At 41.3% G+C, this 288,358-nt stretch overlaps 5 protein-coding genes across 12 annotated transcripts in view; 3 read left to right on the top strand and 2 right to left on the bottom strand.

Annotated features, from left to right (window-relative positions):
- egl (Egl_like_exo domain-containing protein) overlaps window positions 1-100,562 on the top strand; it is a 120,631-nt gene extending 20,069 nt beyond the window's left edge. The window contains exons 2-8 of the mRNA XM_071687507.1: window positions 3,991-5,067; window positions 82,243-82,323; window positions 90,838-90,957; window positions 92,516-92,640; window positions 92,927-93,124; window positions 96,468-96,560; window positions 99,131-100,562. Coding sequence (XP_071543608.1) covers window positions 3,991-5,067; window positions 82,243-82,323; window positions 90,838-90,957; window positions 92,516-92,640; window positions 92,927-93,124; window positions 96,468-96,560; window positions 99,131-99,698 — 2,262 coding nt within the window. The 3' untranslated portion in view covers window positions 99,699-100,562. The remainder of the gene's footprint in view (window positions 1-3,990; window positions 5,068-82,242; window positions 82,324-90,837; window positions 90,958-92,515; window positions 92,641-92,926; window positions 93,125-96,467; window positions 96,561-99,130) is intronic.
- An 11,999-nt stretch (window positions 100,563-112,561) lies between these two features.
- Fit1 (Fermitin 1) lies at window positions 112,562-201,776 on the bottom strand. 6 transcript variants are annotated; one of them, XM_071687498.1, is made up of 14 exons: window positions 201,727-201,776; window positions 196,480-196,864; window positions 132,372-132,605; window positions 131,107-131,348; window positions 128,956-129,140; window positions 127,248-127,458; window positions 126,029-126,204; window positions 125,286-125,517; window positions 124,731-124,943; window positions 120,224-120,259; window positions 118,053-118,193; window positions 117,372-117,467; window positions 117,088-117,177; window positions 113,649-114,680 (listed from the first exon to the last, which is right to left on the bottom strand). In XM_071687498.1, exons 2-14 carry the CDS (start codon window positions 196,619-196,621, stop codon window positions 114,570-114,572), a joined length of 2,109 nt encoding a protein of 702 aa, XP_071543599.1. In that variant the 5' UTR covers window positions 196,622-196,864; window positions 201,727-201,776; the 3' UTR covers window positions 113,649-114,569. The 6 variants fall into 6 exon arrangements, with proteins under 6 accessions (XP_071543601.1, XP_071543602.1, XP_071543603.1 ...); XM_071687499.1 differs by lacking the exon at window positions 120,224-120,259 and adding an exon at window positions 121,368-121,400 and having other exon boundaries at window positions 114,438-114,680; XM_071687500.1 differs by lacking the exon at window positions 120,224-120,259 and having other exon boundaries at window positions 112,562-114,680.
- A 5,400-nt stretch (window positions 201,777-207,176) lies between these two features.
- LOC139762519 (dnaJ homolog subfamily C member 11) lies at window positions 207,177-221,351 on the top strand. The gene is made up of 13 exons (XM_071687504.1): window positions 207,177-207,335; window positions 208,647-208,776; window positions 209,376-209,508; window positions 209,630-209,749; window positions 209,950-210,047; window positions 211,841-212,059; window positions 212,265-212,472; window positions 213,025-213,141; window positions 213,717-213,908; window positions 217,513-217,620; window positions 217,856-217,988; window positions 218,842-218,971; window positions 220,745-221,351. Exons 1-13 carry the CDS (start codon window positions 207,180-207,182, stop codon window positions 220,762-220,764), a joined length of 1,764 nt encoding a protein of 587 aa, XP_071543605.1. The 5' UTR covers window positions 207,177-207,179; the 3' UTR covers window positions 220,765-221,351.
- Window positions 221,352-222,423: 1,072 nt separating this feature from the next.
- Window positions 222,424-283,788, bottom strand: Epg5 (ectopic P-granules autophagy protein 5). 2 transcript variants are annotated; one of them, XR_011715729.1, is made up of 43 exons: window positions 283,689-283,788; window positions 281,474-282,955; window positions 280,671-280,970; window positions 276,840-277,016; window positions 275,727-275,885; window positions 274,683-274,795; window positions 272,152-272,395; window positions 271,864-272,004; window positions 270,794-271,021; window positions 270,524-270,643; window positions 269,803-269,951; window positions 268,746-268,845; window positions 268,377-268,507; window positions 267,145-267,288; window positions 266,736-266,913; window positions 265,707-265,943; window positions 263,062-263,225; window positions 261,555-261,714; window positions 260,962-261,093; window positions 257,722-257,792; window positions 257,210-257,478; window positions 255,741-255,937; window positions 253,232-253,374; window positions 252,050-252,224; window positions 251,186-251,383; window positions 250,846-250,977; window positions 250,062-250,160; window positions 249,736-249,891; window positions 247,010-247,193; window positions 245,080-245,295; window positions 244,502-244,662; window positions 243,315-243,451; window positions 242,342-242,456; window positions 241,704-241,867; window positions 234,450-234,658; window positions 232,818-233,075; window positions 231,535-231,635; window positions 230,106-230,227; window positions 229,630-229,929; window positions 229,266-229,386; window positions 225,266-225,549; window positions 222,747-222,806; window positions 222,424-222,549 (listed from the first exon to the last, which is right to left on the bottom strand). XR_011715729.1 is itself a non-coding variant. In XM_071687497.1 (41 exons), exons 1-41 carry the CDS (start codon window positions 283,782-283,784, stop codon window positions 225,340-225,342), a joined length of 8,193 nt encoding a protein of 2,730 aa, XP_071543598.1. In that variant the 5' UTR covers window positions 283,785-283,788; the 3' UTR covers window positions 224,532-225,339. The 2 variants fall into 2 exon arrangements, 1 of the variants encoding a protein (XP_071543598.1); XM_071687497.1 differs by lacking the exons at window positions 222,424-222,549; window positions 222,747-222,806 and having other exon boundaries at window positions 224,532-225,549.
- On the top strand, window positions 234,601-240,918 carry LOC139762520 (uncharacterized). Of its 2 annotated transcripts, none has more exons than XM_071687505.1 (7): window positions 234,601-234,740; window positions 237,145-237,228; window positions 238,089-238,214; window positions 238,982-239,104; window positions 239,291-239,423; window positions 239,610-239,715; window positions 240,790-240,918. In XM_071687505.1, the coding sequence occupies exons 2-7, from the start codon at window positions 237,163-237,165 to the stop codon at window positions 240,857-240,859; spliced, it is 624 nt and encodes a 207-aa protein (XP_071543606.1). In that variant the 5' UTR covers window positions 234,601-234,740; window positions 237,145-237,162; the 3' UTR covers window positions 240,860-240,918. The 2 variants fall into 2 exon arrangements, with proteins under 2 accessions (XP_071543606.1, XP_071543607.1); XM_071687506.1 differs by lacking the exon at window positions 234,601-234,740 and adding an exon at window positions 236,278-236,447.
- Window positions 283,789-288,358: the final 4,570 nt, after the last annotated feature.

The raw sequence follows: 288,358 nt of genomic DNA, 5'->3' as shown, positions 1-288,358 counted from the left end.
TTCAATTACTTTAATGACGTCTTCCTTTGGGAGTGTTTAGTGTTTACTTTTTATGTTTGTTTCAAGCATTTCTCTTGCGCGACATTTCATGGGCCACATGCGTAGTAAGAGTGTGTGTGTGTTTGTGTGGTCTTAGAATTATCTTTAGCACCCGAAGGTGTTAAAGATTTTTCGGTTGGTGGATGCAAGTTCATACGTTGGCGGCCTTAATGACCCTGACAGTTGATAGGCCTAAAGCCCCAACCAACCAACCGACATTAAACTTGGGAGGAAGTGATCAGGAAGCCGGCCACATGCACCGGGCGGGACCATAGGTCATATAGTGATGTGTGCGTCATTCTGGAGAAAGTGTAGGGCAATTGAGCAGAAAGTGTTCGGTGTTTTCGTATTGGTAGTCGCATTGTGGGCATGAAGGGTCTTGGGATATGATGGTTATCTACAGTGTTGCAGGAATGGGTGGTGGTCCATGCGTGGACGGGGTAAATGTATATCTGGGGAATGTGGTTGCAGTGGGCGTATATCTAGTGGGAGCGTGTTTAGGTTAAAAGGCGTTTTGTCTAGTGCTTGTCTGGTCATTTCACTGTGTATGCTTTCGGCAGTGTTGTATTTTCGAGGGATGAGGACGTGTGCGAAGATGTTGCTGAAGTGAAAGGCAGGGACAGGATTTTTGTTTCGGGTTTTGTGATTAGGTGAGGAGTAGTTCGTGTGAGAGGGATTTGATACTGTTGCAAAGAATTGAGTGCCAAGTATTTTGAGTGGAAAATATAATGGGAGGATCTTTGTTTCATTGTGTGGGTGTTGAGTGTTCTGGTGGCTAGGCAGCAAGTGATTGTTCTGAATGCTGTGTTTTGATTGGCTTGCAGCTATGTTATATTTGCTTACGAGGTGGACGACCAATCAGGTGAGGCGTATTTTAAGTTGGAGCGGATGAATTGTTTATTGAGGATATTAAGATGTTTTTGTCTTGTCCAGATCTGACACTAGTGTTACGAGGTCTTTCAGTTTGTGTTGCTTGTGTGCTGATGTTTTTCGTATGGGCAGTGAATGTCATATGTGTATCGTGTGATACGTCGAATAGTTTGCTTTGTTCATCGGGTGTGACTGGCCATACAAGTGGAAGATGGTGATTGGATTTGTGTCTGTCTGGGGTTAAAAGAATGATTGAAGACTTCTTTGGAGATGCGGATGTTCTGTTCTTAGTGAGCCGTTGTTCCAGATGTGTAATGTATCGCTTTATTGTTGCTACGCTGGTGTCAAGACGTTGTAATTGTGAGGTTGTATATGTATACATGGACCTTCATGTTGTTTTCGGTTAAGGTAACGAGCGGTCATGTTAGAAGATACTGAATAAGGTTGGAGAAAGAGCGTGGTTTACTCCATTACAGATATATGCAGAGTGACTTTTTTTTTTTTTTTAGCCACCATCTGTTTTTTTAAGAGCTGAATGACCAATAGATACTTTGTTTTTTTTTTTTATAGAGCATGAGGACACGTTTGGACGGTGATTATTTATGTAATGGAAGCTTAACCAGAATGCAAGTTATGGTAGTGGAGGGAAGCCAGCTACTGATGCGCGCGCGCCCAATCGTTATTTAAAGATTTTTTAAAAATATTTCATCAGTAACTTTATTTGAGTTTAAAATGCGTTAATAAGATATGAATGTCTATTTTTTTTATATTTTTGTGTTCACAGTGGTGTTGACTGTAGAACTCGCTTTATTGATAGTAGTCTATTTCTGTGAAAGATACGTGGAAAAGCAAGACACGTTATCTAACGCTTTTGATTAAAGATTTCTTCAGGTCGCTTGTTTTTTTGCACGATCTATTTAGGAAATGTGTAAAGAGAGCGACGCATTGATTTTCTAAAGCTCATGTCTGTTGTTTGGTGCACCAAATCTGCGTAGCTGAATCTAGTGCGTTAATATATGTAGAACAGTATGCGTGGAAGAAAGTTTATTATAAACATATCCACCATATTTAGCCGCTTGAGCACAACGCTACGATCCTTGGCATGGCCTTTGACGTGGCTGTTAAAGGTCAGGTTAAGGGTTGTACCGCTATGCTCAAGAATCTTACCATGGTCGTGCCAAGATATTAAAAGAAAGGAAGACGATTCGCTGGTTGATGTCTTAGAAAATAAGTGTATACATTTATTCCATATCAGCTTTTCTCTTTGCGGTCCTATGCATAACTAACCTTCGTGTTGCTCAATGTGGAACAGAGGCGCTGTGGGAGTGGAACGTAGCAAGAAGCTGGGTTGGTTTGCATGCTGGATAAGACACTGTGTTTCATGACTTCGTAATGGTTGCTTGGCGCGTAACCCCCCGCCATTTCTCCTACCAACCTTCTGCTACTAACATGAAATGCCTTCATAATAACGTCTAATGGTCCTTAGTAGGTTTGAACGGAAGAGTGAGGGATCCCTGTGTTTTGCTTAGGTTAGGATCGTTTCACTGTTTTCTTATGATATCGTTGTTTGTACGTTGTTTGTTGTCAATTTACCAGCCGTCATGGTGCGGGCAAATGTATGCTGCAAAGATAAGTAATGAAAAAAAAACAAGGGAAGTTGATTGAAATCACCAATTTTTAGACTTCTGAAAGTATAAATATTGGCGGAGGAGGAAAATATAAAAAAGGAAGATAATTCCAGTTTCGCTGTGCGAGGAAAGAAAAAGTTCCTTTAACGGTCAATCTCGTATAGTTGGTCTCCACACACAAACCGTGGGAAGCAGCAACCAGTCGTGTCACGCAGGTGCAGATCTAGCATAGGCTGCTACACAGGTAGACTCGCTCACAAGAGCGGTTGCCGAAATAAAACCTTTTGAACAGTGAGAATGGAGCAAAATCACGAAGTTTACAGAAGACTTGATAAAGCGGAAAGCCTTTCAATTCCGCTTAAGTTAAAATAGAGGTAGAAGAAGGGGCTCTCCAGACATGTGAGAAGTAATGTTCGTTACTGAGGAGAAGGAGTACCCCTGTTGATTTAGAATAGCTGTTCGGGAAAAAAAGTGATTACCTGTACAATACCCCTAAGCTTTTGGAAATCAGATTTTATAATAGCCATTTTATATGCCCTCCATGATAGAGTGTAGAGACTATGTATATACCAAACGTATTTTATGACAATACAGTATTGAATTCAGTGTCATGAAAGTGAATAGTAATAATCGAGTAAGATATAGAAAGAGGTTTAGGGAAAAATTGCGTTTTCATACAATTGAATTTAACCTAGTTACCGCTTCATCGTCGTGGAGATGCTGCACAGTTGCGAACTAAGAGAGGAAATACTGAATGTTAAATGGGGGAGAAAGAATGGGTGTCGAAGTGTGAAGGGGAAATGTAAGGGAATTGAACTCTTTCTCTGGAGTATCGTAGTTTTAAGAATATATATATATATATATATATATATATATATATATATATATATATATATATATATATATATATATATATATATATATATAATGTAATAATAGATGTATCGTAGAGTGAAGTACCATTCGTTTGTCTGTGTATAATATATAGATTTCTGTTTCATGTGTTCTTGTGTTGTAATCTCTGCATATTTCTTATCTAATGTATACTCGATGTGTGGCATTCTTCATACTGTGTCGTACCAGTTGTAATTGTCTTTCTTTGATATTCTCTTAATTCTTGACTAATGTAATCTTTCCAGTGGCTACAACATGATGGCGTACCCTTTGTGATTTTGTCCTTACGTATTGTTCCTTTCTTGTATTTTTTTTTTCCATGGCTCATAGCTTTATAGCAAAGCCCTTATGTTTACAGTATCATCATTTATTTTTTTCATATGATCTGTTCATTGACCTCTGTAGTCTAGTATAGTATCGTGAACTGTGACCTTTGTAGTTCAGATATTTTATTGTGTCGTGTGATCTTCGTGTTGTGTCGTGTCCCAGTGTAGCCGTAGGTCTAGTTATATGACGTATGTGTCTGTGCGTGTGTATGACTTGTGTTTCTGTGTTGCAGGTGTTGCAGTACTGCTGCGCGGCGTTGATCCGGGGCCCACTCATCACGGAGACGCTCTTCAACGGCCTTACGAACGCCTTCCCGAAGGAGACGCTGTCGCAGATCTGCCGCTCCAGTAGCGATCTGGCCACCCTCCTGAAGATGCACTCCAACACCTTCTACCTGCAGGCCAACATGGTGAGGCTAGTGCACTCGGCCGCTGCTGGGCCCAACACCACCCACACTCACCTCTACCAACGGCAGCAACTACACCAACAGCAGGAAGAACCACAACAGCAGCAGCAGCAGCAGCAACAACAACAACAACAGTTTCAGGGAATCTCTGGGCAACAGCAGCAGCCACAGCAACAGCAGCAGTTATTACAACAACAACAACAACAACAACAACAGTTACAGCACCAGCAGCAGCAGCTTCAACAGCATCAGCAGGTACAACAACAACAGCAACAACTACAACAACAACAACAGCAGCAGCAGCTACAACAGCAGCAGCAGCAGATGCAACTACAGCAGCAGCAGCAGCAGTTGCAATTACAGCAGCAGCAACAACAGCGGCAGCAGACGGGTCAGAGAGTGACGTCGTCTCCAGACGGGGAGGAGAACCACCACACGTCGCCCACGTCGCCTGGGTCTCCTGCTCGGCCGCACCAGTACCAACACCACCAGTACCACCACCACCAGCTGCAACAGCAGCAGCAGCAGACGTTAAAGGCCCGGGTGAACTACCTCCTGCGGAAGACTCTGGCGGATAATAGTGAGCGGGACCGGGTCAACTACTCGTGTGGGGGCGGGGAGGGTGGTGGTGGAGCGGAGGGCGTGACGGGCCGGCTCCTGAGGAACACCAGGGTCGTGGTCTCCGTCAGGGAAGCCAGGCAGCTGGTTAGTGCCATTCTGGCAGCTCGGCAGCCCGTCAGCTTCGACGGCGAGGGCGTCAACCTGGGCCCGTCGGGGCCCATGACCCTCCTGCAAATCGGCCTCGTCTCCGGACACATCTACATCTTCGACGTGATGGTCGAGCGAAGCCTTATGTACGAGGGCGGGCTGCGGGAGCTCCTCGAGTCCACCGACATTGTCAAGGTGAGTACCATCTTAGCTCTTGCTGGCAAGTATGAGTTCCTCACTCCGTCTGGGATGAGGATAAGAGTGTACTGACTACTCTAACTGGACACTTTGGGCTATAGAGACTTAGAAAACCAGACGTAGTCGGCAACATATTCTAAAGGTTCATTTCTGTGTCATGAGGGAAAAGTGGGTGACCTCTGGCCTTACCCTCACACGGTGATGCTCGAGATGGTCGTTTTGCTCGCTACAGTCTCAACCTCTGACCTAAAGAACCCGTAATCATTGACCCGGACCCCACCTCACCTGCACCAGTCTAATTCTGGGTTGGGTGAAGGCGGCGTAGATGTGTTCCTTAAAGGTTAAACTCGTTTGGGTAAAACATTACAAGAAGAACACAAGGGTTGTTCCGTATCATCGGGATGGGGAGGTCCAGTTTATAAGACATTGAGGCAAAAATATAGTTCTATACATATGATTTTGCTGTTGTGAATGTCATGTCATGTGCGTTCACATGGAACCTTGGCGCAAACCTGAGTTACCCTAATGAGTTACAAGCATGAGTCGTTTAAGTAATAAACGTGTATACAACTCTTCCTCACCGGCGGTGACCATGCAGTTAATTCTATTTTCATGAAAGAGGAGAAAAATTTGGTAATTTGTGGACGTCAGAACTACCCTCTGAAGATAATTATATACAAGTGAGTCAAACTACAGCTAGTGAGAGGGAGAACCTAGCAAACACATCGAGTTTCATTTTTGAGCCTCAGTGGTCTAGTGGTCAGTGGAGCACACTACGAAGCTACGGGCCCAGGTTAGAGTCACGGAGCGGGCAGTCGGTTCGCAACCCCCCCCCCCCCCCCCCCACATACACACACACACGCACACACACACGCACACACACACACACACACACACACACGCACACACACACACACACACACACACACACACACACACACACGAGACCGGTTGATTGAATGTGTGTACCTGGCATCCGCTGGGGAAGAAGGCTAACTGCAGACTGGACCACCCGACACTGATGGGGTTTTCTTGTGGAGGAAAGTTTTCGACGGCTTCCCAGGGATTTGTTATGACCGCCACTTGCAGTAAATGAGGCCTCAGACGTAATGGTTATCGTCCTGCATCGTGAGGTGCGGGCTGCCCTGAGAGAACAATGCTTCACCCATCATAACTACTGGTCACGAGTGTATGATTTGTCTCTTTATCACGACCCCATTCATTATTATTCACCTCCCTTACAGGATCATCATACTTCATTATTCAAATTTTCAGAGTGATGAGTTATAATGTCTTTGTTATAAGGTGCAGATTCAGTAGTTGTGAATAATTATTACCATGATAATGTAGTAACATAGGTTATCTAAAAGCAACGCACACAGGAATATGTATTACCCATTGACTGGACCAAACCAGGAATATATATATATATATATATATATATATATATATATATATATATATATATATATATATATATATTTGTCGCTGTTTCCCGCGTTTGCGAGGTAGCGCAAGGAAACAGACGAAAGAAATGGCCCAACCCACCCCCATACACATGTATATACATACGTCCACACACGCAAATATACATACCTACACAGCTTTCCATGGTTTACCCCAGACGCTTCACATGCCCTGATTCAATCCACTGACAGCACGTCAACCCCGGTATACCACATCGATCCAATTCACTCTATTCCTTGCCCTCCTTTCACCCTCCTGCATATTCAGGCCCCGATCACACAAAATCTTTTTCACTCCATCTTTCCACCTCCAATTTGGTCTCCCACTTCTCCTCGTTCCCTCCACCTCCGACACATATATCCTCTTGGTCAATCTTTCCTCACTCATTCTCTCCATGTGCCCAAACCATTTCAAAACACCCTCTTCTGTTCTCTCAACCACGCTCTTTTTACATCCACCCTCCTGCGCACAACTCTATCCATAACCCACGCCTCGCAACCATACAACATTGTTGGAACCACTATTCCTTCAAGCATACCCATTTTTGCTTTCCGAGATAATGTTCTCGACTTCCACACATTTTTCAAGGCTCCCAGAATTTTCGCCTCCTCCCCCACCCTATGATCCACTTCCGCTTCCATGGTTCCATCCGCTGCCAGATCCACTCCCAGATATCTAAAACACTTTACTTCCTCCAGTTTTTCTACATTCAAACTTACCTCCCAATTGACTTGACCCTCAACCCTACTCTACCTGATAACCTTGCTCTTATTCACATTTACTCTTAACTTTCTTCTTTCACACACTTTACCAAACTCAGTCACCAGCTTCTGCAGTTTCTCACATGAATCAGCCACCAGTGCTGTATCATCAGCGAACAACAACTGACTCACTTCCCAAGCTCTCTCATCCCCAACAGACTTCATACTTGCCCCTCTTTCCAAAACTCTTGCATTCACCTCCCTAACAACCCCATCCATAAACAAATTAAACAACCATGGAGACATCACACACCCCTGTGTGTGTATATATATGTATGTATGTATAAAGAGGAGTAGCGGACAGGCAGATGGCCTGGTTGGTCATTAGGAAGGGAGAGGTATTTCCGAGTCCTGTGGAGCATGAAGCCAGTGTGAGGAAGGATGACCCAGATCAGGTGTTGTGATGTCTGGCCGACTAGCTGTTGGACGGGCGGGTCGCCACCTAACGTGTGTGTGTAGCAGGTGTTGTAGGGAGACCTGTTGGTTCAGTCACCTCATATTTAGATAACACGTGTACTACCACGTTAAGCTCTTGAGCACGACAGTACGACCCTTCCTTTGAGGCAGGCCATCTTACGGAAGGGTCGTACTGTTGTGGTTAAGGAATAGAAAGCATATCGTGTCGTTTTTTGCATGACCACCGTTGATAGACATTTTCATCATTATGTTGTGAGTTATGATGTATATATGTGCTCCATCTCCAGTTGTGTCTCGTACGTTGGAGGAAATGGTTCATAGTGTCTCGTGTGTGTTTGGATGACGAGACCCGCCTGCTGGGGAGAGGACCTGCCACCGCCCTCTCCCAGGTCCCTATGCTCCCCATGATAACTAACATCCCGTCACCACTCTCCCCGCCCAACACACGACACCTTACACAAAGCAATTTGATCCATTCCCTCTCCCCTTCTCGTCGGTCGAACGTCATCATAATTAAGATGGCTGATTTTCATATGCCTTTCGCGCCTCTTCGCCGTCTCCTGCCGTGGTAGCGTTAGCAACAACCAACTGAGCGTCGGAGGAAAAAATCTTATACCCAGGGATCGTAACGCCGTGCCCCAGGGTCGTACCATCGTGCCCCAGGGTATGACAGTCCAGCACTGGAGAGAGTGAGTCAGGAGGAAGGTACAGAGGACAGAGAACGGCAGCCCACACAAAGAGCCGTACAACAACACGAGATTCCCAACACCGTATTATTAGACCCTCTACCGATGCTTCGCTCGGCGGGAGGAAAACAATGCCATCCAACTTCCAGAACATTTCCTATGTCCGCAGCTTCCAGAACATTCTTTATGATTTAAAGTCTTTAGGAGGGGCTAGAGAAGTTATAGATCCATCTGACCGGGGGACAGGTTTAGGGAATAGACCGTCCTCAAGGGAGATACGAAAATGGAGAGGAATAGGGGAGGAAATAGACCTCTTCTAAAGGGTAGGAAACATAAGGAGGGATGACTTCACGTGTGAGGGATGGTATAGGATAGGGGGTAATAGACCCCTTTCAGATGGTAGAGGCAAGAGACGTAAACTGACGGCAGACTTTAGGCTAAGTCAGGTACCCATTAATCGACCAACCCCGAGGGGAAGATGAACACTTGGGTTGGGTGTGGGGTCAGCTTCTACGCCCAGGATTCGAACCTATGTGTCCAATCCCGGGCTGGCCCGGACTGACTCATGGTGAACTAGGTATTACTCGAGGTGATGCAGTAGGTGATTCAGTCGTGGATGAGTCAGGTGAGGCAGGGTGGACAAGGCTACAGGGGTGGAATGTTCTGGACGCTGGTGATAATGCCCCCGCTCACGCCCCAATAGACAGATGGACCAGTTGACAGACTGACCGGCTAACAGACAGACGGACCGACAGGCAGACGGATCAATAGACATACTGACCGTCATACAGACAGTCGTACTGACCAACTTTCAGACAGACCGAACAACAGGCAGATGACTTATAGACAGACAGAAAGACCAGTACACAGACAGACACACAGACATGGTTAGTCACTGTGTTTGAAATAAATCCAGTGGAATATTCCAGCACATTACCTGTGTGTGTTAGTAGGCTGTTTATGCTCGTGTGTGTGTGTCTGTGCTCTTGGTAAAGAAAGTTTACATGCACGAATTTATGAGCGCCTCAACACACACGCGCACTCTCTCTCTCTCTCTCTCTCTCTCTCTCTCTCTCTCTCTCTCTCTCTCTCTCTCTCTCTCTCTCTCTCTCTCTCTCAAACCACATCATATCCTGGTTAAACTCTGTACAAGGAACGAGGAAAGAATTGTATTGTTCCCACGTATATATATATATATATATATATATATATATATATATATATATATATATATATATATATATATATATAGGCGACTCATCGACCATTAGCGACTCAACCTTAAGCGTGTGTCAAATGGTACCTCATTAGGATAATACTAGGGCGCTTACTTGCAAGGATGTTCTTGAGAGAGAGAGAGAGAGAGAGAGAGAGAGAGAGAGAGAGAGAGAGAGAGAGAGAGAGAGAGAGAGAGGACGTTGGCGAGGTTGACAGACAGTCTTGCTCTTTGTTGACGTTCTTCCGTTTTCTGTTGCATGTGTTCTCCCACAAGGTACCATTACGTCTGATGCCCCATCGCATTTGTCATCATCACTTGCAAAATGACGTAATTGACTTTTCACTGATTTTTTTCTCCCCCCGCATGACGGTGATTTTCACCGCTCTTGTCACTTCCTCACCGTCGCACATTAATTTGAGTATAATGAAGGTGATTAATGTTTATATCTGTTCCTGGCGTAATTTATTTGACATATTGTTTAGTAGATTGTTCATTAACTCTCTCTTGGATAAAGAGAAAGTTTGAATTTGAACTTTGAAATGATATTAAGTCCACCTCTTGACGTGTCTGCCAAGTTTGTGTTTTGATAGTATGTGTGTGTGTGTGTGTGTGTGTGTGTGTGTGTGTGTGTGTGTGTGTCTGTGTTTAGGGCACCATAGAGGGGTCATAGACACCACTCTTTGACAGCCTTGACACACCCTATGACTCCACCCTTAACAGCTGTCACACACCCCGTGACCTTACCATTGACAGACATGACACATTCCGTGAACCCACCTGTGGCAGACCCCGTGTGACCCCACCCTTGACAACCGTGACAGACCCGAGTGACCCTACCCTTGACAACCGTGACAGACCCCGTTTGACCCTACCCTTGACTGCTGTGAGAGACCCCGTGTAACCCCACCCTTGACAACCGTGACAGACCCCGTGTGACCCCACCCTTGACTACCGTGACAGACCCCGTGTGACCCCACCCTTGACAACCATGACAGACCCAGTGTGACTCCACTTTTGACAAGTCGCTAGACTAAGCCGTGACAGCTCCTCTGCTTCGAAGCGTGACACGTCCCGTGACAGGTAGCGAGATAGCGTGGGTGTTGGGTGGGGGGGGGAGGGGGGCAGTGGTCGATATACGCATGGGTAGGGGTCTCCAGGTCCTTCCCCCTCCCATTTATGTAGTGAAGAGGGGGAGGAAGGGGGTGAATATGGAAGATAAAGTGGGGGGACGGAGGAGGACATGAGTGTAGAAATGAGTGGTGGTGTCGTGTGTGTGTGTGTGTGTGTGTGTGTGTGTGTGTGTCATTGTGTGAGTTTTGCTGATGGTGTCAGTGACCCCCCTCCCCTGGTCTGGAGCTCAAGATTAAAGTTTTCTTTATACTAAAATAATTTTTTATCTAGAAACTGTTGATGAATATTGTTTGACACTGGAAAACAAAAGTCACTCTTGTAAACACCAGAGATGTTTTTCTTTACTGTTGTGTTGTTTTTAGCTGGAAGGATGAGAGTAACTTATGAACACTGTATTGTTAATAATAGTTGTGTTGTGTGGGGAGGGGGTTATCGTGGGCCTGTCGCGTGGGGTTGGGGTGGGGGGCAGCCGCCCCTCCTGTGAGTGAGCGGTTAGCCGCCGTACACACTCACATGTACGGCTTCATTGTCTCATTTCCTGAGCTACTGCAGGTCCCAACACTTACCCTCCTCGTGTTGTTTACACTTCAACCTGCTTGTACGGTGTGTAGTGAGAACCGGTGTTTCACTCTGTAAAAATTATGATAATAATAATTAAATGATCGTTAATAATAATGATAATAATGATAATAATATTGTTAATAATGATAATAATAATAATAATGATAATAATAATAGTTTATGCCTGCTTGTCTCTCCCGCCGTGGCGAGGCAGCGTCAGGAACTGAGCCCAGCAGGAAAATCTTTGTGCAGCCCCTCCTGTTTTCTTGCCTTATATAAACTGATAATACAGGAGGGGAGGAATTCTATCCCCTCGCTACAGCCCTTCTTTCGCTCCTTGCACAGCCAGCAGGAGATAATTGGGTAGTGTTATTTCTCCCCTACCCCGGGGATAACGATGATAATTATAATGATAATGATGATATCCAATTATCGAACTAATTGCAGCCAGAGATGGAAAATCAAGGAAAATAACATTTTTGTAATTATTGATTATTTCTGCAACATAATTGTAGCTTATGTGTGACTGATAATAAGACGGATAGGTTTGTGAAATATTGTCTTGTGGTTTGGTTGAATACGTTTGTGGATTATATAATCATTCGTGTGGTGGTAAGTGTGATTAGGTGTTGAGTGGATGTGTACGGAGTGGAGTGGATTTGTAAGGGACTGTAGGTATTGAGTGGATGTGTTGGGGACTGTAGGTGTTCATTGGATGTGAAGGGGACTGTAGGGAGTGGCGTGGATGCGTAGGGGGCTGTAGGTGTTGAGTGGATATGTAGGGGACTGTAGGTGTTGAGTGGATGTGTAGGGGACTGTAGATGTTGAGTGGATGTGTAGGGGAGTGTAGGTGTTGAGTGGATGTGTAGGAAACTGTAGGTGTAAGTGGATGTGTAGGGGAGTGTAGGTGTTGAGTGGATGTGCAGGGAACTGTAGGTGTAAGTGGATGTGTAGGGAACTGTAGGTGTAAGTGGATGTGTAGGGGAGTGTAGGTGTAAGTGGATGTGTAGGGGAGTGTAGGTGTAAGTGGATGTGTAGGGAACTGTAGGTGTAAGTGGATGTGTAGGGGAGTGTAGGGGTGGAGTGTGGAGCGGCCGGTGACCCCTAACGGGACACTTGAGATGACAGACTGTTCTTCACTGCTGCTTCCCTCAGCTGTAGTCTGTTTCTCTGACCCCCACTCTCATGCTGGAGGTTGTCTGTCTGCTGTTGAGTGAGGAAAGGTTAACAACCTCATAACCTCCGTCACTCTGGTCGTGGGGTTGTGTCTGCTGATGAGAGGAGAGAGGTCTATAACCTTTTAACCTTAACCTCCATCACTCTGTTGCTGGAGTTGTGTGATAAGAGATTACAACCTCATAACCCCCATCACTCTAGTGTTGGTTTTATGATGAGAGAGGAGACGGGAGAACCTCATAACTTCATCATTCTGTAAGGTTGTGGATGACCTAAGCCCATGTTGTGGTGTCCTGTAGAGCAGTTATTTTCCTTCCTTTTCAAATAATACACTCATCTGTTACTTTGTAATTGGTCTGAAAAGGAAACACTTTAAAGAAAATCATTGAAAATTTGTGGTTTTTCTGCATGGAAATCAAGAAAGCCTATCTTTGAAGCTTATGACAAGTCCCTAATTATTACAAGAACGCTAAATCTTTACTAGTAGTAATAGTAGTAGTAGTAGTATAGAAACGTTACCAGTATTAGTATTATTGATTTATGATAACCAAACCTGAGAGTCGGAAAGGGATTCACGGAGAGACCCCCCCCCCCCCCCACCCCTTCCCCGGGCACCTGTTCATCCAGACGCACTGTAAATTGTTCTACCGACTCACCCACTCGCTTTCTACGACTACAATTCGACGTTTGCATTACGTAAGCCTACAGAGAATATTACGTTAGTCTTATAAAATCGTAGATTTATTCGTAATATTCATTGTCGGGGCTAAGCAGGGCACGTGGGGGGCTCGGGATTTAAACGTCCGGGCGCGCGCGCGCGCCCAGGTTCTCACAAGGTAAACAAAGGAGCGCTAACCCTCCTCCCTCCCCCCTCTCCCATCCCTCCCCCCCCTTTCCCCCCCGGGACCAACAGTCCTGCCCCGCCGACCAGAGAACAATGGCTGGATTTTCACTGCTCACTAACCCGACGACGATTTGGGGTTTCATATGTATTAATAGCAGTGACGAGTCAGTGGCTCTGGTGGAAGTTGCATGATAGACTGTGGAGTGGGTAGGTGTTTTGAGGGATACGGGAGGTTGACTGCAGGTCATGTTGCACACACCGGAGGGACGCGCTTTTCCCGCCGCCACCGCCGTGGCCGCTTCTCTCCCACCCACCCTCACCCACCCTAGCTGCTGCTGCATTGGACGGTCTCACCTGACCCACCACATTCGCCCGTCCTGCTTACCTGGGTTTTGTAGTTTTTTTCTGATACACCTGTCACTTCGACCCCTGCCACTACTGCTAGCTTAGTTTACCCTGCGACACTTGCTGACTTGGCCCACCACATCTTCTAGCTTAGCGCTGTTGCATCTGCTAACCTAGCCCTGCTACATCTGTTAACTTAGCCCTGCTACATCTGCTAACTTAGCCTTGCTGTAGTAGGTAACTTACCCTGTTACATCTGCTAACTTAGCCTTGCCACACCTGCTAAGTTAGCCCTACTACACCTAACTTGGCGGCTCACGAATGTGACTGATTCCTACCCCCACCTAGCCTCTAGACCCTTTGACCTATCCTCACACAACTCTCCCGGCCTGACCCACCCCGTTTTCGTTTGGTTGGTCTGCCATCAGGGCATAATGGTTCCACCCTGAAGCACGAAGGTTGAACCCTTGAGCGCGATGGTACGACCTATTAGGTATGATGGTTAGGCCTTTAACTTGGCCCTTAATTTTGGGGTCATGCGAAAGGCCAGCTCATCATACCGAAGGATCGCACCGTCGTGCTTAAGGGCCATGCTCGAGGGTCATACCGTTGTGCCCATAGGTCGTACCGTCGTGATCAAGGGTCGTACCGTCGTGCTCAAGAGTCGTACCGTCTTGCTCCGAGGTCGTACTGTCGTGCTCAATGAATTAGGAAAATAAAACTACCATCCTGAGGGGGGAGGGGGTGTGGAGGTCGTTACCCCTCCACTCCGAGCACATCAATTACAATCTCGTCGTGAGTGGCATTGCTTTCACATGAATCTCATTCATCCATCGGGGTAATTCCCTCATTATCTGTGCCAGGCGTTAGTTAGCGTGTAGGATGAGAATGAATGAGGCAGTGACGGAACCCTATTTTGAGCCTAGGGCTTAAGTGTGAGGTCACTAACGTAAAGTATAGGGTCATATATATATATATATATATATATATATATATATATATATATATATATATATATATATATATATATATATAAGCACCAGAGAAATGTAGACAGCTTGAAAAATTCTGAGTAGCTGCTAATGAAGAAGGATTTAGTGGGCTAGACCCTTTGGTCATGCTGGGGTTAAGGGGGAAGGATAGACGGGTCAGCTGGGGTCACATGTCTAGCCTCACCTGGTAAGGCTAGACTCCCTCGTCCACCCCATAATGTTGGTCAGGTACCTAGCCATTTTGTTGACTTCTGGCGCATGTCTAGACCCCATTGATGATGCGTGCGTGTCATCCCCCACATGTGACGTCGTACATCCCCTTCCCCCATTATTGACTGTCATCAGGGGCTTCCCCCATTATCTGTCCCCCTCCCCAGGAAGACGACACACGGGAGCCTGGGCTTGACGGGTGATGGAAAGTGTTAGATATAGACTCATCGTCTCGTCGTACCGTCGTGCTCAAGGGTCGTTCCGTCGTGTTCAAGGATCGTGCCTTTTACCAGGAGCGGTGTGAGGGTGGAGGGAGGCGTGAGCATTAAACATTAGGGTGAGCGAGGTTGCCAGCCAGGAGAGGTGTGAGGGTGGAGGGAGGGAAGTGAGGCGTTGCTGTTCCTGCTGCTACTTGCTCGTCCCAGACTCTGGGGTTGGCCAGCCAGCTCACCTTGGTCAACCACCGCCCGCTTCCTCCACCCACCCTCTGTCGCCTCGTCTGCTGGACCAGCTCCCTGTTCTCTCTTTTGCCTTTCCAATGCCTGCAGAGCCATCTCTCTCCTCCCTGGTTCAAGATATATTTAAATTGGTAGCGCAAAAGAAATGCGGTACTCTTGCTGCCACCTGTCATGTGTATCGTTATCTACAATATAAGTGTGGTATTAATTTCATTAAGCTTAAAGTCCTAAGATTATGATAGTATTCGCGCCACACAAACCGCCTGATAAAACTCAAGCTTTGTCTCCATCGCTTCAGCTTATCGGTCCTGTTATCAGAGAAGTCGTCTGAGTGTGGGTTGGGTAGGAGGTAGGTAGAGGGGGTCCGGCTGAATACCAGAGAGGTTGTTGGCGTCCACAAGTACCAGGGTACACCCTTATGGGCTCCAGTACTGTCCCAGTCTGACGCCCCTTTGTTCGCGTAGATACACGTCTCTCCTGGGATATAAATCGTATCCGTTTTGATGTCGAACTGATGTATGTGATCAGGGTCACTGTCCTCGCTCGCCATAATCCACATCTGTTAAATTGTTTTCCCTTTTTCCCAGGTAGAGCATTCCCCCCCGGCCAGCTGGGTACGTCGTTATACGTATCATAACGAGCGTGGCTGCGCGGGTTTGGTCCAGTTTTCCATAGTGCGGGTCATGTATAGATTTGTCTTAACCTGCACCTGCAGATGCGGTGGTTCGCCTGGAGCGGAAGACCCGGTGAAGTTGTATCATTAATCTTGGCCTAATTGTACCATACTGGCGGGAAACTTAACCCCCTCTGAGTACGGCGGCACGACCCTTGAGTACGGCGGTACGATCCTTGAGCACGGCGGCACGACCATTGAGCGCGGCGGCACGACCATTGAGCCCGGCGGTACGATCCTTGAACACGGCGGTACCACATGCTAGAGATGCACCTGCTCCCTTGCCGCTTTATATCGGCGTGGTTAGGTTATACCATTACGGGAGTGTAGTATGGGAGGACAATGGTTAGAACATTACCCTATGGAATAGTTCTATTTCTACCTGGTTAGTTATGCTCAAGTTTACTAAACTAAATGAACCCATTGTACCCGGCGCACAGTAATTACACCATTACAAAAGGGCATGTAAAACCCACTGTTACCATCCCCTGACGTGCAGTAAAGCGCCCCCCTCCCTCTGTTTCATTAAATTCTCACCCTGAGTTAAAGGCCATCCTTGAGCCGGCTGAGTCTTTAATATTACGTGATGTCAGTAGTTCCCTTATCTGGGCGAGGCTTGTGATCCGCCTCTGTGTTAGTCTACACCCTCAGCTAGTGTGCTTCTCCGGGCATTTTACTACCTCCACCGCCCGTGCTGGGTCTGGGCTGCTGGGGAGGGTCGTTGGTCCGCCTGGCTGTTGGAGGTAGCAGCCCGCCTAATCGTACCTTTACGTATTTTCACCTAATTATTCCTGGTGTTGTCTCCCTTACCCACTCTTACATATCCTCCCTAAGATAGGTAACTGCTGCGACCTTGGGCAGCCACATAGGCCTATACCGCGTGTGTGTGTGTGTTGTGTCTGTGTGTGTGTGTGTGAGGCGGGGCTTCATATATATATATATATATATATATATATATATATATATATATAGGGGATAGGGGAGAAAGAATACTTCCCACGTATTCCCTGCGTGTCGTAGAAGGCGACTAAAAGGGAAGGGAGCGGGGGGCTGGAAATCCTCCCCTCTCATTTTTTTTTTTTTTTATTTTCCAAAAGAAGGAACAGAGAAGGGGGCCAGGTGAGGATATTCCCTCAAAGGCCCAGTCCTCTGTTCTTTACGCTACCTCGCTAATGCGGGAAATGGCGAATAGTATGAAAGAAAGAAAAGAATATATATATATATATATATATATATATATATATATATATATATATATATATAGAAGTGATGCTGTTGGATTGTGCTGCCTATAGTTACAAGTGAAGACTCACCTTCGAGGCTGCATCGTCGTCAGCGGATGAAAAGTACAGTTTCTTCAAAGGAGTTCATCTGATTGTTATTATTATTATTATTATTATTGTTATTATTATTATTATTATTATTCTGTTCGTACTCGGAGTGCGGCTGAGGAGCTGCACGGGACAAGTACAATGGGTCCAGAGGTTAACAAAAAAAAAAAAAAAAGAAGACTGTGGTGAAGAAGACTGGGTATTGGTTAATTTGATTGGCTTTCGAGTGTAGTGTCGTCGTTTTAGTACAACCCATCAACACACACGTCACAGATCGAGGTCAGAGGTCATAGTTCATCGCCATCAAGGCCAGGTTTACCCATCCCGTCGCCTTGCATATATTTCCTTTGTCGGCGGCCGCAGCCAGGGGACGTGTGCGGGTTGACAATTATCGTACCTCTGTCATCCCGGTGGTTCACCTCAGTACCGCTGTTGACACCTCATCTGCCTGTATTATTATTATTATTATTATTATTATTATTATTATTACCCAGGGACCCACTTATATGATGGGGTTCCTGCAACATGGAGTCAGCACTTCATGCAAGTATCTCATGCGTCAGCTCATAGAATATCAGGCCACGAGGGTTAGTACTGTCGTAGCAATGCCAGGTATTAGAAAGCCTACGTAGGGAGGAGGGCTTGGTTCTGGCGTGCCACGTGCTGGGCTCACGCCGTGGCTCCCACTGAGAAGCGACTCACACAGACGGATGTATGTTAAGCGTTGGACTGGGCAGTACACGAGGCGGGAGGATGACTAGGCGTCTCTATGAGGGAGGGGGACTAGGCGTCACAAGGAGGGAGGATTATTATAGGTCTTACTAGGTGAGAGGATTACTAGGCCTTACTAGGGAAAATTCCTCGGCCTTACAAGGAGGGAAGATCAGTAGGCATACTAGGTAGGGGGGATTATTAGGTCTTACTGAGATGGAAGATTATTATGCCGTGTTAGGAGGGAGAAGTTGTGGGCATTACGTAGAGGGAGGAGTACTATTAGGCCTTACTAGGAAGAGAGGATTAGGATGGCTGCGACATCCTGTGGGATGTGGAGTGTAAAGATTACCTGTGTGGCAGAACCTGGCAATGTCCGCCACACTTCCGATGACGTCACCACTGTAGGAAAAAACTGATTGGATTTCGTGGGGCGAAACGTATGTTTTTTTTTTTTCCCTCAGGATGAGGAAGACCTGTAGCAGTAGGTCCCACCCATTATTGTAGGATGAACTAGGTAAGGTCGGACCCCGTGTAGGGCATGGGTAACAACGATAGGTAATATATTTACAATGCGGGGGTTACGGCTGGCTTACGTGGTGGGGAGGAGGAGGAGGAGGGGTTGGTGACCGGTGTGAGACTTCCCTCAGTTCGTTTTCTCTCCTTATTTCTGCGCGTTACCGCGTCACTGTTCTCCCCCAACGCCCCGTATATTTGCATGAAGATTCGTTATAAATCCCTGACGTTCTGGTATATTCCCCTAACGCTTCGGTGTATTTCCCTGATGGCCCCGGTATATTCCCCCGCCGTTCCACTATAATAACCCTGCCGCTCTTCTGTATATCCCTATTGTTATTCCTTCCCCCTCCTCATGCTCTTTACTATCTATAATCACAGTGGAGGCAGCACACACACACACACACACACACACACACGTGCTGTAGTGGGTAACGTAATTGACTCGTGAGTCAGCATGGGTCCGCCCATAGTTAAGCCCCCGTGGGTTCGATTTCTAAGCGCGGTACTTGGCCCACAGCCAGTCCCTGCAGTTCTTTCATCTCCCTCTGGGTTGGTCGATAACTGGGTACCTGACTAAGGCTGAGGTGTGTGTGTACACTTAGGAATAAGAACAAGGTTAAAAGACTGGGCAACACGAGTGTAAAACTCTCTCCAGGTAATACACAGCTAGTAATTTCACTGATAACACTTATCACAAAAGATTGGTGAATCAAGCAGACAGCGACAAAAGTTCTTATCTCTGCAAGATTACGTTGTTGGATTCATTGGTTATCAGCAGCTAATTGGTCATTAAGCTTGCCGCAGGTAGTTGCTTATTAAGCTACCAGACGGTAATTGGTCGTTAAATTCACGGTGGATGGTGGGGCCATACAGAAGCCTAGAACCAGTGACGCAAGCACTTTGTGTGTGAGCAAGGTATGCTGAACTCTGCGGGGAGGGGTTGGGGGTGTTACCGGGGGCTGGGTGCCGGCTATGGCCGCTTGTCATCGATGGGCAGGCGTCCCTGGGCGATGCACCAGCGGTAGAACAGGGTGGGCTCAGGGGTGGCATCATAAACTGGTGACTTAAGGGTAGAAGGGAGATAACTTATGGATGATTTAGTCTTGGGCGTAGATGGGAAGAACAGGGTACTGTGGTCGCTGGCTGAGATAACCATCCAGCTGAGCTGTTATCTTCTCTACAGTCAAAGATCCAGATGATAACCGAGCAGTAGGTACAGGCGTTGGAGAGGTGTGGTGTCGCAGGGGCTTGGGCCAAAGTCCGTCCAGCCCGTCCACCATGGGCGACGGCGGGTGGCGGCGTCACCCGCCGAATCTGCTACGTCTTGTGGCTCCATCTGCCTCCGAAATGTGGAGGTTAGGGGCGCTATAGTGTGTGTCTGGGTTTAGGCCTCATGGGGGTCTTCAGAGTTACATCTTCAGTATTGACACTTGGGGATTACATGTTCATAAAGGAACTGTAATTATGATCACATTTTTAAACCTTGGCTTTGTGATTTAGGATTCAGAACACGGAGGCCTTTTATTCGCATTCATGCGAGCACCAAGATAGAAGCGCATCTGATGCATAACACATTATTTTGGTTGGATATTTACTGGACTTTGAAGTGAAGTATGGTTTATCACGTTCATCGGTAATTCGTCAGATCAAAGCCTAAATTTCGATACCTGTGTATTGAATCAATCAGTGGAGTATTGGGGAAAATTATTTTAAAGGATTAGAAATACTGTTTTGTTAGCAAAGGCCAGAATAACATAGATAAATAGCAGGTACTTTTAATCCTGGTGAGGGATTTATGCGTTTTTTATTCATGTATGAAAAGTATTTTTAATCATTATATGGGAACGTATTTACAATGCTTAGTGTATGAAATCGTTAAAATATCGGCTAGGAATCCTTCAGCTAAGGTGACGCGTCTGTATCTATCTACGTACATCCTCCATCCAGCGGAGGTAAGAATGAACATGCGCTTTACCCATATACAAAGCCCAGACATGTGACGTATGGTTTGTACACTGGGCGTGCAGTAAACGACAAAGGTATCTGAGATATCATTAGGCCGCCCGGCTGATGTAGTTGGTGGTAGGAATGTTATATATATATATATATATATATATATATATATATATATATATATATATATATATATATATGTATTTATATATATATATATATATATATATATATATATATTTTTTTTTTTTTTTTTTTTTTTTTTATACTTTGTCGCTGTCTCCCGCGTTTGCGAGGTAGCGCAAGGAAACAGACGAAAGAAATGGCCCAACCCCCCCCCCCATACACATGTATATACATACGTCCACACACGCAAATATACATACCTACACAGCTTTCCATGGTTTACCCCAGACGCTTCACATGCCTTGATTCAATCCACTGACAGCACGTCAACCCCGGTATACCACATCGCTCCAATTCACTCTATTCCTTGCCCTCCTTTCACCCTCCTGCATGTTCAGGCCCCGATCACACAAAATCTTTTTCACTCCATCTTTCCACCTCCAATTTGGTCTCCCTCTTCTCCTTGCTCCCTCCACCTCCGACACATATATCCTCTTGGTCAATCTTTCCTCACTCATCCTCTCCATGTGCCCAAACCACTTCAAAACACCCTCTTCTGCTCTCTCAACCACGCTCTTTTTATTTCCACACATCTCTCTTACCCTTACGTTACTCACTCGATCAAACCACCTCACACCACTCATTGTCCTCAAACATCTCATTTCCAGCACATCCATCCTCCTGCGCACAACTCTATCCATAGCCCACGCCTCGCAACCATACAACATTGTTGGAACCACTATTCCTTCAAACATACCCATTTTTGCTTTCCGAGATAATGTTCTCGACTTCCACACATTCTTCAAGGCCCCCAGAATTTTCGCCCCCTCCCCCACCCTATGATCCACTTCCGCTTCCATGGTTCCATCCGCTGCCAGATCCACTCCCAGGTATCTAAAACACTTCACTTCTTCCAGTTTTTCTCCATTCAAACTCACCTCCCAATTGACTTGACCCTCAACCCTACTGTACCTAATAACCTTGCTCTTATTCACATTTACTCTTAACTTTCTTCTTCCACACACTTTACCAAACTCAGTCACCAGCTTCTGCAGTTTCTCACATGAATCAGCCACCAACGCTGTATCATCAGCGAACAACAACTGACTCACTTCCCAAGCTCTCTCATCCCCAACAGTCTTCATACTTGCCCCTCTTTCCAAAACTCTTGCATTCACTTCCCTAACAACCCCATCCATAAACAAATTAAACAACCATGGAGACATCACACACCCCTGCCGCAAACCTACATTCACCGAGAACCAATCACTTTATATTATATATATATATATATATATATATATATATATATATATATATATATATATATATATATATATATATATATAATGTCTACACGACCATCTAGCACGCCTGCCGGACCTCTCTCTCTCTCTCTCTCTCTCTCTCTCTCTCTCTCTCTCTCTCTCTCTCTCTCTCTCTCTCTCTTAGATAGAAGACCTCCTTCGCCTTGCGTTTGAAAGCGCTTATGAGGCTAGGGGTTATGTAGTAAGTACGAGGTTAGGAGTGAGTACGAGAAGGTGGGGGCGCGCAGGTGTAGGGGTTGGGGGAGTGTCAGGTGGTAGCCGGGACCTACTCAGCTACACCCACAACCCAGCCACCCATCGAAGGTCCTGTTGTCCTCTGTGTTGTTTTAATGTCCTAATGAATCACAGTATTATAATGTATACTATGAAAAGTAATAGGAGAAATTCTTTTAATTGATGTAAGTGATTTATATAAAAAGATGAGAGCAAGAATCTTTGCTGTACGAGATATGCGGCATTATGGGGCGCGGTGTTGGCGGCCGTAGGATAACATGATGACCGGCTGTTGGCATCACCTGATACTGGCGGTATTGCCCTCTTGTTCGTCTTACATTATCAGGTACTGAGGATCCCATTTTGGCCGGATAGGGTTAAAAGAGAAACAGGGGTAGTCTTGTTGCCATGGTGAGCGCATTTTGTGTTTAGGGATCTCTTGGAATGTGTTGATGTGTACATACTCACGTGCATACAGTCGAAACGTTAATGTTATTACTCCTGAAAAATAATTCATTAAACAATGGGTATGTACGCATGCTTTCCCCCATTCCCTTACGGTAGTCATGGGCGCAGGCATACGCATAAACACACACGCATACCAGAATGTAATGTGTTGAACGATACCAAACATTGCTAGCAAATATTAACGTCATTATATTCACTGGAAACTCTCTCAGCAGTACCACAATGCCTCCTCATGTCCTGTTTATCCTGGTGTACGTCAGTGAACTTCCGGGAATTACTGTAGCTCTGCTGTTCAGACGAAGTGTGGAAGAGCTTGGTCCCAGAACCTTAAGATATATATATATATATATATATATATATATATATATATATATATATATATATATATATACATTTTTTTTTCTTTGTCGCTGTCTCCCGCGTTTGCGAGGTAGCGCAAGGAAACAGACGAAAGAAATGGCCCAACCCACCCCCATACACATGTATATACATACACGTCCACACACGCAAATATACATACCTACACAGCTTTCCATGGTTTACCCCAGACGCTTCACATGCCCTGATTCAATCCACTGACAGCACGTCAACCCCGGTATACCCCATCGATCCAATTTACTCTATTCCTTGCCCTCCTTTCACCCTCCTGCATGTTCAGGCCCCGATCACACAAAATCTTTTTCACTCCATCTTTCCACCTCCAATTTGGTCTCCCACTTCTCCTCGTTCCCTCCACCTCCGACACATATATCCTCTTGGTCAATCTTTCCTCACTCATTCTCTCATGTGCCCAAACCATTTCAAAATACCCTCTTCTGCTCTCTCAACCACGCTCTTTTTATTTCCACGCATCTCTCTTACCCTTACGTTACTTACTCGATCAAACCACCTCACACCACACATTGTCCTCAAACATCTCATTTCCAGCACATCCACCCTCCTGCGCACAACTCTATCCATAGCCCACGCCTCGCAACCATACAACATTGTTGGAACCACTATTCCTTCAAACATACCCATTTTTGCTTTCCGAGATAATGTTCTCGACTTCCACACATTCTTCAAGGCTCCCAGGATTTTCGCCCCCTCCCCAACCCTATGATCCACTTCCGCTTCCATGGTTCCATCCGCTGCCAGATCCACTCCCAGATATCTAAAACACTTTACTTCCTCCAGTTTTTCTCCATTCAAACTTACCTCCCAATTGACTTGACCCTCAATCCTACTGTACCTAATAACCTTGCTCTTATTCACATTTACTCTTAACTTTCTTCTTTCACACACTTTACCAAACTCAGTCACCAGCTTCTGCAGTTTCTTACATGAATCAGCCACCAGCGCTGTATCATCAGCGAACAACAGCTGACTCACTTCCCAAGCTCTCTCATCCACAACAGACTTCATACTTGCCCCTCTTTCCAAAACTTGCATTCACCTCCCTAACAACCCCATCCATAAACAAATTAAACAACCATGGAGACATCACGCACCCCTGCCGCAAACCTACATTCACTGAGAACCAATCACTTTCCTCTCTTCCTACACGTACACATGCCTTACATCCTCGATAAAAACTTTTCACTGCTTCAAACAACTTGCCTCCCACACCATATATTCTTAATATATATATATATATATATATATATATATATATATATATATATATATATATATATATATATATTTCTTTTTTCTTTCATACTATTCGCCATTTCCCGCATTAGCGAGGTAGCGTTAAGAACAGAGGACTGGGCCTTTGAGGGAATATCCTCATCTGGCCCCCTTCTCTGTTCCTTCTTTGGGAAAAAAAAAAAAACAAGAGGGGGAGGATTTCCAGCCCCCCGCTCCCTTCCCTTTTAGTCGCCTTCTACGACACGCAGGGAATATGTGGGAAGTATTCTTTCTCCCCTATCCCCAGGGATAATATATATATATATATATATATATATATATATATATATATATATATATATATGACGGCTTTGTTCGCCTGTAACTTCTTAGGGACGAACAAAACTAGAGCAGTGCATGGTAACAGCAAACAACGTTTGGTACGGTCATCCCAACGTTTTTTCGTTTGTCCCTGGTGGCCTCACTGGGCAATGTGATGTACGAATACTAATCTGGATCGGGAGAGATTTATAACTTGCCTTGAGTGTGGCGGCCGTTGGAGGTGATTCAAGGAGAATTTGGCATCTCTTCTTCCGCCTCTTCCCACCTTTTTCTTATGTTGTCATTACCCGTCTTTGGCTTCGCTTTTTTTTCATAATCAGTATCCTGCTGCTGCATGAGTTTTTTGTTCTTTCATCCTTCTTCCTCCTTGACTATATCTTTCCTTCTCCCCGCAGTAACAACATTATTGTAGAGCCGAGGAAATTGTTTTGGGTCGCTCCAATAACTGGATTACCAAGAGAGCTCGGCAGAACCCTTGTCTGGCGCCATATTATTGTTCGAGTAGAGCTTATCACCCTTGTAGGGGGGGGGGCGACGCTGGTCTTCAGTATGTCACCCTAGGTAATTCAGCGGCCGCCGTTGTATCCATTTTTTTGGGGGGAGGGGGGATAATGGGTACCTCATATACGGAAGAATCTGATATCATTCACCGTAGAATGATCCGTAAGTAGACAGGGTCCTCGATGATAGGGAGGGGAACAGGGGATGAAGATCCCACCATGTAGCCAGGCCAGTACTAGTTATCCGTGGGTAGATTAGTCCCTGGATAATGGGCCCTCTGCCATTACCATACATGAAAGTTCATGACAGTTGAACACGTGTATGGGTCTGGCACAGTATTTCAAGACTTACACGTCCGTCAGTCAAGGTGTCAATATTGCTATCTCTTGGTTGTCTCCGATTTATTTCAAGACGGCCTGTCTACACTAGGTCAGCTGGGGCTCTGTCATGTTACGACCTGCGGGATCCCTAGTATCCCCAGGTCTCATGTTCCTCTGATCTTGGTCTTTACAGTTTGAAGAAGTGATGTTCAAGACGATTAATTAGCAGTGAAGAATCAGTTTAGTGTATTTGTTGACATTTCTAGACGTACACCAGGGATTAATGTTGTTAATTAGGGAAGTTATATGTTTACGTGTGGTAGTGTAATGTTGTAGATGTAGTCTGGAAGAAGGTTGGTGTTGTAGTGTGTCCTGGTTTTTACTACCACACACAGGGGGTTGTTAGAGGGAGTGAGGACGATTTTTGGTGCAAAGGCGAGTTGGCGTGGGCATTCCCCATACCAGGTGTGTGAGGAAGGGGTACAGGGTGTCCCTGGCCGCGTCATGGGACTTGTCCCACCCCCTCCCCACAACACACACCCATACACACACGCGCGATGACACCCTTACTTCCTTGACCCGCTCTTCCTGCTTACCAGGCTGGCCTCACTCCTGACATCCCAACGTCTCCCATCATCCGTCCTTCCCGCAGGACACCGCCTCCCGTCCCTCCCACAAAACCTCACCTCCGACCGTCCCACAAGACTCCGCCTTCCATCCCTCCTATAGGACTCCGCCCCCCCCCCTCCCTCACAGTACATCTTTCCCTCCCATAGGAACCCGCCTCCCGCCCCTTCCACAGGATAGTTCCCTTGGACCAGGACGTGGCTGTTTTTGCTTCCTTGTGCTGGATCTTCCTGCATCCTGCTGACTTCCGATCCTGCCCGTCCGTTTGCCTCCCCATGTACTGCCATGTGCTCCATAACCGTCACCAGCTTCCTTCCTTGTTCATCATGGGTAGCACCCGACCTCCTCCACACGTATTCCATTTGTTCCCATATCCCCCCATGCTGTTGCCGCTGCTGCTACTGTTACACATATCATGGCCGGACACGACTTCATTGTTACCACCCTCATAATTTAGCCTCTCACCCATGGCCGTCCCATTGTTGCTAGCCTCATAATTTAGCCTGTCACCCATGGCCGCCCCATTGTTGCCACTCATAATTGACTCGCCCATTGTTGCCAGCCTCATGCATCCATTCCACGTTCATTCATCAGTCTGACTCATCTCAAAATCTTCATGCACAAAAATATAACAAAGACTGTAATAATGATAATAATAGTAGTAGTAGTAGTAGTAGTAGTAGTAGTAGATGTAATAAAAATAGTGGCAGTAAGTTAGGGTGGAAGCCGCCTTATAAAGGCAAGGTGCACTTAGTTTTAGGAATGTTACCCCTGTTATGCCAGCCAGTGCATTGGTGTAGAACATGGCCTTGACTATAGTGGTCTAGATGTGATGGAGGGAGTGTTGGGTGGATGTGGAAGAGCCTTCTGCTTTACTATCCTGTCGCTGTCTATAGTGTTCGGTTAGAGGAGCCTTCTGCTTTACTATCAGGTTACCAGCTGTAGTGGTGGGTGCGGAGGAGCCTTCTGATTTATTATCCTGTCTTTACATATAATGATTGGTGGGGAGAAACCCTTCCCTCATAGTATTTCGTTTCCATTAATATAGATTTGATTGAGAATTTGAAATGCTATCTCTGCCATGCACCGGATAACCTTGTCAGACTATAGAGCCTTATCCTATCTTGCTCTCCCATCTTCTGCCACATTGGAAATCCAATGAATGAACAGGGTTTCCGCGTTTGTGGTCAGAATCATTGGTATACACCTTACACAAGGGCACAGTCGCGGAAGATGCAGTGTTGGAATATATATGTTGGATGACCTGGTTACAGCTTCTTTGTAGGCCCTTACCGTCTCGCTTACAGTCGGAGTTATGTAAAATCATTTGATAGTTTCATTTATGTCTCAAGAATCTTTATTTTGCTGTTTTAAGATCCTTATTCGTCTGCTTATACAAAGCAAAGCATATCTGTGATTGCACGGTATATGGCTAGGGGGAAGGTGGAGGCCAGTATAGTGTACAGTGGGTATAATACATGGACATAGGGGGTGACTGGTGGGCTCTGGGTGGGCCCATGGACCCAGAGGGAGTTACTGCATCTTGGTGGGCTATTGTTGCGTTGGCGTTGCAGGAAGTGTTGCGTCAACACTAGGTGCTGTAGTAGGCTCCCACAAGGTTTGGTGAGGCTGTAGTTACCTATGCGTTGCTGTGGGTTCGTGTTGGACAGATCTGGGGTTAATGTTGGACAGATCAGATCCTGTTATGGTCGGGGGTAGTGTTGGACAGATCTGGTAGTGTTCAGGTAATCTCAGACTCTGGCTCGGGGTCTTCCACCCCCACTTGATGACCTCCCAGCTCAACACTTGTATGTCTCGGGTCAACTTGCTAGAGTGTGTGAAGGTTTAGTCTTACATCCATTACTCTCCCAATTATTGTGTTACTGGCAAGACACACACAACGAGTCCATCTCAGTGAGCGGTTTGACGGAAGATGAAAGTATTAGAATGCAAATATATTTAGATATTTCGAGACTCCCAGCCACCCCATTACATCAGGGATGATATATATATATATATATATATATATATATATATATATATATATATATATATATATATATATATATATATATATGTGTGTGTGTGAGTGTGTGTGTGTGTGTGTGTGTGTGTGTGTGTGTGTGTGTGTGTGTGTGTGTGTATACAGCTTTTCATTGTGTCTTTGATTTCGGAAACAATTATTTTATAACTGTTTTGTTTTTATGTATGGCGCATTGTAAAAAAAAATCTGGCCTGATCACCATAAGCTGCTGGAAGCCATGAAATCCTGCAGCATAACATATATTACTATATTGTTATTTATCACTGGGTCTGACATAGGGGTGCGTGGCTGTGTTGGGCCTGTGTCAAGGGGGTGTTCCCCACCCCCCAAGGCGGGTATGGCGAGGAAGATTGAGTGTAGTTTGCAGGGTGTATTCAGGGTTTTAAGCTGTGGGTGTAGTAGAGGTCCTGGGTGTAGTGAAGCGGTTTGGATCGGCAGGTGTTGTCTGCCATCTGGTGGTGTAGCCGATCTGCCCTGCTCAACACACACCACACACCCCCTCCCACCCACACCACCACCCACCAACCCCTCTGGTCCACTCCTGCATCCCTCACCTTGACCTTTGGACCATTGCTACACACACACACACACACACACACACACACACACACACACCAGAACTGTTATGTTATAGTCTGCTCAAACAACCACCCACCACCACCACCACTACATCAGTTCAGTTCTGTGCATATTAATGACTTCTAGGGCTTGCGTGTGAGTACTGATTTGTTATTCATTTCTCTTGTAATTTTTTCCTCGTGAATCAATTCAAGTAGATGGGAGAAGGCATCCAGCTCTCACCAGGCCAGAAGAGTGACTTAAAATGGACTATTTATAGACTCGGTTAGAAAGAATAATGCTTACACTTAATGGGAAATCTGTCTCTCGTCATATCTCTCTCCTAGTGTTTTCATGATTACGTGACGTGTGGTGAAGCTTGAGCGGGGTTGTGGCCGTCGGGTGCATGTCTGAGATGTTTCTTGTGTGGTGTGTGTGTGTGACCTCGCTTGATGACACGACCCTGAAGCCAGGTCGTGCAGGACCTTTACCTCCCACGCCGCCCGCACACCCTGTGTGACCAACCCTCCCTCCGTGACGTCTGCACCAGCACGCTAGGTAAGAAAACGTAGACCCCGACTCCCTCCTCACCTGCCTCACTCCTGGCTTCATCCTGTGCCTGGTGTTGTGAGGCCTGTGGATGAGGTAGGGGGTGCCATGCCTCCAGGCAGACGAAGGTCTAGGTTAGATAGAGAGAATGAGGAGTGAGTTATTGGGGGCAAACGGGATTAATATATTTGTGTAGGGTGCTGACGCTGGCGGCCTGGCCAGGGTTGCTGTCTCCGCTTACATCATACTGTGCGGGAGAGCTTGTGTGGTGCAAGAGAGACCCGGTTTTAGATTTTGAGACCTTCTTGAGTGTGGAAGATTTAGTTAGAATGATTCTATTTGTTGAGTAGCTCCCAAGAACAGTTGTCATGGTTCCATTTACTGACAGAACTTATTGAAAACATTCCACCTTCCCCAGGTTATGTCCATTTCATTCAAACTCCAGCTAACCTCATGTCTCTGTTCCGTTACTGAACCTAATAGCAACCTTACCATTCAGAATTATTAGATTATGAACAATTCCTGAAAGCGCGAACATAAAGAAGAGGATGAGAAAAGTAAACGAATGTCCTGTTAAAAGAGGATTTTTGGAAGATTGTTTAATGCAGGACTAAAAGAACTAATTATTTATAGTGAGTGCAGATTAATGGGAAACATTCAACTTAGTGTGTGTGTGTGTGTGTGTGTGTGTGTGTGTGTGTGTGTGTGTGTGTATTACGTCACAAACATGACGTATCCCCCAGCATCCAGCAGCAATTGTGCTAAACACAAGAGGAATTCTTTTCCGGTAGAGATAAGGACTTCCTGCATTCGTAACATGTCCACATTGATCTAGATTTTTGTTTTACTTTTGACGGCTTTACGGTATATACGTATAGTATGAAAAGTCTTCGTACTATTGCATACTTGTTCTCGTATTCAAATCTGATTTGAGCAACGGGCATTCGGGTGGATATGAAAAAATACCTTTTACAATTCATCTATAAAAGATGTCTTTAAACGTACATTTTCATTTTTTCCAGTATGATGTATATATATATATATATATATATATATATATATATATATATATATATATATATATATCTTTTTTTCTTTCTTTCAAACTATTCGCCATTTCCCGCATTAGCGAGGTAGCGTTAAGAACAGAGGACTGGGCCTTTGAGGGAATACCCTCACCTGGCCCAGTTCTCTGTTCCTTCTTTTGGAAAATTAAAATATATATATATATATATATATATATATATATATATATATATATATATATATATATATATATATATATATATAATGTTATGTAATATAATATAATTCCCCTTCCCCTTACGTATATCGTGAGCAGTTCTCGCTCTGTGAGAAACTCCTCCATTCATTAGCGTACGATTGGTTCCAGTATGGATGGTAGCGATGTGTGTGTGTGTGTGTGTGTGTGTGTGTGTGGGAGTAAGATGGTGGACGATGTGTGTTTGTGTGAACACACCACATGTGAATGATATACCGCGCAGGGGACGTATAGACACCAGCTGTTGTGGTCTTTGGTTTTGAAGTCACGGGTTAACGTTTGCTGTTCAGATGCGTGGAGAATGCTACCTCCATGCTTCATCTCCTCCCCCCCCCCCTTCGCTCTCTCTCTCTCTCTCTCTCTCTCTCTCTCTCTCTCTCTCTCTCTCTCTCTCTCTCTCTCTCTCTCTCTCTCTCTCTCTCTCTCTCTCTCTCAAGTACGCCATCGCCTTTTCTCCCTCACCCCCCACTCCCGTCCCTTGTCCCACACCAGCCGCTCCCCATCCCCCCCCCCCCCAAGACCAACGTCAAGTCAGCAGGTAACGAAGCCGCCACAGTTGGAGGAGTTTGGGAGTTAAAATTAGCCGCAGGTGGGGAGAACACTGGGTGGGAGGAAGGTAGGCGCCGCCGTCGGGTGCTGCCTTGGCACTATCACGTCCGTCTGCCTCCTGTATTAACCCTGTGCAGTATTAACCCTGTGCAGTATTAACCCTGTGCAGTATTGATGTGAGGGGTATTGTGCGGCCGCTGGTAACGGTCATATTGATCAGTCATCACAGTGTTAGGAAATGTTCAGCGTGTGAAAGCCATTGGTTCTCGTTCGTCGTTAATCAGAGTAGTCGTCAGCAGAGCTCGCACAGTCTCCTCTCCCCATCAACCACCCTGGGAGATCATGAAGTGGTAAAGGAGTCTCTCAAAATTTCCTCACAGAAGAGACAATGGTTAACACACTTCTCATCTGTGGGAAGTGCTTCAGCATTTGTTTATTTTTTGTACAACTCCCAGTTGGTCATTTTTAGCCAGCCTTGGCATCCGCTCGCCGGCTCTTCAAGGGAGACGTGTAGAAAAAGTCTGTTTATATATATATATATATATATATATATATATATATATATATATATATATATATATATATGTATGTATGTATGTCTTTCTGACAGCAGTGCTGTTACGCGACGCCGGCTCTCTGGCTGCTATATGTATTGCATACGCTCGTACGCCAGACGCAGTGTTGATGTTAGGACATAGAAACTACAAGAAAATTTGAATTAATCTTGAATGTGGAAATGTTTGGGAATATGTCGAGGATATATATTAAACGGATGAAATGTAGTTTCTTAAATCTTGCGTAATTTTGTGTCTTCAAAGTAAAACGTGGCTTTTGATGTATGATATCACGATGCATCAGTGCCTGGCCGCTGTACATTTACCGTGAATGTTCCGTCCGTATGTGTTATGCTGTGTGAGGTCTGACTTGGTCATTATAAACATAGCTGCGTCCACCAAATGGTCTGTGATGGGCTAGCCTTGGATCACTGGATGTAATCTACTTAAGAGAACGTTGCGGATTGAGTGGTAATCGAAATTATAGAAATAGGTTTCATGAGGGTTTAGCATATGTATGGCTTGAACACCAACCATGTTTGAGTAGTCGAAGCTGAATGAAATGTTGAGGGTCTGAGCCTCCAAGTGTTAGGTAAACGTCTGTATAAAGGAAGATAAATACATTATGTAATAGTGCAGGTGGTGGGTAGGGGTGTAGGTGACAGGTGAGGCTGAAGGTGACAGATTGGGTATTTGACGGTGGCTTTTTAAGTCGAGGAGTGTCAGCGGGGCGGGTGGATGGATGGTATGTCGGGCTGAGGACGGTTGGAGAAGAGGCAGAGGTTGCAGGGTGGGATCCATCGTTGGTTGGGTTGGTGACGGGTCGAGTTGGATAGTGAGATAGGTGACGTCATAGACCAGTAACGACATGACGGGGTACATGTGACAGTTGAAGGCTTGGTTACCTGACGGGTACCGGGTTGCTCTGACAGGTAATGGATTGTTTAGTGCTCAGGTCGGGTTGACAGTGACGGTTATGGAAGTTGTGATCGACCGTTCGGGTAGAGGACAGCGAACAGGTCCATTAGGCGATAGATGTGAGAGTTGACGGTTGACGGGAGAGATAGATGATAGGTGACAGGTGAAGATGAATAACTGGGTAGATCAGGAATGACATTAAGGAACACATCATTTAAGGGAAACAGACAAAGGCCCACCGAATGAATCAGGGCGTGATATACATACAGACAGATATAGACATGCGCCGAGCGATCAAGGGAGACAGACAGGCACAAAACGCAGAGATATAGAAAGATCCACCTAGCGAGTCATGGATGGACGCCCCGAGGCGTTTGGTAAGAGCCGTGTGTAGCAAGAGCAGGTCTAGCCCACGGGTCATGGTGTTATGTAATACAGGAACCAGCAGCGCGCCTTGGGTCGCACCTGGAGAAGCCATAGAAGATTCCAGACCATATCTGTCTTGGCTATTATGTAAACGTCTTCGTTTGTTTTTGTCTTCGTTTTTGGTTCAGTTTATACGTAGGTGCAGGACCCAGACCATTTTCTGTTGATGGGCTATTTTCTTGTAATCCCAAGAAAGTTTGGTGGTTTCCATGTTTAGTCGTGAGATTTATGTTAGTATATTGTTAGTATATTGGTACCGATTAGCACCAGTCCCCTAGTTAGCACGGCTGACCCGACAGTAAGCTCCCCAGAAATATATGTATTTTTTTTTTATTCGAACATAGAAATGACCGTAAGGAATCTGCTGTACATGCGGCGTCTTCAGGCGGTGAGTAGGGTTGACCACAGGAACGCCAAGGCACATATGTTACCTAAGCAGGAGAGCAACTGCGGCACCGTGCGGTTAAGGTACGGTTGGCGATTGGTACCGTGCGGTTAAGGTACGGTTGGTGATCGGTACCGTGCGGTTAAGGTACGGTTGGTGATCGGTACCGTGCGGTTAAGGTACGGTTGGTGATAGGTACCGTGCGGTTAAGGTACGGTTGGCGATTGGTACCGTGCGGTTAAGGTACGGTTGGTGATCGGTACCGTGCGGTTAAGGTACGGTTGGTGATCGGTACCGTGCGGTTAAGGTACGGTTGGCGATTGGTACCGTGCGGTTAAGGTACGGTTGGTGATCGGTACCGTGCGGTTAAGGTACGGTTGGCGATTGGTACCGTGCGGTTAAGGTACGGTTGGTGATCGGTACCGTGCGGTTAAGGTACGGTTGGTGATAGGTACCGTGCGGTTAAGGTACGGTTGGCGGTTGATTCCGTGAACATGACGGTACGATCTTAGAGCACATCGCGACAATGCCACTCATTGGCACGGCGTAACGACCCTTGAGGACGACGGTATGACCCTTGAGCACGACGGTACCACCCTTGAGCACGACGGTACGACCCTTGAACATGATTGTACGACTTAAGCTTAGGTTGTGATGGCACGACCTTAAATTTAACACAAGGCTGGACGACCAGTGTATACTCCATGGATGGTCGCACCGCCGTGCTCACGAAGTTGAGTGCTGTGGTTGAGTACTTCTTAGCCGGTCAGCTGTGAGGATCGCTGATACATAAATACAATCGCAAGTTTTCATATAAAGAGGAAGAGGAAGGAAAAGTTAGATTGTACAGCAAGAGGGAAACTACATTTGGCTGCTGCTGGTGTTCAAATAGGCCAATATAGTGAGCAAACTTGATTTCGTCCGTTTCACTAGGTAGATTTAGTGTACTTTATTTTAGCATTGTACCGTTACTCTTGTGATCAGCCAGGCTGTTTGGGGCCGCTGCCTGCAGGGTACACTCTGTAGACAGTGGTCCAGTGGGGTTCTTGTATTTCACAGGGGATCATATACCCCACCTCGACAGCAGCAGTGCAGGGTGTGGATGATGGAACACAAAGGTCATGGTGACTCAGAGAAATTCATAGGCGTTGCATTGTTGTTGTTGTTGTTGTTGTTATTATTATTATTGTTGATATTATTATTATTGAAGCTTGTATGATAATGATAGTCGTAGTTGTAGTATTATTACTACTAGTAGTTGTAGTAGTCGTAGTAGTAGAAATAGTAATATTATTATTATTAGTGGTAGTAGTGTTATTATGTTTTCTTCTTAGGAGAGGAGGAGGAGGAAGTGATGGCCATCCCACCTGTCGTTAAGCAGAACTGAAGTAACCTCAACTCTCTGTTGATGATTTACCTGACGGCCTCATTTCGACTCCTGGTTGTGGCGAAGGAAGAGAAGGTGCCTCATTGTTGCTAGATCTTTCAGTGTCTGGATGACTATTATTGTCCCCTTTGCTTACTTTGCAAACTGCTGGTGGTTTAGTTAACCAGCTGGTGGCTTTCAGGTTCCCATCCATAGAATTGGAGCAGTAAGGCTACCGCATGTCTGGCGCGCCGGAACCGCACGCGGCCTGACTCACGGGAGCCGCAGGTTGTTGACGTCTCACTGTTTGAACTGGGCTGTTGTAGTGGTCTTGGTGTTACCGTTGGGCTGTTGTGATGGCCTTTGTCAGTACTGGAGAGGGAGGTGGGGGAGAAGGGGTAAGTTTATATCATTCAAAGGAAGGTTTGAACAGAAGGTGAGGGAGTGGAAGAAAGGAAGGTGGGGAAAGAAGTGGAGGGGTTGAGGGAGGGAACAGAGAACGGGATAACCGACTAAGACTCTTTTTAAGATGGTTGGGTGGAGAGTGGGGAACCTTCTAGAGGTTTTCGCAGTATACCCTGGTTTACCCCCTGGCCGGTAGGGACTGTAGCCATTGTGCCTGTCTGCTTGGAGGGACGCCCTGCTCCATGTCTTGATGCTGGACTGCTTTTTAGGTAGAGGTGTTCACGTGGGCAGTAATGATTGCTTATGCGCATGCGCGCCCAGTAGGATGGTGGCGTTAATACGTCAGAAGGTTTGAGTATTGTTGTATGGTGTGTTCTTACTAGGTAATTAACTGATGATAGACCCGTTAGATAATTTAATTCTTGATAGCCAGTGGACACTGAAATTTGTAATCCCTTAGCATGCTAATGATCACTCTGTGATGAAAGGAGTCGGTCTTGCTAATTATTTTAAGAGCCTCTTTTGAAATGTGAAGTTCATATATTTGTATATGTAGATACTGGAAAGTTCTTTATGTGGGTTAGAGGGAATAACACAGGGAATAACACAGAAAGTAAGTACGTGAATCCAACAGACTGTTTCCTTTTGTTACTCGCACGCGAGGTTAGGGCCTTAACGCCTCTGTCGTGAGCATTTGGCTCTCTCGTGTGTCCCCTTATATAATGCCGAACGTTGATGCTCCTCGTGTGTAAACAGTTCGCATCATTATGTAAGCTGTTGTCTAATTCATTCATTGTTCCCCACTCCTGGTCGACGGCTCCATCATTACGTCACTGGTAACTGAATCATTAAGGTTCGAAAGCCAGTCACTGTGGCGATTGTACTCTCCCCCCATCCTGATGTGCACCACCATCGCCCTCAGGATGGGTTGGAGTACACACGAAATTCGCAGGTCTGGCACTAAAGACAAAAAAAAAAAAAAAAAATGTAATCATACCATTCCTTAAAGGACGGTGTTGTGGCCGTCCATGGTGCGTCCTGACTGTGCTATTTAGCTTCTGGGAATGTTGGTGTGATGCAAGTGCGATTGCCTCTCACGCTTCTCAGAAATGAGAATTATGATTCAGCGGGACTTGGGGAATCACCTGGACGAACGCTGAGCAAGTTTGCAGGGGGGAACCACAGGAAACTACTTTGGAGTTTAACGAATCAGTTCCAACTCTTTTTCTTCGGTATTGAGGCAACAGCTGGACCAAGTATTTACAGTGAATGCGAGACCGGAGCAAGCGTCGCTATAGCCGTAGATGAGTTAAGGTAGTTGAGCGTGATCGAGGATGCACGGCCTCACGCTCTTTGAGAACAGCAACCACCTGGTGGAGGAAGATGGTTAAGTTGAAGGGGCGCGAGCCTCCAGAACCAGGGACACGAACCAGTGATTAAAACCCACCTTGCTGCCTCGGAACGTTAAGTCCAGCGAAATTGTTCTTGATGTCGAAGAGTCATCACAACGCATGTCGGTACTTCAGACTTCAGAAACTAATCATGAATGGTTAGGAGCTGTGTATTCACTGGAGCAGAGAGACGCATCGCGATTCAGAGAGACGTGGACAATACAGGAAAGATCGGTGGGCGAGCTTTCACATGAAGTTAACCTTGAACTGGAGTGACAGACGTTCATGACTGGGCAGAGCAACGACGCTGGAGGAGCGAGAGGGATGTGTTGTTATACTTCGTGTTTGCCACAGTACAATTCGTTATGTAGACTCCCCATTGAGGACCATCGTCTGACCTCTCGTGTGTATGACATATCGTATGGCCTGTATGTGTGACACCGAAAGAATGTTTAAAAGATATGGCCCTATGAGTGTAGAATTCCCTCCTCATAACTATACAAATAGGTAATCAAACATTTTTTTTTCCATGATAGCTTAAGAAACGTCATGCTTGCACCTCAAGTCCCCCCCCCCCCTATGCTGAAGACCAATTGATTAGATTTCCGGTCACGTAATTGAGTATGTTTGCACATTGATTATATTTCCTTTTATAAGACCTATAATAACCCAGGATTACTGAACACAGGAATTTGAAATTAGGATTATTATACAAAGACATAGAATAGCATGCACATTTTTACATATTAATGAGAATATATATATATATATATATATATATATATATATATATATATATATATATATATATATATATATATATATATACCACAAGTAGCATACGTCAGGTGTGTGAGTGTAGGGGTGGAGGTATGAAGCTGGGTGTGTGTGTGTGAGGCATGAGTCACACCACGTGGTGGCGCTGGTGTTGGTATGACGCATCACCATCTTGACTTGCCTCACCTGCACCCCCGCATGAACCCCGCTCCAGGGCTTTCCTGACTCTTACCTGACCAGGGGACTTCATAATCCCCCCCCCCCCCACCCCGGGACCCTCACACCCCTACCATAAGGCCCTCATAACCACCTCCTGGAGACACACACCATCACCTCCGGACCCTTATGTCTACGCCCGGTCACTCACATCCTCCACCCCTAGTCACCGCATTCCCAACCTTCCCCCCCCCCTTCCCCTCATCACCACCTGTCCATGGTGGCGGCCATATGTTGACCATCCCCCCTCCCCCAGCAAACCTTGCTGATGATGTCATTGTCTCATTTAGTATAACCCGAGTGTCAGTGCCTGCCTGACTTGTTGTATACCCACGTTTGCCTGCAGTTCTGTGTGTGTAGTGTATAAACTCGGATGTAGTAATTGCTTGATAAGATACACTGTCATCCCTTGTGTTGTGTAACGTCTGAGGTGCAGGGTTGTGTTATAATGTGCACTGTATCCCCCCTTATTGTATCACCTCTTGGGTGTAGTACTGTATGAACTCTAGGTTGTTGTAGTCTTTGCTGGGTGGTGTATTGCGTATTCCTGGTGTGTGTTGTAAAATCTCTCGGGGTTACAGTTTGTTGAAGAAGGTACTGCGAAGTGACCGCTCTCCGGTGTCACATTACACCCTCTCATTCTCCTCTGCTGGTAACACAGCAAGCTTCAGCAACTTCCTGAGGTCTGTTGTATGTATAGAGAGAGAGGGTCAGTGTGCAAAATGATGAGTGTGGTGTGTGTACTTGTGCAAGTAGATGATGTGTGCTCGATGAAAGTGGATAGTGTGTGTGTGTGTGTGTGTGTGTGTGTGTGTGTGTGTGTGTGTGTGTGTGTGTGTGTGTTGTGTGTGTGTGTGTTGTGTGTGTGTGTGTGTGTGGTGTGTGTGTGTGTGTGTGTGTTGTGTGTGTGTGTGTTGTGTGTGTGTGTGTTGTGTGTGTGTGTGTGTGTTGTGTGTGTGTGTGTGTTGTGTGTGTGTGTGTTGTGTGTGTGTGTGTTGTGTGTGTGTGTGTGTGTTGTGTGTGTGTGTGTGTTGTGTGTGTGTGTGTGTGTGGTGTGTGTGTGTGTGGTGTGTGTGTGTGTGTTGTGTGTGTGTGTGTGTGTGTTGTGTGTGTGTGTGTGTGTGTGTGTGTGTGTGTGTGTGTGTGTGTGTGTGTGCGCAAGTAGATGATGTGTGCTCGATGAAAGTGGATAGTGTGTGTGTGTGTGGTGTGTGTGTGTGTGTTGTGTGTGTGTGTGTTGTGTGTGTGTGTGTTGTGTGTGTGTGTGTGGTGTGTGTGTGTGTGTGTGTGAGGCATGAGTCACACCACTGGTGCGCTGGTGTTGGTATGTCGCATCACCATCTTGACTTGCCTCACCTGCACCCCCGCATGAAACCCCGCTCCAGGGCTTTCCTGACTCTTACCTGACCAGGGGACTTCATAATCCCCCCCCCCCCACCCCGGGACCCTCACACCCCTACCATAAGGCCCTCATAAACCACCTCCTGGAGACACACACCATCACCCTCCTCCGGACCCTTATGTCTACGCCGGACACTCACATCCTCCACCCCTAGTCACCGCATTCCCAACCTTCCCCCCCCCTTCCCCTCATCACCACCTGTCCATGGTGGCGGCCATATGTTGACCATCCCCCCTCCCCCAGCAAACCTTGCTGATGATGTCATTGTCTCATTTAGTATAACCCGAGTGTCAGTGCCTGCCTGACTTGTTGTATACCCACGTTTGCCTGCAGTTCTGTGTGTGTAGTGTATAAACTCGGATGTAGTAATTGCTTGATAAGATACACTGTCATCACTGCATCGTCTAGACGTACCACTGTACCGCACAGGTATATTGGCCGTACCACTGTACCACCCTGATATACAGGCCAGGCTATACAATTATACCACACAGGTTTATTATCCGTACCACAGTACCACCCAAGGTGCCTGGGTCATGCCGTTGTACCAACCTGCTACACCAGCCTTGCTGCTGCACTACCCAGGTACACCTGGTGTGTACGGTCTGGCGGCGCCAACCTAGCAACAGGGGGAGGGTTGGTGGACCGGTAGATTGGGCTGGTTGGCGGTAGGGTCGACCCGGGCTAGCGGTAGCCCAGACCCCAGGCGTCCGCCTGCTCTACAGTGCACTGTACACTAGCGGTGGGTCTGAAATATTCACGGTCCCTCTCCCTGCACGAGCAGTGAGCCTCGTTGGGGAGGGGGTTCTGCAGTGGCGGGGTGAACCCCCTCCCTCTCCCATGTTCCCCTACACATCTCACCGCTATTTGTGGGAATGTCCCGCCTTGTGTGGCCAGGAATGCTAGTCTCCTTACGGCGGCCTTTTACTTGCTGTGACGCACGATGCTGTAAGCGGCACTGTAACTGGTATTTTCGCGGTGTGACGGCCGGTGACGCAGCAGCCGTCACAAACCCCCGCTTCAGTGTGACGGGAAGGCCGTGAATGACTCATGCAGAGTTGCCACCGGGCTCGATGCTTCAAGCAGCGTTGGCGGCGCTGTCTCGGCACCCGTTTTCTATCACCTTTGTTTATGTTTGATTGAGAGGGAACGTGACGGACGATCTCAAATGCCGTTGCTACGTTGGTATGCACACTCGTAGAATTCCACCGGAACGGCAGGATGCCCACGATTGCTACGTTTATGACCGTCCTACCAGTAACGAAAGCATCCGTGGGTTCTCGTGTGCCTCATCTTTCTCGATATTGCATATCCAGTTCGAGATCTTCCTTTAGCGTCATCTCCGCGTCATTACCCCAGGTTTGCTGGCCAACGTCTCGAGTGGCAGCTGCAGGTGTCTCCTGCATGATGACGTAGAGTGTGGACGGAGCGGAAAGCTGGATGCGGTTGACACCTGCGTTAAATCTTAGTATTTTTTTTTTTTTTTTGTAAATCCGGTGACGTGCTTCATTGTGGAGTAGCTTGTGTGCTGGTAGTGCACTGTAGGCTGTGTGTAATGTGTGTGTTGGGGAGGAAGTGAAGAGACACATATTGGTAGTGTGGAAGGAAAGTGTCGCAAGAGATGTATTACACTTTCAGGGTCAGGGTGGAAATGTCTTTCTCTCTTACATTACAGGTTGGGCTGTGTGTGTGTGTGTGTGTGTGTGTGTGTGTGTGTGTGTGTGTGTGTGTGTGTGTGTGTAAGCTCCTAACGAATTGCTGGCGGTGTTTTGCCAGGAGTGAAAGTGGTCTAAATTTCTGAATGATTTGTGAGTATTTTGGGCGAATGTGTTGCTGGTTATTTAGGGATGATGTGTCTGAATATCCTTGTTTGTGTGTGTGTGTGTGTGTGTGTGTGTGTGTGTGTGTGTGTGTGTGCAGGAGTTTCATACACTGTTGAAGACCCACATCCTAACCTGTCATCTGTACATTACAGTGTCTTGAACTTTGCCATGGACCTTACATTAGCCTTTTATTTGATTGGTCTATACCCACATTCCAGTATTGCTGTAAAATCATTTCTTTACCTCTTTTCTGACTCCTTGTTTGTGCAGTTTCGTGTTGTTATCATCTAATCGAATGGTTCCTCTGTCCAAGAACTGCTCAGTAAGGATATCGAAAGCACTGAGGACGTTTGAAGTTGTCTGCAATATGTACTAACATGGGCATGTCCCTGTAGCTCAGCTTTCTACTATAGAAAAGAACAATTTATATTCTACCGTCCTGTACACTTCCTCCTTAGGAGGTTAACTAGACTGGCAATTTAGGTATGATATAAGCTATAGATATATTAATCTTAACCTGTGTTCTTGAAGGAAATGTATCAGTAATCAACATATGATTTACCTTCATCCCCCCGTTGTGTGGTGTTGAGATTCCCAGTAACCAGGCACTGAGTTAACCCCCTCACTGAGGCAGTCATGTTGTCAGCTGTCAGTAAGAGGTGGTGGTGAGGGCCCGGCCTCATATCAGTGTCTCGTCTTCAGTACGTTGCGCTTTGGTGGGTGGGAGGATTGCATTTCATTCAACATGTACCCGGCCAGGGCTGGTGCCTTCCTGGCTCTCTGTGTGAGTGGTCACACTCCGTGTGTGTGTGTGTGTGTGTGTGTGTGTGTGTGTGTGTGTGTGTGTGTGTGTGTGTGTGTGTGTGTGTGTGTGTGTGTGTTATTGCTATTATTTGCTTGTTACGGTAAGAAGAGTTTTACATTTGCGTTGCCCCGTTTTGTATATACGTACAATGTCCTTTACTCGTGCTTATGCACACACACACACACACACACACACACACACACACACACACACACACACACACACACACACACACACGCACCAGCCTAAGCTAGGTACCCATTTATCATCCAGCACTGTACTGAAATACAGTTGAAACACATGCTTCTTGCCGCTGCTTCGGGTCGCATGCTATCGGGCGCATAACAGGGTGAGAGGTGGAGGCCAGCTCCGGGCGTGCAGTGGGTACGAGACATCGACATGGGGGGGGTGACGGGCGAGCCCCCTAGTGGTGCCTAGGGACCATCATATATGGCCCGGAGTATCGGTTTGCATTTGGAGACCAGACTGATAATTACGGAAAATATTGACGTCGATAGTATAGGAAAGGAAGGCCAGGACATGTCAAACATACAGAACACAGAATGTAACCGTAAGTGCAAAAGTTACAGAGGGAGTTTAAGGTACAGGATACATGTTGGTGCTGATGGTTATATAAGAATAGCTACGTAATTCAGGATTTAGCTCAGGGCGTAAGGAATGAGGTAAAGAGCAGAGCCAACAGTTAGAATGTGTCGGGGTCATAGTTGGATACATGGCTTGCCAGATACAGGAAAATACAGAAACATGTTGTTAAAAAGGGTCTCACGTTTCGTAGAATACAGTATGATGCTGATGGTTACATGAGACCCTGTAACACACGTGACCTTCAACACGACGTAGGTTTAACCCAGGGAAAGACCGATCATGATGTGCTCGAGTATAGTGATATCTGTGTCGCGGGAGTTCGACACCCAGCGGGCATGAGTCGCTCATTTCACTAGAGTCGCCGCCAGCGTAGTGTGTTCGTCACGTTTTATCTCTGAACAAGAACGAAAGAAAACTGCTGAATGAACTTTTTTTTTTCATGTCCATTCAAGGCAGCACACCCCGCCGTTATCTCTCGTGTGTACCTATATCAACGTAACACATGATAGGAAACTGATAAACTGATAAGGGTCTTGAGTTGTTGTATTTTCATATACGCCGGGTAACTTGTCTCTTGTTGTTGTTGTTGTTGTTGTCGAGGTCTGGAGGTGAAGATCAGGAGAGACCGCGAGGACTGTGCCTGTACAAACCAGGGACACTCCCAGGAGAGCTCACTGTAGAGAACCAGTGAGGCTGGAAGAGTATACTGTAGAAGCAGTGGACGGTCGCGAGGGTGCGTATAGTGGAAATGGGGGTCACTGTAGAGACCTTTGATAGTCCCAGGGAGGTTTAGTGTAGAGACCATTGAGACGAGAATAGATCACCGTAGACACCACGGACTGTCCTAGGACGTGTCACGTTAGAGACCGTGGACACTAGAAGAGGCCAGAGTGACCCACATGGCGGTAGCTGGAGTCATTACTGAGGCAGATCTAAGCCCGCACGGCGGACAAACCCAACTTCCCCACTGAACATTACGCCAGGGGGAAGGTGGTGGTGCGCTCGCCCGCGCCATTGCTGTTGAGATATAGGGATTGGGAGGTTTTTAGACAACCCCACACACACCTCACCATCAAGTTGCTCTTAACCCATACCCACGGGTGGGCGCATATGCCATACACCCACACTTTTAAACATCTTTAACAGACGCAGATGCAAGCGACGGAGACAGATCACAATCTGACACTTGGACAAACTACAGCCGGGGGTTGGGAACGCGAGTTCGAAGGTCCAGAAACATTCTGGCGAGGAGTTCAGTGATACCCACCGCCCGGGAACACCATCCGTGGGTCGTGGAGTGTCTGAAGGTCGGTGATGAGATGGTATGAGTGGGGACGGGGGCGAAGTCTGTTCTTCAGGGTCACATCCTTGATGATAACGGAGGAAGACCATAGGATCATACCCTGGGATGAAGCCTATAGCGGATATGCTATAGTTATAAACGGGAGTCACAGTGTCATGAGTAGAAACCATTAGGATCACATGTAAGCTGGACTCGTGGTATTACTGTTATCCATAAGATGCTAACTGATTTAGATGGCGTTGCTGCTCGTGGGAATTACATGAAGACATAATCGACCCTATGAAACTTGAACGTAAACAAAAGGCAAGTGATGACGCAGGAGTGACGTAACATCATGTCCGCCACAGACTCACGTGGCCCCCAGGTAGTCAGCTGATAGAGAAGTTAAGCAACGTTGGGTCTGGCTGGTACTCACCTGGGAACACTGGATGTTGTAAGCATTCATATGTAGGCAGGTTCTCTCTCTCTCTCTCTCTCTCTCTCTCTCTCTCTCTCTCTCTCTCTCTCTCTCTCTCTCTCTCTCTCTCTCTCTCTCTCTCTCTGAGTTGATTAACCAACTTGCATTTCAAACTTCTATCGTACAAGGTAAATAAAGCTAGATATTTGGCACTTTTAAAGACCCTGGATATTAGTTATTATTATTATTATTATTATTATTATTATTATTATTAGCATTATCATCATTATAAAGTCTCCAAGTAATATATTTTCCATCATGTGGGTCTGTACCGCCCCTGAACCTCGGCCCTCTGTGTATATTGGCTTGTGTGTTAACTAACCTTCCCGTCTGGTGTATATTTTCTGTTGTCTTGTCGTTCTAGCCTCACTTCAAGCCATGTGCTTAGAAGTTTACGCTATACTGATTCCTCACTCTTTTAGTTCCTTGAGCACGACGCTACGATCCTTGAGCACGACGGCACGATCCTTGAGCACGATGGTACGATCCTTGAGCATGATGGTACGATCATTGGGTAACAGAGGCTTGGACTTCGACCTGACTGATCCCTAATGGTCAGGTCAGAGGGAAGGCCATCAAATCTTAGGGTCATCCCGTCGTGTTCGTTGGTCGTAACGCCGTGCATGAGGGTCGTAACGCCGTGCACAGTGTTCTCACCTTTGTGCACAAGGGTCGTAAGGAGTTAAAACATTTTACGTGTATTAGAACATTCCCAGCTACACTATAGTAGACATTACTACTACTACCACCACTACCACTAAGACAATACGTTCTTACAGTGTAACACAGCGGACAGATGCCCCGCTGTTCATTGAAAGACGTACAGAAGAGATTAACGAAACTGGATGCTTTAACGTGTATGTTATAGCCTCTGTGTTTCCCATGGTGGATGATTGTGTCTTTCCTTTGTTGCAGGTAAGCTGGCGCTGAGTTTCCAACGCCTCCTCTTTCACCAACATTGTTGGAGATGTTGGTGAGACTGCTTCAAGGTCGGAACGGTCTGGTGTGCGTACGTATGTTTGTGTCTGTTTTTATTGTATCTGCATGGCATGTTGTTTCCTGTGTTTTTGTGTATGTTGTATGAATTTATGGCTGTGTTTTCTTATGTAATTACCAGTTTGTACTGTAAAGGGGGGAGGGGGGTGGGAGTTTTCACTCCAGCAGCTCATATCCCTCAAGATGATTTTCATAGCAAGGCCATATCTCGCTGTGCGCCGGCTTAATTACTTTACATTTGGTCTTATTATATTTTATCTACCATATTTCACACCAGCTTTGGAGTCTTGTCTAGGTCCCCTTGTAACGTGATGCAGTCCTCCTGGTTTATAACTACCCTCATGGCCTTTGCATCATCGGCAAACTGATTCAGGTATGAATCCATACCTTCAGGTGAATCATTGACATCAATCACGAAGATTAACGGTTCGGGAACAGAACCTTGCGGCACTCCGCTGGTCACCTCAAGCCATTTGGAGATGGCTGCTCAGATATGCGTCCTTTGTCCCCTTCCACTGAGATGATCCGTCAGGCCAACGAAGGAGCCTTCTTATTCCTGCCTGGTGATCCAGCTTCTCGGTCAGCCTCCCTTGCGTCTTGATCAGTTTTCTTTGTGTATGCTAGTGGGGGAAGAGGTAGGTGACCGAAGAGGAGAGGGACGGGTCAGGTAGCTGGCCAGACAGGTAATTCAACCCGTTACGCCACACCCTGCCACACCCCGCCACACACTACACCCTGGTACACCACACTACTTTACACCTTGGTACACCAAACTTCGATACACTTGGCGCGCCTTGCTATACCACAGGCCGTCCTCCATATTTACATGTGTGCATAGACTTACTTCCCTTAGACGAATTCATCACCAGGTACGCCCTCTGTGTACCACAACACGTCTCCAACCTTACCAACCACCCCCCCCCCCCCACACACACACACACTACTGGAGTCTCATAACATAGGTTTCTCCACACCAGCACGCACCGTTCATTGCACACTGTGTTCACATCTTGCTACAAAAAACTATGCAATTCATTAGACACCCACCAATACACAGTAAATACTATTCACACATATAATTTCGCCTTCACCAGTTCACACTGGATACACGACACACCCGTCACAACACTGTTCACCAGTACACACAGCTCACATGACACACCCATCAGGATGACTTGGGCTTTGAATTTTTCGTTTATTTCTCTTTGTAGTGGCGTTACGTGTGCCACAGATATTAGAACCAACTTGCCAAGGACGAGAGGTACACACACACACACACACACACACACACACACACACACACACACACACACACACCGCGTGTGTTTGAATTACAGGGAATTAATGTGAAAAAATAGTATTGTAAACAATAAAGTCTTGACCTGACAATCTTGGCTCGGAGGAGGCTATGGTAAGAACCAGGGTTCGACGCCACGTTGCCACTGGAATGGTTTACGTGAGGGAAACGTTGTGAGTTGACTTAGTTTACGTGATATGTCAAACTAGGGGGTGAGGAGGGTGCACTGTACGCTTGTCTGGTGCAGGTACGAGCTGGAGGTGGAGGTTGACTCATGGGCTGAGGGGGAGGAATGGCGGCATAAGGGGTCCAGTGATGAAAGTAACATGACGTTCAACAGCCTCTGCTTGAGGGCCACACCTGTCATATCATCGGAGTGAGGAGGCCTCCTCTGTGGACACACCTGCCATGCTGCCACATCTCTCATGGTCCCACACCTGTCACACAACAACCTTTTGTCGTAAGAGCAAGAATAGAATAATATTTTGTATTGCACTCCACAGTACTGGCCCACAAGGGTCGTACCGTCTTGCTCAAGTGTAGTAAATAATGATAATGATAATAGTGATAATTATATGAATGATAATAATGATAATATGAATGCTGATAATGCTAATAATGAGGATAGGGGAGAAAGAATACTTCCCACGTATTCCCTCCGTGTCGTAAAAGGCGACTAAAAGGGGCGGGAGCGTGTGGCTGGAAATCCTTCCCTCTCTTTTTTTTAATTTTCCAAAGGAAGGAACAGAGAAGGGGGCCAAGGAGGATATTCCCTCTAAGGCTCAGTCCTCTGTCCTTAGCGCTACCTTGCCAACGCGGGAAATGGCGAATATTTATTAAAAAGATAATGATGGAAGCCATCTAGTACTCGAGATGAAGGTCTCCACTGATACGTGGGTGTGGCTGATGGGGGGATGGAGGAGGGTGTTGAACTTGTCGCTGACCTTGCCTGTGTGGGGGTTGGTAGTGGAGGTCACGCCTTATAAGGTCAGCGCTTCAGGTGCCCGGATCTCCTCCCCCTCCCTTGAACTAAACCCCCCCCCCCCCGCTCCATACGGACAACACCTGCTGTATACACACATGGACGCCTTGTGTATCACCCGGTCATACGCTTGTTCGAGGTGTGTTGTTCAGGTATTCCAGGGAGACTGGGTATGTTCCAGGAAGGCGGTAGATATGTTCCAGGTGCTCCAGAAAGACGCTGAGTGTGCCACAGGAAGACTGAGTTTGTTCCGGATGCTTCAGGAAGATACTTGGTGTGTTCCAGGAGCTCCAGGACGACACTGAACGTTTTCCAGGTGTTCCAGGAAGACACTGGGTGTGTTCCAGTTATAATCAGGTGGCGTTCAGGAATGTCCGCTAGATCAAAGACTTCCAGGAACTACACTGTGGATGATGGGTACACCAGGCCAGTGGTCTGTAGGTACTGGCTGTAGTGTTGTGGAGATACTGGCTGTAAGGGGTGTAATGTTGCACGTCTTAAGGAGGGACAACTTAGTCGTAGTCAAAGGGGGGCGGCCATACTAGTTTAAATGTGGGGTAGGAGTCCCCAGGGAGTTGGTGGACGGGTGTGGGGTTGGGTGGCGTGGCGTGGCATGGCGTGGTGTAGGGTAGGGTGGCGCGGTAAGAGCCCGTCATGGCGCGGGCCTCACCTGTAGGGTCTGCACCATCCTCTTTAGGCTTTACACACGTTGTATTACCTGGACTGTGTTGCCGGCAGCTCCCACAGCCTCCACTCTCGTCCCTGCTCCAGCAGCCCTCTAACCCTCCTACCCCCCATGGCCCTGGTTTTGGCAGCCCTCTGACCCTGTCCTCCGACCTTCTGGCCCTGCCCTCCGGCCCTCTGGCCCTGGCTCAGATCATGTGGTGTGGAATAGGGGGAGGGGTGTAGGCAGTGGCCTCTGGCTTCTGTAGGGATGTCATGGTTCGTGTGGTGGTGATGGTCCATGGCTGTCATGTGTGGGGTGAGGATGAAGGGCTTCGTGTGGGTAATTGTGTACCAGTTTTCACCCTGGAGATCGTCAAGGTGATACCATTCCCCCGTCCCGTTCCACCTCTCCCTCTCCTCGTAGCGTGATATATCATTGTCCTGCTCTTCTCTGTATGCAAATGAGATATATACTGGCCAGGCGGGAAGAATTAATGTGGCTTGTTTGGCACCAGGTATACATGAAACAGTGTGTATGTGTGTGTGTGTGTGTGTGTGTGTGTGTGTGTGTGTGTGTGATCACCCACCATGTTTATTTCATACAAATATCAGTGGTTCTGCTATTAGGTTTATTGTGTGATTTGATAATGTTTTGTAATCTTCAGCAGTTGATCCAAAACTAAACTATGTGCTGCTGCTATTATTATTATTAGGTATTATTATTATTATTATTATTATTATTATTATTATTATTATTATTATTATTAGCTGAGCGGTTGTAAGTTTAGAATCAGTTATGAACTGGGGAAATGAAAGGAGGTATTGAATGACTAGCGATAAGTGTCGAGGGTAGGAGTACCTGTCAAGCCAGAGCCGTCAAGGAAGCGGCCAATAATCAGATAAGGAGTGACAAGACTGCGTTTGTTGTGGGGAGGGTGGGGCGTTTGTAAGGGGGGGGGGGAGGTTTAAAGGTGTGTTGCTGGAAGTGGGAGGTAATGGTGGTTTGTGGCGGGTTAAAGATGTGAGGATGGGGATAGTGAGGTTGATGGGTTGGATTGATGTTGGGGAGGAGCAGAAACCGGAGTGATAGCTTTAGCATAGGGAGAGAGAACCAACACTAATGGCTGGTTCGGTGTGAGGCGTGGAGCTGAGGCGGGAGCAGAGTCCGTCGGAAAGAGAAAGAGAAGCCAGCTGGGGTGGGTCGGGATGTCGGTGGTGTTGGGTGTGGGGGATGAGGGTTTGTGTGGAAGATGGTACCGTATGTGTCTGGGTTGTGGAGGTAATGAGGATTATGTGCCCCGCTGCACCGGCTGAAGCCCGTATGATACGCTCCTGACCAGCGACAGCTTGATTAGTATGAGACAGCTTGATCTATGTGTAACAGCTTGATTTGCCAGTAAGTGACAGCTTAATCCGTTTGCTTTTGGTAACACGCCCCGCTGGACGCATTGTGTATGACGTAAAAGATACCCTGCATTATTTTCACTTAACATGGATCCTCATCTCACCGTCGTAAACTCTATTATTATTATTATTATTATTATTATTATTATTATTATTATTATTATCATCATCATCATCATCATCATCATTATTATGGGTAATTATTCTCTAATTATACTTATCCTCTGAATTAATGACTCAGTTTTGCGTTTGGTGTGACTTACCAGTGTCACGTGTTATCTGACGTACGAGATCGAGTTTTCAAGGTTTGTGCGTCCAGCGAACCATAACAGTTGGGCTGATCCCGGCCCGGGGCTGGAGTGTGGGGGGAGCAGTGGTGGCAACAGTTGGAGGAACACAAATTGAGTTTCGTGGTCGGTGTTTCTGATGGTGGTGGTGGTGGTGGCTACTGCCTCTGTTGTGTGGGTACCTCGTGACGGAGCGGTGGCAGGTTGACTGCCTCCTCATCTTAATTACAATCTATGACTAGGTTGTGATAGGGCTTGCATGGGTGAGTAGGGTGGGCTAGGGTGTGTACGTGCGTAGGATGTGCACTCTGGGTAAGGTTAAGGAAGGATATTACATGTGGTGTATTTTTTTTTATGTTGGAGAGGTGTGTTGTTCTGACCCGAGTGTGGCTAGCCTGAAGTGGTGGATAGTGTGGTGAAGGTCGTGAGGGTTGTGGGTATCTGTCCATTGCTGAGGATTGTGGCTGGGGTGGGCCCATGGTGCTAGAACTTGCAGGGCCGGACAATGAGGTATGGCCTCCTCATTACATGAGGAAGAGAGTAACGAGGACCTGAAGGTGAGGAAGGTTGTTAATAACACCTGAGTTGTTGACATCTTCGAGTGTTGTGAGGGAGTTGTTTACGAAGAGCATACTTCACCGGCCAGGGTGTGTGGAGAGCACGCGGAGCTCGGCCACAAACAGCCTGACTCACCAAACTTGGTTAAGTGAAGAGCTTTTGCAAGTAAGTGGAGAGGAGCGCTCAGATAGCCAGCGTCAGGTGGTAGACCAGGGAAGCCTGGTCGGCGCCCCAGTCCGATCATAGTCAACCGGAAGCAGATATTACATTGATATCCCATCCTCCCCTCCCCTCCACACACACACACACACACACACACACACACACACACACACACAATCCAATAACAATGTAGCGGCATTAACTATTACGTTCATATTCCACCCCCGCACACACTCACACCTCCTCTTTGATGTGACCCGGCCGAGCGTTGGATTCGAACCTTGTGTTTAGCAAGCACGTTATACCACGAAAGACACACACACACACACACACACACACACACACACACACACACACACACACACACACACACACACACACACTGCCCAGGAACACCCTGTACTGATATCCTTCATAAGCTGTTACGCTTTGACTTTTTTATATGTATGCGTGGCACAATGGGCCACATGTGTTGTCCATGACAACTTTGTGGATCCGGTAGACTACAAGCTGTATTATGGAACCTTTTTGTAATTAAAAGAAATTCTCGTAAACTGTAAACATTTTGAACCCTCCCTTCGTAATCGACCCTTTACTGTATTCCTATCATCATATGGAGCTGCCCTGTGTTCAGAGGCCAGGCCTTCATACCAAGGGTCGTACCGTCCTGCTCAAGGGTCTTACCGTCCTGCTCAAGGGCCGTACCGTCCTGCTCAAGGGTCTTACCGTCCTGCTCAAGGGCCGTACCGTCCTGCTCAAGGGTCGTACCGTCCTGCTCAAGGGTCGTACTGTCCTGCTCAAGGGTCGTACCGTCCTGCTCAAGGGTCGTACCGTCCTGCTCAAGGGTCTTACCGTCGTGTTTACTGGTCGTTCAAGTTCATGAGTAATGTGTATTGTACTTCATATTCATGAATGTTATGAGTATACTTTATGTTGAATACTTGCGAATACATGTTTGAATATACTTCGTAGCCACATGTATCATGAATTATGATGATTAAAAATCAACTGATGGCATTTGATGAATAATTATGAATTACACAAACTAATTAATAACAAACGGGGGGCGGCGTCCAGCTGTTGTGAATATTAATGAGCGGACTCCGGCGAGCTTTTCACTGTTATATAGAGCGCCCGGATTCCCTAATTATATCATCAGGTTTGGTTATATTTAGTAACTCAGAAACACACGATATGTGCAATTATATTTGTAGTTCGGGAAATCAGATCAGATTTACAGTTATGATGACTTAAACTACTGCACAAAATTATCAGATGCGCTATTCATCTTTGATTATATAGCATTGGTTAATGTAATTATTGAGGTTGTTGTTGTTCATGTTACACTAACGATGTTGCTTTACATTTTGTCTTGGCAAAAAGAGAGCGGAAATACCACCTCTCCAGAAAACGCGATTTTCTATACAATTTGTTTTGCCAGAATTCGCGAGTCTTGCCTGGGAGAATCTAATTTAGAAAACGGGAATCGCGTGGGCGCGGAGCGTATAGGTGGAAATAGCTTTTGGAACCCCAGCACTGCCAACAGGTAGGTGTGGCCTGCAGGGGGAGGGGGGTGTGGGAGGGCTTCTGGGTGCTGCTGTTGCTGTTCTCGTGGGAGGAGGAGCAGCAGTAGCAGTAGTGGGAGGCCCGGGCCCTCACATAAGTATTGACGCGGACACGAATTTTTTTTTTAGTTGTGTGTGTGTGTGTGTGTGTGTGTGTGTGTGTGTGTGTGTGTGTGTGTGTGTGAGGCGGCGGCCGCGGACGACGGAGCCTTGAGCAGGGCCGCCAGTGGAGGCCCCGTAACGGGTGCGGTCCAGGTGGGCACCAGGTGGTTGTGGGTGGGGTGCAGGTGGGTGGTTTTAGTTGGTGCCGCCCACAGGTGGTGCCGGAGAGTGGGGTCCCCTGAGGTGAGGTGGCGCTATATAAAGGCCAGCTGGGACCGTTGGCCTCCAGATAGTTGCTGGTGGAAGCAGTGGGCTGCAGGTGGAGACCAATGGTTTCGAAGTTTGCATACGGGGTGGGAAGGCTACACGTGTGGATAGACAGATACAGGTTTGGATAGACAGATGCATGTGTAGTTAGACAGCTGTAGGTGTGAATAGACAACTGCATGTGTTGATAGACAGATGTGTTTAGACACGCAGGTGTGATGAGAGAGCTACAGGTGTGGATAATCAGTTACACATGTGGTTAGAGCTACAGATACAGGCGTGACCTCTTTCTTTAGCGGTGTGACCGCTTGCGGGCGGAGTCTGGTAACACCCACAGGTAGATGTCCGGGAATTAGGCTTGCCATCTGACTGTAGCGTTGTTAATCTTGACAGCTGACAGCAACGATGTCAGTCTTGACAGCTGACAGCAACGTTGTCAATCTTAACAGCTGACAGCAACGTTGTCAGTCTTTGCTTTGACGTCAGCCACTGACTGCAGACTTCTCTCTGTGTTCAGCAGAGTATAGTTCCTGCACATTGATGCCGCACCCATGAACACGGCGCTACGACCCAACAGTACGGCGGTACGACCCAACAGTACGGCGGTAAGACCTTTGAACGCGGCGGTACGACCCAACAGTACGGCGGTAAGACCTTTGAACGCGGCGGTACGACCCAACAGTACGGTGGTACGACCCAGCAGTACGGCGGTACGACCCAGCAGTACGGCGGTAAGACCCTTGAACACGGCGGCACTATCCTTGGGTATGATAATTTGACCTTCGACCTTAGCATTAAGGTCAAGGGCTAGGCTGTCGTACCCAAGGGTCGCACAGGACGTGCTCAAAGGTCTTAATGTCGTTTTCAAGGGTCGTCCTGTAGTGCTCATGGAGTGGAGAACGAGTTAAATTCAGAATTCTTATATAGCACAAAGTTGAACCAACTCACGAATGAGAGACATTGTACATGTTTATCCCAGGAAACATATTCTTCCCTAATCACGTTGGATAAATGCCATGATTATTTGTCAGTTGAGAGCACGTGCTCGAGTAAGATCATTCCCTGATGAGATTGTACGTTGTTTAGGCCGTTCGCTGCTGAAACCGTTAGTGAGATACTCCGTTTGGGGAGGGGAGTGGGGGGGGGGGGTCGTCAGCCTTTGGATGGTACTGAACAGCCAAATTACAGATCAGTAACAACCTGACACCTGCCGCGGGGCTGGACTTAGGCGAAACGACGCTATAACCACACGGGCGAGGAGAGACAGATGTTGCAGCCGTACAGTAACAGGTGACGACATCACACACACACACACACACACACACGAGGCTCCGTAGTACAGTCTTGGACACCAGTTGTGCCGTTCAGGGAAAAAGTTTATATCTCACAACATATTCCATTCATGCACCACTTAGATACTGTCCACACATTTCTTGACACATATATTGTGACAAGTTTTGGCTAAACTGTCGACTTAGACCTTTGTTGTCATAGTGTCTTTCAAAAATCTGTCGTGTGCCGACATTGCCTTATTGATTCAGAAGCTTGAAGGCTGTCATCAGGTCACTCCTGACTCTTCTCTCATCCTTGAAGGACAAATTTATGGCCTCCAACCGTTCCCTGTAACTTGACTGTCTTATTTCAGATGACATTATTATTGTCTTCCTCCCGACCTCTAATGTTAGGTGTGTCAAGTGGCCTCCTCTGCACCTTCTCTGTTAGCTCTGCATGTTTCTGTTAGTGAGTTGACCCGACGTGAGATGCACGCCCTCGTTTATATAGGTGGATTGTAGATAAGTTACGGAACCAAAACACGAACACCAGCGAGTCACGGACAGCTGTGAGGTTGGCACAAGAGTGGTTTACGTGCGATGTCCTTGACCCATAGCAACTGGCTAGTAGTATTCCCCCCCGCCCCCTACCACACACACACACACACACACACACACACACACACACATATACACCCACACATATACACGCGTGTCCAGGGCCGTCATAACGCTACAAGCTCTACTCTGTAATTAACTGTCCCACAACTTAGCATATTTTCTCTTTAATTTACTACGTAATCAAAATATAACCTTTTTTTTATTTTCTTATAAAACCACATTTCCTAACAGCCTGTTCCCCTCCGCACTGTATTTCCCACTGAACCATTTTCTGACAGCCAGTTTCCTGACAACCCATTTTCAGTAATATACCTGAAAATCGCTAACAGTTTCAGAACAACCCATTTTTTTGGCCACCAGTTTTTTGACGACCAGTTTTCTGATTACAGGTTGGTTGAGACACCCATTACCTGGGTGCCCATTTCCAGCTCTCACCACGTCTGCACCACAGGGGACGCGCAGAGCGGTCCTCACTCAAAACATTTCTCTGCATATCCGCCTTGTTCCTGTTACCAGATCCCCGTCAGTGACGAAGGGATGTATGCTTGGCAGTCTGTGTTCACCGGGACGATTCCCCTCAAGGCTTCGATGTTTGGTAAACGGAGTGGATTGTTGGGGCGAGTGTGTTGTGAGTGTCTCGTGGTGGAGGGTAAGGCATAGAGTGTGTTGTGAATGTGTGGGAGACGGGTATTGGGTCAGAAGGTCGTGGCTGTAGGTAGTGGCCCTAGGATAATCACACCTACAGCTCGGAAATGATATTTTTATTTACCCCCTAATTTTAAAAGTCATCTGTCTGGAGGTCCGTGGAAGTGCTGCCCTGTCTTCCCTGCATTTTGTGTGGGGCCTTTCCGGTCCAGCCCCTGTGGACTGCTTTGTTGGTGGGCGAGCTATGCTGGTGGGTCTGTGTTGTGGCTAGCTGTATGGGGTGAGGTTTGGTGGAGATTGGGCCCTGTTAGACAGGGGAAAGGTGGTGCCTTGTTATCGGAAGGGGTGGGCCTTAGGCTGTTTAGCGGTGGAGTTATAAATGGGTTTGGCCTTTGTTAGAGGGTGGAGTCCGAAGGGTGGAATCTGAGCTTTGTTAAATGGTGAGGTTTGGGCTTTGTTAAAGAGTGAAGAGTGCTGTGTTAAAACATGGTCGTATTAGGAAAGTTTTCTCCCAGTGCGGTTTGGAGCTATGTTGGAATGTGATTATTTGGGTATATAGCACTACAGCAGTGTTGAAGGGTGGGTTCTGTATTGAGGGAGAGGTCGTGGGAAAGGAAGAGGGTGTGTGATAAGGGAGGGGGAGAGGTAATTATAGTGGCTGGTGGCCTCTGATGTCCGCTCTACTCACACCTGGCCTCATACTCCCTCACAGCGACTCATGGCGAGATGAGTGTGGGTTGTGAGGTGTGTGTGTGTGTGTGTGTGTGTAACTGATAGCTCAGATTGACCTCGTCTCAATAGGACTTTTAATTACAGAGGAGGTAGAAATTAAGTCAGTATCGAGTCGTTTGTAATTAAAAGCGACACTTTCAATTAAGGGGGAACATAGACGTGCACACACAAGGCATTCCATTACCGTCTGTCTGCCGGTAATGGTTATGTCTAATGGAAGTGTTGGTAAGGGTGGAGTCAGGACGAAGAGAGATGTTTTCATGCAGGAGGAACAAGTATGAGGAGAGTACATCTGTACTGTAGTACGTAGTGCGTCCACTTAGGGACCTACATTTTGTACAGAGACTCCTGCTCTATTTGTAGTGATACTGTTTACTAGTTTGTATGTAGTTTTTTACACACACTAATATATATATATATATATATATATATATATATATATATATATATATATATATATATATATATATAATGTGTGTGTGTGTGTGTATGTTAGGACAGAGGAAAGGTGTGTCCACTTCACTGAGGACAGTGGTGGATGACTGTTGAAGGGTTGTTGGTTAGAGTTGGCACGACTGAGGCTATGGTTACCGCTAAGGAGGCTCGTGTTGTCAGAGGTGGTGGCAGTGCTTTTGTGTGGCGGTGCTGTTGGTGGTACGTACTGTGTTATGGAGTCAGTCTTGATGTTGTTACTCTTGGTAGTTCCTGTTGCTGGTCAGGACGGCTCCGACGTACTAGTATCTGTACCTTCCTCAGGAAGGTATAGTGAATCTACTTGCCATCAGTAAGGTATAATGGAACTAGTCCCCTCAGGATAGTACAACGCTTGTATTGTTCTTGTGAAGGTATCGAGACTCTCTTGTCCTTAGGTCATATAAGAGAGGAGTCGGCGCCTCAGGTAAGAAAGGTCTGTGGTTTGGGTGAGGACAGGTTCTCGTTGAGTGTACAGGTTCCACTTTAGGGACTGGTGTCGTTGCTATTTCTTGATTGATTGTCAGAGGCCACTGGATGCCGTTCCTAGTGCGCCTGTACGTTCATCATCATCAGCAGCAGCAGGGAGATCCATATCTGCACGTTCTGTGTCATGTCTGGGTTTGCTTCCGCAGCCAAGCCTCCTACCCAGCCAGCACCCGGACGCTCCTCACACTTAAGAGGGACGAGTAGGTGGCCTGTGCTGTAGGACGGTGGCCAGCCGCCTTGATCGTGAGAACCACGCCTTGAAGAACCAGTTCCACCGGCAGTACTCAAGCTGGGGAGGGTCGGTAGTGGCGGCAGCATAGAGGGGGCGGACGCAGCCTGAGTAAGCGGCTCTGGACGCCCGGACCCGAGCTGGGGTATTGCGTAATGCGTTATATGACAAGCCGACGCGATCCTGTTGGTTAGATATGGGTAGAGGGTAGCGGAGTAGCTACTACGATTGACGTTATCTAGTATGATAGATCAGCAGCGTCAAACAGGCTGGTAGAGCAGGACCTTCTAATGGAAGCTTGGGCGCAGGCCGAGCTACGGGGGTGGAGACCAGTCCACGAAACCAGGGTAAGGTCTGTGTGAAGATAACGGGATAGTAGGAGGACGAGAGTGGCCAAAGGGGGAGTAGGTGGGCGAGAGTAGCCACTGGCAGAGTTGCTGGTGTATGTGCGAGAGTAAGTGGGGGTGTGAGAGCGGCGTGCGTGTGAGACCAGGTGAAGGCAGGAGAATACCTGATACAGGTGTGAGTAATGGGGGTCGCTGGGGGAGGGGATGTCCTGGGCAGGACATAATGGTCCCGGGAGTCCTGGAGGACGGAAGTTATTATGACGGTGGTCCCCATCACTCCATCCCTGCTCACTCCATCACCCCTTTCTTTTTTTTCCTGTCTTGCCTCGGGTGCTTCGCTCGCCTCATTCCTCCTCGTACTTTCCCCTCACCCTCTGTATGATCGTACCTGCTGGCTTTGGGGGAGTAAGTGCTTACGAAAGCCATATAATAGACGACCTGATGGTCATAGTTGAGGTCAACTGTTAGAGGACAATAATAGTATCCCAAATATTAACTATAATATACATGGGAGAAGGGATAGTAAAGCAGGAGACTCTTCCGCACCCACCACAGGATAGTAAAGCAGGAGGCTCCATCCCTACCCACTACTGCTATATCAGCCGGCGAATTAAATAGCTTTCAAGCAGCAGGAGCATGTATAGAGAGAATGTATACTGATTTGGAAACTTTATAGAAAAGGATGAATGGAAAACATTCTTGCTTAATTTCAGTCACCGGATGGTTTTTAGGAGTGGTTTACCTGCTTCAGTCTCAATAGAAAGGAGTATGAACTATATGTATATTGTTAGTTATAAACATGATTATACTCTGGAGGCTTCTGTGCTTTAAAGGGGCATTGGAAATGTTTAATAATGCTTCCCCTGACCGGCATATATCCAATAGATACTAAACGAGTAATCAAAAAATCGTTCAGACATGTAATCATTTAAATGCTTGATTACAAGATTTAATGTTCCCCAAACATTTCAACCTCAGATTCTTATTTAGCTTGAAAAATAGTCGTTACTCTTGAGATTTTCAAGACAATGTTAAGCTAAGGAAACACAAAATTGCATTCAGCTGATGTGTTGATAGCATGAAAGTATTGGTTTTATGATGTTATAGAAGTACCGATATATATGTCAGTACCAGTTATGATGGCAAGAGGTACCTATCATCGTCAGGTGCTTGGTGTACCTGCAGGTTAAGGGGAAAGTACCAGCAGGTACCATCTTCATGTACTTAAGCAGTGACCCAGTAATATGTAACCATTTATATTTGTAAGTATTTCATGTTCTCTAAACCGCCCAAAATGAGTGGCAGTAAGTCCCATTCCCTAGGATCTGGGCACAATGATGCCAAAACTGCGGAAGACATAAAACTGAAACTTTTCAGATATCTTTAAGGTTTTTGAGCATGATCGTACTGTCCTTGGTTACGATAGCCTGGTCTTTGACCCTGCCCTTAAGGGTCAGGTCAAGGGCCAGGCAATAATACTCAAGGGTCTCAACGTCTTGCTTAAGGATCGTACCATCGTGCAGTAGGATCGTACCATCGTGCACTAGGATCGTACCATCGTGTACTAGGATCGTACCGTTGTGCTAAAGGATCATACCATCGTGCCCTTGGATCGTTCAGTTGTGCCAAAGGATCGCACCATTTTGCTTAGAGCTTTATATACATCAGGCACATTAGCTGTTGATGCGCGATGTTGTGTTCCCCTGATAGGTCTGTGTAAGAACCGGTCTCTGGGGCCAGCCAGCAAAGCGAGGTTGACATCTTCATTTTCGTTAGAGACAAACGTCGTTAATAGCATCATTATGTTCCTCTGTCACTCTATTTTAGAACGCGATAAACTCCTGCCTGGCCTTGATGGTCTGGTGGTGCGGGAAAAGCTGATCTTTAATGTCTTGAAATGATCGCCTCTTTTTCCTGTACTGTATGCGAGTTCCTCACACTTTACAGGAGCAAATCTCTGTTGCAGTGGTTTTCAGATTGAGGAGCATGAGTTTTTGGCGGGTGGGGGAGGGAGGGGGCTTCTGTTGGGAGGGAACAACCTCTTAGTGAGAAAGCCTCCATGATAATGAAGAAACAAATTTATAACAATAGGCTAACAATATCATCACTTTGCTTTTCATACTTTCCTATTGTTCCCGCGTTTATGCTCCTCATAAAGCATTTTTTCATGATCTTCAGTCGTGTTTTAAGACTACATACATCATAAATGCACCGGAGGTTACGATAAACGAACCTACACACACTGAAACAGCAAGTCAAACAATACTAGATGATGATTGCGTTCGGCTGGCCGGAGAGGAAATATTAGATTTGCTGTCACTTTATTCTTTATGCAAGAATTGCTCATTAAAAGACAGAAGTGTAACGAAAATATCGCTGAGGTAGACCGGCTCCTCTATTTTAAGTGTGAAAAGCCACCACATTGTTGTGACCAGAAACCAGGTTATGTTTTTATCCTATATAGTATTTATGCTATTTATATACATGTGTTTTGCTAGTCTGACCTTAAATAGAAGAAACCTTTGTACAGTGTTATCATGAAGTGCACGAGGTCACCTCGTCTGGCGTACGCAACCCTGAATTAATGGGGTTTATTTACGTTGGCGTGGGAGGCGTGGCTTATGCGCAGTAGCGTGCGCAAACACCCCAACGCGCTCACCTTTAAGATTCGTGGAACTTAGGTTTACAAGAAAATAATCCACTCATACATTCACACATTCCACTGCTTGTTATGATATTTGGTGTTGGCTATGGTGCGTATTTTTGAGGTTTGTTTATTGTGGTGTCGAGACGTACACTTGTTACGATGCCGATGAAATGAGGTTGCTGCTTCAAAAGCCCCTCCCCCAGCACATTCCCCACCTCATAACATACACACACACACACACACCTGTCGTTGGAGTGACCCACTTCTGCCTCATCTCTCAGCCACACCCCCAACGCCAACCAACTTCAGGCAAACCCCGGTTCACCACCTTATCCTCACCACACTTCCTTCCCTCCTACAGTTCCACTTGTTGGAAGTTTAGCATCGTCATGGCCCGCATTGGAAATTGTTCATTACTTTGGTGTGCTCACCTTTAATGCAGAGTAATGGGTTATTTTAATGATTGATGAATGCCGTCAATACGACGGTACGATCCTTGAGTACGGCGGTTTGGTCCTTAAACATGACGGGGCGATCCCAGAGCACGACAGCTCGGTCCTTGAGCACGACGGCACGGTCCTTGAGCACGATGGTAAAAGTTTTGGTTTTGATGGTTTGGTCTTCGAACATAACCCTTACTAGTCGTCCTTTCGCGCTTACACGGTCGTACTGTCACGACCAAGGATCGTACCGTCGTGCCCCGGACCCTCCCCTCATGGCCAGTGAGTTGATGCAATAGTCTTCCAGATAATGATATTGTCCCTTGTCTTTGATTAGTGGCAGAGTCACAGATATATTGGGATAAGGTTTTCTAAAATATTTAAAGATTTGATATGTTTTGATGATACTGACGGTGTCTGAGGCCCCGCCAGCCCACAGAGGGTGACCTATAGCGATAAGTTGATCTCTCGTCCGTTCTACAGTTCTTGCGTCCACTTTGTTGTTCTGTCCGTTTGCAAGATTGCTATATCTCCCCCCTGTAATTACAGACCTCGTTTCCACTGACTTCCTGCGTATGGCACGTACCTTTAATAAGACCTTTGATTAAGGCTCAGGCTACGCCGTCATTCGTAATATGGATCACGCCTTTTTTTGTACTCAAGGTTTGGACATTTTAACGGATTCCTACTGTCAGGTTCAAGCTGGAATGTAATGATATGCATTCATCTGTTATTTTCAAGTATTGATTGTCTATAAGTGTCGAGTAAAGTGTCTTGCAGTGCCATGAAATACCTGCACTACAATGGATGACATTCGTGGTTCGTGATGACCCGCTTGATGTACGAAAGCACACACACAGGCTCTTTGTACGGACGACCCGGATAGAGTTGGGATGTTAACCAGCAGAGAGGATGAGAGTAGTACTTTCTTTATGTATTTGTACACAAGTCATGTTTGTTGTCGATTAGATATGGAGATGTTCTAATTGTTCTGGATATAGGTAACGAGTAGGTCAGTTAAGTTGTCGCCGTGACAGTAGTTTCTTGGTTTATAAGATTAACGAGTGTAACTGAGATTAACGAGTATGATGTTCTGGTGACATCCATGGTTCATGGATAACGAGTCATGATATCGTGAGTTCGTCGAACATGGATCATGAATAACTTTTACTGGTTACATAGCTATAACCATGAGATTAACGAGCATGATGCACGAGCCATAATTGTGTGATTAACATATATGGTTAAGGAACTTTTGTCATTGAGTTTGAGTTTGGTTTCCCGTAACGTGATCCGTCAGTTGCCCGAAGGAAACATTCTGGTTCACAAGAAACCTTTCTTTGTTGTCAGTTTCGTGCCTACGTGTGTGTGTGTGTGTGTGTCATGAATTATAGACTGAATTTAAAGATGTCGTTCAGATATGAAAAACGAGACCTACAATTCCAGCGTGTTTTCTGGTGTACGGTTTACTGAGTCGTATTTGAAGGCTGTGTATACATGTGTGTCAAGGATTTTAACAGAAAATTGGAACTGGCGCGTATGTCCGGAGAGTTACCAAACGCCACCAGCACGGCCTTCCAGTATGCAGACCGAGGCTTTTGTGGATGTTTCTCCGATGGAACAGGAGCTGATTCTATAACCAGAATGGATTTCTGCTTGTTTTAAGTGGTGTTTCCTGCCCGTGTGACGCTATAGTAATTCTGAGAGGTGATTGTTAACTGCCGGCAGTCGTCTTGGTTCATTCCACAGCGGTGTTGTAGGTGCGCATGGGAGAAATGAGATGCCAAGTTAAAAAGAACCTGAAAGCTGGAAGTTTCATTGGAATGGAACTTGCGAAAGCGCAGTGGGGAGGACTTGCCATGTTTACTCCCTGCGAGTAGCATGAGATAATCGTCCAGAACAAAAATTACGTTGTCAGGACAAGACACAAGTCTCTCTTACAGGATCTGTAAAAATACTTTCACATGAGTCGAAAGCACATGCGGGAGGCAGAAAATATCAAGAAATAATCTAAGGCTTAGGAAATTTTAATGTAAGAACGGGCCACTGTGCATTACCTCTAACACCAGGACGCTGCCTCGGGCCAGCTGGACGGCCCACATGCATTGTTGCCAACTTGCACTTGTGAATTCCGCGATTCGTTCTCACAAGTAACTGAGAATGTCGTTGAGAAAGTGAATAGTCTGTGAACCATGAGCTAAACTGAATTGACATTTAAATGAATAGTTAATATTAGCAATATGAGGGCATCAGAATGTCCAAAGTCAACGAGGACGCCGAATGCGACGTCTTTCGCTTCGTAAGCACTGATTGGTCAACAATGCGGGAGATTTATATCTCGACGGGAGAACTCAGCCGATTGCGTGAGTCTTCCGCTCAGCGCGGGAGACATAGCATATGTGGAACAATGTTCTAGATCATGAGCACGACCTTACGACGTTGTAGCACGGAAGTATAACTTGAAGTACGACGCTACGACCCATGTGTGTGTGAGATGACCCGGACTTCGACTTGACCCTTGAAGGTTACAGGTTAAAGTCTAGAACATTCTGTCGTCGTGCTCTGGGGTCGTGCACGGTCTCACTCAATGGTTTTAGACGAGATTACCAGAACGTCGGTGCGTGGCGGGAAGCGGTCGCTCCCCCCTCACACGCGACAGGTTATGTCGTGTGATGTGCAGCGGCCGTGTAGAGATCATGTCGCCTCAGTACAACCAACATCGTGCCGCTCAAATGTTAATTCCACGCGTAAAGTCATGTGTTACCGTGACGGACGGTCGCACACCGCATCCCACCAGTTACTGTCTTGGTGGATTCGGTTGTCGGGTCGATGTCGGCACGTAAGGGATATATATATATATATATATATATATATATATATATATATATATATATATACACACACACCACCTGTTTCTTACTCATATCTGACGTAGATGGAAATACAGCAGGTTTGGCCGTATCACGTATCACCCTTTTCAGATGGTTGTTCGATAATCACGAACACATGTAGAAGAAACAAAGTATGATTTGACGTTTAAATAATCTTGTGAGCTATTGAAAATAGCATACTGGGTAACGGAAACACGTTTAAGTTTTCCATGATGGTGATGTGAAGAAATAAAGATGAAAACTTGTACGGAACACCAAACAGATAAACATTAGTGAAAAGGAATGTATGTACAAAGTCTAGTCGGTGACACTCTCCCAGCGACCGTGAGAGCAGCCTTTGTCAGTTTCATAGAAAATATGTTGGTTCCTGTTGGTCTTCAAGACAAGGGAAGTGAATCAGTACTTCAGAGAAGTTTTACTCCCCAAATCAGGACCGTGTATCATCATCGCCCCTCAAGGTGGGAGAAACTTTCCCTTTTTATTAGAAAGTTTGTAGAGTATATTCACAGAGCCGCGTGGCCCACGTCAGTAGCCGGAATCACTGTGAATGACTGAAATCAACCGGACTCCGTTTCCCCGAGGACAGATGTGGTGGGAGACATTATCGTATTTCACTTAAAGAAAGTTCAGGGAAGGCTTGGTGCCCAACCTTCGCTAGTTAATTATCGCTAGTGGCGTTCGTTCTGTTATGTAAAAATCGGTGTAATTACAGAAGGCGGTTTATGTACAAACCGCTGTATATTAAAAGACAAAACAGTGTAAACATCCGGGGTCTGAAACGGTTCGGCTCAAGGTATACCTCAAGATCATGGACCGCCCAGTGAAAGAAAGAAAATCACCAGATAAAAGTGTAAGTTTCACCTGTGTGGTGTGTGTGTGTGCGGACCGCGGCCTCCAACAGCCTGATTTGATCATAGTCGTTCTGCATCAAACTGAGCTTAACAGAAGACTCTCCAGTATTATACATATATATATATATATATATATATATATATATATATATGTGTGTGTGTGTGTGTGTGTGTGTATGTGTGTATGCACGTTTTCTAAACGCGAGTCAGGCAGGGACCATGGTAACCAGCATGAGCTTGACTTCCACAGTTCCCCGGGGCAGTTATGCAAGTGGAATTCCCTTCATTATATTGTCAGAGTTTGCCAGTGGGTCGGTCCATCAGCGGACGTGTTGGCTGATGGCGGCTGACCCTGCAGCATTCCCTGATGGGTCCAGGATGGTCGACAATCATCTTACTGACCCAGGGGATGATTGGCGTATGGTATCATGATGATATTCTCGTCCTTGCAGATAATGCGGGGGTTGTATGTGGGGCGGGAAGGGGGTTAACAGACGCTACGACCCGTGAACATGACGGTACGAACTCATGGGTATGCTGGGTGGCCTAGCCTTTCACCAGGCTCTGAAAGATCAGGTCAGAGGTTAGGTCATGCTTAAAAGGTCGTACCATCGTGAGCAAGGGTGCTTACAGTTGGGCTTAAGGATCGTACCGTTATTGTTTACGAATCCTGTCGTCAAGACTAAGGGTCGTACGGTCGTGTTCAAGGGCCGTAGCGTCGTGCTGAAAGGTCGTACCGTCGTGCTCAAGGTGTTTGTACGGAGACTACAGTTGATACTGGTTTTGAGACAGTACTTGTATAAAGGGTGACGATACAGTATAGAAGGTGTGGTCACGTGAGGCAACACAGTGATGGTCATGTATGTATGTCCGGCCCATTCTGAATGTGATTGTCTCCTGCTTTTTGAAAAAACGTTAATTTGAGAACGGTATGGTGTAGATGGTCTGTGTTTACATGACTTGATATTGGATTTTCAGCCTTACACGAAGAAATGTGCAAATCATGACCACCTGATCACCTCTTATCAGTAGCAGCACGTCAGGAGGTTTGAGAATATACATTTATACACATATACTTAGCTGCCGACATGGCAGTCAAAAACATATCCCCGTCGTGACGCTTCTGGGTGAAAGGGTAGCAAGACTAACGTTGTGGTGTGATGTTCCTGGCCAGGTTGATGGGGTGGCAATGCTCCATCATTAACAACTTAGTGTGAAATAATGAATGATGATGGGCTGATGCGAAGTCATTTGCCGGAGCCAGAGGGAAATGAAAGCAAAAGAGAGAGAGTCGGAGATCTAGTGACATTGACGGCTAGATTGTTAACACATGAATAATTTACCATTTAATGTGTAATTTGAAAGCATTGCCATAGATACGTTTGAATGAAGACTTCACGAACACTTTGCCTCAGGCCCACGATTGACATTATTTGCACCTCCTTAATTGCAAGTGAAGTTTACAGGTAAGGTCGGTGTGAATCATGTGTTTGTCCTTTTACTCATACCACAGTCATGTGCGAGTTTCTGATCTCTTCCCACCATCACCAACAGCCTTGTAACAACCCATTCGTCTGTTGTTGTTGGAATTCCTTTTTGTTATACCTTCGAATCGTTTCATCCTTGCTTCAGAGTCCTCTTGTGATTCGTAGTTTTTTTCTTTTAGCCAGGGACGTGGAGCAGCGCCTCCACACACACACACACACACACACACACACACACACACACACACACACACACACACACACCTCCCAGACACCTGCAAACACCAGTCACAGCGTGGGACAATCACGTGCCCTCCCAGACGCACGTCTGTGGTAGCTGTGGCAACTCTTGCCTCCAAGACTAAATTGCTTGCCTCCAAAGCGGAGTTGGCTGCCCCGCCTTGTGATCACCCAAGTCATTATCACCTGACATCAACCGTTCACTTCCGGCAGTCTGGGTGACATCTGTCTTCGTCTGTTGAAGTCACTTGTTGCCTTCCCTCCCCTCAGCCGCCCCCCCCCCCCCATCATTATGGATGCTTTACCTTCTCTTGGCTGACTCCGTAACTTCCTCTGACCTCAAGACACACGGTATATGATGATGAGGTCATTGTCATCATCTGTGACATCGCCTGTCATGTGATACAGACACACAAAGGGGGCAAAGCTTCCTTACACGGCCATCATATGAGAAATAAACAAACACATTTATAACTTGATTTTTTGTACCGGATGCTTGTAGTGACGGAAATGAAGAGTAGTTTGTATAGGTAAGCTTCCTTACGTGTGTGTGTGTGTGTGTGTGTGTGTGTGTGTGTGTGTGTAAGTTGCCGCAGATAATGTCATACTCCGTCATTTCAAAGCAGAAAGTGATAAAGTTCACTGCTGTACCTATCGTCATTAATGCTTCTTAGATCCCCGAAAATGGTGACCGCATGACCGGGTCTGGCCAGGTTATTGTTAATGATGTACTACGTTATGAGGTTGCCACCAGGGGTCTGTGTTAGACAAGTGAACAAACGGGTTTTCCGTCTTAGTGCCGGCCGCTTGGGTTACAGCCTGGGGGGGTTATAGCCAGTCCCTCCACGGCCGGTGTGTTGGTTACGTCCTCTGTGTGTGTGTGTGTGTGTGTGTGTGTTTTACATCCAGTGTGACGCTCCACCGGTGTGATGGTACCCCGTTACTCTTGTGTGCCGTTACCTCGTCACCTCATTCTACCGTTACTCTTGTACATCGTCTACTCAGTTTACCGTTACCTTAGTGTGACGTTACACCTCGTTACCCCGTCACATCATTGTACTGTTACACTAGTGTGACGATACACCTCGTTACCCCGTCACATCAGTGTACCGTTACACTAGTGTGACGGTACACCTCGGTGCATCACAAGGCACCATCATCTCTCCACCCCGACCCCTCCCCGGGCCGTGGTGTTCCTCCTCACCCCAGGGGAGAAGCCGCCGCCCTTCACCTCCCAGGATCGTCACAGTCATGGCCACAGGGGCGGCTTGGTGAACCAGGTCTTGAGGGACACCGTCCTTGCCAAACCAAATCCATGACCAAACCTGATCTCCACAGTAGAATACGGGACTGTCCTTCCCTCGTTTCCCTTTTTCCGTATTCCTCGTACTGGTATTCTCCTGTTTTCCACATGTATCCCGTATTCTCTTCTCTCTTATTCCCCCGTATTTCTTTCCCTCCGTTTTTCCCGTATTTAACATTCTCCTTATTTTATAGCAGGTCGCTCTGGTATCAGGAGGTGGTGATGTTTGGCTGGAGGCCGGAGATGGACGCCACGCGAGCACAAAGCGCCGTCACCACAGGAATGGGGAGACGCTGGGGAGGTTAGCTAAGGTTGCTCCCCGGTTGTTGAGAGAGAGAGAGAGAGAGAGAGAGAGAGAGAGAGAGAGAGTCAGGCTGGTGCCGTGAGCTAAGGTTGGCCCAGACGCCTTAGTCGCAGGATATTTACACGTCCGGTAACTGACCCGGGTCATGGCAGGTGGCGCGCCACGTCCCCTCCGGGGTCATTATTACCAGGAGGAGGGTTGTCATCACTCGTAGGTAATGATGACCCTGGCTGGGACGACCTGGGTCATTACGGGGTCACGCGGGTTAGTGTGGGGGGGATGAGACTGGTGCTGGGAAGTAAGGGGTCAGTGGTTAGGGGAGATAATGAGGGAGGCTTAGTTTGTTAGTTATGGTCACGGTTGTCACCATAGACGGGTCATTATAAGGTATTATAATCCTCAGAGCTGCTGACGGTGACGTCTTGGGCCCCGAGGGTGACGTCCAGAGCTCCGGAGGTGACGTCCGGATCCAGAGGGGTAACTTATTAGGACCCGGGGAACGTCCAAATCCCCGGAGGTAACTCACAAGCCCCCGGAGGTAACGTCCAAGTCCCCGGAGGTAACTCACAAGTCCCCGGAGGTAACGTCCAAGTCTCCAGGGGTAACGTCCAAGTCCCCGGAGGTAACGTCCAAGTTCCCGGGGTAACGTCCAAGTCCCCGGAGGTAACGTCCAAGTCCCCGGAGGTAACGTCACAAGTCCCCGGGGGTAACTCCCAAGCCCCCAAGGGTAAATCACGTCAGGAAAGGATTAAAGTCGTCGTTATTAATTTGCTAGGAGGGATGGAGGGGGGGAGGGGGGCGTGATGATTATGTAGCCGTGAAGGGAGGGAGGGTGTAAACACTTACCCTCGCTTCCCCCCTACTCCCTCCCTGAGTCTCAAGACTCCCTCTCTCCATCCTCACCGACATGTCTTGCCTTTGTGTTCCTTCCCTATAGATTTGGTTCTCCTTCCAGATCAGCAGCACTGTATATATGCCCTGGCGTGTGTCAGTCTTCTGTATATCGTTAATGATTTTAGACGATTCCAGTAGCTTAGATTTTGTGGCTGGGTCACATTACTGTACAGGATGTAGATAACCATTGCACACTGTGTAACTGGATGGTACGCCAACTTAGGAGGAAGAGGAGGAGGCTGGCTCGTACATACCAGTAGTGTGGTCGAGAGTAAGTTCTGTTGTGTGTATTTTTGACTCGTCTCGTCTTGACTGTTCGCAGGATCAACCTTGTTCGTCCTCCTCTCTGTTATATCTGTCCTTCCATCTTGATCACTTCTCCCATTATCATTTCATTACTACTATCTCTCTCTCTCTCTCTCTCTCTCTCTCTCTCTCTCTCTCTCTCTCTCTCTCTCTCTCTCTCTCTCTCTCTCTCTCTCTCTTCCTTATTCTTAACTTTCTTTTTTAACCATTCCATGTCTTTCTCCTCCCTCTTTCCTCCTACATTCCTTACTCAGACAGTCCTTTTATCTTGTTCTCCCCATCTTCGTTTCATAAACTTACTCTCTCCTTATCTTTCTCTTTCTTTAATTCCATTCTCCTTTAAGACATCACCCCTTTGTCCGTCTGAACCCACCCTCCCTCCCTCGTGATCCCTGGTAGACTAAACTTTGTAGTGTGTATAGTAAAGAAGTCTAGTGTTGTATCACTTTAGGTACACACACAGCCAGCCAGCCCTGCCCAGCCCAGCCCAGCCAACAAAGATCCCCCAGTAGACTTAAAGCTGATGACGATCGGATCATGGCCTTTACAGCCACTACCAAGATTATATAATGATTATAAGAAAGGCCAGTCGTATTACGGTAACTACATCAGTACGTATCATATACCTAACATATAATCTAGAGGCACCTTGCGATGGATTAGCCTCATTAATGTGCTCCCATGATAGTTGCCCAGTCTGGAATTGATCGATAATTATAGATGACGGTGTGGGTTAGTTAGGAAAGATTTCCCCCTCTTTATATACGGTGAGGGATTGATGTGGGGGCGGGAGTAAGTTAATTAGTTGGTTCGACTGGTGGAGCAAGGGGGAGGGGGGGTAGACAGCTGAACCCCTGGCCGAGGTACTGTGGAGGGCGGGGGGGGAGACCTAAGGGTCAGGTGAATGACTAGCGTTGTCCTGTGGAGTGAGGGAAGGTAAGGGGTCTTCTGGGGTGCGCGTGGGAGGGGAGGTGTGGGATAAGGTCGGGATGCACATGGGAGGGGAGGTTTGGGGTGAATATGATGGGGGGTGGGAGACCTTCAGCCCTTAGGTCTCCCTGTGTTAGTCTCCCTTGCTTCGCCAGGCACTCATTTTTAGGTCTCCACCTCACCTCTCTTATTCTACCTTCTTTCCTGTGTAGCACTACCCTCCCTCCCTGCCAGACCTGGCCTGTCACTCATCCATCACTCCAGCCCCTCATGACCTGTCATTCCTGTCCTCAAGTCTGGAAGTCCTGACACAAGACCTGAACCTGGCCAACAGCGACCTGGGGGCTCCTAAGCTGACCTAACATCCTAAGGCTCTTGAGTTAACCTTCTGGCTACCCCAGTGGCGCCTGACTTGACCTGACCTGCCTGACTTTGTAGCACGTCACCTGACCTCCTGGTTGACTTGGAGGTTCCGATCAACTTGATATCCTGCTTGGCTGGGTCAGGTCAGAGGTCAGGCTGTCACACTCAAGGATCGTGCTCAAGGGTTGTGCTGAAGGATCGTACCGCTCTGCTTAAGGGGTCACTAACTCCTTACCCCGGACTGTGAACCAGTTTGTGAATAATTTGAGACCTGAATTTCTAAGAGAGGGTTAGCGTGTGAGGTCATGACGGGTGCAGAGGGAGGGAGGGGGGGGGGGAGTTGACATGCGACTCCCCCTGGGGGTGAGGGGAGGAGGGAAACTGCGCCACCTAGCCACTCACCCTCTTAACCAGCAACCTAGCCACCCATCCACGTGCCATCCTCCCCCCCTCACCTCTATCCTTTGTGGTCTCCTCGTAGACGTTGAGTGACAGGCCAATTTTCAGCCCGTCCGTTCCTGTCCGTGCGTGCGTGGTGTTGGGGCTGTACCTGCCACGTACGCCTCCCGCGTCCATGGGCGCCCGGTAGTTCTCTGGACTGGGATAAAGGTTTTCACGAGGTTGATTATAAGAACTGTGAGTCACAGTTTTTTTTTTTTTTGAGTACGTTTGCCTCATTAGCAACATTGAGAAGTGTGGGAGTGGATGGGAGTGTTGCAGCCTGCACTTGAAATCCATAATCCGTGCAACAGGACAGGACGCAAACTTCAGACCTACGCCGCCCTCACCTTCCCTCATCCTCTCTCATTAGAATTTGGCGATCACGTACTTGCATGAATTTGCATATTAATTAGGCGAATTTTTTTCCCTAGTGGTATAACTCAGGAATGCTGAAACATAGGTAATTGAAATATAGACTGTTCGTGTACTAGAAGACACAGATACTATGAAATGCACGTTATTTGTAAGCTGATAAGCTGTTTTTCCGTATATTTTATGTGGGACATCTTTCAAGTTGTGTAACTGCCTATCCACATATACTTATCTGCCTATTAGTGTCCAGTGCACCGTCTCCCACAGCGCACCCGAGCCAAACACTGGCCCCATCCTCACACTCCTGGCCCTCCTCTCACACATGATCCTCACAGTAGCCACAACATACCACGTCTCCTCCAACCCTCCCCTAAACTTCTCCTCACCACCACATCTCACCGTCCCAGCTCCCTCAGTACAGACATCACCACTTACCTGCTTTACTTCATTTTCGACATCTTTTTCCTCTGACGTTTGTGAATTAGTTCACATTTTCCTCTAGTTCTTGTTTCGCGTCCCAGAACACCATGATTTCCTCTCTCTCTCTCTCTCTCTCTCTCTCTCTCTCTCTCTCTCTCTCTCTCTCTCTCTCTCTCTCTCTCTCTCTCTCTCTCTCTCTCTCTCTACCCAGCCCCTGGGGCGGTAGTCTTGCTGTGGGTGGTGGCCAGCCCCTTAGGGCGGTAACTACCACCTGGTCGCTGATCTTCGTGTGTAGTGACGTCCTGTAACGAGGGGGGGAGGTGGGTGTCCGGTATGAGTGAGGCGGGCTGGGTCCTGGTCGAACCCCTGGAGACCGCTGGTCAGCTGGTCGAACCCCTCCGAGCCTTTCCTTCCCTTCCCTTCCCCAGGGAGCAGTCATTACCCAGGCCATTCATCACCACCCGTACACCACACACAACCTACTCATCTAGTTGATGAGGAGGTCAGTGCACGTGCTGGGGGGGGGGGGGGTATTCATGTATTCACGTTCAGTAAAGTCATCATCGAGTGACGGAGAGTTTGAAGTAACTTTTAAAATGGTATGCAGAACGAAGAGAATATTATGGAAAACGGATAACGGTTCGTAGAAACTACATGTTCGATGTTGACACGATGGTAAGCTGGAGACGTTGTTATTACATCTGTGTAACGTGGGACCGACCCGTCCCAGATGACTGATTGGTTGTACGGGTTCTCTCGGTCTAGTTTTAAAATCACTGTAGAAAAGGAATGAAGGAAGTAATTATGAACTATATGTGGCACCAGACCTTCTGACATGAGGCAGGGGGAGGTCTTGATGATTATGTGGGAGATATTAGGGGAAGGGAGGGTGTAGGAAGGGGACACCATGACAGTTAAATAGGGAGGGAGGGAGGGGGGTATGGGAAGGTACCCGGAGGTTATTATCTTTTGATCATTACCGGAGGGGGGGGGGATAGGAAGGTAAGGGGAAGGGGGCGGCGTCGAAGACTTGACCATGACAGTCGTAAACACAGGGGGAGCTGGGGGAAGTGTTCTGTTACCAGTCATGGGGGGTGGGGGAGAGTGTATGGTGTTCGTCCTATGGGCGAGTCTGAGCCGGGGATTGTAGGGGGAGGATGCTATCAGCCACCATCGATACAGCAGCAGGAGGAAGCGGAGGAGCCCTGACTGCCAGGGTGCGGAGCAGACGCACGACAAGGGACCAGGGTTCGAACCCAGACGGCCCCTTCACCCAGCACGGTGGTTCCCACCATAATAACTCGTCCACAGGTTTCTCAGAACCAGTAAGTGCGCCAGACGTAGCTATTGACCCGAGACATTACCCAGGTGTGAAGCAGGCAGTACCTGGGCTCTGTTTAATGACCGTGAAGGGAGGGGGAGTCTCGGTGTATTGTGTCCTAGGGAGGAGGGAATGTTTTGGCCTGGGTGTGGTTGATGTTCCAGGGATGTTGCTGCCCGAGATGAATAGCCTGAGGTAATTATGACGGTGGGTGGGGCATGGCAGAGTGTGTGGTTAATCTACCCTATCGGGTGTATGGCCTCTGATGTCTTAGTATGTTGCTGGGGGAGGGTAGTGAGGCGGGGGAGTGTTGGGGGAGAAATGGTGAACGGTGGAGTTTGATCGATGGGGCGATGTGTAGGGGGAAGAGGGGAAGAATCGTAATGGGTCGTCCTTACCACCTTCAGGAACCCCCTTGGGAATGAATTCGTATACGGAAGGGGTTGGGTTTACCTCTGTTCAGTACTACGCTTCAGAAGTCTGAACTCTGGTGAAACAAGCGAGCCCTTTACCTGTGATGATTTAAAGGAAGATTTAATTATCTGTCACTCATGAGGGTGCCATGACTACACGGTTGGTGAAATTAGACGGTGTGGTGTGCAGGAAGCGAGGCGCAGGAGACACTTCCCTTGATAAGTTTTAAATTAGGGTTTGCCTTTGTCGAGCGGTGGGTGGCAAAGGCTCTGTGAAGTTGGCCATCTGGCTGCCCAGAGGGACCCACTCCCTTTCGTGGTCTTTTGTCGTAAATATTACGTCACCAGTGCTATGGATCCCCCCGTCTTAGATTTCCCCAGGTGTCTTGGTAAAACTGATTACGTTTATTTGTGACTTGAGACACTGTTTTGTATGATCAGGTCATGAGCATGACGGAACAGTCCCCGTGTATGATGGGACAGGCCTGTAACCTGTGACTGTTAAGAATCAGGTCAGAGGCCAGGTCATCTTATATATGGTTGGTACCGTCAAGCTCAAGGGCGCTTAATGGTCGTGCTCAAGTAGTTAGATAAACTGCGTGACCTTGTTTATGGAAGCACCCTGACAAATTACTCGAAGTTAGCCTCGTGGGAGGAGATGAATCACGTCTTCGGAGCCACGACGGTAGAGTGTGTGGTGAAAGGGCTGGCAGGGAGTGCGAATTTATATAGGCAGGAGTACGTGAGTGAGGTGGTGCGAGGAAGGTAGTGAGTGCGGGTTTAGGGAGGTGTGTGTATGTCTGTGTGTGTGTGTGTGTGTGTGTGTGTGTTGGTGGGACGGCAGGTGCGATTGTAGCCAGACACGGGTGTGTGGGAGTATGTGAGGTTGTAAGAGGGCCTGGTAGCGAGTGCGAGTGTTAGCCAAGCAGGGATGTGTGAGAGTGTGGTAGTGAGAGGGCAGGTAGGGAGGCAGGGGTATTGATTATGCAACAGTCTTACAAGGAAAGGTCAAGCGAGGCGAGTGTTGCGCCAGGTCATGATGATAATTAGTGGCTCAGTTGGTGGCAACGCCGAGCCACCTGGGTCCGGACGAGCCTCACCACCTAAGGTGGGTTGGTACCCTGTTGGTAATTCTCTGGGGAGGGTTGCCTCCTTGTGTTACCACTTTTCCAGGGGCTCCTACAGCTCCAAGTCTGCGCTACAGTCAGTAGTGGGGTTAAACTGGAATCTTCTGAAGCGAGAACTTCGTGACGAGAGTGTACTCTTGTTTCCTCAACTGACGATGATGCATCCTTGCCAAAGGTGACTTTTCCCTCGTGGTATAATCTCAATAAACGTAGTCCTGTGATATTATATATATATATATATATATATATATATATATATATATATATATATATATATATATATATATATATATATATATATATTTATCTATATATATAATGTTAGGTCCTTAAAATGAATTCTGATGATTTGTACCCTCGCTGCTGTGTTTGAGTCGACACGGTTTATGGTGACGGAATTTTCCTGAAAGCTGCATGAAGCCGAGAGATCACAATTATTCCAGGAAAAGACTATAATGAGGAAGTCTTACGTCGGTAAGAGCCGCAGAAAGTCATCTGAGAGCTGTTGTTGGTATATTGTTGGAGCACTCGCCCTGACACTTGCAGTGAGACCTTGTGGTCTTATTTGACTCATCAGAGAAAAAACCGGAAACCTCTTTCTTTAGTGACACGTTACAGCCAGGAAGCTTGGCTTGGTTCCGTCCTCCGACTGTAACCAGAGGACATTCTTTCGGTGGTTACGGTGGTGGAGTTGGAGCTCGTTATAGTGACAGCGAAGCTAGGAAGCAGTCCCCCCCACCAAGACAGTGAATCCAGGAAGCCATCTTGGTAGTCAGACGCTCAAGGCAAAGAATTTGATGGCGGAATCGCTTTGCGCGCGATGCCTTTTTATTTTTTTTTTTCGCGGCTGTGTCATCGGTGGGCTAGTCATCTCTGCTGCCTCTGTGGTCAGACAAACCGTTCCCTTGCGACTGTAGGTTTAGCAGCCAGTTATTTATGGAGGTATCGTGTCCCGAGGCCCACTGATCTAGCTGTAGATAACGTTTTCGAGGTATTTCTTCGGAATGCCTTTCCACCCTCGTGCATTACGCATTCCAGATGAGGTATTCGGAAAGAATGTCCCCGGACTTTTCTTCACACACACACACACACACACACATACACACTTTGCCTCAGATAGTGATAAACATGTAAGGCGTACATGTTGTAAATCAAGCCTTTATTTCTAGGGCGGTAGCCTGAGTGTGAAACGATGGCTGGAATTCCAAGAATTTAAATGGTCCATCAGCTGGGGCAAGGCTGATGATGTGGGTTGACCTGTGTTAAGTCCACATATAGCCCACTCCCGCGGGCGGATGATTCCATTTATGCATAACTCTTGGCTCGCTGAGCTTCGTTGTTTTACACGTTTCAGAAATGGAGAAACAAAAAAAAAAATCAGGTTAAAATATTTATGTAAGCCAGATTTTATCAAGAGGTTTTGTTTAAATATTATGGAAAAAGATCTTATCGGAACTTTGATGCAACATGGGGGCGTATCATCTTTTAACTCTTGGTCCGTTTACCCATATCTTTATTGATCAGGGATTGTTTTATTGATATCCTTACTGAACAGAAGTAATACATATTATAGCCTAACTGAAAATTACACATCCTTACCCCAGTGTAAGCCTGACCGACGATCATTTATCCTCAAGTCTTTCTTTTAAGACTCAAAAGCACTTAAGTTTAATTGCGTTATTCGTAGTCTAGCAGGCCCTGGCAAACGGGGAGGAAGTGGGGGTAAATCCTTTGTTACGTAGACATTGTTCCTTAACCTCCCCCCCCCTCCCTCCCGTAGCCTACCTAGACGACTGGAAAACAAACTTTTCCTTAGGTTTCTGCGCTCTGGCACCCATTGCCTTACCTACCCGGCGAACGGAAAGCTCTTTATCGGCTAGGCTACCGCGTAGCCCCTCCCTCATGGGCTTCCTCTGTAGCGGATGTGGAGAGCAGGTGTGTGTCTGGCTCAGGAAGACCCTAAAACTTTTCAAGAAGCTGTTGGCACGTACTTCCCATTGTCCTAATGTCTTCCGGATCCTCCTCCCCCGTCTCTGATGTTTACTCTCGCTAGTTTAACCACAGTCTTTCGATTTTTCACTCCTTGCAAGTCAGCATCTCCCACGCTCGACGTTTTGTTCTGTTTCTAGGTTATGTGTTGAATGGAAGTCGTGAAGGGACATGTCAAGGCTGACGAATTGATATATTATTCACATTTACGTGGCTCGTTTGTCATGTTGTAATTGAAGAGTAGAGTTGTATGTTTGTGCTTTGTGTGTTATTAGATCGAGTGACAGAATCGCGTGCTGGGAGAGGTTAAGAGAGGTTGGCGCCACGAAAAAGGTCACAGTGGGGTTGCCCACGAGAAGGGAGGTGTGGCCTAGATGACGCAACGGTGGTCTAAAGTGGGGTAAGGGGGGGGTGTGGCCAGCTTGACGCAGTAGCGGCCTATGGTATGGAAGATGTGGTCTAGATGACGCAACGGTGGACTAAATTGGGTTATGGAGGTGTGGCTTGCATGACGCAGCAGCGGCCATTGGTATGGAAGAGGGTGTGGCCTAGATGACGCAAAGGTGGACTAAATTAGGGTAAGGAGGTGTGATCTGCATGACGCAGGAGCGGGCTATAGTAGGGTAGGGTTTGTGGAGTGTGCGACGTAAGATTACTGCTTGGGAAAGGGGATGGGTGACCCTGGTGACGCAAGAGCGACTTGGGAAAAGGGTGGTTGTGCAGGGTGACGCAAGGGCTGCTTGGGGAAGGAGTGGGTTTCCCGGGTGATGTAAGGGCAGACTGGGAAAGGGAGTGGAGGAGGGGAGGAATGAAGTGTTCGGGGAGGCAGTTGTGGTGGTAGGTGGGAAGGATGTGTAATGGGGGAGGTGGAGTAGTGGAGAGAGTGGGAAGGTCGTGGTGGAGAGGGGGGGGGGAGGGGAACGTGTGAGTGTGTTGGGTGGGAGGGGATGGCTGGGGGACAGTCACAGCGGCCAGGGTTGGGGAGGGAGGGAGGTGTGGAGGATAATACCTTGGTCTGTGTGTCACGCTGCCGGTCTGATCCTCCCACCACCTGCAGGTGTTACTCCTCTAACTTTCCTCCAGCCATTTCAGTACACCTTCCCTTCACAGCCAATTGCCTTTCCTCTCACCAGCTTTCCTCCCTACGTGGCAGTAACTCATCCTCTGTTTCTTACTTCTGAGTCGTCACAGGTGGAACACGTACAGGAATGTTGTGGGTCAAGCCACCATTGTTTAGGCCGCGGCCTGTCATCGGGATTATCTTGGTGCATATCTTTTTCACGCTTCCTGCCGACGCAACCGAGACGCGAGACTTCATTTGATGGGGGGATCTGACGACCGACGAGTCATGGTCTTACGTTAATTGTTCATGAATTTTGATTGTATTATAGTATATAAGGTCACAACACTTATCCTCGGCGATTTCTACAGTTTCATTTACTTACTGAGTTCTCGTATCTTCGTGTATTATGTACTTAAATGTTTTGATTGGCTGTGGTCAGTTGGTACTTTCTCCAGCCTTGAGAACAGCGTCCCCGGCCAGCGTGTTAACATGAGAGGCAACGTACGATCCACCACAACACATCAAGGACCCGTTTCTCACTGTGTCCTTGTCTTTTTTTTTAATTAGTACAGATATGCTGAGGTCATTACTGTACTTTCTACTTTCATATTGTGTGACAAGTATTCTGTACTTGATTCGTATTAGTCCGTTGAAATGATTAGATGTGGGATGCAGATGGATGTGCGGAGGAACAGAGAGGTTATTGAACTGCCGTAACCTGAAATGAGCTCCAGGTTCTCCTGCAGGCTGTTTGCTGTCATTAAATGCAAACTTCATTATTAAGCGTTTACACGATACATATGCGTTACAAACTTACTTTGAAATTATTACCATTGTAGACCGATAACCAGTAATTCTTTGGTGTGTTGTGATAATGTTTGGTTGTGGTAGCAGCAGTATCGATATTAACTTTCTGTGTTGCGAAAGGCGTGGGAGCGACACGGTGTTGCTGCTTAAGTGTGTATGTGGCGTGGGGTAGGGAGCGGCTCGCTTGGTCGGTCACAGCTGTCTAGACGTGATTGTTAAAACATCAGTGTGTGTGTGTGTGTGTGTGTGTGTGTGTGTGTCGTTAGTATAACCTAGACCGACAAAAAATATGGTCTACTTTTTAGGAATGTAAGTAAAGTGGCCATGACCTACATGACAGCGGTGGCTGGCGTACGATTGGATTACTCCGTCTTCAGGGAAACTCTTCCTATATAGCCCCCTTTCTTAGTCGGGAAGGACGTAAATCCATTTGTTCATAATTGTATAGTTATTCATCTTGACTTTTGTAATGCCTCGTAGCGTAATTGTTCGGTATGTGGCATTCTATGGTGAAGTCTGAAAGAAAGTTTTAATTTATTGTTAAACGATTGCACTTCCAACGATCCTTATACATAGTATCACAGGCTCTTTCATTTTCATTATGGTTATTATTTTGAATATCTTTATAGATATTGTTATTGTTATTGTTTAACTGTGACTGCCCTCGACGCAGGAGCAGGTAAAGCTGTTAACGTAGTACTCTTCCGTCCATTGATGATGATACAGGCTCTTTGATGTTGAATTTTAGATCATTATGGTACCATTTGTAGAAGTTCGTTAACATATATATATATATATATATATATATATATATATATATATATATATATATATATATATATATATATTCTATTCGCCATTTCCCGTGTTAGCGAAGTAGCGTTAAGAACAGAGGACTGGGCCTTTGAAGGAATATCCTCACCTGGCCCCCTTCTATGTTCCTTCATTTGGAAAATTTAAGAAAAAAAAAGAGGGGAGGATTTCCAGCCACCCGCTCCATCCCCTTTTAGTCGCCTTCTACGACACGCAAGGAATACGTGGGAAGTATTCTTTCTCCCCTATCCCCAGGGATATATATATATATATATATATATATATATATATATATATATATATATATATATATATATATATATATATATATATATATATTGTGTCTCATTGTCAAAAGTATCGGTAAATGATGAATGACAAGGAGGGTGACCCACTTATTGACCTTGTATATTGACTGGGGTAAGGGGCTTGACCCACTTAAATGACCTGGGCGATGAGTATGATTCACATACTGACCTGGACTAGAGTCTTTATCCACATACTAACCTCCGCGAGGGGTGTGACCTACATAATGACCAGGACTAAGGGGCGAACTCACATATTGACCTGGGTGAGGGGCGTGACAAACATACTAACATGGGCAAGGGGCGTGACCCACAGTCTGACTTAGGCGAGGGGTTTGACCGATATTTTGACCTCGGCGAGGGGCATTCCTGACTGTGGCGCATTCACGGGTCGCCCAGGGTCGAGCGCACAGGTTCGAATCCTGGTTACGACAGTCGGTCCACAGTCAACCTATCTGTTCATCCATCCCTAAGGGTTGGTCGTTAAAATGGGTACCTGGCTCAGGCTAAGGTATATATATATATATATATATATATATATATATATATATATATATTTTTTTTTTTTTTTTATACTTTGTCGCTGTCTCCCGCGTTTGCGAGGTAGCGCAAGGAAACAGACGAAAGAAATGGCCCAACCCCCCCCCCCCATACACATGTACATACACACGTCCACACACGCAAATATACATACCTACACAGCTTTCCATGGTTTACCCCAGACGCTTCACATGCCTTGCTTCAATCCACTGACAGCACGTCAACCCCTGTATACCACATGACTCCACTTCACTCTATTTCTTGCCCTCCTTTCACCCTCCTGCATGTTCAGGCCCCGATCACACAAAATCTTTTTCACTCCATCTTTCCACCTCCAATTTGGTCTCCCTCTTCTCCTCGTTCCCTCCACCTCCGACACATATATCCTCTTGGTCAATCTCTCCTCACTCATTCTCTCCATGTGCCCAAACCATTTCAAAACACCCTCTTCTGCTCTCTCAACCACGCTCTTTTTATTTCCACACATCTCTCTTACCCTTACGTTACTTACTCGATCAAACCACCTCACACCACACATTGTCCTCAAACATCTCATTTCCAGCACATCCATCCTCCTGCGCACATCTCTATCCATAGCCCACGCCTCGCAACCATACAACATTGTTGGAACCACTATTCCCTCAAACATACCCATTTTTGCTTTCCGAGATAGTGTTCTCGACTTCCACACATTTTTCAAGGCTCCCAAAATTTTCGCCCCCTCCCCCACCCTATGATCCACTTCCGCTTCCATGGTTCCATCCGCTGACAGATCCACTCCCAGATATCTAAAACACTTCACTTCCTCCAGTTTTTCTCCATTCAAACTCACCTCCCAATTGACTTGACCCTCACCCCTACTGTACCTAATAACCTTGCTCTTATTCACATTTACTCTCAACTTTCTTCTTCCACACACTTTACCAAACTCAGTCACCAGCTTCTGCAGTTTCTCACATGAATCAGCCACCAGCGCTGTATCATCAGCGAACAACAACTGACTCACTTCCCAAGCTCTCTCATCCCCAACAGACTTCATACTTGCCCCTCTTTCCAGGACTCTTGCATTTACCTCCCTTACAACCCCATCCATAAACAAATTAAACAACCATGGAGACATCACACACCCCTGCCGCAAACCTACATTCACTGAGAACCAATATATATATATATATATATATATATATATATAGCGTTAATGGGATGGCCTTGAATAGTGCCTCAGCTGCTCGTGCCGTCTCAGCCAACAGAAAAATAAGATACAGACCTGGGCGAGGGGCGTGACCCACACATACTGATCAGGTATATTGACCGATCTGGTGGACGGTATATCAAGTCTGTTGCATTCACTTTTGTTGCAGGTGTGTTGGTGATCAAGTATATATATATATATATATATATATATATATATATATATATATATATATATATATATATATATATATATATATATATATATATATTCCTTTCTTCCATATCCCTGGGAATTAGGGAGAAAGAATACTTCCCACGTATTTCCTGCGTGTCGTAGAAGACAACTAAAAGGGTGGGGGGGGGGGGGGGGCTGGAAATCCTCCCCTCCAGTTTTTGATTTTACAAAAGAAGGTACAGGGAAGTGGGCCAAGTGAGGGTATTTCCTCTAAGGCTCAGTCCTTTGTTCTTAACGCTACCTTGCTAACGCGGGAAATGGTGAATATGTATGAAATGAAAGAAATATGTATAATGTGTATTGTGTGTTTTTCCTTACAATGTTGCTTTGCACGCACTGTTGCGAATTCACTGTATTGCGTGTGCATATGTTGATCATCTTTTGCAGGTGTATGTGCGTTTGGGTTTGTCGGTGTTAGTGTTACGTTAAAAGGCAACATAATGTACTGGAAGCGTGTGGGTCTTACCATAAGACGTTCGGGGATTAACAGCATGCTGTAGGTGTAGTTGTGCTGGCGGGTGGCCAAGACCGGACCAGATGTGTGTGTGTGTGTGTGTGTGTGTGTGTGTGTGTGTGTGTGTGTGTGTGTGTGTACTGACATGGGGCTGCGGCGGTTGGGTGTCGGGTGATGTTCCTCAGGTTATGGTGTTCTTATATTGATATAAAAACTCTCCTGCTGTCTCCCGCTAGGTAGCGAGAGAATCGACGTGGGGAATATTGCATCTCTCTCTCTCTCTCTCTCTCTCTCTCTCTCTCTCTCTCTCTCTCTCTCTCTCTCTCTCTCTCTCTCTCTCTCTCTCTCATGCGTCTATATTGTTTCTTGTTAGTTATTTTATTGTACTATACGGAGTAGGACGTCTTGACTCTTGGAGCGCATTTTTAACTTTTCCTTCTATTGTACAACTTTTTTTTAACTTTTTTTTCATGCAGTCAACGTTCGCATTTCCTTCAGTTATTCCTTTTATCTGTCATTTTAATATTATAAGAATAATTCTTACATCTTTTCTGAAGTAGCAACTTTCTTGCTTGATATAACGATATAGGCGTCTGGAGAGACTGTCTTGACATCTTTCGAAGAACGGCTCGCTGTCGACATCAGCAAACTGGTTTGGAAAACGAAGATATTTTATCGTCTTTTTCTTCCATGACAGACAATTTTATGACCGCTAACCTGCCTGTCACCATAACTCACCTTCCAAATTCGGTTACCATGTTTGTTATCCCCTTCTGAAACTCCTGAATGAGTTCATCGTGTCTTTAAATGACCAAGCTTGAGAAACATATTCTAGTTCTGGTTTGATTTGCGCCGTGAACAGGTTGCTGAACACTTCCTTATCCCTAGACTTGAATGTTGTTCTGGTATGTGGCAGCAGACATTTCCTATCTGTACATTTCTCCTGAAATGGATCTCTGGCGACAGATTAGGTACATTGTCGACTCCCACTTCAGTTGAACTCACAGATTCTTGCATTTTTTCGTATTATACAATTCATATGTGTGTGTGTGTGTGTGTGTGTGTGTGTGTGTGTGTGTGTGTGTGTGTATTAGAGTTGTCATTAATGAAGTTCTTTCCCTCCGGCAGGTGGCTCACGACTGTAGGGGCGACGCGGGGGCACTGTACCACCAGTTTGGCGTCACACTCAAGAACGTCTTCGACACACAGGTCAGTACCTTCTCGAGCTGTAGGTTGTCGAGGTCGTGTCTGCTTACCCTGGGTGACATCAGGTCATCCAGGTCCCCTCCCAGGTGATCTGGATGCCACCTTGATAACATTGTTTATGTAGGTGCCACTTAGGTGATCATGGTGCCTCCCAGGTGATCTAGGTGTCACCGTAATGATCCAGGTTTCTCTTAGGTGCTCTAGGTGGCTACTAGTTACATTGATATCACCAGTGTTAGGATGACACCAACCAGTTTATCTAGGTACATGTCAAATGTGACGCAGGAATGGCTGTCTTACATCTGAGAGACATCTACATGCTTATATAATAGTTATTTTTAGTCTGATGATTTTGTAAATGTTACATGCATTTATGTTTTAACTGTGCGTATTTAAAGATATATGATATATGACCACCTTCAGCGTAGAGAGCGACTAGAAAGTGAAGTCGAGAACACAGCAAGAAAGATTTTTTTCCCCTGTGCAGAGAAAATCGCAGACTACATCTCGATAGTACAGAGGAAAAAGTTCATATATGTATGCGTGTAAATGTGCAGCACTTGAAGAGGCATTAGGAACCAGTGTACAGTGTGCTGTAAACACATTTGTGATTAACGATTCAACAGGATTCTCCCATTGCAATCCCCCAGCGACAAACAGTGACGTTAGCTTTGCTGTGTCCGTCTTTCTAGTTACTAACATATGTGCTATTGCATTGACCAAGACCCGATTCTCGAAGCTCTCAACTGATTAAGTAGTGTTCGAAAAAAATAAATCAAACATTTGGCCGTTGCAATAACATAGCATGTCTTCAGTCTATATAAAGCACAAGACATAATTAGCTTAGTTGACCAGGCCTTTCGGCAGTGAAGCGGGGTTGCAGACGGATCTGCAGGGGTTAGAAGACAGTCCCTGAAACAGGTTTGAAGTGGTTGATAGACACGAAAATAATCTTTTGTTGAAGTGACATGGTCGTTACCAGAGAATCTATTGAAAACATTCAGGGCCTACAGTTATTTATAGTAGTAAGATTTGATATGTATTTAGAAGCATGTCACAAACCAGTTACGAAAGTAAACAGCAGGATGTACGGGATAAACGAACGGTATTCAAGGGTAGATGAAGATGAATGAAAGCTAAAGATACAGTGATCATTTGGTTGTCACATAAACTTGAGTTCCATTACAGGGTGTGTCACAATAGACTAAGTTCTGTAACAAGGTGTGACATTATAACAAAGTTCCATTACAAGGTGTGACATAATAACAAAGTTCCATAACACGGTATGACAGGAAAGTGTTGGACCGAATGTCTTGTTATCGACACCCTCCTCGCCATCGTGTACGCTGTTGGGAGTATTAAGAAGTTTTACGTCGTTGGAAGGTCATGTGGTGAGGAGGACTGGGGAGTCGGGGGCCTAGCACTAAAATTTTAAACTTCTGGTCGGTCATGATACCATCTCGTCAGGAGCGCATCCCATGTAACCCCATCTTGACGTTTCTGGGTTCATTTTAAAAGTAAATTAACATTTATGTAACCAAATAGATATGGGTTCATAGAAACGCTGAGATACTACGAATATTACACAATTTGTTTCTCAAAAGATCCATTTAGTCCTGTGGACGTGTAGGAGAAATATTACTGGACGTTTCATTATGTTTGGACTTACGTTTCCAGTACAGTGCAGTGAACTTTAGTAGAGCAAGTGCTTGCCACTTATCTAGCGATTTCATAAAAAAAAAAGGCAGGAGCTTGTGCCCACTCAGCCATCTTCCTTTAAGTACCTATGGTACTGTATGGTGAGGGAGTTCTGCACTCGCGGGGTTCCATCTCTTACACATTCTCAACTTTCATGCAGCTATTTATATCTTTATGTTGTCTGCATTTACTATGTCTTTATTCATTCTGTTCCATTCATCTACTACTTTTATAGCATAAAAGTACTTCCTCAAATCTATATAAACTTCTGGCTTGATTTTAATTCCTCTGTTCCCTCCCTACATCTCTCGAACTGTTCGCTGTGTGCATGGAAATTAGCTTTCCTTTGTGGAACTAGATTTGATATGTCGTACATTCACTAATAGCTTAGTGGATGCATAAGGAAATGTAGCTTAAAATCTCAGTTAGTCATACTATGATTTGCACACAACTACTGACCTGGGACACGAGATCATTAAGTCATATTTTTAGAGAGAATCTTATTATAGTCTTTTGTGAAGTATTTAGGTTAATTTTAAGGTGGACGAGTTGGTGCAACACGTATGCTTTTAACCTGCAAGAAAAGCGAGACAATGTCCCAAGTATTCGAACGTACATTTTAAGTGAATTGTTTTCAGATTTGAGGGTTGCTTGTGTTTATAAAGTGGTTAAAGTTACGGTATTAGGACGTTTTCATACTGGTTAGGTTAGGGTAGGGTCAGAATCGCGTAAAAATAAACTCTTTATATCGGAAATCCTTACACTTTGTTTAGTTTAGTCTAGGCTAGATTAGATAAGATTAGTTAAGCGAAACAAGAGAATCATTCCTTGAGGCTGCTTCACAGTAAGTATAATTGCTGCTTTGACATGATTCTTTTGAGGTTCTTTTGGACCGTCAACTACAGTTCATAAGAATTTATGAAAATTCGTCATAATGAAATATTTAGATATGGGGTTTGTTTTAAAAATAGATTATTTTCATTAATATCTTACTGGTGTACATTTTGTTAATGTTGACCATGTAGTCACAAAACCTAGTCATGGAAGTTACAGCAAATCTGTAATTACAAAAATGACGGCGATGAATATTTAATTGGTTTTTAACTCCTCAAACCCCTAATGATATTGGAGGAAGGGGACTCCAGCGTTTAAGCCAAGGCTCCTCCAGCTTCCAAGCTGAAGTACCAAGGACTGCAACTACTCAGTACATACAGTATTCAAGCCAGAATCCATAGCAAATATCTCTTATGTTGAAGAGCTTATATTATACTTTCATACCTCAGTATTGGACGAAAGACTTGTCACGTCCCAGCCGTTGTAGTTTCCATTTAAATTCATTTCGGATGCGTTTGACCATCAGGGTCATAATTCACACTAAAACATTTCCTTTGCATGAGGTTTCCAGGTTTTTGTCCGTAGTCTCCCGGGACACCGTACCTACCACATCGAACGCGTGTTACAACTTCTCCCTCTCCATTATCTGCTTATATTTACACCACCTTGACACCCTATCCTTCAGTGTATTCATTACTATCCATACTAGGTAGCCGCTAATGCGCGCCCATTCCTCACCTCGTCTCTCTCCGCATATCTTCTTTCACAACATGACTGATCGTTTGTCTCCTGTTGACAGCGATACATTCTCCCACTCCATCTCGTTGTAACAGTCACACTCTTACCTTGCGGTAAAATCCTCTGGTACATCAGTCACGCCACTTTCATTGTTTTCCCCCAAACCTAGTACGGCAGCAACCTTGATATCGTCGAGGAAATTATTCTGATTTTAAACTTACCATTCTGTATGTTGTCTGAGTACATTAGTTACGATTATAAAGTCTACCAGTCAAACCAGATTTATGGAAATAAATAATTTATGATATATTCTTACATTTCATTTGCTAGTGCAATGTAGGCTAAGTGTATTTCTAAGAGACTGAATCCAGTTTAGATTCCCGAGGAGCTGACCACTGTACTTACATCACTATTTGTGTTTGTGTGGAATCTCCACTTTTGAAAGTAATGTATATTATGCGAACGAAGGAGATGGATTCCCGCCATTATGTCGTGTAGCATTAACCCAGCGCTTCACACACAATCCCAGTGTGTTCACATTCTCCCAGCGCTGGGTTCACGACTCGGTCTGATACTCTTCTCCAGTATCTACAGGATGTACCATGCAGCCCAACACTCTTGCCTGATATATATATATATATATATATATATATATATATATATATATATATATATATATGAATTTCCAATGAGTAAAGAAGAGTAAATATGAAAGGGTGTTTATCCCGCGAGAGATTACGAAGAGCGTTATAGGTGTAGTGGGCGAGGTTTCGTCGTGTATTGTCCATAGCCTGGCCAAGAAGAGCTGTTGGGGATCACTGGAGGCAGGACCCCACACACGGTTCAACTTGGAATATCTTATATACTCTATATTTAATGGAACTCATGTTGATTTATTCATCTTACTGTAGTGTAGTAAGATTTTGTATAATGCAAAGGGTAACGCAACAACCACTGTTCATTTGATAGTAGATGTAAAGCAAACAAAACCAGATAGCAGGATATATTGTGTGGATAAGTAGGGCAGATAAACAATATGAATACCATTGAAAACCTTGTATGCTGGGAGTTAGTGACGTGTTATAATACAAGTGTTCTGTCTTTCGGTATTGTATTCGGGGCGTGTTATAGGTCCACATTCATGGCGAGTAAAGCTTTTACGATGAAGCGTTACCAACAGCAGTTGGTTAACGTTGGGAGATCAAACTGTTAAAAGTGCAAGGATCAGCACTTGCTTCTACACAGTGTGGCGAACACCCACAGTTCTCTGTGGCTTATTGTCTGCTGGCATTTGGGTAGGTAGCGGCACACAGCCTTCAGCTTTGACATTTTCTAGAAAAAGATAAACGTACGAGAGTATTTCGCTTCAGGGTAGGACGTTAGGCTGCTGGACGGGTGTTTTACTGTGGAGAATGAGGGAAGTCTGTACCCTAGCGGAAGGACCCGTTGTATATCAACAGTGAATGTCCTCTTGGACGTTGTTTGGGTGTCCCAGTCCCCCCAAGGAAAATATCACGCCATTTCTAAGACCATTGGCACGAAGGCCCCACACCCGCGTTTCCAGGTACATCTAGACACCTGAGTTTCTTTCACCGTTGGTTCTGTGTGGTTGTAGAAGTGGACTCATTGATGAATTGTCCTGATAGTAAAAGACGTCGAAGATTTACATTTATTCAGAAGAGTTTGAACTGTGTTTCATTAGCTTGATATTTATTCCGAACCCAAGCAAGGTTCTGTTCTTTGTAAATTTCAAGGCTTAGGAATATGCTATACACTGCAGGTTGAATCGAGTTTTTGGGGCTCGATCGTTTTCTGGTCTTTATAAATTCACGCTAAATGTAGTCATGTAAGAGAGCACACGCTCTACCGAAGAACCTTACGTTTTACATTACGTCGATATTGGAGGTTCCTCCTCACCACAGCTAAGGCTGGGACCAAACTGCAGACCTGTGCACCCACGGCAGTTCCTGCTGATCAGGCACGGATAATGGATGCTTTGTATCCAATACATCCTAATATTTTTCACCGTTTGGTTCATACTATTGCTTTTACATGTTAGGGGAGCGTTTAGTAGGTAAAGGCTTTGGATTTTGAATGTTCTGTATTTATGGCGTCATTTCACTTCTGTTATATTGCAATTTTCTTGTGGGGGAGGTCATTTCCATATGAAATTAATTTTAAATGTAGAGTTCATACCTTTCAGCGCCGTGGCCTTTGTCTCAGTCATCCCTAGCAGCTTTGGTTTTTGACATTCATTGCGACTTGGACATTTTATGCATGTTGTATATCACGGACTTTCTTTCACCCATTAAACAAACAGTAGTCTAATTGGAAGAGTGTAAGAGGTAGAAAACATGTCATCATTAGTTTTTCTTCCCTCGTTTTGAAGGTTCGCAGGATTGAGGTGAACGTCCACTTTATGGAAACTGTTTTGCATGGTTATACTGCGTGATTTAAGGGATTACTTTGAGGTGGGGTGGGGAACCATGTAGCATTAACTGTTTGTAGTTCTTTACTTTCCTCATTATTGTTATATTGATATTTGTTCTCCGTATCCTGACCGTCCCCCATCCCTTCAACCTAGCGAGTTTGTAATGAATCTTAAAACCCAGGTACCCAACAAGCCTAACATTTGGAAAAATTAAGAACGCTGGATGAATGTGAAATACTTATACTTGATCAGTCAGGCTGCAGTGAGTATGTGGGCTTGCTATATGCAGCTTCAAATAGCTTGATTGATTAGAGCATCGTGGTCCCATCTGACATGTGGAGACGAGCCAAGCCTCCGACGATATTGATGTAATACGTTAGTTAAAATATCTTGGTAAAGATATTCGTATCTTTGTGAACGTGTTACTGTTTTGATATGACATTTTTAGTGACTAAATTGTGGCCTTGTGACCATTTCAATTGTGCCGTAAAAATTTATTGAAGTTCTTTTTTGAAGCTTTGTGATGGTATTCTCAGTTTCGTGTGTTGTGAACATGATGGTGATCTAAATAGCCATCTTGGTGAGCCAGTGCACAAGTAGACACCAGCAGATGAGCACCACTGAGGCCCAGTTCCTGACTTGTGAGCAGCTTTACTGTTAACAACAGCTGGGTTGCATGCAGTGAATGACAGCAAACACTGTCAGGAGAAGATGATTGCTGGGATTAAGTTGTCAGTGAGGCTTCCTTCATGGAAGAAGGGGAGTTATGTAGGTGTTCTTTGGGAGCCGAGGATGTGGGGGGCTTCTCGTAGACTGAATTCGAGGGGTTGTACAAAGCTGTAAGATAAGAATGATTCCTGACTTGGGTTTAAATGCAGGAGCTCCATTCTTGTTTGTCTCATTTGTTTCTTGATAACTTCAGGTGCAACTTTTAAGATATTGATTCTGTAAAAATACGAATGATAGTCCCTTTTCCCTTGAGAATGACATTTTAAAGACAAGTATTAAGACCGCATGATTTATGTTAAAAAATTGCTTCTTCATATATGTGAAAACTCCTTGAAATGTAATATTTTGCATTGGAAAGATACCCAAATGTAATGTTTAAACACCTTGATTCCTGATGTGATATATGTAGCAACTAGAGAGCCCCCTTGTGTTTAATGTTAATTGTGGAAGAGACCTCCTATATATTATGATGTACATCAGTCCTTTCACATTGCTTAATGTAGTAAAGTGAATTGGTGACAGTACCAAAGATTATACTAAATGACACAGAGAAAATGGAAAAGATCTAGAAATGATATGTAATTAGCAAAGAATATCTTAATAGTGTTCAATGAAAAATTGAGTGACACCTTACAAGAGATTAACAGAAAAAAAAAGTGATTGATAGAGAAGGCATTGAGGACCAAGATATAAATGAATGGTTGGAATTTGGAGATCACATTGAAGAATATCTCATTTATAGTCACATCATGATTGGTTATTGTGATGATTGAGAGACAAGATTGGTATGAAAATTGTAAGTCACAAGATTGGTGTGATGATTGTGAGTCATGTCTTGACTGATGGATAATTGTGATTCACGTCATGATTAGTATGATCATTGTGAGTACTTTTTCATACTTGATTGCTGTTTCTCACAATAGCGATGTTGTTCCAGGAACAACGAAGAAAGGCCCATTGGCTCACATCCTTTTTATAGCTGTAATGTGTAATGCACTGAAACCACAGCTCTCAGTCCACAACTAGGCTCCACAGACCTCTCTATGGTTTACCCTGGAGGCTTCACATACCCTGGTTCAGTCTGTTGACAGGACATCAACCCAAGTATACCACATCGTTCCATTTTACTCTAACCCAAGCACACCATTCACATTATATAGTCAAGACAAGGAGAAGTGTATTTTGTACTTTATGCTTGGCAGCAAATTGAAGGAATTAGAACTTTTTTCTTATTTGAGCACTCTTTCCCGCATTAGTAAGATAGCCCCAGGAACAGATGAAGAAAGGCTGCATCCATTCTCTGTCATGAGTGATGCACCAAAACCATAGCTATCTCTCCACAGCCCGGCCCCACTAACCTCTCTGGTTTAACCTAGATGCTTTACGTGCCCTGGTTCAATCCATTGACATCACATTGACCCAAGTATACAAGTTGTTGCAATTCACTCTATTCCATGCATGCCTTTCACCCTAATGCATGTTCAGGCCCCAGTCACTCATAGTTTTGTTCAAGCCATCATTCCATCTCCAATTTGGTCTCCTTGTTCTCCTTTTACCCTCCATATCTGACATATATATTCTTTGTCATCCTTTCCTTACTTATTCCCTCCATAGAAATATTAAGAGAACAAAAATAATTCATAATATGAAAGAAAAAGCATAAGTAAATTTCATGGAATACATCTATTAGACACCAAATGAGATATGCAAAACCTAAGGAAAAGAGGTGATCTAATTAATGTTTCTTCAGATGAAATAGAAAATTGTGCATGATCTTATCACTATTATTGCTGAAACCTTAGGTGAAAACTAGAATGAATGAGTAAAATCGATTCCCGGTGAACTTGAGATGGACGATTGTGCATTGTATGTGGCAGCAGAGAATGATATTTTGAAACAACTGGCATATGCACTGCTTGCCATGTGCTAGCCGTTCTTCATTTAATAATCTTGTTGAAGATACTTGCCCATAGGAAGACAGTTTTTCTCACCATACCTCATAGTAATTCCCAGTAATTATTTTTTGCTAGTTTATGTTATGTTGCAACTTCTATTCTTTTTGGAATGAATATTAACTCATTTTACAGGCGGCTCATGCAGTTTTACAGCAGCAGGAAACAGGCAAACCAGTGTACAAAGTGAAGAATGTCTCACTCAACACTCTGTGTCGCTCCTTCAATGCTCCTGTCAATCCCCGCAAGGACCAGGTCAGTGACTGGTATTGGGTCCTGTACATTACATTTTTTGATGTTTCACACTGTCTTGTTGCCCTGTAGTAAACATTTCCACCATATTAGTTTTTCTGCATAGCCTCAAAAGTAATCCTATAATGGTCATCGGTATTCTTGTTTGTGGACTACACCTTCCTTAATGTTCAGTAATTATTTATACTATTGGTCTTCTACACCTTACCTTTGCCTTCCTCTTTTGTTAGTTCTATTGTGAGGTAACAGTGGTTTTATTTACCTGTTTGTGGTCGTGTTGTGATAAACTATACCTTTTTTTGGTTAAGAAGTGGCTATTTAACACTTTCCAGTAATCTTTTACAATCAGTAAAACCTTTAATTTTCTTTAGCTACACCTGTTAGCCTTATAGTGTTATATAGTGATCTTTTGCCCTTGCTAAAGGTTTTCATCTAAGTTCAGTTGTCTGCCACAATTTTATGTATGGATATATAACTTTACATACTGGTGCATACTGATAAAAGCCTCAGCATCCCACCAAAAGTAAGTCACTTTGACCAACATATCACATTTTGGAAGTGAACTTTATGATTGGATGTTACCAATGTGTAGTGGTCCTCTGGAACATCTTGGGGTCTGGAATGGTCAACACAGCTCTTTTACAAGGCTTCTTTAGTGGTCCCATAGTAGTTACTTCAGCCTTTGATCCACTGTGGTAATTTTTACACACCAGTGACCCATTACACTTTCTCATTGTCCTATACTTCTTTTAAGTAGTTTTCTCAGTATCATCTACTGATGTTCATATGTGAATTTTTAATGGAACTCTGCATATGATAAAATAAAGCAACTAATGTATTTTCTCTATATAGAATTTTTTTTGCACTTTCTTGGGTTCTTATGGTCATCATCAATGCTGTACTCTCTACTTGTACTGTAATTCTGATGCATAATGTACTGCTTCTTTATTGTATTGCACATTTCCCTTCTGTTATCTGTTTGACTTATCTTTTATATTTGATGGCCCGCTGGTATGTAAGATTCATAATTTGAACTTTATGTATAAATATAAGTATGTGCTTTTGTTTTTTCTGCCTCACAAGCATCTGTGTGTTATTTTCCTTTTTCTTTTTTGTGTAACTTCTTTTAGCAAATTTGTCTTCTTTTGCTTAGTGATTTTGTGACTTTTTAAGGTTTGCTTCTCATTACCATGTCCTGTAAAGAGAATATTATCCTTACTCAAGTTTCAACATTTTTCATTTCTTTCTCTTATATGCATTGGTCTCTTACAATGTACTTGAATGAATTTCTACTTTGCTTAATATTATGTTGGCACTTTATAATTCAAGGGTATAGCAAACAGCCATGAACTCTGAGGGACACCAGTGTATTGTGTAGGACTTAGAATTTCTTGTGTTGTGGGGGAATACTTGTAATATGTTAGCAAAAAAAGACTGTAGCAATGAAACAGTTTTATTGAATTGTTTTGTTAGGTAATGGATTAGACAGTTTGGAGATTTTATCTAAGCAGAAAGTAAAACACTTGGAGCACATAACACTTACTATCTGTGTGTTTTACAGATGAAGAATGTGTACCGGCGAGATCAGAGGTTCTGGGCTCGGCGACCACTGACAGAAGACATGATTGTATATGCAGCTTATGATGTAGTAGCTCTTGTTCCCACAGTCTATGATGCTATGAAAAGGTATGTGCCATGTTGAGCTTTTTGGTTATTTTTTTTAGATGTCTTTTATGATCTGAAAATTACTTCTTTGTCATTGACAGAGAAATGATACTGACACTTCTGGAATACTCAGGCATTGTGCTGATAGTTGAAATTATTCCCATATCATGCCACAGCCAGAAGAGTTTCTCTTTTGTAGTGTTTGATATTCTGATTGCAAGAAATAGATATGAAACACGCTGAAGAGATTTTTGTATATGTATATAATTCTGAAATGCCCCTGATAAACGTTTTTAATGGTTTAAAGACAGCTGGACCCTGGACTGATACTGTTATTCGAGGAATTATGTCGAGAACAAGTGGAAGCCTTAATACAACCAGAGGAAGTCAAACAAAAGAAAAAGCAACGCAAAATTGAAACGGAAGTAGCAGAACTTAAAACCAAGTTAGCAACTACTCAAGCTAGATCAATTGTTCTGTCCAATAGAGAAATTAGACTGCTCAGGTTAGTATAAGAAGTTTACTTGTCTCTATTTTAAGGTTGTAAGCCCATGTTATTGTACTTGTTATATGAAATGTTATATGAAATATCATTTGTAGGATTTCACTGATAGTGACATTAGGTTCATATCTTTTTCTAGAATCATATCATTTGCGGAATGGCGAACTTTTTGTTATGCTCATAGTTTATTAGGAGTTGCTGGAATGTGAGATACATAATGCTGTGCTTTTTTAATGCAGTTAAGAACTTTGTGTGAACTTCTGTGTCAGTAGTAAGTCATAATAGCTTGCTGATGTGTAAGTTGTAGTTATAAGATAATTTTTCTGTTCCTAAGAGGCAAAAAGACATATCCTTGACAGTCCTATCTGTTCAAGAGAATTTGACCATGTAGTATAGAATCATACTGCTTCGGCAAGGTATGGTATCATCATGCCAAGCAACTTCGGGCTAATTTTTTTACATTCAATACACGTAGTGTATGTGGGACATTGTGTATGTCCATCTGTCTGTCGGTAGACACAAGGTAACTCAAGAAAAGTTCCTCTTAGAAACAAATTAAAAGAGAAGGATTTCCAGCCCTCACTTCTACTATTACTTTTTTTCTTCAACTTTTTTTTTTTGTGACTGACATTGTACAGGTGAATAACATGTCCCAATCAAGGCCATCTCAGGTAAAAGAAAAAAGTTATAATGTGGAAATGAATCAGGCAGGACTCCTCGTGTTGTTTGTACACCTGACTCTCAAAGGAAGAGAGTTATATGAAGAGGGAAAATAAGATTGTTGTCATTGGACCTAAAGGGACAGAAATGGTTTATGTTTAGTGAGAAGTTTGATGGTAAATAAAAGGTCAGGTGTGTTAGATAAGCAGTCATGATGGTCTGGAACTCAGAGAGGGTGTTTAATTAATTGTTTCAGATCTTTAAGGAGAGAAAAAGAAAAGATTTCTGCTCCACTTTCTGCAACATGCATGAGATACGTAGGTAAAATTTTATTCCTCAGTCCTCGGGATAATTATATTTGATGGCGTAAATACGTTGATACAGTACTTGTGCATTATATAACCTATATTGACAATCAGACTTATTTATTTGCTTTGCTTTGTCGCTGTCTCCCGTGTTAGGGAGGTAGCGCAAGGAAACAGACAAAAGAATGGCCCAACTCACCCACATACACATGTATATACATACACATCCACACACGCAAATATACACACCTATACATCTCAACATATTACATGTATATACCCACACAGACATATACATATATATACATGTACACAATTCATACTGTCTGCCTTTACTCATTCCCATTGCTACCCCACCAAACATGAAATAACAACCCCCTCCCCCCCCACAGTGCTTCCTTAGGTTCAGTGCCTTAACCACAAGAATTTTTTATGCCTAAGTAAAAAATGATTATATGTAATAGTCAACCCATAGTTTTTGGGCTTAGAAATTTTTAATTTTTGTATACTTCATGGAGAAGTCAACTTCAGATGTTCAGGAATAGTATCATGATACCTTAAGTACAATCGTGAATATTTGTGTGCAGTCATCATGGAAGAATTACATGTTAGTGATACAAGAAAATTTCTGCCTTGTAAGTATATTCATAAGATGGAAAGAGAGGCATTACTGGACACCACCAGTTTTTGGTTACACTGTGAGTGAAAAGTTTCCTTTGGTGATGTGTCTTTAGAGTACAATCTTGCTGAAGAACTTTTCTCTCCAGAGGAGTTCATCCTTTCCTTACTATTGATTGTAGTGCTGCCTTAAAACTTGAGGAACCCCTGGAGAAGGGGTCCTTGGGTTTATGTAATAATGATAGATATCCATGGCGTCACATGGACTACTCTTATTTTTACTTCCACACAATTTTCTTCTTTCCAATAGTGTTTCAAATGCATTGAATTACTTTTCATTTGTAATCATACCATGAATACTTTCCTTGACATTCACAGCATTTCATTGTATTTTTGAATAGACATGAGTGTATATGTTTGTGAGGTAGGCATGTAAGGACAGGGATGAGTGGTAGCTCTTTTTGTAGGTGCCACCCCCTTGATGAGAGTTCCCAGAGGAAACCGGCATTAAAGTTATAGATAAATTGATAGAGACGTTAGTTTTCCTTCAGAATCAACTTATTGTGATCTGGAAATGTGAATAGCACTTTTTAAGTGTGGAGGTCCATGTTTCACCTTAACACAGTGGACCTTTATAAGCAAGCATGAGAGTTTGGATGGAAGTGAATTGAATGAAAAAATGTCATTGAACTGAATTTGTTTTGATGTCAGACTTTTTTTCATAATTTTTTTGCAATTGGTTATTATTCTGGTGTTTGTTGTGTTTGTTTGATTTTAAACCCTAATCAAACTTCATTTTCTACTTTTCAAAAATGTTGTTCATGTAAAAGTCATCCTCTACATTTAAGCTGAGAGCAGTGGTCTTATAAGTTCAACATCTACATTGTCTCATGTGGTAGATTTCTTTCTTCCATATCTTATAATTTCTCCTCTGTCCACAGTGTCATATTTGCTTTTGAAAATATTTTCAAACAGTATCAACACATTCAATGCATATAAATATTCAGCTTCTGTAAATGATCATCTTTTGCCACACTTCCCTGGATTTATAGCGTTAGACATAGGTACAAGTCTTTTTTACCAATCACTTCATTTCCAGCTGAACTGTCATTGCTCACCATATTTTATCATTCAAATACTGTACTATTGATTAGTCGACGGGCTTTTAACATATTCTTCACTTTCACCCAAGTGTAAAATAGATCTGTTCTTTGCAAGTGTATGTCAATTCTGCCCAAGTGCTTGATTGTGAATCATAAGACAGTAAAACTGAATATTGGTCAGCAAATAATTAATCATGTTCATGCAGATTTGCCACATGTTATTTTTTCATGAACAAGGAAGACCAGTATTACTTGTGAACATGTTATTATGTTCAGTATTTGGGCTTGTGTTCATGAGAAATATGTAAAGACACATTTTTGATGAAGTCATAATCAGTAGCAGAACTGGACAGCTGTGATTAGGATTCTAAGCATCATCTGTGTTCAGAGTTCTCTCAAGAATATAGCTCATTGAAAAAAAAAAGTAAGTTCAAAGTGTTGAGATTGTTGATTTTAATTGTAGAGTTCATGCTTTGTAACAAATGATGTATTTCTTATTCCTTCTTCTGGGCACCTGTGTCCAGTGGAAAAGGTTATGGTGTATATCTTTCTCTTGTTCAGATTTTTATTTTGTAATGTGTGTAACATGTGATGAGTGAAAGAATTTTAACCCTGGATGTATTTTCATACTCCGTGCTATTAAAATCTTCTAATTTCCAGATATTTAGAATTAAGTGATGAAGAACGTGAGAAACTAGAAGGATCTTATAAGGTAGCAAAGAAATTAGAACGTCTTCAAAGCAAAAAAGAACGGTATGTAGATAATATCTTTTATACAAGTTGAGATGGAGTATATTTACAGCTCCTCTAATACTTTACCTTTCTCCATATATCACATAGCCTTAATAGGGGCAGGAGGAGAAGGTTACTCATGATATCTGTGCAGTAAATAATTAACATTGATGGTGTATGAAAATAAACTCAGTCCCCTTATAAAAAAAGAAATGCCTATGAAAAGAAACCCATTTCATATTCAACAATTTATGGACAACTAGGGACCATTCATATCTAGCTTGGTCCTCTGAATACCCACTCTTAACTCAGAATACTTAAAGCAGGAAAAGATGTCGTAACTATAACAGGATGTATCCAAACTACTAGTATAGATCACCTGTACCCTGAGACCCAAATCCTACTCCCATATACCCATTTAGATATGACATGTACACAGTAAATAGCAGCTGCACAGGATTCCACTCATCCTTTCCTTCCACGAATAAACCATTCTCTTAAGTAAGTAAGGAACACATCCCAGCTTTACACTTCAGTCATGTATACGACCTAGATCCCCATCCACCAAACAGTACTACTACAATCAAACACTTTCATGTTAATGTCACTGGCTAAAACACTGAACATTCACCCCATAAAATTAATCTTGATGCTCCCTCTCCCAAGATAAACCCTTCCACATATAAACTATGTAGAAAAACTGTGTCATGCTTTCAAGCTTTGTATCTGGCCACCACTCATCATTACAAGCATTACAGTGTAGTTCTCACTTAAGACCCCTCATCCTTATGATGTCACCATATCAGTAAAAACACAGAATGTTTAATCCTCAGCAGCACATTATAGACAGAGCTAGAAAATTTTTATGGAGATCTTTGGGACCACCCAAGGGATTTAGTGGACTCTCTAAGTTTTAGGGGATCCTTATAAAGGGAACCATGGGCTACAACAATAACTGTAATAATTTATTATTTTAAATTTAATTACATTGCTTTTTTAGGATATAGTGTGGAAGTGCATCATTAGGTAATTTAAAAAGCTAGGTAATCTATTTTTTTTATATTTGCACTTTATTAATGGGCCATTCTTTCATCTGTTTCCTTGCGCTACCTCGGTAACGCAGGAGACAGCAACGAAGTATGATAAAAATATTTATTATTTATTTTGCTTTGTCGCTGTCTCCCGCGTTTGTGAGGTAGCGCAAGGAAACAGACGAAAGAAATGGCCCAACCCACCCCCATACACATGTATATACATACACGTCCACACACGCAAATATACATGCCTATACATCTCAATGTACACATATATATACACACACAGACACATACATATATACCCATGCACACAATTCACACTGTCTGACTTTATTCATTCCCATCGCCACCTCGCCACACATGGAATACCATCCCCCTCCCCCCTCATGTGTGCGAGGTAGCGCTAGGAAAAGACAACAAAGGCCCCATTTGTTCACACTCGGTCTCTAGGTGTCATGCAATAATGCCCGAAACCACAGCTCCCTTTCCACATCCAGGTCCCACACAACTTTCCATGGTTTACCCCAGACGCTTCACATGCCCTGATTCAATAAATGAATATTAAAGCTTATTGTTCAGGGAGGAAACCATGTTTGAATGTAACATTAAAGATTTATAACTATGAGAAGTAGAGCAAAATAGGGGCCATGGATGCATAGAAGACACTGTGGATTAGTCTTTTGGGGGTAGCTGTGGATAGTAGGCTTTGGTTTCAGTATTTCAGAGACAACAGCTAGAGAGTACATTTGTGCAAATGAGGAAGTTGTGTGTTTCCTCCTGACTACCTTGCTAAGGCAGAAGGCATTAAAATTTTGGTATTCAGATGTATTGTCGAAAAATCTTGTAAAAGGTGCCTCTTTCTCGAGAGTGATTATTGTTACAGTATCTTTAGTTTTGACTTTGTTGGTGTTTCTCAGCAGATGTCTACACTGTTTGTGACCTTTTACATTTTCCTGCAGAGAATTGATGGAAAAGGATAAGGACTCGTGGCTCCTTCTTCTTGTTTTAGCTTACTTAATCCCCCCCTCACTCCACAGCTCTTTGTCATTTATAGAAAAGTTTTTTAATGTAATATACTAATTTCTGTACTTTGTGAAAAATGAGGTATTGAGGTATGCCACTATCATAACCGTACCTTATCTTTCAGTATCCTGCCTCCATAATACATAGATTACATTGATTAGAGAGGTAATTGCTGTGGCATTATCATGTGTTGATACAGTAGAATTAGGGTAACTTGTTAGTTTATTTTGCTAATTTAACTCATTACAGATCAGTTTTTGATTGATGAATATCAGCTGTTCATCATTTGCAAGAGATGGAAAATTTTTTGTGGTAGTTTGGCATTAATTTGATGTTTTACAATGCTGTCATTGCTGACTGGCTACACATGCATGTTTCCTTAAATTTTGTAAGTCTAGGTGTATTTTTTAACCTTTTATTACATTTTGTCAGCAATCTGTGCATCTGTTATATAGATATTACAGTAGGTATGAAAGAAAAAAATATACCAAAGTTAGTGCTGTATGATTTCAAGAGTATTTCTTTTCATAGGGATGAATCTCCGGACAAGAATGGTGAAGATGATGATGAGAATAGCGAAGATGATGACGATGAAGAACGTGATGGAGTAGAGGAGGGAGAATACCCCAGTTTGAGCAGTGTAGGGTCAGGAGGTTCAGGAGGCTCAGGGGGTGGGCTGCTTTCCCCACGATGTGATGGTGAGGGTGATGGTGATGGTTATGGTAGCTCACCATCACTAACCACTAGCATGAATATGGTGGAACAGGTTTTAAGCAATGGTGCAATGGACCGTCTAGAGAAAATTGATAGATTGGAAGCAATCTTAGCAGCAGCTACGCAGGTTTCTGGTGCCTCTTCTCCTGTAGCCACAGCAAACTGTAGCTCACCACCTTCATGTTGTTGCCACTGTCACAGATATCCTCAAGGGGTAGCCATATCTCCCCAGATCTCCCCACCTCACTCCTTAAACAATGTGCCCTCAATGTCAGCCTTCACAAGTAAAGCTGATGCTCAGTGCCAGACTCTTAGTACCGGCGACATTGTGATCACCAAAGTGTTCTTCCCAGATAGTCTTGATAATGCAAAGGACAAAAAGTGATGTGTACAGCATGTATATAGTTTTGTATATTTTTAATTATTCTTGAGAGTGTGGTTATGACCACAGTGTGATAGTTAGGTGGTGCCGTATGCAGGCACCTGTGATAGCGAGCCTTTGGGCTCATGCAGCTAGCTAGGGTTACTCACCTGCCTAAGGTATTTTTAGCATATGGCAAACATCTCATTTTGTGATCTGGGAGTGTCATGTCTTGTTGAAAATACCTCTAACTGGTAAGTATCCTACCCACCAGATATGCTGGTGCAGGACTAACTGAAGCTTTAATACCCAACACAAGTGACACTACCAAAGTCTTTTTATCATTTTCCAGGTACTTATTTTGCCAGATAATTGTTCTTTTTAATCTTTTGTTATTAGACAATATAAATTCAGCTTACTTCTGTGCTGAAGTATTGCTAGAGTTGGGATGCTTATAGGGTTGGGAACATATCATTAAATGCCTTCTTAGGTACTTTAGGTTTATTTCAACTAACTCAATGGTATTTCTGGTGAAATATATCATTGAGTGCAGCAGGTGAGGCCAGGTAAGACCCAGACTTACCTGAGAACCCAAAAGCCTTCACTGCTCACAACAATAAATCTCTGTTGAGCTATATCTGTGTGTTTCCCTCAGCTGTTACCCTAATTCATACACTGAAAACATTCCAACTTCTTTTATATTGAAACTTTGGATTGTAAAATTAGAACACTCAGTACACTAAAGGTTATCTAAGCCTCTGAACTACTGTCTCTGGGAGTATGTATGTATGTTTCTTACAAATGTTATACAGGTATGTAGAACAAAAGTTCTGACTCAATTGAAAGGACCATTCATAGTGTGTTGCTAATAAAATACTTTCAACTGTATATTAATCTTCATTTGCCATATTATGAATTTCAGGGGTATAATTTTGAGTTCTGAATGTCGATTACTCTTGAACTGTCAATATCAGTTTTTTAAACCTTTTGCACAGCTCTAATCCTTTTTTAGTGTATTGATAAGGTGTGCAAGTCCTTTTGTGGTACAACAGCTTTTCTATGCATAATATAAGCTGCAGAGAACTACTACTGAATGACTTGTTAGTAATGGTACCTGGCTTACAGTAACTCAGAAGACAAACTGCATGACCAAAGTGGCTATCCCCATATCAGGTGATGGTCTACTAGATTCCCTTAGTTACACATCAGTTGGAAGAGCATTACTTGATGAGATACTATGGTAAGCAATCCTAACAAATCAGCTGGTAATGTGTTTTGCCAATTTAACATAATTCCTCCCCTCCCCAAATAATGGTTTCCAGTTGCACCAAGGCAGAAGCGTACAACTACATGTAAGTGAAGTAAGGACCTACCCATCTCTTCATCATTTTAAGATTTGTATAGCTATCCTGGTTTAGGTATATTAAGATTTTTTCTATGATAATCTATTTTAGCAGTTGTAGTTGATACTGTTGATTAAATTTATCAGTATTTTTCAAGTATAATGTTGTGTGCTGTGCTTTGTTGCTTATTGTTTTCAGGATTCGGATGCAGATATTTGATAAACCATGTTGATCTATTTTCTAATGAACAGCTTTTGTAATGGGTGATATGCAATGTTGAGAATCTTGATAAGTTTGCTTTGCTACAAAATCTGTTTGACATTGTTACAGTCTGTTCCTTATTTTTCTATGGACAAAAAGTATTGTGCCAATATAATTTCATGTAGGAATACCAGTGTTCAGATATATGCTGGTGAAAATTTTGTTTTGGTTCAAATTTCACTCTTCATGTACTGTTGATGCCAAGAAAAGTTTCACTGATCATGCTTGTGACATGACCATAGCAATTTTGTACAAAATTCAGTGCTTATTCGAATGATGTGTATTTGCAGAGGAATTTGATCTTTGAAGTTAGGTGTGTTTGCCAGCCATGGTTGATAGAATCATGATCCTGTGTAGGTGCTCTCATCACTATGTGTGTGGGTGACTTCACTGTATATGATCATACTCTGTGCTTGTGACATGATAATTTGTTGATTGTTTAGTAATTTATGCAGCATGTTCACGTTTTATTTTTATACTTTGCTACCTTTGAAAGCAGTTTACCGGGTGAGAAGTGACACGAGTTCATCTGTTATAAGGAGTCTTTTGCCATGGCCATGCCCTTGATGTTGTTCCTAGAGGGAATGGGGTTCAGAGATATAGATAAAAAAAAATAGCTGGCATTCCAGACTCTGCCTGCTCAAGGTGGGGGAGGGAGTGAAGGTTCTGGGAGCATTGAAGAATGTGTGGAAGGCAAGAACGTTATCTCGGAGAGCAAAAATGGGTATGTTTGAAGGAATAGTGGTTCCAACAATGTTATATGGTTGTGAGGCATGGGCTATAGATAGTGTTGTGTGGAGGAGGGTGGATATGTTGGAAATGAAATATTTTTTTTTTTCTGCTTTGTCGCTGTCTCCCGCGTTTGCGAGGTAGTGCAAGGAAACAGACGAAAGAAATGGCCCAACCCACCCCCATACACATGTATATACATACGTCCACACACGCAAATATACATACCTACACAGCTTTCCATGGTTTACCCTAGACGCTTCACATGCCCTGATTCAATCCACTGACAGCATGTCAACACTAGGTATACCACATCGCTCCAATTCACTCTATTCCTTGCCCTCCTTTCACCCTCCTGCATGTTCAGGCCCCGATCAAACAAAATCTTTTTCACTCCATCTTTCCACCTCCAATTTGGTCTCCCACTTCTCCTCGTTCCCTCCACCTCCGACACATATATCCTCTTGGTCAATCTTTCCTCACTCATTCTCTCCATGTGCCCAAACCATTTCAAAACACCCTCTTCTGCTCTCTCAACCACGCTCTTTTTATTTCCACACATCTCTCTTACCCTTACGTTACTTACTCGATCAAACTACCTCACGCCACACATTGTCCTCAAACATCTCATTTCCAGCACATCCATCCTCCTGCACACAACTCTATCCATAGCCCACGCCTCGCAACCATACAACATTGTTGGAACCACTATTCCTTCAAACATACCCATTTTTGCTTTCCGAGATAATGTTCTTGACTTCCACACATTCTTCAAGGCTCCCAGAATTTTCGCCCCCTCCCCCACCCTATGATCCACTTCCGCTTCCATGGTTCCATCCGCTGCCAGATCCACTCCCAGATATCTAAAACACTTTACTTCCTCCAGTTTTTCTCCATTCAAACTTACCTCCCAATTGACTTGACCCTCAACCCTACTGTACCTAATAACCTTGCTCTTATTCACATTTACTCTTAACTTTCTTCTTTCACACACTTTACCAAACTCAGTCACCAGCTTCTGCAGTTTCTCACATGAATCAGCCACCAGCGCTGTATCATCAGCAAACAACAACTGACTCACTTCCCAAGCTCTCTCATCCCCAACAGACTTCATACTTGCCCCTCTTTCCAAAACTCTTGCATTCACCTCCCTAACAACCCCATCCATAAACAAATTAAACAACCATGGAGACATCACACACCCCTGCCGCAAACCTACATTCACTGACAACCAATCACTTTCCTCTCTTCCTACACGTACACATGCCTTACATCCTCGATAAAAACTTTTCACTGCTTCTAACAACTTGCCTCCCACACCATATATTCTTAATACCTTCCACAGAGCATCTCTATCAACTCTATCATATGCCTTCTCCAGATCCATAAATGCTACATACAAATCCATTTGCTTTTCTAAGTATTTCTCACATACATTCTTCAAAGCAAACACCTGATCCACACATCCTCTACCACTTCTGAAACCACACTGCTCTTCCCCAATATATATATATATATGTAATATATATCTTTTTTTCTTTCAAACTATTCGCCATTTCCCGCATTAGCGAGGTAGCATCAAGAACAGAGGACTGGGCCTCTGAGGGAATATCCTCACCTGGCCCCCTTCTCTTTTGGAAAAAAAAAAAAAAAAAATGATGAGAGGGGAGGATTTCCAGCCCCCACTCCCTCCCCTTTTAGTCGCCTTCTATGACACACAGGGAACATGTGGGAAGTATTCTTTCTCCCCTATCCCCAGGGATAAATATATATATATTATCCCTGGGGATAGGGGATTAAGAATACTTCCCATGTATTCCGTGCGTGTCGTAGAAGGCGACTAAAATGGGGAGGGAGCGGGGGCTGGAAATCCTCCCCTCTCGTTTTTTTTTTTTTTTTTCAATTTTCCAAAAGAAGGAACAGAGGGGGCCAGGTGAGGATATTCCAAAAAAGGCCCAGTCCTCTGTTCTTAACGCTACCTCGCTAATGCGGGAAATGGCGAATAGTTTAAAAATATATATATTTTTTTTTTTTTTTTTTTTTTTTTTTTTTTTTTTTTTATACTTTGTCGCTGTCTCCCGCGTTTGCGAGGTAGCGCAAGGAAACAGACGAAAGAAATGGCCCAACCCCCCCCATACACATGTACATACACACGTCCACACACGCAATATACATACCTACACAGCTTTCCATGGTTTACCCCAGACGCTTCACATGCCTTGATTCAATCCACTGACAGCACGTCAACCCCTGTATACCACATCGCTCCAATTCACTCTATTCCTTGCCCTCCTTTCACCCTCCTGCATGTTCAGGCCCCGATCACACAAAATCCTTTTCACTCCATCTTTCCACCTCCAATTTGGTCTCCCTCTTCTCCTCGTTCCCTCCACCTCCGACACATATATCCTCTTGGTCAATCTTTCCTCACTCATTCTCTCCATGTGCCCAAACCACTTCAAAACACCCTCTTCTGCTCTCTCAACCACGCTCTTTTTATTTCCACACATCCCTCTTACCCTTACGTTACTTACTCGATCAAACCACCTCACACCACACATTGTCCACAAACATCTCATTTCCAGCACATCCATCCTCCTGCGCACAACTCTATCCATAGCCCACGCCTCGCAACCATACAACATTGTTGGAACCACTATTCCTTCAAACATACCCATTTTTGCTTTCCGGGATAATGTTCTCGACTTCCACACATTTTTCAAGGCTCCCAAAATTTTCGCCCCCTCCCCCACCCTATGATCCACTTCCGCTTCCATGGTTCCATCCGCTGACAGATCCACTCCCAGATATCTAAAACACTTCACTTCCTCCAGTTTTTCTCCATTCAAACTCACCTCCCAATTGACTTGACCCTCAACCCTACTGTACCTAATAACCTTGCTCTTATTGACATTCACTCTTAACTTTCTTCTTCCACACACTTTACCAAACTCAGTCACCAGCTTCTGCAGTTTCTCACATGAATCCGCCACCAGCGCTGTATCATCAGCGAACAACAACTGACTCACTTCCCAAGCTCTCTCATCCCCAACAGACTTCATACTTGCCCCTCTTTCCAAAACTCTTGCATTTACCTCCCTAACAACCCCATCCATAAACAAATTAAACAACCATGGAGACATCACACACCCCTGCCGCAAACCTACATTCACTGAGAACCAATCACTTTCCTCTCTTCCTACACGTACACATGCCTTACATCCTCGATAAAAACTTTTCACTGCTTCTAACAACTTGCCTCCCACACCATATATTCTTAATACCTTCCACAGAGCATCTCTATCAACTCTATCATATGCCTTCTCCAGATCCATAAATGCTACATACAAATCCATTTGCTTTTCTAAGTATTTCTCACATACATTCTTCAAAGCAAACACCTGATCCACACATCCTCTACCACTTCTGAAACCACACTGCTCTTCCCCAATCTGATGCTCTGTACATGCCTTCACCCTCTCAATCAATACCCTCCCATATAATTTACCAGGAATACTCAACAAACTTATACCTCTGTAATTTGAGCACTCACTCTTATCCCCTTTGCCTTTGTACAATGGCACTATGCAAGCATTCCGCCAATCCTCAGGCACCTCACCATGAGTCATACATACATTAAATAACCTTACCAACCAGTCAACAATACAGTCACCCCCTTTTTTAATAAATTCCACTGCAATACCATCCAAACCTGCTGCCTTGCCGGCTTTCATCTTCCGCAAAGCTTTTACTACCTCTTCTCTGTTTACCAAATCATTTTCCCTAACCCTCTCACTTTGCACACCACCTCGACCCAAACACCCTATATATATATATATATATATATATATATATATATATATATATATATATATATGAAGTCTGTTGGGGATGAGAGAGCTTGGGAAGTGAGTCAGTTGTTGTTCGCTGATGATACAGCGCTGGTGGCTGATTCATGTGTGAAACTGCAGAAGCTGGTGACTGAGTTTGGTAAAGTGTGTGGAAGAAGAAAGTTAAGAGTAAATGTGAATAAGAGCAAGGTTATTAGGTACAGTGGGGTTGAGGGTCAAGTCAATTGGGAGGTGAGTTTGAATGGAGAAAAACTGGAGGAAGTGAAGTGTTTTAGATATCTGGGAGTGGATCTGGCAGCGGATGGAACCATGGAAGCGGAAGTGGATCATAGGGTGGGGGAGGGGGCGAAAATTCTGGGGGCCTTGAAGAATGTGTGGAAGTCGAGAACATTATCTCGGAAAGCAAAAATGGGTATGTTTGAAGGAATAGTGGTTCCAACAATGTTGTATGGTTGCGAGGCGTGGGCTATGGATAGAGTTGTGCGCAGGAGGATGGATGTGCTGGAAATGAGATGTTTGAGGACAATGTGTGGTGTGAGGTGGTTTGATCGAGTGAGTAACGTAAGGGTAAGAGAGATGTGTGGAAATAAAAAGAGCGTGGTTGAGAGAGCAGAAGAGGGTGTTTTGAAGTGGTTTGGGCACATGGAGAGAATGAGTGAGGAAAGATTGACCAAGAGGATATATGTGTCGGAGGTGGAGGGAACGAGGAGAAGAGGGAGACCAAATTGGAGGTGGAAAGATGGAGTGAAAAAGATTTTGTGTGATCGGGGCCTGAACATGCAGGAGGGTGAAAGGAGGGCAAGGAATAGAGTGAATTGGAGCGATGTGGTATACCGGGGTTGACGTGCTGTCAGTGGATTGAATCAAGGCATGTGAAGCGTCTGGGGTAAACCATGCAAAGCTGTGTAGGTATGTATATTTGCGTGTGTGGACGTATGTATATACATGTGTATGGGGGGGGTTGGGCCATTTCTTTCGTCTGTTTCCTTGCGCTACCTCGCAAACGCGGGAGACAGCGACAAAGTATAATAAAAAAAAATAAATAATAAATATATATATATATATATATATATATATATATATATATATATATATATATATATATATGTAAGAAGGTAGTAGTTGGTAGGCAGCCAACGACCAGGGAGGTATATTACCAGTACTACCCGCTTGGGTTTCAGGAGGGTTAGTGACATCTGCTTAATAAGCCAACACTTTAGTGGTTGTCAAGTTGCACTCCTCTGACCCAGGTAGCTGTCTTTTCTTTCTGCCTCACTTACATGTGGATTACTGGCATTGTGTCCACAAACAACAATCTCTCTGTGTCATATGTAACACTTAACAACGCTCAACTCATGCAGCTCATTTTTCATAACTAGATTTTCCCGCAGTGTGCACTGTGCGCTAGCCCTGCCATTTGGCAAATTGGTAGGAGCAGTAGATAGAAGTAGGTAAGAACATTTAAGTAGTAGTTATGAGCATTAGATGGGGGTAGTCATTAGGAACATTAGGTAGGAGTTTCCGCAAACGCTGCACTAAACTTGCCCTCTGCCAGTGGCCTGTTAAGGTTGAGGCAGTAAAGGCTAAGAAGCAGCACTAGAGTTCTTTAGTTATGAAAACTGTTACTGTGGCTGGCCTTCCCTTTGATTTCCAACTAGAATAGGCATCAGATAGGTTTTTTATTTTTTATACTTAGTTGCCGTTTCCCTCGTTAGCGAGGTAGTGCAAGGAATCAGACAAAAGAATGGCCCAACCCACCCACATACACATGTATATACATAAACGCCCACACACGCACATATACATACCTATACATTTCAAAATATACATATATTTATTATATGGTAAGTTATATGGGAGGGTATTGATTGAGAGGGTGAAGGCATGTACAGAGCATAAGATTGGGGAAGAGCAGTGTGGTTTCAGAAGTGGTAGAGGATGTGTGGATCAGGTGTTTGCTTTGAAGAATGTATGTGAGAAATACTTAGAAAAGCAAATGGATTTGTATGTAGCATTTATGGATCTGGAGAAGGCATATGATAGAGTTGATAGAGATGCTCTGTGGAAGGTTATAAGAATGTATGGTGTGGGAGACAAGTTGTTAGAAGCAGTGAAAAGTTGTTTTTAAGGATGTAAGGCATGTGTACGTGTTGGAAGAGAGGAAAGTGATTGGTTCTCAGTGAATGTAGGTTTGCGGCAGGGGTGTGTGATGTCTCCATGGTTGTTTAATTTGTTTATGGATGGGGTTGTTAGGGAGGTGAATGCAAGAGTTTTGGAAAGAGGGGCAAGTATGCAGTCTGTTGTGGATGAGAGAGCTTGGGAAGTGAGTCAGTTGTTGTTTGCTGATGATACAGCGCTGGTAGCTGATTCATGTGAGAAACTGCAGAAGCTAGTGACTGAGTTTGGTAAAGTGTGTGAAAGAAGAAAGTTGAGAGTAAAGGTGAATAAGAGTAAGGTTATTAGGTACAGTAGGGTTGAGGGTCAAGTCAATTGGGAGGTAAGTTTGAATGGAGAAAAACTGGAGGAAGTAAAGTGTTTTAGATATCTGGGAGTGGATCTGGCAGCGGATGGAACCATGGAAGCGGAAGTGGATCATAGGGTGGGGGAGGGGGCGAAAATTCTGGGAGCCTTGAAGAATGTGTGGAAGTCGAGAACATTATCTCGGAAAGCAAAAATGGGTATGTTTGAAGGAATAGTGGTTCCAACAATGTTGTATGGTTGTGAGGCGTGGGCTATGGATAGAGTTCTGCGCAGGAGGGTGGATGTGCTGGAAATGAGATGTTTGAGGACAATATGTGGTGTGAGGTGGTTTGATCGAGAAACCACAGCTCCTTTTCCACATCCAGGCCCCACAGAACTTTCCATGGTTTACCCCAGACGCTTCACATGCCCTGGTTCAATCCATTGACAGCATGTCGACCCCGGTATACCACATCGTTCCAATTCACTCTATTCCTTGCACGCCTTTCACCCACCTGCATGTTCATGCCCCGATCACTCAAAACCTTTTTCACTCTATCTTTCCACCTCGTATTTGATCTCCCACTTCTCCTTGTTCCCTCCACCTCTGACACATATATCCTCTTGGTCAACCCTCACTCATTCTCTCCATGTGACCAAACCATTTCAGAACACCCTCTTCTGCTCTCTCAACCACACTCTTTTTAGTACCACACATCTCCCTTACCCTTTCATTACTTACTTGATCCAACAACCTCACGCCACGTATTGTCTGTGTTCAGGCCCCGATCGCTCAAAATCTTCTTCACTCCATCCTTCCACATCCGATTTGATTTGATCACCCGCTTCTTCTCGTTCCATCTACCTCTGACACATATATCTTCTTTGTCAATCTTTCCTCACTCATTCTCTCCATATGACTAAACCATTTCAACACACCCTCTTCTGCTCTCTCAACCACTCTTTATTACCACACATCTCTCATACCCTTTCATTACTTACTCGATCAAACCACCTGACACCACATATTGTCCTCAAACATTTCATTTCCCACACATCCCTCCTTTCCCGCACTTATCTACCTATCGTGTGTGGATAGATAGGTAGATAAGAATAATTGTTTATTCTTCATTTTCGTGTGCCACTCTGGGGTTGGGGGATACCTGCTGCTGCACACAACTGATAAACATTGTTTTGATCAGTTTCTGAAAGTTAATAAACCCTGTTCATAGAGTATTTAGTATAAGCGTAACAACACTACTTATAGGAAAATTTAAATTCACAAATTCTTGTTATATATTAGTATTAGCAACCAAAGTTAGGATATAAAACTCAGAAGGGTATGGCTATCACATATATTTGGTAAATTAATTAGCAATGTATCTCCCTGTTACAAGGACCAATCACATCACTACAATGGAGAAGACATTCATGGAAGTAAGAAGCACAGAATAAGCTGATGATAAAATGAGTAAACTTAAAACTGTATTTACATTGTCAAACATTCAGGTTATTTACATACACAGGAAGACTGAGTGAAACAAGTCTTCAAGGGAGAAGTGACAACAGTTCCAGAAACTTGGTTGCAATCAGAGGGAGTGGGGTAAAAATATTTATAGATCAATACTAAGTACATTATTGTACTATTACACACTTCAAAAAAATTAGAATTTTTGATATGCTTTAATGAATCTGAAATACTTCTCCTCAGTGAGTGCATACCAACTATTGAAAGATGATGCAGGAAATTTATGGACTGAGGTAACAAGTAACAAATAATATATATAATATATTCATATATGTATCATATTTTCATGTGATGACAAGCAATTCATTCCATTTGAAAAAAGATGCTACAAGATTTACTCAAGCTGTATGTGTATGTGCATTTACCTACATATATTTAACTCCTTCAATTAAATCTGATGCATGAGAGTTTGTCACAAAAATAAAATTTAAATTAATATTTCCACTACCAATACTCTCAAGTATGCTAAACATATAATTGTACTTTCAGAGTGATGTGCATTAACAATTCTTCCTGATTCATGGACTGACATTGCCAATTCATCACACTCGGTACATACAGCATGAGAGATAGGAAGCTGGATAAATGACCCAGGAGTTTCCAAAGTACAGTGGAATGATTGGCACATTGCCTTATCAGAGTTAATACTGCAGCAGTTTAATTACATATATTTTATGAGCTTATGTGATACATCTACATAGGAAAATAGAACCGACAGAATTATTCAAATGTACCACTCAAGAGTAGTAAAATGCAGTCCATATAATGGTATCTGTTTTATATGTTTAAAAGCTTAAATTTTCCACCAAATAAAAAAAAGAGACTGCAACATAGTCCATAAATTTTGAAATTATTTCAGGGGTATGAAGATTCTCTCAAGTAAAGACGTCTTAAACTAATATTAAACAGCAATTTGAAAATCTTGTGGAAAACTATGAGGTAAACCTAACTTCTCCCTCTCTCCAGACTCTTATTCTGAAATTTATTAAAGGAATATTGGGAGGCTAATAATTAGTTATGTAATTTCACACTGAAAAATAACAACCCTTGCTTTATCATAAACATGGATAGAACATTAAATGCAAAGATAGGCACCACTGATAAGGCTACATTTGGTGGACATCATTAACAGCATCAGTAACTCCCCATCTGAGCCCATGACATTATCTGCCATATCAACAAAGGTCAAAAGCAGTTTTATGGGCCCAGGAATTCATGCTCTTGTGCAGACTGAACATCATATGTAAATTGATCCATCCTGAAACATCCACATGCATATTCTGAAAGATGTGCATGTAAGTGTATCTGGACAGAATGGAGTAACAAAAGCATACTCCTTTTTGTTGACAGATTTCTTTCACTGTTTCCAGCCTTAGCAAAGTAACATCAGGAACAGACAGAGGAAAATTCCTAATTTCCAATAGAAAAAAAATTTCAAATATTACTGATTTACAAAAACCTGCTATGAAACAAACTAAAGCCTAAAGTGAAGAATTTTATGCTTTACACACAGCAGGGTTTTCTATATATATTGGCTACCTATAGCTTACATATGTTCTAAGAAAAAATTGTACATCTTCAGACATCATGACTTTCCTTACCCTTATAAGCTTCATATATATGCTAACCATAAATGTTCACTTTCAGCTTTTCATTACAAAACTTCTTTCCATTACCACAATGTAATAATGAGCACTATAATGTTACCTATTTCTTATCTATTCATATGATTCTCAGTTCAGTGCATACTGGGAGAACTTCTGCAATAATCTAGAGCCTGACTATTCCTAGCCAAGGCTGCAACAATATAACTAGCTTCTAGCATGATCTATGTACTCAAAAACCATTTGCAACAGTCTTAAAAACTAGTCTTTTACTATAAAATTAAACTCATTTGTTCATTTATCAATACATACTAAGGAATACTTTCAACATAAATATTGGCAGATCTTTTTAAATATTCATCTACTGTTTAAAGTATGGCTCTTTTTATACTTTGTAAATATTCTTTAAAAAGACTACTCTCTCTCTCTTATATATATATATATATATTTGATATGTGGATAAAGAGCAGTAATTTCACCACATTACACATAAGTGCTAGAACACGATTGTGATCAGGTGGCCCTTCGTCTGTTTCCTGGCACTACCTCTGATGCAGGGGGTGGCAATCAGGTGTGGGGAAGAGAATGTATATCCTTTTTCTTTTCCTTCATACATATGTGCTGTTTCTTGTGGGACAGGGTGGCTTCAGGAATAAATGAAGATAAGAAAGTACATATGTATGTGTATATATATATATATTTTTTTTTTCATACTATTCATCATCTCCCGCACTGGCGAGGTAGCATTACGAAGAGGACTGAGCCTTTGAGGGAAATCCTCACTTGGCCCCCTTCTCTGTTCCTCCTTTTGGAAAATTAAAAACGAGAGGGGGAGGATTTCCAGCCCCCCCCCCTGCTCCTTCCCCTTTTAGTCGCCTTCTACGACCCACTCCCATACACATGTATATACATACACGTCCACACACGCAAATATACATACCTACACAGCTTTCCATGGTTTACCCCAGACGCTTTACATGCCCTGATTCAATCCACTGACAGCACGTCAATCCTGGTATACCACATCGATCCAATTCACTCTATTCCTTGCCCTCCTTTCACCCTCCTGCATGTTCAGGCCCCAATCAAACAAAATCTTTTTCACTCCATCTTTCCACCTCCAATTTGGTCTCCCACTTCTCCTCGTTCCCTCCACCTCCGACACATATATCCTCTTGGTCAATCTTTCCTCACTTATTCTTTCCATGTGCCCAAACCATTTCAAAACACCCTCTTCTGTTCTCTCAACCATGCTCCTTTTATTTCCACACATCTCTCTTACCCTTACATTACTTACTCGATCAAACCACCTCACACCACACATTATATATGTAGATGTGTTTTTCGTTCTTTGTTTCCCAGCGCTTCCTTACTAATGCGATATATATATATATATATATATATATATATATATATATATATATATATATATATATATATATATATATATATATATATATATAATTTTCATACTATTCGCCATTTCCCGCATCAGCAAGGTAGTGTCAGGAAACATGAAGAAAGACCCATCCACTCATGCACATACACATATCAACATATACATATTCATGCTTGCCTTCATCCATTCCTGGTGCCACCCTGACCCACAGGAAACAGCATTGCCACCCCCTGCATCAGCAAGGCAGCTCCAGAAAATGACAAAAAAAAGGCCACATTCATTCACGCTCAGTCTCTAGTTGTCATGTGCAACACACTGAGACCACAACGCCCTATCCATGCCCCATAGACCTTTCTATGGTTTACCCCAGATGTTTCACATGCCCTGGTTCAGTCCACTGACAGCACATTGACCACGGTAAACCACATTCAGTATAAAAAATTATTTTCATACATTCGTCATTTCCTGCATTAAGAACAGAGGACTGAGCCTTACAGGGAATATCCTCCCTTGGCCCCTTCTCTGTATCTTGGAAAATTAAAAACTGGAGGGGAGGATTTCCAGCCCCCCACAAGCATTATTCTTTATTTCACCACATTACTGCACAAGAAAATCTACAGGCAATAGCACGCCCATTCTACATTTGTTTTCTATAGCCTGTTTATTACAAAGGACATAATGGAGCCTAAACTGTCATGAAATCTAAGTTCTATAACTGTAGTGCAATAACACATGAAGCATTATAAAGAATTCTAATTATTTCAATACCTGGAAGAGCAATGGAAAAGCAGTTAGGTTTCTAAGTCTTAGCTGATATTTATGAAAGTTCAACTCTTATTTACATAGTCTTTGTGCTTAGAGTTTAGTTAACAAAAACAGTAAATTACTCATGAGGAAGGCAAAGTAACATCTATGCTAATAATGGCTTTCATAAATAAAAATTGTCCAAACAGTAATCAATGAATAAACCTGTTAATATTCATTATTCCGGTCAGATTGTATCTCTCTGAGGAAGTAGCAATTTAAACATTAGCAGTGCATTATGCATTATCATGTACACATTTTTGTACATGTAAAGATACACTGTAGTACAAAAAGAATATACATTCTACTTGTAAATATCTACTTCCATTAATTAAAGGAAGATGTACTAAATCACTACACTATAATAACCTGAAATCTACTTCAGTTACACTATAATAACCTGAAATCTACTTCAGTTACTACACAAAAATAGCTCGGTTTTTTAGCAAAATTCCAGAGTGATACATAAACTCAGAAGTTTAAAAAGACTGATAATACAACTTTCTAAGTTAGAGATGTACCATAATTTTTTAAAATATATATAAAATTTTTGCAGGCTCATAAACAACTGGATGGTATTTCATAACAGTAAAATTTGTGGCTAACTTTTGTAACATTATATTTACAAGAATTAAAATCTGGCAGGTGTAGAACTTTTATGTAAATGCATTTAAGTCATTATAAAACCTTAAAGCTTCAATTTAAACATTTGTTTACCATCTTATGAATGCTTACCGTATCAGTACTCCGGTACTCTTTCACTTGTACACAAACACTCAGATATATAGTCTACAGTCTCAAGGATTCAAAGATGACATAATATTTCTAAACCTTCCTTGATATTTCAATACTAGAAATATTTCAAACTTTACAACATTCAACAAAAACACTCATAGATAACAGGATCTGTGTTACCTCAAACCCATCCACCTGTCAATTTGTGGAAAAGTTCATCATTGAGATTTTGGTTGGCATCTTTAGTACGCATGGACAGAAATATGTATCCACCGATGAATTCATGCACCACCTGCAATAGTTTTTGATTTATTATGAGTCAATAAATACATTATGTCATAAATGTACTGGGTAATTTGTATTACTGTATACACTAATAAACTGACCAATATCATCGGATGAGCAGTATTAATATAATCTGAACCAAAGATCCAGTACTTAATAATCCATTTCCTAATGTACTACTGCAGAGTAATAGCTACCAAGGCTTACTTTCCTAGATGAGAACTTTCCTACCAAGTCTCTGGTAAACCATTTATCAATGTAGTGTAATGTATTTCACTGGCTCATGCAATGGCTATTCATATGAAAATCTGAATATGAGAGATGAATCAGAAAGAATGCAAGGTAGAGTATGAAAGGAGGGTGATTGAAAGTTCATATAGAAATGCAATAAATAAATGGGATGCATTCATACGTGAAGGAGGTGTCTAAATGTTTAGAGAAAGACTGTTAAAGGTTGCTGAATTAGTTGGATAAAAAGTTATGAGATATAAGGATAAGAAGGGAAATGCATGGTGGACAGATAAGAAATACTGTGGAGGACAAGAAAAAGGCATATGGTAGATTGCTTGAAAGGAATTTACCAGGGGAAGTTCAGCAAAGGAGGATGAATGACTAAAAGATGTGTAAGCAGAATGTTAAAAAGTTGCTTGAGGAAAGCAAAGAATGAGTACATGAAGATTTTGGAAGAAAACTGAATGAAAAGCTTAGGGAAAGTAAGAAATTGTACTGAAGGAAGGTGAAAAAGGAAAGAGGTGGAAGTAAGAGTGGAATGTTTATGTGAGAAGTACGGAAGGGGAATTGCTGAATCAAAAGGAAGTGAAAGGTAGATGGAAAGAGTATTCAAAAGTTATTATACAAGTACGGAGGTGAAAGTATGACAGAGTGGATGCATTTGATATGCAATTTGGCATGGAAACAGAAGGTTGTGCCTGAGGACTGGGTGAAAGCTATCATTGGGGAATAAGTCTGTTGAGTATACTAAGAAAAGTGTATTCAAGAGCATTGACTTATAGAGTGATGGAAGTGACTGAGTGCAGAACAAAAGAGGAGTAAGGGGATTTTAGGAAAGGTAGGAGATGCATGGATCAGATTTCTGTCGTGAAAATGACTATCCAAATTAACTAGCAAAAGGTATAAAGCTGTATGCAGCTTTTATGAATTTGGAAAAAGCGTAAGACAATGAGAAGAGTGGAATGCTTCAAGGAGTGTGTTAAGGGTATGTAAGGAAGGGGGACAACCGCTGGATGGTGTAAAAGCCTTCTGTGTAGAGCAGCAACGCATGTTTAAATGTGAATGGAGAGTTGAGTGAAATTTCGATATAGATTTTGGTGTGAGGCAGGGGCTGTGATGTCTGTCACCTTAGCTTTTAACATGTATATGTATGGAGTGATAAGTGAGGTGAAAGCATAACTAGGAAAGGGGTTACAGAGATGGAGTGTGGTGAAGAGGTATGGTGGTTAGTGACAAGCCTGTTTGCAGATGATACTCTGCAAATGATGAGAGTGAAGAGGATTTGCAAAAGATTGTAAATGTTTTATGATGTGTGTAAACACAGATGACTGAAGGTACATGTGAGTAAAAGTAAAGTAATGGTGTCTAAAAGGAAAAAGAGGGAAAGTATAGATATTGCAAAACCCTACTGTCATTTCCTGTGTTAGCAATGTATCACCAGGAACAGACTAAGAAAGTCCACATCTGCTCACATCCATTCTCTAGCTGTTGTGCATAATGTACCAAAACCACAGCTCCCTATCCATAACCAGGCCCCACACACCTTCCCATGGTTTACTGCAGACACTTTTAATATTAATATTCTATAAAGTTTACCCAGATGCTTTTAACAGTAGTAATATTTTGCAGAGTATCCTAAACTTGTCATCCCACCAGAAAACTAATCATGAGTGCTAACTGGAAACCATGCTTTTCAGGATTCCACTAGGGTAAATGCTGATATATTTCTCCTGTCAGTATTCAAAGGTGCACACCCTTGTGTTCTTAATCGCTTTCAATGCCTTAAGTTTTCAAGTGTAAATGAGGCAGTGAAAGATCTAATAAGACCTCAGACATTATCTCATTTGAAGGAAAATATACATTTGATAAAAACAAGCTTTCCTTCAATATGAATGGGGCCTAAGTGTTTCAAATTGCTATAGTACAAATGCCTATCCAGATAAAAAGACAACACAGCTAAAACAAACCTATAATACACACATTTAATTTCTACAACACAGAATCTATCTTGTCACTAGCAGAAAATTGTGAACTAGTGGAGAAGGGAGAGGAAGGTGACCAACATATTAACTTTAACTGAACAACATCATTTGTTAAGGTAGGTAAAACTAAACCATATGATCTCTGAACACCACCATTTGTCAAAGCAAATAAAACTAAACCTTATGATCTTAAGTAAATACCTTACAATCAGCAGTCAAGCAGGAAAATACCACATTATCCTCCTCAAACTGGATCATCATATGCCTTGTTTCCCAGTTCACATTCCAGGCCTAAAAGGAAAGAAATGAATGAAACAATGAAAGATATAAAGAAATATGACAGCAGTATTTCAAAGGACCTAACTGTATCCTTTACCATGGAAGAATGATTAAATCTGAAGAAATTAACCATAAACGCAGCACTAATTTTTTTCTTTAAATCATCAACAGAAACAAGTAGGGTATGGATACTTGAGAAATCCTACCTTCATGGTATTATATCGCCAAGTCTTGATGTGGTCACCTGTGTTGGGGTCCATGCGCATGATTCTATTAAATGCAACACCTAACAATTCCTCTCGCTGAAAATATAGGGTTCCTCAGTAACTTGTCATATTTATGGATATAGATTCAACTTATACAAATGCAAAGTTACAGATATTGCAGAAAAATAATTGAAACCAAACTAAAGGAGAAATATCTGTAATGAAAGAGATAAAACTAAATTTTATGACTAAATTTGCATATATTTAAATAACTTTAATGAGGTAAAAGTAGGATTCCACAATGGGAAACAAGTTAAATTTACATACTGCCACACAACATTATGAATCCTTAAAAATGGGATTCTTTTTACAGTAGCCAATCATGTTTACTACTAGTATTTCTGATGAGAAGCACAGTGTTTGGAAATGTCATCCTGTTGTATACATGTACTAGGAAATTGTTTCAAAAATAACATAACCGTATGTGCCTTGAACTGAATGAAGTTCATGTTAACAATCAAAATATGAGTTTTCCTTTCACCCACCAAAAAAACTGTACTATAGTTTGCACACCTAATTAATGGGCAAGTTATGCAATAAACAGTGTGAAGAACATCTACAGAAGTTTCTCTGATATGAATAAATTTCAAAATTATCACTACCCCATATTTCCACACGTACCTTGTGTCCCATGTGTTTGACAAGGAAAAGTGCAATGCCATACTCTGGTAGGGCTTGCCAAGCACGAATATACTGCAACTTTGCATCTATTAGGGGAAGATCCTTCACATTAGCATGGGCCTCTAAGATGCGCTGGACAGCCTAAAAGAATGAACAAATGTAAGCATCTGGACATATAAAATCAAAATGGTAATATTAAAAAAATATATATAAGCCAAAAAATAGATAATCTGACAATTTAGGATGTTATAAATTGCCATAAAATGAAAATTCAAGACAACATTTTTAAAAAGAAAAAATCCCAGGTAAAATGTACAATGTCTTCAAATCTAATCTGTATTTGACAGTCAGTAATACGAACAATTAATACATATCATTATTTCTGCTTACATGAAATATCCCACAAACATAATTTTCTCAAAAGCTGTGAAACCATACTGCAGAATGTTCTAAGGTAAGCATATAAATATGGATGACAAAATTTTCCCATTTTATGCTATCTACACTGTCAAAGTGATTTACGTGTGATGTACTTGGACTGGTCATGTAAAGCTCATCTTAAGACTAAACCAATACATTTCAACAGACTTTGAGTATAAGATTTTCTTTCCTTTCCCTCATTCTTTCAGTTTTGTGTTATCAGACTTGTCATCCAGTCCAGCCTTTGCACCCACAACATATTCCTCAAATGGAAAGAAGGCTAAAATACTGAAAACATCACCTGCATTTGAGCAATTACTCACTTCCAACTCTTCACACAACATATTTAACATATCAATGACATTTGGTACTACAAAGTGAAGCTAACCAATGCACTTTCCTTCTCCAGGATTAGTTTCAACTTACAGATCAGAAAAAATAAGAGAGAAATCCTAAGAGAGTCAAAATTAAACCCAACAGCATTTTGACAAGCATCATGATTCAGCTCTGCATCCATACAAAATTCAACAATCCATAAGTCCAAGGATAGGATATGCATTTTGGTAACCACAAGAACAACACTATCCACAAGCCAGCGAAATGGAATTAATTTCAGTAAACCAAGCATGGGAGGATTTTAATGGGTGCTTAATTCATCCATAAAGATGTTCAGCAATGCACATGGTAAAGACAGTGAGAAGACAATATATGCAAGGGCATGACTAAATTTTTTTTTTGCTGAGAGGTAATGTGACTTGCACCGTGCATAAAGGTAGAGGGTTTGTCAGATTCTATAAGGGTATGGATGTGAATGGTAACTTTGGTCTTCATTGACGAATCAACCTGGTGTGCAAAGTAAAAATGTAAGAAGTACTTTTATAGGTGTGACAGTCAATGTTCAACCTTAACGCAGAGGACACAGATTGAATATGTTTGTGAGCAATTTTGCAGAGGCTGTATGTATCTGATCCACCATATTACACTAAGTATAAGGCCATGAAAACAGACCTTTCTCCCTAACTTCCAGCCACAGGAGCCCCTTCCCTCTTCTATGTGTCCCCTGAGCATTCAGGAAGCTACATAAATACACAGGGAGCTGTATGACTAAATGGAAATGCATGGAAACCAAAAGTTTTGCCAAGTAAAAAGGAGTACCTTACTTCAGGAGAGAGTGTGCTATTCAAAACAAGCAGTATTTTTTTTTCTTCTTTTACAATGCCATATCAAAAATCTCAATTAATTATTGCATCATTCAATATTCATAATTCAAAGATGAAAACAGGGCAAAAGTATAAAACATAATTTTTCCATGCATACAGCAGGATAATAAATGGAGAGTGGGTGAAAACACTCAAAAGGTATTCATTAATTGTAAGATTTCAGAAAAAACAAACTGTAATGTTATATGCATTCACATTTGTAACGAGTTATGAAGAGAAAAAGGAAACGAAGATACGTTTGGTTTAACCTTACGAAACAAAACATCAAACTGAGTACACCAGGATAATCCTCATGTTATTTACTAAAAATCAGCCATTAGAGTTAAGAGTTATTTTTGTAAAGAAACACTTTAAGTGACAAGAAGTAACCACAACACAAGTTAAGATCCAAGCTGTGCCTGGGAACATGCAAAATTTTCTCAAATAATGCTTAAAATCTAGGAAATGTTTATTGATGTTTCCCATTAATATGTTCAGTTGGTGTTGATGGAGAGGATATGCATGTATCACACACAAAAACCAATAATTTACCATATATTCTGGCATTGGTCCTCCACACCAACCCCCCTGTATAGAAGACAAAAGATAACAGTAGCTAGAAAGGATTAATATACATTTTGGAGGAAACCAAAGAGAAATCTTTCTTTATCCCATGCATTAAATATACATTAATTTATCCAGAAAACATAAACATAGTAATATGAGTACTACTATTCAGGTAATTCTAGTCAAATTATTGCACCATCTGTACACCTGCACCGACATAATTTTTCCTAACAGCTTCTCTTGGCTCATGGCTTTCTTTTGAATAATTTTAAAAAATTATTCCCATAAGCCACAATTCATTTAAAAATCAATGTAATAGCTTTTGCCAAATTCTGATCTCCCACCCACTTCAACATTATTTATGTGTACAATTTATTTTATTAGATTTATTGTCTATAGTGATTATGATGAGAGCCATTTTTTGTCTGTTTCCTGGTGCTACCTCACTGATGCGGGAAATGGCGATGAAGTATAATCAATTAATAAATAAACAGTAATTATGACAATCAGATTATTTAAGAAAGTGCATTTAAAGCTTTCTTCTAAATATCTACACACACTTTTCTTAAAGCTCTATCCCTTCACCCACTCCATCATGCAAAATATAAAAATAAAGCCTTTATTATGATCATTCATTCTGTTCTTTAAAACATACTCTGATAATCACTAAAAACAATCTAGATATATTAAATTTTCTCCATAACAAAGTACTGATGTTTTATATTTTGCAGAACCTTTCATGGATACATAAGTGAAATCAGAATTTCAGACTAATGAAAAACAAGATATTTTTACTTTTAAGACAGTGGTGATCATTTAGAAGGTTCCCCATTAACAGCAAAACAGCCAGCTATGCTTTTGCTACATCTAACCTAAAACTAAAAAGCACAAAGAAAGATTTATGAATGAAACTAATTGAAGCAATTACAACTTCAGTGCTTCAGGGGAATAACATGTAAAATTATCTCAATGAAGGAAACAGCACAGCTATCATGAGCCTCTAAGACATTTAAATAAATGCATTCTAACATCTGCAAATAGCAAATATTACATTTAAAATAAGGCTAAAATAAGCAACTACTGTAACAAATCTACAGAAGAAATTATGCAACGATATCTCCATGATTACCGGGGAAGGTCCAGGTATGCAAGTAGTGCCTGGCTACCATCAGGAAAGAGAGAGAAATATATAATTACTACTTATCATATCATCAACCTTGGTATAAATAATCTTTTACATCAAAATTTAGCTGTATAAAAGGTAACTCCTTATCTAAATTAACTTGAAAAGTACACATTTTTGGTCAGTCTTAACACTATATACAAAGTGTAAAGAGAATCAAGCTAATCATACACGTAATACCCATTATTCATTATAAAATCTTGTACTGTAAAGTCCTTCATTATTTCCAATACCACATTCTCCTCAGGAGTCAAAATATATATCCATTTTAAATGTTTTTACTTCCTTTATGTGTTAAGAATACTATAGAAAGCTTACTAAATCTTTCCCTTATGAGGAAATGGCATAATGTTTGGAGCAATTTAAATAAAAGCTATTCTGTCTATCTATCTATATCTCTGATGCCTGTTCCCATCTAGAACTCCCTTAAGGGGATGGCCACAGCAATAAAGTCTCTATAACTAATGAACTCTTGTACCTCTTCTTAGCCTTCAAAGCCTTTCCCTTTAACAGGCCACTGGCAAAGGGCAAGTCTATTGCAGTGATTGCAGAGGCTCATACCTAATGTTCCTACTGACTATTTCCTAATGTTCAAACTGACGACTACCTAATGCTACTGCCTAATGTTCCTACCCACTACTTCTACCTAATGTTTCTACCTAATGTTACTGTCTAAATGTTCCTACCCACTACTTCTACCTAATGCTACTGCCTAAATGTTCCTGCCTTGTCCTTCTGAATGCTACTGCCTAAGTGTTCCTCCTACTTCTATCTGGTGTTCCTAACATTTTGCCAAAAGGCAGGGCTAGTGCATAGTGCTCACCATTGGATAATCTAGTTATGAAGAATGAATTGTATGTTAAGTGTTGTCAAGGAGAGATTGCACGTTTATGGACAGAATTCCTTTAGTTCACATGTGGGTAAGGCAGAAAGAAAATGACTGCTAACTGGATCAGAGGAGTGCAATATCAAAACCACTGAAGTGCTGGCTCACTAAGCAGGTGTCACTACCCCTCCAGATAACCAAGCGGGTAGTACTGGTAATATAACTCCCTGATCGTTGGCTGCCTACCAACTACTACCTACCTGAAAGCTAGTTGCAAAGGTAATGAACAAATCAATTTGGTTTAGGGGAAATATATGATTTGGGTCCTTGAAAATACTTTGTCTCAAACAAGTCTCACTTCCATTTATGTCTGCTTTTCGCTGAGGAGATATCAAGTCCACTAGCACAAGCATATGATATGGTGATACACTACTGGCATTCAATACCACTATCTCTTATATTAATATCATACGTGCTTTTCAGTACCAAAGACTTATGGTATAGTTAATTGCATTGGGTTTTAATCATATTCCAAACTAAGTCTACAAATTACTTATCTTAATGCTCAAACCCTGCAGTCTGAGCTTCATTTCCAGCTTATCTCCAAGGGTATCATGTCTTGGGGAACTCAGTCACTGAGAAATTTCATATGACAGTAACTTTATGGAAATGAAATCATAATTAATAGAATACCATAAAAAATCCTTGTCATTTGAAGGAATTTAGAATCAATTTAAAGGAAATCAAAAACAATATCAAGAAAAGTATCAAAATCATTCTGTCCTGTTTGAAACGTTTTCTGCATGCAATTAGCCAGAATGTGGATGTGCTAGACATCACTGACTAATAAAGAGCATAATAATGATGGAGAAGGAATTCTTTATCACTCTTCATACACATCCCAAGATGCTATTCCTGCTACAATTCACTAATACTGCCCCATCTTACACACTCATCATACACATCCCAAAATACTATGTATTCATATTACAATTCATCATTATTTCCCCATTTCATCAACTCACTGTATCCCTTAGACATACTGTTTTTGCATTCAACATTCTAGAGTCTTTTATTCAGACCTTACTTTTCACACATCTGTCCAACTGTTCACGAAATCTTTCCTTTCTATCTGTCTATCTAATACCCGTTCCCTTCGAGAACTCCCTTAAGAGGGTGGCTATGGCAAAAGTCTCCATAACTGGTGAACTCCAATGCTGCTTCTTAGCCTTTAGTGCTTCACCCTCAACAAGCCACTGGCATAGAGCAAATCTAGTGTACTGTTTCCAGAGGTTACGACCTACTGTTCCTACTGTGTACTACCTCATGTTCCTTCCTTATGTTCTAACCGACTCGTTCTACCTAATGCTTCCACCTAATGTTCCTACAGATTACTTCTGCCTAATGTTTCTACCTAATGCTCCTGATTTAAGTTCTTACCTGTCACTTCTATCTATTGCTCCTAATGTTTAGCCAAAAGATGCGCGAGCACACAGCTCTCACTGTAGGAAAATATAGAGTTAGGAAGAATGAGTTATGTGAGTCAAGTGCTGTCCAGTATTATGTGTGACAAGGAGAGACTGTATGTTTGTGGACATAATCCAGCAGTCATATGTAGGTAAGTCAGAAAGAAAAGAGTTTCCTAGGTCAGAGGAGTGCAACTTGACAACCACTGAACTGCTGGCTCACTACAAAACCACCACTAACCCTCCCAATATCCAGGCAGGCAGAACCAGTAGTACACTGAATCCATACATATATTCACTCAATTCTTTAACCACAATACAATCTTTTACTTTTTTCAGAATTTTCATTACTTCTCCTTCCCTACTCTTCAGTTTTTAAATCTGGGAAGCTTAGTACAAAACCTATTTTCTTTTTGCCTCTATTACTCTCAGCCAACCAATCTGCACAACTTGTCTGTCACTTTACAAATCTCTTCTTTCTTGTCGCAAGAAGTATATGTCCACACAATGTAATACTGTGAATTAGGGATATATCAATCTAAAATGATCTTATCATACACAATGGTCTAAGACATATCCCGAACAGAGTACAACCTAACTATCTATATCTCTGATGTCCATTCCCTCTGGGAAGTCCCTCAAATGGGTGGCCATGGCAAAAGTCTCCATAACTGGTGACCTCCAGTGCCACTTCTTAAACTTCAGTGTCTCACCTTTAACATGTCAATGGAACAGGGCAGTGTTTCCAGAGGCTCCTACCTAATGTTCCTATCAACTACTTCTACCTAATATTCCTGCCTAATAATCCAACCTACTACTTCTACCTATTGCTTCCATTTAATGTTCTCACCTACTACTTCCACCTGCTTATAGTTCTGACCTACAAAGTACAGCTACCAACCTAATATCATCAACCTGCACAAATGACAAACACTCGAGAAAAAGGAACTTTCCAGTAAAGATTTTCAATACTTGTACACAAAAGCATGATATCCATGACATGGGAAAAATACTGACCTTGCCTCTGATGCGTCGCACAAAACGTGGCGCCAAATAATGTTCTGGTTGGATATCTAGAGTCTCTGGATTAAGTACGGGGGCAGGAGCTGGGTGCTGCATAGACAGGAAGGCCAGGATGGATTTGACTTCACTGTCATAGGAGGAATCAGCCAAGGATTTGCCCTTAGAAGCTAATCGCATTGCTGCCATCCAGCGAGCATACTGATCCTCCTATAGATCAAGAACATGAACATACAAGATGAAGTAATGGAACTCATCTGAATTTCTTATCAAAAGGACATAACGAGCTTACATTAACAATGCTTTTCACAGAAAAATAAAACTGAGGATCTATTTTCTAAATATATTAATAGCATATGCTCTAAGTTTGGATACTTTGTAGAAACAGATATAATTTGCCTGTCATACAATACCTCAATCATTAAAAGGTAGCTCCACTATCTCACTATGTTATTCAAAGCATGTGTAAAATTCTTTCACCATTCAGCTTTAGCATGTTAGCATCACAGGGCTCAGGGTGAAAATGCTACACTAAATAGGACAGCTACTTACTGAAGAACATCTGATGATGTAGTCAGTCATGCCATCTGCTGCAGGGACTTCCAGCTTGATCCCATACCGCTGCTGTGAAATGTTGACATCTGGAGTCACCTCACACCCTCGCAAGTTAATCTTCTCAATGGGTTCTTCATTGGTACTGTCACTGTTTTTGTAGTAACGTAAGCTCATATCCTTACAGGTAAAATAATACTGTTTGAACCCTTTCAGTGTAAACCGACGCGGCCTTGAAATATAAAAATAATACATATGTAGTTACACTCTTGCTCTAGAGATCTATAGATTGATATTGTGTATAACTTGCCTTATGCCTTTGTACTTTGACCATGTCTTTACCATAATCAATGTGGTGTAAGAAGAAAGTTTCCAAAACATGCCACTTCAACATTTCTATATCAACACTGTCACAAATATGCTAATACAATCCATCGAGTTAATCTATATTCTTTCATCTCCAATGAAAAAATTCTGTCACTTGAACATGCCATCCTAATCATTTTTCTTTATTAATTCTCTTGACACTTTTGCATATGATAAAATCTTTCTCTTGTTAATCACTAACTTTTCTACAGCCCCTTGTTCCTGCCTCTGCTAACTGCACCTAATTCATAGTCAATCTCAAAAATTACTTCTACAACACTCAAATTTTTCATATCATGCAACATTTCACATTAATCATTACTGTTGCCAGTTCATAATTATGCATCATATCAAGACAGGCCATAACATATACTAACTTCATGAATTTGAGGTTGTCTGCCAGCTCTGGGATGTGCATGATATCAGCAGGAGTTGAGGCCACATGGGAACCTTCCAGTGCAATCTCCAAGTCATTCAAGGCACGGTCAATATCATCCTCCTTCCCACTGCTCACATCAGGCTGTGGCTGATTTAACTGAAGGACTACTTGGAGCTGAAAAAAAGAATAAAAAAAGATATCAACTACAATGAAACATCAACTATGACTAACCAAAACTGAACAATTCATGTTATTACAAATACTTATCATTCACAGATATCTTCAAAAAGGCAATAACTACCTAATAACCAAGGTTAAAAAAATTCTGTAAGTTTTCATGCAATAAGTAAAACACCCTTCAGCATATTTCTTAGGCAGCATTAGGTTTTATCCCATTATGAACATTAATGAATGACAATTCTTAACAGTGAAAATTTCTGTAAAATTTTCACACTACAAACTACCACATTCATTTCAAACAACTTATTCAGAAAACCACTCATTCCCACAGATACAAACTTTCATTATGATAGCAATTAAAAGTCTCTTATGCACAAAACTTTCTAAAATGCTTTCTTACTCACTTTGTCTTTCCAAACCCATTAATGCTGCATACACTTTTTTCTCTAATACATTCCCCATTACTTGTCTAAGTGCAAAAATCTGATCTTGACACTATCTTCCCTCATTAAACCACCACTGTTCCTCATCAACAGGTTGTTTACTAACCCTTTAAACACAACTCATAATCATAAAATACATCTTGCCGACTATGCTAACGAGACATATTGTACTACTTTTCTATTTTTTTCCATACATATTCGTCATATCCAATGTTACCGAGGAAGCGACAAGAACTAAGGACTCAGCCTCAGAGGAAAAATCCTTACTTGGCCTTTTCTGTTCTTTCTTTTGGAAAAGTAAAAACTGGAGGGGAGGATATCCAGCCCCCCACTCTCACCCCTTTCAGTCACCTTCAACAATACGTAAGGAATGTGTGGGCAGTATTCTTTCTCCACCATCCCCAAAGATAACTTGAATTCTAATACTCACTTTTACTCATTTTATTCAGTCTATAAATTGTAAAATAAGGCACCTTTCCTTCCCTACCTGTACTCAAAAACTGTTTATCACTGTCATTCACCAAAAATTATCACTATGAATTACAGTTTGAATAAAGGAGATGAAAATCTCCATTAAACAGGATTCAAACTAACCTGCAGGGCAGCAAACATTAGCATTTCTTCATCTGTGCAGTCAATTTCCTCGTTCATGATGGCCCACTTAGCCTGTTCATAGATGAGGTTAATGCGAGCTGCATCATATTTAGGATTCAAGTCATAAAAGGAGAAAAACTTGAAACGGAGTAAGAGGGTGTTGAAATCTCGTACGCCTTGTTCCATAATTGACAGTGATGAATCCAACCATCTGAAATGAGCATACATTTTACATTTTCCAACACAGACCTATAGCGTTTTCCTGAAATTTCATGTTTCTATGTCTGGAAACAGCAGTATTTAACACTCTAAGAATCAAAAAGTTTAACATAATAATAAACACTTGCAATTTGAAATCATACAGGACTAGTAATCCAAATTCTGCCATATGACCAATTTTTTACATTGATAGTTTAGTTTTAAGTAATCTATAATCTAAAAGGCAACAAAATATCATGTCTCTTTCCTTGACCCTCTATGCTTCACAAACTTTATCTCCCTTAAATCTACACGTGAAAACAAATCAACATAATAAGGACCTTCTGCTAAAACAAAAATAAAATGATCACTACAACTAACATCAGGTACATTTGACCCTGAGAACACCAATCTACACTCAACGAAGGAGGAGCAAAAATTACTAGCATATAATAATGCAAACGGTTTAATTTTTGATATCCAACCAAAACAGGTTATGACTTTGATGCTGCCATTTTAAAAAACTGGACAGACACTACAACCTTTTCAAATGATCTTACCAGTGTGTAAGGAACATATCTCTTGCCCAGAACATGTAGATAAATACATAACAAAGCAGTTAATCAGAGCCTATTCAAAACTGCTCTTCATTAATTTACAGCAATCCACTAGCAGGCCAGTAAAGCCCTTGAAGTTCATATTCAAAATTTCTCATGATGTTCCAGGATAAACACAAAATATCTATCACAAAAGAGCTAAAAAAATACACAGAAATAACCAGAATACACAAAAACAGAGGAAATATATAAGGTCCTATGGATTAAAGACACCCATTACATACACACACACATAAAAAAAGGGAGCAGAAATGAAAATGGCCAGCACAAATGAAGATGGATTAGTAGTAAATGGCAAAAGAGTGAAGTTTAGCCACTTTACAAGAAAAATCAATTCAAATGTTTGGGGAGTCTATAAGAAAAAATTTATCTAAAATTCTCACATAGCCTACCATGAAAAGATCCTCCTTGCTTTGTGAGACCAAAAGCATTTCTCTTCCCTTCTGATAAGTTAATAAGTAAGAGAAGGTATAACTGAAAAGCCTGCTGATGTGTCAAATGCAACCAGATAACTTATACTTTACTATGGTCTAAGTTACCTATTCTTCAGACATGTCAGAGGAATGGTTCACTGTCAGGTACTCTAACTCTACGGAGATGCCTATATATTTTGTCATATTTCAATATTTACACTCTTTTAAACAAAATTTCACTGTCAGTTACTCTAACTCTAGGGAGATATCTATATATCTTGTCACATTTCAATATCTAAACTCTTAAAAAAATTGGAGATATATTATGAAGCCTTGTTCAATTCAGTAAAGAAGGCCTATTTAAATGAAAAACTCATTTGTACACATATATACACATACTTAAGTATGTATCATCATCAAGGATATGCTACACACTGTTTTACATGTAATATAGTACAAAAACTAAGCTGTAATGCTTACGCTACATTCATACGAGCTCTTTCGAGGAGAGATTTAGGTCGTATGAGACCACCACGGGCTTCCTCAGAAGGATGAATTGGAGAATTAGCTAAGGATGCACTTAAGTCATCAGCTCCATCAATGCTATCAATGGTACTGTTGAGACTTCCCACACCATTGCTAGTATTGAAACGCCATGTACCTCCCTGAAAAAATCATACAGACTTCAAAAGTGTCATCCAGGATATATAAACTACTTGCACCTCAGCTCAGAAGTAATAGCTGTTAGTGAGCTATTCATGAACATTTATATCTTGTGTTAAAGATCCACATTCTACACAAAATGTACAAAAGGCAGCATAGAAAGAAATGTAACTAAAAAGTATAAAGTGCATATATGGATATGAACTCGCCAGCAAACCAGGGCAGGCTTCCTAGTCTAATGATAATGCTAAATGCTCATCCACATCCCTCGTATTTTGTCAATGATCTATGCTATTCTTGGGGGAAAAAAAATGAAGGTATCTGATGAAGACGACTAAAAGGCAGTAATTATAGCCTTTAATTATAGCACATATGGATATGAACTCGCCAGCAAACCAGGGCAGGCTTCCTAGTCTAATGATAATGCTAAATGCTCATCCACATCCCTCATATTTTGTCATTGATCTATGCTATTCTTGGGGGAAAAAATGAAGGTATCTGATGAAGAAGACTAAAAGGCAGTAATTATAGCCTTTAAGTTCCTAAATCAATTTGAAAATGGTGACAGAGGACAGTTCCTTGAAAGATGTAGTAAAGAGCAGCCACAGGTCATAGCAACACATTGAACAAGAAACTTGTAAATAATACAGAGTAAGTCTGAGGCAGATGGGCACTGGCAAGTACAGTGTATGAAGGCATGTGGTGAAATAAGGAGACATATCTGGGAATACTGTGAATGAAGTTCAGACATAGTGATCAATATACTGTATTCACTGATAAACTATACCTGCAATGCCTGTGAGATCCATGATTCAAACATGTCTCACACAATGAGAGCACATGCTTATACCCCTTTACTAAGATATTCATTGAAGTACTTGAAGGAAGAGATAAATAATTATCCTTGTACAAGGAAAATGAGTTACACACCCTACATGTGAAAAAACCCTAAAGAACTAGGGAAAATGCAAAACTATATATAACACTTGAGAAATTTACCCAATGAATTTCTTAAGCATTCCAAAATACATTGTGCTATATGATACTGAATAAAGATTCGATTAATGAAGGTCTGGGATTAAGCAAAACTGTAACCAGGAATAGATTACATATTTTGGCAACCACACCATAGTGTTGGACTCTAACAAAGGGGGCACAAAATTAAATCAATAGTGACATGACATAACATACAGAAAATGTTGCAGAGCATCATATCACACATAAAAGAGGATTCCACAACTTCGCACTAAATTTTCTTACATTTTCTGTGATAGTCTGCAAAAGTGAACATTCTTTTTCAAGGCTTTTCTTGAAAAAAATAGTTATGCTCAATAGCAAGGCAAGATCAATATCATACAACTGTTTCTTTATCAACTGAAAAAAAAAATCAGTACAATAAGAAAAACATAGATGAATTAGAAAAACCTTAAAAACAAAAATTGTAATTCTCCACTCCCAATTTACATGTTAGTAATGAATTCTTTATCTCTGTATATTAGGGTTATTTGTTGTTTCTGATACACATTTACACAAACATAAGAACAGTACGTGGCTTTGTATAGACTTATTCTTAAATCAATACTGATCACAAATTCAACTGAATATCTTAAAGTATTAAGGCCTCAAGCCCCAGAATTCTGTTTGGCCTTGGACCCCTTTGTAGCATATTCCAGTCCTAAGTATAACTGGTATAAAGAGGACTGACATGTATACAAGAAGGAAACCATTCTGAAGGACAATGGAGTAATGACTGGAGATGAAAAAACACAAAGAGAGTTTACATGTATACAACAAAAGATGAAAACCATTCTGAATGACACTGGAGTAATGACTGGTGAACAAAAAATACATTTATGAGTAATTCATTCGAATGGAATGTGGATCTTAGATGCCACAGTGGTTACAATGGTAACCTAAATGAGGCTATCAATACAGTCCCTTAAAGTCATCCTGAAACAGTCATATTACCGGAGAGCTGATGGGTGTCCTGTTGGGTGAATGTGTTGCATGGTGAGGGGCTGCAGAATGGTCTAAAGAACCGTTGCTGGAGTTGTGACTCTTGTTGGAAATAAAGGAGTTGGTGTCTGCTGGTGTGCCACCTTTGGTTGTTGTACTACTCTTCTTCTTCATCTGTTTCTCTGAGTAGTTGCACTTGAGGTCATCCTGACTCAAGGGCTTACAAAAAGATAGTTCCTCTGGATACCTGATACCTGTCATATAACCATAACATTCAGGTTATTTGAGCCTCAAAATAAGAGCTCAGATTTTCATATATCATATAATGAACCCTACCTTATAGAGATCACATAATAGATGTTTTGCACCCACAATCCATGACATACAAATTATATCCATGGGCTAAGGAAGAAGCGGTAAAATTTTCACTACAACCTATATCATCCATTCATATCAAGTCCATGGACTAAGCAATTTCTCATCTACGAGGTGCTATCCTAGGAAATTGGTAAACTGTATAAAAGATGCAAATCTTTTATCAATCAGGTCCCACCTGCTATATTTTCATAAACTGTCATGAGAATATTCATCAACTCTAAATAATAAGATGTTTGAGACTGTAACAAATGAGTAGTTATTATGTCTTTTTCTTATGAATTACAAAAGTACAGTAAGCAACCTGTTATCTGACCCTAATGGGTCCTGGAGATGGTTGGTTATCTGAGTAAGTCAGATACTTCGATGGTACTTGTTGTTATATATCACCCAATCACATATTCCAAACATTTACTATCACTACTATAGATCATTCAAAAGGGAAAAAATAAATGATTAACTATGAGGAACAAATTCAAAAAACAAATACAGCTCCTCTGGTGACTGACTCCAACCATAATAGGTGGACAGCCAAAAATTAAGTGACCTTGGCTTATGTTAGAGACTTTGAATAATGGTAACAGCTGTTTAACAGTAGGTGGATGAGAACTTGTGTGCTGTACTTCAACACTGAATAACCTTTGTACTTTCAAAGCATTATAATGAATCTATTACCCTTAACAAAAATAGTATTCATAATATAATCTAAAACACAAGGGTCAAAGTAAGACAGGTCGCAGCACACAAGAAATTACAAGTATTTACATAAAGAGCATGATCAATTGAAGAATTACCATCATACTGTTCAAAGCATTCCCAATTACAGCTACCAGAACTGTATTTTCTCAATAGTCACTACTTTAAATTCCTAAATGCCCTTCGGAAAAAATTCAAAAACTTACCAAGTTGTTTACAAAGTTGAACCACAGCATTAAAAGTCTTCTTGGAGAAATCAACTCTGAAGTCCATGTAGCGTAGGTCAGGGAGCTGGACGCGAAGTGTTTTGTGCATGGGAGTGAACTCCAACTGAGCTGCAGCTCCCACTCCATACTGGTCCAGTGTTGAGCGGGTGTGTGTTAACCACATGTTTTTCTTTGGCCACCACAGTGCATGATCAGACCAATCAATGGCAATATCTGCAAAGATAAATGAAAATTCAGCACCTGAAAATTAACTATGGAAGATATGGCATATCCACTATTATTCTGAACATGAAGAATGGCTCCTTTCAGGGAAAAGATGTTGGATATAAACATAAGAGAGTATGTAATATCCTCAGATGATTATAAATTTCATAGTCACCCTTGAATGGTTCACAAATCAAAAAGAAAAATATATAATCCTTATGGGCAACACATCTGGAGCAGCTTTAACTCTATCTGCTTGATAGACGGGACAGGGTCTTTGCAATCCCCAGCAGATCTTCCATTCTAACCATAGAAACCCCACCACGTTCACTACACTGTGCTCTTTGATTTCTCTCACTTCTTTGGCTGTTACTTTTGTTTCAAAACTGGCAGCTGGTACATCTCCATTATGTTGGTTATGAAATATTTTGCAAGCAACTGAACTGTATCAATTATGTGTGAATAAAGGAGGGTTGCTATGATGTGATGTGATTATCCTCTATCACTAAAATTTGAGTCTTTACCTTCCTGTGTCCTCTCAAACAACTATGTTCTCTCAAAAGAAAATTTACCACTTCTAAAAAAAAATCTTTGACAATCAATTCTTTTGTCTTATTCTTCCTTCTTTATTCAAGGCCCAGCCTCTATAATAACATCTGTCTGTGACTGAAGCCTGTGACACAACAATAAATGAAAAATAAATAAACATCAGAACAAACAAATAGAAAATATACATTAAAAAAAAGGAAGAATTACTCAGAAGTCTCGCGTTGGGCTTAATATTCAATTAACATGCAGACTCTAACTTATTATTAGACAGTTCGCGGTAATTCTTCAAAGGACCATACATAATGCTATTATCTCACTTCCATGTCAATTGGCCATGTTTGATCGATGATGCAGATGAGAATGATGGAAAATTATCTCAATAGGCTCAACGTACAGACAGCGCAAATACAAATGCAGTAGCATTAATCATACTAATAAAAAATCAATCTCAAAGGTTACTCCTTACAAAAATACAAGAATTCACAAAAAATGGAATAAAATGAAACACACACACACACACACACACACACACACAAGGTAGAGCCAAACCTAGATGTTCATCCTTCCCATTAGGCTTGATTAGTGAATGGGGACCTGGGGTAAGCTGTGTGTGTGTGTGTATGTATACATCAGGTTAGGATATGATATACGAATATAAACAGGGCCATGAGACGGGGAATCATGAGTGACAACTTTTTCTCCATACACCATAATGATATTCTAATCTTACACACACAAACACGTATATTGAAATAAATGAGGTTACATCGCAGCTTGAGACAATCCATTCGAAAGTATCCGGCTGGAAGAAGGAGAAAGTGGGGGAAAGCACTGGTTTCCAGAGGACAACCACTGCAACCTTCCACAATTACATAACCTAGTGGTGATGGTGGTGCAAGAGCCGGAGGAGGAGGATGGGGAGGAAACAGAGGGAGCATACTGGGGGGAAATAAAGGTTAACTGAAGGGAAAAATGGAAGGGAGAGGGAAGGCTGTAGAGGTGACGAAAAGGAAATTGGGTAAGAGATAAAGGGTGGAGGGAGGATGGGAGAGGGAATACAATGTAGGTGGTCCGCTCGCTAGTGTAAGACGTTTAAAGGGACGATACATAAGAAGGGGGGGGGGGGGGGGTGAGGGCCCCGCCAAACCCCCTGATGCTCGCTTTTACTGCTGATGTCAGACTAGACCCAGGTACACCTACACACACACACGCACACGCACACACACGCCTACACACACACACACACACACACACACACACACCTCACGGACATGCCTACACATACACTTACATGCCTATTCGTAAATACCCACGCATTTAAACACACACACACACACACACACACACACACACGAGCGTCCGTAGTGAAATGGTTAACGCTGACACCCATCAATCTCACGGGCCCGTGTTCGAGACCCGGGCAGGGCAGGTGGCTTACAGCCAAACCAACTTCCCGATCAAAATGGTCGATAAGAGTACCTGGTGTGTGTGTGTGTGTATGATCACTCTTTGAAAGTCATGGAGGGAGAGTACATTATTACCTATCAGCGCGGTAAGAAGAGGATGTTTTACGCTCGTGAGGCTCCATCTCTTGAATATTTTCTATCATAAAACTTCAAATTTGTGTATGTTGTTTGCATCTGGCGTCTTCATTCATTTCAATCCATTCATCCAACACTTTTGATATTATTCTACATATTTCTAAATAAGTTTCTTAACTTCATGCTATGTTCTTCGGTTGTCCTATCCCTTCACCTCTCGCATCACTGCTGTAATCAGGTCACCCCTCTCCAATCTTCTAACATGGGCAAATTCAAAGCTTCTAGCCTTTCCCAGTATTTCACATCCCTTAATTCTGGTAACATCTTTGTTGCCCTCCTCTGGATCTTCTCTTTTAGCTCCTTGTGCTTCTTTACCAGGGGTGGCCAAACTTGAGTGCATATCCTATTTTTGGCCTATCGTAGGACATGAACAGCTTGCTAAATATGTCCTAATTCATGAACCTGAATGTTATATTAATATCTGGCAGCAAACAGTTGGTCTCCTTGACTATCGTATCACCACCTACGGTGGGACCTCTGGCGGTAGGTTGGCGAAAAACGTCAACTCCCAACATCTCTCCTTCACACACACACACACACACACACACACACACATATTCCAGCTTGAGAGAGAGTTTTACACTCGTGTTACGTCGTTACTCCTACGTGTCGTGTGTGTGTGTGTGTGTGTGTGTGTGTGTGTGTGTGTGTGTGTGTGTGTGTGTGTGTGTGTGTGTATAAACACACACACATAGCAAGGTGGATGGCTGCTCCCACGCAGTACACCAGTTACAGTTAGGCTTCCTACATCTCCCACCCACGTGTAGCTGCCCTCCTACCATCATCACACAGGCTGCTACACCTCCTCCCACCACACACACACACACACACACACACAGGCACACCACCACCACCTCCCAACCCTCTGGACGCAGTTCATTATTCCTTTGAATAATATTCGCAAAATGCCCTTTTCTTGGCAGCTGACCCCTCAGGCTGACGCTGGGAAAGTCAGTCGAGGTCAGAAAGAACTCCGTCAAGACAGTTCGAGTCCCAACCTTAGTCAGGTATATAAGCACAATAATCGTATTCAACTGCCTCTAAGTGACCTGGACAATACATGTGTCATGACAGGTGTGGTAACTCCAGGTGTTGACCATGACCCCGGAAGTACCTGTGTCATGACAGGTGTGGCTGCCACAGGTGTACCTAGGAACGAGAGGTGACCATGTTTGGGCCAGCATGGGAGGACGGAGGAGGGGGGGGGGGGGTGTGCGGTGCGATGCGCCAGGGGGTCCTTGGCCTGTCTCGAGTTCCACATACGCCTCCACAAGCCTACATACGCCCGGACCCCCCCCCCCCCCCCATCAAAACACACACACACACACACACACACACACACACACACCTTCATCCTGACTGATAACATCAGTGGATTCCTTGATAACAATATCAGAACATTCCGACACCATGTAAGGTCACCCAGAGGGACATTTTCAAAGCACGGCGTGGATGATGATGATGATGATGATGATCGTGCACACGTCTCACTGACGGCAACAGCTCGTAAACAACGAACCAGCTGTCGCTCACCACGCCTCACCAACAGCTGAACGACCCACACACAACCCGGGGCACCACCTCTGATAAGATCCAGACACAGGTAAACAAACACACTGATACGAGTGTTTACTTAGACAAATCATTCCTGACGTCATAATAATGAGTGATTACTATAATTATCCGGTCAACTGGACCAGTGGAGGTATTCTACTTAAACCATCTAATTTAAGTGAACTGTAAAGAGTATCAGACGTGTGTGTTCTCTTCCGTCTTCTCTCTACCTTTCGGGGTCAGTCAGCTCTAAACGCACCTGTGAAGACCAGAGTAATTCCACACACATTCTTCCCTCACTACGTTCCTCCCACCCGAGATAACCTTCACTGGGGCACGTTTGCCCATGTGATGTCCCTCAGAGACTATAACAAAACAGAAAAGCTAGAAAATATGTATCTATCTTCACGACTTTGGTGAATAGATCTATAGGTATACTTACATCAATACTAATACTGAATATATATATATATATATATATATATATATATATATATATATATATATATATATATATATATATATATATACGCACACACATCATAAAACCATTACCAAACCCTACAATTACTATACCTCTCGCCTCCATTACACCCAATACAGACATCTCCATTTCATTTCATCAGCGGCTGTCGAGCCTAACAAAACGACACGAGTGTCCAGGTTCGACCCTCTCTCTCTCTCTCTCTCTCTCTCTCTCTCTCTCTCTCTCTCTCTTTTCTCTCTCTCTCTCTCTCTCTCTCTCTCTCTCTCTCTCTCTCTCTCTCTCTCTCTCTCTCTCTCATATATAATTCCCGTCGGCTTATCCACGCCGCAATTCGTACGTCCGTGCGAGCCACTGTTGTGGTCTGGGAGGTCATGTGTACTTTCCTATGGGTAAGGTCATAATGCATGACCCTATACCCGAGGCGTACAGTCGTACTCCTCATGCTCAGGGGTCGTACCGTCGTACTTATTGATCGTAGCCTTCCCACTCAAGGGTCGTTTCGTCGTAACCACTGAGCGTATCGTTGTGCTCAAGTGCATAACATGACGTCACCCGTCACCAAAAATCCCAGGAAAGGTGTGTGTGTGTGTGTGTGTGTGTGTGTGTGTGTGTGTCAGGGGGAACGCCAGGGATCCCGGGTGAGAGCGGGACACAGGTATTTCCTCGACCCACCAACACCATTGCCACACCAACGCACACATGACACTATTTCAGCCCCAGATGGTAAACCGAATCTCCTTCCTTCTCCTGGTCGCCCACCATACAACCATCTGTCCGTCACGGTAGCTGGTCACAGATGGCACACAGCTAGGGGGGGCGGGCGGGGCTGGCTGGACAGTCGTGCACCACGATAGCTGGTCACAGATGGCACAGAGATGAAGTATGTCACGCGATGGACGGCCAGGAGAACTAACTCCTCAAATGTGCTGATCTCATCATGTCTCCATCGAGGTCACAACGTATGACATCAAAACGAAGGGAACCAGTTAGCCATATTGGACCGCAAGCCTCCCAAGAATGAAAAAAACAATTATAAACTACACCAAATACAACAAACCCCAGAGAGAAACGAAAACGAATGATATATATATATATATATATATATATATATATATATATATATATATATATATATATATATATATATATATATATATATATCCACAACGCCTCAACTTCATGAATCTCGGATATTCAGTAGCCTAACACGGAGAATTTTCCTAAGTGTAACCCAGGGAACGTCCCCAGAATCACCCGGTACCGTATCCACAGAGGGCACGTTCACCGTTGATGGTAGTGGGATGATGAGCCAACCACTATATAGGAAGGCAGGATGACTCGCACTTACCCAGCCACTAGTAATCAACATCCCTCCTCAGACTAAATGATCCCTTCTGCTTCTTACACAGTGGCCCGACCTTGGTGTGTGTTCTTACTGCACTCTCCTTCCTCCATCTACATAACGTAGGGATATACAGATGCTCTTCCTGTACTGCATGCAGCAGATAACCTGATCACGGGCCATCGGGTCTTCTGTGGCCATAGACCTCCCCCAACGTACCACACCATCCGATGGACTCCGAGGTCACCATTAGCACTAACCCACAACCTCCGGATCCAGGATCGGCTTCCTGGAACTCCAGTGAAACGCAACCATTCCACCAGCATTGTGTCACTGAAAATCCTTTCCAGGCGGAACCTGGACTCCAGCCTCATCTAAGAAAGTTATACTAAAAAATTACCTCACAGATTCCCCCTCTCCAGCAAGGAGATGGTGACTCGTACAACCCTGTCGACCAGCACCACAACCATAACATGTTGACACTGCACAAGGGGTTGTGATACGACAGCTGAATGTCTTTCAAAGAATCAAATACGCTTTACACAGGGCCACACGGTGTGAGACCACGACGGCCATGGCTGGCGCGAGGAGTTGATCAGCATGAGATGTTGTCATAACAGGAGAAAACAAAATACTTACGCCATCCACAAAACGCACTGGAAGACTGACTGATAAGGCGAAATTTTGTAGAACTCGCTAAAACCTGCTGGCTTTCCAGTGATTTTCAGCACGGAAAGCTACTTACAAAAAAAAACAAAAAAACAAGAGAACCTCTATCTACTGGTTTTATGAAGTCATAACACACAATGTAGAGTTACAATAATAATAACAATAACAATAATAATAATAATAATAATAATAATAATAATAATAATAATAATAATAATTCACCAGAAGTGTCCTGAAACACAGTTCGTTCCAATATTATATCGTTGGCCTGAGGAATGTTCAGCGCCCTCCCCCGCACACACACAACATCGCTCCCCTCAAGGCACTGTACCTATACCTCGGCTCTCTCATCCTCACAAGGGGGCCCAACACAAGTTACAACTCCATATCAATATAAAAGAATACGTGAGGAGATCTGACGCGTCAAATGTGTCAAGAAACTGGGTGTAGACTACGGGCCTTCCTATGTGACAGAGACGCACTGTGCTCTATATGTCTAGAAATGTGCTGATATAAAGTACCTTGGTCTCTCTGAACCCACAAGGGGGACGATGAAGAACTACTCACACGAAGAGGAACAGTATTCAAGACTGTACAAATAGCAGAGAATAACCCCTTCCAATGACCCTTCTCTGGTCTGAATACCTTTTCAACGTCTACTGAAAACGGCAGACCGTTTAAACAGAAGGGAGCCTTTTCTTAAACCATGCAAACAGCTCCCTTCCCCACCGGTGAGTGGGTCCGCGTCGCAACACAAGAGATGTTTCCCCTGAGGGGACCCGGCCCGGGGCGCACTACTGACACTGTTCTATTCTCCTGCAGGGGCGAACCCTTCCCCCATCAATTACAGCCCAAGTGCACGGTGGCTCCCAGGCTCTGTTGGGGGGAGAGCGAGCCCCAGCCACACCGGCAACACACGAAACCAATACTTCTCACAGTTGCCCAAGTGAGGGTGCATGGATCATCATGACCTCAGAGCCAGTCAAACAGTCGACAACCAAGGTCAGAGAACGACTGAGCAACGCACACTCTGCAAACATTACATCAAATTTCCAATAACAGTGAGAGTGAGTGCGATCAACAGATCCGGAGAGGAATGAAAACATTAGCATTATTTCTTAATCTCTCGATGGCATATTTTAACCCCTTATCTTCTGATACCAGAAGGATATTGCGTGGATCACCTGCGTCGCCTGCAACGCAACGCAGTTCCCTGCAGTAGAATAAGACTCAGCTGAGAATACCTGATGTAAAAACATCACGTACATAAACGTACTTACGTTCCGTGGACAAGGATGGAGTTTTCTTCGTTATAAGCTGGGTTCGGCTCCCCGGCTAAAGCTCTTCCTATACATGACATACCCCGGACAAAATCAAGAGCAGAGGTATGGGGTCTTACGTCACGTATATCGTTGCATACTGGGAAACTGTGTCAAGTTTCCTCATCAAGAATTTTCAAGTTATGACGAAACAAAGTTTTGCCTCCAACGAAAGACAGACAGACAGACAGACAGACCGGACGGACGGGCAAAACGAATCCTGAGATGTGTGTGTGTGTGTGTGTGTGTGTGTGTGTGTGTGTGTGTGTGTGTGTGTGTGTTCAAGACGGGGGAAGGGTGGGTTCCTTCCCTTGTTTCCACTGGTCAGCTGAGCATGGGACACCTGCCTCGGTCACTGGGAACATCACGCCGCGACCTCATGAGTCAAATCTTGAGATTTGCTCTTCCTAGAAGTACATACGTCCCGTCGCACTCAATGGGGTCGTACGGTTGTGCTCGGTGGGGTCGTACCGTCGTGCTCAGTGGGGGTCGTGCCGTCGTACTCGGAGGGGCTGTACCGTCATGCTCAGCGGGGTCGTAAGGTCGTGATCGCAAGGAAATCTGTTTCTCAACATGTCCACCAGGTGTCTCCTGGTGCTCCTTACGTCGTCAGTGTGTTTTAACGACCACACAGTCCCCGGATGTTGTTGCTATTTCCTCGTTGTGCGCATATGGTGCTGTCTGTCCAAACCTGCGGTGCAATGGTTCGACGTAACGTCTTTCACTCCGGTGTGGAATCACTGTGTGTGTGTGTTTGTGTAGGCATACATAAGAGTAAATACAAGGTACATACAAAAAAGGTTGAGAAGACGGTAAAGAGTGCAAAACTCTGCCCCCGTAAAACATAACAATAGTAATCACATACACACACGCATATATATATATATATATATATATATATATATATATATATATATATATATATATATATATATATATATATATATATATAAGGACAAGAAGCTACAAAGGCACTCAGTAAAAAGACACATAAAGGACACTCATGATGATGAAAAGCCTTACACGCGAGGTCAAACATAAACGCACGCAACATAAAGAAACAGGAACAGAGACACACCCACTAACATAACAGGACACGGAAGACGCATTTAATTAAACACACACACACACACACACACACACACACGGTGCCACAAAGGTGTGGAACTCTCTCCCCGTAATTCACAAATGGTAATCACACACACACCACGAAATATTCTAGACAAAATATATGAGGAGAAATTACACCGATTATATACTCTCGTTTTTTCCTTTAAAAAGGTGTACTGATGTGAAATGCTGCAGATCTGAATATATAGATGGCAGCCACATTATTATTACATCACCTTAAAAAGCTGACGAAATTACGGATTAGAAAGCGTCCAGGGGCCTTTCACAGCCCTTATTAAAAGAGGTCAGAAAACTAAATTACTGGCGAACGATTGAAAACACTCAGATTACACTGCCTGACGGGAAAGGTATATATCATCATCCATAACTGGAAAATCCTAGAAGGTATGGTTCCCAACCTACCCACATTCGGAAACAACATCCTAGTAGCAAGACGAGCATGGAAGACGTTGTAAAATACCAACTCTGAAATCTAAAGGCGCGACATGCACATTAGGAGAGCGTACCTCAAACCCTGAGGACCCAGATCATCAACACACCGCCATCTATCATGAATGCACGATCCGCTGAAATGATTAATGAGACGCACACCAAACTGGGAGAAGATAATGGCACAGATAGCTATACCAGAATGTATTGAGACAAAGACTCTTCAATAACAGAGGAGGAGGATGGCACACACACACACAGCTAAATATGCGACGAACCAAACGAGGAGGATGGCACACACACACAGCTAAATATGCGACGAAGCAAATGATAAGTGTCTGGATGTATTCAGCACACTCGTGTTGCCCGCTCCTGAAATGGATGCCGGCCCTCACATTTTCCCGAAACTGTCGGCCAAATCACTTCAATTTCTTCGCTTTCTTTTCACCATCATCTTCACTACACCATCAGATCTGGTCGCCACCCGGCTCCACCCACCCACCCACCACAGACGGCCAACACCCAACAGGGATCGGCCAGGTGTCTCGCATGTGCATGACACCACGTTATTAGACCATCCTCATTGCTGCGTTGGCGACACATCCTCCCTGTCTCACTGCACGTGCACCTGCAGAGAGAGAGAGAGAGAGAGAGAGAGAGAGAGAGAGAGAGAGAGAGAGAGAGAGAGAGAGAGAGAGAGAGAGAGAGAGAAGGCTTGGGAGAGGCTGGTCATTAAAACACCATAACACCCACACTCCATTATACAAATCAAAACATCGCATCGTTAACACATGACCCTAATGCCACGCCCTGAGGTGTAGAGATGCCCAAAACAGAAAACGGACAACACGCAACACAATCAACAATGGCTCAGAACCACTACTCCACACCAAACCCAGGGACGCAGCGAACCCGTCCCTCAATGCAAAAAAAAAAAAAAAAAACACACACACACGGTACAGCTATGGCAAGCAATCACAAGCACGGAAAACCGCATCATCCCAGATGAGAACCAAAAACGAGATAAACACATTGGTATGTCACCACGACAAAAGCCTACACTACCTTCTCAATATCCATAATGCTACTGTCTAGTGCATGATTCCTTCCCTGGTGATCTGAGGAAGCCACGATGACAATGATGCCAACACCAGAAACGCCATGTACCGACCCAGAGAGTCATCTGAATATATGTGAATCAACTGCACAGCTACACACATAAGCAAAGCCGTCAACAAACTGAGGACAAACTACCTCTAAATTGTACATTGTTACGGAGACATAATAGAAATTACCAAAGAGATTACTGTGTTGACGTCCTTCACCAGAGTTACGCCGCAATAACCACAAAGACACAGCAACATCACCGGAATTTACAGCGCTAAGCTGGGGTCCCACAGGCTACCATCCTGGGTCCGACGCTATTTATAACCTATCCAGCTGACATATCCCCCCCACCCACCCACCCTCAACCCACCCGCTGGGGAACTTGTGCATGGACGTCTCTGGCGCACACCATACTATACACACACACACACACACACACACACACACAACACTCCAGTAACACATTCCCTGGAACCTACCAATCCTCGTACACCCTGAGGCATCCAGACTCGAACGAACACAAAAGGAAAATAAATACACGCGTGCAGTTGACGATCGTGGCCGGAGGTAGACTGAAACCCAGAGATACGATGACACTGGGAAGCACACATTGGGCCAGAGGGAGCTGTACACTACTAGGGTGACACACCATACTAAGCAGAGGGCTGACGGTGGCAAAAACAACAATGAGAAGCTTGTAAAAATTCTAGCGTCCCCCCTGAGAGGCCAACTCTACATCTGTAGAGGCTATGATCATTCCTACTTATCAAACACTACTTCCTAATCCTTTAAATAACTTATTCCACAGATGGCACACAATATATCACTACGCTTCGTCATAACTGAAAAGCATCCATATATCGAAGAAAACATCGGACACCACCATCTGCGAGTTATACAATACCAAAGGGGACGAAAGCCAGAAACACAGTCTAGACCTCGACAGCAGCACAAACATGAAACACACTTGGTTCCCACGAGGCCTTAGAACCCAGAAAGATAAGCCCAGCCATTCATCTCCCACACACTATATGGCCACTTGTCCGCCTAACTTACCTACTAATTCCTAAGCCAAGACACACACATGAACACACACACGGGTGAACCCCGTAAAGTACAAATAATTAATCACATGCATACAAAAGCTGGGAGGGGAACTTGATAGTCAATGTAATGCTTGAGCCGTCATCATTGTGTGTGTGTGTGTGTGTGTGTGTGTGTGTGTGTGAGGGGGGGGGGGGTGTAAAACAGGAGGCGGGATATAGAGGAAGATGCCACCCTCCGACGATCACATCCACTGGTCTTCCTGGGGGTCTCAACCCCAGGGCAGGTGCCCAGCCCCCGCCCCCCCCTCCATCACCCATGAGAGGACTAGGCTCCCCCCTCAGCCCCACCCCATCACAGGGCCGCTACTAACCCCCCCTATACCCCATTAGCAGGCCGGGCTCATCAATCACGTGGGTGCTCCCCCCCCCCCTTCCCCCCATCGCAGCAGGCGACCCACCACCCATACGTCACCCCCCTCAACGCCACACTACCCTCCCCACCAGACAGATCACCCCAACACATCCCGACATCACCTCACAGATTTACGACAACAAGTAAGTCCCCCACCCGCCGGATGTACACTTGTGATACGTTCACCAACTCACTACATTAACTTTTACACTATCTTATTTTCTTTAATCTGTCGTCGACAATTCTCTCGAATTCAATACGATTCCCCAACTTGGGTACCACATCCTAACCCTCCAACCACTTACTAAGGGAATTTCCAACTCGTCACTTAATATCCGACTCTCTAGTTACTCACCAACGCTGCCAAGGTGAACAAGGACTCACCCTCACCTTGGCTACCTTATGAATCAGGCCAGCATCACTGCCGGCCGACGGGCCCGCACCTTCGTGACTCAAGATTGCGAGAGGTCACCACACACACACACACACACACACACACACACTGACTCACCGCAGGCGTTGCGTTCACATGCTATGACAACATGACCACTGCTAGACATAACGAGTACATCCTTGTCCATTCCTTCAAGTCTCGTATCAACTCAAACCCATTCTGGGGGTTAGAGGGATGGAAGAAGCCCCCCCCTCCCCGAACAAAACCCTCACCTGCACTGAGAAATGGAGTTGAGGAGATTGGGTGGCGATTCTGGATGGGCAATCATGTAAGCTAATCCATCCATTGTCGAGAGCAGGAAATACCGAGAGAAGCAAAATGACTCAGAATCTCCATCTTCTGTCGCAGTCCAGTCACTGAAGGGCAGCTCTGCTAATACAACAATAGGACTTGTGTCTGCGATCTGTGTCGCCACCACCACTCCTCTGGTTTCACCCAACATCTGGCTCCGACTCACACCCTAAACGCTGGCAAAACAAACCAGCCACAAACACTGGTAAACTTGAGAGCAAACCTGGGAGTATCACATGTGAATGTTGTAGACAGACGTGGGCATGTTTGTGACTATTCAGCAGGGGTGGGGGGGGGGGAGAGCACGCGATGTGGTGGAACATGAGGCAGTGTAAAGACACTCTGAACGCACTCTACAAGCCACATCCGAGGCACTCACGAGGCACTCTGGATGCACTCTACAAGCCACATCCGAGTTACTCCAGAGGCACTCTGAACGCAGTCTAAAAGCCACATCCGAGGTACTCAAGAGGCACTCCGAGCGCACTCTACAAGCCACATCCGAGGCACTCAAGAGGCACTCCGAACGCACTCTACAAGCCACATCTGAGGCACTCAAGAGGCCACACACGAGGCACCCTACAGGCACTGTGGGGTTGAGTCATCCAGCCCGTCTCTGTGGGCCAATTTACTGTGCGTTTCTGGCAATCACTGAGGCAGCGGTGGCGGACGGGCGCTGCATTGCCTGGGGCAGTGCTCGAAGCGGTGCCGGGCTGCTGCAGTGACCAACAGTGACTCAGGCACTGGCTGGCGTGGACCGAGACGCACTGGCTTTCCAAACAGCGCCGACTGGGAAACCATACGGGGTGCTGTTGTTCAGTGTCGTGAAGGGAGCGTGTGGGCGTTCATGATGCAAGCGTGGGCGTGGGACGATGAATGGCAGGGTACGATGGGCGTGGGCCTCTCTCTCTCTCTCTCACTTGGCGTCGTGCAGGTGGTTGCAACCTCACAGCCACCTTCTAACCCCACACCACTGACAAGCCACAGTTGAGCAACCAAGCATGCCAGGTAGCCAGCAGGCTCACAGCCAACCCCAGCAGTTCATCCCCCCCCCCCCCCACCCCTCTCTGGTGGGGTTGGCTGGTCCATGAATGGGCACCTGACGGAAGATGTGTGTGTGTGTGTGTGTGTGTGTGTGTGTGTGTGTGTAAATATATATATATATATATATATATATATATATATATATATATATATATATATATATATATATATATATATATACAAAATAGAGGCCAAGGGGTTGGAATAATTCCCTACACCATAACCGGTTGGTCTACCCACATCCCACTTGCGGCACTGCCCTCTGGCGATGGACCACGACAAGAGGTGATCCGAACCGTGGGCCTGGCTTGGCAGGGCGCTGCCGCGCGCGCGCACACACACATACACACAGAGAGAGAGAGAGAGAGAGAGAGAGAGAGAGAGAGAGAGAGAGAGAGAGAGAGAGAGAGAGAGAGAGAGAGAGAGAGGCTTTGGACTGAGCACACATGGGTCAGTAAATATTATTTGGGGGGGGAGGGGAGGAGCTGTTTACATGCTTGTGTGGTGTAAACAGTTGGATCCCGAGCTCTCCCACACACTCCCCTCTCCCACTCTTCCTTCTCCTCTTTTTTCTCTCCCTCAAACCCTCTCCTTCCCTAAATCTTTAAAGAAAATAACTAACGCGAGGGTCTGTTCTATCTGTGAGACACCATAGGAAGACTTCCTAACCCCATTACCATCTCCATGCTCTGGTGACCACACACGCACACGCAACACACACGACTCTTCCCCGTATTTACTATGACTGACTAAAGGAGGAAATAAAGGATTCTCTTCCTCAGGTGACATTACTGGTTTATAGATATAATGAAGATGAAGGAGTTCCGTTTGTAGTATAAGAGGATAATCTAGATAATAAAGACGGATTTCCCCAGGTAATACGAGAGGACATAACGTAGATAACAAATACGGATTTCTCCAATATGAAAATACACTAAAAGATAATAAAGACAAGTTTCCCCACGTGATATGAGAAGATAACATAGACAATACAGACGGACTTCCCCAGGTGATACGCGAGGACAACATGGATGACAAAGACAAGTTTCCTCAAGTAATATGAGAGGTTGATCCGGCCTCACTGACCCTGATGTAACATCCAGTAATGCAGGAATTCTGTGTTCTGCGACAGGCTGGCTGGCTGGCTGGGTGGCCATGTAGGTGACCCTCACACGTCCTTGTGTTTAATATGGTTGGCCTCCACGCTCACGTCTGCTGCTACACACCCCCACGACCACCAGGCTCCACCCTACCACACCCATGCCAGCTTTCCCACACCCACACGACTCCACCCTCTAACACCCCCATAAGCCCTACCCACTGTTTTACATTTTTCCCAGCCCCTCCCCCCCACACAATTCCTTGAATCTCATAAACACCATTCTGACCTCCTCATCCATGAGTCACCTCCAACACTACTCACGATTCTATCAACCTCCTCCAAAAACCCTCCACCGCATTCTCCTCCCCACCCTGAGGGGGCTGAGCTCCCCAATCCCTCCCTTGCACAGGGGAACCACCCCATCCAAAACACACCCCAAGCGACCGTATATCACACTAACCATCCTAACCACACACACACACACACACACACAGACACAGACAGACAGACAGACAGACACACAGACACACACACACACACACACACACACACACACACACACACAGAGACACACACACACACACACAGACACACACACACACACACACACACACACACACACACACACACACACAACCTTCTTCGTGAACTACACGTCAGGAGAACAGAATCATTCGCCTCCTGATAACCCGACGGCCACACCTGAGCCAAGCCGGTGATAACAGACGTTGCGCAGGACCGGAACTCGGATATAACTAAGACCATGATGACATGCGTTGTGGCGGGGGGTGGTCGGGGGACGCCAGCGTGTGACTAGAGGTACCGCATCTCTTAGGTGGTGAAATAATGACTCCACTCCGGGGGGTGTGGGCGGAAAAACTGGCGTCATGCAGGTTGCACATCGCCTCCTTCCCCGGGAAAAAGGGGGAAGCGTGTGGATGAACTCGTACACTTCCTTCTCCCGTGTATGGGGGGGGGGGGGGGGGGACAGAACTAGGTGATTAGCCAGTCAACTCGACCACAGAAGGAGGGGGGGGGGGGAGGGTGAGGCACTTCGAAGATCCTTCCTGATGTGATCACAAAATTGGACTTCGGCAGGGGTAGTGCCACACTGTGAGCGAAGGTGCCACGGTTCGAACCCCGTGGGGGAATATCGTGGGGGCGCAGTGGCTGCCTGGCCCAGTGCGACGCCATGACCAGCAACATCCGGCCTGGACTCCGCAGGGGGGAGGGGGGGGACCACTTCAATTTCCGGTCCCACACCTAACCACCACCACCACACACGGCCCCTACGAAAAAAATTATGCAGTCACATTCCCATCTACATTCCCGTCTACCCCTCACGTCAATCACATCCCCATCCATTCCTCTCAACCTGTCTACCAGCACTACATCCCCCTCAACAAGGGTCAACCCTTTATCAACACTTTTTTTCCCCAATACTTCCCTAACTTGCAGAGTACTAAAAACATGATTACAAATTCGTTCTGTTGTCCCGTCCATTTAAATTGTAATGAACGATCTTTACGTAAATTTCAGGCAGATAATCAACAATGCATCACTCAACGTAACGGTAAATATGACGGCAATCTTGCCTTAAGTTTACTTGTGTAGCCGGGACCGGGTCCTTGGACGACCGAGCTTTCCTCTTGACGTCATTAATGTCTCTAAATCATTTCTCCCTACAGTGCTGGTACGACACTTAGTTGACTTCATACGACACAGGGAAGCATTCACGAAGAACAATGTTCAGTCGTGTGAGTGTACAATGAATGCCAATGTCCGGTCACTGGGCGCGCGCGGCATCCGCTACTTCCCCACAACAGGTACATGATACAATAACAAAGGCCAAGTATGAACGTGTGTGTGTTTTTTCTTTGCCTCGTATTACTGTCCACTTGAGAGCCAGGCTAATATCTTTAAGTACCACCACAACTGTAGAGTTAAGTGGCCTGTGACCCAAGTAGGGGGTTGAACCTATGCATGCCATCACTTAAGACAATCTACTTCAAACTAAAAGTTAGAGGGATGACCCATCCAAGATGTGACAGAACCAAAATCACTCATGCCCTTAGGCAAAATATACTTTAATAACCAAGTATACTAACATGGAGACGAGTCCAGGGGATGGCACATACAATGAGGGCTGTAGGGAGGCCCAGGAATATCAGTGAGGTATTACAAATGTCATTAATATCCCTATACTTTTAATCCCTCTGATATAACACGCATGTTTCTTGCATCATCATCCTAACCCAATCCCTAAATCCGGCTCTCAAGAAGGAAATAACGACCTCTGATGTTAAGAAGGAAGGAAGGAAGGGAGGAAGGAAGGGACACTGCAGCGGAGATCGAACTACAGAAAAGTTTCATGTGATGTATATAAACGTTTACATTCTCGTAACGACGCCATCACACACCAGCCGGCTTGCACATGACCAAGGACATAATACCCAGATATTTTACTTATATCTCTGCTTATATATATATATATATATATATATATATATATATATATATATATATATATATATATATATATATATATATATTCTCCCAAGCGCTAACATAAAACATTCTCTTGTGCAAGCGCCTCGCCAGTAACGTTTTCCAAGAAGGAATGTGGAAATTACCAACAGTTTTTTTTTCAGTGGGATGTAGAGCGAATCCTAAGAATCAAACAGTTTACGTAAACCCACATCAACACGGCGCAGCGGCGTGATGACGGCAAGACGGTGCACCACTTGCTTACCTTAACTGTTCCTCCTGTTGATGATATCATGATAACTGCACTAGTTACAACAAAACATACACAGTCGATCGGTGGCGAAGCCACTGCAAAATCTTTGAAATGTGTGATCAAGAATAAAAGTAAATAAAAATAAGAGAAACACAGGAACAAACAGTAAAGTGGAACGATGCGCCTGTACAACCTGCCAACAGAGGGCATACATATCGCATCCGGCGCCTCCATGGTGGGAAAAAACGGATCCATCCCACAGGGAATAGTGCTGATACTCCCTCCTGTTCCTATAACAAACCTGAACTTCATATCACAATCAGAAGGTATTACCAGAATATGCATGATGTACATCTCTCTCTCTCTCTCTCTCTCTCTTCTCTCTCTCTCTCTCTCTCTCTCTCTCTCTCTCTCTCTCTCTCTCTCTCTCTCTCTCTCTCTCAAAAGTAGTCATTACGATCAGATATTAGCTATATCTTCCGGTGGGACACTGAGAGTTAACATGATCAATGGTGATTATTAACAACTTGATCATGAGAGTTATGAATCTCAAACTAACGTTGCAAAAAAGCCATCCTTGGTTATATAACATAACACGGCGTTCACCACTCCCTTCAAGTAAGGGTGTCAAGACTGAAAAATACATAAGTGTAATGCCCTTGTATCAAAAATTGAATGTTTCCAACACCTGAGGCCTGAGTCTTTGAAAACTCTCTGACTACAACTTACGCAATCATTAATGTTGTTATATGCACGTACCCTCAAAGGCCGAGGCTTTAAACACCTACACAGCCTGATTGATCAGAGAGGCAGCGATGCAGCTTAGTCCTAAAACCGAGATAGAAAAATCTGGGTGGTAAGAGGAGCCCGCGTACAACAGAGTAGATCAGTCCCTGACCAAGTTGTGCGGGTCGAGCAATGCCCCTAAACCGGCGTCAGGAATATATACAGTAGGGTAAGGTTGTCGCAATCAAGGAACTTAGTATACACTCTTAAAAGTCGTCTAGAAACACCCCAAGTATGCAAAGACTAGGCTGTCATCTAAGGTCGTACCGCCGTGCTCAAGGCTTGCGTCGTGTTGTTCAAAGGTCGTATCATTGGACTCGAGGGGGATCACTCACAATGCCTGCATCCTCCCAGGGTCAGTCCCCACGCTAGGTAAAGCACTCGCGGTACATGTTATCACTACTACGTGCTCGCGGCAATGCTCAAGATCACTGTCGTCTCCCCCGGATCAGTGCAACAATTTGCTAAACAAGGCAAACAATCATTCTCGAATGATTGCAAACAACGATAAACATGGCAGTAATCCCACGGCTCGAAAACAACTACGTACACGTGAGGCATGCGCTCATTATCTACTGACCTAACCTTACAGGGGTCAGGTCGAAGACCAGGCCATCATACCGTCGTGCTCAACGGTTGTACCGTTACGCTCAAGAGGCAAATTAAATATGCCTGTATTCTAAAACTCAAAATTTAGACAGAATCGTTAAATATCTTCCCCATATGAAGGTGTTTGTGTGTAAGTAGTTATAAACAATGCCAACAAAGCAGACACCAAGTACTCTAGGTGATACAGACCAATAAACCAAACAGCATAAGCGATAAAAGATATCAAACGCGAGGCTAAGATCAATAAACACGTGAGGTCAAGATAGCAAGCAAACACGAACAGCAGACACCAGTCAATAAGCAGATACCCAGTGGCATAGGTAAAAGCACATTATTCCAACTATCAAATAACGCCAGAGACAAGGAGAAGAAAATCAACTCAGTTCTAAGCGCCATGAAAGAATGCTGAGAAAATAAACAAAGTATAAGCTGAGTCTGGTGCTAAACTGCAACCAGGCCAAATGATATCGCCAGCTGTCGGTCACCCAGTTATGTAAAAGATAAAGCCACAAATCTTGGGAGTAAATGGTACGATATAATCACTTTAACAATTTCTTTTCCCCCTTGGGAAGACTACCTAGCTAACCTCTCCCAAACAGAGCCAAACCTACCCTCCTATTGGAAACTAACTAACCCATTCCTTGACAAAAGAAAAAAAAGAGGCAGAATCTCGTTATCGAAACGTTAACTATAGACCTGTGTCATCTTGCTAACCTAAGCTAACACAACTACTATAACCATCCCTGATCAAACTAAGGCATCTAAGTTCCCACATCGCTATATCGTAATGATGAAGATCCGATATCATAATTCTAACCACAGAACTTTTCTTGTTGGCCTAACTTAACCATCCATTAAAATAATCCTCCACATCATTAAGGTTACACTTACCATCATTTTCATCTTGTTTCGAATGATACAAAATGAAGTAACCAGGATAACGCGCAACATTTCAAAGCACTCGTACGAGAAACTTTATAAATATATATATATATATATATATATATATATATATATATATATATATATATATATATATATATATATATATATAGATATATATATGGCGACTAAAAGGGGAGGGAGCGGGGGGCTGGAAATCCTCCCCTCTTGTTTTTTTTTTTTTTTTAATTTTCCAAAAGAAGGAACAGAGAAGGGGGCCAGGTGAGAATATTCCCTCAGAGGCCCAGTCCTCTTTTCTTAACGCTAGCTTGCTAATGCGAGAAATGGCGAATAGTGTGAAAGAATGAAAAGAAATATATATATATATTTATATTCATTTTGCTTTGTCGCTGTCTCCCGCGTTAGCGAGGTAGCGCAAGGAAACAGACGAAAGAATGGCCTAACCCACCCACATACACATGTACATACATACACGTCCACACACGCAAATATACATACCTATACATCTCAATGTACACATATACATATATACACACACAGACATATACATATATACACATGTACATGATTCATACTGTCTGCCTTTATTTATTCCCATCGCCACTTCGCCACACATGGAATAACAACCCCCTCCCCCTCATGTGTGCGGGGTAGCGCTAGGAAAAGACAACAAAAGCCCCATTTGTTCACACTCAGTCTCTAGCTGTCATGTAATAATGCACCGAAACCAGAACTCCCTTTCCACATCCAGGCCCCACACAACTTTCCATGGTTTACCCCAGACGCTTCACATGCCCTGGTTCAATCCATTGACAGCACGTCGACCCCGGTATACCACATCGTTCCAATTCACTCTATTCCTTGCACGTCTTTCACCCTTCTGCATGTTTAGGCCCCAATCACTCAAAATCTTTTTCACTCCATCTTTCCACCTCCAATTTGGTCTCCCACTTCTCCTCGTTCCCTCCACCTCTGACACATATATCCTCTTGGTCAAACTTTCCTCACTCATTCTCTCTATGTGACCAAACGATTTGAAAACACCCTTTTTTGCTCTCTCAACCACACTCTATTTATTTTCACACAGCTCTCTTACCTTTACATTACTTACTCGATCAAACCACCTCACACAACAGTCCTTAAACATCTCATTTCCAGCACATCCACCCTCCTGCGCACAACCCTATACATATTAATTATGATTATATTAATATGCTAATTACTCGACCAATTACACGAAGCTTAAGGTTTTGACCAAAGATTCTCATTCAAATGACGTACAAGCATCTATGCTGAAATTTTCAGGAAAATCTATTTTTCAAAAAAATCAAGAAAAATCCAAGGCTATAGTATAGCCTTGGATATTTTGCTCAGATTTTCAACTTCTTCAGATTTTAATGAAACTCTGGGAATATATGGTATTCTATATGGTGATTACGGATATCGAGCCAAAAGACTGCATTTCGAAAAATCAAGCGCTTAATTACATACTTAATATTAATTATAATTATATTAATATGCTAATTACTCGACTAATTACACGAATTTTAAGGTTTTGACCAAAGATTCTTATTCAACAGACGTAAAAGCATTCTGGGTATAAGTGGTATTCTCTATGGTGATTAAGTGTATCGAGTCAAAAGATTGCATTTCGTAAGATTAAGCGCTTAATTACATATTTAATATTAATTATATTAATATGCTAATTACTCGACCAATTACACGAATTTTAAGGTTTTAACCAAAGATTCTTATTCAACACACGAACAAGGATCTATGCTGAAAATTTCAGGAAAATCTGATTTTTCAAACAAATCAAGAAAAATCCAAGGCTATATAGCCTTTTGCTCAGATTTTCAACTTCTTCACATTTTAATGAAACTCTGGGAATATGTGCCATTCTATATGGTGATTAAGGATATCGAGTCAAAAGACTGCATTTCGTAAAATCAAGCGCTTAATTACATACTTAATATTAATTAATTATAATATGCTAATTACTCAACTAATTACACGAATTTCAACGTTTCGACCAAAGATTCTTATTCAGCACACGTACAAGCATCTATGCTGATAGTTTCAGGAAAATCTATTTTTTCAACAAAATCAAAAAAAATCCAAGGCTATAATTACTCAAATTTTCAACTTGTTCAGATCTTAATGAAAATATAGTTTTAAGTGGTATTCTCTATGGTGATTAAGTGTATCGAGTCAAAAGATTGCATTTCGTAAAATTAAGCGCTTAATTATATATTTAATATTAATTATAATTATATTAATATGCTAATTACTCGACCAATTACACGAATTTTAAGGTATTAACCAAAGATTCTTATTCAACACACGTACAAGGATCTATGCTGAAATTATCAGGAAAATCTATTTTTTCAAAAAAAATCAAGAAAAATCCAAGGCTCTAGCCTTGGATAATATTTTGCTCAGATTTTCAACTTCTTCAGATTTTCAGGAAACTCTGAGAATATGTGGTATTCTATATGGTGATTAAGGATATCGAGTCAAAACACTGCATTTCGTAAAATCAAGCGCTTAATGACATACTTAATATTAATTATAATTATATTATGCTAATTACTCGACTAATTACACGAATTTTAAGGTTTTAACCAAAGATTCTTATTCAACAGACGTAAAAGCATCTATTCTCATATTTCCAGGAAAATCTATTTTTTCAAAAAAAACAAGAAAAATCCAAGGCTATTATATAGCCTTGGATAATATTTTGCTGATTTTCAAATTCTTCACATTTTAATCAAACTCTGGGAATATGTGGTATTCTATATGGTGATTAAGGATATCGAGTTACAAGACTACATATCGTAAAATTAAGCGCTTAATTAATACTTAATATTAATTATAATCATATTAATATGCTAATTACTCGACTAATTACACGAATTTTAAGGTTTTGACCACAGATTCTTATTCAACAGACGTAAAAGCATCTATGCTGATACTTTCAGGAAAATATATATTTTGAAAAAAATAAAAACAAAAATCCATTAATATGCCTTGGATAATATTTTCCTCAAATTTTCAACTTGTTCAGATTTTAATGAATATCTGGGTATATGTGGTACTCTCTAAGTGTATCGAGACAAAATATTCAATTTCGTAAAATTAAGCGCTTAATTACATATTAATTATAATTATATTAATATGCTAATTACTCGACCAATTACACGAATTTTAAGGTTTTGACCACAAATTCTTATTAAACAGACGTAAAAGCATCTATGCTGAAGTTTTCAGGAAAATTATTTTTTCAAAAAAAAATAAAAAAAAATCCAAGGCTATAGCCTTGGATAATATTTTATTCAAATCTTCAACTTCTTTAGATTTTAACGAAAATCTGGGTATAATTGGTATTCTCTATGGTGATTAAGTGTATCGAGTCAAAAGATTGCATTTCGTAAAATTAAGCGCTTAATTACATACGTAATATTAATTATAATTATATTATGCTACTGACTCGACTAATTACACGAATGTTAAGGTTTTCATCAAAGATTCTTATTCAACAGACATACAAGCATCTATGCTGATAGTTTCAGGAAAATCTATTTTTTCCAAAAATCAAGAAAAATCCAAGGCTATAGCCTTGGATAATATTTTACTTAAATTTTCAACTTCTTCAGATTTTAATGAAAATCTGGGTATAAGTGGTATTCTCTATGGTGATTAAGTGTATCGAGTCAAAAGATTGCATTTCGTAAAATTAAGCGCTTAATTAAATATTCAATATTAATTATAAAGATTTTAATACGCTAATTACTCGACCAATTACACGAATTTTAAGGTTTTAGCCAAAGATTCTTATTCAACACACGTACAAAGATCTATGCTGAAATTTTCAGGAAAATATATTTTTTCAAAAAAATCAAGAAAAATCCAAGGCTATAGCCTGGGACAATATTTTACTCAAATTTTCAACTTAATTAGATTTTAATGAAAATCTGGGTATAAGTGGTATTCTCTATGGTGATTAAGTGTATCGAGTCAAAAGATTGCATTTCCTAAAATTAAGCGCTTAATTACATACTTAATATTAATCATAAATATATAAAGCTAATTACTCGACTAATTACAAGAATTTTAAGGTTTTGACCAAAGATTCTTATTCAACACACGTACAAGCATCGATAATGATAGTTTCAGGAATATCTATTTTTTCAAAAAAAATCAAAAACATCCAAGGCTATAGCCTTGGATAATATTTTACTCAAATTTTCAACTTATTTAGATTTTAATGAAAATCTGGGTATAAGTGGTATTCTCTATGGTGATTAAGTGTATCGAGTCAAAAGATTGCATTTCGTAAAATTAAGCGCTTAATTATATACTTAATAATAATTACAATTATATGCTAATTACTCGACTAATTACACGAATTTTAAGGTTTTGACCAAAGATTCTTATTCAACAGACGTACAAGCATCTATGCTGATAGTTTCAGGAAAATCTATTTTTTCAAAAAAATCAAGAAAAATCCAAGGCTATAGCCTTGGATAATATTTTACTCAAATTTTCAACGTTCTTTAGATTTTAATGAAAATATGGGTATAAGTGGTATTTTCTATGGTGATTAAGGGTATCGAGTCAAAAGATTGGATTTCGTAAAATTAAGCGCTTAATTACATACTTAATATTAATTATAATATATATTAATATGCTAATTACTCGACCAATTACACGAATTTTAAGGTTTTAACCAAAGATTCTTATTCAACACACGTACAAGGATCTATGCTGAAATTATCAGGAAAATCTATCTTTGAAAAAAATCAAGAAAAATCCAAGGTATAGCCTTGGATACCATTTTGATCACATTTTCAACTTCTTCAGATTTTAAGGAAACTCTAGGAATAAGTGGTATTCTATATGGTGATTAAGGATATCGAGTCAAAAGACTGCATTTCGTAAAATCAAGCGCTTAATTGCATACTTAATATTAATTATAATATTAATATGCTAATTACTCGACCAATTACAAGAATTTTAAGGTTTTAACCAAAGATTCTTATTCAACACACGTACAAGGATCTATGCTGAAATTTTCAGGAAAATCTATTTTTTCAAAAAAATCAAGAAAAATCCAAGGCTATAGCCTTGGACAATATTTTACTCAAATTTTCAACTTCTTTAGATTTTAATGAAAATCTGGGAATAAATGGTATTCTATATGGTGATTAAGTGCATCGAGTCAAAAGATTGCATTTCGTAAAATTAAGCGCTTAATTACATATCTAATATTAATTATAAATATATTAATATGCTAATTACTCGACCAATTACACGAATTTTAAGGTTTCAACCAAAGATTCTTAATCAACACACGCACAAGGATCTATGCTGAAATTATCACGAAAATCTATTTTTTCAAAAAAATCAAGAAAAATCCAAGGCCTTGGATAATATTTTGCTCAGATTTTCAACTTCTTAAGATTTTAAAGAAACTCTGGGAATAAGTGGTATTCTATTTGGTGATTAAGGATATCGAGTCAAAAAACTGCATTTCGTAAAATCAAGCGCTTAATTAAATACTTAATATTAATTATAATTATATCAATATACTAATAACTCACCCAATTACACGAATTTTAAGGCTTTAGCCAAAGATTCTTATTCAACATACGTACAATGATCTATGCTGAAATTTTCAGGAAAATCTATTTTTTCAAAAAAATCAAGAAAAATCCAAGGCTATAGCCTTGGATAATATTTTACTCAAATTTTCAACTTCTTTAGATTTTAATGAAACTCGGGGTATAAGTGGTATTTTCTATGGTGATTAAGTGTATCGAGTCAAAAGATTGCATTTCGTAAAATTAAGCGCTTAATTACATAGTTAATATGAATTACAATTATATTAAGCTAATTACTCGACTAATTACACGAACTTTACGGTTTTGACCAAAGATTCTTATTCAACACACGTACAAGGATCTATGCTGAAATTTTCAGGAAAATCTATTTTTTCAAAAAAATCAAGAAAAATCCAAGGCTATAGCCTTGGATAATATTTTACTCTAATTTTCAACTTCTTTAGATTTTAATGAAAATCTGGGTGTAAGTGTTATTCTCTATGGTGATTAAGTGTATCGAATCAAAAGATTGCATTTCGTAAAATTAAGCGCTTAATTACATATTTAATATTAATTATAAATATATTAACATGCTAATTACTCGACCAATTACACGAATTTTAAGGTTTTAGCCAAAGATTATTATTCAACACACGTACAAGGATCTATGCTGAAATTTTCAGGAGAATCTATTTTTTCAAAAAAATCAAGAAAAATCCAAGGCATTGGATATTTTACTCAAATTTTCAACTTCTTTAGATTTTAATGAAAATCTGGGTATAAGTGGTATTTTCTATGGTGATTAAGTGTATCGAGTCAAAAGATTGCATTTCGTAAAATTAAGCGCTTAATTACATATTAATTATAATTATATTAATATGCTAATTACTCGACCAATTACACGAATTTTAAGGTTTTAACCAAAGATTCTTAATCAACACACGTACAAGGATCTATGCTGAAATTATCAGGAAAATCTATCTTTGAAAAAAATCAAGAAAAAACCAAGGATAACATTTTGCTCAGATTTTCAACTTCTTCAGATTTTAAGGAAACTCTGGGAATAAATGGTATTCTATATGGTGATTAAGGATACCGAGTCAAAAGACTGCACTTCGTAAAATCAAGCGCTTAATTGCATACTTAACATTAATTATAATATTAATATGCTAATTACTCGACCAATTACAAGAATTTTAAGATTTTAACCAAAGATTCTTATTCAACACACGTACAAGGATCTATGCTGAAATTTTCAGGAAAACCTATTTTTTCAAAAAAATCAAGTAAAATCCAAGGCATAATATTTTACTCAAATTTTCAACTTCTTTAGATTTTAATGAAAATCAGGGTATAAGTGGTATTCTCTATGGTGATTAAGTGCATCGAGTCAAAATATTGCATTTCGTAAAATTAAGCGCTTAATTACATATCTAATATTAATTATAAATATATTAATATGCTAATTACTCGACCAATTACACGAATTTTAAGGTTTTAACCAAAGATTCTTGTTCAACACACGCACAAGGATCTATGCTGAAATTATCAGGAAAATCTATTTTTTCAAAAAAATCAAGAAAAATCCAAGGCTTCTTGGATAATATTTTGCTCAGATTTTCAACTTCTTCAGATTTTAAAGAAACTCTGGGAATAAGTGGTATTCTATATGGTGATTAAGGATATCGAGTCAAAAGACTGCATTTCGTAAAATCAAGCGCTTAATTACATACTTAATATTAATTATAATTATATTAATATAGCTAATTACTCGACCAATTACACGAATTTTAAGGTTTTAGCCAAAGATTCTTATTCAACACACGTACAAGGATCTATGCTGAAATTTTCAGGAAAATCTATTTTTTCAAAAAAATCAAGAAAAATCCAAGGCCTTGGATAATATTTTACTCAAATTTTCAACTTCTTTAGATTTTAATGAAAATCTGGGTATAAGTGGTATTCTCTATGGTGATTAAGTGTATCGAGTCAAAAGATTGCATTTCGTAAAATTAAGCGCTTAATTACATACTTAATATTAATTATAATTATATTATGCTAATTACTCGACTAATTACACGAATTTTAAGGTTTTAACCAAAGATTCTTATTCAACACACGTACAAGGATCTATGCTGAAATTTTCAGGAAAATCTATTTTTTCAAAAAAATCAAGAAAAATCCAAGGCTATAGCCTTGGATAATATTTTACTCAAATTTTCAACTTCTTTAGATTTTAATGAAAATCTGGGTATAAGTGGTATTCTCTATGGTGATTAAGTGTATCGAGTCAAAAGATTGCATTTCGTAAAATTAAGCGCTTAATTACATACTTAATATTAATTATAAATATATTAATATGCTAATTACTCGACCAATTACACGAATTTTAAGGTTTTAGCCAAAGATTCTTATTCAACACACGTACAAGCATCTATGCTGAAATTTTCAGGAAAATCTATTTTTTCAAAAAAATCAAGAAAAATCCAAGGCTATAGCCTTGGATAATATTTTACTCAAATTTTCAACTTCTTTAGATTTTAATGAAAATCTGGGTATAAGTGGTATTCTCTATGGTGATTAAGTGTATCGAGTCAAAAGATTGCATTTCGTAAAATTAAGCGCTTAATTACATATTAATATTAATTATAATTATATTATGCTAATTACTCGACCAATTACACGAATTTTAAGGTTTTGACCAAAGATTCTTATTCAACACACGTACAAGGCATCTATGCTGATAGTTTCAGGAAAATCTATTTTTTCAAAAAAATCAAGAAAAATCCAAGGCTATAGCCTTGGATAATATTTTACTCAAATTTTCAACTTCTTCAGATTTTAATGAAACTCTGGGAATAAGTGGTATTCTATATGGTGATTAAGTGTATCGAGTCAAAAGACCGCATTTCGTAAAATCAAGCGCTTAATTACATACTTAATATTAATTATAATATATTAATATGCTAATTACTCGACCAATTACACGAATTTTAAGGTTTTAGCCAAAGATTCTTATTCAACACACGTACAAGGATCTATGCTGAAATTTTCAGGAAAATCTATTTTTTCAAAAAAATCAAGAAAAATCCAAGGCCTTGGATAATATTTTACTCAAATTTTCAACTTCTTTAGATTTTAATGAAAATCTGGGTATAAGTGGTATTCTCTATGGTGATTAAGTGTATCGAGTCAAAAGATTGCATTTCGTAAAATTAAGCGCTTAATTACATATTTAATATTAATTGTAAATATATTATGCTAATTACTCGACCAATTACACGAATTTTAAGGTTTTAGCCAAAGATTCTTATTCAACACACGTACAAGGATCTATGCTGAAATTTTCAGGAAAATCTATTTTTTCAAAAAAATCAAGAAAAATCCAAGGCTATAGCCTTGGATAATATTTTACTCAAATTTTCAACTTCTTTAGATTTTAATGAAAATCTGGGTATAAGTGGTATTCTCTATGGTGATTAAGTGTATCGAGTCAAAAGATTGCATTTCGTAAAATTAAGCGCTTAATTACATACTTAATATTAATTATAATTATATTATGCTAATTACTCGACTAATTACACGAATTTTAAGGTTTTGACCAAAGATTCTTATTCAACAGACGTACAAGCATCTATGCTGATAGTTTCAGGAAAATCTATTTTTTCAAAAAAATCAAGAAAAATCCAAGGCTATAGCCTTGGATAATATTTTACTCAAATTTTCAACTTGTTCAGATTTTAATGAAAATCTGGGTGTAAGTGGTATTTTCTATGGTGATTAAGTGTATCGAGTCAAAAGATTGGATTTCGTAAAATTAAGCGCTTAATTACATATTTAATATTAATTATAAATATATTAATATGCTAATTACTCGACCAATTACACGAATTTTAAGGTTTTAGCCAAAGATTCTTATTCAACACACGTACAAGGATCTATGCTGAAATTTTCAGGAAAATCTATTTTTTCAAAAAAATCAAGAAAAATCCAAGGCTTGGATATTTTACTCAAATTTTCAACTTCTTTAGATTCTAATGAAAATCTGGGTATAAGTGGTATTCTCTATGGGGATTAAGTGAATCGAGTCAAAAGATTGCATTTCGTAAAATTAAGCGCTTAATTACATACTTAATATTGATTATAATTATATTAATATGCTAATTACTCGACCAATTACACGAATTTTAAGGTATTAACCAAAGATTCTTATTCAACACACGTACAAGGATCTATGCTGAAATTATCAGGAAAATCTATCTTTGAAAAAAATCAAGAAAAATCCAATACTTGCTCAGATTTTCAACTTCGTCAGATTTTAAGGAAACTCTGGGAATAAGTGGTATTCTATAAGGCGATTAAGGATACCGAGTCAAAAGAGTGCATTTGGTAAAATCAAACGCTTAATTGCATACTTAATATTAATTATATTAATATGCTAATTACTCGACCAATTACAAGAATTTTAAGGTTTTAACCAAAGATTCTTATTCAACACACGTACAAGGATCTATGCTGAAATTTTCAGGAAAATCTATTTTTTTAAAAAAAAATCAAGTAAAATCCAAGGCTATAAGGCTATAGCCTTGGATATTTTACTCAAATTTTCAACTTCTTTAGATTTTAATGAAAATCAGGGTATAAGTGGTATTCTCTATGGTGATTAAGTGCATCGAGTCAAAAGATTGCATTTCGTAAAATTAAGCGCTTAATTACATATGTAATATTAATTATAAATATATTAATATGCTAATTACTCGACCAATTACACGAATTTTAAGGTTTTAACCAAAGATTCTTATTCAACACACGTACAAGGCTCTATGCTGAAATTTTCAGGAGAATCTATTTTTTCAAAAAAATCAAGAAAAATCCAAGGCTATAGCCTTGGATAATATTTTGCTCAAATTTTCAACTTCTTCAGATTTTAAGGAAACTCAGGGAATATGTGGTGTTCTATATGGTGATTAAGGATATCGAGTCAAAAGACTGCATTTCGTAAAATCAAGCGCTTAATTACATACTTAATATTAATTATAATTATATTAATATACTAATTACTCACCCAATTACACGAATTTTAAGGCTTTAGCTAAAGATTCTTATTCAACACACGTACAAGGATCTATGCTGAAATTTTCAGGAAAATCTATTTTTTCAAAAAAATCAAGAAAAAATATTTTACTCAAATTTTCAACTTCTTTAGATTTTAATGAAAATCTGGGTATAAGTGGTATTGTCTATGGTGATTAAGTGTATCGAGTCAAAAGATTGCATTTCCTAAAATTAAGCGCTTAATTACATACTTAATATTAATTATAATTATATGCTAATTACTCGACTAAATACACGAATGTTAAGGTTTTGACCAAAGATTCTTATTCAACACACGTACAAGCATCTATGCTGATAGTTTCAGGAATATCTATTTTTTCAATAAAATCAAGAAAAATATTTTACTCAAATTTTCAACTTGTTCAGATTTTAATGAAAATCTGGGTATAAGTGGTATTCTCTATGGTGATTAAGTGTATCGAGTCAAAAGATTGCATTTCGTAAAATTAAGCGCTTAATTACATATTAATTATAATTATATTAATATGCTAATTACTCGACCAATTATACGAATTTTAAGGTTTTAACCAAAGATTCTTATTCAACACACGTACAAGCATCTATGCTGATATTATCAGAAAAATCTATTTTTTCAAAAAAAATCAAGAAAAATCCTTGGATAATATTTTGCTCAGATTTTCAACTTCTTCAGATTTTAAGGAAACTCTGGGAATATGTGGTATTCTATATGGTGATTAAGGATATCGAGTGAAAAGACTTCATTTCGTAAAATCAAGCGCTTAATTACATAATATTAATTATAATTATATTATGCTAATGACTCGACTAATTACACGAATGTTAAGGTTTTCATCAAAGATTCTTATTCAACAGACATACAAGCATCTATGCTGATAGTTTCAGGAAAATCTATTTTTTCCAAAAATCAAGAAAAATCCAAGGCAATAGCCTTGGATAATATTTTACTCAAATTTTCAACTTCTTTAGATTTTAATGAAAATCTGGGTATAAGTGGTATTCTCTATGGTGATTAAGTGTATCGAGTCAAAAGATTGCATTTCGTAAAATTATGCGCTTAATTACATACTTAATATTAATTACAAATATATTATGCTAATTACTCGACTAATTACACGAATTTTAAGGTTTTGACCAAAGATTCTTATTCAACACAAGTACAAGCATCTATAATGATAGTTTCAGGAAAATCTATTTTTTCAAAAAAATCAAGAAAAATCTAAGGCTATAGCCTTGGATAATATTTTACTCAAATTTTCAACTTCTTTAGATTTTAATGAAAATCTGGGTATAACTGGTATTTTCTATGGTGATTAAGTGTATCGAGTCAAAAGATTGGATTTCGTAAAATCAAGCGCTTAATTACATATTTGATATTAATTATGAATATATATTAATATGCTAATTACTCGAATAATTACACGAATTTTAAGGTTTTAGCCAAAGATTCTTATTCAACACACGTACAAGGATCTATGCTGAAAATATCAGGAAAATCTATTTTTTCAAAAAAAATCAAGAAAAATCAAATAATATTTTACTAAAATTTTCAACTTGTTCAGATTTTAATGAAAATCTGGGTGTAAGTGTTATTCTCTATGGTGATTAAGTGTATCGAGTCAAAAGATTGCATTTCGTAAAATCAAGCGCTTAATTACATATTTAATATTAATTATAAATATATTAATATGCTAATTACCCGACCAATTACACGAATTTCAAGGTTTTAGCCAAAGATTTTTATTCAACACACGTACAAGGATCTATGCTGATATTTTCAGGAAAATCTATTTTTTCAAAAAAATCAAGAAAAATCCAAGGCTATAGCCTTGGATAATATTTTACTCAAATTTTCAACTTCTTTAGATTTTAATGAAAATCTGGGTATAAGTGGTATTCTCTATGGTAATTAAGTGTATCTAGTCAAAAGATTGCATTTCGTAAAATTAAGCGCTTAATTACATACTTAATATTAATTATATGCTAATTACTCGACTAATCACACGAATTTTAAGGTTTTGCCAAAAGATTCTTATTCAACAGACGTACAAAGATCTATGCTGATAGTTTCAGGAAAATCTATTTTTTCAATAAAATCAAGAAAAATATTTTTGGATAATATTTTACTCAAATCTTCCACTTGTTCAGATTTTAATGAAAATCTGGGTATAAGTGGTACTCTCTATGGTGATTAAGTGTATTGAGTCAAAAGATTGCATTTTGGAAAATTAAGCGCTTAATTACATATTAATTATAATTACATTAATATGCTAATTACTAGACCAATTACACGAATTTTAAGGTTTTAGCCAAAGATTCTTATTCAACACACGTACAAGGATCTATGCTGAAATTTTCAGGAAAATCTATTTTTTCAAAATGAAACTCTGGGAATATGTGGTATTCTATATGGTGATCAAGGATATCGAGTCAAAAGACTGCATTTCGTAAAATCAAGCGCTTAATTACATACTTAACATTATAATTATATCAATATGCTAATTACTCGACTAATTACACGAATTTCAAGGTTTAGACCAAAGATTCTTATTCAACAGACGTACAAGCATCTATGCTGAAATTTTCAGGAAAATCTATCTTTTCAAAAAATTCAAGAAAAATCCAATATTTTGCTCAGATTTTCAAGTTCTTCAGATTTTAATGAAACTCTGGGAATATGTGGTATTCTATATGGTGATCAAGGATATTGAGTCAAAAGACTGCATTTCGTAAAATTAAGAGCTTAATTACCTACTTAATATTAGTCATAATCACATTTAATATGCTAATTACTCGACTAATTCCACGAATATTAAGGCTTTGACCACAGATTCTTATTCAACAGACGTACAAGCATCTATGCTGATATTTTCAGGAAAATATATTTTTTCAAAAAAATAAAAAAAATTCCATTAATATGCCTTGGATAATATTTTGCTCAAATTTTCAACTTGTTCAGATTTTAATGAAAATCTGGGTATGTGGTATTCTCTATGGTGATTTAGTGTATCGAGTCAAAAGATTGCATTTCGTAAAATTAAGCGCTTTATTACATATTTAATTTTTTTTTTTTTTTTTTATACTTTGTCGCTGTCTCCCGCGTTTGCGAGGTAGCGCAAGGAAACAGACGAAAGAAATGGCCCAACCCCCCCCATACACATGTACATACACACGTCCACACACACAAATATACATACCTACACAGCTTTCCATGGTTTACCCCGGACGCCTTACATGCCTTGATTCAATCCACTGACAGCACGTCAACCCCTGTATACCACATCGCTCCAATTCACTCTATTCCTTGCCCTCCTTTCACCCTCCTGCATGTTCAGGCCCCGATCACACAAAATCTTTTTCACTCCATCTTTCCACCTCCAATTTGGTCTCCCTCTTCTCCTCGTTCCCTCCACCTCCGACACATATATCCTCTTGGTCAATCTTTCCTCACTCATTCTCTCCATGTGCCCAAACCATTTTAAAACACCCTCTTCTGCTCTCTCAACCACGCTCTTTTTATTTCCACACATCTCTCTTACCCTTACGTTACTTACTCGATCAAACCACCTCACACCACACATTATCCTCAAACATCTCATTTCCAGCACATCCATCCTCCTGCGCACAACTCTATCCATAGCCCACGCCTCGCAACCATACAACATTGTTGGAACTACTAATCCTTCAAACATACCCATTTTTGCTTTCCGGGATAATGTTCTCGACTTCCACACATTTTTCAAGGCTCCCAAAATTTTCGCCCCCTCCCCCACCCTATGATCCACTTCCGCTTCCATGGTTCCATCCGCTGACAGATCCACTCCCAGATATCTAAAACACTTCACTTCCTCCAGTTTTTCACCATTCAAACTCACCTCCCAATTGACTTGACCCTCAACCCTACTGTACCTGATAACCTTGCTCTTATTCACATTTACTCTTAACTTTCTTCTTCCACACACTTTACCAAACTCCGTCACCAGCTTCTGCAGTTTCTCACATGAATCCGCCTCCAGCGCTGTATCATCAGCGAACAACAACTGACTCACTTCCCAAGCTCTCTCATCCCCAACAGACTTCATACTTGCCCCTCTTTCCAAGACTCTTGCATTTACCTCCCTAACAACCCCATCCATAAACAAATTAAACAACCATGGAGACATCACACACCCCTGCCGCAAGCCTACATTCACTGAGAACCAATCACTTTCCTCTCTGCCTACACGTACACATGCCTTACATCCTCGATAAAAACTTAATATTAGCTATAATTATATTAATATGCTAATTACTCGACTAATAACACGAATTTTAACGTTTTAACCAAAGATTCTTATTCAACACCCGTACAAGGATCTATGCTCAAATTTTCAGGAAAATTTATTTTTTGGAAAAAAATCAAGAAAAATCCAATATTTTGCTCAGATTTTCAAATTCTTCAGATTTTAATGAAACTTTGGAAATATGTGGTATTCTATATGGTGATTAAGTGTATTGAGTCAAAAGACTGCATTTCGTGAAATTAAGCGCTTAATTACATACTTAATATTATAATTATATTAATATGTTAATCACTCGACTAATTACACGAATTTTAACGTTTTGGCCACAGATTCTTATTCAACAGACGTACAAGCATCTAAGCTGATATTTTCAGGAAAATCTATTTTTTCAAAAAAAATCAAGAACAATCCAATAGCCTTGGATAATATTTTGCTCAGATTTTCAACTTCTTCAGATTTTAATGAACCTCTGGGAATATGTGGTACTCTACATTGTGATTAAGGATATCGAGTCAAAAGACTGCATTTCGTAAAATCAAGCCCTTAATTACATACTTAATATTAATTATAATTGTATTAATATGCTAATTACTCGACTAACTACACAAATTTTACGGTTTTGACCAAAGATTCTTATTCAACAGACGTGCAAGCATCTATGCTGAAATTTTCAGGAAAATCTATTTTTTCAAAAATATCAAGGGGATTAAGAGTACTTCCCACGTATTCCCTGCGTGTCGTAGAAGGCGACTAAAGGGGAGGGAGCGGGAGGCTGGAAATCCTCCCCTCTCGTTTTTTTTTAATTTTCCAAAAGAAGGAACAGAGTTGGGTCAGGTGAGGATATTCCACATAGGCCCAGTCCTCTGTTCTTAACGCTACCTCACTAACGTGGGAAATGGCGAATAGTTTAAAAAAAAAAATATATATATATATATATATATATATATATATATATATATATATATATATATATATATATATATATATATATTCCTGGTAAATTATATGGGAGGGTATTGAATGAGAGGGTGAAGGCAAGTACAGAGCATCAGATTGGGGAAGAGCAGTGTGGTTTCAGAAGTGGTAGAGGATGTGTGGATCAGGTGTTTGCTTTGAAGAATGTATGTGAGAAATACTTAGAAAAGCAAATGGATTTGTATGTAGCATTTATGGATCTGGAGAAGGCATATGACAGAGTTGATAGAGATGCTCTGTGGAAGGTACTAAGAATATATCGTGTGGGAGGCAAGTTGTTAGAAGCAGTGAAAAGTTTTTATCGAGGATGTAAGGCATGTGTACGTGTGGGAAGAGAGGAAAGTGATTGGTTCTCAGTGAATGTAGGTTTGCGGCAGGGGTGTGTGATGTCTCTATGGTTGTTTAATTTGTTTATGGATGGGGTTGTTAGGGAGGTAAATGCAAGAGTTTTGGAAAAAGGGGCAAGTATGCAGTCAGTTGCGGATAAAAGAGCTTGGGAAGTGAGTCAGTTGTTGTTCGCTGATGATACAGCACTGGTGGGTGATTCATGTGAGAAACTGCAGAAGCTGGTGACTGAGTTTGGTAAAGTGTATGAAAGAAGAAAGTTAAGAGTAAATGTGAATAAGAGCAAGGTTATTAGGTACAGTAGGGTTGAGGGTCGAGTCAACTGGGAGGTAAGTTTGAATGGAGAAAAACTGGAGGAAGTAAAGTATTTTAGATATCTGGGAGTGGATCTGGCAGCGGATGGAACCATGGAAGCGGAAGTAAATCATAGGGTGGGGGAGGGGGCGAAAATCCTGGGAGCCTTGAAGAATGTGTGGAAGTCGAGATCATTACCTCCGAAAGCAAAAATGGGTATGTTTGAAGGAATAGTGGTTCCAACAATGTTGTATGGTTGCGAGGCGTGGGCTATGGATAGAGTTGTGCGCAGGAGGGTGGATGTGCTGGAAATGTGGTGTGAGGTGGTTTGATCGAGTAACTAATGCAAGGGTAAGAGAGATGTGTGGAAATAAAAAGAGCGTGGTTGAGAGAGCAGAAGAGGGTGTTTTGAAATGGTTTGGGCACATGGCGAGAATGAGTGAGGAAAGATTGACCAAGAGGATATATGTGTCGGAGGTGGAGGGAACGAGGAAAAGTGGGAGACCAAATTGGAGGTGAAAAGATGGAGTGAAAAAGATTTTGAGTGATCGTGGCCTGAACATGCAGGAGGGTGAAAGGCGAGCAAGGAATAGAGTGAATTGGATCGATGTGGTATACCGGGGTCGACGTGCTGTCAATGGATTGAATCAGGGCATGTGAAGCGTCTGGGGTAAACCATGGAAAGTTCTGTGGGGCCTGGATGTGGAAAGGGAGCTGTGGTTTCGGGCATTATTGTATGACAGCTGGAGACTGAGTGTGAGCGAATGGGGCGTTTGTTGTCTTTTCCTGGCGCTGCCTCGCGCACATGAGGGGGGAGGGGGGGAGAATGTTATTCCGTGTGTGGCGGGGTGGCGATGGGGGTGAGTAGGGGCAGACAGTGTGAATTGTGTGCATGTGTGTATATGTGTGTGTCTGTGTGTATATATATTTGTGTACGTTGGGATGTGTGGGTGTGTATGTTTGCGTGTGTGGACGTGTGTGTGTGTGTGCATGTGTGTGGGGTTGGGTTGGGCCATTTCTTTCGTCTGTTTCCTTGCGCTACCTCGCAGGCGCGGGAGACAGCGACGAAGTAAAATAAATAAATAATATATATATATATATATATATATATATATATATATATATATATATATATATATATATATATATATACACACTAGAAAGCGTTTCAAACAAGCAGTGACACCGTCCTTAAGTAATCATGTTATGTAAAAAAATTATGACGAGTGGGAGAAACCCAAACTCAGTAAAATTCCCCACTGCAGCAGTAGTAGTAGTCCATATAAACATGCCCATGCGTTAAAACCTGGGCCGACCAGAAATAACAAACATGGCGAGACGAGGCTGCCGCTGGTCTGTGCCCTACATACATGCCGTAACACAATTTTGTTCCCTGCGGCTTTTTATTTCAAATGTGCCCAGCAAGTCTCTCTTACCGTACACGGAGCCATAAAACGAGTGTAACCTGAACAAAGGTAAAGTTTTTCTTTCCAGATTACCATCATCATAGATCATTCTGATTTTATGGTTGGAAAACAAGAGAGGGCGATGTTGAATGAGCAACAGAAAAGCCAGTCAAGCCGGTGCGGTAGGGGCGAGGGCAGTGACCCTACAATAAACTAGGAATAAGTATGGCGTGTGGCGGGGACAGAAAGAGGCACTAGTCTGGTGCCAACAGCAACTGGTGTTAACGATAACACGGACACCACCACTAATCACAGCAGCCTCGCTTCGCTAATCGATTTCTCGCCAAATGACAATGTTTACAACATGGCAGCCATGTACAACCACACCATTAAACATTTCTTCTTTGGCTGTCACACAAAATGAAAACATGTCACGGAACATACGAAAAATAAATATTCAAATGTCCATTGATAATGATAGATAGATTACTAATCTTTCAAGATTTCAAAATTGAAAATCAGCGAGTCTGTAGAATAAAATGAAAACAGCAAATATATTTCTATATTGCCTTCAGAAAGAACTGTATCAATACCTATTGTAAAGACAGACATTCGCCACCTTCTCTAAATCAAAGATATAAACCATGTAAGACATAAACTGAAAATAGGGAATGGAGAGAAATTACCTCACATAAATGATACAAATATTCCAAAATTCACGAAAGGAGGATTTGAAATAACTAATTCTTAGTTTCCTAACATCATTCATCACCAAATATATACACTACACAATACACTCGCTTGTCAGCATACAAATACAAATCATAAACAAACAACAGTTAGAACGTGACCCTGAAACAGCCGCTGATTCGGCATCAGATCGAGCCAATATCAGGGTTGTCCATTAGCGTCAGCGGAGCAGATGTCAACATTATGTTAATGGCGCCCCCAGTCCTGCTGCCTTACTAGGGCGTAGTAGCCTCGCTCGCCCCCGCCTACACGCCAACGCCCACACCACTCAACACTCGCGCCCACGTGTCCGCGCCATCCGACATTCTCCTGCCCACACCTCTCTACCTACTGCCCACACTAACTCTGCCTACTGCCTAAAATACTCTAGCTTCTGCCCACACCATCTACTGCCCACACTAATATCCGTACTGTCCATACCATTTTATGTTATGCCCATATTACTCTACCTATTGCCCACACTCCCTTAATACAAATGCCTGGAACCCGCATTCTTATGCAAATTTATAAAATTCCCGATTTCGACGGTACGACTCTAGTATACGACCTCTATGTATGATGGTGGGTGGGCAGACACACCCGAGGGTCGTACCGTCCTCGTGTGCTCAATGGTGAGGGAGGGAGGGGGAAGGGTGGGGTTTGAAATCCACCCACAAACATTCCCACACCTCCATACTACACCATAACTCATCCCCGACGCCCACAGACACCTCTGAGCCTGAGAATCTCTCTCTCTCTCTCTCTCTCTCTCTCTCTCTCTCTCTCTCTCTCTCTCTCTCTCTCTCTCTCGCGGGCGGTCGCAGGTCTCCCCCACAAGGTCGCTCCCCCCCCCCCTCACAGCTCGTATCTTATTCTTTAAGGGGGAGGTGCGAGTACATGGTCAGCCTGGGCACCTAGTGGAGTGGTCCACCATGATCCATCAACCCACCCAGGGAACCCCACACTAATTCACATCCCCCCCCCCTCCTAATCTGATGAGTGTAAATACTACGCACCAATTACAGCGGCTGGCTGTTGCTGCCCCTCAACTATTGTAACAGCTACCACCGTCAACAACGGCGCCTGCCTGCCACCACGAACAACAATAAATGCCATCGCCAGCAACAACAGCTGCCAACACCAACAGCGACAGGTGCCACCACCAACTACAGCGCCTCACATTAACCAACAAGATTATATCTGTCACCGCCAGGAAAAACAAGTGCCCTCGCCGAAGACAACCACAATAGCAGCTGCCATCATATGAGAGAGAGAGAGAGAGAGAGAGAGAGAGAGAGAGAGAGAGAGAGAGAGAGAGAGGGTGACCCTGAACCTAATACATCCACAGCAAGGCACGAAACCTATCGATAATCTGAGAGCCGCACACACATACATGCACACGATGACATGGTCTACGTAATACATGGCCGGCCGCCTTCCCCCCCGCCCCCCACCCCCCAGAGATGCATGGAATGCCAACACCCGTACCGACCTCGGTAACACAAGCAACACCCCCCGAGTGTTCCAGCCCCCCGAGACACAACACTCCCATCACCACAGATTGTAGGAAAATAGTGCACTAAAAATATCATTTTTTCTTATCATAACGAATCTATAACTATTACTACCACTACGACCACCATTACCATTCTTACCACCACCACAGAACCAGCAGCAACCCACCTGTGGCAGCCCCCCTCCCACCCCCCCGGGGCATGACCGGAGGAGCAGCAGCACGTCCTCTTCTACCCCGCCCCAGCACCCCAGCTCCAGCACTCTGCACCACGATACACTTACCACATCAACCCTTGCACACACTATACACACCGCACAAATACCAGTACACACTACACACACCCCAGTGCACACTACACACACACTAGTACACACAACACACACCAAGTACACACTACACAACCCAGTTCACACTACACATACCCCAGTCCACAAATCACCTCACGTCGATTTCGGAGGTCGTGTACCCGGGCTGCGGCCCAGCTGCTGCGTTGCTCCTCTGCTCCACCGAGGTGTCGGAGGCCGCGGCCTGCAAGGTGTCGCGACGTAACCAAACACTACATCCTGGCTGGTCTGGCGCTACACTGTACGATCGAATCCAAGAACTTCATCATCCTCTGCTCTGTATACACACACACACACACACACACACACACACACACTGGTATTTCTAATGGTAGCAGGCAATGTGTTAAAACCGAGTCCTGAGCCCCGGATGTCTTGAGTCTTTTACAAGTGTTCACTCCATCTCTGTATTCCAGTTGTGATATCTTACAAGGCATTACGTACCTATCAAGCCCTTAGGAGGGAACTATATTTCAGCGTCAATAACGATCCATGCCTTCGGAATGTGCTCGACGCTACTTGGACAAACTGGGAAACAAATGCCTCCCATCTAGTTTAAAAATCCATTACCATGTGTATGCATTTAATGACCTTTAATGACAAAGTGTGGCTAAAACAACTTTTTGAAAGATAATAACCAACCTACTCTTGTCCACTTCCACGGACGCGCATCTCCTAAGCCAGGGGTTGGTGGAGCGCCACCAGGAACTAGGAGTTCCTAACTTGGCAGAGAACAAGGCTTCTGTGCTCACCCATCACACCGTCTGCTCCAGTCAGCCATGTGCTTTTTGTACCATTCATTTTGCTGTACCGGTCTCAACCCCCCCCCCCCCCACACACACACACACACACACAAAACGGCCCCCTTAAATACTTTGCCAACACTGCAAAAACCTGTACTTCTACTGCTGCTACTAATACTACAACTAGACTGAACTATACTAGACTACTACTTCTGCTCCTACAACTGCTACTACTACTACTACCGTCCCCTACATGTGTACCAGAGGCTGGTGAGGGACCCCTGTACACATTCTCCGTGACTGGAGGGGCACATGCCAAGATACAAATACACCTGGAGTGATCTCAGAAGTGCCAATGAGGCATGTGGTATCAGGGCATCCTTACTATCACCAACACTGGCACCTAGCACCACCAAAGACACCACCGCTTGCACTAACCAATCGTGCCATCACCTCTACTTTCCCCCATCCCCCCCCACGTGGCACAGGGCCGAGGAGGGGCAGGGGAGAAGACAAACAGATATGGCCATGCCTGGCACTGCGTCAACTGATAAGGCAGATACCTGGCACCGCTAACTGATTAGGGCATCCAGTGTACACAAAGCCGAGGGCAACCCTCCACACTTCTTCCTCACATAGCACACCTTATCGCTCAATGAAACGAAATTAATCCATAGTGGAGTGCAATATCTATCTACCACGATAGCGAATCTGCACTCACAAACACACTCCGTCCAAACCACAAATACTGAAGGGGACAGCTATATCAACTATATCCGTACTGTGTAATGGTAACGACCAATTTCATTCATACACTATGAGTGGAGAGGGGGAGGGTAAGAACCTAATATTCAACCACATTCAACCAAAACTCTGAAGTATGAGATGCTCCAATTAGAATACAGAAAAAAAATGCGAACAGCTAAGAAAATCCCATTCTCGGACACACACACACACACACACACACACACACACACACACACACACACACACACCAACCACATCAAACCTCCACACAGGTGTGTGGTAGGAGGATATGTCTGTAAAACCATTACTACCATAAGCCACCATACCACCACTACCAACACGCAGGCCCTTCCTTTAGTAAAACCAACTATGCCGCATCGTTACATCCAACAGCAACAAAAAAACTAACCAAGACTAACTAAGACTAGGCTCAGCATGTCATCTCCTTCCATTGGTTATACCACCACCAAACGGAGCTATCCAAAGCATAAACCACACTAACAGACAAACCATGATTCTGTTCGTGGTTGTCATTAACACAAAAATCAATCTCGCCAAAATCAACCTCTGCAAAAGTTATCTCTGAACGCACACAACATTCTTACTTTCGAATTCTATTCTTTCCAGGACAAATGTCGCTTTTATCCGATATTCTAAATAAGCATAAATTGCACAGGGAGACGCGCACACACTGCAATACCTCATCAACTCCTTCGATTTCCTCTGTACACTCACAAAACGAAGGACCTCAGTGACATGCTGAGGAAAACATAAGTCATGAATAATGCGTCGAGGTGGTGTACTCCACGACCCAAGGTCCCAGGCAGGTGGACGTGGCCCACTTCCTAAGCGTTGACGGGTGGGGTGGGGTGGGGGTGGAGAAAGCAGGGCAGGCAGCCCCCATACTAAAAGGGGAGGGGGGGGGTTCTGTAGTTGCAACAAATGAGTAATGTGGTGGAGGGGTCGTGGCAGAGGTGGACGTGACGATATAACTCTGTCGTGGTGAGTCAGCTGAGTAAAGGGAAGGGAGAGGAAGAGAAGGGGTCCAAATGGGTGAGGTGCACCAGATGGAGCGGGTGAACCAGCTGGGTGGAGGGGGTCCAGGTCGAGGTGCAAGAAGTGGAGCGGTTGAGCCAGCTGGGTGTAGGAGGTCCAGGTCGCGGTGCAAGAAGTGGAGCGGTTGAGCCAGCTGGGTGTAGGAGGTCCAGATGGTCGAGGTGCAGGAGGTGGAGCGGATGAGGGTGAAGGAGGTCCAAAGATGGTCATGGTGCAGCAGGTGGAGCGGGTGAGCCAGCTGGGTGGAGGACTCCCAGACTGGGCAGGTGTGGCCAGCTGTGTCCTCTATAAAGAGAGGATCTACCCCGGATCCTGGGGTCAACCCGGGGCGGGGCACAGCGGTGGACATAGGACAAAAAAGGACGATGGAGGGGAAGCTTTGGGACGTGGTGAGGAACGGGGCAGGGTGGGGCACGGGGCGAGAGTGAGTCACGGGGCGAGGGGTGTGGCACGAGGCTGGGCTCGGCAAGACCCACGATGTTGGGTCAGGCAAGGGGCATGACGAGGGGCAAGGCAGGGGGGTGGAGCAGCGCCTTGATGGGTGAGGCTGGGGGTGCAGGGCCTTGCGGTGTGAGGCACTGGGCGAGGCTGGGCGTGATGTGGGGGGGTGTAGCATGATCTGGGGCGGGGTTGGGGTGCACTTGCTGGAGTAACACGGGCATATCAGACACACCAGACATCTGGCCACTGTCACCCCAAACCTCACCCAGCCATCCAGCCTCGTCTCCCTTCCCCACCCTCCCCCAGTCCACCTGATCTTCATCCTTGTGATCTTCCCCAGCTTCACCCCCCCCCTTCCCCGCCCACCATGTGAAAGACTTCCCGTAATCTCGTGACCAAATCACTTTCCGGTAACCCCCCCCCCCCCACCCTACACTACACCTGGCACCAGGGACCTCGTCAGCTGGTGGTGTTGGGTTAGGACATCCCAGGATAGCCCTAAGGTTCACTTCTGGCAGTGGAGGGTGGAGGGTGCATCGGCTGTAAAGACTTGGCACTTGGCACTCTGACATCCACTAACCATGGACCCCTTGAGCGCACGACGGCACACGACCCCTCTGACCTGACGTTTAAGGGTCAGGTCAAAGGTAAGGTCAAAGTCTCATGTCGAAGGATGGTACCATGGTCGTGCCCATGGGATCGTACCGTCGTGCTAAAGGATCGTACCGTCGGGCTCAAGAAGGGAGCCCCCAAGGCTCCACAGCTGAACCGCTGAGGCTACTGGACGACTCCGGGTACGTACCACACGGTACAATGATAGCACTAGGGCTGGGTACACCACGATCAGCACGCTGGGTGGACCTGGCTTGTCCCCATATGGCTGTGGTGGAGGGATCCACCATAAACGTGGAGCTGGACGCGCCACTAAACATAACCCAGCATCCTGTATCACACACACACACACACACACACACACACACACACACACACGCCTGACCCACTTACCTTCCCTCGCTAACTCGGGGACCTCCTGCCTCCCAGCCAGCCAGCCACAGCTCCCTCCTCCTCCAGGTCATCCTGATGCTATCATAGCCTGTCAGGGAAGGAGGCAGGCGTGGCACCACCAACCACTCACCACCACCAACCACGCCTAAACTCCCCACCTACACTACCAACACACACACACACACACACACACACACACACACACACACACACACACACACACACACACACTGTGATCAGAGGTGTAATGTTGTATGTGGGGAAAGTAGTAGTAGTAGTAGTAGTAGAAGGGACAATAGCGGTGACAGGGGAGACAAGGTACGAACCAGCAGGAGGAGGAGGGGAGGAGCCTCACATGAGGTCATCAGGACCAAGCACCCCTCCACTCCCCCCTCCTCCCCCAGCATACCTCACTCCAGCTGAGCCAGGAGGCCAGGCGTGGCCCGTTCAGGTGTCATGAACCACCACCATGTCTGCCTACCTTACCAACACATGATGCGGACACGTCCCTCGAGCAGCCTTCTTTGGCAGCCAGGTCGCCCACGGGAACGCAAGCCCAGCCCTACTACGACCCTCACTCTTGCGACAGTTTTTCTGCACATCTTACGTCGGACGCAGATCTCCCGATGCTGTACTACGACCGAAATGGCTCTGGGGATTTTTCTAAGAATCCTGATCTAATTCAGGAACCAAATGTCTTTTATTTTTTTTTTTTTTTTGCAAAGACAGGATTTACATTCCGACGTCAGGCGGCGCGATCCTTCTGTATCAATATAAATCCTTTTCTAACCGGCAAACATCAGTTTATATTGACCTCCAGGATGCTTTACCAACGAGAGAGAGAGAGAGAGAGAGAGAGAGAGAGAGAGAGAGAGAGAGAGAGAGAGAGAGAGAGAGAGAGAGAGAGTGGGGGGGGACCCCACAACTTTCCAAGGTCGCCACAGACACGGAAAGTGCCGCAGTTCTAATCAAACTAATGTAATTAACTTGAATGAAAGAGCAAAGTGTCTCCCAGAAGGGAAGGGAGAGGACTCCAGAAGGGAGGGAGGGGACTCCAGTAGGGAGGGAGGGGACTTTAATGTCATATTGTAGATTCCTTCCCTACAAGGACTCCTCCACCAGGGGCCAGCCCGCTTATAAGAGACACTGCACTTGGCCAGGGCAATCTGCAGGAGGGCATGTGACGCAGGAGACCCAGGACTTGGCTTGCAACAAGACATGTGACGCAGGAGGGACCCTGGACATGACCACAACATCCTGCAGTGGAATACGTGACGTAAGGAGTTCTCGAACACCCTACAGAAGGAGCTATGACGAAGGAGGGGGGGGGAGAGTCCTCACTACGCACATCCTCAGGAAACGCCTATGTCAACACACACACACACACACACACACACACACACACACATGCATACATATATACATACAAACACACACACGCACACACTGACATACACCTTGTTACAGGACACCTACGTAGAGCCAGTTGCCAGAAAACGTTGCCAGAGGGACTTCATGTACGTACACTTGCACAATGACGTGACAATCATACTATAAAACTACTAACCAGAAACTGTATATATAACGTAAGTCTGATGAACAGACTTAATACTCCTGAATCAGCTGACCCACAATGTCTTATAGTGCAATTATCTGTGAACAAAAAAAAGGTGTCATAAAATACAACTAAGCTACAATCTACCACAATATCAACATTGGTCTACGAACAAAGGAATGTTAATCTAACGTTGTAAGTCCACTTCCAGTATAACCTTGTGTGTGTGTGTGTGTGTGTGTGTGTGTGTGTGTGCAGTAACCTGCACGAACGCCAGGCATCCTCAGACGCCAGACATTTCCAGGTGTTACCAATACCACCACCCCAGGTCCCAGTACGTTACCTTGTGGACCCCTCCCCCCCCCCGTACCTACCCATGCGAACGCACCCTAGACCACACCATCCCGTCCCACAATCCCACCTGTGACCACACCATCCCATCCGCCAATCCCACATCGCTCAGTTGGAGAAAATCTTAAAAGAAAAAAAAAAAAAACTCGCAAAAACATTCTTCAAAGTTAATGACATTCCCTCATTTTCTAAACATTATTCCATCCAGTCCGGGACGAACAGAAAACGGCGTTATGAAAATCGGAGGGGGGGCCCCCATGATCCTGATGAATTATTGATGTGGGAGAGATTAGTTCGAATCTCCCCGAACATAACATTACCCGCTCCTCACAATCCAGGGGCTGGGGTGGGGTGGTGGGGCGTGGGATCATGAACATGACAAATTATGGGTTAATTGCGGAAGGAACGGGTCAGGTAGAGGGTAAAAGATGGAGGAGGGTGTGGGGGAGGGGGTCATTCTTTTCCGTCAAAACTGAAAATGAATGGAGCTGGTGGGCTTCCAATATATTATAACGTAAGGAAAAAGAGAAACACAAGTAAGGAGCCTTTCCAGTTGATCTGTGTGTGTGTGTGTGTGTGTGTGTGTGTGTGTGTGTGTGTGTGTGTGTGTGTGTGGAAACATGAACACAAGAGGAATGAAATACACATGTGCTGGAGGCCCTGTCGACCAGTTCAACCCCTTGGTGCAAATCAGAGAGCCATCCTCGCACCAACCCACACCCAGCGCCCACCCATGCATCAACCGACCGCCCGCATGGGAACAACTCCCCCCACCCACACACCCACATTTGTCCCTCTCAAACGCTACCAATGCACCACTTACAACCATAACACACCACCACCATCGTCGGGACAATCCGTGCTCAGGCCCATTCAGAGGTACGATAATGTTACTGGGAGACAGGGAGAGTTCAGAATCACAACCCCATAAACAGCGTCCTAACCTTCTTCTACAACCCAGCACCAATAATATAAAAACCCATACAACCCTGACCAGAAAAAAAAGCATCAGTTGTACTACCAGTGGGATACAATTTGTCACACTCATCTCCCTTGTGACTAACAACCTCTAACCTCTCATGGTTCGTAATCTGACCTCGTTTCATCAATGTCCAGTGCCTGATGAGTCGATATTATGGGTTACATCTATAATCTATTGTGACAAATATTCAAGGGATGTAATGAGGATATCTTACATGGTAAGGCCATGAGGCTGTGCTACACGCAAAGGTCATGAGGCTGTGTTACATGCGAAGGTCATGAGGCTGTGTTACATGCGAAGGTCATGAGGCTGTGTTACATGCGAAGGTCATGAGGCTGTGTTACATGCAAATGTCGTGAGGCTATGTTACATGCGAAGGTCATGAGGCTGTGTTACATGCGAAGGTCATGAGGCTATGTTACATGCGAAGGTCGCGAGGCTATGTTACATGCGAAGGTCATGAGGCTGTGTTACATGCGAAGGTCATGAGGCTATGTTACATGCGAAGGTCATGAGGCTCACAAGAGAACCTCACCCCACCATGTGTGCAGCCTTGCCTATCCTCCTCACATCTGGCTCAGCCACTTGGCACACTCTTAAATATGACAATAATTACACCAACCTACACCAACCTGCACCCCTTTGTTAGTCTGCACCTCATCAATGTCTGTGCTACTCACTCTACACTACATATTTCGGACACCATAACCGACCTCAGAATTACGACCACTGCAATTAAGGAATATTAATTACGATATTCTCAAACCATGTTTGTGTGTGTGTGTGTGTGTGTGTGTGTGTGTGTGTGTGTGTGTGTGTGTGTGTGTGTGTGTGTGTGCGCGCGCGCACGCGCGATTTAAGATATACACTAAGGGTGGAAATCCTCTTACTCAATGACTTTCTTACCGGTCTAATGTCCAAACCTACATCAGAATGTCATTCTCTGTATCTGCAAGACATGTGTTCCTCATCATGTAAGATACATTGCATATCCTTCCAAACATGATAAACGAAATCATATATATATATATATATATATATATATATATATATATATATATATATATATATATACCCTTTACATCACTTTTGCAATCGACTTTTCTACGTAACAATAACACCAAGGACTAACTTACTAGGGACATGGCTACGAGTAACCTACCCCGCTACAGAGCTGGTCACCCATGAGAGGTGGCCAAGCGGAGTATAAAACTTCCATTCCTTCCTGATATTGATCTTCATGTCTGTGGTCGTCAGCGTTACGGGATAATGTTGCCTACGGATTCTCATGGCCGCAGAACTGCTTGCAGTGCATTTGTTCCCTGATTCTATTGCAGGATTGAGTGCGGCACGATCCTTGAGCAGGGCGGCACGATCCTTGAGCAGGGCGGCAAGATCCTTGAGCAGGGCGGCACGATCCTTGAGCAGGACAGTACGATCCTTAAGCACGACGGTAAGATCCTTGAGCAGGGCGGCACGATCCTTGAGCAGGACAGTACGATCCTTAAGCACGACGGTAAGATCCTTGCGCACGAAGTTACGGCCCTTGAACATGACAGTACATGGCCAGGTCGTACTGGAAGGGTGTACAGTCATGCTCAAACGACTGATCAACTCTTAACTCCACCACCTGTTTCTGTTATTCCTTCTTTCTATATCATTCTTCTATGCACTTATTGTGTAAACCAGGATACAATTGTATATGATTCTTCATTTTAACACAATATATTTCTAAGGCACAATATACGGTATCAATATCAATAAACACACTAATATGAAGTTGTGAAATGTGCTGTATTTCAGAGCTGTCATTCTTATTGCTGGCAAAACGGACAATGGGTTGACTTCACAACAAGAGCACCCAGGTTCGACCCCCGACGTTCGCAAAGTTCACTCTCTCTCCGAGGTGAGTTGGGCAACTGCTCTGGGGCGATGGGTGCCAATCATGTCACCAATTAACAGGTTCTCTTAATCTCCTAACTACGATGAGCATGTTAACCAAAACTGTAATTACGTAATTAAAACACTTTTCAATTACTTTAATGTCATTTTCCATCACGATCTTTTCTGTATCAATTCTTACTTTAGCCAGCAAGTCAGGCTACAGGGTTGAGGACGACTTCAAGTATGTAAATCAATTCCTACTTCAAGGTGTTCGAGTACATCTGGTCCACTCCATGTAACTGGGAGTCTACCCACTTAAATCACCTCATTCATACACACGTCACGAGTTTAAAAAAAAAAAAATGTGGAATCCAGACAATGTTATACTAATTACCATCACGACATTATACGGATGCAAGGTACGTGGGGTGTTAGCCCCCCATGTCACCAGGTCACTTCACTCGTCCCATTTCATCAGGGTCAGGTCAAAGGCCAAGGCCATCATACCCAAAGGTCTCACCACCGTGCCCAAGGGTCAATCCGGCGTGCTCAAGTGTTTACAGTGAACTACAGACCTTCCCCCGGCGCTCAACACGAGCAAACCGTGAACTCTGTGGGATCAGTGCCCGAAAAACCTCACTATTTATATTCTCAAGTTCGGCATCTCAATTCACTTCCATAATATGCACCAATGCGTTCAGGCCAGACCACCTCGCTTGGACCTTGAGTCTGTGTATCTATGCATGACCGTCATAAAACATTCGCCTCCACACAAAGGAACGATTTCAGATTTTAAAAGTTTATTCTGAAGAGAAAATGGAACCCCAGCAGAACACTCCCGTCATCACGGTGGCAAACAGACCGACCCCAGCGACCGAACCTGATAACTTTCACCCGAAAATACAGTCGTCCATCAACTAAATAAACCTTCCAAATAATGACTGGGGGTATCGCTGATCACTCTGATAACCAAGATGGCCCGATAAGTGGAGTGCAGCAGCTGATATAATGGGTAAATTTGCGTCTATAAACCTCATTCACTTAGCAACAGCAGCTTGGGGTGGGGAGGAGAGGGTGGGGGGAGAGTACTTATCCGAGAAGGGCGTCGGCATGAGGGGGGGGGGGGGGTTACACCCGTGCCCGAGGGGAGAGGCGGGGGCGGCAGCTGCAACCGCCGGGTGGGGGAACGCTTGTCATGCCGCCGCTAACCAGCGGTGATTTTTAAATCTAAAATAAACACGGTTTTCGCGTAGTCATTGAAAACGGGCGACGACGACCTTATTGCACGGGTGAGAGCCCGGAGGACGATGTGAGGAGAGAGAGGTTGACTAATCCCCCGCCGGCCACACAGCCTTGAGGTCCGTCCGGAGTGGTGTTTACATCCCGGGACGGAAAGGACCTCACGCTTATCCCAGAACGGAAAAGACAGGCCAGACTAACCCTCATGTCGCCCACTCTCTGAGCACCCGCCTCTGGGAAATCAGAAGCAAATATAAAGGATCTTACCACGGCAACTCACTACCATGACAATTCTCACAATCATGGTAGCTCATTATCATGGCAACTCACTTTCATGAAAACTCATGATAATGGCATGACAACTCACTTTCCGTGCTCCTCAGTCTCTGGCACAGCTGGTCACGTGACAGATGTTTACACTGGAGGGGGAATGCAGGGAGGGGGAGAGGGGATCAAACGGATGATTCAACACAAAATCTCAGGGGGATCCAGCACCACATCTAAATAGGGACTAAACATAACCGATGTGGGTTTCCTATTCAAAAGCTTATATAAACGACGTTAAGCACAGATATGTGGCGATAGCAGATGTTAACGATGCGGGGCAGACATTCGACGATGGTTCGTTGCGGGTAACTGAAAAGCTTTTAAAAGTTCTGCTGTGTGAAACATCCGAAACTAAATACATGTCTACGTGACCTGAAACCTCTTCATCAAGACAGAGTGACCTTTAAGTGTCTATTGAAGCTGTAAATCTTTCTTTGTCTAACTATGTATCCACAAGACAATTCCAATCATGAGTGGTGAGTATAAAGCTTAGGGTCGGGTGTCGGCAAACACCAACGCATTAAGACAATAATGGCTGGCAACACACGTGCACTTATGTTCCACCTTCAAACGTGCGCTACGGTATCTCCGTCCTCAATCTTCAGACCGCCATAATTTCCTTGGCGGAGCTGTTTTGTATTTGAGAAACATCCCAACCAACTTCTCCCTATAGGAATGCGACAGTGGTCTGTGTTTCCCTCAGCCATAAAAAAAATATATATATAACTTACAAAGTAACGTCCACAGGAGTGAATACACTATATGTCGTCTTCTGACATTCTAACCGAAGTGGGGAAAAACTGGCTGCCGTGATGCTTGCTGTCCTTTCTCGCCGTACGGTTTCTCTGGTTCGACGCCCTGGCCTAGACTGGCCGTTGGTCGAACCCGGCCCCGACAGTCGGAGGGTCTTCGCCACCGTCAGGAGGGAGAGCCAAGCACCACCCAGTCACCAGCAAACCACTCACCCTGCAGGCGGTGTCTGTCGACTTTCACCTACAACATTCATTAACAATAACCTTGACAGAGATTAACCATATTTCTGTTAATCAACTATGTCTCTTTTAACAGATTATGTTTCAGCAGAGTCATGAACTAGAATAAATCTTGCGATCTGTCGTATATAACGATGCATCTGCCTCCATCCACCACCTCCGTGTGGATAAAACTGGACCTGCTCTAGAGATAAGGGGTGACAACATGTGTATGTGTGTGTGTGTGTGTGGGGGGGGGGGGGGGAAGGTCACTGGCAGACCCTTAACAAAAGCAGGGGCGCCTTGCTAAGGGTCGGCCAATGACCGGCCGGCCAATAACAGGCGAGAAGGAAAGCTCTTCAGGGTTGGGCCCCAAGGCCACTGCGGCGTGGCAGCTCGGTCTAACATCCCGGCTCTCTCTCTCTCTCTCTCTCTCTCTCTCTCTCTCTCTCTCTCTCTCTCTCTCTCTCTCTCTCTCTACTTCATAACCCCACCTCCCTCCACTATCCCTCCTAAGCCAGGGGGGGTTGAATGCCAACTTGCGGTAACGACTTCCCCCATCTGAACTTCACATGTATACCATCACAGCGACCCCTACGCCGGGCCATCACACCCAAGTGTCGTTCCGTCATGCGCGAGGGGGTCGTACCGTCGTGTTCAAAGGCCAAGCTGTCGTCGTTAAAAGGTCGTGACGTCGCACTCAAGGGTCGTACCGTCTCGTCCTACAGCCGTGTACCGTCGTACCATAAAGTTACACCAGCATAAGAACAGATATACGAAAGCCTCCTTCAAGTCCCCACCACCACCACAACCACTCCAGCATTGCTGGAGAACCCTCTCCACGACCCTGCCCCATCCCAGGGAGTCTCCATAATTATACGACAACACATGTAGATTTTTCAGCCTCTCTCCAACAAATCAATATATGTGTCTTTTTTCCCAGGCCTCTCCCTCTCCCCTTTAACTATTACCTGCAATGTTTCGTATTTTTTTCAGAAGAAAAAATATTTCCTTTAAAAACTCACCATAAGAAGTTTTTTTCATTCTGAATACAAATTTGGTGTTAAAATATCGTTTAGTCCTCTTAATGCCACTCAATTAAGCTGTTAAATGAAGTCAATTTCAAAATATTTCTGCTACCCTGCATCGTATTTAATGAGTATGTATCGGCAAATGAGAGCATTATGGTATATTTTCCATGATTATTCCAAGTATAGAAGTGTTTGAATATCTTATCTTTCAGTTTTGAAACAAAAAGTATTTTGAGCTAGAAAATACACCTAACTATTCATGGTCGTGTTTAGGGGAAATTGCGCCTATGGCAAGCACTGAAATTTCGGCCCTGGCTTGATTAAAAATATACATACAGTGGATCTATATAAAAATATATACTATGTGATTATATACTGATGAAGAGTTAAGCCAAACAAACTTAAATTCATATAAACTCTTAATGACTTAAAGACATATTTGATCAAAACTGTAACGTAGAAGCAGTAATGCAACTGATAGTAGCAAAATATTACTGTAGTTGAAAAGTAGGCGAGTTTCTTTTATATCTCATAAAACCAAACTGTTAAAAATGTTAACTATGTCAATCGGGAAGCATTTGTCAAAAAACAAACCTGTTGAGTGGCGCCCCCCTTCAAGTGGCGACCAGGGCACCTGCCATACCTGCCATACATATCCTAGATACGCCACTGCTTCCCAACAAACGGATCATCTCTCCCCTACAACGTTACCAACAGTAATCTCCTTTACTCTCCTACATCTCTACGAGTGTGCCTCTATACCAACATCCCACAGAGCCCTGCACACACAACATAAAGTCTCCAACCTGGTCTGGCCGCCAAGAATTACAACAACCTTGGCTACTTCGATCCAGAGGAGTCGAGGGTTGTAGGCAGGACGCCTAGGCTCACGAGGTGACAGATGTGGCAAGAATCTCGCCCTGTTTGTTCTGGACCCGCGTGTTGGGCGCTGCTGGGTCCTGCTGACACATCGGGGTGGGCGACCTGACCGTCCCTACCATGACGTGCTTACAAAGCAGTATCACTACATACGTCTCACTCTTCTTCTTCTTCCCCTAGGTTGAACAATAAAACTACACCAATACAGAGAGTTAGTTCTTAATGGAGCGTGGTTTTTTCTCTTTTTTTTTTGGCAGATGTAAAAAATCCGACCAACAAATATCGCTCGACTTACTTTTAAGGAAGCAAAATAATGGAAACTCCTCTTAGTGATGTCACTGCTGTCTTCTCCCTCATGTTTCCTGCGGCGTCTGGTGACACATCAAGTAGATGCTCGGGGTAAGTGAAGGGTTAAAGCAACCCTCTGTGCCTCAAGCTGGACATGCATAAGACCTCCGCCTTCCATCTTCGACATTACTGGACACACTATCAGGTGTATATACGTCATCAAATCGTCATCAGACGCAGCCGAGTTACTGGTCAGATATGACTGGTGATCCACCTCATAATCGAAGCTATGAGGGGGTGATTACACGACGACAGAGAGAAAGCATTCATGTTTCAACCATCACCTCGAATGAAAGAATTCACTGAATGCAAAGATGTGCTATGGTCGAAATTCAACACTCACGTACCCATCTAACACCACAACCATCTCCTCACATTGTTTAATTCCATCAAAGATTTTTTTTTTCTTTCTTTACGCCAGGATCCCACAGTCTACATGTAGACCTTCATTACTCAGAGTTATCTCTACACCAAGCGGAGCTACTAACATGACCAAATGCACACGTGACAACATTAACATTTCTTACCCACAATGGCTCCTCCTCGTCAGGAGTAAACTATGCAGATCTAGCTCGCAAGAATATGGCTTAAACGTACCCCGTAACACACTTCACACAAGCATCTTCCAGCTTCATATCAATACAAGATAGCGACAAGGCCAGAGAAAGAAAAAATAATCATCTCATTTTAAGATATTCAAAAACATTCTTTCCGGGTAGATAAAAAAAAAAAACACACACACACACATACGACCTTCCAAGAGCATAACAAAGGAGTTTCTCCACCAGACTGCTCCACACAATGATCCGTTACCCTTCCCCACCCCCCAACCCCGACGGGCATACTCAGTCCAAGTCAGCGACCTTTGACCACATTACCAGCAAAAATCTCTCGCGTCCCAAGACACCGTTTCGGCGAAGGAAGTAACGTTCGACTCCTCCAGGGAAAGCAGTAACTGGCCATCATCAAGGTCATGAGTGCGAAGAGACACCCAAGAACCGGATCACGTCCCCCTCACGCGATCTCTTCGCTAGAATGCTTTTCATTAGTCATACTTTGAACCAATCTATCAGAGTACACAAGGGAACATACAGATGCATACAGCATACAGGGGAATGAGGCCCTGCTGCCTCTGTATGTATTGCCGTAAAAAAGAGCTCGTTTTCTAACCTTGGTCGATATATACAAGCAAGGTTGAGAGACGGGGCAACGCGAGGGTAAAACTCTCTCCCAGTAACACACAAACAGTAATCACACATCCCCGGTCCCTCTTACATAACATAACAAGAGGCGCAAAACATACTAGACCTCCAGCCATCAACTGGACCACATCCGACAGTTAAAAAAAGATGGTGCGACACCATTTCCCTTCACCGTCACCTCTCGCCGCAAGAGATCCCTCTTACCCGAGTTGCAGTTCGGGACCGTAAACTCATCGCACCCATCCCAGTTGGTACAGGACTGCTATAGGAACAGACGCGTCCCACCCACTGTGAACATGGTCAATAATCATAAAATACATATATTTAACCTCTATCACTGGATTTTCATACAGATTAGTTGTGTAATACCCGCATTTTCACAGCCCATTGTTTATATTTGCATGTATCTTCTCTGTTACATGTTCTGCCTTTGGCTACAGTGAATTCATTCACACGTTCATTATTATTATCATTATTATTATCATTATCATTATTACTATTATTATTATTATTATTATTATTATTATTATTATTATCATCACTTTCATTATTATTAAAGAGAGAGTGGCTGTTCTGTCATCAGGACTTCACCGGCTCGTGTTAGTGTGGATCCCTCTTACTTATTCCCTTCTCAGCGGATGATGCTCCTTCAAGCGCTGAGCACGTGTCAGACAGGAGTGGGTGAGGAGTGGGAGGAGTGGGGTCTCAGTGGACAACTTGTGAGTGGCTGGGCCGGGCCGTAAGACAACACCAGGGCCCCAAACCCCACACATCCGGTGGGGGGCAGGGGGGGGGGGGGGCATCCGTCTCCGTTTAACTCACCGACCAAAACTAACCAACCAACGCTCAGCCACACCATCCGTCCACATACCCACTCAGGCCGTCCACTCCCCCAGTGGAATACTCCCCATACCACAGCTGGGTCAGTTATGACTTTCTGACCTTACCCAGCCAGCTGGAGGGCTGAGGTGTCTACAGCTACCGGGAGCGAGACGAACTAATCTATACAAATGCTGAGGGAGTACGGGATTGGTGGATAGTTCCATGATTGCTGACAGGGTACAGAGAGCTTTCTAAAACCATACTGCTCGCCAATATGGAAAGACCTGGAACTTGTCAAGGCGGAGGACGTAACGATCCTGTACCATAACGATACGACCCTCGAACAAGACGACAGTAAGACCTGGAGTACGACGGTACGACCACTGAGCGCGATGGCACGACCTTTGAACAGGACAGTACGATCCTCTGGTATAACAGCTACACACACACACACACACACACACACACACACACACACACGAATCAACTCACTGGCTTGTCTCTCTTAACAATACTCTCCCACACTCACCCGGACAGGGATGGGGGAGAGAGAGGGGGGGGGAGAGAGAGAATGTGGTTATATGGAGCTGGGAGGGTGGGAAGCAGGTGGGGGGGGGTTACGAGGGAGATGTGGGAGAGGGACCGAGAGGCGCACAAGCTCCACCCACTTATGAGTTAACACATATTTCACATCACCCAAGCAGCACGACCGTGCGACTCTTAAGCACAACATGACGACCCTTCAGCACTACGGCACGATCCTGAAGCACGGCCGTACGATTCTTGAACACGGCCGTACGATCCTGGAGCACAACAGTGCGATCCCTTGGGTATGACGGCCTGACCTCTGGCCTGAACCCTACGAGTCAGGTCAAAGGTCTCGTGGTCAGTATGTCCTCCCCCTCGACTGCGACGGTTAGGCCCAGGTGGTGGGCAGCCCCCCCCCCCCCCCCCGGATCGGGCAGTAGGACTCAATAATACGAAGCTGACAGTGAGGGGGAACCCACCCCCTTCCCTTAATTTAAATGGGAAGTTCCTCCTCTTCCACGTGAGATGAAAGAAAGATAAGATACGCAAGAGACATGGGAGAGTAATGGAAGAGAGAGAGAGAGAGAGAGAGAGAGAGAGAGAGAGAGAGAGAGAGAGAGAGAGAGAGAGAGAGAGAGAGAGAGAGAGAGAGAGAGAGATGTAATGGGAAAGACACAGGTCATGGTGGGCGAGGGTGGCACTGGTGGTGGTAAGGGAGGGAGAGAGTAAAGGGGAGAGAGAGGGGGCAGGGGATGGGAGGGAGGGAGGGACGGCTGAGTAATTCACGGAGGGCTGGGAGTGGCATTTACACCATCTCCCACATCCACTAACACCCGCACCATGCAACCTTCAACACATACATGCAAACAACCTGGCGCACACACTCACTCACACACACACAGACACGGGCACACATAAACACACACACTCAAGAAGACACCTAAAACACTACTGGAGCTCTGGTTTACATAGTCCTACCCAGAATAATAAACAAAACAAAAAAAAAAAACTGGTAAAAAAGCTAAATTCATCCTTAAGCAGAAGGTTGTAGAAGAGTGCGCAATCAAACAACACACCAGCATGATTAACCACGAATGTGTTTCCAGACTCCAGGAAAGAGGGAGCCATCCTCCTAATTCTCTATATCGGCAGATAGGAATGTTGTTCATCAAATAATTTGAAATACTTAATATATTTCTACAGGGCCGGGTCTGATGTGGTGGCCAATGCCCATGATTGGCTACATCTAAATACATAAATTACTCGTAAAAAGTACGAAGTTTGAACCAAAAATTCCCCTTTAAACCCTGAAAGGTTATCTATTCTCGTCCAGCGCAGCTGACGCCCAAGCTGTCAGTAATTCATCTTCTCAAAATAAATTCTTTGACAGATACTCCGTCAGCCCTGAAAGCAGTTAAAGTACTTATCACAGCGTATTTTTTTTTTTTTTTTTACAAGCTGTACACAGGGCACCCCTTCTAAATCTGTCCTCCCATTCTTAAAACGAAGATTCCTTTCTGGTACATACTGATTCACGCAGTTTATTTTAAGAGTACGGTAACGCTAAATATGCATGGCTTCACCTACATTCGGGTCTACACTGTATTTATTGGGACGATGCCGAGTATAGGTTGTTTGTTTATATGTTTATGTCTCAGTCTCCACTAATATGAAATATTCATGGGACTCAGTTATTCGAGGCAATTACTTACGCTGTTTCTTGAGGCCAATTACCGGAGCAAGCACCCACTACGGCAAGGCAGATTACTTCACCACACTTGTTCACTACGGGAAAAATGTGTGCACTATACACATAGGGTGGCTATCATGGGATACTGCCAAGAGATAAGCACAACCTTCCCAAGGCAGGGGACAAATATATAATTAAAAAATGTGCCAAAATCATATTCAGACGACGATGACTCGCGTCAAATAATCACAAATCTTGGAAACGACGGAAATCACCCACACAATACCCTCTGAAGTGTAAATTGTAATAATATATATCACTATATAAATATCCAAAGGAAAGGATGCCGATCTAATCACCTAAAAACATTTCCTATTGGCGTGACAGGCATGACTCTATACAACATCTTATACTACCTCAAAATGCAATATATATATATATATATATATATATATATATATATATATATATATATATATATATATATATATATATACACACACACACATATATATGCGAGCCGCAGCCTCAGACAGCCTGACCGACCGACCACCACAGGGACCAGAAGTATAGCAACTTGGTCCCCCACATCGAGCAGCGAGCAGGGTTGGGGTGGTGGGGAGTTTGAGAAGCGCCCTCACAAATAGACGTCACGTGACCGACACTACACCACCATCTCCACAACGCCTTCCATCCACCAACACCACCATCATCTCCACCACACCCAACCAACCATCCACCAACACCACTACCCACCATCATCACCACCACACCCAACCATCCATTAAACTTGCCCATCTCCCGCCAAAACGACTTCCGGCAAGGCGTCCACGATTGGATGGGTCCCTTAGGGCTCCCAGATGTCTTCCCCTCCCCCCTGCTGGCGCTTCGAGAGTCAGTTATAGCTGGGTATGAGAGGCTGCCGGGTAATTATAGATGGCAGGCTGGCACATGGAGGGAAGGGGGGGGGGGGATATTGGGAGGGAACAGCCTACCAACGGACATGAGGGTGGTGGCAGTGAAGTAGGGAGGCGCGCGGGGGCGAGCGCCTCCCACACCATGTTATACAACCTCTTACATCTCATACAACATCCATCACACCACCTCACAACATGCATGAAGCTCTGATACTATCATCATCATCACACTCACGCACAAAGGTAATCCGTTTTATCACAATAAATACCATTCATTATGACAATCTTGAGCGACCGCTGGCAACAATGCCCCATCCAGGAAATACTAGCTATGCATGGCCAAGGCCCCCACCCCCCCGATTCATAGCATTATGAGTTACCTCCCATGATCATGTCAAGTATAGAAGCCTTTCATCATGTTATATTTCACTTTTACAACAAAATGTTTCTCAGAAAAAAATATACCCTGAACTATTTACCGGCAATTTTTGGTATTTTCCTTAGGTTTACATTTTTTTTAAAAAACTCAGCAAAAGGACTACTTTTCGTGTTGAATAAGAATCTAGGGTTGTAATGTTGTTTTGGGGTCATCAAATCTTGTAATCAATCATTCAAATGTTTACATAAATGAAGGTTTAGCTGACTAGTCGTTTCCCCCCAACGAACATGACACTTTCACTCATCCCGGAGCCTCACCTTCAGTCTCCCATGTAACACTTCTCCCGCCGGGGCCCAGCACCGTGCTTGTAATAGAAATGTGGGGCAAACAATTAAGTTATATAACAGGTGTGTGTGTGTGTGTGTGTGTGTGTGTGTGTGTGTGTTTCGCGGATGACAATCACTGGAGCACTACGGTAAGATCCTTGAGCACGACGAAGGTGCGAAGCTTCAGCACGACAGTTACGATCCTTGATCACGACAGTCGTATCCTTGGGCATGACGGCACAACCCTTGCCACGGTACAATGTCCCAGCCTTTCACCAGACCTCTTCTGACGAGTCTGGTCAAAGACCAGGCCATCATGTTATCCGAGGGTCGTGCAAAACAGTGACGACCCAGAGAAAGGCAACAATAACGAAAAAAAGAGAGGTGTGAGGTGAGCGGAGAGCGTGTGAATAATCAATCCTGGGAGAGGTCATGAAACCCCCTCCCCCTAACGATCCCACCTGCTAACCTACTCATGGGGTGCTGACCTCACTTGCCTGACCTACTCAAAACTTCCTGTCTTGCTCACCTGACTCGTGTGACCCCTTATTTAACAGCTATACCTGCCTAGCCCACACATGAGACCTGTTAGCTAACCTCACATACCCCTCATGTGTCCTCTTTATTAACCTCACATGTCTGGCCCACTTGTGACCTGTTTTATGATCTCACTTGTCTGAGCTGCTCGCGACCACACGTTTGCTGACCTCTCCTGTCTAACCTTGCCGGGTGACCTTACCTGACCTCCTCCTGCCACGTACGAATCCCCAACCCCTTCCTCCGTCCTTCGGCTGCGCCTTTCCACTCCTACATTCCTCCACCACTACCACCAACACACCCTTTACCACCCTGCAACCACAACATTCTCCCTCTCCACCACTCCAACCAGCTTGTATTCACCTCCCACATACAACAACCAAAATGACAAATTCGTCACAATTCATCACATGACAACACAATCACAAATGTCACTCTGACCTTTCATGGGCGAGGCCCATTCAAGCACAATATTCACGCGACGCCAAACCTAAACGTTTAACATTCGACCACAGAGATATCTACGAATGGACACTTAACATCCAAGAGCGCGCCAGACACCACCGCACCGCCTAACCTCTTTCCCTCAACAAGGACTCATCTGTCCTCCGTGAAATGATATTCTAGACCTTGACGTATAAAATACATACCACCCTCATGTTGCACCATGATTGAGACAGAAAGGATGTGAAACACCCATCAACTCATGAGGACATTCTGACACTGGTGAAGGCTACATAATTTTCACATAATCCCATAACCTAGCCACCTGCGAACGTTCGCTCTCCTAATGTCGGGCGTATCACATCGTTAGCTTCCTAATTTCCATGAACATGGAAGGAAGGTCAAGCCATGAGGTTTATGGCGTATGTATGTATGTGTGAGGTATGATGGTGTGTCGAGTGTAGTAGCCAGAGGTGAGGATGGGCATGCCAGGATGTCCGTCATATCCTGTCCAGCTGGTCACACCACTACCACTACTGTCTCAACAAGCTTACACTCTATCTTCATACTCCCTGCAATGCATTATCCATGCTGATCACATACAAACACACACCATGCAAGAAAGAGTACAGAGCTGACTTGATCACGACCCTCAGGTTTTAAAAGTAGTCTAGCCCTTTTGACATATGTTGTTTTTTCGAAAGATGCAACGACAAAAAACTGAAGGCCCTAACAAGTATGCCACAAACTTGTGATAAAAGATATATGAAAAAAATTAAAGAAGCAAGAAAACGGATGAAGAGAATAATCTAAATAATGAAATGGTAAATGGCAGTATGAAACAGCTTAAAAGAATGCTGTACGACAGTGGTGAAAGTTCGCGATATAGGGTTCCTGGAGTGGAATAATCCCTCCCCGTACTTGTTAAAATACATAACAATACACACACAAACTTTTTCTCCCAAGTAATAATCTTCCATCAAGACCCCAGGCCACTACACTACCACAGGTACCAATGTTACGCCTTTATACGGGCGAGGACAGGCAGCCTACGTCATCGCCTTATATGGCGGGTGGAGCTGGCCAGTGATTCTCCCCCACGACATGAGACCATTCATGTGTTCCCTGATCCATCTTAGGGGCGAGAACCACGGATCACACGCCCATCCTACCCACAACCCTTTTTTTTTTTTTTTTTAAGACGCTTCACCTTAAACTTTTCTACATTTTCCAAAGTATCTACAAATAATTCTACCCAGCACCTCTACTTGAACCTTGACACCGCCCAGGCACCCACCCCTCTTAAATTCACTCCTACCACAACCTCCTGCACCAGACAGAAAAGTCCTATACTTTCTATACACACCAGTTTTATCAACGATGAGATTAAAACCCACATCGTCGAAAAACAGAGAATTCTCAACTACAAACCCCTTAGCTGCTGGCCCTTAACACCATATCTTCCACTCCCACAAACCCTAACCTATATTACGGTAAGAGACCCCTCACCTTACTTAACTCTAAAACACCTGCTGACCTTCAAACGTCAAAACACCAAGCTCTTACTCAACACTCAACCCCAGGTAATAATAAATCCATATTATAATCTCATTAATGGGCAAATTTAGCCGCTCTTCTATCTAAAAGTACTCAGAAGCACATTAGTGTTGTACCCGCGCTGCCGGTAAGAAGCCCCGTGACTCAACGTCTGGCAATGGGGTACAGTTGCAACTTATCGCCCCATCAACAAACTCTAACCGCTGAAACCCGTCGCTGCCAAGAACTAGAGGTTTCACACAACGTTTTGTGGATATACAACTCCAAGAAGTCCGTGTTAACTTGTCAAACTTCACATCAGACAACTAACGCATACAATCATCCAGTAATGCACGTCAATATACAGCATCCCAAAACTGTATGACCACTAACCAATCTATATGCATTTAAAACATACTAGCAAAAAAAGCATATCATTACCCTTACAAGTCCTGCGTAATGACATGAGATGTCCATTTACACGTACGTCTAAGCTTGGTGAAACTCTGCCAGGTAAAGGTGAGGTCATTCATCAGGTGGTCAGCCACCTGTTCAAGGCTGGCAACGATACTCCCTTGTTTGAGAAATCATGACAAACTAAATACATAACCAGTTTTGCAGTATTTTACGAAGCAATAAGTATCTCCTTTTACGGCCAGAGCAAACTTTGAGTTTAAGGAAGAATATGAAATGCAAAGTGGTGAGGAAGATATGTTTGGAACAAATTGGTAGTGATGAAGATATGTTAGAAACAAATTGGTAACACGAAAGCCATGCCCTTCCCTAAAAAAAAATAAGTTAATCGTCCCCATGATGAAAAGGGATATCTTGACAACCATAAATCTCATGTCCACACTGATGATGATGGGTGCCGGGCTCCATCTTTGCCTCCAACGACAGGAGGCGAGAAAAACGCATACCACAGCCATAATCCGAATTTCTCGAACCGAACACAGTTCTGAGAGCATCTATATTATATGAGGGCCAATAAAACACTACTCATTAACTATTGGGGATATATCAGTGGACAATACAGGTAAACATAGTTCGCAAAAAAAATCAATGTTTTGACGTATAGTAGGGGTTGTAATTTAATGACCTTGGTTGTTGACAGCCATTAAATTTGCCAACATACAACATACAGGACGACCAGCGACACCTGATACGACGGGTAAGCGACCGTTGGTATGCGAGCATGTCACACACACCGTTCCGGTACTCACCCGCTGGCCACTCTTGCCTCCACAGTAAACCAAAGATGAATAAATAAACCAGTTTTATTTTTTTCACAAGAGGCATGAGGTCACACACAACTGTTTCTTCAAAATAAGTACATAAATGACCTTGTGACGAGCTCCTTCACAATTATGACTTGGAATGTGACCTTGACAATGACGCCCAGAACATACGTAGCTATCAGGCATAAAAAAATGACGCAGGTTTCATGCCATTGCTGTTTTTTGCACGAGTCAAAAATTCCAGACATTTTTTACGTAGGGCGGGAGATTGCCTGGAGTAATTGTGGGCGAGACGCAGCCTAAACCAAGCCTCATAAAAAGCATATCTGGTCCAGTTTCCGGTGGACGCACGTACATGTTACCGCTGGTCATGTTCAATGTTATAATGGATCAAAATAATTTTCTAAAAGCTGCCGCATTCACGCCCTTCACGCGTGGGTGACACTAAAGTGTTTCCTAGCTGCTAATAACGACATAACAATATATACATAAGAATGGGAAAGGCAGATAAAAAAAAAAGGTAAACATTATAAGAACTTACCTAATTCCTCGACCAGGCGCAGCATCACGCCGCCGATGTGAAGGTCACTCTTCACTCTCAGAATCCTCTCAACCTGCAGGTCGGTGACGTGGATGTGCAGCTCCCACGACCCGTCACCGATCACCTTCCCGTCGGCCATCATCTTGCCGGCTCTACTGCTCTTACCACACTACGCCAGGGGGGAAAAAGGAGCAGGAGCAGCAGCGAGCGCAGGGGTCCCGCGGAACGTCTTCTAATATGCGTCGAATAAATGTTCAGCCTTGAGCTCGATGGGCATAATATAGGCACTCTGTTCCAGGAACTGCTGGGCAAGAATCACTTTACCCACACCAATAATCACTCTTTTCCGTCACGTCACCCAGCAGATATTGTTACAAACGAATACCTAATACCGAAAGAAAACATTACACATTATATATCACTGCAACATTACTAGATAAACAAATAATCACTCGTAAAAAAAACATCACACGCAACGATATTCTATCAACAAAGCATATCTCTTGAAAAAGTTTACGTCCCCACGCACGAATCTCACAGATCCCAGACCAAGGCATTGCCGTGTTAGGTGCCATCCACTTTTAACGTAAGGATAGACCTATTTCTTACTACCGGATGACGGACTCCTAGCAAAAGGAATAACAGATCATTCCCCAAATATGTGGGCAATAATGTAAAGTTATAAGACGAAAATACTGACCATACAACGTGTTTCGTCAAGCTACAAAATTCTATATACAAACATGAATTAAAACATTCAAAGTTTATGTGTCTGTTACGTCAAGCATTCAATCTCCTCTACTGTTACTGACGTCGTTAAAACCAATTCTTATGTACGCTTGCTGATGTCGGACCAAGATGGTAAGAGACGAAACATCAGGTCAAGTATTAGATAGGTGGGAGGTCAGTGACCCACCTCGCTGGCACGCCTTCACTATTGACATCAACCAAACACTATCTCACTGGCTTCTGGCTGCAATACGAATATTTCTACGAAATGTTTCACATCTAACAGATCGCTAATAAAATATCTTGAACCCTAGAAAACAATCAATTTGTACATGCTACAAAGTCTTTCACTCTACCTCTGTAGGTACAACGGGGCACTCGTCATTTTTCAAGCCTAAAGATGTATGTATATCTGACGTTTAGATTGTAACTAAAGCAGTTCTAGTATACTTAATTTGTCCTCTGTAGGTACAACGGGGCACTCGTCATTTTTCAAGCCTAAAGATGTATGTATATCTGACGTTTAGATTGTAACTAAAGCAGTTCTAGTATACTTAATTTGTACCAGTAAGCCTGATATTTCACCGAATTGATGGGGGTAGCTAGAAGGCAACCACATGCTGCAATGAGAAACTGAAACGTGCAAAATGAATGCAGTGAAAGCTGAGGTGTCAGAGAGAACATTAGAGAAAGTCTAAATGTTAAAAGTCCACTTCCATTTAAGCTAATACCAGCAAGTACCAAGACCTCCAAGGGAGACTCCAGACTTCAAAAACAACCTGGACAGCTTCCTCCAGAATGCACTAAACCATATTCGCCAGAAGAGCTTAAGCAAAGACCACTTTACAAAAAGAACTATATCCATCCTAAACATAGTAAGGAATAAATAAACAGGGACAGACAGATACCTCCAGAATCTATAAGACTGGTTTTAATCTTGGGTACAGAATTCAGTGTCTTTTGATACTTTAAATGAAACTATTATGTCCCTATTCAAGCCATCATCAGTCTTACTACTGCATTCATGGATGGACATGATTATAACCCAATAGCATTCATTCCATCTAAGGATTCACATAATCCATCAATTAACAAACTATTATGTAAGATTGAAAGAATTCATACAAAAGAATGCTAAAAGAAACTGAAAATATGAGAAGAGGGAAGAAGATGGCTGCATCAGTTTGGAAGTATTTATATGCAAAGGTGAGTTTATGGAAACATGCAAACAGAAAGTGGATCTGTGACTCCAATGATGACTAATATACTAATCACAAATGAGGAGAATCAATGTTGTGTGCAAATTAAATGCTTCTGATGCTTTAATGTTATCTCAGCACAATGAGTGAGCCGTAATCCTGTAAATTCCTGAACCATCCCCTGTATATGGGAACTGATTTTAAGGTGAAGAAAAAAAGAGAAACTTTCTACACAAATTTTCTACATTACAACCCGTTCATTTTGAGAGAATCAAAATGCTCCAAAAGTGAGAATTTGTTTTCAGAAAACACAGTACTCAGCTTCTCATGACAAGATTCTGAAGACAGCCAAACTTAACTACCATGTTGAATCTTAACCCCTCAGAGTTAAAAATATACCTTTTACAAAAGCTCTTATCGTATCACATGAAAATAAAAGTACACAAAATCATATCCCACAGCAGAAATGAAATCATGCACACTAAGTACTCTGAAATTAAGATCTACCAAATCACTCTAGCTGTTTGTGCATCCAAAACTCAATCTTAAATCAGACAGGCATCTTTTTTTTTTTTTTTTTTTTTTTTTTTTTTACAAATGTTTCCACTCTCAGACGTCCATATGACAAATTCTTAATTAAAAACAACAGATCTCTTATCTAATTTTTTCTAACGTTTTTGTTCATTTACACATCACCTAATAAAATTTTACTGAGGGTATCTTGGAAGTCTCATCAGCATCTAGAAATGAAAGGTAGTGCCCTGGTTAAAGTCAATGGCACCAAAATGCAATTCCTTCCTACACCTCTTTCTAAACCATGCTCATTTCTTAAAATCAATGTCAAACTAGAAACCTCCACAACTGATCCCAGCAGTAACATAAAATGCTAGGCATAACCAAAGCTTCAATTCACCAATGGAAACCCTACATGTTGAACAAAATATCTGCTTCCCGGAAGCTGGGGCTGTTAACTTGTGAAGTTTTCAAGGGGGTCTTCACCCTCAGAGAAAAGGCTGAACCCTGAGGCTGCTGGAATAGATCGATGGTCAACCAAGCTGTTGGAAGACACAGCCCTCAGGCCCATATAGCCCTGACAGCCTGGCTACAAGGGTCTTTATTCATCCCAGTATAATGTTTACTATCTAGGGTGACTGCTTTCATCTCTTTCTCAGGCAGAGTGAAAAATAAAAGCCTTTCACATTGCCAACTCTCCCTATAACACCTCTTCAAATATCCCATTTCATCTGCCATTAAGTTACTGCTCTTGCTCTCTATTCTGCAGGTACTATTTCAGCCATTGCTCTTGAGATATATCCTAACTACTAAGGCCTAGACCCATTTAGACTGTCTGCTGCTATCAATAGTTTCTGTGTAAAAAGCAGCCTAACATTGGCTGGCAGTTATGATACCACCTTCTTTCCTCAAACTACAAAGCTGTGGAATCCTCTTTCTTTTGCCTTTCACTACTTTAAGAGTTAGGTCTGCAAACACTTGACAAGCTCAAATTAATTTCTTCTGCATTCTTTTTCTCATTCTCTTCATTTTTCCTTTTATCCAAGAAGCCAACACTGGAGAATGTTTACCCTAGCCATACTGGCCATTATAAAAAGCAGACTGCCTCATCAAATCTGGGAATACATTTAAAACAATCTGATAAGTACATGGTATGTGTTAAAGAGCCTTCACATAAACATTCTTATGAGGCAGTCATCTATCTCCATCCTTTTCACTCTTAGAAACGTCCTAGTAGTTTCACAACCAACAAAACCATATGCCAGAGCAGTTAATTTCCACAAAAACAAATAATACTTCATCAGTAAAGTACACTGATCCTAAGATTATGAATTTCTTTAAGAAGCATGAGGAAACTATCATACAAAACTACTAGAACAGAATGAAACAAACATTATTTGGTGCACAAAATCTGGGAATCCTGATGGTTTGGGGTATGTATCAATTTACAGGCAAATCAGCAAGAAAAATAGAGCAGGTGAGTCAGCTAAGTAATAATAGCTACAGCATATCAAATACTGTACCATGCTCCTTATGTAAACTGCTGCATGAATCTGTTTGATCTTAATCAGATTTCTAAGACTACTTTGCCAACTACCAGGAAAAGTATATCAAATACTATCAGATAAATAGATAACTTTAAGGGAACAGCTTCCAAAGCTCAAAAATTGTATATGTTTCTTGTAAGGGTTCTGATGAATCTAAACTGCTGATTCAACAGAGCAGAGCCACATAGTAATGATATTTACTGACAATGTCACATGTAAAGCATTTAAAGCCCAGTCTTTACAACATCAACATTTGTGTACTTCACCATTTGAAGTCAGCTGTTTAAAATGTCAATATATTTTACTCAAATGTCTAAAAAGAATCATTTCGCTATAAAATAACCTAAAAGGTAATCATTCCTGAATTTAGTTACGAAAATTCTCAGTAAGAAACAGGTTAAGATTTACTGCAAGGATACCATTCAAGTTACATGGTTAGATCTGGGGATATATGGTTTGGTCTACTCTTGACTAGAGTTAATCTGAAGAGGTCAATTATTTATAACATGTCAAGTATAAGCCATTAACAATTACCCTTAATAATCTGAAGTTAACTGACAGTTTTGTATACATAGACAGCCTAATTTTTGTAATTACCAAAGTTTTCCCAGAGTTCTGTCCACATAACTGACATAGAACATCACATGGGAGTTCATTGCCAAGTTGGTAGTCACAGAAGGTACACTGATTTTCAACGAAACAGCAACACAAATGCGAGACTTAATTGTGTCACTTTATTGATAAACCGAGGGCACCATAATCTTATCAGATCCTCTAACAAATACCTTCATCCCATTGTTGACAGATATACCCACAACGACAACACCATAATTCAACCACAGTACATTATATAGATATATATGACGAATCAAAAAATGTCACACTTCCTAAAACACACGTATCCCCTGTCCTGTAACTTGGTTCAGTCCACTGATAACTCCGTAACTACAGATTGTCAAACTCTCCACGAATAGAGTTCACAGCGTTACTGAGTCACACTGTGGCCAAGATCACCAGCCTGGCCGTCACATCCTGGGTGCCGGAGGTGACACTAGGGAGAAATGAAGAGAGTGGAGCACATCTGTGTCTGAGGCAGTGTGTGATGCTGCAGCCTGTATAAACAACACACGTATCGCCCTCCCATGGGCCTCTAGCACCGTATACACCACACATCACGGATATATTTTGCTGTAAGCTGGCCCATAGGGTCATTTATTACGATCACTGGTCAATGGGAGGTTCTTCACAAGAAGATTTACAAGACAGTCGTTCGCGAGATGTCCCAACCCACCGCGTCACTACGGCACTGACAGTATTGCCACGGCCACCTCGCCTGCGCTTAGCGCTCGCTACATCCAGCAGTTTCTGCTTGACCAGATAAACCCGCTAACCTCACGTACTCCTTTATAATACAGAATTTGTTTGATGAAATGACTAATGATATCTGATTCCATGGTAAAGTTACAAAGAGCTGCAGATTTTAAGGATATTTAATGAGACGGACAGAAATCAAATTGATTTTTTCTCAGTCGAAATGCGTGTATGTATAAGCGGAAACTAAAATTTAGTTCTAAACATAAGTTTTAAAGTTCTAAACATAAGCTTATCAATATACGTGAAAATATTCTGCAACTGTCTGTTCACAAAAATAACGTGAAAATTACGTACACCATTTATTTTCTTCCAACAATATTTCAAATCCACCTACATGGTTCATGTTCTAAAGGTGTTACATTACGTTTAAAGTGAATTAATTACAAAGCTTTCTCTTTAATAAAATCAGTTAATGATTTGTTTACCTTCATATCCTCTGGATCTCATATCTATCATCACTTAGAAACTATCCAATCATTTTATACACACAGACACAATATATATAAGGCCATTTCCTCGTCCCTTCCAAACTAACGCGAGAAACAGCATACAAGTTTGAAAAAATGCTATATATGTATATATGACTGTGTCACTGTCAATGAACGAAAAGGAGTACTATCTCATCAAAGAAGTGACTCCGAAGGAGTCTATCACTTCGCTAACTGATTGCAACACAGCTTTGAAGCTGAATTATTTGATATCTATTTTTTCTATAATTATTCCAGAACCTCTTTTCTAAAGGATCATACAGCTCAGCTGCGCTACTTTCAGTAACAGGGAAATATGGCCTCGCCATAGGTGAAATTTTCACTTGCAGAAAAACCCTGAGCAGGTAGGATCCAGTCTTAGAGAGTAAACTATGACACCAAGAAATATAAGTAAAGAAAAAAAATTCATTCTAGGAAGTTTATCTTTATAAAGCTAATAATAATGCTCATTCTTAATCAGCTGATTGACTTCACTGCCTCTCATGGATAGCCTTATTTTTCTTGCCAAAAATCAGTAACATTTCTCACCTGCCCATTACTGATTCAGATTATGAACGATAACGGAGTAACCATTCATAAAATCAGTTTTAAACTGACCAAACCTTATTGTGTCCATTATTTCTCCCTAATTCTGTACAGGATTACATTTGAAAATCAGTTAACTCCATTTATAGACGGACCACTTGGATACATGATACACGAAAGCATTTCATATAGACTGGCCGCTCTGATCAGCACATGAATATCAAATTGGCCTCAAAATTTTAATATTACAACTGTGTCACTGGCGCCAGAAGTTATCAATAAACTTATGAGATACGCCGCTGATAACATTCTATCAGTTCTTTTGGCAGTCCATAGGTAGTAGATAAAATGGTATGATGCTTAAATGTGATAAAATAACATGAATGAAATGAAGTCTATTCACTTAGAAAAGCAAAAACGTAATTTCCACATAACTAAATGAAACAACGAGTATTTAAAAAGTTTAGATTTAATATATTCGCTAGGATAAAACCATCAAAAAACCTTATACATAATCTATTGTTATCCAACATAAAATAGATTAATCCACGGTAGTTACTTGTGAATGAACAACCGCGCCCAAGAGTGATAAAAGTCGCTACATGCAGCAGAAAACCGCCAACTCTGGTTATACTGAGTGAGTGTTTCTCCGTATTTGGCCACAACTCAAGTGATGATACCACCACCAGTGTTCCAATAACACAGATGGCATTCCATAATATAAACTTATTTTTGCACTTAATCCATGATTATGAAATTATCTCTAAGAATCCACATTTAGATATTTAAAGGGATAAAGAGAAACAGGAAAAACAAACAATGATTACTAAGAAGTTGCGATCGCAAAGTCTCCTATTTATATAGAAAACGAGATGTACGTGGGTGGGTGACTTCAGTAGTTTTTGTAGCATGCCATTGCAGGAGGTGATGCGACTGTAAAGACCATGATATGTGCACTAACTAATGGTTTTATTGGTAAAGAATCATAGTCAATCAATCTACTATTGATATATTCTGCATGACAATTACTAAAAAAAAAACTATGCTATCTGGTATCTACTTTGAGAACCACAATGAAAATGTGAAACTTTTTGTTATTGGACTTTTATCACATACATATTCCTTGTTTTCACTATTATTTACTGTTAGTGGATGGGCGACTCGTCTCTTTAAAAAAATGTAAAGAACTGATTATATTAACTGTAACATTGGAACTTTTAAAAACTAAATTTTTTTGCAATAGGCTTATGGCTAGACTATAAAACACTATCCTGTTACATGTTCATTTTAAGACAACTGATGAGGAAATCTACAAATCCCTCTACATCCAGACTGAGGAGATAAAGGAAGGCTTGAGAACAACAAAGTATATTATGTATGAGGCAGATCTAAAGTGTTGCCAGAGCCAACATCATGAAGAAAATGCTAGGCTGCCCCTTCTGCTGACGTCATGTACGAGAAGTGAGATCCCAGTAAAGTTCATTTATTTTTGTACTTGGAATTAATGGCCGTCCAACAGCTAAATGTCATTTAACCCACTGAGCATGACTATACTTTTCTAAAGCACGAAGATACGATTTTATAGTACGATGACATGACCCTTGACCCCACCCTGCAATAAGCCAGAGTTCATAATATTACTTAGACAATGTCAAGAAGAACAGGTTGACAATCATGGAGGAGTTCGTTGTGGACTTACGATTCTGGGCGATTTGTTCGTCATATATCCTGCGTTGCCTCGCTCCTCGTTCGCCAGCCAGTGGCTTCTGTAGTTTGCTGGAAATGTTCTTGCTTGACTGAGGTTATGTGGCTCTGTTGATTATGGCGTGTCTCTGAATGCAGAGGTGGGCTATCCATCCTGCTGGGTACCCCAGGGCGTTGGGTCCTAAATAGAGGAACATAAAATCTCTCAATTTCAAGTACATCATAGGCAAAACTGATTCAGAGAAAATGTCATAAACGACGCTCAATGAATTACAGCAAAACTTCATATCACAAGAGAGAGCGGTGCGTGAATATCTCTATTTTAAGAGATTACTTAACAGCTATGCAGGGTTTTTTTTTTTTTTTTTTTTTTTTTTGCTAGTACATTCTTTTACAATGTAAGGAGAGAATCACTAGCGGCGGCCCTTGGGGGCTGAAGCATCCCATTTTGAGGAGCGGGCTGGGGGGTTTCAGCCCCTTGCCCATTTTGTTTAGACACTATAAAACTATAGTATGCTGCATCGTCGCCTTCGGATCACTGGCTTTTGCTCCTCTATTTTTACAAGCTGCCGCTGTCTCTGATATAAAGGTATATATCTTAACACTGTTGTGAGTCACAACTGTTGGGAAAACTGATAGATTACTTGGAGGAGAAAAGTCGATAACAGTTGATAGGATGTTCAGTAACTGCGTGTCAGGGAGAGAATCTGTCCACATGGCGCAAGGGTAAATGCAAGTGAGAATACAGGAGGAAATAATAACTAATACCATGAGGAAGTACTTACAGTAAGTGAGGATTGGCGCATCAGAAGTTATCAGAGAAATGGAAAGGGGCAGACGGGGAAGGGCATGGAAGAGGTTATGGGGTAAGGGCGCCTTTTAAAATTCAGTAAGGTGAGGCACACATGCCGTCAGCAGGAAGAACCAGGGAATATGAGACGATAACGTAAATATTGGAATAATCAATGGGTCTTGGCTGTCAATTAGCAAGAAGCTGGTTATAGTGCATTATATATGAGAGTAAGTGATTAGATGTGTAAATGAGGCCGTTGTTTGATCTTGACCCTGCCTCGCTAAGGTGGAAGGGACAATTGTGTATATCAATAATAATAATAATAATAATAATAATAATAATGAAAGTAAAAGATGATGACATACAGAAATAAGCAATTATTACAGTTCAATACTCAAGAGTACCAAAATCAGTATCATAGAGAACTGTGAGAATAATGCAATATCATCAGAAACAGACTCTGGCATAAGCAGACCCGGCATTACGATGATGTCCATACCAGCTGATATAATGTTAGATATGCTGGTACTGATCTTATCTCATGATGGCCAATTCTCTGAGCTGGTAAGATGGAAGCCTAGTTTCTTAAATGGCCAGTTTGGATAACCATTTTTACTTATCGACGTTAATAAAACCCGAGGTCTGTGAGTCGAAAATTTCTGGATACACAATCTCTTCAAAACTAATTTCTTATCTGTAACACATTCTGATAGCAGTCCACTGGGTGGTTCTCGAATGGCCTTAATGGTACAATCGAAGCGTCTTCTGAAGCTCCAGGCTTCTATATTGAGTTAATTGAACTTCTTTGATAAAATGCAAGCATAACATGGTGACCTCATTGACATAACACATTACATGCTAAGAGTGACAGACACCCAGCTTCATCATTGGCCCAGGATAGCATCAGTAGGTTAAAAAAAAAAAAAAAAAGTGACGTACCACAAATCAAATGCCAATGAAAAACCGATAATTACCATAAACTGCGCGAATACCTAAGACCCAAGGGAATATGCAACCAGATCCATCTCCGTGGTGGACATCCCTGTAACCTTCAGCATCTCAATATAGCTCGATTCTCTTAATTCAGGTACCATAAAAGTTGCTCTTCTCTTTCCGTCTCCTCTCGATCAGGTCTTTGTGCTTCTTTGGGTGCAGACCAAATCTGAGGGATAATCCAGGTTCGGGTTGACATACGTCGTGAATAATTTTACGAACGTAGACTTGTCTTTATGTTTTAAAACGAATCTCATGATTGCTTGCAAACAGCTTGCCTTTTCACATGCAGATTCATGAAATTTGTGTCCCCCTGAGTAATAATCACCAAGACCTTCGTTCACTTTGTCCCATCCTCATTCCCATTCACTTAGTTAAACTGAATCTCACAGTCCATTCAACAACAAACTTTTGGAGTTTGTCCAGGTTCCCATCAGCTGATGCAATCATCATTCTTATTCCTCCCATGACCTGGTCATCGTCTGCTAACATGTTTACATACGATTCTAGTCCACAAAGGCATTCGCGTCTGTCAAAATCATCCATTTTTTGTCCTCTCTTTCTATGCCTGTAATTCATTCCTCTTTCTCTCTCGTGTAACACCTACCCAACCTTACCTTGAAAGCCTTAGCTTGCTACATGTTTTCACACCAAGTACCACATGAACTTCGTAGGCTTCATGTGTGAATGAAACAAAAATATTGTATCCTTATATAGATACACAAATATAATATTGTACGTCAAAAATATCGTAATTTGATAAATATATCTAATAAACCAAAACATCTTGCATACATTGCTTAGTTATTGAATAAGTGCATTTACGTACCAGTGAATGATCAGGATCGTCTGTTCTGTTGTTGTTGTCAGACGGCAAGTCCGGTGTTTCGTAAATTCCTGTATATACCATTCCTTTACTATGTCGGACGAGTTAGATGGTCTGCACGAGGATGGGGAAGACTATTACACATTTCTCAACATTCCAAGAAAAGTAAGTACGATGGAATATAGGGTTTGGAAGGCGAGAAGTGATCTAGCAGTGGTTCATGTCAGGGAGGCTCTGGCCCTGAAGAGGTCAGGCATTTGATCATAACAGCACCTAGTAACACCTCGTCATTGAAAATAACTCATTATCTTTAATAAATTATTCAGTTTGAAGTCAGATTTTTGAGTCTGTAGTAAGTAAATTATGGTGAAACGTTATATGAATTGAGGTGGAGACCGTTCCCATAAGGGAAATAGGTTTAGGCTATTTCTCCCCCATATTCAAACTTGTGGTACTGAAATTCATTAGAATATAATATTTAAAACTTTTATTTCTCTTGTAGGTACGTTAGTGCCTGTCAGTTGGATGGCCCCACTTAGATCTATTGACCTCAGTCTATCATGACTAGGTCTCAGTTGTCTAGGGCAGATGTGTAGTTTGGTGCTTTATCATTTTATGTCTCCATCACGATTAGCTTTGGATATTAAATAACGCTACACTAGCATCTGTAATGCTAGTTTAGTGTTAGAAAGTGCAATAACAATTACAACTTATGGAGCATTGGGTTATATTGAACGATATCATACAGATATAGTAGTGTGGGTTATATACAACTGAGAAAATGTGGATATGATTTTTGTAGGATGAGGTACAGTACTTGTAAAATAAAAGTAGAACTTATTAAAACCTGGCATAATTGCTGCATTTATAGTAGAAATACCAACTTTAGATTCATAATTTGCTGGGGTTTGCTTGGTCACTAACTGTGTTGTTGTTTGTTGATACTCGGTGTTATATAGAGAATGCACAATTGTGTGTGATTGGTAAATTATGACAGGAATACTGAATATTAAGGTAACTCTGGACTGCCAGGTGAGTTTTTCATTGGTTTGTTGACTTTGTACAAATGTATTACCTTTGCTTTGATTAACTCCACATTTTCCCCAATAACTTCTATTGCCTTATGTAATATCAGTCAGTAGAATATGATGCGAAGAATCTTGCTCAGCAACTGTTACTTTATTAACTAAATATAGCACTAGCTGTGCAAAACTGGGACCAAGTAAAACTAATGTTGAGCTAAACTGTGTACTGTTACTCCCATAGGCACATTTCCCTATCAGTTCATTTGTAGGTACTCCTTTAGGCAATTTTGCCTCATTTCTTACATACCATTATTCCAAAAAAATGATTATTTCCTGTAATATTCTTTGATATTGTACCATAATCTTTGGATCAATGGTCGTGGCTAGAATCCACATCATTCTGCACTTCAATGATTGTACAGTAATTTTTTGTTTTCTTGTCATTCATTAGGCAACAGAGGAAGAAATCAACAATGCATACCGTCGCCTTAGTCGCCTCTACCATCCTGACAAACACACTGACCCAGACCGTAAGGTTGAGGCAGAGCTGCTTTTCAGCAAAACAAAACGGGCTTATGAAGGTCAGTTTTTGTATTATTTGAAAGAAAATTATATTTACTTGCTGTCATGATTGCATTACTCTTAGTGTTTGCATCTCAGATGGTTAATATTACATGAAATTTGGGTTTAAGGTACATCAGAGCCATAACTCGGTAATTAGACCACAGGAATATTGTGTTAGTTGGCTTTCTGTGTATCTGTCTCATCTTAAGCGAAAGCCTGTCATCCTGGGTATTCTATTAATTTTCCGTTTTGTTGACATTTTGATCCAGCCCTTTGCTAGCCCAGTTGTTCAAGCTCTACATTTAGTCACCACTTATTATTGAGTAATTTTATGTCCTTCTGTACTGTATGCCATAAACTCAAATTTTCTGTCAGTCTCTTCAGGCCTTTTTTCCACACCATAATTTTTGTGTGTTGCCTTTTATTTATATGTATAATATTTGCCCATCTCTGTTTTTCCATCTCACCTTTTACATCATCGCACAGCATATTGTTGTGTCTGTTAGATGTTAAAATTTCTGCATTCGTTTCCATACAGAATGACATGATCCAAATATTGATTCTTGGACTATGTACTGTAAATAATATCTCTGTAATTTACCGTACAACTTTTCAGTACTGAGTGATGCCCATATGCGTGCAATATATGATAACCTTGGAACAGCTGGACTGGAAACTCAGGGCTGGGAAATTGTTCAACGAACCAAGACTCCTCATGAGATCAGGGAGGAATATGAACGCTTGGCTCAGTAAGTTCTTTGCGTTTGAAATGGAGGTTAGATATTTAAATATTTTACGATTAAAGATAAAATTATTTTGTTTGACTAATTTATAGGGGTGAATAATGTTATTTTATTCTTGATCCTGCAGAGAGCGTGAAGAGCGTCGGCTCCAACAGAGAACAAACCCCAAGAGCTCTGTAACCATGACAATCAATGCTTCTGATCTCTTCTCGGAATATGATGATAATTCACCCTTTCTTGACTTAAGGTAATAATCTTACACTTTTTAATTAAGAATTTTGAAGATAAATCATGGTACCCATAAAGTAAATTGTATGGTACAGTACTTCTCATAAATAAGAGCAAGCCAATGGTGAATAATCTTTACTTATACAGCTTAGGAGTTCATGCTAGACTGGGTTTTCAGGAGACATTTATGTTTCATAACTGCATGTCTACATATTTCAGGGATTTGTTTGGATTGCCACACATTGAAATTAGTGGAATGTCCCTGAATCAGTCTATTGAGGCTCCACTGACAAGTCGAGACACAGCAGTGTTATCTGGTTAGTCTTTGTAGATTAGTTTCAAATACTATATAATGATAAACATGAAATGGCTTGCACAGTTAGATACAAAATAGTGCTAAAAAGTCGCATAAAAATTGCATGAAATCCAGGTGGTTAGGGCTCAATTTACTGTGATTATAGTTTAATGGAATGGTTAGAATGGTCTTTCTGATGAAGTTCCTTGAGAAGAATGTTGGAAGGAAATGTAACCAAGAGTGTCATTTTAATTTGAAGAGATAGGTAACCACAATTTGATGCTAAATGAATTAGTTGTTAATGAGTTAAGATACAGGTACTAAGTCATACCATAATATCAAAGTGAATATAGATGAATTAGGAGTGGTTAATACAAATAGATTAAGAAAGTGGCAATCACAGTATAATGTTTAAATATAGAAGAATTAGAGGTAGTTAATGAGATTAGGTAAAGACACGATAGGAAAAGAATTAGTTTATAAAGAGTTTGGATATTTGGTAGTGACAATTATTAAGGATGGTATTGGAAAAGCTGAAGTAGTGCAAGGATGAAGAATTGAAGGTGCATGAGATGTTTAAGAATAGAGCATACAAGATGCTTGTATGATGAAGTGCTTGCCCTAGATCTGATGAATGGAAGTGAAGTCCTTTGTTTTGTACAAGATGCTTGCATTTTGTAGTGCTTGTCCTAGATCTGATGAATGGAAATGAAGTCCTATGTTCTGTAGATTTAGATACTGTAAGGTATTTGTTATGAAAACCTGGTTCAAAATGTTAGTTTAAAGTTGTTTAAAAAGATGTAAAATTGTAGGTCACATGATGGATGATTGGTTGGTAAAGAAGTTATGTCCTACCTCAGCTGAAGGTACATTAGACCATGATAAAAAAAAAAGACAAATGTAGTGATTAAATTGTATAGTGCTTAGGCTGTACCAGATGAGGTCCTTGAAGAAATATTATTTAATCATATGTCCTGAAGATGTATTCTGTATGATGATGGAGGCATTAGTGAAGGTATTAGTCTTACTTGATCATTCAAAGTGAAAACTTAAGAAGTGCTCATAGTAATGTAGAGGACCATGTTTACATTTAGCACAACATGATCAGCTAGTGAACTGAGAAGCTGTTTGCTTCTGATTAACCTTGAGTACTTGGGAAAGGGCTTAAAGGAAATATGCAGATATGGATAGACTGATAGTACTTTTTATGTTGCTTGTGTATGATGGCAGACTCTTAGGGACTGCTTTATCCATCAGTTGTTGGGGATCGTATGTTAATGAGCAGCTTAACTGTGATGATAACTGAAAAGTCTGTCAGCTACTTAACAAAACTGTACAGCTGTTTCATGGTATCTGAGCAACTGAATGACATAAGACCCAAAACACTTATTTGGATTTACTTCATTAATGCCCCTTATAAATAGCTTTGCCTGGAACTCAGTTTGGCTTAAAACTTGGAAGAAAAATTCCACCTTTGGCCTTGAAATTTAATTCTGTAGATATTTATTTTTTGTGTCACCTGCATAGAATTCGGTGGCATAAGGCTCTTAACTACCTATATAAGCTAAGTTATGCACTGTATACCCATATGAAAATTCATTGTTCTTATAGCTGTAAAATTTCTTCATGATATTGATTTATACAGTATTTTCCAAATAATTTTCTTATTTCGCTGTCAGTAAGGCCCTTTCCATTACCAGATTATAGCATGGAAATTTTAAGTTTTCATAAAGACAGAGGCAATTCAGATTTTTTTGATATAATTTGCTATTAATGTCAAGGATACTTTTAATGGAGAATGTTCCTTTTCCCAAGGAAATCTTTCATCACACAATGGTAATGGGAGTGGTGGTATCAACTGCTCAGTTAGAAGGATAACTTCAGACAAAGGATGGGGTGAAGTTGAGGTTGGAGCAGGGAATGGACTTACTTTAGCAACTAAAGGCTTCAGAAACTTTTCACGTGGTATGTTTGGAAATGGCTCAGTCATTACTCACTTCACTCCTAATGGGCTTCGTGTCGGCACAGTTGCAAGTAAGTGCCTATTTGTATTCTATCATGTCAATCTTTATTTCCTTGTAATAAGGTTATGTTAGCTATGACTAGCTCCTGTCTTTCCTTTAGTAATTAATAATTGTATGATAACGTGTGAAGATTAAAACTAATTGGTGCATTTTCATAGCTTTCACAGTACTAGACAACGTTACAGTTTCTAAGTACATTCCTCTTTTCTGTACAGCTTTGGCAAACCAGTTGGACAAGCACACAGTTGGTTACTTAACATGGAAGGCAGGGATGCAGAGTGGCATGAACACCATGGTCATACGTGACACTCCAACCCAGCATGTAGTGTTTTCTGCATACATTGGAATACCTCACACCTATGCTGCTCTGTCTTATACTCACAAAATGCCGGAACAAGAATCTAAACTAAAAATAACGGGCAAGTACGTATGCACATTTTTATGTATAAATTTTTCCATACTCTTGTTCTCAAATGTTATATATATATATATATATATATATATCTTTCTTTCATACTATTTGCCATTTCCCGCATTAGCGAGGTAGTGTTAAGAACAGAGGATTGGGCCTTTGAGTGAATATCCTCACCTGGCCCCTTCTCTGTTCCTTCTTTTGGAAAATTAAAAAAAAAAAAAAAAACGAGAGGGGAGGATTTCCAGCCACCCGCTCCTTCCCCTTTTAGTCGCCTTCTACGACACGCAATGAATACGTGAGAAGCATTCTTTCTCCCCTTAACATAAATCACTATTTATGTTAAGTAATGACTGCTACAAGATAAGTTACTTCAGATCTGGTAATAATTTGAGAGCCACACATTTTTGAATTAATCTATATTGAGCTTCATGTTTTTTATTTTTACAAAAGTAGGTAAATCACAGGCATATACTCACAGTAGTGTGATGGTTTCAGTTATGTTTAGGACATGTTTATTCTTTTTAATGCTTTTAGACTTATCACATGGTTTATCTTTATAGGGCTGGTACACTTGGGGCTATACTGGAGTATGGAGCGGAAAAGAAAGTTTCACAGAACAGTTCTCTTGCTGCCACACTGGTACTTGGTATACCAACTGGTGTTCAGGTTAAAATAAAGTAAGTGCTTTAATATGAAACATCAGTTTTAGGGAGATTTATGATTGTGTATGATGACAAAACTTAATGGGTTTGTTGCCTTTTTAATTAATTATTCAACTACAGCAATCATTAGGGAAGAAAATGATACAAAAAAGTGTCCAAAATTGATAATTGTAAAGATATACATGGTAGTGCACATCCAATCAAAATCACTGTAGTGGTGGTGATGCCATTAAGATTTACTGTTTACTGTATATAATAATACAGAGCAGTCATATCTGAACAAAAGTATGTGAAAAAGTAAAGTAGGACCAAAAATAGCATAACAAATTGGTAAATACTGTAAACATTTACATATGACTGACTGCATATCCTTCACTCATCACGGGAATACCAGTGTGGCTTCATCCCTTTTGAGTAAAAGTGTTGATAAACTATGCCTTTTTTCTCTGATTTTCATGTTGTGAATCAACTAAACTGTGAAACAAGGATCATGACTGGATATTATTGGAATGATTTTTGACCTTCCAGGAAGTTTATTAATTTCATGTGATATTACATTATGTAATAACTTATTTCAATGTTGATTCTAGGTTACATCGTGCATCTCAGACATATGCAGCTACAATTTTGTTATGTGAGGAAGTTCTTCCAGCACCAATAATATATGGGACTTTGGTGCCTCTTTTGAGTTGGATGGCCCTACAGAAGCTCATAATTCAGCCATACTTGAAGCAGCAGAAACAGGCAGAGTTGCAGAAACAGCGAGAAGCGAATAGAAGCAGGTAAAGTACACTTTAAATGATGTATAATTATAAGGATTGAAAAGAATGTTCTTGAAGCTGGTGATGTGGAATGAAGGGACATAAGATGGAGGAATGTAAAAGGAGAAAATCTGACTGATGTGCTTATGAAAAATTTGTACCAAACTTTTTTCAGGCACCTGGCCCATGCTTATATGTAATTCGGTAAAGATGGTAGATAAAAGGCATCATTAGACTGTAATCATGAACATTACTCTAAAAATTGGATGAAAGACATGAATGAAGAGATTTTAATGATGCTATCCAAAATACTCTGAAAGTGCAATGATGATGTAAGAAAGAGGAAGAGAGTCACGTGAATAATATATTTATGTATATGAAAATACGAATATCTTTTCTTTCAAACTATTCGCCATTTCCCGCATTAGCGAGGTAGCGTTAAGAACAGAGAACTGGGCCTTTGAGGGAATATATACACAAATATATATGTGTATATATGTGTATATGTGTGTGTGCGTGTGTGTGTGTGTGTGTATGTACATGCCCGTATATAAGCGTTTATGTACATAAATGTGTATATGAGTAGATGGGCCATTCTTTGTCTGTTTTCTGGCGCTACCTTGCTGAAGTGGGAAACAGCGATTATGTATAATGGGAAAAAAGAAAGAAAATATATATATATTTTTTTTTTTTGCTGTCTCCCGCGTTTGCGAGGCAGCGCAAGGAAACAGACGAAAGAAATGGCCCAACCCACCCACATACACATGTATATACATACACGTCAACACACGCAAATATACATACCTACACAGCTTTCCATGGTTTACCCCAGACGCTTCACATGCCCTGATTCAATCCACTGACAGCACGTCAACCCCGGTATACCACATCGATCCAATTCACTCTATTCCTTGCCCTCCTTTCACCCTCCTGCATGTTCAGGCCCCGATCACACAAAATCTTTTTCACTCCATCTTTCCACCTCCAATTTGGTCTCCCACTTCTCCTCGTTCCCTCCACCTCCGACACATATATCCTCTTGGTCAATCTTTCCTCACTCAGTCTCTCCATGTGCCCAAAGCATTTCAAAACACCCTCTTCTGCTCTCTCAACCACGCTCTTTTTATTTCCACACATCTCTCTTACCCTTACATTACTTACTCGATCAAACCACCTCACACCTCACATTGTCCTCAAACATCTCATTTCCAGCACATCCACCCTCCTGCGCACAACTCTATCCATAGCCCACGCCTCGCAACCATACAAAATTGTTGGAACCACTATTCCTTCAAACATACCCATTTTTGCTTTCCGAGATAATTTTCTCGACTTCCACACATTCTTCAAGGCTCCCAGGATTTTCGCCCCCTCCCCCACCCTATGATCCACTTCCACTTCCATGGTTCCATCCGCTGCCAGATCCACTCCCAGATATCTAAAACACTTTACTTCCTCCAGTTTTTCTCAATTCAAACTTACCTCCCAATTGACTTGACCCTCAACCCCACTGTACCTAATAACCTTGCTCTTATTCACATTTACTCTTAACTTTCTTCTTTCACACACTTTACCAAACTCAGTCACCAGCTTCTGCAGTTTCTCACATGAATCAGCCACCAGCGCTGTATCATCAGCAAACAACAACTGACTCACTTCCCAAGCTCTCTCATCCACAACAGACTTCATACTTGCCCCTCTTTCCAAAACTCTTGCATTCACCTCCCTAACAACCCCATCCATAAACAAATTAAACAACCATGGAGACATCACACACCCCTGCCGCAAACCTACATTCACCTATATATATTATTTTATTTTTATTATACTTTGTCGCTGTCTCCCGCGTTTGCGAGGTAGCGCAAGGAAACAGACGAAAGAAATGGCCCAACCCCCCCCATACACATGTATATACATACGTCCACACGCGCAAATATACATACCTACACAGCTTTCCATGGTTTACCCCAGACGCTTCACATGCCTTGATTCAATCCACTGACAGCACGTCAACCCCGGTATACCACATCGCTCCAATTCACTCTACATTCACTCTACATACATTTATTTTATTTATTATTTTGCTTTGTCGCTGTCTCCCGCGTTAGCGAGGTAGCGCAAGGAAACAGACGAAAGAATGGCCCAACCCACCCACATACACATGTATATACATACACGTCCACACACGCAAATATACATACCTATACATCTCACTGTACACATATATATACACACACAGACATATCCATATATACACATGTACACAATTCATACTGTCTGCCTTTATTCATTCCCATCCCCACCTCGCCACACATGTTCAGGCCCCGATCACTCAAAATCTTTTTCACTACATCTTTCCACCTCCAATTTGGTCTCCCACTTCTCGTTCCCTCCACCTTTGACACATATATCCTCTTAGTCAATCTTTCCTGACTCATTCTCTCCATGTGACCAAACCATTTCAAAACACCCTCTTCTGCTCTCTTAACCACACTCTTTTTATTTCCACACATCTCTCTTACCCTTACATTACTTACTCGATCAAACCACCTCACACCACATGTCCTCAAACATCTCATATCCAGCACATCCACCCTCCTGCGCACAACCCTATCCATAGCCCACACCTCGCAACCATACAACATTGTTGGAACCACCATTCCCTCAAACATACCCATTTTTGCTTTCCAAGATAATGTTCTCGACTTCCAAACATTCTTCAAGGCTCCCAGAATTTTCGCCTCCTCCCCAACCCTAAGATGTTAATAGTTGGTGTTGATGCCAAAGTGACATGGTTGCTCAGACATGGATATTGTGCCAGAATACTTTACAAAGGGAGGAACTAGTTGGTTAGAGAAGTAAGCTACTTACTAAGGTTGAGTTACTGTGCCAGAAGTTTTACAAAGGGAGGAACTAGGTGGTTAGAACACTCAGCTACTTACTATGGTTGAGTTCTGCTGCTGCAACTTAGAAGTTACAAAACTAGTTTGCTCAGCTGTACCAGAATATGCATTACATTTTTCTTTAGGTGGTACATCTCGGGTAAACCATGGAAAGGTCTGTGGGGTCTGGATGTGGTTAGGGAGCTGTGGTTTTGGTGCATTATGCATGACAACTAGAGAATGAATGTAAACGAATGTGGTCTTTTTTTGTCTGTTTTCCTGGTGCTACCTTACGGACGCAGGGGATGGCACCAGGAATGGATGAAGGCAAGCAAGTATGAATATGTAAATGTTCATATATGTGTATGGCTGTGTATATGTTGATATGTATATACATGAGCATGCATATATATATGGTTGTATTTGAGTGGATGGGTCTTTCTTCGTCTGTTTCCTGGTGCTACCTCGCTGATGCGGGAAAGGGCGTTTAAGTATTATGAATATAAATAAATAATATTTATAGAAAATCTGAAGGTGCTGGGATTATTTCAAGAAATACTGCTTGTGAAGCAGTTTTTCGGAAATTAAGTTATTGATATCTTTATTATAAATATAAGAACCAAGCTTTTGAGTTGTTATATTAAGCAGTCTCATGTTTTGTTCATACAGTTTTTATCAGACTCATAGATATAAAGCTCTAAAATATTTGATTGAAAACAATATCTTTTGCATTATGTCTCAAGATTATTAGAGAAACGTCGTGAGGCCAAGGCAGCAGTTGACCTGATGCGAGAGACAGTTCGAAGAATTGTTGAACAAGAGGAAGCTCGTAAAGGCCTTGTCATATTGCAGTAAGTATTATGAAGGATGCATTAACTGGTTTTGGAAAGAAGTGAAACTTATTTCAAAAGTATTCAAAGGAGTTTAAGTGGTGAAAATAATATTGTGTAATATTTGCCCTTTAAAACAGATGTAAAGCATGGCCTAATTGTATAGTGTTTGTGTATTCTGTATTCAGATAAATTTTGCATATGTTCTTTTACAATGCACATAGTGAAAATTTAGAAAAAAAAAATTATATTTCAGGGCATGGTATGGGCAGCTGGTGGTGGAAGATACACAAGATGAATGTGGGTCATCAGAAGAAGTAGTTGAAGTTACCATTCCCCTACAGTGTTTGGTAAAAGATTCAAAATTAATATTACAAGAATCATCCAAGGTAGGATTTAATCTAGTTTTGAACTTTAAAAGATTTTGCTAGGTTAGTCTATATAGTATCTACAAATTCTACATTCATTACACATCTCACAATATATGTGTGAATGCACTCCCCCTCACATATTTTGTTCTTTGAAACCTTCAGATATACTTGACCTACCATTCCCAGTACATTTATCCTTATTTCACAGTTAAACTCATTACTCTATCTATCTATATCTCACTCACCCGTTCCAACTGAAACTCCCTCAAGGGGGTGGCCACGGCAATAGTCTCTCCATAACTAGTGGACTCCACTGCTGCTTCTTAGCCTTTAGTGCCACATCCTTAACAGGCCACATGCAGACAGCAACTCTAAGGCAGTGTTTGCAGAGGCTCCTACCTAATGTTCCTACTGACTTCTATCTAATGCTCCTGCCTAAATATTCCTAACTACTAATGCTATCTACTGCTCCTACTATTTTGCCAAAAAGCAGGGCTAGCGCATAGTGCTCACCGCAGGAAAATCTAGAGTTATGAAGAATGAGCTGTGCGAGTTAAGTGTTATCAAGAGTTATGTATGACAAGGAGAGATTGTATGTTTGTGGATAGAATGCCAGTCCACATGTGGGTGAAGCAGAAAGAAAAGACAGCTACCTGGGTCAGAAGTGCAGCTTGACAACCAATGAAGTGCTGGCTCACAATGCAACTGTCACCTACCCTCCTGATACCCAAGCGGGTAGTGCTGGTAACATACCTCCTTGGTTATTGGCTGCCTATCTCACTTAAACTCATATTCTATCATATTTTCAGTTTTCAAGAACTTTATCCATGCTTTGAAAGGAGGACTAATGCCCTTCCTGTAATATTTACAGTGTTCCCTTCCGGGATTTTATGACCCATGCCCAGGAGAAGAGAAAAACCTACGGGTTCGCTACTTATTCCATGCTGTCACCCATGAAGTCACAATCAAGGATAATGAGTCGCTTAGGATACCAAAACAGTGTAAGTAATCATTTAAGTTTATCTTTTATTTTGCATATTTTTGCAAAAACAAATTTATTGTATCTGGCATCCCTAGCTTGTAAAAGAAAGCACTTTGATATACTGATGTCCCAGAACTGAGGTATTAACAAATATAATGATCTTTTTTGCCCACCTGTAGCGTGGCATCATACATTTTTTTTTATGTATGTGTGGACGTGTATGTATATACATGTGTATGTGGGTGGGTTGGGCCATTCTTTCGTCTGTTTCCTTGCGCTACTTCGCTAACGCGGGAGACAGCGACAAAGTATAATAAAAAATAAAATACAAAGATGCCACTACAGAAATAAAATATGTCTGCGGGGCATAGATAAGGATCGGGAGTTGTGGTCACTGGGCATTACATGACAGCCAGAGAATGCATCTAATCAGATGTGGCCTTTTTTCTACTAGAACACAATATTCAGCACATATATAGCTTTTCCTACTATACTGTCACTACTTTGGTATTTGCATTTTCAATCATAATATGTCATCATTCTATCAGTATATGCATTAACCAAATGTAGAGATAATATGTATCATTGTTCGTATTTCGTTTACATCTTATTTAAATAGCACTCTTAATGTATGCTAAACTATAAAGTCCAAAACTGTCTCCTGTACATTTTCTCTTTCTGTCAAACTTCACTGAATACATTCCATAATCAAAAATGCATTTTCTTTATTAGTACTGCAAAGGAGAAGCTCAGATGAAAAGCAGTGTATGGACTTATAGTACTGTATGAAAAAGTATCATGCTGACATATGAATGTGACACCTTTAGTTTCCCTGATCTATGCATGGAACAAAAAAGGTATAAAATGGACAATATGTATGGACGAGAGATTTCTTACTGATGTAAGAAATATATGTAGAACGGATTTTTTTAATAGAAATATAGACATATGAAAGCTATTTAAAGTATTTGCCATGTAGGAAGTACGGTACATGATAATGTGATAAATAAGATCTACATCAGTATGGTTGAAGTTGTGAGGTGAAAAGTTAGGGCATGAAAGAGACAGACTGGTGTGAATAGTAGAGAACTTAATAGGTATTGCAAGAAAAGAATAGTGGGAAATAATAATTAATTTGAACTGGACTCGAACTGCTCAAGGTTAACCCATAAGTGAAATGTTACTTATGGTGTGGCTGTATCTTTGGGAGTACAGTCTTTTCAAAGAACTGTTCACTCTAAAAGTCTACTTTTACTTGCTAATGAAAGAAGAGTAGCCTTTGGCTTCAGGAGCCTTTAGAAGGGCCCTGGGTAACACCAGGACTCTTCAGAGAAACAGGGCCTGGGCTAATCATAACTAAATAATTTAGGAAGTGGTCCTAGTCTTTGCTCACTTCAGCACACTGGTCTGTTCAGTTCAGCACGTGTAATACAGGGGGCTGTATACACTTGAAGCCCAAGTAACTGGTAATGAGGTTCAAATGATGTATAGACATCAATAAATGTTGCATATACACACTTTTCCAATACTCTCTGTAAATCCATGAAATTATAAAATCTTTTTTGAGCATTTTACTTATGTAGTATATTTAACCTCATTTCCATTTACATGAGATGGATGAAGTGCATACTGCCTCTCAGTTCAATCACATTATGTGAAAATGGGCTTTAGCACCAATGTTCTGAATCTTTCAATTTGCACACAAATGTATTAGCAAGTAAGACTTTATTCAGAACTGAATACACTTTACATCAAATGAATCTTTTTCAGTACATTTTTTGTTTACTTTCAGCACATCGATTGGAGACGTAACGAAGACCTTGATGCTTGTATATTAGGTAAATGTTGCCCTGTCTTAAATTGTATATAATGTAGATTGTGTATAATTTATTTTAATACAAAGACTGTATGATGTCAGTAAGGGCAGCAATGAGCACAATGAAGAATTAAGATTCCAAAATATTTAGTACATTGGCAACTTTTTCAGTACATCTATATGTGCAACACCTATGAATGTCAGGGACAGTTGTTGATTGCAGACCCCCTCCCTCCCTTCGTGCAGTACTCCAATAGATTTGTTAAATTTGTTTTGATCTTGCTGTTCTTTAAATCTACATGGACATTATTCTGTTGACATTTGCAAACAGTATAGTATCTCATATTAATAACACTGCATTAAGCAGCTTATTTGCACTCAAATCTCTTGATATTTAGGAACAAGCTCAAGGTATCTGTATTAAGGATGCCATATTTACATTGTAGCTGATAATTTTTGATTGCAGTAAAGGAGTGGATGAAGGGAACAAAGCAACTAAAAAATGTTATAAATGTACTGTTGTTGTTTCTTGTTGATAAAGTACTGTTAGGTGAATTATTGACTAGAATACATATTAATGGTACCTCTGTGTTTACTTATCCACATTTGAAGTTACCATGAGAGTACTTATAACTAGCAGAAAAATTTAAAGTTTAATTTTTTAATAAAACTGATGAGTATGCACACGCTTATGCACATTAAATAATCTTTACTAAATACTGCAATTCAGTGTTTCTTACCATTTACGGATTGCATGTTTAAAGTTTTAGCTTTATATTCAATAATGATTATAATTAAACTGATTAGACTGGAACATACTGGCAGATAACACTGTGGTGAAATATATTAGGAAGACTTTGGACATATTTCTCACAGAGCAAGTTCCATGCATCTTAAACAAGTTGCATGGAAAATGCTGTATCAGAATGTTCACTAATTGCATTGGGTAGGCCTTAAGTAAACTAAAGAAGGGTTAATGTACCAGGTTAACATCAACACAACCATCCTAACCTGGCTGCATTGTAGGCAAAGATAAGTATTAAACAAATGGCATTTACATTCAAAAGTGAGGATGGTGGGAATCATAGCTGTCTTTTTTGTTCACTTCACAACAGCAAAGAAACTCTATGGGATAAGATAAAAGTACAGCAGTCTTTTACTCCTCCAATTACTGCTTATCTAAGCCTACCATCATGTCACAGCATGGGACTACCAAGCCAGAGTCAGAATACCACTCCAGTCTTGCAACTATGACTAGTGTACAATAAGAAGGGACAAAATCAACTAAGGAGAGTCTAATTTTCCCAAGGAATGCTGAAAAAAGAATAATCTATAGTTAGTCTAGTCATTGATATTACAGTGCAAATACTGATGTTTGAAGGGGACAGCCAGAGGAAGTGGTGCAGTTAGTTAAAAGAGATTTACAAGAGTTTGGTCTGGTTTACTAACTAGTAGCAAGACTGTGTTGCTATAACATGAATGATTAAAAGTGAAAATCAGTAATCATGATGGTTTTGATATTGACAGTGATAAATTGTTTCAGATAATTAAGTCCAGAGAACATGAAGGACCTTCCCAACATCCGAATGGGAAGACTCCCACTGCTACCTATGGTGTGATTTGAAATTTTCTAATTAGAGAACCTCAACTTGATAAAGAGAATATTATAGCCTTGTGGCAAAAATTGAACAGAAGGTTCTAGCTCTTTTAAAATTCCATGAAATCAATCAATAAGCCCGGTGTAGTTATAAAGATGATGAGATACCAAAGTATGACGTTTTCTGTAAGAAAGAATTTCAGTATGAGAAAGGTGAATCTTCAGTATGAGAAAGGTGAATCTTATATAATTGTGTGATTAGTAATACCTGAGCACTGTATTTCACACAGTCTGTGAAAAGTTTAATTAAGATACAAAGAGAAGTACAAGTTCTACAGTTAAGGAATGAAAGTGTACAATGGAATTTATGATGGAACTTACATGTCAAGATGAAGAATGCTCACAATAATGCAAGAAGAGGTTGAAATCATGTGGAGGCACCTGAAAAGTGTGTTAACCTTATAAGCAGTGTACTCATACAAGTTAGTCTGCAAATGCCCATCACACAGTTACATTTTATGTGTCTTTACATCCCTAACTTGATGGGAATAATATGTCGTAATTAATTCAAAGTAAATGGTCCACCCAAGTAACAGACTTTACTGCAGAAAGACTCAATAACACTGTCATGCCTTTACATTACTGTGGATGTAATATTTCTTTTTTATGCAGTTATTCAATACTTACTTAAACAATAGCAGTAAAATTTAACCTTCAAGCAGGTAAAACAATTGGCCATTCAAACTCCCAAAATTTCAGCTTTCCCCAAAATAAGAAAAATTTCCAAAACAGGCCAAATACATGACCACTGTCAACTTGAATGGTCTAATCATGTACTACTGCCAAAAGTAGAGACTGAAAGGTAGCTGACCATTCAGTAGAAATTTAAATCTGAAAAAATAAGCAAATAATGCTCACTCAATAAGTTAGCATATAGCTTCATACATCTTTTCTATTTTTCAAAATCTGCAATCACTCATCTGTTTAACTCACAATTTTCTCAGGGCTGCATTTCCAGCTGTTCAAAAATCTGTCATGACAACTACTGTTGTTGCATCGTTTATGAATTCTATTATCACTTCCTCACTGAGGAGACATTAATAGCAAATCAACACAAGTGTCCCACATGAAGGCAATATGGTGGTGGAGACTCAAAGAGGCTGACTGTTTTTTCAGACACTTCCCATGCACATTAACCTTTTTGATTATCCTGGCATTAATCTACAAACATAAATTTTCTACAATGATGAATTCAGTGTGCATTGTTGGCTTGCAAATGATGGCACTATGAATAAAAGGCAAGTCACTAGAGCTGCCTGGAGGCCTCAGTAATCCACTAATAGTTGGTTGCACTTCCTTCTTTTAAGACTCTCCATGGCTGGGGCACCCACTACTGCCCTCACTTAGGATCAGTCAATCTGATAATTGGCTATTTTCTTAGGCTTAGAATGCTTATCTCTTCATTAAAACAAAACCTTGATAATGGTCTGATACTTTTTTGTGTACCTAATCATATTCAAAATTTACTTTGTGTTTGGATACTTGGTACAGGCCAATCTAAGAAATATTTTTTTTTCTATGTCAGAAGCATTAAATTCAGTAGGCTCATTCATCTGTTCATAATGCTACCTTGCTCATGCAGGAAAGAGTGGAAACTTATGAAGAAAAATACAGTGAAAAATAAAAACATGTTTTGGCACAGAGGAGGCTGAAAATATTAATCACACATTAAAAAGGTTAAGTAACAAGGAGATAATTTTGGGTCAAAAATTTTTCATGTGGTGAAAAGGTATGGCACTGTAGTATCTATAGCATTGATTTGCTTTACTTTGTTGCTCTTCACAGCTACAACCCATAAGTAATGGCTTCTCATTACTACTTACTTACTATTTGAAAATTCTGAATGATTCTTTCACGTTTATATTAGGGTGAAGCTGGGAGGGTTGTGCAACTATTGGCTTTCTAGTTTACATCTTGCTGGTTGAAACAAGAGGGCATCATAATGCAATTAGTGGATATTTCAATGAGAATATTATGTCTTCAGCTCTGTTAAGAAGCCTTATGTAAATCTTGCTTTGCAACAATCATGGCATTGGTCCTCTTAAGCTATTTACTTAATAGAGAAAAAAAAAATATTTGGAGAGGCAAATATTAATATCCTTAAAATGTATACACGGCACAAAATTTAATCTTTACACTTTTAAAAGTAACATAATATGACATAAAGAGGAAGAAATATTTTTCTTGCAAATAAAACAATAATGTGATTTGTGGGAAGTAACTGCACTTCAGGTATGTTCCTATTTGGGACCTTTCACTTCAGTTGGATGTTTCCCAATCAGGTAAAACAACCTCTTACAGTTTACAGGTAATCATTCTGAGACCTGCCATTTACCGGTGTAAAGATAATTTTTGCGCATGTGTACTTGAAGAATACTGGACATTTTTATGTAGAACTGCTGAAACACATTGTTCCTTACTTTGCATATCAAAAAATATGTAACTTTACTTCAAATCTTGGCATATCATAGGACTGTGTAACACTACAATTACAAATTAAGAACTATACTTAATTATTGTGCCTATCACAGACATTTTTTCATTACATGGCACTGAAAGGCAAGTTAGCTATTCTGGAAAACATAAAATTTGTATAAATAAGCCTAAATTATTTCATGTGGATAACATTCTTTCTTGTTCAAACAAATGCCAACACAGCTCTTTAAAACAATCACTAATTTCAACTGAATTTTAACTGATATGTAAAAGGACAAAAAAATATATAATTTTGGTGTCTTGGCAGTTGTCCAAACAGTCCCTGTCCTATCCCCATTTTTTGTAAACCAATGCAGTCTCCTTTAACATAAGTACTGTATTATATCACACTTTAAAGGTCTTACCAAATCATAGTTTGTTTTGGTACAGTACATCAGTTCAGACTCTTGACTACTTTTTTCTAAATATTCTTGAAGTGCTAGGGAGGTGGAGCAGATGCATTAAAATCAAACTGTAGATGCAACTGGGGGCTTGAGCTCTGCTCTGAGTGTGATGGTGGTGGAGCAGATGGAACTGCAGTTAAGGGGATGGTAAGATGATGCAGCACTGGGTCAGGAAGTAGATCTGCCACTAGTTTGGCCAGCAGAGTATGAATATCTGGTAAACAGTGGGCTGGGTCCTCTACAAACTGTGAAGAACATAATAATATTAGCTCTTTTCTGGGCAAGCAATACAAGACAACAATATTCTTATCTGTAACACCTTAGCCCATCACATATTTCTGACCAGTCAGAAATAATTATTGGGGTAGGGTGACAAATTATACACATCATACTTGAAGTAGTTCTACCTAGAAAACTGATTACCTATCGTTTGTGAACCACTGCACAACACCTAGAATATTATGCTTGTAATTACCTGTTTATACAGTACGGGGAAAGAGGTCTACCCTCATTAGACCCCAGCTCTTGAACTTTCTATACCATCACGTAGTCTTAAATCTCTGTAAACTGCTGGCATTTACAGTTTCCTTCCTTAGACTATATCAAATGTTCACCAAACTTACACTAAAGTAGCACTTCTTGATGTCTTTCAACAAGCTTCTTCCCCAGTTCTTGTCATGGCCAATGCTTACTCAGGTACTACTTCTATAGCATTGTTCACTGCTGCTACTGTTCAACTAATTTAGAAACTTAAAAGTGTGAGAAGGTCACACCTCTCTCTTCTCCTCAATGATGGACAAATTGTAGCCCTCAGCCTCTCATCTAGCTAAGCTTTTGATTTAAATATTTTATTATCCCTGGGGATAGGGGAGAAAGAATACCACACATGTATACCCCATGTGTCGTAGAGGGTGACTAAAAGGGATGGGAGCAGGTGGCTGGAAATCCTCCCTTTCTGTATTACTTTCCAAAAGAAGGAACACAGCAAGGACTCATGTGAGGATTTATCCCTCTAAAGCTCTAGCATCTGTTCTTGACACTACCTTGCTCATATGGGAAATGGTATGCATGTATGAAAAAAAAATGTATTTATTATATTTGACTGCTGCTTCCCACACCAGTGAGGTAGCATCAGGAAACAGATGAAGAAAGACCCATCCATCCATATACACATTTTTATTTATTTGCTTTGTCGCTGTCTCCCGTGTTTGCGAGGTAGCGCAAGGAAACAGACGAAAGAAATGGCCCAACCCACCCCCATACACATGTATATACACACGTCCACACACGCAAACATACATAACTATACATCTCAATGTACACATATATATACACACACATATATACCCATGCACACAATTCACACTGTCTGCCTTCATTCATTCCCATCGCCACCCCGCCGCACATGGAATACCATCTCCCTCCCCCCTCATGTGTGCGAGGTAGCGCTAGGAAAAGACAACAAAGGCCCCATTCGTTCACACTCAGTCTCTAGCTGACATGCAATAATGCCCGAAACCACAGCTCCCTTTCCACATCCAGGCCCCACACAACTTTCCATGGTTTACCCCAGACGCTTCACATGTCCTGATTCAATCCACTGACAGCACATCAACCCCGGTATACCACATCGATCCAATTCACTCTATTCCTTGCCCGCCTTTCACCCTCCTGCATGTTCAGGCCCCGATCACTCAAAATCTTTTTCACTCCATCTTTCCACCTCCAATTTGGTCTCCCACTTCTCCTCGTTCCCTCCACCTCCGACACATATATCCTCTTGGTTAATCTTTCTTCACTCATTCTCTCCATGTGCCCAAACCATTTCAAAACACCCTCTTCTGCTCTCTCAACCACGCTCTTTTTATTTCCACACATCTATCTTACCCTTACATTACTTACTCGATCAAACCACCTCACACCACACATTGTCCTCAAACATCTCATTTCCACCACATCCACCCTCCTACGCACAACTCTATCCATAGCCCATGCCTCGCAACCATACAACATTGTTGGAACCACTATTCCTTCAAACATACCCATTTTTGCTTTCCGAGATAATGTTCTCGACTTCCACACATTCTTCAAGGCTCCCAGGATTTTCACCCCCTCCCCCTCCCTATGATTCACTTCCACTTCCATGGTTCCATCCGCTGCCAGATCCACTCCCAGATATCTAAAACACTTTACTTCCTCCAGTTTTTCTCCATTCAAACTTACCTCCCAATTGACTTGACCCTCAACCCTACTGTACCTAATAACCTTGCTCTTATTCACATTTACTCTTAACTTTCTTCTTTCACACACTTTACCAAACTCAGTCACCAGCTTCTGCAGTTTCTTACATGAATCAGCCACCAGCGCTGTATCATCAGCGAACAACAACTGACTCACTTCCCAAGCTCTCTCATCCCCAACAGACTTCATACTTGCCCCTCTTTCCAAAACTCTTGCATTCACCTCCCTAACAACCCCATCCATAAACAAATTAAACAACCATGGAGACATCACACACCCCTGCCGCAAACCTACATTCACTGAGAACCAATCACTTTCCTCTCTTCCTACACGTACACATGCCTTACATCCTCGATAAAAACTTTTCACTGCTTCTAACAACTTGCCTCCCACACCATATATTCTTAATACCTTCCACAGAGCATCTCTATCAACTCTATCATATGCCTTCTCCAGATCCATAAATGCTACATACAAATCCATTTGCTTTTCTAAGTATTTCTCACATACATTCTTCAAAGCAAACACCTGATCCACACATCCTCTACCACTTCTGAAACCACACTGCTCTTCCCCAATCTGATGCTCTGTACATGCCTTCACCCTCTTAATCAATACCCTCCCATATAATTTACCAGGAATACTCAACAAACTTATACCTCTGTAATTTGAGCACTCAAATTATATATATTATATATATATACACACAGCTATATACATATTCATACTCGCTTGCCTTCATCCATTCCCGGCACCACCCCACCCCACAGGAAACAGCATTGCCACCCCCTAAGCCAGGTGTCCATTTTATCAACCACCCCTAGCCCCTAGGAGCGGATGAACATTAGTTGACTTTGGACCAATTGCCATAACCAGGTCTTGAACCTATGCGCTCAACCTTGGGTGGCCTGTGAATGCCTTATGGTCAGGAACACTAACCAATAAACCATGGAGGTCCATAACACTCATCACCATGAAGCTCATTCAACTTTACTGTTAACTCTAAATTTCCAAATAGTGCATGCTATGTGCCAGCCCTGCCTAAACGCAAAATCTCAACTTATGTAAAGAAAGTATGAGATGAGGCATCACGTGCAAGGAACTTTCTCCCCATATAGTGAAAACAGATAATTAGCTACACACAAACACATACAAAATTGTGAGTGCTTAAATTAAAAAAAGCTTGAAAAGCTGTAGGACTGCAGAAATAGTTAAAGAGAATGGGCCTTATGAGAGTTATCTCAAGCTGTGCAAATAGCTAATTACACTATCAAAGGAAACAATACTACATTGTTCATTATGACTTGAGACTATAACATTAATTTTCTTCATAAAAATCTAATATGTAACAAATGAAGTAAGGCAGTGTAAATATTTCACAAAAAAAAAAAAAAAACTGAATCATCAATATCGGGAGCATATTCAATCTGAAAAAGCTACAGTTCTCTCTTGCATGGTTGGCTGGACCAAATGATCTACAAATATACACACTAAGCAGTGTTTTAAACTCAAAAGTCTCCTTCGGAAATAAATACATTATGATGGAATCTTATTCATCTACTGTCTAAAATACATACTGATAACATCTTGCTCATTACGATGATTTCTTGAGTTCAATTTGCACTAATGTGTTTCTATCACTGATCTTCATTATTATCTGAAAGATCACCAATTCCTGCTATGGCTAAGAGTAAAATACTCTAAAAAGTATTTCTGATACCTGAATAGCCTGTGTAAGGGGGTGAGCAATTCCAGCATATGCTGCGGATGTGCGGAGAGCCCGTAACTGCTCCAGTGTACATATCTCACTGCCAACACTTCCTTGAGAGCCATCAACATCACTGAAAGAATAAACTGAGCGTCAGACAATTCATGAAAATATGTATACATTCAACTCCTGAGTAATGCTCTTATTAAAAATGAAGTAAATACATTTTTTACTTTTCATTACTTTTGTAATTATTCATCTATTTCCTCTTTCACCCGGCCTGTTAAGAAGTACTAAAGTTGATAAGGCCATTAGCAATGTAAATTTATGCAAATAACTCAAGCAAAATTCAGTCACTGGATAACTTATTACATACCTGTGAGCTTGTGAAGGATGTAAGCGGAATTCCCCTTCTGTAGGCATCTGCAAGTTTAAGTAGGTACCAAGTGTGCGACACACCAGTCGAACCCTTACAGAAAGTGGGGACTGCCGACCCAGTCCTATGGCTGCCAAAATGCCTTTAGTAGTTCGGTCTTCAGCCCAAAGTGCTAGCTGAGAGGTGAGAGTCAGGCAGTGTTGCCAAACATTTTCTACAGTTCCCTTCTCATACACTAATTGAGTTATTATCTTCAAGATCTCACTCAATAAGAGGATGAGACCAGCTTCCATTTCTGCCCTGCCAAATGAATAAAAATATGTAATAGAGCTGCATAATGACATTTGAGCAATAATATTTACTGTGAAATAAAACAAGTAAGTTGGTCTCTATTGCTTACAAACAGTTAACGAAAAATGAGGTACTAACCATCATGGTGATACTGATTACCAAAAAAAATGTGAAGGTCTACTTACACTGGGGTTAGTGTTTCCAGCATCTCACACATAGAAGTCAAAAGCAAAAGGTTGTCTCCACACCCAACCATCTGTTGTCTTCGCCAGCAGGTGTGTGCATACACTACAAGTAACTGACCTTCCTGGGAATGGAGATATACGAGATTTTGGAAATTTTGATTACAATATGCATTGTAATAATCCTTATCACATGCAAAAACTATGGCATCTTGAAAAATTCAAATTAGAAGGCTAATTACAGGGTACCTGTAGCAAAGACTGACTACCTTTAATCAATATTTGGGTGAGCTAGCTGGGGAAAACTTGCTGAGGTATAAACAAAGCTTTTCATTGTTGTTAATAGTACAAAGACTAGTCAATTTTTCCTTGAAATTCACCCTACATTCACCTGTACTTTCCATGTTATTTTACAAAAAAATCAATGTTTATCTTAAGATATGTCTTAGATAATAAATGGCAGCCACAGACCTAAAATGTCTGAGAAATAAAATATCTGACTGAAAGCTTCCACAAGTAACAATCCTATTGCTTGACATTCTAAAGTCTTTACAGGTTACACACACACACAAAAAAAAAAAAAAAATGCAAAAAAACCCATAGAAGCTACTTTGCCTCCCTTCCTCAAAATCATTCGTCATTCTACTTCATATTCATGACAATGCTTAACATCTTTTAAGTGCTTTCAGTTTTTCTTATTCAGTTGTGTTTTAAGGCCTCCTGATTGATCTCCCACTTTAAACTTAGTATAAATATAGTAGTTCCTTATTCAATGACTTCAGAATACCTATATCCAGCACAAATCCTGTGACCCTGAAAGTCTACTTTTCTTTCCTTCTACCACAGGTGCACAGACAAATGCATAGACACTTCTTCCAAGAGACATTTCTAAGATTAGGAAGGGTGACCTGAGGATACTAGTGGCTCTCAGCCTTTGATTCAGGTCTCCTCTGAACAATACATCAAATAAATATCCCACTCCTAAACTTATGATTTCCAACAATTATATTCCACAGATGCTGAGTGAAACACACCACCACCATAGTCTCAATTTTCCAAGAGGGAACCAGATAATCTTGAGCCGTTCATGCCAATCACTTGTGAGAATGAATTTTTCCAAGTGTACCGAGTCCAATTGTGGGTAAACTGGCAAGCCTAACTTAAGCTTGCTGTGTCTAATACATCAAAAAATACATGACAGACCTTAAACCCTATTTTCAGAGAATGAGTGCAAACCATTAAAGGTAGAATGAGTATGTCAGCAGAAAGATTTACTAATGAGGCAGAAGGCACTTGCATTTTTTCTACCATGCCAACATGGTCCCTTGGGTGCTAGGAAGGCATTATTACAGTCAATGCAAATATTCTTCATGGACTTGACAAACACTAAAATGTTTTGACACAATACGGAAATACTGAAAACATAACCTACCTGTGCAGCTAAACTTAACATAGCAGCTGGATTGGTGAGGGGGAATGACAAGACAGACACTACGTGTGACCAAGTAATTTCACCTTCCCAACCACACCAATCTGAAATAACACTCTCTTTACAACATAAACTATCATGAATATATCACTGTTGGCTGTAAGATAACTATAATTATGAACTTTTGTTTCAACTAAAATTATATCCATGAATTTCTTAGCTACAACAAACTCTAAGGAAATATTTTCTCTACTAAAAATGTTCTTAATATATTTTCAAAATCTAACTTTCTCTTCAGTTACTCAAAAAAATATCATATCTTAAACTCTTTAGCACTTCCACAGACTTTATAATAAATATCTTAAAATATGCCCTCATAAGAAAATAAGTTTTGATACTACCATAAAAGGAATTTTTCTTAACTATTGTAAGGCATTCCTCTGCTTGAGCACTTTGTATGGCAGCATGTTATTTGAAAATCTGCCTTTCTACCAATCATATCTCTTCACACACATGGCTGACTAACCTATTTCTCAGTACCTGTATAATACTCCTGGAGGCTCAGTTTAAATTTAACTGGATAAAGAGGCAAGGCTGAAGCTCTGCCACACTTAGCCATTTCACAAGAAGACTGCAAAATCTTAATTTCTTTTGTCTGAGTATATAATCAGTGTGTCTCACAGAATTCATGAGCAAGATGAAGTTTACATTAAACAACCAATCTAAATATGCATTCCACATGCCCATTCATAAACCTTAACATGGTAGAGTCTTGCATTCCAGGAGGTGAGGGTTTAAGGGTTTGTTTTGGTCTAACATCATCAACTGGATGCCATCAAATGGTTGGCTTAAACAAGAGAATGACTGCTTACAATATACCTTTGGCTGTCAGTGACAGAAATAAATACATTTCATTTTGGTGAAAAGTCTTCAGCATGATTTTTTGTCCACATGAGCCTTGGCTAGTAATGTTAAGTACTACTCTCCTTGATTTTATTACGTATACCAAAATGATAAGCATGTGAAGGTATAAATCTAACATACATATGTAAGTTTTTCACTGAGACACAATGAAAAAATCTATTTGTGTACAACAGATTTAGACTTTTATATGCTTATCAATTACATAAACCGTCAAGGATATTATCCATGACAACCAGAGTGTGGATGCGAATGAATGAGGCCATTTCTTTGTCTATTCCTGGTACTACCTCACTGACATGGGAAAAGTGAACAGCTATGAAGAAAAGCTTTTGTTCTTTTTCTTTAAAAAATACATCATTAACCTGCATGCTTGAAGAGAGCAGTCAGACCAGCTTGAAGGATAGGATTTCGATGACTAAGATGCAAGACAGTACGGGATGCAGATGCAAGCAGAGGTAGCAGTAACCCTGGGGAAGGATGAGGTTCAGCAGTAAGCCAAGTTACTACTGCTGAAGTTCCAAGTTCTTGGAGAGCTGCTGATGATGCTCCTCCACTAACAACTGCTAATACCTCAGTGCTCAACACACTCCCCTCACTCCACTGTTGATCCTTTGGTACAGCTGAAAAAACAATTCAAAACAATCAGTTTGCAAGGTATTTCAAAGTATGCAATTGTAATGCAAGCTGAAAACACAAAATTAACTTTAGATAAGCATATGAATGTATGACAAATATATTTCTGGGGATCCCCTGGGGATAGGGGATTAAGAGTACTTCCCACGTATTCCCTGCGTGTCGTAGAAGGCGACTAAAAGGGGAGGGAGCGGGGGGCTGGAAATCCTCCCCTCTCGGTTTTTTTTTAATTTTCCAAAAGAAGGAACAGAGAATTGGGCCAGGTGAGGGTATTCCCTCAAAGGCCCAGTCCTCTGTTCTTAACGCTACCTCGCTAATGCGGGAAATGGCGAATAGTTTGAAAGAAAAGAATATTTCTGAACTTGTAGAGTACCAATGAATGACAAAACATGTCAATTTCATCATGCTTTAATCAAAATTTGGCACAACTATGCAAGTATGCTTACCTCTTACACAATACATCTACCAAGTAGAGCTCACTATATTTTGTCAAAATTGGGCCATGTGCCAGAAATGGCACTCTGCAAGTGGGCTATTCTTGATAAAAATCCTTGCCATACTTGAACAGGCAGATATTTACATACTCATACTCACAGACTATGAAAATATGTGAGTTTGAAAAGAGTAATTTTAACCTATGAAAATATGTGAGTTTGAAAACAGTAATTTTAACCTGTCTGATCAAAGTCCAACATAAGAAAGGAAAGCTAGTACTCACAAATGAAAAGTTGGATATACAGGTGACTTATTCTATGATTAGATATAGTAGTCTTAACAAGGTTGATAGAAACATGAAAAAATGGTTTGTCAATCTTTTCCTAACTAAAATGTCCTACAACTTTCAATTTCTTCACATTTAATGGAAACAGGAAAAACAGTGACTACAATGCAAAGCTTGGAATATAAACTAGGTATGTGTATCAAAACATCAAAGAGCTCCAACAATGAAGTTGATGGGACGGTTAATTACACTGCCAATCAAGACGTTTTATGAAAATGCACGATTAAACAAACCTATTCGCTGGAGACCAAAGTCTGGAACATATTTCTGTATGGATAAAGATATGGACCAATGATTTAGTGCTGTCTCTGAATCCTAGCTATGGGAAAAGTTTGAAGGGGAAAAATCAAACAAGAATTAAGAGGTGATGATCACAAGGAAAAAATTCAGGTCACGTCTATGGATGAGCAATTTTGTTCTTTCTTGTAATTGCATAAGAAGACTGATGAAATAAGCAATATCATCAAAACCTACCATAATATACCACAGAAACGTAGGTGAGGATTTTACTAACAAGAGTAACAGTATTCATAAGTCCTACAGTGAAATGGACTGGAGGGATTAAAAGTATTATACTGACTGGTGATGAGGGTGTTCTCCATGTGTGTGAGAAGGCCAAGGATGGTGTTGGTGAAGACTTGAGGCTTGGCAGAAAGTAGAACCTTATGCCTAGCCGCAGCCGAGGTCAGCAAGCGAACCAGAGCACGTACCAGCAGTCCACGCTTGGCTGCTGTATCCTGATGGAACGAGGTGGTGTCTGCAGTGTAACCTGCTGCACGGTGAAGTAATCTGAAGTATACAAAGGCATCAAGAAACAACAAACACTAATTCTTTGGCAAAGCAAATATTATCAACTTATTAACGGAAACTGGTAAGGGCAACTTACCTTAATTGATACGATGTATACATACGACACGATAGATATCTCAAGCAAAACAATTGTCAACAAACAACAAGTATTAAGTTTATATGTTATATATAAACTTAATACTTGTTGACATTTGTTTTGGAGGAGTTTATCTACTTGTCTTTTTCACCCTCAGAAAAAAACTATGCCTCATCATGAATACTTTGAACAAATTTAACGACTTATCTTTTCCACCCCCCCCCCTAAAAAAAATGGTGTCCCACATTTGAAGTCGAAAATCTGGCACCCCTAAACTACAGGCACCTCTCGCTTCTAAGAGTTTTTAAGACTAAAGTTGTCTATATCAAACAAGACAGAAAATCACTTCACTGCACTCGATTCCTCACGTTTCTCTAATGGATCCCCATTCAATTTATTACGTTTCTCTATCTAAATCGTCTTTAACCCTTAACTCTCTCTCTCTCTCTCTCTCTCTCTCTCTCTCTCTCTCTCTCTCTCTCTCTCTCTCAGCATCCAACCACCCTAAGAAAGGAGACTAACGGAAGGTAACCTCCTTCACATTTCTATGAGGTCATAATGAAATTAAATCTTTGAACAATTCTTAGAAACCCAAACAAAGGCACTCCAGGACTAGAGGGTGTAACAGCGTGTGTATATGTGTGTGTTTTTGGGGAAGGACGTGAAACGCATGTTAAACAAGAATATTTTACAAGAGGAACAACTTTAATCATTTGAAGTTGTATGTAAAGAGTACAGGGATATTCCTTACTCTATGCAAACAGACAAGCATGCAAACATGACCATCGCTTTAAGGCACATACAAGGAAACCCACACACACACACACATACACATTACATAACAATAGAGCCATCTGGAAAGTAACCTCCCACTGGCTACTTAACATATGGTCAAGTGACAGCATGACAACGGCCAGTTATACCATCTGTTTTGCAAAATCTTAACCCTACATCACGCTTGGCGTCTCTCACCTCCGAGTTACATAATCTTAACCCTCCTACATGCCCCAAACTTCACAATCACAGAAAAGCAACTAAAAAACTTTGCCCAAATAGGAAAACAGGTCTGGCGTAAATGAACTACTCTACTTATAATTTTGATAACGTTTATCGAATCCTCTACAATAAGGAATCCTAGCTGGCTCTTATGGATAGCAATCATTCATTCAACAAACACATTTCTCTTGAGAACAAACTTTTGAAACCCTAATCATAATCCCTCAGCCAGACAGACATGCACAGACCCAACAGAGAATGACAGGCCACTCATACGAAATTACCTTGCATGGTAACTTCAACTCCATCCATGCTCATCACATGAGTTACCACATTTGTAATATTGCCATTTAATTTTTTACTTAAGCGGGAGCATAAAAAATTACTTTTTAAACTTTTATCCTTTATTTCCAACCCACCACAACACCTACTTGAATGCACAGCACGTTTCCATTACCAATTATGATCCGGTACACCCCCCATGTGTGTCTGGCGTACACACTGCAAAAGCCTCACCTCGGCAACCATGCCAGCCCAGCCTCACTCACCAAGACCCCTGAGCCAGTTCCCAGTCACCCTAAACTTCGTAGTGAAGGCAATACGTAACCATAGATCTAGTACCTTCTGGGCGATAAGTGTCAGCGCCTACCATGCCGATAACAGCATACAATAATTTACGATTTATAGCTTAGAAAGGTAAATCGTCGTTTACTTACGCAGTACACAAACAATGTTCATGGCAGAAACTTTACTCAAGTGTAATCATGCAGTTTACTTCTGTGCAAATCCAGTTGATCATTTGGAGTGTATGAATATAGTAATCAAAGAGAAGTGTCTGTCTGTCGGCTACAAACAACACCTAACTTTTCCATGGTGAAATCGTCAAAGCCTCGTGACTATGCACAAGACAAAATCATAAAAGGTTTAAATCATTTGTACGTGTGACCTTCACATAGTCTCCTGGCTCAAAGGAACGTCACACACTACTATGTTGTCAGTTATGAACAGATAATCCCGGTTAACGACATATAGTCTTCCTCTTGAAAATACTGTTCTCAACATACTGGTAAAATATTAATGTACCAGCTGTATTCACTGTGGTCAATTTCTCCATCATAAATGAACTAAATCAGAAGTTTTTATGAAGGTACTTGTTAATACAAATTATTTAAACGAGGCAGCGTGCACATCCTCACTCGTTTGTACATAAAACTTGGGAAAGACTTTCAGATATATTTGATTATCAATGTAATAAATAAGAAATCTTAATACACATTAAATCAAAATTTTTACAGTGACTACAGACACTTCAATATCTGCTTCACTAAACCTATTCTGCAAACATATTAACCATGCACATAATACCATTCTAATAACCTTTTTCATTTTTCAGAGCAAGAAGAACTACAGTATGGTGAACAGTAACTGTGTGACTGTCTACATGTGGCCCTTACTTTTCATTTCAGTGTTTGATATGGTGAGATACACAAACTTTTGCATATTTTCATGATTAATCTTATCAATATAGTTTGATTCGGTTCTCAGAAACAGTCACTGTGTTGAAATTTCGAAATAATTCACAAAAATATCTTCATTCATGGCCTCCGTTATCTAGCTAAGGTTTATTTTCTGTGGCCAACACCCCCACTGGATACTGTAACACACCTGTTTTCTCTTCATCACTTTTTTGGCTTCTGAAACTTATGGCAGTTGGTAAATAGGACGAATAGCGAGATTGCGACATTCTTCTGTAACTATAAAATCTTAAATGAACCAAGCCTAACCTTAAATGAAACTGAAATAAGAAAGAAAATTAGTGATGTTTTTTACAGCATAATACCAGCTTCATGCTTCCTGTGGATGACTGTGAGATTTACTAGCTGTCATATCCCTACACCCTCAAATGTTAGGTATCCCGCAACATGGAAAACAATTCATAAGTCAACATTAGGCACTAAAGCCACACTTGTCAAAGGCTTGGTGAATGCAGCTGGATATTCTTCTTCCAGTTGTATGCAAGTAAAACAGACAGGTACAGATACTTAAAAGCCACTTAATACTTATGGGACCTAATCATTAACCTTCTCAGCGTCACAAACAACACTCATGGAACACAGTGTCACCATACTTTTACTCTACTTATAATTACATCCATGGCAAGAAAATTCTAAAGGCTTCTTTCTCACTACTATAAGCAAGAACATATCTAAGTAATTCATATTTGATACCGCCCAAACTGTAATCAAATGTGCATACAGAAGACCTGTTTTGAAAATGATATTTTTTATTGAAGATTCTTAATGTTATTTACACAACATTATTTTGAAATCTGTCCAGGTGATATCTGAATCCAGAGATGAAGAACTACTACAAGGAACCCCTTGGCTTGCTATTAAGGAGGTCTGGACAATATCAGATGCTATCACAATCTCTTTAGTTATGCAAAATGTAGTTAACCAAAAGGTATGTACTGATTACATTTAGTTATAGTGCCTCTTAATAAGTATCTTATATCAAAACAGCTTTTCATATCGATGTACTTTTCACCAGGGCTGTTCAGACAACAGGGGGCTAGAAGCAAATATTTGAGGCCTCCCTCCCACATGAACGGAATCCTGTTAAACTTTTCAGTCCACATATCACATGCTCTGTTTTGCTGTATCTGGGACTATTGGAGATCCGAGACACATTGCCCAACTTGCCCCCTCCCTCTGGGCTGCCCTGCTTGGTGTTGTCACCATCAGTTTCAACTTCTGTCTAGTATACCTTAAATGAACCAACTGTAACGCTTCGCTCATTGATTATTTACCAGACCAACCATCTAGTGAAAATAGGCATTTTAGTAAAGCCTATTTTCTCTTTTCTTTTTCTTTCTACCTTCATATAATTAATTTCATACTTTTCTAATTGCACATATCTATTTAGCTTCTACTTAATTTGGATTTTAATTCTATGTAGTATGAACCTACATATGTGCATCTTTACCCAATTCTTTGGAGTCTATTCATAATAATAAAGTATTTGTATGAGTTTAGTTATTAGAAAAATGTTAGATAAAATATATGTATGATTTCATAGAGCTCAAGTTTAACTGTTGATGATGCAGGAGGCTCTGAAAAATTATGGTCAAAGAAATAACCCAAAGTATAAATATTAGAAAATCCTTTGAACAACAAGATTCAAGAGAAACTGGACCTTGTTCCTACATACATAGTGTACATTAATTCCAGGTTGTGGTGTCAGTACAGAAAGAAAATGACAGAAGTGTAACCATGCTAGATTTTTTAAATGACTCTGATCAAGGCTCTGCAACAGATAACAGGACCAGCTTTGTACTTCACAAAGTACACACAGTAAGTAACAATTTGGGATTTTTTTCAAGAAGCAGGCAGATTACTTATCCTTGAAAAACTTCTTTTAGTTTTGAAAGCCACAGTACCAGTTTACTTAAAGCCTTTGCATAAAAAACATTGCAGATCATATACCTTATCATCATCATAGAAAAAGGACTTTTTATGAAACTGTAAGAAAACTTTCAGATTGAGGAGCTGTCAGCAGATACCAAATATGAGGTATGTGTTTCTCTCACTGGGCAGCAGGATCAGGGAGCTGATATAGCAAAGGATGAGTGCATCTTTGTCAAGACATTCCCTATAGTTGATAATATCACAGGTAACTGTTTACTCATGCACTACTATTACTAAGTCATGGCATTTATAAACCAAAAAAGAATTTAGTAGATATTTGATGTATGATGTAGAAAATCAAATAGTTTGATCTCACTCCTTATCCAGTTAGCTTTATAATTACATACTTTATGAACAATAATGTATTTTACCATTTCTTTCTTTTCCCCAGGATTCTATGTAGTTTTGGCAGCAATAGTCATCTTCTTCATAATTCTAGGAGTATCATGGCTCCTCTACAAGATTATCTTTGCAAATTTTTTTTCAAAACATGACAAGTAAGAAAAAATTCATGTCTGTATTTAAATCTAAATGAACACTGTAGGCATTAATTAACACAGACGTAATTGTATGAATCATTACACAAACACAACATATTTCTAAATGTAGATGTTGAAGTGAAACCATTCTTTTCAGAAAAAAAATCAGTAGAGATAAGGGTACTAAATCTTTGATGTCGTGCATAGGTATTGTTTTGAATAATAAATTTTAGTCAGCCCAAAAGATATTGTCCCTAAAATTAACATATATGAAGTACCAATTTAGGTAGCACCTAAACTTAAGGTTACTCAAACTGAAAAGAGTCAGAAGGTACCGTAGTTGTCAAGAACAAGTGGAGCAAAATGTTGGGTAAGATGGGAGTGTGTACCGAAGCTCACCCTGAGTAGGCTTTCTAATATTTAAACTGAGTTTTTGAACTTCATGGTGAGCCCAGGGAACTGAACTCATGGTAAGATGACATAATTATGTATAATTCTGACTATGGTTCCCAACCCCTTTTATGATAAAGAGCTACATTAGAATTTGACACAAGTACTGTGGCCACCAATGCAAGTAGCACTTAGCTCAACCAAAGCTTTTTGTAAGATTGTAAATGCAAAATGAATAATGCAAAAAAAATTACAGAAAAGAACCTAGTACTTACAGATCAAAACTGTCTGACATACATTGTGAAACTTTACATGGAATTTCTGAAGCTCTATTGCCTTTCCATGGAGTGTAAGAAAAGGTTGTAATTCACAAACAGTCACCAAGATGGGACACCATTAGTCGTGATTTGCACTTTGCTTTTACACAATTCATAGTTGACAACAAAGGTTCAAAATTACATTAATCCACAGTAAGAATCAATCTTCAACTTCAGAGTAGTACTTCTCAACAGCGAGTATTTATTTACTTCCAAAAGTTGTCATTGCTTACACATGGCTTTAACATTAAGTCAATTAGAAAGTTCACAAATTCCAACTGAAGTTTGCCTATTTCAGTCCGAACTGATTCCCCCAAAGAAGCACAAGTTTCAGGTCATGAAACATTCCTTTGTTGAGATCTTATTCATAACATCATTTTTGCAGATACAAGTTGGAACAAGTAACCAAAAAGGAACCTGCTGTTATTACTCTGCAAGATGTTCCCAGCTCCTGAGAGAAGCTCAAGTTGAATACTGTATTTAGTTAGCAATAAATGTTTCATAACAAAAAACATTAGGGGTATTTTATCCAGCCTTAAAAATCAGAACACTATTTCATTCCAGCCTTGAATATCTGATCGTTATTTCATTCCAGCCTTAAAAATCATAACACTATCTAATGCTGTACTGCAAAAATAACCATAATACAGTGCCAAGGCATCTCCTTGTTGGAACACACTATGCTGATGTTAGCCAGGTCTCAGCTTTCAGACTGGGACTGTGCACCTGTCATTACTCTAAACTCTTTGGAAGGCTGGACCATTAACTACTCAACTAAAGAATTATGTTTTCACTATAGGCACAACTCAACACTATCACAAAACACAAACTAAAATTATGCAATGCTGAGCCTTCATCCCAACTCCCAGTTTATAAGAAATAGATTACTGCATAAAAATCAACTTAACAAAATCCATTCTTAAAGGCCAGAGTAATTCTTACATAAATACAGTACGATGCAAGTAGGCACTTTCTCACCTTTGGTGCTGGATCAAGTGAGCTCTTTACGAATATAATGTTCTGAATAAGGGCTTTCTATTTTCTGAAGTGCAGATAAGGTCTGAAGAAGGTTCCTACCATCAACTGGTAGATTTTGTTTACACATGATTAAATACTAACAAATATATGGTAACTTTCAGTATTGGTGGGCCTGCTATCATTCAAATTTAAGAACCTTCCATATAATCCAATGAATAATACAAACTCTCTATGTGAATACCAAGAATGTGATCTCAGCTCATCATCAAGTTTACAAAAATCTAGACAAGATTTCAAAGTATGTGAAACATAGGTACTTACTGTATAATAGCAATATCAACTTGGTTGCGATCTGGCAGAGTCAAGACTATCCGAGGGTCACAGCTCATCACCCACCAGTTGACAACACGCTGGAAACTGTCACCATCTATCAGCCACCATGAGAACATTTCTGCTTCTAGAAGGAGTGTTTGTAGTAGGGAGGACTGGAAAGATATAATACAATGAAATCATCCTAACATACTGCGTACAAAAAATACTTATGTTAGACAAGACTTGGAATTTCAGATATATGAATTTTAGCAGCATATCTTCAAAAAGTCATCTATTTTCCTATAAGTAATATTCTACTTATAAAACATACCTAAAACACAGGAAAATGTGATCCTAGGTTACAAAAATGACAGGTTCATCCATTATTGGGATGGGTATAAACTACAAAATATTTCACATATAGCAGAAAGGATTTCTTCACACTACGTATCCTTGTCTAACCTTCATTCTATCTAGCTTTGCATGTGTGGGTGTTTGTATAGTAACTTCTATTGTTAGTCAAAGCACTGTTTTGGTTTTACATTACTATATACCTACTTACAAATACTGTTTACCTAAAAAATTTCACAGTATGTTAAAAAAAAGAAAAAAGTGCAAAATACTAAACACCAGTTGTCTACACCAACCTGTCTCACACCTGGTTCCATAGATATCCTCACTAAGAGATTCAGAATACAAGTATGCAATCTAACTGCCGTCTGCATGGAATCAACACATCCCACATGGACAGGGCTGGATTTGCTGTAGAGAGAATTAGCATTTTACATATCTAAAGTTTCATGCAACTCATGTACTGGTTTAATGAGCTCAAATAATTTCCTAAACCTCCATTACACACACAGGTTTTTCAGTAATCAATAGTTTTGCTTTTTTTTTTTTAATCTCTTCTATCCCTTCCATTATTCATTCTACTCCTCAGACTTTGAAATTACATTATACAACTCTAATTCCTCAATTATCACTTCCCATTACTTAAATACACCTAATCCTATTTCATAAACTTCCTTTCTTTCTTTCATACCTGTATGGTGTTTCTGTTAGCAAGGTAGTGCCAGAAAGAGAAAGAAAAGGCCCAATTTGCTCACAAAAAATTAACTAGCTTTCATGTGTAATGCACAAGAAGCCACAGCCCTCTATCTACAACCAAGTCCCACATACCTTTCCATGGTTTCTCCTAGCTGCTTCATACGCCCTGGTTTAGTCCACTGACAGACAGGCATATTTTTCCACATCATAGTAATCTATGGCAGCCATACTCCAACCTTAAGATATGAATTTTAGCAGCAACTCAACAGTTTAAAAAATAACAGGGAGCTTCTAATGTTCCAAAAGAAGGATATATTGCCCCTTTTAGAACAAAAGAACCATTCTAGTTATTTCTCACACTTCTCAGAAAATGACATTCCTGCTAATATACACATATTCAGTCAACCCTTTCACATCCTATTCTCTTTACTTTTTAGTGCTCAAACATCTTGTTCTAATTTTATCATATTCTTAGGCCACCTCTTTCATTTCTTTGCTCTTCAAAGAAAAAAGATATCATTTAAATATGAAAAGGAACAATACAAAAAAATTCTGCAAAAAAAATATCCTTACTGAGGGGAGTCTGATTGCTGGGTTGGACCTGCAGCTGAATGGGATGTGATAGCTGCTTGCAGTACCTTACTCCAGCTGATTTGCACAAGTACACCACCAATGAAACTGTGACACTCGGGCAAGTACTGCTCCACCACCTGAAATCATAATTGCCTTTCCAAGTTGTCTATTTTTGTTAAGTGACAGGGTTCATTTTGAATCAATGAAATTACTTCATAAATTCAAAGAACTGGCAGATCCTTAATAATATCTGGTTATTTCTCATCTCTGCACATGTATTTCTGAGTTCATCTCTAGTCTAAAATTATTCTCATTCTATGCTTCCTAACCTTTCAACTAACTCTGGCTTTTTCTTTCACTCATAATCTATGACAACTCATTTTCACTTTTTTATCATAAATTCTAAATGAGGTATATTGTCAACATTATATATACACATAAGTTTGTGGCTAGTGTTTACTATAAAACTAAAGAAAGTGAAAGTAATTATCCTCATCAGAAAGACGCTAAGCCTAAGGAAGAAAAATGTGACTGAAAAAAGAACAGATGATAGGTTAAAAAATTAAAGGAGTGATCAAGACGTATTTTCATAAAGACAGAATAAGTAACCAGTTTTTTGGGATACATCACTTATTCTTCAGGGAAATGGACCAGTGATTCTATTCATACTAAATTGAGCTGAAGGAAGAAAATATGTGGCCCTGAAAAAAAAGGTTAATAGGGTCATAAATAAGAGGTGTACAAGTGGCATGGTTACGAGAACTAAACACATAATTCTTTTAGGATATGGCAAGCTATATAGACATGTAATTTACACTAAATCATTTACTGAATGTTTCATTTCATTTAACAGACTACAAAATGAACAAATACATACTTCTATAAGTGCAATCAATTGTCCAACTCAAGAACTGTACATCACATTAAGAAGAATGGCTAAAACTTCTTACAAGTGAGATACTCTAAACTCTACTAATATCAGTGATTTTGTAAATGCTACTACTAGATGTACTAAATTCATGATGTATATCAATCTCACTATGAATACTCACTGGTGACTTCATAAATATAAGAAGGCTTTTCTCTTGTATGACATCTTAACGTCAAGCACAGTGCATTACACCATTAAGTCACAAATAACAAGGCACAAGAGATGTAAGGTTAAAAATTACTGTGAAATCAAATACCTTTGAGAAGATGATAGTATCCTGCAGAGAAGGATGCAAATGGTACCAAGGTAGAGCAGCAAGATGGGCGTGAACCACCACCAGCACATGGCTCTTTACTTCCCTCATAGCATATGTGGTACTGTAGTACTCCAATATCAAGGATAAAACACTTGAACTACCTGTTACAGAAGATATTTCATGAAATTCTTAATTCAAAAGATAATTTTCTGTTTAAAGATGTGTAATATGAAATCATGTCCTTGTTTGCCCAACTAGCTGCTTTGTGAAAAAGAGGAGTAAAGATATAATTTACATAGAAAATGATGCATCTATACACGCAAAAAAGTGTTGATATCATTATTCTATGTCTGCCAATAGGTGACAAATTAGCTGACTCCATCACATTCTTACATCACACAGCTAGGCAAAAAGTGTATTTACTCATACTATATCTATATAACAGGAGGAGCTCAGATATTGAAATGTAATTCTGAGATAGCAGCTTAGCCAAAACTAATGCAAATGTGGACAAACTGCTTAATCCCCAGGCCATCCTAAGCTAATCAAATTCAATTTAAAAGAATAATATTACCCACCAGGCAGAAGTTCATGCATGTATTCAATTGAAGCACAGAACATGGAAACCATTGTATCAGCTGAAGTGGCATCACTTGGGGTCCATGGAAGTAGCAACCGAACATCATGGGTGAGGTGGCGTAGCCAGGCTGGACAAGACTGACGATCACGACCACCTAAAGGTGCCACCCATGCTGTCCAGAGACCTTCAAATGTTGCCCAAACTTCACGTGCCACTAATAACAAAGAAAACAATCATGTTTAAGATGCTAAGAGAAAAACATTTACATCAGTATTCATAATCTTTTGTTTACATTCGCAAACCTTTCCGTGGTTTATCCTGGTCACTTCACATGCCCTTGTTCAGTCCACTTGAATGCATGTCGCCCTGCATACACCACACCAGTCCAATTCTCTCTATCCTCTGTATGCCTTTCACCCTCCTAAATGTTCACTCACTCTCTCCATATGTCCAAACCATTTCAGCACACCCTCTTCAGTTCTCTCAATCACACTCTTTCTATTACCACACTCTCTTACCCTTTTTAGCACTTACTAGATTAAAGTACCACACACCACATACTGTCCTTAAACATTTAATTTTCAACACATCCACCCTCCACCGCACAGCCTCATCTATAGCCCTTGCCTCACATCCATATAACATTGCTGGGACTACTATACCTTCAAACATACCAATTTTTGCCCTCCCAGATAACGATGTATCTTTCTGCACATTCTTCAGCATTTCCGGATCCATCACTCCTTCACCCAACCTACAACTCACTTTTGCTTCCATGGTTTCAAATGGTGCCATTTCAACTCCCTAGCATCTAAAACACTTAACTTCATTCAATTTTTCTCCATTGAAACTCACATCCCAACTAACCTGTCCCTCAACCCAGCTAAATCTAATAATCTTGCTTTTATTCACATTTACTCTCAACTTCTTTCTATCACAAACTCTTCCAAATTCACACACTCTTCCAAACTCAGTCATCAACTTATTTAGTTTCTTACTTGAATCTACCATCAGTGCTATATCATCAGCAAACAACAACTGACACTTACCAGGCCCTTACATCCCATACACACTGTATATCTGTCCCTCTCTCTCCAAGACTCTTGCCTTTACCTTCCTTACAACCCCATCCATAATCAAATTAAACAACCATGGTGACTGTACACTACTACCGCAGACTAATCTTCAATTCAAACCCTTCACTCTCCTCTCTCCCTACTCATACACATACATTACACCTTGATAAAGATTTCTCACTACTTCTAGCAGCTTTCCTCCCACACTGTATATTCTCTTGAGACCTTCCGCAAGCCATATCTATCACCCCATATCATATGTTTCTCCAAATCCAAAAATAAGAATATATGTTTTTGTAAATGAAGTCTTTTCTTTGTCTGTTTCTGGTGCTTGTATGCTTATGTGGAAAATGGTGGACAACTATGAAAATGTACATACATTCCCCTCTTTAAGTTTTAGCAATATCCTGCATGAGTGGGGTAGCCTCAAGTACAGACGACTGAGCCTCAGACGAAAAATTCCTCACTTGACTCCTTCCTCTGTTCCTTCTTTTGGGTGTCTATAAAGGAGTACAGGATTTCCAGCCCCTCTCACTTCCATCCCTCTTAGTTGCCTTTTATAGCACAAAAGAGGTATACTGGTAGTATTCTTTCTGCCTCATACACAAACACACACACACACATACATAAATAAATAAATAAAAAAATAAATATATATATGTGTGTGTGCTGCCATGTCAGTTATTATAAAGAAAAGCCAATAAAAAAAAAAGGAACACTAATTCTGTTCAACTGTAATATACATTTCTTGCAAAGCTTTTAAGTACAAAATGATGATTCTCTGTTCTACAAGCAAATGCCTAAACCATACAATAAATGATAAAGGTAAAGAGCATTACAATATAAACTCACATTCATCCTGTGGAACTCCCCAGTTGGTGTGAAAACTGGTGATAATGTATGTGTGAGATATGAGACTCATGAAGATAGAAATTGGCTGAATGTGCAGCTGGTATTTAGGATATAAACCATAGAGCCCAAACTCAAGACGTTGTTTCACAAAGTAGTCTGACATCATCCTCAAGGTGTCTTCAACCTGCAGCAAATTACAAAAATAAGTAGCATACATTTTAAAAATCACAGCAATCTACAACTCACCTAAACATACATCTTCTAAAGCTGAAATTTAAAAAAAATCTAAGTAGAATTACTAGTACCTAATTATTTGTCAAAGATGCAAAAGAGTTGTTGCAGATGACACAGCTCTTATGACAAACTCACGAATAAGGTGACAGAGTTTAAGATAGTGTGTGACAGAAGAAAGATGATAGCAAAAGTGAGCAAAAGTATGGGAATGAGGTGCAGCGAGGTTATGTATAAGAAACGATAGTTTCAGTGTAATAATGAATGAGCAAGACCTTGAGGAAGTGAAGTGCTTTAGGTACACAGGAATACACATGGCAGTGGAGGATCCACAGAGACTGAAGTAAGTCATAGGCTGGGAGAAGGATAAGGTTCCAGGTACATTTAAGAGCAGGCAGGAGAGGTTAGAGTCTGTTAAGGCAAAGATATGAAGGTACAGTAGTCCTAACAGTGCTGTATAGATGTGAGCATTAGGCCTTGAGTGCAAAAGAAAAACTGTAGTGTTGAAAATAAAATGCCTGAGAATAAAATGTGATGTGAGGCAGGTTGATCGTGTGAGGGATGACACTGTAAATGTAGTAAAAGCATTATGATTGAAAGAGATGACCAGAGTATGCTGAAAAATTCAGACACTTCAGACGTATGGAGAGAGAAAACAAAAACAGACTGTATAGACGATCTAAAAGTACAAAGAAGTTGAGGGATTAAAGGGAAGGTGGAGACCAAGAATGACAAGGGAGGATGAAGAGAAAGGTTTTGGAGTAATGGGGCCTGAATGTTCAAGAGGGTATGAGGCATGCATGGGATAGAATGAACTGGATTGATGTGGTATACAGGGAGAGAGCTTGCTGACAGTGGGTTGAGCCAGTGCATGTGAGTAAACCATGAAACACTCATTGGACCTTGGCTGGGGATGGGAAGTTCAAGTTTCAGTATATTATGCATGATAGAAAGTTCCATTTCCAAATGTAGGGAAAAAGGATGTTACACTATTGGAGTCACAATGAAACAAGACACTTTTAGTTCAGATGAACAGTATTCCAACTCTAATCAGTATCATCTCAAGATATAAAATATGATACTACTGGTCAGTCATGCTTCACCACAAAATATTTTGTAATACAGCCCAACTGAGGGTAAATAGAGCTAATACTGTTAAGCCCTTACCTTACCTTCCTGGTACGGGATCTCCTTCTATGGGATACCACAGCACTTAGAAAGCTAGCCCTGCTCAATGGGTAGGACCACATGTTGAGAAGTAGTGATGTTAAGCATATGTCTTTGTAGGCTGAATACCAGACAACTGAGGAGAAGGTATTCAGTGTCTTGTGTGGAAATTGTATCTTGGACATGAAGAATCTTGTGATATATCGAAATGATGTTTGAGATGTTGGAAAGACGGAATGGGTGAGGTTCAGTGACTGTGCTGAGATACCAAAAGAGACACAGAATGAAAGTTGTAGTTGTATAAATGTGATGCTTTATTATTTGCTTATTCAGAGGAAAAGTTGGATAGAATGGTGGGACCGTACAATGAAGCATAAAGAGGGATAATGTCACAAAGAATCCAATAAAACTGAAAAAGAGGGGAGATCTGACTGTGACATGAGTTTCAATGATGAACAACAGAAAGAAGGGAGTGAAATTAAGTGAAGGTTTAGTAAGGATGGCAATAGGACAGCTGAGTTGAATATAACGTCATGCAAGGGAGAAAAATTTGGAGGTGCACTGAAAGCCCTGATGAAACACAAAAAAAATCTAAGCACACTGTGCAAGAAGCTATGCCTATGAAACCTAAATTTACACATGTAGAAGAAAATAAAAATGGATACTTTGTGCTGCATAGTTAAGATCAGGACAAACTGAATGAAGAAAAAATCTAAGAAAGTTATGTAATGAAGAATTCTTTAAAAAGGCACATGGATTAAAGATTTTAGAATGGTATGGCTATAAACAATGTCTGGCAGATGATATGAAGGTCAGGAAGATATACTGTGGTACAGCAAAAGGTACAAGAAGAAGAAGAAGCAGACCATAGGAGAGCTACAGTGATAGAACTGATAAAGGCATGGTGTATATGAGATGAAGAGTTTAAAGGAATGGCTAGGGATCAGATGCAATGGAGGCATTTTGTGTACAGAAGTCATATGAATTGAGTCTTTGGTCTTTAATGAGAAACATGCTAGAATGTAAAGTGAAGCATAAGTAGTGCTTTTATAAATCAGAGAGTCCATGTTTTACTCAAACACACTAGTTATGGGATGAGGATGTATGCTTAATGACGTTGCAGAGACTATGTACCTGACTCACTCCATCAAATTGGAACTGGAGTAAAGATACAGATACATACAAAGACTGAAAGACACAAAGAGACAGATAGATGGATAGATAGGTGGAGAGAAAAAGAGAGATAGATAGAGAAATAAAAGAGTATCACAAGATATGGCATATCGTAGGTTGACATCTATATCAATGTAACAAAATCTTATTCTCACCATAGAGTGTGAAAGCCTTGTCTGATGCTGTGCAAATTCTCTGAGGGCTTGGATTACAGCAGGACGACCCATGCCTGGTGTAATGTGAGCAAGACCCACGGACACAGTGTTGATCATATCATACCACAGGCCAGCACTCACACCTCCACAGTCCTCCTAGAAAATGGCAATGCTTTTAAATTATAATCCTTATGAATTTTGTGCCTCTTTGCAGAAAGTTGTTACATGGACAATCAGAAAAAATCTAATATAGTTAATAGCATAATCAACTTCGAAAAGAAAAAAAGTCAGGAACTGGCAAATTTAAGCAAAGATAGCTAAGTTACCTGTGTGGTAGATGATATGTGAAGCAGGACATTAAGCACCTCAGTGTAATGCTCAGGGAACTTGTGATTCAGCAGTGTCTTAAGGTGCACACGATATAGCTGTAAGGGGAATAAATTTGGAGCTTGATTCTTTATATAATACAGAGGGACAATTCCTGGAACATAAAATTTTCCACTTTCTTTGTAATGATATACAGGATAAGAGTCAATATATAAGCTATAAAACAATTTTCCTATGATTATAAAGGTATTAAGAATCAGTATATAAGCTATAAAACAATTTTTCTATGATTCTGAAGGTGTAATTAAATTTGGGTATTCATAGATGGTATATATTGACTGCAACATGTGGATGACGACATAAGTGAAGAAAACAGATGGGAATAATAAGAATACTACCTTGGCCATAACACTGCAATCGTGCAGAATACTGGAGCTGCATAAAAAGCAAATCTCAAAAGGATTAGGTGAGGAACAACAATAAGCAATAAAATAATGGAGTACATCAAGAGTTTCTTTCTTATGAAAAAAGGTATAAACTCAAAGATGTAGAGGACACAGCTTCATAGTTGAAGGTACATTATGAACTAAATATGGGTACAGAAATCAGACATCTAATTTTGCTAAAATTTTAAAAATAATTTCATACACACTGAATTTTTGCAAGCTACAGTGTCATGCTTTTGTATCAGCATATGCCGGCATGTTTCTAAAATTAGATATGGCTCATTTTCATAAATATAAACTAAAAATCACAAAATGGAATATAAAATTTATTTCTCACCTCAAGAACCATGAGAAGACTCGGGTGTGGCCGTGGTAGAAGTGATGAAAGAGCTCCCCCTATTGCATTAACAAGTTCAGTTCGGTCACTACAGTTGGGATGGGAGTCTGACAGCCAGGTCTCAAAATCAAACTAAAATGAATTAACATTTTACTTGACTATTCTAACACTTATGATGTTTAAGAGTTGCCAAAGTGTTGATCTAATCTTACCATATACAAAAAAAGTGCTAAAAAGAATACATCTTTATTATCTGAACAAGGGTGTAAAACCTATTTGTATCCTCAAAACACAGATCTTACACATCATGTTATGACATATGAACACAAATGATGGTTACCTTAGATAGCAGCATGAATGTGTGGTCAGGAGCAACTGATGCATGAGAACTGAGAGAAGAGTACAGTGTGAGGAATGTGTGAATAGGTGTCACTGCAGGGGTGAAGTGAGGGGCTAAAAGTCCCCCAAGCTGCCCACCCCACTCCAAAACCTGAGCAACCAATGCTTTCTGGCAGTCTCCAAGTCCTCGCACAAATTCCTGCAAGACAAATCCAAGAATCTGGTGATGGTGATTATCAAAATACTGGCAAAAAAAAAAAAAAAGAATACCTAAATAAATAAAATGCAGTTATATGCAATATTCTAATGGAAAGCAATGTTCTTTTGATCCTCCTCAATCTAGGGTATATCTGAGACACTGCGTACACTGGAAATTAGCAAATAAAATGATAATGAGCCAGAAATATATCATGATTTTCATGCTCTTTTCTGAGCCATAATATCATGAACTTAAGGCACTAGTACTCTGAACATCCTATCCAGGCTTTGTGTGGAAACAACACTGTATGAAAATTTTTCCACATGATCAAGTGGCCCTAATGACATTAACAATCTCTAATAAGCTTATGGTATTCATAAGAGAATGGAACATCTACCTTAACCTCATTTATGCCTGAACAGAGGCAGTGTCTTGCTTGGATGGTACAGATGGATTCACAAAGGTTAATCCTTCATACTGCCAGACTTTGGCAAAAAGTTTATGCTTTGTTTACATTGTATTCAATTTTCTGTGATGGTAAAGCGACTGCATTGAATTATGAAGAAATTTCCCAAGTAAAATTTCATGTAGCTGATACTAGAAGAGGCTTAATTCACAAATATCCTTGACTCATAATCCAGGTGATGAAAAATAGCTGTGGCTTACCTGTCCCAAAACCTGAGCACAAGAGGAAATAAGCTGCTTGGCTGGAGGGTAAAAGCTTGTGTCATCCGATGTAAGCTGGACAATATGATAAAAAAGCTGACGGCCACTTGCCAGCAAGGATACTGCTTTCTGCTTATCTTCTGTTTTTACTCTCCGATACTCTTTTACCAAGGTGCTGAGGGTAAAAATGTCACACAGAGTGAATTTCTATGAAATACCCTCAATGTTATTCAATGAATTGCAATGAATTGTGATTATAAATGTGCATTTTACAATGAGCAAGTCATATGGCAATCACACTATATGAGGTTGCTGCAGCAAACACTGACCAAAGACAATTTTTTTCTTTGTAGATGGTGATATAGCATGGGCAAAAGCATTCCCCAATAATGGCCATTTTAAATGAAAGGTAAAAGAAAAAAATATAAGGGAAAAAATGAAGCAAGGGTTAACATGAACTTCTCAAGTGTTTGTACACCTAACTCTTAAAGGTGGAAAAGTTACAAGATGAAGCAAAGGCAAAAGAAAGATCTCAAAGCTCTGCATTGCAAGGAAAGGAGGTAACATAATGGTCAATCCTCATGTGGTTGTTCTTCACTCTAGTCAAGAGAAAGGTGGAGTGACAGAAGAGCCATTCCAGGTATGTGAGCAGAAATTAATGGTAGGGCAGAGGAAAGACCTACGAATATGGCACAGATGGTTGAGAGCGGAGGAGGGTGTGATGAAGTGCCTTTAACATAAGAGAATGAGAAACAATAGGTTGACAAATAGGATATATATATATCAAAAGTGGAGGGGACAGGAAGAAGAAGGCCAAATTGGTTTTAGTGCATTATATATGATGGCTAAAGAGTGGATGTAAGCACATGAGGCCATTCTTCATATGTTCCTGATGCTACCTTGTTGCTGTGAGAAATGGCAAAAAAGTCCAAAAAAATAAGACGTGACAGAAGGTAAGCCTTGCCCAGAAGAGCCAATATAATGGACAGCCAAGAAATAACAGAGAAATCTGGAAATAGATTATTGATACCACAATATATCTTGCAAAACATGTTTTTGGTTACAATCCATTTCCATATCACCAAAGGTCTGAGGCTGATAATGAAAGTACAACATATCATACAACTAAAGAAGCTGTGACAATACAATCTTTTAAGTAATAAACTGAGGGACTCAACTTACGTGATTATAGCTTCTAAGCTCACTGCTGCTTGACAGAGTTGTAAGGGTGGTGGCTTCTGACAACGTTGTAATACTGCTTCATACTGTTCTCGATTCTGCTCAACACGAGCATTTTCCTTCTCATTAAGTCTTGCTTCAGAAAACTATTGAAATAAAAAAAGACAAAACCCAAAGAAAGGTACAACTTTCATCCACTGTACACAAAATTTATAAAACTTTTTTGTAACTAAACGAAGATAAAACTTTCATCAGTCTATCTAACAGGAAAGCATAAATCACATAAAACAAGAGCATGAATCAAATAACATGATAGGATTCATGCAAATGGAAAGTCAAGAAAATAAGCATCCTGGTGAAGGGCAGGATGTATGATACAACCATGGCTGTTTAATCCATTTAGGGACAGGGTGGTGAGCGAGGTTAATTGCAAAGTATGTTCATGGTATCAAGGCATGGAAAGCAAATCAGGTGCTGCTTGCATATAACACAACTCTAGTGAAAGACTCTGGAAAGAATGTCAAGAAGCTGCTAGTGATAGAGGTTGGGAGAGTGTCTGAAAGGAGAGAGGTAAGAGCAAGTTGAATACATGTAAGGTAATGAGGTGTAGCAAAGGGATAAGACAGGATGGTTTTGAGTGTTTGCGTGAATTGGGGAGACATGGAGGAAGTGAAGGCTTTATGTACCTGTTAGTAGACACGGCAGCAAATTAAGTCATAGGGATGGAGATGGGGCTAAGGCCCTGGGTGTACTAAGGAATGTGTGGAAAGTGCAATCAGTGCCTGATAGGCCAAAAATTAGTATGTCTGAACTTACAGTGGTCCCATCAGTGATATATGGATGTCACTCTTGAGCTCTGAATGCAAAAGAAAGGAAAAGGATGGATGTCTTGGAAACGTAATGTCTGAGGATACGTGGTGTGAGGCAGGTTAACAGTATACATAAAAAATCCTCAAACTAAAGCCTGCAGGCTAAATCTGGCCAGTGAAAGCAAATGTGGCTTGGTAAAATTGTTGAAGCCAATGGCTACCCTCAACTTAATTCTATTTGTATCAAATAGCATGACTGGGCAATTGTGCAATGCTTTTTCAACTGAAAACGATTTTTTTTTTTTTTTTTTGTGACAGTGCATCATATATTCTAACTGAATGTTGTGCAAGGCTCTGAAACTATGGCATGTGGGACAGAAGCTAACAACTAAAGGTTGTTTACCTCAGAGAGAGAGAGAGAGAGAGAGAGAGAGAGAGAGAGAGAGAGAGAGAGAGAGAGAGAGAGAGAGAGAGAGAGAGAGAGAGAGAGAGCATGTGTGCGTGTGTGTGCGTCCATGTTGGGTAACCCTGGTATATGAAAGTAGGAGAGACGTGTGGAAGTAAGCACAGCCGCATTGATAGAGCCGACCACGGTAAGCTGAAAAATTTCATATATATGGAGAGGAAAAATGAGGAAGACACACTAACAGGATTTTTGGGTTAGAAGTGGAGGGATTAAGGGGGAAGGGGAGACCAAAAAATGGAAGGATAGAGCAAAGAAGTCTTTGCAGTATCAGGGTCTGGATATTCAGGAGGAGGAGAAGCAAATATATAACAGAATGAATTAGTTCAATATTTGCTTACTAGCACCAGTTTTGGACAGGGGAAAAAAATCCCTTAGTATCCTCTACAAACAATTCATTCATTCCATCCTAAGCTATGTCTCATCCGCCTGATCATCTACACTGTCAAGCATAAACATAACAACTGCAAGTCACACAAAACAGGGTACTCTGGTAATCAGCTGCCAAGCAACCACAAACATTCAACACCTGCACAATGAAACAAAGTTACCTCCAACACAACCTTACTTTAATATGCTCAGCACTCAGTTCTTTGCATCAGTACTAGTCCCCTACCACCTTCTACTCAAGCCAGTTCATATCCAACCATACCATCAATCCTCAAATACAATACGATTAACCCTGCTTCAAATTTCAAGAGTCTATAATTAGAGATAGCCCTCCCCAAACACACATCGCAATAACAAAACATATATTCATCATACAATTCAACAAGTTCTAAAGAACAGCACTCAACATCCAGTCTTTAAATCCACTCCGCCAGACATACATATAATCACCTAAAACCATATTCCCTAGGGAAGTGTAAGTTAAACTTTCTCATGTATTTGCTGGACATCACCTATCTTTCCAACTTTATGAACACTGATTCAATATCATATACTACAAAACCCCTTGCATTCAAGATGCAACTTCCATACTGATGACACTATACACACTGGATCCTCAATTGCCTAGCACATAACCTTCACTGACATACACATATCATGACCTATGGTCCGGCTAGTGGACATGGCAGGCTCACTGAGTGCTACTGGAATCCTAAAGAATGGGATCCTGGGGCACAAAATCAAAAGTAGAAAATGGACATTTTCATTTCTTTCCTTCCTCTATTCACCTCTTTAACCATTTAATGCATTTCTTATACTCCGGTGCAAGATGAATATGCATAATTTTTACCTCCATTACAATACTGGCATGTCCAGAACAATCAGGCTGGTGACGACCAACTTTTGGAGGTTTACATTCAGCGTGAAGAATGGTTTTTGTATGTGAGTTTGTCCACAGCTGTGGCAATAATTCTCTGTACACACAGTCAAGTGCACACATCTCATTACACCACAAATTTACAGTCTGGGAGTGTTCAGTCACCATATCTGAAAAACACAACAATGTAATCAATAGATCGCACTCCAGAACATCTATATGATTGATATCATATACAAATTCTGCCTTGTCACGGATGAATCTCACAATAAAGTTATCGCCACATATCCTGACACCTCACATTAACACACTTGTTCCAATACACACACACACACACACACACACACACAGACACACACACACACCATCAACAGTTTCATCTTTATTCACAAATTTGATAATCGAGTGAACTATAGTCCTAAAAGTTACCCAAAACTAATACTGGTATATTCAACATACTTCTTTCTTCCTAGTAAGAAATGGCCATTGAGGAAGCAAAATGAAATAACCTCACTTATTTAAAGGCAATACCTAAATAAAATCACAATAATATTCTGCAATTTACCCTCCCATTAAATCTAAAGGTAGGACCATCTTGCATTACTCAATCCCCAAAGTCTACCTCATCACACTGTTTTCAAGAGGTTTGATGCCACGAGACACAATCATCTCCCCACAGTCTTTGACAAATTATGAATCTTTGTTTTGTAGTTTTATTCGCTTCTCAGTGTATGCTATTTATGATAATTGTAAGATGAACCTAAAACTGGGTAACTATCTTTATTGATAACACTGATCAATCTCATATGTACAGTTTTAAAAGTCTGGCTACCCCACTGCCTACCATAATCTCTCTACTGGTTGAAGATGTCAGCATCCTTTTCAAGATTCCCAAAGAAAGTGTTCCAGGGTTTCTTTCAGAAAAATCATCTGGCTGTTTAGATTTTTGTGTTTGTAAGAGGAATTTCTTTCACTACCATTAATTTTCATTTATGCTCCTACTTTCTTTTCTAACAGAGCAAATCTTAATAAGAAGACAACAAATTAAGAATGTGGGAAAATAAATTTTTTCTTATGCTAGAAGCTAGTCAACGTCCTTCCTTTTCCTTCCCATCCCTCCTTTTAACTCACTTCTACTCCCTACGGTGTAGTTTTAGAGTTTTTAAGAAAATGACTATGGGAAACAGCAGGTCACATACGGTTATCTTGCCAGCAGGGGCAAGCTCTACCTACTCCTAGCTCTGCTAAACAAGACATGTGGATACTTTGTTTGGGCTGCTGGGTTTTCTACAACAACATCCAGTTACCCTAACTAAACAAGAAAGCCTAGCTCACACCTTCATAGCACTTCAGAAACATCTGGGTAAGTGTATTTAAAAGAATAACAGTAACAGAAAACAAGCCCGTCAAAATGCATAATCCACAAGAAGAATGTGGAGTACCTGTATAATGCCGGATAAGATACAGAAGGGCATCCTGATCTCCTAATGTTTTGTCCTGAAGGTGTGGAGTATGCAGAGGACTTCTTGGGGGTATAGGTGGAGGTGGCTGAGGAGGCTCATAAGTGTCAAATCTCTTAAGGATAGACTGTTTAGGATCTTTCTGTTCAGTTTTCCTTTGCAAATAATGTCTCTGCCGGTGCTGTGGTGAAGTGGACGGAGAGCCTGAGCCAGTACTCAAGCTTACACCATTTCGATGTTGCTCCCACACTCTGAAACAAAATCAATTTTTTTTACACAAATCTAGTTGAAGTCATTGAAAAACTTCAAGAACAAAAGTTGGTTATGTAACTTGATACATTTTTGATGGTGTTCAATAACAAAAAGAAAAAAATTTGATTTGCATTAATCAAAGTGGAAATAAATGGGATGGACAGATTTATCCAATTCACAGTTTTACATTTCAAGGAAATACCCTGTACCACAAACAGTGCACAAAGTTTTTGCTTACACACCTGAGTAGTTTCTGGGCACTTTCCTCCATGGTTTTCTGGTTGACAGCTTCTGGCCAAGGCTCCCAGTTACCCTAGGGAAAATCATTGTTTAGCGATGTACATATTCTTTTACTTAAATGTTATATATGTAAAAACCCACACAAAATACTGTGGTTACTGGATACCTCCAAACAATCATAGTGATGATGACCCAAAAGCATTTCTCAAAATATATATATTCTTAATACACATTCATCATTTCCTGCTTGACAAGGTAATGTCAAAAACAGATAACTGAGTCTTAGAGGAAAAATTTTTCATATGGCTCCTTGCTCTGCTCCTTTTTCTGAAAAGTAATGCAGGTGAGGAATTCCAGCCCCCTGCTCTTGCCCCTCTTAGTTGCCTTCTCCAACATGCAGGGAATACAATGTTAGTATTCTTTCTCTCCCATCACCACAAAAAGATGTAGTATATGCTTAAGTGCTGTGCAAGGAAAAAGAATGGTATCTGCTTTCTGGGTAATGTTTAAGAATACAAACTATTCTAACTGCAACCAATATGCCTCCTCCTTTTCCTTATTAGGGTAGCACATGCAGTTTCCTCAAACCATCCTTTAATGTACAGTATCTCAGGCACTCCTAGCTTAAACCCTTCTTAAACTGTCCTTCCACATCACTCTTCCACCAAGGATAGTCATCCCTTGCTTGAAAGCTATACTCACTAGGAGACCAAAATACCCATAGTATTGATGCCAGCCTTGAATACTTTGAAGAGTATCAGCAATTGGGATATCTATTTTCATAAAACATGAGAACTATCTATACATGGATTCCTGTGGTGTAGTGGTTAGAGTTCCTGACTGTGATGCATTTACTGGCCGCCCAGGGTTGAGCGCCAGTTGCGGCAATCAGTCCACAGTCAACCCAGCTGTTCATCCACCCCAAGGGGTTGGTCAATAAAATGGGTACATGGTTCAGGCTAGGGTATATATATAGGATGGAGTTGATAGAGATGCTCTATGGAAGTCATTAAGAGTATATTGTGTGGGAGGCAAGTTGCTTGAAGCAATGAAAAGTTTTTATCAAGGATGTAAGGCATGTGTACGAGTAGGAAGAGAGGAAAGTGACTGGTTCCCAGAGAATGTAGGTTTGCAGCAGGGGTGCATGATGTGTCCATGGTTGTTTAATCTGTTTATGGATGGGGTTGTTAGGGAGGTGAATAAAAGAGTTTTGGAGAGAGGGGCAAATGCAGTCTGTTGTAGATGTGGATTGTGGCTTGGGAAGTGAGTCAGTTGTTGTTTGCTGATGATACAGCACTGGTGGCTGATTCAGTGAGAAACTGCAGAAGCTGGTGAGTCAGTTTGGAAAAGTGTGTGAAAGAAGAAAGCTGAGAGTAAATGTGAAAAAAAGCAAGGTTATTAGGTACAGTAGGGTTGACGGACAAGTCAACTGGGAGGTTAGTTTGAATGGAGAAAAGCTGGAGGAAGTGAAGTCTTAGATATCTGGGAGTGGATTTAACAGCAGATGGAACCATGGTAGCAGAAGTGAGTCACAGGGTGGGGGAGGGGATGAAAGTTCTGGGAGCGTTGAAGAATGTGTGGAGGTTGAGAATGTTATCTTGGAAAGCAAAAATAGGCGTGTTTGAAGGAATAGTGGTTCCAACAATGTTATATGGTTGCGAGGCGTGGGCTATAGATAGGGTTGTGCGGAGGAGGAAGGATGTGCTGGAAATGAGATGTTTGAGAACAATATGTGGTGTGAGGTGGTTTGATCGAGTAAGTAATGAATGGGTAAGTGAGATGTGTGGTGGTAAAAAGAGTGTGGTTGAGAGAGCAGAAGAGGGTGTTTTGAAATAAATTTGGTCACATGGAGAGAATGAGTGAGGAAAGATTGACCAAGAGGATATATGTGTCAGAGGTGGAGGGAACGAGGAGAAGTAGGAGACCAAGTTGGAGGTGGAAAGATGGAGTGAAAAAGATTTTGAGTGATCGGGGCCTGAACATGCAGGAGGGTGAAAGGCGTGCAAGGAATAGAGTGAATTGGAACGATGTGGTATACCGGGGTCGACGTGCTGTCAATGGATTGAACCAGGGCATGTGAAGCGTCTGGGGTAAACCATGGAAAGTTCTGTGGGGCCTGGATGAGGAAAGGGAGCTGTGGTTTCGGTGCATTATTACATGACAGCTAGAGACTGAGTGTGAATGAATGGGGCCTTTGTTGTCTTTTCCTGGCGCTAACTCGCACACATGAGGGGGGAGGGGGTTGTTATTCCATGTGTGGCGAGGTGGCGATGGGAATGAATAAGGGCAGACAGTATGAATTATGTACATGTGCATATATGTATATGTCTGTGTGTGTATATATATGTATACATTGAGATGTATAGGTATGTATATTTGCGTGTGTGGACGTGTATGTATATACATGTGTATGTGGATGGGTTGGGCCATTCTTTCGTCTGTTTCCTTGTGCTACCTCCCTAACGTGGGAGACAGCGACAAAGTAAAATAAATATATATATATATATCTTGGGCACATGGAGAGAATGAGTGAGGAAAGATTGACCAAGAGGATATATGTGTCGGAGGTGGAGGGAACGAGGAGAAGAGGGAGACCAAATTGGAGGTGGAAAGATGGAGTGAAAAAGATTTTGTGTGATCGGGGCCTGAACATGCAGGAGGGTGAAAGGAGGGCAAGGAATAGAGTGAATTGGAGCGATGTGGTATACCGGGGTTGACGTGCTGTCAGTGGATTGAATCAAGGTATGTGAAGCGTCTGGGGTAAACCATGGAAAGCTGTGTAGGTACGTATATTTGTGTGTGTGGACGTATGTATATACATGTGTATGGGGGGGGTTGGGCCATTTCTTTCGTCTGTTTCCTTGCGCTACCTCGCAAACGCGGGAGACAGCGACAAAGTATAAACAAAACAAAAAAAAATATATATATATATATATATATATATATATATATATATATATATATATATATATAAAGGGTATACGGCATGTGTACGAGTACGAAGAGAAGAGAGTGACTGGTTCCCAGTGAAGGTCGGTCTGTGGCATGGGTGAGTGATGTCCCCATGGTTGTTTAATTTGTTTGTGGATGGGGTGGTTAGGGAGGTAAATGCAAGAGTTTCAGAGAGAGGGATGAGCATGCACTCTGTTGTGGATAAGAGGGCCTGGGAAGTGAGTCAGTTCTTTAGTATGGAGAACTGTAATGTGGGGTGGTAAATGATATATATGTAAAGAAGTTCTCACCTGGAAGATCTGCAACAACTTTTGTGATAAGAGATGAGGTGGGAGTGCAGGAAGGTATACACCAGGTTCATACAATCGATCTTCATCGAGCCATGACTGCATGGCATGTAACAACTTTGTAGTCCCTATTACCTGTAAAAATTCAAACTCAGCGGTAAGAAAATTAATTTGGTTACTTGAAGCAATATATATGAATACAAAATAATAATTACTGCAAAAATGTAAACTGAAGAAAAAATTACTATATCATCAATCATAACACCAGGACCTCTTTTATTAGGCCCCTGCAACTTCAAGGCTCTGCTACAATCAGTAGTAAGTAAATGGACTCCTGTGGAGTGAGAAGTTCCAGAACAAGACTATACTCCTTTTTGTCCATTGATATTGATGTAGCCTCACCAAAAGTGACATTTCACCTATGGTGTGAACACCTACAGGGGTAGTCTAATAACACCCTATTATTAAATATCAAAAAGTGAACAAATACCATTTCTATGGCCAGCTAATTCACCAAGTCTAGTTATATAGTTAACAAGCATGTGCTGTACTAAAAATCAGTTACCTGTATGTACCACCATCTACATGATCCTCACCTGAGGATCCAGTGTGTCTTCTTCATCTTCTAGATCCTTGTTCATACAAGACTCATAATATTCCACAGCACTTGCCACCTTCTTCTTAATCTTTCCAAGGAAAGATGAATTAACAAAGCCCTGATAAAATCGAGACACCACACAACCGCATTCAAACTGTCTGTGAGAAGACATGCTATGGATGAGGCATAGGTTCACTTTACATGATACTGAAAAAAAAGAGGTAAATGGGTTCTGCTGCACTGGAAAAAATAAAATCTCTACACACAGACATGCATGAAACTTTCATGAATAAAAGCAGCATATCTGTGTAAGAAATTATACATCCATCCAGCAATATTCTATTCTATCATAGATGTTTAACCTGTTTGTGGATGGTGATGAGGGAGGTAAATACAAAGGTCTTAGAATGAGCACCGGGTCTACAGTATACTAGGGGTTGGGAAGTACTGGAGGTGAATCAGTATCTGTTTGCAGATAACATGGTTCTTGAGGCAGAGAAACTCCAGGAGGTGGTGACAAAGTTTGGAGGAGCAGATGAAAGGAGAAAGCTGAGAGTATATAAGAACTAAAGTAAGTTGTAGTACAGACATAAGACAGGATAGTTTGTGTGAAAGTCTAAATATAAAGAACCTAGAGGAAACTGTGTGTTTTAGGTCCCTGGGAGTGGGCATGGCAATGGATGGAACAATGGATGATGAAATGATTCATCTGGTGGGAAAAGGGGCAAAGGCACTGGGTGGATTAAGCAGTATGTTTGCAAGGATAGGTCAGTGTCAAACTGTCAGGGTAAAATAGAAGTTCCAACAGAGTTGCATAAATGTGAATCTTGGGCCTCAAAAGCAAAAGGGTAAATGTTTTGGAAAGGAAATGCCTGAAAACAGCAAATGGTGGGAGAAATGTGGTTACAGGCATAATCTGATGGAAAGAGCCGACCTGGGTGTGCTGAAATAGTTCATACACATGGAAAGGATGAACAAAGATAGACTAACTAAGAGAATCCATATATCAGAAGTGACGGGAAGAAGCTCTGGAGTATTGTCTGAACATTCAGAAGGGTGAGAAACATGCTTGGGATTGAATGAAATGTATCATTGTGGTATATGGGAGGTGACATGCTGCTAATGGGTTAAACCAAGGTATATGAAATAGTCAGATAAATCTCAATATAATTGCTTGGGCTCGGGTTTCAGTACATTATATATGAGAACTAGAGCATGAATGTGTGCAACTATGGCCATCGTTTGTTTGTTCCTGATGCTACATTGCAAAGGCAGGAAAAGCAACTGGGTATTTTTCATAGGGGAACCAGTGTTATTGATCTGGTGATTTCAGAGATGGTCGGTCAGGTTAATGTGTATATCGACAAATGACTAATCAACTTTATTTATGAAAAATGAGGATATATCATCAGTCTGAGAACTCTGATGAAATTTTTTTCAAACAAATGGAGATTGAATAAATGAATAAAAGCTCTTTTGGTACAAGCAAACGGATAAATACTAACCCAGGTTGTGGAGGAACACGAGCCAGATGTACTGTAAGATACATCTGTAAAGTGACTGGGAGGGCAGGATGATCAGATGGAAGATCTATCACTTGCTGACCCCAACGGTATAAACTCAGCAAGTTGGATGATACTGGCCCAAGGCCTAGATCACTGCTTACTTTCTGAAAATATCAGAGAGCATAACCTTATCTATTCAAAGGCATCTCCACTTCTTCTTTAAATACTATTTTCTATATTGAAAACACAGTAACTCTTGCAAACTCTTTTCTGAAGATCTGAGTCACCAAACCTTTCTACACTTTCAAATGATTAATACTTAACTGCAATATTGCAAACCTTTGCTAAAAAAGGCACATAGTTTAGAATCAAAAAAGCAACTGAAACAGTCACCAACTGCTTCCTTACAATGAATCTGTTCAGTTATTGACTATAAGGGGCCAATATACTGATACCTCTTTTGCAGACAAAACAGTGTTATTGTATATAATAAATACTTACTAATCAAGAAAAGTTAAAGATTGTAACATCACATGTATCGAAAACACACACTAGAGCTATCAGTTTTACGGCAGCAAAATGTCTGTGTCATCGTATAAACCACATCCCATTTGATCATCATTCTTCATTAGAGAAACTCTTCAAATGAGTCACAGCTGTACTACACCAGGGCCATCTGAAGGCCACAAGCATTCAGTTGAAAAGGAATGTCAAGAAAAACTTAGAAAACAACAGAACTGTATGAATGAGAAGCACTATGAGGAAAAGAAGCACAAAAAGTTAAAGAAATCAGGAAGTAATGAAGAAAAACAGTAATGAGGATAATAAAAAATTAGTCAATAACTTTTGAGAAAACATGACTGATAATTTCAAAACCATGTAACAGGCAAATTATTTTTTTATTATTTTACTTTGTCGCTGTCTCCCGCGTTTGCGAGGTAGCGCAAGGAAACAGACGAAAGAAATGGCCCAACCCACCCCCATACACATGTATATACACACACGTCCACACACGCAAATATACATACCTATACATCTCAATGTACACATATATATACACACACAGACACATACATATATACCCATGCACACAATTCACACTGTCTGCCTTTATTCATTCCCATCGCCACCTCGCCACACATGGAATACCATCCCCCTCCCCCCTCATGTGTGCGGGGTAGCGCTAGGAAAAGACAACAAAGGCCTCATTTGTTCACACTCACTCTCTAGCTGTCATGCAATAATGCCCGAAACCACAGCTCCTTTTCCACATCCAGGCCCCACACAGCTTTCCATTGTTTACCCCAGACGCTTCACATGCCCTGATTCAATCCACTGACAGCACGTCAACCCAGGTATACCACTTCGATCCAATTCACTCTATTCCTTGCCCGCCTTTCACCCTCCTGCATGTTCAGGCCCTAATCACTCAAAATCTTTTTCACTCCATCTTCCCACCTCCAATTTGGTCTCCCACTTCTCCTCGTTCCCTCCACCTCCGACACATATATCCTCTTGGTCAATCTTTCCTCACTCATTCTTTCCATGTGCCCAAACCATTTCAAAACACCCTCTTCTGCTATCTCAACCACGCTCTTTTTATTTCCACACATCTCTCTTACCCTTACATTACTTACTCGATCAAACCACCTCACACCACACATTGTCCTCAAACATCTCATTTCCAGCACATCCACCCTCCTGCGCACAACTCTATCCATAGCCCACGCCTCGCAACCATACAACATTGTTGGAACCACTATTCCTTCAAACATACCCATTTCTGCTTTCCGAGATAATGTTCTCGACTTCCACACATTCTTCAAGGCTCCCAGGATTTTTGCCCCCTCCCCCACCCTATGATTCACTTCCGCTTCCATGGTTCCATCCGCTGCCAGATCCACTCCCAGATATCTAAAACAATTTACTTCCTCCAGTTTTTCTCCATTCAAACTTACCTCCCAATTGACTTGACCCTCAACCCTACTGTACCTAATAACCTTGCTCTTATTCACATTTACTCTTAACTTTCTTCTTTCACAGGCAAATATGTTATCAAAATCTAAAGTAAATAAACTTTGGCTTTTGGATACTATAAGTTACAGAGAAGCTGTTACAAAACTGACTGAAAATATTAAATTCAGAATGTCCCTCTTTAGCTACAAAGACTGTCATACAAAAATGATTAAGCATTTGAATGCCTGTAGGTAAACAGTATCCTTTTGAAATTAACATATTTCATAACTGTTATCAAGTATAAGTAAAACTATCTTTACGTACTATATATCAACCTATAAACATAAAGTACATTTCTATTTACTTGAAGTAAATCAAGTGGAAACAATCTCTCTGTCAGAGGCCACATGCATCTCCTATGGGAATTAATTTTGCACAAATGGGATCCCCCTACCTTAACTTCAATGTCAGCCAGATGGCAAGGACATAGTTCCTTTAGATTTGCAGTCTTTTTACTCTTAAAAACTTTTTATCTACTTCAATTGAACTATTTACTAAATTGTAAAGAGGACGGTTAGTCAAAAGTCCTTTGACCTCCGGTGCCACAGCTGTACCAACATTACAATACAGCACTGTATTTTACAGCTTAGCATACTAAGCAGTCAATTGGCAAACATGTACCTTCATACCTTAAGTGCTTGTTCAAGAGTAGCCTGTGGATTAGTATATAGTTCCAGTAAGAGGTTTTTCCAAAGTCCTGAGGCTAATTCTTGCTGAGTCTCCAGCAGGAGTACAGCTACTGTGAACCAAGGGAACTGTGGCGCTGAGGACCGTACTAACAAAGAGTTTGGGGCTGTGGTGCCGGCTGTTAACCAAGACAACAAACCAATCACACCTCCCCCACCACTATGTTGACATTCAGCACTCTGAAACATAAAATGGTTATCAAGAACTGCAAAAACTATTTTGAAAATACTCACTGAAGCTGTCCCAAGGGACGACACACATAACACAACTTTTGTAGCACTGTTCAATAAAATTGACCTCAATAACCATCAAAAATATATTTCATAGTAACAATCCTCAATATGGATCCTAAGAAAGTAATGTCAGGTATCAGAGGAAGCCCTCAAAAACATTCTTTTATGATTGACTAAAAATAGTCATATCTTTTATTAACAGATAAAAGTTACATGAAACTTTGGATTCTCTCTAATACTAAAATATTCAAACAAATATGAAATACGTCTGCAATATTTCTTCAGTAAGGTACCGTATTGGTTTTGGATGATATGAAAGCAGATTTCAGTGTCTTCCTAGATATATGTTTCTCATGGTATATGCCATAAGTATGTGTGTAGGGTAAGAGAGAGATGAGGACAAGTAAGTCTGGGACTGTGTTCACTGTAATGTAAATGAAGTCTGTAACTAGTCAATAGATAGTTTACTGTTCATTTATGCTTGATGGGATTAGCCATGCCTTGCAGAAGGTCTATAAAGGCATTAATCATGAGCAGGACAACAGTGACTAGAGAAGATACAAAAACAGAAGAAAATCATGGCCCCAATAAAGTGGGCTACAGCAAATCATTACTTACTTATGTATCTTTGGAGATGATGCTCTGAAACAATAACTACTTTGCTCAGATTACTCATATATCAATGACAAGTGACACACAAAGGTTACATGTACAGAAGCAGGTAATCTAAACACATACTTTCATGACTTCTGAGAATCCTCTTATAACCTCTTGCCAGCAGGCTGGATGGGTGAAGGCATGGTGACAAATGGTGTCCAGTAAATAGAGCACTGAGCTATCATGCACCCAGTCTGGCACACCTATTAGAAGCTGCAGCCAAAACCGAACAGCTAATGCACCAGATGAGAGGTTGTACCTGTAAAGTCCATATCCATTGTATCATGGTAATGAAACTTGGAATACACTATACACAAAAACCTAATAAGCTACCACGTCATTACAATATATGTCAAAAAGGAATCCTTAATTGAAAATGAAAGGAAATAATGTACTCCATGAAATGACATATCAATAAAAAAAGAAATAACAACTTCTAATGTTCATACCACAAAATAAGCAAAATGTGTAAAACAGAAATGTGGTTTACCGAGTACAATCTCTTATGTGGTGTACAATCATGGCAGCAAATAAGTTAAGAATTTTTCCTGGGAAGGCTGAAGCCACAAGACTCTTTGCCATGGTTATGTATGTCTGGTCAGCAGTTAAACATTTTTGTAGAGCAAGCATCAACCTAGTAAGAAAGAAACAGACAAATTTGTAAAGAAAATATACACAGTTTTTCCTATTAAACAACAACCAATCTTTATGCAAAATAATTTTCAAAATGATCCTTGTATTCATAAACTTACAGCAGGAACAAAAGAATAAACAAAACAAGGATTTTTCTTCAGAAACTTAGTCCCTGATACCACCTGGCTAAGACATGGAAAAAAAAAAAAGCACTGAAAAGAATCATTACTCTTCAAAGTCTAAAACTCCTCAGCTACTCAAAGAGGCCCTTTTTTCCCCCAATACCAACAAATGCAACACTCAAGCTGTCAGATTACTCAGGAGACGAAATAAGGATGAAAAATCTGCTTTTCATATAAGGGAGGTGTTTTTCTGTTGCATCATTGTCATTAATCAAAATGCTATACCTTCACTTTCTTTCCTCAGTTACATGCTACAAAACTGGAAATGTAGATCCCACTCAGGGAGAGTGTAAATGCAACACACTTCTTACTGGTGTGTAGATTTACTCAAGGAACTTCTCCAATACGAATTTCCCAGGGAATTCATTTACATCTAAAACAGAATAATGAATTCATCCAGTGGATGAATCTATTAAATCTATTTGCATTCTTCATTTTATCGACCATACCTAAATACTAATATTAAAGCAATCATTCCTCCCAATAAAGACAGTCTCCCATGTAATACATGATCTCTTCCTTTCCATACTTGCGCTTATACATAACATGACATTCCTTATATGTAAACATGGTGTCCTGGCACAAACTTGTTCAAAACACTGATAACTTTGCATCATCAACCATCATTTCATCTGGAGACAAGACAAGTCCACATAACTCTGGACTAAGAATTCAGCATGTTGACATAGTTATTCCTTAACTTCTTGTACAACTTTACCAATATAACAGAACCAAACACTCAAATCATTAATCAAAACCCAACAGGAGTATCCCAATAATTAGCTAGATGAGGAAATCTGAACTTCATTCCATCATTATAAAACATTTTATATTCCACTTCGCTCAATCACTATTATGTGCATTCTCCTTCAACCATAGCCAAGACTACTTCAATAATAGGTCTGACCTGGTATTGGTAGTGATGTCTTCTGGCTGAGAGAAGAAAAGTGGTATGATGTGTCCTAGGGCAGATATAGCAGCCTCATATCTACCCTGAACCACCAGCTCATAAATGCACTCTACACCATGCTCACAAAACTGGAAAAAGTTTAGATCAATAAGCTAAATGAATTCTTGTATACAAATATATCTATATATCTGTTTATCATACTTGATCACCATTTCCCGCATCAGTGAACTGACAAATTGGTCAAAAGCATTCAAGTAAATTCATTGACAACATTTCTTCACACCATTTCCCGCATCAGTGAACTGACAAATTGGTCAAAAGCATTCAAGTAAATTCATTGAAAACATATCATCACATAAGTCCAACCTCTGGCAAGGAATGCCCCCATGTTGTTAAGAGAAGAGCAGAGAAGAGAGCCAATGGTTTTCTGTCCATAATACCACGTTTCACAATATTCAACAATGACCTGCAAAAGTTTTCAAAAAATTATCTTATGGTACAACATCTTTAGGAAAGCATTTGGGAAGCTATTTCAGTTAAAGGATAAAAGTATACAATAAGCCTATAAAGTAATGGAATTAAAAAATGGATTCTGCATAATCAACAAACAGGGTATGAAAAAACAGAGATTGATATACTTCAAAAATAAGAAATTCAAGACAAACGAAAGTGAAACATAAAATCATGAACATGAAGTATAGGCGAAATATTATATCTAATACTGGACATCTATAGGTAAAGGCTAGCAAATAAACAACACTAAATGGGTAAAATTAGTTCTAATGGAATATTTCATTTTCATTCCCTGCCAGTGAAAATCCCAATTTGCACTTTCTATGAGCTTCTTTCAGTATCTTGAGATAACAGTGTGTGACTTAAAGGATGAAAACTGCATTTCTAAACTTTTTACATGTTAATACAATTTTCTTATCAAATTAGTCTCACCCAATTGTCTAGTATTCTAACCTTTTCTGTATTTACAATGCTACGTAAAGATTCTAATATATAACATCTGTCTGACATAATGGTTCCATTTTGCTATCACAAAAAATGAAATTGAAATCTAGTTCAAATGAGAGTCCCCATTGGCAGGAGGGATTAGGCCTTTTCTTGAAATCATTTGTAAGTGCTTGTCTGAACTCCAAGAACAAAAAACTCAATGTCAGTACACCTGAAAATGATTTTAAGCTCTTTAAAAGCAGACAGACAAAACAATCAAAACATGGAATGCAAGTACTGATGAAAATCAAGAGGACACATTTTACTCCTTTGAATAAACTCTGCAAGTTTCCCTAAGTTCAAATGGAAAAGTCTGAGCATGCACAGTAGCCAAAGCCCATGTCAGAACTATGGAAAAGTTATAATAAAGACAGCATTCTATGGATCTGAAAACACATAACAGCCCATTTTAGACGAAGCCTACGCCTGGGTTATTGCTGCTGAGGTAGGATCTGGCATATCCAAGAGGAGTAATGATGGAGAAGCCAAAACAGTCTGTACGTGTGGCTTGGGTTGATCTAGTCGATGCAGTCTCAGGCGGGTCAGGAGCTCCCAAGACCAATCAAAGAACACCTAAAAAAATACATTAAACATTTTATCTAATAAAGTGCACTTTCTGCAAACTAAAAATACGCAAGTCACTGTAACAAACATTAAATCTATTGTTATTATGAATAAGTTTCATATTTGAGCAGGTAATGTACTTTATTAATTTACAGCTGGTCATTAGCCTAACAGGCATCAGCTGAACAAGAAGCTCTAATTAGCAAGAATGTTTATGATATTTCTAAATCAGACCTTAAAAGGATAATGATACCTAAATTTAATTTATTGTCATAAAACTAATGAGAAGAGTTACAAGTGCAGTTTCAAATACTATGGCCTGTCAGGATCATTCTCTTTTCATCTTAATGATTACAGACAGTTGCAGTCTACTACATGTAATGTTTACACAGTACTGATACTGAAAAGATACTAGACAAAGAAAATATTGAAAAAGAGGACACAGCAGTCAATGGAAGACTAAGTAAGCTTAACTGTAACAATAATAATGAAAAAAAAGGGCTGGGTTACTTTGAATTTCATCTTAGCTTTTTAAGTTATCCTACATTCTATACATGACACATTCTCTCAAAACAACTAACCTGTTCAGGAGAAGGTGAATACACAACAGAGGTGACCTGCTTAACTCCTTCTGTAAGCAGACTCCCAGAATACATATCACGACATATCTTTATATGGGCTTCTAATACTGTCAATGCCACCTGCACAAAAAAGAGATCGATAATTTTTCAGACTTTTAAATGAAACATCTTCAGGTCATATTTTTAATGTAAAATCACTGATACAATGCAACTATTTATGTCTTGAGGAAAACATATAACAAAAAATACAATTCTAAAAGACCAACTTGCCTTTTGATGCAATTCTTGTGGAAGTGCAAGTTCTGTCTGAGCTTCATTCTCTCCCCAGTCAAGTTTACTGAGGATGATTCGAGCCAACTGGTTCTCAACACTAGATGGTGGCATGAAGAGTAACCAGTGGGAAACACATGTCACATCATCATTTTTGGGCTCCCACAACTCCAGAGGCAAGGCACGAAATAAGTAGAGAGCCATACCCCCTACACTTGACATCTTTTCCTGGAATATTTTAACTAAAATAAATTTTTCAGGCCTTAGCAGCTATAACTTACACAAAAATTCATTGATGGAAACATTAAATTTTCAAATTATCTCAAAGTTCTGCACTAATGAAAATGGGCTAAGTATAAACTATACATATTTGAATAATGAATTGCTAATACAAGTAATTAGTGTACTATCATAAATTCTCATGACTGTATAAGTTATCAATGCTTAGATCTTTATTCTATGCATTTATAACAAAATCTAAAATATACTTTCTTACGGGTAAAACAAGGTTGTCCACACAAAATCTGCCTTGAATAATCTGCATACAAGCATGGTTTCATACAAGTATATGAAATGCCAACTACTTACAATAAAATATACAAAACACAAGTGAATAGTACAGGAATTACTTCAGCAATTAGCAGAACTGAGGAGGCATGATTGGACATAGAAAAACAAAAGTAAAGGAACAACAGTTTCAAAGAAAAGGGGTTCAGCAAAGTAACAGAACACTTTCTAACTCAAGTCTAAGCAAACTAAGGAACAACTTTTTCCACTACAATCCAGGTCATGCTGGACATGATGCTGTACGGAATAATGAAAACAAGTGATTTTTTGAAGTAGAAAACATGCAAATACAGTAAATGAAGGAAAGCATGAAAGAAACCAAAAATCGGGTGAAAGGAAATACAGTACTAAGAACTGCAAATATAAGATAGAATATTGATATATCTATACAATTAACGTGCCATCACAAAGTCAATAAAAAACTTACCTACCTCTGTATGGATAGCCATTAGATTTAGTTTTTAATAACTAAAATGAAAGATAAAACTACTATCTAAAAGTACCTGCGTTGCTGTCAGAAGGAAAGAAATAGATATTGGGTGTTTGTCTGCTATAGTAGCTAGTAAATCCCGGCCATTGCGACTCAATGCTTCTCTTGTTCCTTCATATACAAACGTTGCCTCAAATAAGTTGTTTACCACCACCTGTGATGTATTAAAATTTTCAATGCCTATATTGCTGGAACTCTGTTTTCTAATTATGAATATAACAAAACTTTTTCATCAAAGTTTTTTTTATGATGCAGTTTGTAAATACCTCAAAAATGCACATAAATAACAATGGTCACGCACCTGAATAAAGTCACTTTCTGAAGGTTCACGAGCTACACTCATATTTGCCAATGCAGAAAGAAGATAAAATGATTCATTCTCCTCCATCTTCAGAAGGCAGTCATAAAACTGCCCACGAGTATCTAAGTGAGTCACTAAATCTGCCCAGTCACTATTGTTCATGGTCTTCATGCTTAGCTCATTGGCTGCATTGATCGATTCCTCACTCATACCTACATGAAGTTTGTACAATATCTTCCATAACCTGAGGAACATCAATCTTATCAAATTCTCTGAAGAACCTTTCATGATCAAGACTATGATTATGAAGATAAAAAGATTCACTAAATGAAAACTTTCATTCACCTGAAAAAATACGTTAATAGAATTCACATGAGAATGTATACAGAGAATAAGAACATTTCATCAAAGGAATATAACAGTGAAAATGTCTAATGTGTGTGTGTGTGTGTGTGTGTGTGTGTGTGTGTAGGGGGAAGCTATGGTAATTACAGCATATCATTTTGTAAATGATGGTAGTGAAGGAAATAACGGCTGGCATTATACTTCATCTTTGGTAAAACAATCACAGACCAAGTATGCACTTTCAGCTGCATGAACTACAGCACATCTTCCAAATATGGAAGGAGCAAGACTAAATAATGCAATGCATCCACAACCTTAGTAGTTGAATGCTCTGCTCACTTCTTCCTAGAACAATTTTGCACTTTACATCCTTAAAGGGGTAAGGTTGTGCTTATATGGCATTGTTGTTGTCCCATGATCCTATTACAGGAATCCCTCAGATAGTCAATTATATCCCTGGGTAGTCCCAAAGATCTCATGGAAAATAAATACTGAAGTATTGTATGTTTGTTTGAATGGACTACTGATGGGCAGCTGAAGATTAAAAGTTGTGACTTCACTGAGATGGTGAGAGCACTAAAAGGGTTTTGAGTGTAGTCTGTTCTAAGTTTGCATAATTCTGTGAAGTTCTTCAAGACAAAGGAATTTACAGGGCAAAAGAATGGTTTTCTGCAAAACAGTCTAGTCATATGAGAGTTTACTGTACATCCTTCAGCTGCAATTACAAAGGGATCACCTTCCATCCTGTAAATCAATAACTATCTATATTCATGATAAGTCAGATGAAATTATTTGCAATGTATATTTAGCATTCCAATCATAATAGATATGAGAGTCCATCCAACTATGTCAACCAGGATGAAATCTGTAATTACTGATTCTGTGCATCAGCCTAGTTAATATGAAGCAATATTCAATGAAACAAATGTAAATGAGACTTGGTGCTGGATTCCCAAACTTTCTTGGACTTCCTATTTACTATCAGTATCTCTGATGCCCATTCTCTTTGGGCTCTCCATTAAGTCGGGTGGTGATGCAAAAGAATTTCCATAACTGGTGAACTCCAGTGCTGCTTCTTAGCCTTTTAGTGCCTCATCCTTAACAGGCCACTGGCATAGGGCAACTCTATGTGTGTTTCTAGAGGTTCCTACCAACTACTTCTACCTAATATTTCAACCTACTACTTCTACCTAATGCTCCCACCTAAATGTTTCCAACCTACTAGTATCTAATGCTCCTGTCTAATGTTCATATATATTACTTCTATCTATTGCTCCTATCATTTCACCATAAGGCAGGAACAACACATAGTGCTCACCACAGGAAAATCTAGACTTATGAAAAATTATTTGTGTGACTTACATGTTGTCAAAGAGAGATTGTACTCTGTGGACAGAATGTCAGCAGTCCACATGTGGGTAAGGCAGAAAGAAAAGACTGCTTCTTGGGTCGGAGGATTGCATCTTACAACCAATGAAATGCTGGCTCACTACACAGCCATTACTAACCCTCCCAGTACCCTGGTGGGTAGCACCAGTAATATACCTCCCTGGTCAGTGGCTGACTATCAATTACTATCTGAATGGATTTCTTTCTTTCCATTAAGTAAAGATGAATCAAATATGTGTTTAAATACATCAATTTGAATTAGAAGGCTGAAGCAAACAATCTACAACTCTCCAATCCAAATGAATACGTGAGTGCAGATAAGACTGAGTATCCTCAGGGCCCCACTCTCAATCTGATCATGCAGGATGCTGGATAAGACTTCAAATTTGACTTTTCACAAGTAAATGCCTCTTTTATTAGATACACATAGTTAGTGGCTGTTTCCTCTTGTTTAAGTGTTTGTTGCTCAAGCTAGTTAAGAACAAGGGGTACAATCTTGCTTTATGTTTAAGATGTGATCCAAAATATAATCCATGAAAATGGTGATCATTCTGGATGGTCACCACGCAAGATAGGAAAGCATAATCTCAGAGTTGATGCAATATGGCACAATTATCAAAATGATACTCATCAAAAGAAAAACCCTTTGAAAAAAAATCTTCCGTAATGGATTGAAAATGATAATCCAGAAGTATTGACTCTGATTTTCAATGAAGCAATGTTTTTCTGGGTTAAACTCCTTACACTGGATTGAGAGCAGAAACATAGCATCTTTACATTAAGCAAATTTTACTCACCGGGAAAGGGAGACACTGCTGTATGGGATGACAGCAAGGAACTGCCAAGCTCCAGAGCGTGGACTGCTAAATATACTATCTACAGCCCTCTCAAACAACTGGTCATATTCCACCTTGAAAACAAAGAGTATCAAAATGAAAAATATTTCTTTACGTGCTTGAATCATGCAGAAACTGCGATGAAACATGGCTATTACCTGTGTAAGAGAAAGACAGCACACATTTCATAAAACAGAGAGCCCAACTACCATAAAGTGCTGTCATCTCTTCCTCAAATGACTTTTCACTGTGTACTATCTAGTCAGGAACAAAATTAATTATGAATCAGTCAATTCAGGCTTTCTGAGCATTTTACCAAAAAAATCATCTAAGTATTGCTATTCTTCCAAGGCCTTTTGTAGCATTTCTAGTTGCTATAAAAGGTCTGCTGGTTTCCTGAATTTCCCCACAAAATGCACCTCTATATGAACCCACTAAATTTTGCTAGTTTCCAGCACATCTCTGTCAACTTTTGATGGATTCTATGTTACTTTCCTCACACTAAGGTATTAAAAATCTGTAAGCTTTCTCCTGGTGAAACACTACCTACATGTGCTATTTGTCTGGTGTATGAAGTACTTGAGTACCGCCAGGCAAATATAGTGACGTGTGAGGTATTTTTGGAAGTGCTTTAGTCACACACAAATATGACTACTTTGTGTCTTCATCAATAATATCTATCATCTTGTAGCTTCACAAAATCATTAAACAACCTCAAACAGACCTCATCAACAAATCCAAACAGATTGACCACTGCATGTAAAAAGTTTAGGTTGTAGTGCCTGGAAACAAAATGTGGGATGCAACTACAACCATGATTGGCTGCATATTTTACCTTAGGGTGGAGGCAGCTGACCCCAGCCACCCCTACTGTGGTGAATGGAGTAGAGAAGAAACCTACATCTCTCCTCTGCAACATCATAAAAATCTCTGAATTGAATTTCTTTATTTATTTGTAAAGCATGGCAGAAAATAGAAAAAAAGAATATTATCATTTGCAATTACCTGCAATGATGCCCAGTGACCTGCTCCCTGAGATATGGCTGATCTGTGACTTGGTGACTGATCATATGCAGAGAGGAAGCAATGCCAATGGTCAGTAACATATTCCAAAGTGTGCCGCAACAGCCGACATACACGCTTGGTTACACCACGATACCTTACCTAATATGTATGAAATAAAATATGACGCATTAGTTTTGTGATAATTTTACGTTACATACCAGGTTGCTTAAATCCTTTGAGGCAAATGTAGCCTTCTGTGGGCTGTGTTTACACAATACCTTGTAAAAACTGAAATGTTTTATGTTGGGGGGACTGGTAAGGATCTTCAAGTTAGACTTAAGCAACATGAATATAGAATAAGAACAGGACAAGAATTAAATGCTTTGTTTAATCATGACCATGGTACTGACTGGAGTAATGCTAATTCAGTTATTAACTGTAACTCCTTTACCACAAGAAATATCATTGAATCTTCTGTAATTAAATACACAAAGAGTTGTAACATTAATATTAGTGAAGGTCTATACAAATTGGATAGGTTTATTGTAAGAAAAATTTGTAAACAGTTCCCTTTCTTGTCCACATAATAAAAATTCTATGACAGGCATGTCGCTAGACCCAAACACATCAACCCGAACACCACCATTCGGTAACACTTGTTATATCAACTGACTCTTCTATGTCTTTTATCTCATTGTTGTACCTCCCCTGACAATGTGATCATTACATGAAAGTGCACTTGGGAACTTATCATGCTTCATTTTCCTGTTTATTTTTAATTACACTGTTGTATACTCTCCATTACATTTAAAACATAAATTCAATGCAAAGTGCTGGTACAGTTTATTGCATATACCGTGCATCATAATTTGAATGATATGAGTATTTTCATTATCAAATAAACTTAATAATTTAATAATATTTCTATGAAACTGTTCATCAATATATTACAATACTTTAAGGATTTCCATGACATGAATGCCAAAACCTACTTCAGTAATACCAAGAAATTCTGGAGTACACTGATTGTCTTTTACCTTTTGAAATTCTAGACATGTCCCAGAACTATGTTAATGTTCTGAGGGTATGGTGCTCCTGATTCATAAAACAAACCTGGGAATATGTTTCCAGTCCTCTGTGAAAAAGTTGAACAAGGCGTGTAGCAAATGCAAAGAGTTTCATGAAGCCCTGATGATTTGTGCGAGACATATCATAGTTGAGGGATCCATCTTCTTCCTCAACCAGTAACATATGTTGAAAGATTTCTCTGAAGGGTACTTGATTCAGGATCTGAAAGGACATGCAATAAACCTGGAATCCACAATCAAACAAATTTCAAGAAATTTTTTTTGACATAATATAAGCACTCATAAAACATTTATATTTGTACTGCACTGTTTTCAAAAAGATGCTTCTATACCAAAGGCATGCTAAAAACATGGTACTCAAAATCCTAGTGCAGGATTCACTAGTGCAAGATTAGAAAGCTATGGTGAATGGAAAAAAATTTTAAGCGTAGTATGTGCAAAGAGCTTGCATGATCCAATGCTTGTCCCACCTCTAATGTGTAAAAGTAAAACCGAAGTATGTATAGTCAGGACAGGTTAAAATATAAGAACAGAAGTGATGGATAAAGTGCATAATAAGAAAGGTGCAAGGAAGAGAGTTTTGGGAATGGCATGGTCACACAGAACGTATAAAAAATGAAAGACTGGACAAATATACAGCAGCACAATTGAGAGTACAAGATGGAGCAGTAGACTGCAGATGAGATGTATACATGCATGGATAACCATTTACGGCTAAGGATGCTGCCAAAGGTATGGCATGGGATTAAGTGAAAAGAAAGTATGTCAATTAAAAAAGTGGTTGTAATGGAGGTGTTCATCTTTCATGATGATACATCTTAGGGTGAATAATGGAAAAGTCTAAAATGATTATGCAAAACTGGAAGCTCATGCTTCATTGCAGCAACCAGACCACAGGTTAAGGATTTGTTTCAGAGACTTGAAAAGTGTACATATCTGATCCACTCTATGGAAATGGATGGTGATTCAGTACTGATATATGGGATAAACATATAAACAAGCAGACAGAGAGATCAATAGATAGACAGACATATATATCATTAAATTTTAGGGAGAATAAAAGGATGTTCTGGAAGGAGGTAAATAAAGTGCATAAGACAAGGGAGCAAATGGGAACTTCAGTGAAGGGCGCAAATGGGGAGGTGATAACAAGTAGTTGTGATGTGAGAAGATGGAGTGAGTATTTTGAAGGTTTGTTGAATGTGTTTGATGATAGAGTGGCAGATATAGGGTGTTTTGGTCAAGGTGGTGTGCAAAGTGAGAGGGTTAGGGAAAATGATTTGGTAAACAGAGAAGAGGTAGTAAAAGCTTTGCGGAAGATGAAAGCCGGCAAGGCAGCAGGTTTGGATGGTATTGCAGTGGAATTTATTAAAAAAGGGGGTGACTGTATTATTGACTGGTTGGTAAGGTTATTTGATGTATGTATGACTCATGGTGAGGTGCCTGAGGATTGGCGGAATGCGTGCATAGTGCCATTGTACAAAGGCAAAGGGGATAAGAGTGAGTGCTCAAATTACAGAGGTATAAGTTTGTTGAGTATTCCTGGTAAATTATATGGGAGGGTATTGATTGAGAGGGTGAAGGCATGTACAGAGCATCAGATTGGGGAAGAGCAGTGTGGTTTCAGAAGTGGTAGAGGATGTGTGGATCAGGTGTTTGCTTTGAAGAATGTATGTGAGAAATACTTAGAAAAGCAAATGGATTTGTATGTAGCATTTATGGATCTGGAGAAGGCATATGATAGTGGAAGGTATTAAGAATATATGGTGTGGGAGGCAAGTTGTTAGAAGCAGTGAAAAGTTTTTATTGAGGATGTAAGGCATGTGTACGTGTAGGAAGAGAGGAAAATGATTGGTTCTCAGTGAATGTAGGTTTGCGGCAGGGGTGTGTGATGTCTCCATGGTTGTTTAATTTGTTTATGGATGGGGTTGTTAGGGAGGTAAATGCAAGAGTTTTGGAAAGAGGGGCAAGTATGAAGTCTGTTGGGGATGAGAGAGCTTGGGAAGTGAGTCAGTTGTTGTTCGCTGATGATACAGCGCTGGTGGCTGATTCATGTGAGAAACTGCAGAAGCTGGTGACTGAGTTTGGTAAAGTGTGTGAAAGAAGAAAGTTAAGAGTAAATGTGAATAAGAGCAAGGTTATTAGGTACAGTAGGGTTGAGGGTCAATTCAATTGGGAGGTAAGTTTGGAGAAAAACTGGAGGAAGTAAAGTGTTTTAGATATCTGGGAGTGGATCTGGCAGCGGATGGAACCATGGAAGCGGAAGTGAATCATAGGGTGGGGGAGGGGGCGAAAATCCTGAGAGCCCTGAAGAATGTGTGGAAGTCGAGAACATTATCTCGGAAAGCAAAAATGGGTATGTTTGAAGGAATAGTGGTTCCAACAATGTTGTATGGTTGCGAGGCGTGGGCTATGGATAGAGTTGTGCGCAGGAGGGTGGATGTGCTGGAAATGAGATGTTTGAGGACAATGTGTGGTGTGAGGTGGTTTGATCGAGTAAGTAATGTAAGGGTAAGAGAGATGTGTGGAAATAAAAAGAGCGTGCTTGAGAGAGCAGAAGAGGGTGTTTTGAAATGGTTTGGGCACATGGAGAGAATGAGTGAGGAAAGATTGACCAAGAGAATATATGTGTCGGAGGTGGAGGGAACGAGAAGTGGGAGACCAAATTGGAGGTGGAAAGATGGAGTGAAAAAGATTTTGAGTGATCGGGGCCTGAACATGCAGGAGGGTGAAAGGCGGGCAAGGAATAGAGTGAATTGGATCGATGTGGTATACCGGGGTTGACGTGCTGTCAGTGGATTGAATCAGGGCATGTGAAGCGTCTGGGGTAAACCATGGAAAGTTGTGTGGGGCCTGGATGTGGAAAGGGAGCTGTGGTTTCGGGCATTATTGCATGACAGCTGGAGACTGAGTGTGAACGAATGGGGCCTTTGTTGTCTTTTCCTAGCGCTACCTCGCACACATGAGGGGGGAGGGGGATGGTATTCCATGTGTGGCGAGGTGGCGATGGGAATGAATAAAGGCAGACAGTGTGAATTGTGTGCATGGGTATATATGTATGTGTCTGTGTGTGTATATATATGTGTACATTGAGATGTATAGGTATGTATATTTGCGTGTATGGACGTGTGTGTATATACATGTGTATGGGGGTGGGTTGGGCCATTTCCTTCTTCTGTTTCCTTGCACTACCTCGCAAACACGGGAGACAGTGACAAAGCAAAATAAAAAAAATAAAAAAAATAATATATAGACAGGTTAATAGATAAAGGTAAATATGTAATTACACATATAAATGGACATGCAGACAGATTCTTTTTTATGCAACCTTTTGTTAAAATGAAGTCTTAAGAGTGGAGCTGCAAATAAATGCATCCTTAGTGTCAAGATCAGTAAATGCAAATAATCTACATATGAATAATGATGATTTTGTCTATCTCTCTTCCCACAGAAAGTTTACACAACCAGCACTGTATCTTGAACAACTGGCATCATACCTAGTGCAACCAGCACCATACCTACAAAAACTGAAACTACACCTACATCCAGCAGTGCTGTACCTAGAACGGTTAGAAATGTACCTAGAATATCTGACACAAAGTCCAAAATATCTGGCACCAAACCTAAAACAATCAACCCCATACCTAGAAAAACAGGCAGCATATCTTATATTGTCCAATGGCCTCTGAGGAAACTAGTAAGATGAGATAGTGAGACATGATTGCTATATCAAAGTCTTAAAATGATATGAAATATCTCAATGACTGGCCATATCAAATGTTATGCTTGTTAATAAAGTACTCTGTAAGATTTCTATCAAGGAATATTGTACACAATCTGCAGCACCATAATCTACCTGAACTATGTCATTCTCATTGAAAAGTGCCCATAGCTGGGCTGGATCTTCCTCCTCTTCACCAGAACTATCAACGACTACCCACACATTATCAGCATTCTTGTCTTCACTTGAGCTTTTATCTCCATCATCTCCACTTGGCAGTGCCATTTGTTTGAAGTGATGCAAGAAGTCTTCTCTGCCACTGATGGGGTTGAGTATAGTAGAGAGAACTGCTAGTGAATGGTCCAGTGGCCAGCACCCTAACATCCCTCCACCAACCCTGCCATCAACATTATCTTGTTTCCAAGGACCTCCAATCTAACAATAAAAATAAAAGTTATCATGGACCTTTGCTCAGAAAAATAATACTAGTATGATCACTGTTTGAACATTACACATAACAACTCAATCATGTATGACAATAATGTAAATCTACTCCTAAACACATGGCACAAACAAGAGCACAAATAAATGATTACTACTACAAAAATCAATTAAAAAGCAGCTAAACATGCTACCATATCAAATAAATAGAATTACGACAAGATATTACAACATATGTATCCCTGGCTAATCTGTGTATAATATGCTAAACCATTATCAAATCTTTCCCTTATGTTCATGCTTTAGCAGCATCTACTTTGAAATCAAGCTAAATTTTCTCATCAGTGGTATATGAATTTATATCCCTTCCTTTTTCATCTACAATCATCTCTTTTATGAAAGGTCAACCAATCATTTCACTTTTGTGAAAGGTCAAGCAATCATTTACTTTTATAATGTGGTAACCATATGAAAACCTAAACATCCCACACCAGTACCTGAATATATGATGAGGCCCAAATACCAACACCAGCTGGACATCTTAAAACATGGTTGAGAATGAACAGATGGTCATGACGAGTTGCAACTCTCTGCAAAACAGCAACTAAATCAGTCAGCCACTGTCTTGTATCACGCACAAATTGCTGATCCTTCACTCCCCGTCGCTGAAAAGCAAAAAGCACACTAATGCACATACGCAACTTCTCGATGTGGGGACGGAGATGAGGCTTGTGCTCCTTGCTGCTGCTTGTATAAATCTTAGCATGTTTTGGAATTTGCATGAATTCTGGATATTCACACAAAATTTTTTGCATATAGTTTTCCACTTGGAGCTTGGACATCTCTGCCTCATAAGCATGAAGTGCATAAGAATCTGAAAGAGCTTCCCTTATCTGTTTTAACTGCTTCGATATATGTATAGCTATTTCCTCTTTAAAGCAAGCCACATCATACTCATGCTTGACTGTCAAGAGACGTCCATCTTCACATTCACCTTCCTCAGTTACAGTCCGTTTTTCAAATACCCAAATATTCTTCTTTTGCTTTTCATACTCTTCTTGAATAGTTGTTAGTTCTTTTTGGCTGCCAACAAAGCTGGTTCTGGCACGCAAGTACCCAAGAACAAGTTCATAGAACTCCAACTGAGGAACATTTCTCTCATGTTCAATAAAATGCACAATGTAATTATCATTTTCTTCAAGTTCATTATTTTGATAGAGAGCACTTATCTGAACGTCTGTCATGGGTTGAACAACAGATTCTTCTGTCAATATTATCTTTTTGACAACTGGCTTTTTAATAGTATTTTCACATATCTGACCTCTTGTGCTTATTTCAGATTCAGTAGGCACTTCCAAAGAATTTTCTGGATTAAAAAGAACAGGGGCACTAGCAAAGGTTTCACTATTGGTATTAAGTTGTCCAGTCACCACTACACCATCAATATTGATACCTGCCTCATTTACACCATTTTGCACATGTTCACACTTGCTCTGCTTATCTAGAGGTACATGCACTTCAGATATTTCTTCAAGGTGCTTATTTGCAGTGTCATCAGTCACTATAGCTTTCAACTGCTGCTGAGCTTTAAAGAAAGGTTCTATTTCAATCAACTGCTGCTGAAGATCACCAAAATCAAGAGCTGAGGACTTTGTGGTGCTCTCCTTTTCCTCCTGACAAGGCAAAGAATTTTCACTGACGTCCACTTTAGAATTACCATCACAGAGTGTCTGAGGGATACCCAAGGCTTCCTCGTACATAAAAGAATGTTCAGATATTTCCTGTGGGAGGTGATCATCAAGTCCAGCCTTCTCCTTTGCCTGTTGCTCTCCATCATCAATTGATACTACACTGTCCTGTGTCTCGATCTGTGGGAGAGGAGAATCCCCATATTCCACCAACAGTTCCAACATGGATGTCTCCTCCTTCCCATCCTCTTCCTCTGCTTCTTTGACATGACATTTTTCTTGCACCACTTTCTGAAAAAAAGAAGTATATCTAACAGATATTTAACTTCATATCCCTGGAAATTAATGATTACAAGAAGCTTCTTTGTACACAAACAATTAACTAATCTCATCATTAGGTAACACCCTTGTTTGTAAAGTATGATTTAAGAAATCAGTTATTCATAGGAAATAACCAGAATATCATAATTTTCTGAATAATTATCAAAAACCTTACTGACCATACAGCTTGTTGACCATGGTCACCCCAGAGGTGAATTCTGAAACCTTATAATCAGAGTGACAAGATTCCATTAAGTTTACACCAACAATACAATATACACACATCACATCACATCACTATTTGGATAACTTCTTTGTCTTTTTTGCCTCACAATATTCCAAATACTGAATGACTTTAAGCTAACTGGACACTGAATACAAAGGAAAAAATCTTTGAAGCCATCCCAAATCACCATATATTTCCCAATTAGTGATAATCTGGAACATAACATCATTTCAGGCTTTTCCATGGCGTATGGAGAGTGACAAATGAATGTCCAATTACATTACAAGTTTACAACGTATTACTATTGAAATGCGTCATTGTCAGGTGATGATCAGCTGATTATGCTGCCATCACCTCTAACAAGTTACCATGCAATAATATACTATCATTATCACCAACGTTCCCCGCCATGCACTTCACAAGCATGACAGCAGGTATAAACTGATGCAAATGAGTCAACTGTTAGAGTCTGAATACCTTGGAGCGACTACGTTTCTTTCTCACAGCTTCAGCCATCCAGCTGATGTTGCATACTACTGCAACACATGTAAACAAACCAGTTTCGTACACCATGCAGTTATCGTACTCCCAGCAGACATCGTACGCTGTAACACAAGTTGTTGTATCTTTATGTAAATATGCAACAAAGACGTGTATAGAATCTTATGTAAGATGCTAAAATTGCAAAGAAATAATTCTATGAGACACTAACTTGGAAGATGATCCAGTGATAACATGTTTCCTTCTATGTAAAGTCCCTTTGTCCCTTTGTCGCGTGAAAATCAGTGAAAAATAAATATGAATTAGTAACTGACTTATTGCTATCATTATCAAACAGCCCCAGGATCCCATTTATGGGGCTTCTGCAGTTTCAAGGCTGGACTATACGCAAGACTAAGGAAAATGATGGACTCCTTAGGCGTGAGAAGGTCCTTCAAGAAACTTCGCTCATTTCAGTACATTGACGATGTACAGCCTCGCATAAATAACCAATGGTAACATGCGGAATCTATGGCAATACTGTAAGAGGTAGTCTTCTTTCTTTCATATTTGTTCGCCGTTCCCGCGTTTGAAAGGTAGCGCCAAGAACAGACGAAGAAAAGGACTCATTCACTCTATAACTGTCATGTGTAATGCACCGAAAGCACGACCAAGCTCTATGGACCTTAACATGTTTTCCCCCGGCTGCTTCACATGCTTAAGTTCATTCCACTAACACCACGTCGGCCCCTGTATACCCACATCGCTCCAATTCACGACTTTCACCCTCCTATCTGTTCACGACCCCAGCACTCAAGATCTTTTTCACTCCATCTTTCTGTCTCCAATTTGGTCTCCACCTTGTCCCCTAAACTGCTAACATATATATCCTCTCTGCTAACCTCTCCTCTCTCTTCATAGGTCCAAACCGTTTCAATAAGCATATCATAAAAGATATTGTGAATTACATTATTCAAATGTTCACTTAAACACTAGGGTATTAATGCAAATTATGTCACTACTTTCAACTCACCATAACAATAAATCATGTACAGTTCTACACAATCTATGGTTAGAATGCGAGTTGGGTTAACATGTCTTTGCAATACAGTATTCTTTTCGTTGATTTTTCTGAAGATGCTCTACAAACTGACGGTTTAGGAAATACTTTAGCTCAAGATTCAATCTACCTGCAATGAATTCTAGGCTCTTTCTCTTTACATTTCCCCGAATCCAAGTAAAGCTCTTTCTTCTTTACATTTCTCCGAACCTAAGTAAGTCCTACACCAAACTACGCATCATGTATAGGTTTAATAGCTCCAGTCAGGCCAAAGGCGGAGGAAAAGGAAACACATGTGAATAATATGATCTGGGAGATGATATGAAGACGTAGCCATTAATGTGCAGAGAGACAAGTGGTCTATCTTGCTTTTAAGTGTTGACACGAGATGGCCAAATCATGACTTGTGAGCGGCGGGATTTTGCTTTTACAGTATTTCTACGATCTAAATGTTGCAGTATTGAAAAGGTAGATAGCTAGCCAACACTGGTCTACGGTAGGAGAGAAAAGACATGAAAACTTTGATATTCTAAGATTTCTGGATTATAACACTTTCCAGTACAATGTGCATAACACATTCCTGACGTTACCTCGCTAAAGGTATTGAAACGAAATTTGTTATATAGTTTTGCACAAAATTACTGTTTTGTATATCGATTCATATACTTAGTACACGCACCCGTCAAATATCACATCGGATATGTTTTCTTTTTAATGACGGGAAGGGAGCATAGGCCTAGTTTAATATACATCTAATTTACTGAAAAATTATGTTTACATTACCTTTCCGGAAATACGAAGAACCCTCCATAGGTATTTTATATAATGAAATTCAAGCATCCGATATTTTCCAGAATCTTCAGTAACACTATGTAAATATTCTTATTTCACAAAGTTTTTCAAAAACGAATATTCAGTTGATAACAGTGCGAAACGTGAAAGCTTTTAGTGTCCTCGAGCATTTTGCAAACAAGTTTTCTTTCTTGAAAGAAAACGATCCTTCCTCGGTTGATGAACCAGGTATAAATAAAAACAGTTAATTTCAGGAGCTGCTTAAACACTCATTGCAGGTACTCTTTTGGCATACACTTGAATAACTCTATACGCTATTTTTGATAAAGGTTCTTCTCAGTAAATACAGCTGATCTCATGAACATAGTTGTATTTCCTTGTTGATATATTTTTCTGAAAATAATAATAATGATAAACCCTATATTGTTCAGAAGTTCTGTGGAATCAAAAAGCCTTCATCGAATTTAATCCTTCTTTCACTACATCACTACTGTATCCAAGATTTCAGAAAAAAAATCTGTAAACAATATTTTTTTCTTGGAGAGGCAAGCCATAGTCCCCTCTATTATTGCATTCCATGTCATCAAACTAGTGATTCTCGTATTGATCAAACAAATACATCTAATGATTTTGTAATGTTTCGAGAAGTTATTTAGTAAAATGATAAATCTTGAAAAAGTATCTGAAAATCTTTCAGGAGATAAGCTTAAAAAAGTCGTGTTGTTGAGATATCTAGCAATGGCGCTCTCTTTGATGAACAACTATGAATCAATAAAAGCCCACAGTGAAGTCGAGGACAATCTAATACACTTTGTAATACAGGATGTAGCTCAAGTCAAAACGAATCTGTGCGTAGAGCAGTGAATGAAATGGTGTCAAGTGGATTTGCTGATCTTTGCCTGAACACCTCACATCTAATGTTGAAACAGCCCCAGCACTTATGTTCTGCTAACGTCACCAAATCTACCGAGTCTTTGATAAATGATATAACGCATAACACTTTGAAAGTTGCATATATATACATCAGATATTTTCATCCAGCATAATAACAACATACATGCACTCTTCAAACTCTACTCTGATTTCAGCATCAGTAAGGTCATGACGCATGCCTGCTGACAATGCTCTACAGAAGCAGTTTTCAAGATTTTGCAATTTTCATCAAAAGCAGCCAAACAATACATTAACTCGATATAATTTCCTTGTAGTCAGATCTCTCATCACGGCCACGAAATGCAATTTTCAACATTCATAAATAGCACCTCATCACAGAGCTTTTAGATTTCTTATCTTTAGGCAACTTTTCTGTTGTGCTTGGTACGGCAACACCATCTTGCAAGTTGCACATCACTTCTGTTCTTTCTAATTATTTTGCAAACCAAAATGGCTCCTCAATGGGGTACACTTCTTGCAAACAATTGCACTATGCACGTTACTCAGTCACTTGTTCCCACAAGTTACAGACGGATGATTTTCAAAATGGTATACATGGCTACCAACATACTCAATAAGTCGATCTATTTCCACATGCCAAAAGTAAATTATCAAATTCAACATTCAATTTTTCGTCGAACGTGTTTACTGTGATCAGAACCAATCGTGGTGTCAAACTTCTTGCATTTACGATTACTCTTTACGATGTAAATGAGTTTTTTTTTTTATTCACCTGAATATAGTATTTCAGCATTTTCTACTCAACTTTCTTTTTTTTTTGGGTCAATTAATTACCACACCACAGCATCACTTACCCCCTTTAACAAGAAGTAACTGCAGGCAGGTTGGTTGGGGTATATATATATAGCAGTAAAAGTTGCCATTTTACAACGTATATGATAAAAAATAGCTTTATTTAGTGGCTTAATATCACTTTATACTGTATTCTTTACAAATAATTCAACAAAAGGAGAAATAAGTATTATTTCTAATAGAAATTCAGCTCTTGGTATAGTCTAATACAGAGAATGAAATATATAAATACAAAAATAAATAAATAATTGGCACCTGACTTTTCGAACAATGCACGGTATATTTGATGTAAAATTTGGTTTTCTTGGTAATTTCATTCATTGACAATGAGTATCATTTCGTGTGAAACTGATGTTATTTCACTTCTTAGGCACAAAAAGGATAAGAGATAAACAATATTACGCTTTTTGTATGGGTAAATAAAAAAAAAAAAAATAGAGGCGTGACGCCTATCATGTGTCGAGGCGTTTGAACGCAATATCTGACCTGGATGATGCGAGACCTATCACATCTACTTAAGCCAAGTTAGGTGGCCATTCTTTATTGAGCAATGATTACAGGTCATACGGAAAACTTTTGTACCTGCAAATGAGAACCAAGAAGTTATTACAAATGAATAAAACTGCTCGATTTCCTTCTTTTTGGAGAATTTTCGTTAACATGGTGAAGCCCAGACCCATGTAGCTCACTGACCCGCGTCCTGAGACGCTTAGGCGGCTGTGTAAATACTTAAATCTGCAAGATATATATATATATATATATATATATATATATATATATATATATATATATATATATATATATATATATATAAGCAAACGCCTATTCGCAGCCTCACTTTATTGTCTCAACTTTATCTCACTCTACCCTCGTCTCACCTCATCTCTGACCCAATTTCTCAATTCCTTCCAAACCTCAGCTGTTCCTTGTCCCCCTTTGTTTTTCTTCAAATCCCTGATTATGTTTCATTCTCCCAGCCGTCCCGTCTCCCTGCATTCCATCAGATCCTAACAACCTAGTCATGTCCTTACCCAACCTAGTTCCAAATTGTCTTCGCTGTCCTCTAACT

The sequence above is a fragment of the Panulirus ornatus genome, chromosome 43 (assembly GCF_036320965.1).
Source record: "Panulirus ornatus isolate Po-2019 chromosome 43, ASM3632096v1, whole genome shotgun sequence".
NCBI classification, from domain to species: domain Eukaryota; kingdom Metazoa; phylum Arthropoda; class Malacostraca; order Decapoda; family Palinuridae; genus Panulirus; species Panulirus ornatus.
The sequence above is the reverse complement of the archived record's forward strand: the minus strand, read 5'-3'. Positions and strand labels throughout refer to the sequence as shown.

Bases quoted from the DNA above. Each gene is read 5' to 3' on its own strand.
- Epg5 (XM_071687497.1), bottom strand. From the start codon at position 283,784: ATGGTGTACGAAACTGGTTTGTTTACATGTGTTGCAGTAGTATGCAAC. The intron at 257,793-260,961 runs GTGAGAACTTCT...GATTTTCCCTAG, and splicing joins AGTTGTTGCAGATCTTCCAG to GGTAACTGGGAGCCTTGGCC. The intron at 229,387-229,629 runs GTATGTAATAAG...TTATTCTTTCAG, and splicing joins CATCCTTCACAAGCTCACAG to TGATGTTGATGGCTCTCAAG.
- LOC139762519 (XM_071687504.1), top strand. From the start codon at position 207,180: ATGATCAGGATCGTCTGTTCTGTTGTTGTTGTCAGACGGCAAGTCCGG. The intron at 208,777-209,375 runs GTCAGTTTTTGT...ACAACTTTTCAG, and splicing joins AACAAAACGGGCTTATGAAG to TACTGAGTGATGCCCATATG. The intron at 209,750-209,949 runs GTAATAATCTTA...TACATATTTCAG, and splicing joins TCACCCTTTCTTGACTTAAG to GGATTTGTTTGGATTGCCAC.
- LOC139762520 (XM_071687505.1), top strand. From the start codon at position 237,163: ATGGTGAACAGTAACTGTGTGACTGTCTACATGTGGCCCTTACTTTTC. The intron at 239,105-239,290 runs GTAAGTAACAAT...GAAAACTTTCAG, and splicing joins TACTTCACAAAGTACACACA to ATTGAGGAGCTGTCAGCAGA. The intron at 239,424-239,609 runs GTAACTGTTTAC...TCTTTTCCCCAG, and splicing joins TATAGTTGATAATATCACAG to GATTCTATGTAGTTTTGGCA.
- Fit1 (XM_071687498.1), bottom strand. From the start codon at position 196,621: ATGATGGCCGACGGGAAGGTGATCGGTGACGGGTCGTGGGAGCTGCAC. The intron at 124,944-125,285 runs GTAAGTAGCTGT...CTTGATCTATAG, and splicing joins ACATCATCAGATGTTCTTCA to GAGGATCAGTATGCTCGCTG. The intron at 120,260-124,730 runs GTCAGTATTTTT...TCTTCTATACAG, and splicing joins TGCGACGCATCAGAGGCAAG to GGGGGTTGGTGTGGAGGACC.